We start from the raw sequence: 288,358 nt of genomic DNA, 5'->3' as shown, positions 1-288,358 counted from the left end.
TGTGGAGGCCATTTGAGTCCAGCGAACTCATTATCATGTCAAAGAAACCGGTCTGAGATTATTCCAGCTTTATCAAATGGCACCTTCTCCTGCTGGAAGTAGCCATCAGAAGATGGTACACTGTGGTCACAAAGGGATGGACATGGTCAGTAACAATACTCAGGTAGGCTATGGCGTTGGAACCATGCTCAAATGGTACTAAGGGGTCCAAAGTATGTTAAAAAATATTTCCTGTGCCATGACATAACTACCACCAGCCTGAACCATTGATACAAGGCAGGATGGATCCATGCTTTCATGTTGTTGATGCCAAATTCTGACCCTACCATCCGAATGTGGCAGCAGAAATGGAGACTCATCAGCCCAGACAACGTTTTTCCAATCTTCTATTATCCAGTTTTGGTGAGTCTGTGTGAATTGTAGCCTCAGTTTCCTGTTTTCTTAGCTGACAGGACTGGCACCTGGTGTGGTCTTCTGTTGCTGTAACCTGTCTGCTTTAAGGTTGAACTCGTTGTGTGTTCAGAGATGCTCCCCATCATAGCACAGAAACTGCTCTTATCAAGGTAACCAACGACATCCGCCTGAACACTGATGATGGCAAAGTCACTGTCTTAATCCTGCTAGACCTGAGTGCTGCCTTTGATACTGTTGATCATGGGATCCTTCTGCACAGACTCCAAGACTGGGTTGGCATCTCTGGATCTGCCCTAAGTTGGATCAAGTCTTATCTAGAAGACAGGAAATATTTTGTTGAAATTGGGAGTTGTGTCTCAGACTACATGGCCTTCACTTGTGGTGTGCCCCAGGGATCGATCCTGGGACCCCTTCTGTTCAACCTCTACATCCTGCCACTAGGGCAGTTAATACGCAGTAATAACATATCTTATAACAACTATGCAGATAATACTCAGATCTATGTGTCACTGACAACAGGTGAATATAGGCCGGTGGATTCACTCAGCCACTGCCTCCAACAGATCAGTGCGTGGATGCAGAACAACTTTCTCCAGCTAAACTCAAACAAGACTGAAGTTATTATTTTTGGCCCACAGAAACAAAGTGAAAGTGTCAGCAGCTACCTTCATTCTCTGTCTCTTAAACCCTCAAATCAAGTCAGAAATCTAGGGGTAATCATGGACTCTGACCTAAAATTTAACAGCCATAACAAGTCAGTATCATCAGCGGCATTTTACCATCTGAAAAACATTGCCAAAATCCAAAAACATAGTGTCAAAGCCAGACCTGGAGATACTTATTCATGCATTTGTCTCCAGTAGGTTAGACTACTGTAACGGCCTGCTCACCGGCCTCTCCAAACGAGCTGTAAAACAGCTTCAGTACATCCAGAATGCTGCTGCTCGAGTCCTGACCAGAACCAGGAAGTATGATCACATTAGTCCTGTGCTCAGGTCTCTGCACTGGCTCCCTGTACCTCAAAGAAAAGACTTCAAAGCAGCTCTGCTTGTGTACAAGTCTCTCCATGGCCGCGCACCAAAGTACATCTCTGACATGTTAGTGCCATATGAACCATCTCGCATTCTGTGGACCTCAGGGGCCGGCCTCCTGTTGATTCCCAGAGTCAGAACTAATCAAGGGGAATCAGCGTTTCCATATTCTGCAGCTAAAATCTGGAACAGCCTCCCTGAAGTCGTAAGATAGGCCTCTTCTGTGTTCATGTTCAAATCTAGACTTAAAAAATTTCTCTTTAGCCGTGTATATGACTGAAAGGTCCTATCTTCACTTTTCTTTCCTTTCCTTCCTTTATTTCTAAATCATTTTTTTTCTTTTCTTTTAAAGAAAATTTTACGTTGATTATATCTATGATGTATTGTGATTTTAATGCATTTTTCCGTTTTGTGAAGCACCTTGAATTACTTTGTGTACGAATTGTGCTATACAAATAAACTTGCCTTGCCTTGCCTTGCCTAAATCTAAATTACACTGACCAAAAATATAAACACAACACTTTTGTTATTGCTCCCATTTTTTATGGTAAGAGCTCAAAGATGTGAAACATTTTCCACATACACAAAATAACCAGTTCTCTGAAATAATGTTCACAAATCTGTCTAAATCTGTGATAGTGAGCACTTCTCCTTTGCCAAGACAATCCATCCCACCTCACAGGTGTGACATATCAAGACCCTGATTAGACAGCATGATTATTGCACAGGTGTGCCTTAGACTGGCCACAACAAAAGGCCACTTTGAAATCTTCAGTTGTATCACACAGCACAATGCCACAGATGTCGCATGTTTAGAGGGAGCGTGCAATTGGCATGCTGATAGCAGGAATTTCCACCAGAGCTGTTACTAGGGAATTGAATGTCCATTTCTCCACCATAAGCCGTCTCCAAAGGCGTTTCCGAGAATTTGGCAGCATATCCAACCGGCCTCACAACCGCAGACCACGTGTAACCACACCAGCCCAAGACCTCCACATCCAGCATGTCCACCTCCAAGATCGTCTGAGACCAGCCACTCGGACAGCTGCTGAAACATTCGGTTTGCATAACCACAGAATTTCTGCACAAACTGTCAGAAACCGTATCAGGGAAGCTCATCTGCATGCTCGTCGTCCTCATCGAGGTCTCGTCCTCACTCCAGTTTGTCGTCGTAACCGACTTGAGTGGGCAAATGCTCACATGCGATGGCGTCTGGCACATTGGAGAGGTGTTTTCTTCACGGATGAATCCCGGTTTACACTGTTCAGGGCAGATGGCAGACAGGGTGTGTGGCGTCGTGTGGGTGAGCGGTTTTCTGATGTCAATGTTGTGGATCGAGTAGCCCATGGTGGTGGTGGGGTTATGGTATGGGCAGGCATACAGTATGTTATGGGCGAAGAAAACAGGTGCATTTCATTGATGGCATTTTGAATGCACAGAGCTACTGTGACGAGATCCTGGGGCCCATTGTTGTGCCGTACATCCAACAACCTCACCTCATGTTGCAGCATGATAATGCACGGCCCCATGTTGCAAGGATCTGTATACAATTCTTGGAAGGTGAAAACATCCCAGTTCTTGCATGGCCAGCCTACTCACCGGACATGTGACCCATTGAGCATGTTTGGGATGCTCTGGATCGGCGTATACGACAGCGTGTTCCAGTTCCTGCCAATATCCAGTAACTTTGCACAGCCATTGAAGAAGAGTGGACCAACATTCCACAGGCCACAATAGACAACCTAATCAACTCTATGCGAAGGAGATGTGTCGCACTTCATGAGGCAAATGGTGGTCACACCAGATACTGACTGGTTGTCTGAGTCCCCTGACCCCCTCAATAAAACAAAACTGAAGATTTCAGAGTGGCCTTTTCTTGTGGCCAGTCTAAGGCACACCTGTGCAATAATCATGCTGTCTAATCAGCATCTTGATATGTCACACCTGCGAGGTGGGATGGATTGTCTTGGCAAAGGAGAAGTGCTCACTATCACAGATTTGTGAACAATATTTCAGAGAACTGGTTATTTGGTTTATGTGGAAAATGTTTCACATCTTTGAGTTCATACCATGAAAAAAGGGAGCAATAACAAAAGTGTTGCATTTATATTTTTGGTCAGTGTAGATACATGCACAGGAAGCTTGCTCACAATATACTTCCGAGCTGCCCAACCCTTCTCCCTCCAGATCTAACACCCTGCTTGTTTTGTATCTTTCCTTGCACTACCTGTTGCTGATAATCTGACCCCGATGCTTTCACAATTTGACTGAACACACCTGATCCAGGTAACCAGAAGCAAGAAGTGGAGAGAGCTGGAAAATGGGCAGGGTGGTAGAACTCAAATGCCAGGGTTGAGCAGCCCTATGTGAAGAATGCTGAATAACTTAACTGCCGTGTACCCTGAAAAAAGGGTCCTTTAACAGAGAATCAAGTGGCTTTAAAGCTTTCATCCCTGAACATTCCTAACATAAGGAAAAGGTCTTTAGGAATAAACTTGAAATCTTTGTCTTTTTTACTTTCAAGGAAAAAAACGAGGTCCAGCAAAGTACAGGAGAAGAAAAGGGCAAAAGTAGCTGTAATGTGGCATTTCAAAAGTCAAATTATCAAAGGACAACTAGCCAGCGAAATGGAGAACAGTCACTGCAAGAAGGTGGAAGGATGTTTTACCACAACGCACTGCGCAAAATATAAAAGATTTTGAGAGAAACAGCTGCAAAGGAGTACAATTATTTTTCTATTTTGGCTTGACCTCTGTGTTTTCTGCCACGTATTTATTTATTTTTTGTCATTTTAAGTTGCCAGCCTTTAAATCCAGCAGTAATTTAAATTCATTGTTATCATTGTGTTGATATTAGATTTAGGACTATTTTTATACTTAAAAAAAAAACACGTTTTTGTTATAACTGTTTTGTAGTTATTTAGCCCTTCTGGGGTAAATGTCTGAGCTACATCTTTGTTGTATGTATAGTAAATGGGCTGTTCTTCTATTCCATAGTCCTATTTGTGTTTGGAATTTAATAACATGTGATGTCATTGTCTTTTCAAAGACCCGACATTGTATTTTTGTGTCCCAAAATGTCATATTGTTTCATTTGTGTGCGTGCAGGTGTGTGTGTGCATGCCTGCGTTTCACGGGACCTGATGGAAGGCAGATATCGAGGCATGCAGTTTATAAATGAAGTAGATTAGGGGTTAGAGAGACTGATGTCACCCAGAGTGTAATTTACTTTTTAATTAACCTCTTAAATTGTAAACACAAGAGTTGATTTTCTAGTATTGATTTTTTTGTCTTCATCCTTACCTTTTCATTTGGAGTTTCTGTGCTTCCTCTCTTGGACCCAAGCATGACCAGTGTCTCCATGTCGTGAAAGATTTGTGTTAATCTGGTTTTGCGTAAAATAAATAAATCAACTAACAAACTAAATTCCTCCCTGTGTTTATGTGTGTGTGCGTGGATTGGAGTGTTTGTTGGTAGAGGCTGTCATCCAGATGCAGGTTGTTTTACAGATAAAGTTGAAATTGTGCAGACCGAAGGAGTTCCTGTGGCAGATTTTCCTTCCTCACCTTAGGGGTCCTTTGCCTTTGTTATGTTTCATGTCCCATTAAACCGCTGCCATAAATCCTTTTTATGCTCTTTCCTTCTGTCTCTTACTTGGCAGCTTCATGCTCAGCATTCTTATGCAAATGCATTATAAAAACTGAACCTTGTTTCTCTGAGGCGTGCTGTTGCCATTTTGTTTCCTCACACGAGAAATACTGCAGGACGTTGAAATATAGCAGTTAGTCAACACAAAGTCACTTGATTAAGTTTTTACTAAATCAAGGATGGGGCATACATGATGAGGTCTCTGCTTTTGACCCAATGAACCTACAGGATCTAGATGGCATTCAGTTTCTGAACCCATGGGTTTCTGTATATCAGTATGTGCTCTCCTGTTGTGCCTGTGTTTTCATGGTCGAGCCTGTTTGTCAGTTTTGATTTTAGATTCAGTGTTGTGATCTAGGGATTGAGTGCTAGGTAAAATACTCTCAGTATCACCTGCCAACAGGCCAGGAAGGCAAATACTTGCGGCCCTGAGGGCTAATCCATAAAACGGTAATCATGTTAGGAGTTTGCAGCTGTGGGTCAGTGGCTACGTTCACACTGCAGAGCTTAATGCTCAATTCCGATTTTTTTGAAAAAATAAAGCACAATATTTTTTTTTGCAAGGCCGTTCACATTTTCAATTAAATACGGATTTTTGTGATCTCCTGTGTGAACGTGAAATGACCCAGAATTGACCCGCATGCGCAGAAGAGTACTCAAGGGTGAATGACGTCACTCGTTGTTTGCAGAAGTAGCTAACGTTAACAATGGATGTCAACAGCTGAGCTCTTTTTGCATTTATAAATTTATTTTCACGAAGGAGCCAGCACAATAACAATCTACTCATTTTAAGAAGGCAATGGAGCCAGGATCGTCTGTACCCACTGTTGTGGAATGGGGATGTGTATGCGCTTCAGCCGCCCGTGTGCGTGTGTGTGTGTGCGTGTGTGTGTGTGAAAGAGAGAGGAGAAGAGCGCGTGCAGCGATATAGAGAATGGGGGGGGGCAGTGTGGGCAGGCATTCATGTTGTGTGTTACAGAGGAAGGTTAACGGTAATAAAAGAAGGTTTACCCCAGAATAAATGCTATTGACTCTTTATTAACCCGTTCTGGAAAATCCTGGATAATCTAGGGGTCCGAATGGGGAAGTGAACTCCTGAGGAGGATCCACCTTGGGTCCCCGGTGCTTCTGACCACGGTCGGAAAGGGAGAAATAAAAAAAAAGTCATCGCGGGAAAGGTTCAACACCACACTCGGCCATTTTGCTGGAAATATTTTCAAAAATCGCCCGCTTGCGATAAGAGTCCTTGAGTTTGGCCTGAATAGAGCTGTCATCCCAAATATTAATCCAATCGGTGACATCGCTTCCCTTCCACTGCCTGGTCTCAGCAGCATCGTCCGCCATGGTTGATGTTTATGTTATCATTCCCATACTTCAATGCAGAATTATGACTTTTGTAGCCTCTCAATGACGTACGGGTCGGATTCATGTGGCCTGGCTGGTCAGACGGAGGTCACATTTGAAAAGATCGGATACGTATCAGATTCAGGACCACATACCCAAGTGGCCTGGGTCACATTTGAAAAGATCGGATCTGTGTCGTTCAGACTGTCATGAAAAGATCAGATACAGGTCGCATAGGGGCAAAAAAAAAAAAAAATCGGAATAGGGTCGTTTCAGTCTGCGGTGTGAACGTAGCCAGTGAAAGGTTTCTGTGATCTCTGAGGTTTTTGGTTGGGCCACTGAAATTTCTATGCAGCCTAAGCAAGAAGCATCATCAACCAAGCACTGCCATGAAGACCAAAAAACTCTCCAAGCAAGTAATGGACAATATTGTTAAGAATTTAAGTAAGATTAGGTTAGAAAACATATACAAATCTTCAATGATACCCAGCAGCACTAAATCCATCACAAACAAATGTAAAGAACACAGCCCTACAGCAGAACTAGTAAGAAACAGCTGCCCACCAAAACTCACAGACAGGAAAAAAAGTCAATAATCAGAATTGCTCTGTTCTGATGAGACTAGTATTGAATTTCTTGGCCATCAAAGAACACACCATGTCTGGCGGAAACCCAACCTATCATTCAACACATTTGATGGCTGCATCATGCAGTGAAGATGCTTTTCAGCAGCCTGGACTTGAAAACTGGTCAGACTTTAGGAAAATATGGATGGTACAGTACAATGATGGTCTTGAACAAACCCTATACCACTCTGTGCTTGAGGACGGCGGTTCACCTTCCTGCAGTACAGTAACCTCCAAAGACATATTTCACTGGACAAACTGGTGTGACACCACCTGTAGAAAACGCCTTACCTTTGGCTTCCAGTAAATTCAGTTGGCATTTTTCCGTGATACTGAGCCAGACGACAGTGATTGGCCCAAATTGATCTGAGTCTCTTTTCTAGGGCAACTACTGTCACCAATCATGAGTAAGTTTGTTCCAAGTCCTCACCACTTCCACTGAAAACGGCTCAGGAGAATCTGTCAAACATTCAAGGTGGGGGACAGCGGGCACCACATGCTTTTACTGAGGCATCTGATTGGTCAGTTTATGAATTGAATAACTTGCCATAAAGAACAAATATCATTAAAAAATGGTTATTCTGACAGCTGTTTAATTCTAGAATAGGATAGAATAGAATAGAATGGCTTTATTGTCATTGTGCATAGTACAATGAGATTTAAGCATCACCATCAGTGCAAGAACAGTAAGGAAGGGAAAAGTAGTAAAGATAACATTGTAATATAATAAAATCAAACAAGCAAACAAACAGTATATACAAGTGTGCAATATAAGCTGTAAACTGTATTGGAGAGTGCCGAGATAATTGTGCAAAAATTGCGTATGAAAAAACTGTGCATAGACATGTCAAAGTGCAGAGGTGGCAATGAGGTAGATAGTTGACACTGTGGACAGATTGTGGACAGAGTTAACAGGAATGTTTTTTTTTTTTTTTTTGTTTCTTATCTGTGCATTCGGGAATTGAGGATTGTTATTGCCTTTGGAAAGAAGCTGTTTTTTAGTCTGTTCGTTTTGCTTCTGATGCCTCTGTAGCGCCTCCCGGAGGGCATCAGGTTGAACAGGTCTGAGCCGGGGTGTGAACTGTCCTTGAGGATGTTCTGAGCCCTAGTGAGACAGCGCGCGGAGTATATGTCCGTCAGGGTGGGGAGAGGGCACCCAATGATTTTCTCAGCTGTCTCTACGACTCTCTGCAGTCTCTTTTTATCCGCGGCCGTGCAGCTGCCGAACCAAACAGTTATGCAGTAAGTGAGCAGGCTCTGGATGTATGACTGGTAGAAGGTCAGCAGCAGGTTGGTTTTAATTTTGTTCTTCCTGAGGACCCTCAGGAAGTGCAGACGCTGCTGAGCCTTCTTGATGATGGCAGTGGTGTTGGCTGTCCAGGAAAGGTCTGCAGAAATGATGATGCCGAGGAACTTGAAGGTGTGGACCCTCTCCACATGCTCCCCATTAATAAGGAGGGGGGCTGGGTCCGCGCCATGTTTCCTGAAGTTGACTATGATCTCCCTCGTTTTGTTGGTGTTCAGGGTGAGGTTGTTCTCTGAGGACCAGGTTGTCAACTTCAGGACCTCCTCTCTGTAGGCAGACTCCTCCCCCCTGGGAATGAGTCCGACCACCGTGGTGTCGTCGGCAAACTTTATGATGCAGTTGTTGTTGTGGGCTGGACTGCAGTCGTAAGTGTATAGGCAGTACAGCAGGGGGCTTAGCACACAGCCCTGTGGGGCCCCAATGTTCAGTGTGCGGGTGGAGGAGTGGTGGGGGCCAAGTCTCACAGTTTGTGTTCGGTTTGTGAGGAAGTTGTTAATCCAATTGCATGTGAGGGGTGGGAGGCCGAGAGTGAGCAGTTTATTGCAGAGTCTGTCCGGGATTATTGTGTTAAAAGCAGAACTGTAATCCACAAAGAGCATCCGGACGTAGCTCTGCTGCTGCTCCAGGTGGTTCAGTGCGGAGTGGAGAGCCACGGCTACGGCGTCCTCTGTGGATCTGTTCTTGCGGTATGCGAACTGGTGGGTGTCCAAGTCAGTGGGGAGGTGGTCTCTGATGTGCTGGAGTATCAGCCTTTCAAAGCACTTCATTATGACTGGTGTGAGGGCCACTGGGCGATAGTCATTGAGGCTGGTGGTAGGAGATGTTTTTGGCACAGGGATTATGGTTGCTGATTTCAGGCAGGATGGTATTGCTGCCTGGGCCAGGGAGAAGTTGAAGATATTTGTGAAGGTGGGGGCGAGCTGATGGGCGCACGCCCTGAGCACTTTGCCTGGAACTCCGTCGGGGCCAGCAGCCTTCTTGGGGTTCACTGCTAGGAGCACCCGTCTGACGTCGTGCTCCTGTACAGTGAGTGGGGGTGTGTTGGGGCCGGTGGGGGTTGGGGGTGGGTCCGGCGTGGTGGGGTGGTGTTGGACTGTTTCATGGCGAGCAAAGAAGCAGTTAAGCTCCTCTGCCCGTGTAGCATCTGGAGCTGCTGTGGACACATCACAGCCCCTGAAGTTGGTGATGTCCTGGATGCCTCGCCAAACTTCTCGCGGGTTGTTGCTGGAAATATGGGCCTCCATGCGCATCCTGTGGTCTGCCTTGGCTGCTTTTACTCCTCTTTTCAGGTCAGCACGGGCAGCACTGTATACTGCTCTGTCCCCTGACCTGAAGGCAGCGTCACGAGCTCTGAGGAGGGAGCGGACTTGGCTGGTCATCCAGGGTTTCTGGTTTGGAAAAACCCTGATGGTTTTGTCCACAGTCACATTTCCAATGCAGAACTGTATGTAGTCCAGCACTGTTCCTGTGTGTGTGTCCAGCTCCTGATGGTGGAATAAGTCCCAGTTTGTCTGTTGTAAGCAGTCCTGCAGCATGGGAAGGGCATCATTAGGCCAGGTTGTGATGGTCTTTGTGGTGGGCCTGGATCGGCGTATGAGGGGGATGTAGGCCGGGAAGAGCAGGAGGGAAAGGTGGTCTGACTGCCCGAGGTGGGGGAGGGGGGAGGCTCTGTATGCATGCTTGATGTTAGTGTAAACATGATCCAGAGTGTTCTCCCCCCTTGTAGAACACTTCACATGCTGGTGGAACTTCGGGAGAACAGTCTTTAAGTTGGCCTTATTAAAGTCTCCTGCCACGATGTGAACGCCGTCGGGGTGAACCCGCTGCTGTTTGTTTATGGCGCTCAGCAGGAGAGAGAGCGCTGTGTTTTTTTCTCTATATAAGTTCTCTATATATAATTCTTTATATAAGTTTATAGGATTTTGGATTTATGGAACCAGTGGCTACTTCCTCTTAGGAACATGAGGGGAAGGGTAACACTGTCGAGTGATATACAGTCTATGGTAACTTCAAAAACGCACACACTTCTAAAGCAACACTGCACTCGTTCGTTCATTCATTTATTCGTTAACCCTTGTGCTATCTTAGATGACCCCACCCTTACATTGTCGTGTTAGTCCTACCGTGACAAAGGTGGATAAAGGTGGAAAGATTTCATGTAATCCATGGACCCCAGTGAAGATCACAAACCATTGAAGAAAAAAGGTTCAGAGCACTGTCTAGTGGGTCTAGATGACCCAACTCCCAATGCTAAAGTGCCTAGGATAGCACAAGGGTTATGGGGAAACATGTAAATGTGTTAGAATGGTCGAGTCAAAGTCCAAACCTTAATCTAATAAAACATCTGTGGTCAGATGAAAAGCCAACAATTCAACTTGAAGGAGCTGGAGCAGTTTGGCCAGAAGGAATGGGCAAAAAACGCAGTGGTAGGATGTGTCAAGTTCATAGAGATATATCCAAAGTGACGTGGAGCTGTGATTGCTGCAAAAGTTGGCTCTACAAGCTTTTGACTTTAGGGAGTGAAGAGTTATGCATATTGAATTTTTCTGTTATTTTGTACAATTTTTGTTTCACATTAAAAAACTAAACATCTTCAACTGCATGTTTTGTAAATTATCCGATGCAAATTTCTCTTCTTTGTCATATCTGTTCAGCATCAGAAGCTTCCACCTTTAGTGGGCAGTCAGGACCCACATATTTCTATTTATCACATGAGCGCTTCAAATGCTGGGTGTGATTATTTTTTCACCAAATTTTCTAACATTCAGGCTGTGCTCCTCAACATGCTGCATTGTCTTTTCTTCATGATTTCAAACATCAGCAGAAAGCAAATAAAGAAAGTTACCAACAGCCCTCTTAGATGTAGAATAATTTATGAGAATGTTTGTTTTTCTTCATTGCTTTCTGAAGAAAAGCCTTTCCATTGTGCCTGCATCTGCCCCAACAAGATAGTCCTGTCCTCTCCTATAAGATGGCAGCATCTTTCATTTCTATTGTTTGTAAGAAGCTGGCCAAAAAAAAGTCAACAGAAGGCATTGTGGGTAGAAGAGGAGTGTCGAGCCTGGTTTCCCATGAGACATCTAATTAGAGTGAGTGTTATCTTCTCCTGTAAAGAGTCTTTAGGCCTGCTGACCATCCTCTAGCAGCAGCCTTAGACGGCCTGCAGGACTTGGAAGCAAAGACAGATAGAACCGTGCACCAACGCCAGACCAGGAAATGAACGTAAAGCCAATATTTCTCCTTTATCGGGAACAAAAGATCATTCTGGAAACAACCAAAAAAAATTTTTTGGGAAGACAGAAACCTTTCATGGACTCATTGCCTCAGTATTTTTCAATTTTAATAAACCACTGGCTAACACTTTACAGCTCATCAGAACTTCTTCTCTATCTTCATTGATTTTGCTCATGAATGGTCCCAAATAAACATTTGTGCAGTGTGGATGTTTCTATTTACACACTATTCCTTTTTTGTTTTCAGGACAGAACTCAGGGCTGGACTCAGATTCAGAGTTTAGAGCTTTTAATCTCAGATGAAGGCTTTTGTTGTAGCACTGGATAAGACCAAACACACTTGCACAGGACAAAGGGAGACTCAGACTATTTAAGACATGAGGGAGGGAATCACAGGTGGAAACAATAAGGGAGGATTAGACAGTCACACCTGAAGGGAAACACAGCAGGGGAGGAAGTAACAAGGCCTGAAACAAGACAAGAGTTAGTGTTTCAAAATAAAACAGGAAGTGCAGCCCGAGTCAACACAGGTGACAGGTAAAAGAGAAAGTACATAAGAGAGAGACATGACATTTTGGCTTATTTTTTTCTTTCATTGCTATTCATTATCTTTTCATTTTTTAGTGTTACTTGGACCTTTCTTGGATCTGCAGCAAGACCCAAAAGCATTTGGAGTGTGCCATGGCACTGGCAACAACCACAACAGAATTAAAGTGCAGACTTTAACCTTGTAGAGTCCACAGCATGAAGGAATGGAAAGGACATTCAAAATCTTTGGAATTAAGTTATTTTTAAACCCTTTGATAAAGTATACAAAAAAGACGTTTTTAATGTGATAAAGGGGTCAATCATGATACATTGGGTAATTTGATACGTTTTTCCTCACAATGTTAGTTTAATATGCAAAAATATTGACATGAGTACGGTATTCAGGAAAAAAGGCATCTTGTTTAGCCACTGTCTCAATAGTGAACATGTCTAATTAAGCATTAATGGATATAGAATTAACTGACTTTAATGATAATTTATGTCAATTTTGTATTCTTTTCATACAGTAAAGAATAATTTTAAGAGGTGCAGAGGTTACAGCAGTCAACCTCTGATTGGAATATTGCGGGTTTGGTTCTCGCCTTGCCCACCCATGTGTTGATTTTTTCTTGGAAGACACTAACCCCCAAGTTGCTCCTGGTGGATATAGGTTGGTGTCACTGTTTGGCGGTGGTGCCACCATCAGTGTGTGAATGTGTGTGTGTATGGGTGAATGGGACTGTAACGCACTTTGGGCCTTTAAAGAAGGTAGTAAAGCTCTATATAAGTATAATTTAAAAAATAAAAATAAAACAATAGATGAGTTGTTGTCAGGGGTCAAAGCAAATTTTTGTTTATGCCGGTACTATAAGAAGTTTCAGCAAAATACATTTTTTAATTGCATAAAATGCAGAATAGGGCCTTAATGATTAAAGGATATGATTAAAAAAGCTAAACAAAATAATACAACTGTCATAAAATTGGTATTTTCTAAATATAACTTTAAACGTGAATCCATCGGGTTTGCAACCTTATTATCAGTATACGTGTAACATTAGAGAGTCAGTCGCCGCAAATTATGCAAAGAGGGCTTGGTACGTGGGAACAACTATCTCAATAAATCCTGGTTTTGTTTGTGTTCAGAGCAGCCGCTTTGAGAAGGTAGACAATGTATTTAGAACACGTGACCACCACGAATGACTTGACGTCCAGTCAACAGCTGAAACAACATACAAAGAGGACAGAAATCCCAGGTGGGATTCAAACCAGGGACTTCTTGCCACTAACCACCGCATTCCCATGCAAACCCTTAAACTTTAATCAGTGACGCCAAAGTGTTGTAAGATGAGGAGCATCAACATCTTATAATTACTGTAAAAAGAGCTATAGAATCTTTTTAAGTTCCCTCATGTAAAGTCAGTCATGACAGGTGGATGCAGATGAAATGGTTGCTATTACACAGAGCTGAAACAAACTGTCGAGACTGTGTCAAAACTTGAAGACATGGTCAGGGAGGAAAAATAAACTAGGAAAGGAAAGACAAAGTTTCACTTTAGCGTTGTCGACTGCGTAAGTACTGGTCTGGTAGGATTGTCAGCTAATTTCACACTCGAGAGCAAACTCTGAATGACTAAATTAAAGAAACCATAAGAAATAACAGACAGGTACATAGAGACAGCTTCCATGTCTCGCATGTATGAGCTGAGCTGTGGGAAACAGTGCTGACAGGCTGCATCTGCAAGATTATTATTAAGCAGAGGTCTTTGAAACATCACTGACAAACACAATGATCAGAAATTGCATGCCTCTTTTGAATTTTAATACTTTTAGCAGCACCATAGATTGTCATGTTGCCATGTCATCTTAAACAAAACTTAAAATGCTTCACTAAGATGTATAAGTAATGTAATTTCCTCTTTTTAAATCTCATTCAGTTGTTGAATCCACATAAGCAGTAATGCTGTTGTTGTGTTGTTGTAATGAAAAACAGCTGCTTGTAAAACATTGGGCAAAACACCTAGTTTGTGTCTCAAATGAAGTAGCACGGAAAAAAACCTACACAGCCATGATTGTGTTTAAACAATTGAACCACATCTACTGCTGCCTGCTGTGAATACTCTTTCAGAGCCAGTTACAACTCTGCTGTCAATCACAGTCAAAACAGTGCTTTGGCCTTAGTGTGAATCAGTCAAGTCTTGTTTTTTTTAACTTTCTTCAGCAGACAAACCTGAAAATCACCTGGTTAATTACCAGACACCCAGCACAGCTGCTGGGTTTCCTCTTTTGTGGTTGAGGATTTCCTGACAAATTCCCTGACTTTTATTCTTCAGGTATGCAGTGTATTCTCAGGGAAAAATTCCCTTAGTTTTTCCTTTCTGCTTTGTTTAGCAGCAAAGTCAGTGTAGCGAACCTGTTTTCAGCAAAGACTGTTTTTAAACTGGTTCTTCCTACTGCACAACATATTTAAACGTTTAATTACAGCCAAGCAAAGGGTTCACAGTTTAAAGGAGACACTTGTCATTACCGGTAAAGACCTCATCCTCGTGTCCGCTACAGATCTAGCAAATGGATGGAAATCTGCAAAGTAGTAAACTTCATTATTTACAATAATGTAATAAATGTGAAGATTTTTACACGTTTCTGTCTTGTTTAAACCCACAAAATTCAAATCTTTGAAGAAAAATAAGTCCAGTATTACAGAATAAATTAAAAGATTTGATTACGATCAAAGATTTATGTAAACTTGGGAAGCTAAATGCATTATTATACATTCTTTACTGTACAGGAGACACGGTGCAGAGGTTATTGATTAACAATGGTCCACAGCCAATCAGAAAACAGAACACAGTTGGCTGTAAAAATAAAATCTAAGAGACTGAAAGGTAAGTATTTCTCCCTCTAGTGGTATGTCTCCCTCATGCCTCTCTGATTCATTTCTCCAAATTTTTACAAGCACCAAATGGGAATAACTATGCTAGGATTTTCAGAATTCCGAGTGCTTTCAGAGCAACCTTTGGTCCTCCACGCTTCCTATATCCTCTTATGCCACAATTATGCCTGTGCCTTATGCCTGTATGCAGTTCTGTTTGATGCTGTCTGCCCCACAGTCATACTCAGTGGTAGTTCTCTGCACATTTTAATCTATTTCTTCAGTCACCAAACATGTTTCTGTCTTACAATGTGTTGCGGTATGTTTAATAAAGAAAAACCACAACATTTGTTTCTTTCTCCAGTCGTGCCTCAGCCTCTGGGAATTATTTGTTTTGCAGATCTGTTATTTGAAGAATAAGAGCATGTCTCTGTTAAATCTGTCAATTCAGTGATAACACTCAATGTACTATCTATTGAGAAATGACATTATTTAAAACTGTGTGCTTTTGAAAAAAATCTTTTTCTGTTAGGTTAAGGTTCATCATGTTAGCAAGTGAAAGGTGCAATGACACGATGTCAACTCGCCTAGGCTTTCTTCCACTATCTTGTCATTTTTTATTTCAGTCAGTGACATTTTCATATTCTTTTTGCATTTGAATATGTTTAAGCTTGGGGAACAAACTCTCCTCCCTCAATAAAATGTTAGTAACAAATGTTAGAAACATATTGATTGCTCTAAAACAACTAAACAATATAATTTGAGGATAAACTGATATAAAACATGGTGCAGAATTTAGAGTGTGTCAAATGTTCTGTACACCACAGTGACATTTTATATATATAGTCATTTGTTTTTAGTAATTGAGTTCTGCCAACCATGTCAAACATGGATCCTTTAATCAGTCCACACGTCAGAATTCATCATTTGAGGACTACATTTCTGCAAACATCTCGTACATCGGCCCTCTAGCCTTCATTGTGTCTGTCTTCTTGTTTATAGTTTCCTGACTGGTGAGTCAAACATTCATGCACAGGCCTTTTTTCCTTAAATTTCAGTCTAACGCTCTTTCCACATTCACACAGGTCAGCTCAAAAGCCTTACAGCAAAGCTCCTCTTATCTCACATCACATACACACATGCCTTCCCGCCTCCCTCTATCATTTCAGTTTTGCTTTGCCTCTTTTCGTTTGTATTCCCTCCGACCCATCAAGTCTTTCTGTGTGTTCAGGGCAACATGGCCTACATCTGTAAATTCTGCTTCCAAGTGGTGATTGCATGTGTTGTGCTTGTTTGGGGTGGGGGGAGTGTACTGGACTCAGATAGCACTGAGATGGGTTCCTGGACTTCATTATCTCTACCAAACAGGCACAGGCAGACTCTAGCATCACCTTGTAATCCAAAATGGACCAAAAAAAGAGTAAAAACATGACAATTAAGTTGACTTTATGATTTAAAATACATTTTAATTATAGAAAATATAAACATTATCAATTTTTCTGATGGTAGATGACAAAAAAAAAACACGAAGATTTAAACTGCATTTCTGAGTTATTTTTTTAAATCGGGATGAATCAATAGGCAGATGAAAAAATGCAGTTTGAGAAAGCTATTTTTGGTAAAACTGAAATGGACGGGCCAAAGTCTCCCCCATTCTAATGCATCCACCTGCAGACAAATAGATCTGTGAACGTTTTTGTTTTCTTCGTCTGAGCTGGAATCTGGATATAAATTGTACGGCTGGCAGGTGAGGCAAGTGAGGCACCGCCTCACCTGTCATAATCGGGATAAAATAGAAAAAAGGTAAATTAAGTAAATATTATTTTCGAGTGATCTGTGTTAAATATACACTATAAGTCAACTCAACAAGTTTTCCACAGTTGCTGAGGTTAAAATCGCCGAATTTGAATTTTGCGCGATCGCAGACGGAGCGGAAACTCCGGGTGAGGCTCTGAAGTGATGCACCTCATGTCTGACGGCAGGGTCCAATGTTAACAGAGACATGCGACGAAAACACTGCTGTAGGCCCGCAGAAAAGGCTTTAGGTGAGGCTGGCCTCACCAGCAGGGGGCAGGCGTGAGCTTACAGCTGCTTTGTAGCTACACTGATGCTGTAGAAACAGAACAGAAAGAGCAGACGTCAATATTGAGAGGGAGAAAGACATGTAAACTAAAGGAAAATAAGGAAGACTTTTCCAACAGATCATAGAGCTTTTTGTGGAGAAGGATCGGAGCATGGACTCACAAAGTAAGCCCAGACATGTTTTTCAATTTTTGTTTTTTAAAAATAACATGGGAGTGTGTGGATAAAAATGTAAGTGAAATCCTTTTATTTTTATGATCATTTTCCCAGACAACATTTGATAACTGATTAAAGCATCAGAATTTGAAGTTGGAAAAATACCAGAAATGGTTACTGAGGGTCAAATTTGAGCTGAACACATCTGTATACTTTATTTTGTTTACAGTACATATGAATAATTTTAAAATAAATATTCTCTGTAGGAAAAATTTGTTCTTTTGTGTATTTTATAAGCTGTTAGCTGCCGTTGGATGAAAGGTGAAATATTGTAGTTCTTTCATTGTAAATCTAACTCCAGAGGATACAGTGCCTCACCAGCCATCAACCTCACCGCAGGTCACTCACGGCTGGATAGCTCTGACATTGCTCGCCATTTTTGTTGCACCGCTAATGTTAGGTTAGGGTTTCTTTTCTCAATTACATTTTGCAAGATGACAACTATAATACTGTGCTCCAATGTTATTTTTTTGGCTTGATATCTGTTTTTTCTTTTTTCTTTTTAACTTTAGTACTCTCCTTATTGATCACCAAAACACACCTAACTGAAGAGAAGCCCAAGTCTCAATAAGGCACTTGTTGAAACAGGCAAAGCCAAGGAAGTACTCAGTTGCCTCAGGAGCCAAAGTCTTCTAGAACTCCTATGACTTTGGCCATCTAAAAATCCACCTGCGTGGTGTGAAACTCACAACTCTCTGCTTAACCAAGCCTCCATCTTCTGTTCTGGAATTTGATGCAAAAATGAAGAACCTTATGTTGACAGAGAAGGAGCCATGATCTGCTGACTCCCGTATTTAAAAAACCTGTCACATAAAACTACAAATAAATAAAATGCAGGTTTCTAAAGTTTTTTAAAAGTTCTATGACAAAACCATGACAAGAAAGGGGGTTAAACAAGCTGTTTGATTAGCACATGGCTGGCCAGTTCTGGTCCTCAAGACCCTCAACCCTGCCTGTTTTCCAGCTCTCCTTGGACTGCTTGATGCTGACAACTTAGGTGCCAGCATCAGCCAATCACAATGTGGCATTGCTTGAGTCATCTAATCAGCAGGAATCTGGTCAGGGAGGGCTGGAAAACAGGCGGGATTGTTGCTCTAGAGCAGTGTTTTTCAACCAGTGTGCCGCGGCACACTAGTGTGCCGTGGGAAATTGCCCTCATTAACTGATTTAACAACATTTCCCATCTCCAGGATTTCAGCTCTCTGTTCATCAAAACAGGCCCTGATAAAACACTGAGGAGTTAGGAATATAAAAGATCGTAAAATACTTTTTCTTTGCGTTTATTTTATTTTATTAAAGACATTTTGATAAGAATGACGTTATCACGCTTCAGCTGCAGCTCCGGCTGTATTTTGGAAAAGTCCCGTCGCTTTAACTGTCTCCACCAATCATTTTTGGAGAGCTTAATCACATGTCATCAGTCTGACCAATCAGAAGTGGTTAAAGTCTTCACTTCCTTGTCCCGATTTAGCTCGTAAAGTCGCTCAGTTCTAACAAAAATACCAACTAAAGCTCGTCTTTAGCGGTGTAGCCTTCCACAGAATCCGGTATCAGACCGTAGAACAAGTGAACAAAACAATAAAGCTCCGAAAAGCGATCTCCGCCGGCCGTTTTACTCACTCCATCTCCCATGATGCATTGGGTTGTGAGAGTGACAGCGCACAAGGAGATCTGTTGTTAAACGTCTTGAAACCAACGAACACACTTCAAACTGTTTTTAAATCTTCTAACTTAACTTTTATTGCATCTTTTAGAAAAAAAAGCTGCAGTTTCCAGCTTTTTCTGCCACAATTATCACAAAAATGTATGTGAGACTGTGGAGGGGCTGTAGATCAATACAGACTGAGTTTCTCCTTTTTTTTAATTTTTGGATGCTGGTGTGCCGCGGGATTTTTTTTAAGGTTAAAGTGTGCCGTGGCTCAGAAAAGGTTGAAAAACACTGCTCTAGAGGACCAGGGTTGGCTAGATTACCTGGATTATCATATTACTTGAAGTGCAGTAGGGAGAAAATCCAAAAATCTCCAACAAAAAAAGACTGGGAAAGGTTATGTTAAGTGAAGGCTGCTGGTCCACATGGACCCATGGGTGAGTGGGCAGGACACCTGGGAGGAGCAACAGCCAACCTGCACAGAAGAGCATTAAGAAAACCAATCATTTACAAGAATCAACTTAACAAAGCATTTCATTAAACTTTACTTTGTCCTGCTCAAGCTGTTAAAATGGGGTACCACACAGAAATGTAATGGTTCACACTCTCACCTCACAGAAAGAAGGTCCTGGTTCAAATGCCGGCAGGGTTATTTCTGTGAGGTGTTTGCATTTGTTTTCCTCTTCTATGTGTGGGTTTCCTCCAGGATCTTTGGATTCCTTCCACAGTCCAAAAACATGTGTTACTGGTTTATTGGTATCTCTAAGATCCAGGAACAACAGCGGGGTTTCTGTCCTAGTCGTGGACCAGCCTTAAGGCCCGTTCACACCGGGACGAATTTCGCCGACGTTTAACGCCTCGTGACTAAACAAAGGGCACCAATGAGTGTGCACACCGACGCGAAAAAACGCCACGCGTCAAAGCGGTTTTTTTTCGACGCGTCGCGTCGAAATCTATTCGAGCAATGAGAATGGCGCTATTGCACACGTGTCTGGAGCTTCTGAAGTTACAGTAAAACACAACTTGGGGGCGCTCAAACACAAAACTGCCTTGCTGAGCACACATACTAGCGAAGAACATAGACGCCGAGTAGCGTCTACACAGCCGCGAAGAAATAATGACGGACATTCTAAAATATCCCCGAACCAAGCACCAGTTGGAGCTACTGGTGCTTGAAATATTCATGTTTTCTTTGTATTATTCTGACAAGCACGTAAATACTTGTTCTCTTCTTCTGAGCGAAAAGCGACTTTAAGATGCGTAAAGTTGCGCAGCGCCACCTTGTGTACAGGAGTATTTCTGTTTACATTAAGCGGCATCTAATGTCAGGGAATGAAATTGCATGTTCACTCGGCTCATCGTCAGCGAAAATCGCCTGGGTGTGAACACAAAAAACGCGGCGAAAAACGCTGGCGAATAACGCCTGGCGAATATTCGTTCCGGTGTGTACGGGCCTTTACACTCTCTTTAGGCTTCCTGGGAGTTCGCTCATCCATTTGATATGGGTTTTGTGGATTTGGAGAAGGCATTTGGAGGGCGCTCTGGGAGTATGGGATCCAGGAAGCCTTACTGAGGGCTGTCTCTGTATGACAGGAGCAGGAGCTTGGTTCACATAGCTGGCAGTAAGTCGGACCCGTTATCAGTGCATGTTGGACTCCGGCAGGGCTGCCCTTTTCCCCCCGGTTTTGTTCATTGTCTTTGTGGACGGATTTTCTAGGTGCAGCCAGAGACCAGAGGTTTGGGGACGACGGGATCTCTTCTCTGGTCTGTGCAGATGATGTTGTCCTGTTGGTTTCATCAAGCCCGGACCTCCAGCATGCACTGGAGCGATTTGCAGCCGTGTGAAGCAGCTGGGATGAGGATTTTTCACCGGAAAAAGGTAGTCTGCCCTCTCTGGGTGGGTGGAGTGCTCCTGCTCCAGGTGGAGGAGTTCAAATATCTGGGGGTTTGGTTCACGAATGAGGGAAGATCTGAGCATGACATCGACAATAATAATGGATTGGATTTATCTGCGCTTTTCAAGTCACTCAAAGGGCTTACATTGTGTCCATTATTCATTCACTCCTTATTCATACTTGGTGATGGTAGCTACTGTTGTAGCCACAGCTGCCCTGGGGCGAACTGACATAGGCGTGGCTGCCAGTTCGCACCTACCCCCCCTCTGACCATCACCGGGACATTCATGCACATCCACACACCAGTGGAGCCACACTGCAGGCAAGGAGGGTGAAGTGTCTTGCCCAAGGACACAACGACAGTTGGCTGGGGGGAGCGGGGATCGAACCGCGGACCCTTCGATCATTGGACGACCCGCTCAACCCCCTCAGCCACTGACGCCCATAATTGGATTGGTGCAGCCTACGCCGTTATGCAGTCACTGTACCAAAATGAGTTTCTTCCGTAGGGTTGCTGGGCGTTCCCTTAGAGATAGGGTGAACTCTGAGTACAGCTATTGTTCTTTCACATCTAGAAGAGCTAGCTGGGGTGGCTCGGGCAACTGGTCCTGATGGGGAGGTGCTTTGGGCATGTTCCACTGGGCTGGGGTCCCAGGCAAGACTCATGCTGGAGAGACCATGTCTCTCGGCTGGTCTGAGAACACTTTGGGTCCCCCCCAGAGGAGCGATTAGAAGTCTGAGCATCTTTGCATAGAAGAAGAAGATGGATGGATGGTACTTCTAAATTGTTCCCTAGGTGTGACTGTGGGTGGTCCTGTAAAAGAATGGCGAACTGTTTAGGATATTTCCCGCCTTCTCCCAACAGAAACTGGGTTGGCTCCAGCAACTACAGATTCCGCTTGCACAGAAAATGGATAGATGGGTGAACACAATCACGTTGGGAAGAAGCTCGGTAAAATCTAGACCATAAGACATAATCTGTTTGATCAAGCCAAACCAAAACCTTTTTGTTCCACCGTGTGAAGGGAAAGTTCGAAAAGTCCAGGGCAAGAGTGGGAGGTACCAGATGTTAGTTATGTGATTCAGTTATCTCTAAGATATTCTCCTGGTACTGTATGTTTAATTGGAGGAAACAAAATAGATTAGACGTAAGTAACAGAGACCTGTTAAATTTAATAAAATATTAATTTGAAACCACTTACCTGTAAATTTGTATGCAGCATGAATGGTCCATTGCATTACTTTTACAAGTGTTGCTTTTCATACACATCTATCAGCTCTAGTTTGCTATTATTATGACACTTTCTAGTGGGACATAGCAGCTAGAAAAAAATAATTACTATAACCAAGACAAGAAAGAGAGACAACAACAGAGGGAATAGCAAATGAACTGATTCCATGAACACAAACTGACAGCATGACTTAAATGCTGAGCAGTTGTTTATACTAGAAAATGCAAAACACAATTATGCTGATGTCTCAGAGGATTCAAAAAATGCTTTTCTTCTTTTGACAGTGATATACTGTTTATTTGGTTTGTTTTTCTAGGAAATTCTAATGAACAGGCAAAAGTTCACAAATTTCTTTGACTTAATAGCAGCAGAGGAAGCAGCCATAAGCTTCTTTTGCACAGAGTTTGTAGTTAAATGAAACATTCAGCTAATTCCATGCTGATCTCTTAATCACAAGAAGTTCTTCATGAAAAAAATATATTGAAATAATTGAAAACAGAGATAATACACACCTAACCCCCCACAGGCACCCTTACCAGGTAATTTTTATTCATTCATCTCTCCCATGTTGTGGCCTTTATAGCAGGTGCTGCTCTGCTGATCAGTGCCAGAAAATTGTCTGTGCCTCTCTGGGTCGCTGTTCGCTTTTCATTGGTGATGGGCAGATTGAGCTTCATGAAGCATTGAACCCTTTCATCTAATTGGTTCACTTTGGTGCAATACTTTTTAAGGCTACATATGTTCTAGTACGGGGTGGGCAAACTACTACCAAGAAGCCATATACGACCTGTTAAACTATATCATCTGGTCCACTAAACTTAATATATTTTATTGATATTCCTTTTCAAGTTTTTTTTCGCTGTAATGCTGGTGTCTACCCTTACATGGTGCACTTCAAAGACACTTTTTCAAAGACCTTTGTTTAGGCGCAGAAAGTTTTTCTGCATACATGTGGAAGATGTTGTTGTTTGTGATGTTCATGTGTATTATGTGAGTCGGGACAATTATTTTTCCGTTCGTTCGAACGCAGCATTTTATGAGATGTGCGTTCAAGAACTTCAAGAGTCTCCGTCTTCACCCAAACTGAAGTAAACACGTATTTTACCACTCACTTTTGAGTGCTTTACCTTCTGCATTTGGACTGCAGCTCTGCCCCTCTTCATAGCCCCACCCATTATGAGCCAGCCTACAAGCACTGGAAGGTTTAAATGATTGGCGGGAATTGTAAAATGTTTCGGTACCCGTTCCCGTGTTAGGGTGGTTATGGTTTGGACAGGGATCCTGCTTTATAGAGTTAAGCTCAGTCCAGTTTTTCCTTACCGTGATGGAGGGTATAAGGGCAGGGATGCCCAGTTTAGCTTAGTCTTATTAGTTTAGTTTAGCCATTAGCTGTATTTTATGATGGATTTCATGTTCTTATACAATTACATGAAGCCCATGGAGACAACTATGTTGTAATATTGGGCTATTCAAATAAAATTGAATTAAATGTGTTTGAATCCTTAAAAATTGCTTTGTGTAAAAGTGAAGCCATGGTGAATTTTAAAAGAGAAGATTAGCTGCTCCTCCCTTCAGAACTGCCTTGGGCTGCCATCACTTTCACTTACCGTGCCATCATGTCATTCTTTGTTTTCAGCTGTGATTCTTCCATTGTCTGGCCAATTAATGTCTGTTTCCTTACTTCTAAATTTCATCCCTGTTATTCTTTGTCACATAAAGCCTCCTACATTCTGACCACCGGAGAGTAACATCTGTTTCATGACCACTAACAGCATCTACATTGTAGAGTATCTGGTTCTGCACCTGATCCTCACCTTGCCAGGCTCTGTCATATTGTGGAAAAAAAGACATAAGAAAACAATGTAACTGGCAGCGAGTAGTCTAGATATTGCTATTAAATTATGGTTATGTCTTCACATTATTGGGTCATAATGCAGATTACACTTTTTCTTCACTTTATAATGCTTTGAAAGGTTCATTTTTATCTGTTTAGAATTGTAATGCAAAATGCTCTTACAAAAATGTAAATTTTCTTTTAACTGTCCTCCCAGCTCCACTCTGACTTCTTTGTGTCCTGCATGTCTGGACGACAAAACATGCAACCCACAAAGAAGCACGCACTCTCCATTAACACACTCACCGTCCTTCATTATTCAAGAGAAGAGTAGTGGGAGCGTGGGGGTGGAATAATGCAGAAATGGAAGTGACATCCACATTTTCTGCAGTGCATTCAAATGTAATGTCGCTCATTAAAAAATAAACCCTGTTGTGTTGCAACAATGCTGGTTTTCCATTGGGCTACTTATTGAAGAAGATGCAACATTACACAGACACATACTGAGGTGCTGCTCATTTGAATCGCCAGCCTCTTAGAGTGGTAGCCTCTCTTTACACACACACACACACCCACACACTCAAACAAACATTCACTACATGTTTTTCTTAAATATAAAATTGGAATTAGGCACTGGTTATTTTTTCGACTTTAAAACAAGCCTGACTCTTCAAAAATAGCCGTCCTGCAATATTAATAAAACTGCATTACTGCTGTTATGCACTTGCCAGTGGAACTAAGATGATAACAGTAAAAGTAGCTTTAAAATTAAGGCAATTTAAACATAACAAACTCATATTTATGCAGACGGAAGTAATGCGTTTCTTTCAGGTCCAACTCTTTGCCCATCCCTTAAATTATTTTCTTTCAAGTGCATCTGAAATCACAAACTTCCAGCTCTTACAAAGTGTGGCCTTAATTCTGAGCTTTTTGCCACAATTGATAACACTAAAGTTGATCTTCAAACAATATTTAAAACTGAAAGAAAGCAAGGGTGCATGGCTTTTTTTGGAGGATTTTTTCATCACAAATCCCAATTTGTTATAATTTTAACAGTAAGACTAATTCTAATAAATGGAAACACAATATTTTGTTAGGACTTGGAAGATCAAACAGACATTCAGAAAGTCACATACTTATTGTGATTTGCCTGCACAAATACTATCATTTATAAACACCGGTACACTGACCGGTCACTTTATCAGGTATAGCTTTATAGTACCGGATTGGACCCCCTTTTGCCTTCAGAACTGCCTTAATCCTTGGTGGCAGAGATTCAACAAAGTTCTGGGAACATTCCTCAAAGATTTTGGTCCATGTTGACATGATAGCATCACATAGTTGCTGCAGATTTGTCGGCTGCACATCCATGATGTCAATCTCCCGTTCATGACCAGATGAGGTTATAGCCCAGCCTGTGTGTTGTTCTTTGCTTTTGCATTTCTTAAAAATATTAGAGAGAAAATCACGGAAAAGATTTGAATGAAGATCGCCAGTTTTTTTATTTTTTAATTGAATGCAATACGCTTCCAAAGTAGCGTAATCATTACATGTTTTAAAAAAGTGCTCTGACCAACTGGCTTCTGCAGCATTTGGCAGCTGCTGCTGTTTCTCACCATCCCTGCTTCTCTCATCCTGTTTGTGTCGAAGGACTTGGAGTAAAGTCTGCATTTTGTACGTTTCTGGTCAGGGTCTCACAGTAGCCACGGTTGATACTTCTCCTAGAAAAGCCACTTGTTTTTAAAGCTACATTTCCCATTATTTCATGATAACTGACGACAACTCAAACTGCTTTAGGTCAACGTAAACTCCCATCATCGATTACGTGAGGTTGAACTTTTGCCACTATTTAGATTCAAATCTCATGTTAAACTATTTTATTCTTATTTTTAAATAGTTTTTTTGCACCCAAATTATGAAAATTTCAAAACTTTTCCAGAACCTAGAAATTGCATTTCCAATTTCTAAAACTTTTCCAGGTTTTTTATGACCGTACAAACCCTGTAGCTGACAGGAGTGGCACCTGGTGTGGTCGTCTGTTGCTGTAGCCCATCTGCCTCAAGGTTGGATATGATGGGCGTTCAGAGATGCTCTTCTGCAGACCTTGGTTGGTTCCAGTGGTTCTTTGAGTTCCTGTTGTCTTTCTGCCAGCTGGAACCATTCTGGCCATTCTCCTCTGACCTTTGGCATCAACAAGGTATTTCTGCCAATAGAACAGCTGCTCACTGGATATTTTCTCTTTTTCTGACCATTTCTGTATGGTTTGGGTGAAAATTCCAGTAGATCAGAAGTTTCTAAAATCCTTAAACAAGCTCGTCTGGCACAAACAACCATGCCACGTTCAAAGTCATTTCAATCACCTTTCTTCAACATTCTGATCCTCAGTTTGAACTGCAGCTGATTGTCTTGCCCATGTCTACATGAATGCACTGAGTTGCTGCCATGTGATTGGCTGATTAGAAATTTTGCGTTAAAGAGCAGTTGGACATGTGTTACTAAGTTGTCGATGAGTTCAGATATTGATAAGAGCTGGACCAAGGACAGAGCTTTCTTGAACACCAACGAGACAGTGTGGGAATGTAACCCTTGTGCTATCTTTGATGACCCCACCCTTACATTGACATGTTATTCCTACCATGACAAAGGTGGATAAAGGTGGAAAGATTTCATGTAATCCATGGACACCAGTGAAGATCACAAATCATTGAAGAAAAAAGGTTCAGCACCCTGTATAGTGGGTCTAGATGACCCAACTCCCAATGTTAAAGTGCCTAGGATAGCACAAGGGTCAAATCACCAAAAAGAAGAAAAAAGATAAATTTAAGAAAAGTGACAACTGATAAGGTTTATCAAGACAAGGCAAACATGTGTAATTATTATCATTAGTATTATTTACCTTCATTGCCTACGAATTTTTTTTTTTTAAATAAAACGTTCCTAATGGTGTTTTAGTTAGGATTATGGAGTTTTTGACCATAATTCCTTAATTTAAGTGTCTTACAAAGCTATATTTTTTGTTTGAAGCCTCTGTTTCCAAAATCTCCTCTATATGGGCGTGGCCGTTGGTGCTGAGCTCAGTAGCTCCACCCTCGATCCCCCCCTTTCTAATTATGTCTCATAAGTTTCTCTTTAGCGATAAAAAAACTGTGAAAAGTTACATATTTTTGGTTCCAAAATAAACATGTGTACCAGAACCTGTCAATTATTAAAATTACACACCCAGAAAAATGTATTTTAAAGGATTTTTTATTACGTTTGTTGTCTTTTATTAGAGAAATGCCACAAGTGCATGTCAAAAACTCGATTTTCATCGAGCAGTTAACATAACAGGAACAAACTGGTAAACAAATTGTTGAGATCGGGCTCTTCATGTACAGACAAAAATGGATACAGATGCAGAACATTCAGAGATACAACGGTTGAAAAGGAAGACATGAAAAAAAATGTCCATTTTCAGCTGCAGGTGGGCAGACACTTAATCAAAATAACCTGTCTTCATTTTAGTATCCACTGAGCTGCAGTGAGTGGGCAGGGCTGTTTTCATTTTTTTTCAACACATTAAAAAAAAACAACAAATAAAAATATGAGTTTAATCTTAAACACACTGTGCTTTTAGCTTTATTAAATTACAACAAAAGAAATGTTTGAATGCAATAAATATTGAATGCAAACAGGGTCTAAATAGATGGAAAGAAGTGAGAAACTTTTAGTCAAAGCGGCACCATTTCAAATTTGAAATAATCAATCCATCTTGCTTTTGCACATTTAATTTTGTAGTGTGTTGCAATATTTATTTTATTTATTTAACAAACAGTCATAAAGTAATCAAGCAAATAATGAATCAATAAATTGATCGATAAATTTGTTATTGAAGCCGGAAGTCTGAATCTGTGAATATCTTTAAAACGTTACCAAACTGATATTTTTCTTATTTTCATAGCGACTAAAATTTTAATAAAACAAAACACATCATTTAATAGAACAGCACGAGAGATTTAAAAAAAGACATTTTGAACACTTAAAGGTTTAAGGTGTTCGGCAGATATTGGAAGCTCGACCAACGAGAAGCAGAAGTTTATTTGGTTTGACGTTGTTGATAAAACACTGGGTAACAAGCAGTGACTCGGTCTTTGTCATTTTAGCACAAAACACCAGAGACACAAGCAGTAAACACTGCTGAGAACAGCAGCATGACAAACATTCTAAAAGGTAAGTTATTGATTTAACTGCCACTTCATTTTTTCTTTTTTTTTACTCTGATTACACTTTAGATATTTTATGTTTGAAGGTCACAACCATTGTGAGCACCCATACCAGAGCTTTTCAGGATCTACCACCCTGCCTGTTTCTCAACTCTCTGCTCTGCCTGCTGGTAATTACCTGGGTCAGGTGTGTTTGTTCATTGTGAATGTGGAAACACCTGCAAATCAGACAGACTGGTGGATCTTGAAGAATCAAATTGGGCAGCTCTGACTTTGACTATGTCCTACACCCACCCTCCTTTGTGCTATCTGGGAATAAAACTTTGATTATGTATTTATGTTTAAGATATATACATAATTGATTTGACTTTTATTATGTATTAACTTACTGTTAACAGTGAGATCCTCCACCACTTCTGGATCCCTCTGTGGTGATCAGCACAGTCAGTAGTCATCAAATCATTGGACTGACCCAAGGTCAACCATGAGCATCCATCCATCTTCAGAACCCGCTGAATCCCTTTCTGGGTCACTGCTGGAGCCAAACCAGCTACTGTGATGTTGACCTGTTGAACAGGTCGCCATTCTGCTACAGGGCCACATACTCACACACCTAAGGACAATTTAGAGAGACCATTTCATCTAGGAACCATGTTTTTGGACTTTGGGAGGAAGCCAGTGAGAGCCTGGAGAAAACCCACACATGCACGGGGGGAAACTCTGCATAGAGAAAACACAACCGGGATTTGAATCAGGGCCTCTGAATGGTCTGATTTTGCAACACTATAGTGCAGGGGTGCACATTACGTCGATCGCGATCGACCGGTCGATCTTCAAGGACAGCAAAGATGAATAAACAAAAAAACAAAAATATATTTCTAAAAAATCTGTCAGCGAATCCAAATCCTCACCGAGAAGTATGTGACTTGATTGACATGGAAGACGGCCAATCAAACATCCTCTGATACATACGTCACCGCACAAGCGTGTTTGAATACAGTAAACCCTTGTTTTTCGCGGGGGTTACGTTCCAAAAAGAACCCGTGATAGGCAAAATCCGTGAAGTAGAAACCTTTATTTTTTTAACAATTATTATACAATTAAATACTCTATTGCAGGGGTCGGGAACCTTTTTGGCCAAGAGAGCCATAAATGCCACATATTTTGAAATGTAATTTCGAAAGAGCCATGCAATAATGCAGTGTCCCTTCCCCACACTGAGGCACGGAGACTTAACCTCTTTTAAAGTTCTTTATTCCGATTACTGCAGACCGCAACAAACGCCGTTCAATTAATTCAGCAACTCCTGAATCTCTCCCGCCGAGATGAGAGCGCTTCTCCCAACTATATATTCACCTGCTCTCGCTCCAGCCCTCCCATTTCCCTGATTCGGCCCATAGCTGAACCCCATTGGTCCAAACTACCTAACAACAGGCTGAGCGACAGAACTGAGGGCCAATCAGATCTCTGCTTGACGCGTTCAATGAACTCCAGAACTTTTAACGCGGCCCAACAGCCATCCAACTCAGTCCGCGACAATTTGTTTAAAAGTAAATATACAAATGAATGTGTGCATTTGATTTAATTTCAACATTTTTAAAGTACAATAAGTCTGTGGATTCTTTTTAATAACATTGTTATTCTGTTGCTAATAAATGATGAGTATTTCTCGTGGTAGTTTTGCTGATGGTCTAGTCTGGTTGATAGGTGGTGAGTTTCTGCTTCGTGCAGGCGTTGAGACTTTAAACGTGATCTTAGGTCTGAATGTTCTGTAGATGTGACAAAGACTGATCACAAGCAGACGGGGAGCCAAACATACACTCACACGCTGCAGTGAGTGACGGGCAGCGAGCTTTACGTTTTTACGATCCTTGCGCGATTCACCTGCTGCCGGTCCCCACAACACCTCAGCCCCACCCTCTGCTTTCTTCCTCACACATCCCGTCCCCGCATCTGCGCGCTCTTTCTCAGAGACGAGAGCGCGCAGTTTTAGGCACGTCAATTCACAGGTTTCCAGCTGGTACAAACTCTGTGAAATAATAGATAATAGTAACTGATAGCGCTGGCGCAGATTTCTCTCTCTAAGCACCGCTACTACTGCGCGCCTCTGGCATCGCATCGCGCCCGAGAAGGACTGGTCTAATGAAAAAAAAAAACTATAATTAAAGATTTGTCTGCGAGCCACATGTGACCATCAAAAGAGCCATATATGGCTCGCGAGCCATAGGTTCCCGACCCCTGCTCTATTGTAAATTGAAAAGAAAAAACAAACCATTTTACAGGCTCAAGCATTTGTTTCACAAATAAAAGTACTTTAGAAAAGTTTTTTCAACAAATAACTTCTCTACTGTACAGTCAAATAATAATTTTAATCATCGATGTGGAAAGAAGGCTTCAAATCGCGGAGATTAGCCCTGCCCACTGCGACCCGAAGAATTGGATTAAACGGGAGAAAATTTTAAATGATTATGAAAAAAATACAAAGTACAGTCGGACAGATAGTGACTCAGGTGTATTTCACTGCTGTTCAGACTGAGCCGCTGCATCCTGACTCCGCTCTGCAGTGTTTTCTTCTATTGAAGCCCGCGGTGCAGGTGTGTTTGTTCAGGAGAAGAACATAGTGATAGGCAGTTGTTGTCGCTCTTTTTTCTATGGGTTTTAGAGAAACTCCAAATTGCAAGAGAATTTGCACGTATATAATGTAAATTTGGCAAGCTGATTTACGTTCGTGTACATATTAAATTGCAACGTCATTGACGCACAGTTAGAGAAGAAGCGGAGTGACTTTTTAGCCAATCAGAATGCAGAACACAATGCACGATGCAAATCCGTGAAGTAGCGAAACCGTGAAAAGTAAACCGCGTTATAGCAAGGGATCACTGTACACTGAGCTCAAATTCTGTCTGTTATCAGAAAGTCGCTTTCTGCCCCACGGCACGTCAAGTCCCCGGCAGAATCCACTCCGGCCCACTGGAGTGCCTACGCAGTTGACCCCACCAGAAGTGTTTTCCTGTAGCACACGCTTCTTGATCGGTGGCCACAGAGCGATTTAGGAATGACATGCTGCCCCCATTGCACGGTTTACAGCAGAGCATAAAAAAACATAGTCACTGTTTTTTTTTGCTTCTGTTTTTGTAACAAATCGCCTCATCTGTTAATACTAGAGTATTTTGTGTACTGTTACTGTGTAGTTTTTAAATTATTGGTACATAAACAATATCATGAACTAATAGTTCATAATTCAATGTTTATTAAACAGTATTTTAGTCTCAAAATACTATATATACACTGTATATATACTGTATATATGTATATATATTTTTGGGTATATATATATATATAGAGAGAGAGAGAGAGAGAGAGAGAGAAATATTCAATTGTGTTTTACACTATCTGGTTAAAACCAAAATGTATTATGATTAGATAACAATCCAAATTTTCATTTAAAGCATCAAACAAGAAAAAACTTGAACAAGGTCACAAAAAGACAAGTTGTGCTTTTGTATAGCATGTAACAATTAGTCTTTTGGAAAAAAGGAAAGAGGGTGATTTTACAAATTTGGAAAATGCAAAGACACGGCATCTCTTGCTGTGTTTGCCACTGTGCCTGCCCCCAGCGACCACACATTTCCAGCCCTTTCATCGCATTCCTCATTGTTCTCCAGCTGTGATAATTGAGTTGATGTTGGTGATGTATCAGTCATATATTCATCCAACAAGGCCATTTTCCCTTCAGTAAACCAATAGCTCTCCCTACAGCCATGCTGAGAAAACATTTGAATTCAAACTGTGCGGCAGTAGTTTGTGTTGTTCCAGGGTATGGATTCATCAACCACAGCAGAGGAGGATATGCTGCATCGCCCAGCAGTACCACTGGCACATCTACACTGTCACTGCTTCAATTATATTATTATATATTACTGATAGATAAGTGCCTGTAGGATGCCAACCCAAACTTTGCTCTGATTGTCTAAATTCTTTATTTTTAAAAACCAGACCTAACCCCCAGTCATTGCATAAACAGCAAGTCTCTGTCCTGTGTTTTATTATACACTTAATGGACACAATTTTTTTTCTGTAATCAAACATTTTAAGAAAAAAGTATCGGTATGGAAATCTGTCCAGTACTAGTCCTATATTTTCTTGGTATCGGATCGATACCCACCCCGTACTTGCTATAGACTGGTATGGCTGCTATGGACTCCCATAGACTAACACCAAAAATTAAAAAAAACACACACCAAACAAATGTCCAAATGTTGTTGCTAGTCTCCAAGCACAGATAACAATAAACTCCACAGTCATTCATTTTCTCTGCTTGGAGTTACCTGTGCTTTTGCCACAAGAATGTGAGCTTTCTTATTTCAAACATTAGAGGATGTACATATTGAGTTAAATTTCACTCTTGTGTCTTTTTCCTCAAGCAAAATGTCTCAAAGGCGTATTATCACAGCCAACACTGGTGGATGTTTTTTTTTATCTATGTTTGACCCTCACTTATTTGAGGAATGTCTGGATGTTAACAGTAAATTTTTAAAGCATTTAAAGCAAAAATTTAAGTTTCTCCAGATAAGAAGTTTATTTTGAAAGAGCCATTAGTTTACATCACTTCCTATTAAAATCTTCCGGGCTCTTCTTGGCTCTTCCTGCAAGCATGACAGACCCTGTGAGAGTGCTGAGGTTAACCCATGATCATACAATGTCATCATCATAGAGGGAATGCTGCAAGTTTATCCACTTGAATTTAAGAATGTTAAGGAATTAAATAATGCGTTTTGTTATTAGTTTAAGATAGTTTGGAGAAGTTTTTATATTTAAAGTTATATTTTAGTCTTTACAGAGATACTAAAATATGAAGCTTTATTGATGACTGCACATATAACATGTTGTGAAGTTACATACTGAATGTTATCTTGTAATATTTGTTGCAGTTTTCACCGAAAGTTGTTGAAGAATTGTGGGAGTAAATGGTGACTCTTACGACGACTCTTTCTTCATTCAACACGGTTTAACTTGATGTTTAGTTTGACGAGCTGAATGAGAACATTATATTAACAATCTGATTGATCATTTTAGTGATCGCTGTCACAATTTTGGATCAACTTGCTGCTGTCAAATCCAACTTCACTACAGAAAAAAGGGTGTCCCTGGATTAATGAAACCATTCAAAATTGAACCCTTGTGCCATCCTATGTGGTCAAGATGACCATTGACGTGAAGATCACAAATCATTGAAGAAAAAAGTTAAGCTCATTGTCTAGTGGGGTCTAGATGACCCCACTCCCAATGTCAAAGGGCCTAGGATAGCACAAGGTTTAAGGAGACAATGTCTCCTGTGTCAAAGGGATCTCTTGTCTTCATACAATGATGTGGTGAAATGATACTAGATCTTACTACTTCCACCAGATAATATCCTCGAAAGAGAAGAGCCCTAAAATCGGTTTAACACTATAAATTCTTTTTTTGTCCTGTAGCCGAAATAACCCTCGTGTCCTGCAAAGCTGACGACAATATATTCCACAAGTTCTTTGCAAACAAGTTTAAGAGGATTGAAGACCAACTCCTACCTCTTTGTTGTAATGATTGTGTTGCGGTTGCTTTTTAATATAAAATATTATTACTGATCTTTAGGGTCCTGCATGGTCAAGCTCTGTAACGTGTCTGTATTTGATCCCCCCCCTACAGACCATCTTGTGGACTAAAGTCTTTGATGGTTGTTTATAGTTCTTTGCACATGCTTGGACAAGAAACCTCAGGTCAGTGGCCAAGTGTTTGCTCTACCAATAATTTGACATTACCATTCTGGTCAAGAACTTTAATTCATGAAACCTAATCCCTTCCGCCCTGAAACTCAGCATCAAGCGTTAGGCTAGTTTGCCTCCTGTTCAGCTTTGAATGAAGCTCATTGGTCCTTTAGGGAATGACCTAGGTAGAAAAGAATCAAATGTCCCTCAATCAAGATTGGAACCAGCAACAAAACCAAATAAAAAGGTTCATCCACAGTTTAGTTGTTATCATTTAACTGCAAACAGGAGTACACAACAGCAAGGAAACAAGGAAGCTCCACTCGAGGGATGGGACACCTAAAATTATAAAAATTACTGAATATAATTTATATACTAGCATGCATATAGACAAAATATGTACTACAATGAGCACAGCTGCTCTTTGAAATGATTCATGAAGTCTTCCAACAGAAGCGTCCCCTCATTAAAATATTCGGTTGTGTTTTTGCCTGCTGTGCAGCTGCCCTTTGTTCCCAGGTGTCAGGAGTGGGAGCGGCTGGCCTCTGTTTGTCAGAAAATGCAATTTCAGGTCAAAGTACAGATGCTAAACTTAACATGAATTCATCCGTTTTCCAGACATCTTTCACAAGGTCACAGAACAAGGTGGGTACATTTTTGAACCCAGCACTGAGACTTTTAGTTGAAACATTTTTTTACAATAAAATACATTAATAAGGGTAACTGATAATGCTTTTTCATGTACAAAGAGCGTCAACAAATGAGTTTGATGTTCAGTACAGGTCAAATGATCAGGTTTGTGGAGTAAGCCGAGCTGAGTCATTGTGGTAAACCAGTGATGTAACACTGACTTTACAGTACTGTTACCTTTCTACGGCATATCAGAATAAAACCAAACCCTTTTGTACTGGAGGATGAAGCAGGACCAAGTGTCAGCAGCAGGCTGTTAGCAATGTCACAGATAGTCTCCCATAAAACCAAAGCTGCCAGCTGCTGCGGCAAAAGACTGACTGGAAGCTCTGAGCAGCATGCTCGCTGAATAATAATAGATCTGAGAAGATCAGAGAGGAAAGAGACTCTGGTGCATTTGAGTCTTTGCTCACAAATGTATGCACAGACCATCTGAGCTCCATTAAAGTATAATTAAGACAAACTGCTGCTCATTAATTTTCACAGAACAACAGTGGAAACAAAGCACAGTCACGTGACGAAATCCATGTTCTCAACAGATCCCTCCCACTAATTACCGTTAGCTTTACTCCAAGCTGAGTCCTTTGTGGATTCTCTTTAAATTGCTTTGTCTTCATACCTCCATGTTCTGTTTTATGTTTTTCATCTTCTCCTGAGATTTGGACGTTTTGCTGCCTGTTTTTCCCCCCCTTTGAGACAGTGTTAGTCAGTGCTGGTGGTCAATGTGAGGTGAGACTACCTTAGGCAGCCTGTGGATGTTTGTCGGAGCAACACCTTTAATGTCAGGCAGCCATCGTCTCTTCTTCCCATCTCTTTTCTGTTTCTGCACAGACTGAGACTGGCAACATTATCCCACAAACCTTTGAATTTGAAATCAAATCTAATTGCAGCCAAAGTTTCTTGAAAACGGAACTGTTGCTTTACAAAAACACGATCGATAAAACATGCTGTTGCCTGAAAACTGCAAAAGTGCCTTAAAATAATTACAGGGGCGGAGAAGAGGGAGTGAAGAGGGGCAGCCCCTCACAGAGGACTTTACCAATTAATTGACTCCAGAAGAATAATGGGGTGTTTTCTTCTCCCACTCTTCATAATGGCTGCCACCTGACTGCTGCACAGTCAATTAAAATATAATATAAATTGACTTAAGCAGTCAGCACTTGGTGATTGGGTTTTCTCAGGACAATTAAATTAGAGGAAAAGCAAAGAATGGCATTATGTGCTCATTTTTTTTCTTCATTTCCTGCTGTCACATTAATTTTTGTTATAGTCAGTAGCATGCCGCCTGTTATGGAAAATAGCTTATGGATGTTCATAATCATTTAGGTGTCTTGATTGTTCTGTGTATGCACCAGGGAGGCTATTTTGCCTGTAGACCGAATCTGAAATGACTCTGTCTGTGTAGCAGCACAACTGATGGGTGTAATAACTCCATGCTCATCTGCACATTTCCACACAAACCCCTCTGCTGGAAATTTTGTCTGTATTATCTGTTTGGCAGTGATTGAGTGTGGCAGTAAAAAGGTAGTGAGAAAGACACGAGGATGTGGGATGATTGTCGGGTGGCTTTGCAGAGAGCCGGGTAATTTCCCCCTCCGCCAACTCAACTCTGTCGTTTGTCAGCCACCACTTTCACCGCTGGCAGCTATTGTGGCAACCACAGTCAATCATGCAGCTTACGAATCAGGACTGCAGTCAATGCCTATGCTTATGAATTTGAGCAGTCAATTGCTCAACACAGGAATCCACCGATACATCTGGTGGCCCCAACCAGCTGCTTGAACACCAAGCAGTGGGTCATCCCATTATTATTAGTTCTAATGCCTTAAATGAAAAAAAGTTGGCCAAGTTTGACAAATTAGTCTTTTATCAGCTGAAGAAGATGCTGAGTAAATCCTGTGAGCTGGAAGTAGACCAGATTAAGCTGAATTAATGACACTTGAGAATGTTAAAACCCCACTGTTAGCAGATAAGAGCTGACCATAAAGAAGAGAGTTTGTGTTTTTTATTTGTTAATCTGGCATTGAGTCCTATAGTTTAGTTTTTGCAGAATTTGACAAAAGAAAATATGTTTTAAACATGTTAAGAATTCTAGAAGAAAACTGCAGTCCTGAAACTACATCAGAGTATAAAAAAGACTGCTTTCCAGATACAACATGATCCACATCCTGACCCGCATCTCTCTTATGGTACGTTTACACCGGCCCAAGAAACACGAGCTACCACATTCAAAACCCTTGTGCTCATGAGTCGCTAAACACGTTTTTAAGTCAAGTTTTGGGGTCTACATACAAAACGTGCATCCATTGAACGCACATTAAAAGTTAAATCAGCTCAACTTTAACTAATCAGGGATTTGGATTTGGGAGTGATGTTTGTGTAGAATTTGTAGTTTGTGTCCGGCTGGAATTATGACAGCAAGTCTTTCATATATTGAAACAGGGCTGTGAAAGAAAAAGCCTGGAACAACATTCACCATATTTGCACCTCCTCGACATTTCACACCCGTCTCTTTCAACTGTGAGTGCATGTTCTGGTCTTAGGTAGCGACAGACCTGTATGAACACCATATACTGAAAGCATGTTCAAAAACCCACGTTCAGCGTGATCTTGAACGCGTCACACATGCCCGGGGTGTACGCAGAGGTTGCTAGTTCATAAAAGAACATATTACTACATAGAGAACCTATGCAATCAGCTGAGTCCGTGAACATGAAGCAGTTACTCTAGGCAGCATGTCTCACGAGACAATATCACAGCAGAAGTTGTTATCAACACCAGCAGTCACTAAAGCTATTGGGAATTTAAAACTTTACTTAGATAAACCTGTAACTAATAAGATTGGAGAAATTATTCCCATCAACTTTGTACCTATCAAACAGTGATAATCATTATATTATATGTTGTAATGAACCATGTCTGGTGTTTAAAAAGAAGACAACAAGCCAAAAGGGGTTTACAATGATGATGCAGTGATGTGATGGTGATGCAGTTGTATGGGGCCCTAAGGTCTGTTCCCTGGCTTCTTTTGACTACACACAAATGCTGTACGCACGTCATGCTATGTGTGAGGAGTACACGTTTATCACTTCAGCAGCATTAAAGGGTTCATTGCACGGTGTGCAGGCTTCAGAGGGGTTCAAAAAAGGAAAAATCTGAATGACACGCCAATGTCTCACCTGTTTCACCCCCTTTCGTGTTACATAAGTGTTTACCATGATCTATCATCCAGAGCGTTCCCATTGAAACAAATGTGCATGAAGATTTTTACCGTATGGGCTCACTGAGCGGTCTACGACCTTAAAATCCTGTGTGCCCCAGGATTGGCCCCTTTTTTTTTTTTCTGCAGACAGCTTGTATCCACCCAAATTGACAGTTGAGACTAAGGCTCCAACTTTAGGTGTTGAGAGAGAGGGACTCCTAGTCTTATCTGTTAAATCCAGCATTCTTTTTTCTTTAAAGTCTCTTGTGTTTCCTTATAGGCTTGTTTCAAAGTAGCAGTGATATTACTGGCCATATAGCCGCTTTGAGGAGGTAATGTGAGTGAGTAAGTAAGACACATGACTGACGCGAGCATCGACTTCCGCCGAGAGTACCGTAATTTCCGGACTACAAGCCGCTACTTTTTTCCTGCATCGACTTCCGCCGAGAGTACCGTAATTTCCGGACTACAAGCCGCTACTTTTTTCCTGCGCTCACAGCCCTGCGGCTTATTCTGTGACGCGGCTAATTTATTGATTTGATTGGCGGCCACCATGTACGAACATTCGGGCTCGGTGAATCGTTTTGTATGCGCCATCCACCACCAAGCACAAGTCATTTTTTTTAACACACCTCTGAGCAGCCAAACAGCATGGATGTCACTTCAGGTCTTAGACACTTCAGTCATGGTTCAACAAAAAGAAACACGCATGCCCGGCCGCATCCCAGAATCCTTTGGGGCCATTAGACCCAACGTGCACTTGATCGCCGCTACAATATGATAAAGCTTTCAAGTTAAAAGCAATCGTTAAAAGCAGCGTGAAAAAATCCCCCATCAGTAAATGGAAATGCCGGTCAGCTGCGTGACGGAGAGAACAGCGCATGCTCAGAAGTGTATTTACCTCTGAGTCATAGTGACTCGGCTGGCTGCACGTAAATATGTGTGAATAACATCAGCCTTTATTTTGTCGGGACACGACTGGAAACACAAATCCATTTGGTCGTTTTTACGGTTTCTGACTGAGCGGAATTTTGCATTGAAAAGCTCACAGCCACCATGTGAGCTTTTCGGATAGGAAGGGGAGACAAGGAGCCCGCTTGGCGAGCGCGGAGCGCAGAGGCGTCCGGGGAGCAACAAGTGTTTGTTGTGAAAGGAAGCTTCTGACGAACGCGCCGCGCTGTTTTTTAACCAGCCCCGTTAGTACCATAATGCTGCCGCGACACAAGCGGAAGGAGAGCTGTTCCTTTTCACCCCTCCATGCACTGCTGCTCCTTGCTCATTCTTAAACACGAACAACAGTGTGGCGAGCCGGGCGTTGGCCCCGCCTTTAGCCCCTAAGACTCATGGGAAATGGGGGATCGCGGATGTAAATTTCCTCATCATAACTGAGGGATGGAATGTTGATTATATGGTTACTGTTAGTAATTTTATGTATGATACCTAGTTTGTCAATAAGTTAAAAAAAATAAAAAATAAATCAAATAAAAAAACCCATAACTGAGGAACTTGTGAACAGAATAGAGGTGCATGCTGTTTCAGATGTGGGTGTAATTAGATACATGAGCTTGAGACAAGGCCAGTACCTGCCCACAGTGTGGTAATGAGCCATGCACACTCTGGTAGTCAGGACGCGCTTTGTCGAGGCAGCGGCTTGTATGCTGATGCGGCTTGTGAATGTACAAAAACATTTGAGTACGTTAAAATAGGTGGGTGCGGCTTGTAATCGGGTGCGCTTTATAACCCGGAATTTACGGTAATTCATAGATGGATGTTGCAGAGAGAATTTGGGTGTTTTCCACAATAAAACATAGATCAAGTAATAATTGATAATATTGTAAGTTCGGTATTCATTTCCTCTGTGGAGTGGCCTGATAGTTGGGCGCCACTGCTTTAAAGATGAGGTTGGCCTCTGGAATCTCCATCAAGTTTCTAACATTAAAGCTTTTTTCTGCCCTGTACACCTGTGCAGCAACCTAATTAGCTCATCCTGCCCCCCATCAATTTAAATCAGCTGATTCACTACTGTAAAGTGTTGCATATCAACGTAAATCTGATTTTCTCAGTTTCAGAATCAGTTGGAAGTATGTCAATTGGGTGAACAGTTAAAGATTTATGATAATTTAAAGAATGTCAACATGGAGCTACAGCTCCGGAGTTGAAAGAGTTATGATATTGATTTTTTTCTTTTTTTATATTTCATTAATCCCAGGGGCCATCACTGGAATACTTAAGAACAAATGTCCAGATGAAACCTGTTGGGATGTTCCTTTGTAACTATTTATATGGTTAAAGTTGGAATATTTCAGTGTTTGAGCTTTAATAACACCAATGCAGAAGCACAACACAAGACTGTGTGTTGTTATTTAGTTGTTGTTTAATTGCCATAAACACCTACAGAATAAATGTCGGATTTTATTTCAAGCATGTTTTTTTTTTTTTTTACAGGAGTGCACAGAATCCACCAGATGCTGCAGTTATTTTTGGACAACACAGAATAAATCTGTGATAACAGTTTGGACATTTTTCATGTGTTAGGCAGTTCAGCCTTATCCAGTTTTTTTTTTTTTTTTTTTTAATCACCATCTGTTTCTTCTGGCTGCAGAGACAACTGACCAGCCAACCATGAAACACTGCAAGTATAAAACTGATGCCACGTCAAGGCAGCAAACCCAAATGAGATGTAATCTTAGCTGCATGGATGTGAACTTGTAATCAGAAGACAGAGACAAGTTGATGTGCTGCTTTCTAGAATGGCTCTGGAACAAACTGCCACTGTGTGCATGTACTCTTAAAATACAATCAAATGTTGACTCATTTTAAAGACGTGAATTAAATGTTCAATCTTAGTGCACCTTCCTCTTGTGCTTTCAGATTTACGGCGTTTGAGGTGTAGGGTTAATGATGTAGATACTGAGGTGTTGAGTTTGGAGAATGATGCATTCCCTGGTGTGAGGAAACCAGCTCTAACCACCTGTTTGATCCACCTCTGCTGTGGAGGAGACTAACTTTCCACAATAGCCTTCTGAGGATAAATTGATTCCTTTCTATCAGAACTGCCTCCCAATCTGTCTCCACAGATCACAAATACAATTTCAAAACTCCGAAGTTGGCTGACCAGTGCATCTGCAACACTTTCCACAGTTCTGACCTCATTTTCTCAAAGCTGCTGCTGATTCGGTTTGGGAAGACCTGCAAATGAGCTTTCTGCTAGTTTACTGCTGTTGTTGCATGCACCTAAAATATTCCAAAAGAGTATAAAACAGAAATAAACTAATATCAAAGCTGAAATGAAAGACGCACAATTCTTCTTTCCTCAACAGCTGGCCGGCCTCCCACAAGACCTAACACAGCTAATCCCATTAACAAGCCCATTTTTCAAGACATTTTCTCTTAATTTCTTCTTTTTTAAATCTTCAAATTTGATGTTATGGCTTGTAGACAAGAAGGAACCCAGAAGCAGGAAGGACTTGAATCCAAGATGTTTGGAGAAAGGAATAATATTTGAGGCCAAAATAATTCAATAATCGTGACAAGACTTCAAGACAAAACACAGGAAACTGAAAAACCAAAAAAACACTCCTTCAATGGTTAAAAACTAATGGTTACTGGTAAGCAGCTGTGGTAATAGATGAGTGTACAGGTGGAGAAGGGGCAACACTACTAATCTACACTGAACATATCATTTGCGTCTTTACATCATCTAAATAAAACGCTAAAACAAAGTTGAGAATGATGCAGTAACTTAAAAATGTGGTGTAGCTGTTTGTGGACATGACTAAAAAATGTTTAAACCATACAACGTATCTGAGCATGTTTATATGCGTGGTTTTGTATATACACTCATTTCCAGAGGATCCAAGAGTTTCCACCAGAAACTGTTAAGCTGTTTAAGAAAAATGATAAAAGCATGTTTCTAAGTTATTCCTCTTACATGTTCAGAGCGTTCTGGGAAATAATGTGACACAAAATGTACTTCATGGAAAAATCTGAAGGAATGTGAAAACACAAACAATCATGGAATCCTTCTGAGATATGTGACAAGTTTGGATAATATTGAGTTTAGATTAAACAAAGTTTAAATATCAGCAATCAAATTAAGAACCATCACATTCCAGAGAAATTTGCAGTGATTCTTTCTGGGATGGGTAACGCTATGTTCACAAATACATCTGCCACCGCACGATAGGGAGGCATCAGCACAATCTTCAAGATTTCATGCCAAGGCCTGATTTGAAAAAAAAAAAATAGTTGATGTAGTCATGAATGTAGACAGCAGCCCTCAGTCTCATTCAGGCGGGCGAAATTGGGCGACAGGGTTGTGGCAGCTGGATCACCGGCCAGCAGCAGCTCTTATTGGGCAATGTGTAAAGGTCCCTGGACGGCGTCCGTCCATATCAACTGCCCCCGGTCGCTGCAACCACGGCCTCACCCAACAATGTCTTCTTCGCCCTTCTTGTTCACGTTGCTGTTCCTCTATGAATTGTGCAGAGAGCTTAATGTTTTATCTTCTTTGTGTTCTTCTCAGCATCAACCACAATTTGTGAATCCACAGGTCTATGTGGTTCTGTCAACATCATGATGAGTTTTGTGAAGCATCACTGCCATCTCCTCTTTTACATGCAGGACACACAATGGTTGAGATAGCCAGATTGATGTCCGGTTATCGCCCTGCCCCCAACCCATGTCAAAAACCCTTGGGAGGTGGCTGGAGAGTGGCAGTCTGAAATCAGAGATGATTTTGGGGACCTTGACCTCCTATCAGTCAATTATCAGGCTGCTGCCTTCCTGCCACCCCCCTGTCACTGGATTGCCACCACACAACCTCAAAATGTGTTCTGCTGATGTAAAAAAATCATCTGGTCGCTATTAGATTTAATGTTTTTCTTAAAATCGTGCGGCGGGTTAAAATGCGACTGCCACCCCTTGATTACAATTGTGGGAACTTAGCAATTTTGTTGAAAAACTTCATAAAGTTTAGATATTTAATCTCTGGACAAACCACAACACCCAAAACTGTTGCAATGCCTGAAACATGCCCTGCCTGACATTCAAAGTGACATTCTAACCTCCGATCGTGTCTGTACATTGAATTAACGTCTAAACTGGACGCCTCACATGTGCAAATCGTGTCCGGTGTGAAAGCAGCTTGAGAGTCATGAGAATTCATTATTTCTCAGATTTTGACATATCAACTCTTGAAAAATGTTTTAAATAGAAGCCCTGAGTGTAGAAAAGAAGAGATTTTCCGCCTGATGAGCAGAATGTTAAAATTAATCATCAATAGCTCTGCGAATGTGGAAAGATGTATTTGAACCCTTCGTTAGATACATTACCACGGAGAGTCAAACGAACCTAACTCCAAGGAAAGCCTCATGGTGCCTCTGTCAAAAAGCAGAGCAATTTGAAAATATTGGAGGTAACTTTGCACTTTGCACTTTTTACAAAAATAAACAAGTCCAGAATACTCTGGCTTTTTTTTCTATAATTCAAACTTAAGCTGCTTTTTGTCAACTTTTCAAATGTGCCGGAGGCACAGAACAGATCCTGTTTGGAAAACATTGTCACAGCTTTGGAGAATGAATGACATCAATTTGCACATCAATTACATGGTTGTAAAGACTTGATCATTTATTTTAGTCACAGATCTGTCATATGATACAGTTAAAGTTCAAAAGTGAAAATAATCATAATATATAATTCTACATAAAGTCCTCACCTAAGGTCACAAAGAGACTGGGAGAAGTATTCAGCACTCTTAATGAGTCTGGTCTTAATGGTCAGAACAAAGTGTGGTCCAGGTATCTCTTCTGCAGCTCCTTTCTGTAAAATACAGAAAAACCTGCAGAGTGGAGAGGGCAAGGAAAAGAGCATTCCCTCTCCTGTGAAGATTTACTGATCTGTCACCAATTTATGTGGTTGAAATGGAAAAGAGAATTGGGCTATGTTTACAGCATCATAAACCTTTCTTTTAAACTCAAGGACTTTGCCACCCTGAAATTGTAGCATAGTACCCATAAAATGGAGAGTAAGACTGTCTTTAAATCTGATGAAACATTTATCGATTCCTTTTAGATCTTGTTTTATTTGCTCTTCTTCTAGCTCCTGGGTTAATAGAGGCGAATCAGGGGACAAAAGAGAGAGTTTACCAGAGGCCAGAAATGACAGGGGAATACAGCTCTTTCAATTGAAAGAGTATTGCACCACAACATCTGCCTGCAACCTTAAGCAACAACTTCTGAACTTGTGGACTCTATTATTTATCGACAAAAAACTAAGTCAACATGCAAAAGCCCTGTGAGCCAAATGTATTCATGATTTAAGGCAGAACAACTGCCTCAGTTATCTAAAGTAATTTTTTTTTCATTTTATTTGCTTTTCTGTTTCTGTCATTTTCTGAGAAATGTTCCTCAATCATTTACAAATTCCTGTGTTCTTTTAGATGTTTGTGTTTGCTTTAGGTCTCATTCTTGGTATTCACCACTGAGTTGTGGGTGGGACCGTTGGTGCCCAGTCCTTAGTAAGCCCCCTATTTCCCATCATCCCTGTGTTTACAGTAACTCCCACTACCACACCCTCACAACCCCAAGCTTACATTGTTGATGCAACAAAAATGGCGAGCAATATTGGAGCAATCCAGCCGTACAATTTAGATCCAGATTCCAGCTCAGCTCAAAGATGTTCTTGGATCTCTTTGTCTGCAAGGGGATGCATCAGAAAGGAGCGGAGCAGGGAGCTTCTGTCCCGTTGATTGTAGATTATATGTCACATCGAGGGGTGAGCTGATCGATCAATTACTTAGTATTGGATCGATACCCATATTCCCAGTATCGCTCCCCCCTACTCACATCTACAAGCTTTTCCAACAGCACTTTTCATCTGCTCATGATTCACAATTCGAATATATAAATACTCAGAGATGCAATTTCAATCTTCATTCTCTTCATACAGATGTCCTCCGTCGTCAGAAAAATGCTACAATTTAGTTCAAATCAGTTTTATTTTAATAGCCCAATATAACAAGACTATTGTCTCAACGGGCTTCACTCTTTGTACAAAATATAAAAGAAGTTATAAAATACAACAGGTAATTCCAAAACTAAACTAAACAGACTAAACTAAACAGGGCATACCTGCCATTAGACCCTCCTTACCTGTAAGGAAAACCCCCCCCAAAAAAACAGATTCCGGATTAAAAAAAGAAAAAACCTCAAGGATGTTCACATGAAGGAGGGGGGTCATCAACCAGGATGGACATACATTGTACAAGAACTCTTAGAGAAGAATTAGTTTGTCTAACGCTACAACTACATGTTATAGTGTAGTAGATGGGCTTTCTCTAGATGGCGTTGGGGGATGGCTGGGGGTGTGAGACGAGCCAGAGGCAGGGTCCACGGACAAGTATGAGCCTAGACGAGCTAACTGGAATCTGGAATCACTCCCGCTCCCCCGGAGGGGAGTAGGTATAGAGGGACAACACATGAATCGCACTGCACCAAACAGAGGCATAGAGACCTGAATGATAAATAAATGATCAAGAATAGAGGAGAGGAGGCATAAATGAGAATGGACGACAGAACCCCGGTGAACCATGCATTCCTCAGCTTCCCCAGAACATGTTAAAAACACCAAAAACACAATTTTCATCTGAGTGAGTCTTAACAGGTTCACAATAATTTGGTCTTATCCATGACCGTATTAAAACCAAATCTATACTTTTTTAAATGTTATTGAACAACCCCTAAGTTTTACAATATTTGTCTGTACCCCAATTGATAAGACACATTCAGCTAGAAAGCAATTAGGATTTAGTGGCTCAGGTGTGCATAGAAAAATCAAGATTAGTGAGGAGCACAGCATGAGGGTCTACCAGACAGCAGTGGGCAGTCTCAGCAAGTAAATGTAGAGAAGAGGGACATCAGTTCCAAGAGGCAGAGACACAATAAAGTCCAGGCAGATAAGATCAGAGCCTGGCTGCTTTAGCCGCTAAGAAAGTAAGTGACAAACCATCCACAGGAAGTCTAATCCAGAAAACAAGTCCAGCTCTGAGCACAGAGAACCAGGTCCAAGCAATGCGCAAAACTCTTTCACGCGAGCACCAAAAAACAAAACAAAACCAAAAGAAAATCCATGACAGACTACAATCATGACATGTTTAGCTTTTTGTGTTTGAGGTTTCTCTTCATAACATCAAAGTTAGCAAAAATGTGCCTGTTCTTTTACCTCTTCACCTCTTCACCAATGTGAGTAACTGCCCTTTAGGTGTGAATGACAGTGTGTGGTTCTTTGTGTGTCTCTGCAGTGGATTGGCACCCTGAGGTAGCTGGGATTGGATCCAGCAACCCCATTGACCTGCTCAGAATTAAGAGATTGTGGCTGAAATCATTTCTAAATGTATTTAATATAACCAAAATATCCTGAAACACAGAGGTTGTGGGTTAAAATCCACATGCTTACCGAGGATGATTTATAGTTTTTCCCTTTCCAGTGTCGCCTTTGGTTTTCTCAGTAAAGTTGTTACACAGAAAACTCGTCCATGTAATCTGCTTATTGTCCTGCCGGAAAGGGTTGTGTGACAAAATTCAACATTTGCCGCGAACACACACAGTAAGGGGAAGCACGACACGGTGCAACGCATGAAAACGTCTCGATCTGCTGACAATGTTGCTGTGGTACCCATAACCTACAAATACACCACATCTCCTCCCTCCTGTTACATTTCTACTTCTAACTTATCCTTATCAGAGCTGAAGGCCTCTTGTGTTGGACAGATTTTACTGTTACAATAGAGGTAACGAGATCTTCAGACAGACATATTGTATATTTGTATAAACCCCTTTCGTATTTGAGGCTAAGCTTGATTTATAATAATTGTATTTGTATGCATTCCTTTTTGAATCAGACAGAAAAAAGAAAAGAGAGGGAGCGAGTGGGATGTTAGAGAAAGGGGATAAGGGGAGGGGTAGAGGGAGTGGGAGGATAGCAGTCGATAATACTGAATCAAAACAGAGTCATAACATAAGAGGGTTTTAAGTAAAATGCATGACTCAGTTTACACATACACACACCACCAAATAGTCTGCACACAACTATTTACAGGTTTTTAAGTATATTCATACATTAATAATGGAAGATTTATCCCACAAGATTTTTCTTACATTTACTTATGCACACAGACGGGTACACATGACCAATATTCTTGAAGAAACGGTACCCATGCCCTTATTTGTAAAAGAGGGTGAATAAGCAGGTGGGTTGAACGAATGTGTGCTTCTTAGTGTGTACCTTGTACATTGAATGCTCCAGCAAAGGCAGAAGGTCCGGCACCCCACACCCCAGGGCCAGCAGGAGACAGCGCAGCAGCCCGGCCGATTCAGGCACCCAAGATCCCCACCCTTACATGCACCGGACCCCCACCACAGAGACGGAGCTTGAGGACCACACCTACTAGCCCCTCGGCCGAGGAATAGGAGGAACAGAGAGCATGCAGATCCGGGTTCCCCACCAGAGGGGGATCCAGGCCCAGACCCAATGCTGCGACTGCATGAGACCTACACCGGCGCCCAGATGAGAGGCACACCACACCACCATTCAGGAGTCCTAAGACCCCACCCGCTCCAACCGTCAAAGGCAAGCTGGGACCACACATGGCCAATCTACAAACGTGGGCAACCTCCTCACTTGCCCCACCAAGGACAAACTGGGGAAAGCAGCAGCAACTGACCACCTGACTTAGAAGGTGGACTTGGGCGACCAGCAGAGGCCCAAGACAGGGCCAGGGGATGGTGAGCCTGGACCTAACCGACAAGGTTTATTCTGGCCCAGGTTATTTGAGTTAGTTTCCAACTATAAATTGAAGCGGGCAGGGGGCTAACGCTTACCATATTGACGGTCAACTTGAACATCAGAGTCACTATGTCCCATCTGTGAATCCAAAACAAGAGTTGTCACAGAAGTCTTTGTCTCTGTGTCCTCAGAAAGAAGAGCTGCAACCTCAGGTTCAGCTGTAGACGAACACTGGGTTGGTGCAGGTTGATAATCAGACTAATCGACAGACGGTACATCTGTACAGTGCTCGTGAGCCAGTGTCAGCTGAAGTTTGAACTGTAGAAGATAGCGCTCCAGTCTGTGCAATAACAGTGGCAGAAATCAACTTTTATCCACTGCAGTAATTCCTCGCCTGCACTGAGTCACCTGGTGTAAAGACTCCAACCTTTAGATGACCTCTTTGGTTGATTTTTTTCTTCTGCTGTTGTGCAACCATGTCCTTCACATCGTTGGCTTAAGGTGGGTAAGTAAGAACTTGTGCAGCCATTTATCGAGTGTTCCTTATCCCTTTTTTGATGGCCTTAATGTCTTGTTTCATGGTCTGTACAAACCTTACAATTAGACCATTAGTTACAGGATGATACTGCACTGACTGACTGTGCTGCACTCCGTTTGCTCGCAAGAGGTTTGTCAGGCGGCAGTGGCTCAGGCGGTTGAGCGGGTTGTCCAATGATCGAAGGGTCGGCGGTTCGATCCCTGCTCCCCCCAGCCAGCTGTCGTTGTGTCCTTGGGCAAGACACTTCACCCTCCTTGCCTGCAGTGTGGCTCCACTGGTGTGTGGATGTGCATGAATGTCCCGGTGATGGTCAGAGGGGCCGTAGCCGCGAACTGGCAGCCATGCCTCTGTCAATCTGCCCCAGGGCAGCTGTGGCTACATCAGTAGCTTACCATCACACACTGTAAGTGCTTTGAGTAACTTGTAAAGCGCAGAAAAAATCCAATCAATTATAATTATTATTATCATTATTATATATCCTGTGACACAAAGTGTGGGCCATTGTCTGAGACCCAAAAGGGGGTCAGAAACGGACCACTTAAAGGCCATTTGTTCTTCAAATTTAAATCAATTTAACTGATAGAGCACCTTTCATGTAAAAAACATCTCAATGCTGTCCATAAAAACAAAACAAGAATGCAGAAAACACCAATCCCAATGCATGCAATAAAATAATTAAATAAGCTCTGCAGAATAAAATACACAAAAACAAACATAAGTAAAAGAGAAATGACTAGGAAATGAAAAACACTAAAGAAGAGAGAACCCAGAAGGTGCCGTCTGCCCCGTCCTACTATTGGCTGGGGTGTCAGTATAGACAGAAGCACCCCAGGCAAGGGTAAGAAAAACACTTGTAAACAGTCTAATTTGGCTAAAAGACATGAAACAAATAAATATGTGTTAAAATTTCATACACAATGTAAGAGAAAAATATTCTAGATTAAACATATATGTATGTGTTAAAATATTGTAAAATATAAGAGTAAAAATTCTTGATTAAACAAATATGTATGTAATAAAATATCATAACATGTAAGAGCAAAACTTCTCGATTAAACAAATAAAATGAAGAATAAAAAAATATATATGACATGAAATCTAATTAAAAGCTGATTTAAAAAGGTGTGTCTTTAATTTCTTTTTTAAAAACCTCGACAGTAGATGAGGCCCTCACATCCCCCAAATTCATTTCTATGGACTTATTGCTGTGACTGGATTGGTGGTGACTGGACGAGTTCTAGATGTGCACTGTTTTAAGATTATTATAGTTATTGTTGCGTTTCCTATCGTAAGTAGATCATGTGGATATAACGGATGGTGTGGTGGAGATGACAATTTGTGATGATGGTTTGTGGGATATCTGGCTGGGGGCTCTGAATGAGGGGACAGAGTTTTGTTGTGATACTGCAGATATTGGTTCTGAGGGAGAATTGAGAGTTAACAGTCAGTCAGTCCTCTTTAAAACAATGCACAGTGTTGGATATTACCAGTTAAAATATTGGTTCCGAGAGGGCTGGGGTGAAGACCGTCAGGTTGATAAAAAGAGGGGCGGTTCCAAAAAAGATTAAAATTATCAATACAACCAAACCTGAACTTGCAAGAGGCGGACTGCAGCCAGGTGTTTAGGGAGAGGATTCTGCTGAATCTAGTGGATCCTCGAGAGAGAGTGTGGGGATGGGTCCAGAAATTAAGACAAGTTTTCCCAGTGTTTTTTAAAAAGAGAAAGAGGTCCAGAAAATCCAGTTTTGTTACCTTTGACTGCTGCAGTGTGGTGTTGTTAGTCCCAACGGGTGATGTGGTTGGAAGGGAAGGCAGAAGGTCTGGGAGTTTTTGGAGAATGTTCTTCACTTTGGCTCCTGGAAAGCATCTGGTAACTGCGATAAAGTATCTTATATTCCTGGTGATGGAGTCTCCGATGATCAAGGCTGTTGAGGTGAGAGTGGTAGAGGTGGGAGGGAGTGGGACTCCACAAGTGTGGCAGCAGAACCATCCCGCTCCTCTGCTTTTCTTGGGGTTGTTCCTGTGGGGGGGGGGGGGGGGGGGGGGGGGGGGGGATTTCGGGGCCGCACGGTTTGAGGTGGATCGGGGCCGATGCACCGTTCAGTCACCGCGTCCCGGAGGACAGCTGGTAATCCTCCTGTTAGAAGTAGCTTCTGCGGGCGCCGGGTCTGAGCCGCTTCCAGGGTTCGCTTCCTCGCTTGGGCCCCAGGGAAGGAAACGGCGGCAGCGCTGTCTGCACCAGATGGCCCAATGTGGTTGCCATTTGCAGTTGTGGGGGAGCATTTTGCTCTGCCGGGCGGGAGGTGGTCCTTGTCCGCTACCCCCCCCCCCCCCCCCCCCCTTCCACGACCGCGTCTTTGTTTCCCAAAACGGTGAACCGATTGGAGAGGGTGAGCTGGGGAGGCGTTGATGGCGGTGTCGGTCTCGTCTGGGATCTTCTTGCATCCCGAACAACTACCTCAGCCCAGGATAGATGGTCTCTCGGAGTGGAGCAGGAGGAAGGCCGCACACATTCTGGGTCCCACAGAAGTGTGTCCTGGGCGATGGTTAATCTGGTGATTGCCTGCAACTGCTTTGCAGCAAGGTTGGTAGGCGCAGGAGAGGGGGGTCTCTTTCTCGGTGAGTGCATCAGCGAGTTTTACTAGTTCATACCTAAGCTTAGTGACAGTTTCATTCATTTGGTCACAGCAGCAGTTTTGACAAGCTGTAGAAACCGCCATGAGAGATGTAACAGTCTGTTGAGAGCCTGGCGCTGTGTCACTGCTGACGCTGTGCCAATGTGAGGTACGAGGTGTGTCCCTTTCAGGGTCACGGGGTTGCCAGAGCCTGTCCCAGCTCTGTTGGACGAAGGTGGGGTACAGCCTGAGCAGGTCGCCAGTCTGTTGCAGGGCCACACAATCATACACACATGTGTTATGTGCGTCCCCAACAATCAGAAGCATTCTATCCACATAAGGTCCTGCACAATCAATAAGTATGCGATGTCATGACCCTTCTTGAAAGATCCAAGGATGTAGAGGAGATTTTGAGGGTCGTTCCTGACTTCCTGACATGAGGAACATGCTTTTGGAAGATCCTCGATCTGTTCGTCTATGCCAGGGCACCAAAAGAACTTCTCTGGGATTACTAGAGGTTTTGGTAAAAAATGGCTTGTCAGTGTGTCCACAATTTTTTTTTTTTCTTTCCCTCACTTGGCTTCACAGACTGCAGCAGGTTGCGCAGGAGGTTAAAAGTCTTTGGGCCCATTACACTAAGAAATGTTGGGACTACATTATCATTGTTAATCTTGTTTGCCTTTATTAAGTATTCAAATCGCTCTGTATGACAAGCCCACTGCTCCACACTGTCATCAAAGGGCCCAATATTTCCAATAACTCCAGCCTTTCTTCACAGCTCCAGGTTATCACTTGGCTCCCCTCCGTGAATTATCATACACTCACGTCAGTCACGCTGTGCAGTAAACCACCCTCCCTACTATCAGACATATTTTAACTCCCCCAGCAGTAACTTTTAGTTCTGCAGCGTGCAGGCACCCAGCGCCAGTCGGGGCTAACATGCTAACTCAGCAAGCAGCAATGGAGCTGCGGTGAGCGAGACGGTGAGAAAAAAAGCTTCATCTTTGTAAAAAGCCTTGCCATTATGCCGTGTAGGTCCAGACGTCCTCGTCAACAATTTATGGTATGTTGGAAAGGGTTGTCTGACAAATATTAAATCACCAGTGGCCCGAATTTCTTACTGGTTACCCTTTATTCAACATTTGCCTGCTTACACACACAGGAAGAGGAAACACGATATGCTGCAATACATTAAAACACCCCATTTCGCTGACACTATTGCTATCGTAACCATAACCTACGAACACATGTGGACTGTTTTATGTCAACAATCATGGATTATTATGGGTTAAAAGGGTTAAAAAATGATTGATAGTAGTAAATCTAGCTTGGCTGAAGGATTTAGTTTAATTTTTAGTGCTTTGAGACATCTGCTAGAAACTGGTGGTTTACAAATAAATGAAATTGAATTGAATGGGATTTCCTTTTGTCAGCTGATGAGCAACTGCTTGTTTCTGTTCACCAGAATGAGCCATTCTTTAAGTATATAAATATAAATATAAATAAATATAAAAAAAGAACATTTGGATCGTTCAATTTGAAAAAACAAAAGAAACAAATGGAAAATGATTTCCACTAAAATGTCTGATTATTTACTCTCTCTGTTCGGCACTGACTGTGAATAAAACATCCCCCGCCTTCCGATCCTTCACCCTTTGTTAAGCTTTTCACTCTTCACTTGGATCCAACAATGAATTTTTAGCCGCTTCAACAGCCTAATGGCCTCTTTCATTAAGTCTTCATCTTGTAATTTAGATTAGTAGTCAAGCACATCAGAAATGGTGGCACTTTTTGCCTTTTTTTTTTAGCCCCATAAAAAGAAATTCAGGGATTTGCTTTGGTCCACCTGTCCATTCATGTAATATCTAACCAGAACCGTCAAATTAAAGAGTTTATGAAACCCTATTTTGTGCTGTATAATATAGTTTTGTTCCATAACAACAGTGATTAAAGTCTCCAATAATTTGTGTAACTGAGTCACACACAGCTTTTTCAAGGAGTTATATGAGTTTCTATTTAAGAGCCGGCAGAAGGTCCGCCTCCTTGTCAATAAAAACCTGAATCCTCCAAAGGCGATAGAGGCAACAGATAATTTTTTTTTTTTTCATATTACCATTGTCCTTAACCCTTGTGCTATCCTATGGGGTCAAGATGACCATTGACGTGTTCTTCCTACCATGACAAAGGTGGATAAAGGTGGAAAGATTTCATTTAATCCATGGACACCAGTGAAGATCACAAATCCTTGAAGAAAAGAGTTCAGCGCACTGTCTAGTGCAGGGGTCGGGAACCTATGGCTCGCGAGCCATATATGGCTCTTTTGATGGTCACATGTGGCTCGCAGACAAATCTTTAATTATAGTTTTTTTTTTTCATTAGACCAGTCCTTCTCGGGCGCGATGCGATGCCAGAGGCGCGCAGTAGTAGCGGTGCTTGGAGAAAAAACTATCAGTTTACTATTATCTATTATTTCACAGAGTTTGTACCAGCCTGAAACCTGTGAATTGCCGTGCCTAAAACGGCGCGCTCCCGTCTCTGAGAAAGAGCGCGCAGATGCGGGGACGGGATGTGTGAGGAAGAAAGCAGAGGGTGGGGGTGAGGGGTTGTGGGGACAGGCAGCAGGTGAATCGCGCAGGGATTGTAAAAACGTAAAACCCGCTTCCCGTCACTCACTGCAGCGTGTGAGTGTGTGTTTGGCTCCCCGTCTGCATGTGAGCAGTCTTTGTCACATCTACAGAACATTCAGACCTAAGATCACGTTTAAAGTCTCAACGCCTGAACGAAGCAGAAACTCACCACGTATCAACCAGACTAGACCATCAGCAAAACTACCACGAGAAATACTCATCATTTATTAGCAACAGAATAACAATGTTATTAAAAAGAATCCACAGACTTATTGTACTTTAAAAATGTTGAAATTAAATCAAATGCACACATTCATTTGTATATTTAGTTTTAAACAAATTGTCGCGGACTGAGTTGGATGGCTGTTGGGCCGCGTTAAAAGTTCTGGAGTTCATTGAACGCGTCAAGCAGAGATCTGATTGGCCCTCAGTTCTGTCGCTCAGCCTGTTGTTAGGTAGTTTGGACCAATGGGGTTCAGCTATGGGCCGAATAAGAGAAATGGGAGGGCTGCAGCGGGAGCAGGGGAATATAAAGTTGGGAGAAGCGCTCTCGTGTCGGCGGGAGAGATTCAGGAGTTGCTGAATTAATTGAACGGCGTTTGTTGCGGTCTCCAGTAATCGGAATAAAGAACTTTAAAAGAGGTTAAGTCTCCGTGCCTCAGTGTGGGGAAGGGACACTACATTATTGTATGGCTCTTTCGAAATTACATTTCAAAATATGTGGCATTTATGGCTCTCTTGGCCAAAAAGGTTCCCGACCCCTGGTCTAGTGGGTCTAGATAATAATAATAATAATAATAATAATAATAAATTTTATTTCAAGCGCCTTTCAAGTCACCCAAGGTCGCTGTACAAGGTTAAAATAAGAAAAAAAGAATAAAACGTCAATAAGAAATTAACAGAGTAAAACATGAGTAAACATAAAGACATAAAAAAAAACATTTAAGATAAATACATAAAAAATTGTAAGATAGAAAAACAGACAGAGAAACAGACAAATGAGGTTGCGTTAACTGAATGGATTAACTGGATGATTGTTTGAAGAGATGAGTCTTGAGTTTGGATTTGAATAGTGGCAGTGTGTCGGTATTCCGTAAATCTGGAGGAGGAGAATTCCATAGCTGAGGGGCGGAGCGACTGAAAGCTCTGCCCCCCATGGTAGCAAGACGGGCAGGTGGGACATGGAGTTGGAGAGAGGAAGTGGAACGGAGAGATCGGGAGGGAATGGAAATGTGAAGAAGATCAGAAATGTAGGATGGAGCCAGGTTATGGAGTGCTTTGAAGGTGATGAGGAGAATCTTGAAACTAACCCTTTGTTTTATGGGAAGCCAGTGTAAGTTTTGGAGAATTGGTGTGATGTGGTGTGATAACGGGGTCCTGGTGATGATGCGGGCTGCAGAATTTTGGAGAAGCTGCAATTTTTTGAGTGTTTTATTGGGCAAACCAAACAGGAGGGAATTACAATAATCGATCCGAGACGTAACAAGACTATGAACAAGTACAGCAGTTGTATGAGGTGAGAGAAGGCCGGAGACGAGATATATTGCGGAGATGAAAGTAAGCAGAACGGGTGATGTTATTAATATGAGATTGGAACGAAAGTGAGCTGTCGAGGATGACACCCAGACTCTTTACCTGGGGGGAGGGAAGAACAGAGAAGTCATTGACAGAGATGGAGAAGCTATTGGATTTGTAAATAGTGGATGGAGTGCCTACAAGGAGGACTTCAGTTTTGGAACTGTTGAGTTGCAGAAAATTGCAAGAGAACCAGGAATGGATTTCTTGCAGACAGAGGGTAAGGGAGGAAGGAGGAAGTGATGAGGAGGGTTTCGTAGAAATGTAGAGCTGGGTGTCGTCCGCATAGCAATGGAAATTAATGTTGTGTTTATGGAAGAGACAACCAAGAGGGAGGATGTAAATGATGAAGAGAAGGGGACCTAGGACAGAGCCCTGGGGAATACCAGCAGAGAGTGTGAAGGTGTTTGACATATGAGGTTTAATGTGGATAAATTGACTACGGTCTGATAAGTATGAAGAAAACCAGGACAGAGGGGTGTGAGAAATACCAATAGTTTGAAGTCTGTGAATAAGAATATTGTGGGAGATGGTGTCAAAAGCAGAGGTCGTTTGTGATTTTTAAAAGAGCTGTTTCTGTACTATGGAGTGGGCGGAAACCAGATTGAAAGTGTTCGTAGATGTTGTTACTGGAAAGATGAGCACGGAGCTGAAGAGCAACAGTTTTTTCAAGGATTTTGGAAGTAAAAGGTAAATTGGAGATTGGGCGAAGATTATTAAAGTTATTTGGGTCAAGACCAGGTTTTTTCAAAACTGGAGTTATAGAGGCGACTTTTAGAGAATGTGGAACAATACCAGACATGAGAGAGGAGTGAATAATGTTGGTAATTGATGGCAGAAGAGAAAGGAGACAGGATTTAACGAGAGATGTAGGAATGGGATCCAGTTGGCAGGTGGAAGGTTTAGAGTTTGTAATAAGGTCAGAAATGGTTTGTACAGAAGGAAGTGAAAATCTTGAAAAGGTTGTCAGAACCAAGGGAGGAGTGAAGGTGTCCACTCCAGAGACTGCAGCTTGGCTTGTGAGCTGTTGATGAATAGTAGAGATCTTAGAAACAAAGAAGGACATTAAAGCGTTACAAAAGTCAGGTGAGGAGAGATGATTAGGGAGAGAATCAGGGGGTTTGGTTATATTAGATATAAGTGAGTAGAGGGTCTTAGAGCTATGTCGGTTTGAGTGAATCAGGCCAGAGTAATAGGAAGTTTTAGCGGAAGCTATAGAATCTTTATAGAGGATAATGTGGTTTTTGTACATGTCCTTATGAATTGTGAGTCCAGTTTTATTTTGAAGTCTTTCCAGTTGTCTGCCTTTAGCTTTGAGCTGACGTAGTGCAGGTGTGAACCATGGTGCAGAGCGGGTGAAGGAAACTGATCTTGTTTTGAGGGGTGCATGAGTATTTAGAAGTGACTGCAAGTCATTGTTATACTGCAAAACCAGCTCGTCAGGTGTGGCATCAGGATTTACTCTGGGAAGGTTGATGATATTGGCTGAAAAACTAGCAGTGTTGATGGTTTGTATCTTACGGAATGATATGATGCGTGGACGTTTGAGTTTGGATACTGTGAGCAGGAGATTAAAGGTGATGAGCTTATGGTCAGTGAACGGGAGTGTGTGAGGTTTACAATCAAAGGGAGTAAGTCCAGAGCAGCACACTAAGTCCAGCGTGTGTCCTTTGCAGTGAGTGGGAAAATGAATAAATTGCTGCAATCCAAGGCTATCTAAACAGGATAAGAAGTCTTTGGCAAGAGGATTATTACAGTTATCCATGTGGAAATTAAAATCACCAAGAGTAACAATGTTGTGAAATGGGTCAGGAGATGCGAAAAGTCATTTAGAAAATCCTTGCTGAATTTGGGTGGACGGTAGACTGTAGCAACTATGGTGGGGGAAGGACCAGAAAGAAGTAATGCAGTATATTCAAATGAGCAGTAAGTAGGAGCAGAGACAGGAAGGACTTTCCAGGACTCGCGATAGATCATCAGGACACCACCACCTCGTGCATGTGTGCGCAGCTCACTGGTGTACACAAATCCAGGTGGAGTTGCCTCATTGAGTGCAGTGAAGTCCCCAGGTTGCTGCCAAGTCTCTGTGAGGCATAAAAAGTCCAGCTTTCGGTCTGCAAAAATGTCCTGGATCAGCTGGCCTTTATTGGTGAGCGAGCGGATGTTGAGGAGACCAAGGATGACTGTAGTAGAGTTAGTGGAACAGAGAGGATCTGGAGTAGAGCGGGGCAGAGTGGAGAACACGCTGTGGTCAGCGCCTCTGGCCGGCGCCTCTGGGAGGCAGTGAGTGTTTGTTTTCTCCCCACATGTCCCTTCACAGAAGACCTGACTGTAATAATAGTCCTAATAGGATAGACTGGGGGGGCAGCAGGTCTCAGAACGGAAGCAGTGGTGATGGTTTGTTGGGGGATGTGGGAGGAAACCAAATCTAGTCAGTCACTTCCACAGACCGATGTCTGTACGGATGAAGAGGAGGTTTGGACTGGTGTGGGCATGATGGGGGCAGGTGAAGTCTGGACAGAGTGTCTGATGTTGTCCGCTAAAACATTGCTGCCCAGTGGACTGGGGTGAAAACCATCAGATTTATAGAATGAAGTTCTGTTCAAAAACAGGTTGAAATTGTCAATAAAAACGAACTTGTTCAGGCTGGCAACAGACTGGAGCCAGGTGCTCAGACTCAGCAGCCTGCTGAAGCGGCCCTGGCCGTGGGAGAGGAAGGGGAGGGGTCCTGAGATAAAAACAGTCAATGGGCAGGAGTTTAAAAAATTAAAAAGTCTGATGAATGCCTTTTTAGTAGTTTCAGACTCTCTATAGGAGGTGTCATTAAAACCCACATGTAGAATCAGCCTCCTGACTGTGGAAGGGAGAGACTGCAGCAGGTCTGGGAGTTTCTCCAGAATATCCAGAACTGTGGCTCCCGGAAAGCAGTGAGTGACCGCGTTGAAGAAGCGGACCTTCCTTATTATAGAATCCCCGATTATCGCTGTTGACGGGGCAAACAGGGGAGGAGGAGACGCGGGCGGAGGTGCAGCGCCGACAGGCATGACGACAGCGGCAGCGGCGGGCGGCCTCACCTTGCAGCCGGTGGTCCGTCAGCAGCGGCGAGGCCCGAGACTTGCTGGAATGGAAGCGGACGGCTTCCTTCAGGATCCGACGGCGGGAGGAAGATGCTGGAGCCCGCAAGGACGCGAGGGGTTCCAGCCGCGGACGCTCGTCTGATCCTGATGGTGGAGCTTTCGCGGTGATCCTCGAGGCCCAATCCGGGTTGCTGCATGCCGCGATGCGTCCGTCCTCCTCCGGGATCACCGTGGCGTCTCTCCGGAGAGCGGGGAAATCGAGAGTGGAGCCCAAATCTGGTGGAGTCTGTGCCGCTGTAGTCGCTGAGGAAGGAGCGGGAGAATCCGCGGCCAGACTAGCGAAGCGGTTGGAGAGACTCAGGACAGGAGGCCTCCGGCGGGTCTCATCAGAACTCCTTCTGGGCCTTCGGACAACCACTTCTTCATCCAGGGATCGTTGCTTAGGAGTTGAAGATGAAGAAGGGCGTGCGCAGGTGGACGGATCCCATGGAGCTGTGTCCTGGAGTGCAGCGCTAAGGCAGCTTAGCCGCTTAGACTGGGCGAAGGAGACGTCCATGAACTTGGACAGGAGAGCGTCCTTCATTTCTAGTTCAACCCTCAGACGACGGATGTCTTCTTTGAGGTCAGTAATGATCCCCGAAGCTGTACTTAGAGACTGTGAGTCCAGATCGTAGATTGGATTTGGGTTTTTTGCTGTTTTTTTTTGCTGAGGTCTGGTCTGGACTCACCACTGCTATCTCACCGTCCGCCATTTTGTCGCCATTTATTAGATGACCCCACTCCCAATGTCAAAGTGCCTAGGATAGCACAAGGGTTAATGCTGCTTGGCATTTTTGTTTGGAGGTAATGACTTCTTCAGAAGTCTTCTTAATTTATGGAAGATGTTTATTTTTGTCAATAAAGAATCTTAGGTTTACAAAACGCGACAGGATTTAATCAACAATCATTTTACCCTAATTTGTATCTTTTGGTCCAGGATTCCCCTAGGACTCTTTACTACTCACAATAAGTTGAGGATATTGTGAACAACTTCGTGTACAGATTTTTTGTTTTACTTCACAGATTTTTAGGATAGGGAAGTAATTGTTTTGGGATGATAGACACACCTCATTTAGCGTTTGCCACACAAGGGTCTCACAGTGTACAGTGTGCTTTACTTATTGGGGATCTAAAAGGAAAATATTTTCAATGTTGCATCAATGTTAACATTCTCTGGGGGAAAAAAAGCTGATCTAGTCAGTAAGTCATTCCATATTCATCATTCTAACAGCCATAAACACTCAATGCCACCTAACGCATGTGCAACACCACCTCACAATAACGCCTCCGGGTTGGCAGTGGGCAGGGAGGTGTTGCAGATAAATCTGGTTAGTCTCAAAGTAAGCTGGAGAGGGCGAGGTTAGCGATATGCCGAGGACAACGTGGTCCTCAGGGATTACTTTGGTGGAGGAGGTGCATAGTCTTGGCAAGCGTCAGTCAGCGCATAACCGTTTTGGTTATTGTAGATGGTCCAGTCACTGCAGGTTCTTACTTCAGAGACATCATGGAACTGTCCACATCACCCACTTCCTCCAGAACACCCCCAACTTTCTGTTCATGGCTGATAATGCTCCACCACATGGTGTCAGAATTGTCACAGCTGGACCTCAGGAAGTGGGAGTGGCTCATGTGGTATGGCCAGCAATGGCCTGAACCCCACAGAGCACATCACCCCCAAGTGCCCTGGCAGAACTGCATGTAGCACTAGTGGAAGGGTGGAACGCCTCAGAACAACATCATGAGGCTGGTGAGGAGCAGGAGACATTGCTGTCAAGCTGTCACTGCAGCAAATGGTGGAAATACTCGCTGTTGGCATGGTCAATGTCCATGTTTGGGGTAATAAATATCAAACTAAGGAAAATGGTGTTTCTTATCATTCTTTATTAGTAATATCAAACAAAAACCTTTACTGTTACATATTTCATAAAATTCCAACCAAATAGGATAAGCATTTATTCAGAAAACTAAATCACTAACTTATTGTGAGTAATGTACTTTCATTTAAAACTGCCAATGTAAGCAAAGATAAAAGTCTCAGCAGTAGCTGCTCCTGGGGGGTATTCCAGAAAGCATGTTATGCTAGCTCCCACTATAAGTTTGAGGCTAAGGAAGTTGATAACCTCAGCTTTTGGTTCCAGAAATGGAGGTATGTTTCAGGGTAGGTCAAGTTACCATGGCAACTCATGCTCTGAACATAACCTGGTCCGGAGCAGGTTTAGTTGAAGCTTAGTTTGTTTACAGAGAGGTGAAGCAGCATGGCGTGTCCATTTGAAGATGATTTAGTGGATGAAGAAGTTCAGATAATACTTTTTCTCCGGTGAGAGGGTGATAATACCACATATGGATGTTGGAAAGATAAACTTTTTTACTTTGATATAACTAAATTATTTGCTTCAGTTAAGATAAATCATTTTTTGTTAGGTCAGCTTAAAAATAACACGTAGTTTTCAGACAGTTATTTTACTTTCATTCAAATTAATTCAATTAAGTCGGTGTAACTTTGATGCTGCTGTTAGATCGGCACCGCAAGGGATTCTGGGATATCATTCCCTCTGCCTGTCTGGACGGATTTGGGTTTAAGTGTGGGTTTTTGACAAAATGTGTTTAGTTGTATAGCTGTTTTACTGTGTTTCACCGTGTTTTGCCGAGTTATTTTGTGCTACTGTGCTTACGGCTCTGCACCATGAGTAAGAGTGAAGGAGAGGATGATGAGTTTATATAGACCCGTACAATTTATAATAGTAATGACACTGATGGGAAATTCTTTAATAAGTGTTTGCACTCTGTGCATTTTTTTCCGTTAGTTAGACATATGAGAGTTCAAGAAATATAAGTAATTAAGATGGAAAAAAGATTAATGGAGTAATGTGACATTTAGTTAGATAAATACATAAATTTGAGTTGTATAAACAATTATTGAGTTTTATAGACGTAAGAAATTAAACTAAATTATTTATTACTAATAGAAGAAATTTATTTAAGTTTGAAGTTATATATATATATATATATATATATATATATATATATATATATAAGTAAATAATAAATACATTATTTTTCTCCAAGTAGAAACTCTTTTTTTTGATGATGCAGCCGTGTTACTTTTTTGATGGACTTATAATCTTTATACGCCATCATTAAAATCTCAGACTCCGTCTCACTTCCGTCTCAAGTGTCGCGCTTTCTTTTTTTTTCTACACGCGTTTCCATGGTGACTCCAGAAATCGGCGATCTATTGAGAATGTCTTTATGTACAGTGCGTTAACCCAGGGTTACCAAGTCAAGCGTAATTATGCCAACTCATATCCGGTCTTTTGGAACTGACATACCGAGTAAGCAAGTTCAGGCGGATTTCAGCCAGAGTTCAGGCTTAAAGTCTGGCTAGTTTAAACATGCTTCCTGGAATACCCCCCTGGTGTCTTGCATTTCTGCTCCTTTCTTTGTTGTTCTGCTGTGCTGTTTATTTCAGCAGATGACAACAAAAAGATGAGGATGACTTGTGTAAAACCAACATTGCAGAGCTATTCACAGAGCCTAAAGTTTTGTGTTCCTCAAATAAAACGGGACCAAAAATGAGCACATCAGTAGTAGAAGTACCTACATCCTGGTCTCAAATGATCTTTTTGCTGCCATACATGTCACCAAACTGTAACCACGAGAAACAATGTGGGGTTCAGTGTTTTGCCCAAGGACTCTTTGACACTAGACAGATAAAGCCTTTTAATCTGCCAAGAAAAAAAAATCTTTGTCCTTGTTCAAGTTTTGAAATTTGCACACAGTTTTATGCACAATCAAGCTTGATTAGGCTTTCCCAACACAAAACATCCGCTGCTGTTGGGTTTGGTTCTCTTTAGTGAGTCTGAAAAAGGAGAAGTCATATTATTTGAGCAGTTTCTAATTGACCCCCCCCCCATCGTAGGTCGACTGGACGTCTTGGGAGTGGATGTGTGCCTGTGTGCAGGCCTGCAATGGATTGTCAACCTGTCCAGCAAAGTAGCTGGAATTAACACCAGTACACACGCTCATTGACCCTCTGTTACTGAATTACGTTGAACCCTACTGTAAGTGTTGCAAATCAACAGAAAAGTGCTTTTCCCAGCTTCAGAATCCGTTGGATTTACGTCGATGGTGTAAACGGTTGAGGAGTTACAGCAAAGGGTTAAGCTTCAACATCTGCTGCATGACCCTAAACAGAAAATGGGAGTTGAAGGTGGACTAAAGTCTGACTTTTTTGTGAGTTTTTTGTGTTTTTTGCATCAAGCAACGTCACCAAAGTAACATCTTGAGCAAATGAGCTGCAGTAAAACTCCAGAGAATCATTTAGGTGGAAGCCTGCAATTTAGGAGGAATTGTTTCTGCTGGATCTACGTATTGTACCAAAATTATATTATGTTTTAACTGAAGGTAATATCACAGGGAAACCGACATGTTTTGTTCATGCAAAATAATACATACAGAATAGCACTGAATTAAAGGAAAACATATTAATAAATGTCAAATTGTAAATAACCATGAAACTATAGTCCTGAGTGATAATAAAGTGCTTTTGTTTTTAATCACCTTCATTAGTAATTCTGCCAGTGAGTTGTTTTTTTTTAATATAATTAGTATGCAAATGTGACAGCAGTTTAAAATTAAAATACTTTGTTCTTGAAGAACTGATTGAAACATTAATTACTGTATGTATAAATAAAGTATTCTTAATTGAGAGGTAATAATGAGCAGTCGTATCATAAATACAGTTAATAACAGTCATTATAGTTCAGCAAAAGGTTTTGAATGTACAACATAATTATGCCAAGGAAGCAGAAGTTGTTTTTTTAATCGCTCCAAGGTTAAGACATCTGTGTTTGCTCGTTGTTGCTGTGAATGGAGTTCCTTGATCCAGTGTTTTTGCAGATCGCAGTTTTCCAGACTCAGCCTCCCAGAGTCGCTGGTCCTGCAATGTTAAAGCACATCAGTGTTGTGTTCACAGATATGAGTCACAGTAGATTTTGTTCATTCTGAAAAATCCGATTCAGTGACCTACAATCGATCCAAGACATCTTTAGCCAAAACTTCAACCAGTGTGATTCAAAAGTTTTCTAGATTCCTTGGTATTCCTTCAAGATAATCACTTGTAAATTAAATGTGTACAAACAAACAAGTAAACAATCATTAAATCAGTTTACATTTTAGCTTCCTAAAGTTCAGCTCACTGTTGTTTTTCCACATCCAAAGAATCCAAAGGGAACATTATATTAGAACACTGTATGGTCACATGTCTGCTGAATTCAAAGTGTTTTCAAACATTGGACTAAAATGTTGGACAGATCTGTTTTTGCTGATGTCATCACATGTGTGTTGTCCGCTGTGATGGTACTTAGTCGTTTTTAAATTATAGTCACATAACCATTGTGTCTCAATCCAAATGGTATTTTCCAAGATCGATTACCATCAACTTATTTCATTTTGAAATGATTTTATGACGGTATAGTTCAATTTGATTCAATTAACAACTAGACGCAGAAAAATCAATCCATCGATTTATCATAACATCCCTAATCTGCATTTATTGCTAATAAAAGAATGATGTTGATGAAACTTGTTATAGCACTGGCATAAACAAAAATCTACACTCAAAAGAAAAATTAACTGTCTTTTACTGTAGTGAATTTTGTTATTTTTATTTAACCCTTTTATTTTTCACATGTTTTAAAATGCTTGTGAAAATATTACTAAATACATTTAATATTTTGCATTACTTAATGGTTTAGGCAAGATATTATGCAATACTCTTGAGTAGAATAAGAGAAATATTTATCCTCATGGGATTCAGTAGCTATAGTTGATATATACTATATAAGCATGCTTTACAACAATTACTCAGTGTGGTTGCATGAACCACTTGACACAAGGCTTGTAACCCTTGTGCTATCCTAGGCACTTCAACATTGGTAGTTGGGTCATCTAGACCCACTAGACAGTGCGCTGAACCTTTTTTCTTCAATGATTTGTGATTTTCATTTTCACATCCACCCTGCGAATAGTGTCGCATATATCAATTTGATTTAGCATTTCCAGCAGGGAGGCGGGGCGATGACGTCAGTGCTATCTTCGTGTCCGGCTGCTAAAACACACAGACACAAAGAGCAGTGGGGCCAGCCTTGTAGCTTTGTGTTAGCAGCAGGGGAGAGGGCTTTGTGACGGTTGTGCTCTCCTGATGATTGTACACAGCTTCTCAGGACTTCGTAGGAGCATTTACGCCTAATGTGGTCCTCCTTCGGACGGACCGCGCAACCAGATTGCCGAAAGCGGAAGTGCTGCTACACAGACCTGAGAATCTCTAAATCATCATATGAATTTGTGTTTCCAGTGGAATTCAGACAAAATAAAGGCTGATGTAATTCCCACATATTTACATCCAAGATAGTAATACAGTAATAAAAGGACATTTAGAAGATACGTGTTGTTGCAAACGTTTAGAATGGCCAAATCTGCTACAGCTGCTGATGGGACTCAAGCTGTCCTTGAACAGCAAAATCAGTGCCAAACTGCAGGAGACTATCTTCTAAATGTGCTTTATTACTGTCATGATTATTATTAAGGGTCTGCTCGCACATAATTGTTTAAATCCGTGTGGTCAGTGCTTTTTTCTTGGCTGCAAGGACCCGAAAAAAGCGTTAGCATTAGGCTACCACGTGCTAAGAACATTATCCTTGGAGGAACAGAACTCCAGGCGGTCAATCAGCAATGAGCAACTTGGATGTAAATATGTGGGAATAACATCAGCCTTTATTTTGTTCTGGACACCACTGGAAAGACAAATTCATGTGATGGTTGAGAGTTTCTCAGGTCTTTGAGCAGCATTTCCCATCCCTGCGCTTCAAAGCTTCCCCAGACTAGCTTTGTCTCCGGGCTAGCGGGCCGGGTTTAGCTCCGTCTGAAGACAAAGCTAGTCCGAGGGAGAAGCTTCGAACCGTGGCCCCAGGCTCCATCCGAGGCCTAGCTGGTGTATCCGGCTGCGGACAGCTGGGCTTCCGAAGGAGGCTGTGGTCCCAAACTCCAGACCGCGTAAGGCGGAAACGCTCCTACGTAGTCCTGAGAAGCTGTGTACAATCATCAGGAGAGCACAAAAGTCACAAAGCCCTCTTCTCTGCGGCTAACACAAAGCTACACTGCTCCTAGCATGTGTCTCTTAGCAGCCGGACACAAGGAGATAGCACTGACGTCATCGCCCTGCCTCCCCTCTGGAAATGCTAAATCGAATTGATATACGCAACACTATTCGCAGGGTGGATGTTAAAATGAAAATGCAATCCCCTCTTTGCATTTTCGTTTTATTTATGACACAGAATAAGCGGTTTTTAAGTAGAAATCAAAAAGCGTTTTAAAGGATGGATTTCTACTTTTAATTTAAGTCATTTGATGCAGTTACATTTTGAAAATTAAAAGCATTTCTGTTATTCCATTTTAATGTCAAATTATACATTTCTAAATGAATTTTGCTACACATTTACCAGAGAACTTTTTGATAATGAAATGTCAAATACCATTTTCCTTATCATTTTAATTTAATGACAGAATAAGCAGTGTTGAGGAAGAAAATGAAAAAGCATTTTGAAGGATTGCTCTTTCTTTTTAATTTTGAGTCATAAAATGCACCTTCATTTTGAAAATGAAACAGCATTTCTGGTTTTGACTTTTATTTTTAATTATGCTACAGAATCGCTTCCATAGAATCAAACCTACAAGTTTTTACCTAACGTTGCATCTCCCAGACCAGGAACTATGTGAGGCTTTTATCCCATTAAACTGTGGTGTTAGAGATAACATTAAACTGTAATGAAACAGATGAAACTCATCATCAGTGGAATAAAGTTACATTTTCTTCATGACAATTAAAGTACTAAGCATTAGATTATTTAGACTAGAAAATTACTTTTGAAAATGCAAACATTCTTCATCTTCACTGCAGAAATTTTAGCAAAACAAAGTGTGAGAAAATGAATCTTGCAAAGGCATTAAACTCAAGCATATCCAGTGTGGGTTTATGCCATAATGAAATATGACAAATGATTTATGTCAGGCATTTGTTATGCTATGCAAGGTAATTTGTTATACTGAAAATGCAGCAACACCCTCTTTGTAATTGAATCACACAAAATAATTAATATCCTTCTTTGTTTGGTCTGGCTGTTTGTCTTTGTTCTCCTTTATTTTCTCCAGGAAATTAATTATGCCATATATTATGCAAGTGCCTTTGATTAAAACAAAGCGATTGCGAGACAGTTTACTCCAGAACTTTTCAAGTTGTAATAGTGCTGCAAAACTTTTGTGCATAAAGCTAAAATGTTTCATTTGCTGCTAAGATTTACTGGTTTTATTCCAATACTGTCCTGTTTGTCCCGCACCTCTGTAAAAGCATGTTAAGGTATCCTTAAACTTAATGCTGCCAGAGCTTATTCAGGCTGTGTTCAAGGAAATGTTCAGTCATAGCCCTTTCATAATTAACTTTTCACATCACTTATTTATTTCTTAATCTTCTTGGTCAAATAAAAAAAAAAAAAAACCCACAGAACTGTGTATTGTGTTTTCCTTTTTGGATGAAATATGTGAAGCTAACAATTAGGTACAAACATATAAATCATGTTTCTGATGTGTTGTGTTCCCAAAGCAGATAATAGTGACAGATAAGAACATTTTTAAACAGCATCATTCTCAAGCTATAACTTGTATGTAAAGCTATTAATCTGTGTTTGTGGGCGATCAGCAATCTGTGTTTGTGGACTGGGGGGGGGGGGGGGGGGGGTAAGGGTAATGTAACAGTTTTGAATCATCTTTATCAGTGTCATTTGTTGAAACAGGTGTTGTAGTCAACTCAACAGGTGAAAACAGCAGATTGCTGCAGTTGCTTGACATGGTTAAGAAAAAGTCAGAAGTCAGAAAATGATAATCTAACCTTTAATTTTCCTGTGGCCACAGTATTTAGCGGATACCGGTAGGATTTCATGACAGCCTCCACACACCTACCACAAACAGAGTTGTATGTTTGTAAAGCACAAGACACAGTGATCCCAAGTATTAAAATGTGGTTTCTACTTTTTAGTTTATCATACAATATCCTTAAAATAACCATATAAATGTAGAGTTCACTCAATAAAAGTCCTGAGAGTAAAAGCACTTACACAAGCACCTGTTGGATTTTACACTAAACCTGGAAGTGCCACTTAGACCTTCTGATTGCACACCTGGGGTCTGCAAATGAAGGTTGAACGTGTTGGACGCCATTTCAGAATCAGATCAGAATCAGAATCACTTTATTTGCCAAGTACAGCGCATGTACAGGGAATTTGACTTCGGTTACTTGTGCTCTCGTGCAAACTAGCAAGGTAAAAAGGCTAAATAATAAAAAGATAAATAATAAAAAGAAGGTAGATGTAAGGTAACTGTATGAATAAATAAACATAACTAAATAAAGGAATGGATTAAAATAAAAAGTCAAAAAATGCAGCAGCAGTAGTTCCAGTTTGACAGTTTTTGGTTGTACAGTGTCCCTGAGTAGTCCGGAGTCAGGAGTTCATAAGAGTGACAGCTCGGGGGAAGAAGCTGTCTTTGTGGCGAGTGGTTTTGGTTCGCATTGTCCTAAAGCGCCGTCCTGATGGGACGAGGCTGAAAAGGCAGTGTCCAGGAGGAGAGGGGTCTTTTACGATCCTGCTAGCCCGCTTCCTGGCTCTGGATCGGTACAGGTCCTGAATGGGGGGAAGGCTGGAACCAATAATCCTCTCAGCAGATCTGATGATTCTCTGTAGTCTGTTCCTGTCGTGTCTGGTAGCTGAACCAAACCAGACCATGATGGATGTGGTCAGGACAGACTGGATTATTGCAGTGTAGAAAATGGTCAGCAGCTCCTGAGGGAGGTTGAACTTCTTGAGTTGTCGCAGGAAGAACAACCTCTGCTGAGCCTTTTTCCAGACCAAGTCAATGTGAGCGGTCCACTTAAGGTCCCGAGAGATGGTAGACCCCAGGAACCTGTGTGAGTCTGTTGAGGGCACAGTGCTATTGAGAATTGTGAGTGGGGGGGGTTCCTCCTGAAGTCCACTGTCATCTCCACTGTTTTAAGTGGGTTCAACTCCAGGTGGTTCTGGCTGCTCCAGAGGACTAGCTGCTCCACTTCTCCTCTATATGCAGTCTCATCACCGCCCCGGATGAGCCCAATGACTGTGGTGTCGTCTGCAAACTTCAAGAGTTTCACAGAAGGGGCTCCTGATCTGCAGTCATTGGTGTAGAGGGAGAAGAGCAGAGGGGAGAGAACACACCCCTGGGGGGCGCCAGTGTTCAGGATCCGGGTGCTGGATGTGAAGCGACCCAGTTTCACCTGCTGCCTCCTGTCGGTGAGGAAACTTGTGATCCACTGACAGGTGGGGAGAGGCACAGCGAGCTGGGACAGCTTGTGGTGGAAGAGCTCTGGGACGATCCTGTTAAATGCAGAGCTAAAGTCCACAAATAGAACCCGTGCGTAGGTGTCTGCAGAGTCGAGGTGGTGCAGGATGTAGTGGAGAGCCTTGTTGACTGCGTCATCCCCTGACCTGTTTGCTCTGTAGGCAAACTGCAGGGGGTCTAGCAGAGGCTCTGTGATGACCTTCAGGTGGTTCAGCACCAGTCGTTCGAAGGATTTCATGACTACCAAGGTTAGGGCGACTGGTCTGTAGTCATTTAGTCCTGTGACTGGGGACTTCTTGGGGACTGGAATGATGGTGGAGAGTTTGAGACAAGCAGGTACCACTCACATCTCCAGGGAGCTGTTGAAGATCCTGGTGAAGATGGGAGCTAGCTGGTCAGCAGACTTTCAGGCAGTAGGGAGAGACTCCATCGGGTCCTGGAGCCTTCCTGATCTTTTGCTTCTGGAACTGTTGACGCACATCTTAACTGCCCCCTCATCAGTGCGGATGAGGGGGCAGGTGTGGGGGAGGTTGAGATTGCAGGTAGATCCTGTGTGATGGAAATGGTGGCTGAGGGGGAAGGTGATGTTCTTTCAAACCTTGAGTAGAAGTCGTTAAGCTCCTCAGCCAGGTGGTATCTGTCTGAGGGGCGGGGGGATGGTCTCCGGTAGTTGGTCATGGTCTGCAGGCCTTTCCAAACTGCAGAAGAGTCGTTGGCAGAAAACTGGTCCATCAGCTTTGCAGTGAAGGACCTCTTTGCAGCCTTGATCTCCTTTGTTAGCTTGTTAGCTTTAGATGCGGCACCATATTTATGGCAGGGCGTTTTCTTTGTGGCGAATATTGGTGTTTCCACGACAAACCCAAATTGTCAAATATCTTTAAGAATATTCCATAGGTACTCTACTGCTTTGACGTAGTGACACAAGTAATCAATAAGCATGTACATGTTTTTGTCTTTGAACAACTTTCCTCGGATTGGACAATTTTTGCAAGAGTATCAGCCAAAAAAGGCGATCCAATCGTTAGTCAATCTTTGAAAAAAAAAAGAACAGGACAGGGCTCTGTCTCTGACATTTCCTATGAGAAACTGTTGCTTCAAAAAGTTTCCTAGGTTTGTATTCAGAGTAAATTGACTTGTAGTGGAGGAATATGGACAGCATTTTGGATGCATTTTGAGGGGGAACCGGTTTGACACAAGAACGCCTCTTTCGTGGAGCTACCAGGAAAGAGGCCAAAGGACGATGAAAGAGTAGGTTAATGGATTGAGGATAGAAGAACACGAATGTGGTTGGTGTGAGCGAGGAGGATGCAAAGGAGATGGTTAGATGAAGGCCAATGATTTGCTGTGGTGAGCCCTAAATGGAGCAACCAAAAGACAAAGAAGGAAAAATTTATTTTTATTTAATCATAAGCAGTAATGAAATTACTATGTGGCCTTGATGTAGAATCAAATGTTTCAAGCATATTTTTTTCTGCAGTCAAAATGTATTACTCCCCGTTCATGAGGGAGTTTGATCATGCTGCTGTTCCAATTTAGATGTAGATACATTTGAGGCCAGTGACCCATTAAAATCTGAAGAAAAGTAACGCTTTATTAAAATCCTCACACTAATGTCTAAAAACTGGATCAAAACATACAAAACTGCATGCAGCCACCACTGTATTAGCAGTCCAGCAAAATTGGATTAGACAGAGACAATTTCACTGAGGTTCACAGAGATCCTATCAGCATTCAGCTGCAGTGCAAATCACTATGTGTGCCCTTCTGGGATTGCATTAATGCTATCAAAGTAGCACTCTTTCCGAACACAGCACAACCTTAATTAAGGACTGATTCATCCACCATCAGCTTGACTGTTCACTGCAGGGCTGTCCATTGTACTTTAAAAAAAAGAGAGATCAGCAGTGGGAGACCTCTGAGGAGGACAGGCTGCTTGAATCTTTGGAATGATTAAATCCAGTGGTACCGTAATTCTCCTAGTATGTGGCAGCCTCCTTCACGTTTTGGGCAGACGACTGACATGATTATTAGATTAGATTACATATACTTTGACGTATAATTCGATGGGAGTTTGGATTGATCATGTGTCAGTTGAAAATAATAATAAATCTCATCAACAGTGCCAAAGAAAGAAATGGCGTCTTTTCATGGTATATGACATTGTACTTATTATTTTTAGGTTAATGAGCAGCAGAGCAGAGAGCAGAATCGTATCTGTTAGCCTCAATCTCAGAGGAAAACCAAAGGGGAGGCTCATGGATGTTTGGTGAGGAAGCTGAGGAAAGGATTAGATAGAGGTGGAGGGCTTGCTATGGAGAGGGAGCAGCCAAAAGGCAAAAAGAAATCAGACTAGCAGAATTGCTACAAACCACATCATGACTCTGACACACTGACTGCAGCCAAAAGAATTCTGCTAATGTAACAGGATTTTTATCTGAGCGTTGCTGTGTTGTATCAATCACTGTATTTTTCTGCTGTATCCAGGTAGGTTTTTGAACAAAAATACCTTCTTTTTTAAACAAAAAAAGCTCAATAAAGTTTGGGAATTTAGTTGTAGAAAAGGTAACTAGGAGCATGAACAACCCCACAAGAGTGAGTGTGTGCAAATTAAGCAAATACTGAAGACAGTCGACAGAAGAACCAGCAGAATGAAAGCTCATAGACATAATGCATAACCCTGATTTCCACTGATAATGACTGACAGCTGGCGGAAGCAAAATCAAAGGCTAAGACCAATCATTGGTGCAAAATCACTGATACTGTCCAGCAATGACTTTGGATTAAACTGGTTAGATTTTAATAAGGCCAAGCCGTTCACAATTAGTCATCAAAGAACAGACCTGCTGAACAATATACTGTAGATACAATAGATACAATATTGTTAAAAAACACATGTCAGTCAAAAACACGGTATTTCACTGTTTCATTTTGAAAATGGCTCAACATTCTTCTTATTTTTTATTAAATTAATGTATCAGATCTTCTTCCCCATTTGAATCCTTTTGACCCATTTAAAAATTAATTTATTATCCTGAACAAGAAATACAGATAGTAGATTTTGTGAATTATCAATGGAGATAACATTTAGCCTAAGAGGTGTTAAGGCACCTGCGATGAAGTCACCAAGCATCTAGATTTCGTAGACCACCAAAGGCACGTACAATAAGGTGTCCAGTGACTCTGATAGTTCCGACTGCAGTGAATCGGGTATGAGGAATCAACAGATAAACTTTCTCAACCAAAGTTTCCCGTTTGGCTGCAAAACATATATTTTCTTCTTCCGACTCTTGCTGAAGTCAGATACATTTTCTTCTCTCTCCTCCTGTGTCTGTCCCAAGGCTTTTTCCCCTGTCCTCCGTCTGAGCCTGCATTTATTTTATACTTATGCACCCTTCTGCATTTCACCCTCTGAAAATGGATTGGATCAGCTGGTCTTTGAATTTGATGGACATTTTTCCCACACAGCGGACCCCCACTGCCCACACAGAACCCACGCAGCTTGATACACCAACAATCCACAGGGCTAGTGGAGGCTGCTGTGTCTGTCCCAGCTGTCTGTGAAAGATGTTGAAATTGGGTATCTATTCAAATTTCTGATAATCAGAATCCCCACAATCGGGATCGGAGGATTTCTAATTTACTGAACAGCCTGGGAGCTGCAAACAGCGAGTGGTAAACTGCTGAAGAAATGCGACGGGCTACAAAGACAGCAGTGAACTTTTACAAGCCAATCAAAAGCATTATGCCTCACTTGCCTGCATAGGTGGAGCGCTGGTAACCCTTGAACTTGTGCGGAAAATGGATGACAACTTGGAGAGACTGCCCAAGTTAATGAGAGACTCCAATCACCCACAACCCAGAGCAATAAAAATGACTTAAAGACTCTGCTAGACCAGCCAAAGACACAACCAGCAGGCAAACTCTTGATCTGGTGGCCTAAAGAATTTGATCTAACCTGTCTCTCCTGAGCTGAACACTCTGGCTTCTTCAGTGAACGATAATGTGGTTTGGATCTGAAGATTGACATCTGCTGCACCTCACCTGATCAGGCTAATCTTAACTTTGGCATACTGACTCATCCACCTCTTGTGCAGAGTCTGGTCAGGTCAGAGGTCAGAGGGATTTTTATTGCCATTGTTAGTGTAGTAAACAGAACAGTTTCACAGACTTGGAATTTGCTGCAGTTCCAATGAGCCACATACAACACTTAAGAATAATAGTATACTAAAAATAATAAAATAAACAGTAGGCCCAAAATCATAAACTAAAATGACAAAATTGCACAAGGCTTCTGAAAGATGAGAAAAGTACAGTTTTATTTATTTTTTACAAATAATCTATAAATCTTGACTAATATCTTAAAACTAAAAATAATAGTGTGGTCTATTTTAAGTTAATTTATAAAACAAATTTGTTTCTCAAGTACTGTATCTGCATTTGACTAATATACCCTTCACTACACCTATGGGGAATTAATGGACTTGTTTTTTTTTTTTCTTTTTTAAGAAAGAGAAAAGAAACAACATACTTCAAAGCAAAATAAAAATAAATAGACATGACTTATGAAGTAAGGGGAAACAACTTTGCAAAATGTGTTTCTTGTCGTGGTGAACTACACTTAAGGCAAAAGATGAGGGATTGGCAAGGTAAAGTAGCATTTAACTTATTAGTTAGTGGGGCAAAAAGTATTGAGTCAGCCACCAATTGTGCAAGTTCTCCCACTTAAAAAGAGGAGGCCTGCAATTTTCATCAAAGGTCTACCTCAACTATGAGAGACATAAGAGAAAAATCCACAAATCATATTTTCTGATTTTTTAAATGTGTATTTGCAAATTATGGTGGAAAATAAAGATTTAGTCAAAAGAAAAAGTTCAACTCAATACTTTGTTACATACCTTTTGTTGGCAATGACAGCAATCAAATATTTTCTCTAAGTCTTCACAAGGTTTTCAGTCTGTCTTCAGGTTACCATTCCCAATCTAACGGGCAAGCGGAACGGGCTAATCAGGTGTTGGAGGCGGCTCTCCGTTGCCTGGCTGCTCAAAACACCACGGATTGGTCCAATTACCTGGTGTGGATTGAGTATGCTCACAATTCTCACCCGTCCTCCGCCACTGGGGTGTCTCCTTTCGAGGCCTGCCTCGGGTACTCACCACCTCTGTTTCCGTCACCGGAACTCGATTTGGCAGTGCCCTCGGTCTGGTACCACCTCCAGCACTGCCAACGCGTTTGGCACCAGACCAGGGCCGCTCTCCTCCGCACCAAGGAGAGATACTGTCGCACTGCCAATCGACACAGGGTGGTGGGGCCCACCTACCAACCCGCTCCATATGATTAAAATCCACAGATACAGCGATAAGCCCATCAGCTTGATTCTCGCGATAGTTTCATGGATGACGTCGCATGTGAGTGAAGCCTCAGCTTGCGGTGGGATGTGAACAACAGTGGCGAGGATGTGTGAAAACTCCTGCGGCATATAATACGGTCGTAAACTGACCGCTAGAAGCTCCACATCTCAACAAGACTGTACGTCTTTTACGGTGATGTGACGGGATTGCGCCATTTATTGTTTATGAACAGCATGAGCAGTCCCCCACCTTTTGTTTTTTCACACTTTGTCATGTCTCTGTCCACTCGCACCATGGTAAAGTAAAAAGTTGATACAGGGGTCAATGATATTGTCCGTCAGTCGTGTCTCGGTAAAACAGTACAGGCTGCACTCACAATAAATCCTGTCAGTTTTCACAAGAGCCCCCAGCTCCTCACATTTTTTTGGGATAGAGTTTATGTCCCCATCATGTCCCTCCGGCATGGTAACGACGGAAGGGTTTCTTCAATTCAGACGAGATGGGATGTTTTATCCCGCTCGGTTTGGCACACAGACGAAGGACGTTTTCTCGTGAATACTTAAAGAGGCACATACTAACCTAAAACAGGCAGAAAACACACGTTATCCACCCAAACAAAAGGACTACCACATCTCATCTTCAATGCCTTTGGTGATGGTAGGAGGTTTTCACTCAACATCTGATGCTAAACGGCCCCATTTATTCTTTCGTTTACAGGGATCAGTCGTCCTGGTCCCTTTTTTGTGAAACAGCCCCATTGCATTATGTTCCTACCCCCATGCTTTACAGTAGGTATGGTGTTCTTTGGATGCAACTCAGCATTCTTTCTCCTTCAAACACGAGTAGAGTTCTTGCCAAAAAGTTCTATTTTGATTTCATCTGACCATAGGACATTCTCCCAATCCTCTTCTGCCTCATCCAAATGCTCTCTAGCAAACTTTAGATGGTCCTGCACATGTACTGGCTTTAGCAGGGGGACACGTCTGACACTGCAGGGTTTAAGTCCCAGGCGGCGTAGCAAGTCATTCACTAGGTCCGTCCGTGTGGTTCTGGAAATTTTTGCTCACTGTTCTTGTGATCATTCTGACCCCACAGGGTGAGATCTTGCGGGGAGCCCCAGATGGAGGGAGATCAGCAGTCTTGGTTACCTATTTTTACTGTGAAAAGACTTATTTTGAGGTATTTTCATTTAAAGTTGTGACAATCTGACGCAGTAAAAGATTAAAATGACAACTAAAAAAGTGGCTTCGTGAAGTTTTTTTTTTCTTATAACAGACTTCCAAATTTGACTTTTACACCACTAAGGTAGATTTTTTTTTAAATATCAAATAATTAGGAAAAACAAATCAAAACAAAAAAATATCAGTAGTCTAAATTAACACAACAAAACAGTAGAAACACTTTTCTGAGTTATCCAAAAATTACGATCACAAACTTGTTATCAATAGGTTACCATTATACATATGTTGACACAGTTTATGACAACAACAAAACAGTAGAAAGACATGAGTGATTTTTTTTAATTTAACCTGTTTGGTGAGTTTGAAAATTTGGAATAGTGGGAAGAAGCAGAAAAGAGATTATAAGAAGGAGGAGTGAAGACACAGGGAGGTGACACCAGAGGAATTGAACAATTTAGACTTTGGACTTTGCTTCATCATCTGGACAAAAAGCAAGCGGGAAGAGCTGAAATTTCCCTCTAACATGATGCTTTGATTCACCTTTAATTTTTATAAGAGACCAAAGTCTGCTAAGGCTCTGTAGCCGTTACTATAACAACACATCGCATCTTGTATCAAATAGTCTGCTTCTTGTGAGCAAAGTATTCAAAGTCCCACTCTGATCATCTTTTGATGTATTTTGGAAGCATTCCTAGTTGTCTTTTAATTATGATGATGCAGTTATTAGCCAAAATTTGAAAAAAAACGGTGTCGTTTTCTCGGACATAGTTTTTGCAGAGTGGCAGGTGTTCTTCTCTGAGCTTGTTAGTAATAATAATAATAAAAATAATGAATTTTATTTATATGGCGCAATTCTAGACACCCAAGGTCGCCTTACAGATACAAAACAATTAAATACAATTAAAAGAATGAAACTATAGGTTTAAAACAAAACAAAAAAACAGAATCATAAATTAATTAGAGTGGATATGCTGGTCTGAAGAGATGGGTTTTGAGATTCATAGCAAACTGAGGGAGTGAGTCCATGTTCCGTAAACCTGAGGGAAGTGAGTTCCAGAGCTGAGGTGCAGAGCGGCTGAATGCTCTGCACCCATGGTGACGAGCCAAGCAGTGGGTGTAACAAGCTGGAGCGAGGAAGCAGACCTAAGGGAGCGGGTGGGAATGGCAACATGGATAAGGTCAGACAAATATGGAGGGGCGAGGTTATGGAGGGCTTTGAAGGTCAGAATAAAGATTTTGTAATTAATCCGAAGAGGCACTGGTAGCCAGTGGAGCTCCTGTAGGACGGGTGTGATGTGCATAGCGGAGGGGGTTTGTGTTATGATCCGGGCAGCAGAGTTTTGGAGTAGTTGTAGTTTGTGAATAGTTTTGTGAGGGAGTCCAGATAAAAGCGAGTTGCAGTAGTCCAGACGGGAGGTGATGAGACTGTGGACTAGAATGGATGCGCAGTGAGGACTGAGAGAGGGGCGGAGACGGCGGATGTTTCGCAGGTGGAAATAGGCGGTCCAGGGGATGTTATTGATGTGGGCAGTAAAGGAGAGAGTGCTGTCAAGGATGACACTCAGACTTTTAACTTGTGGGGAGGGAAGGATGGAGCAGTTATCAAAGGAAACAGAGAAGTTAAGGAGTTTATTTAGGGTTGTCTTTGTTCGATGAGTAGCTCAGTTTTGCTATTTCATTTAAGGACGTTTCCAGTAAACCAGGATTTTAATTTCAAGATGGCATTTGGAGAGGGAGGCAGGTGGGAGAGTAGAGTCAGGCGTAGAGGAGAGGTAGAGCTGGGTATCATCTGCATAGCAGTGAAAGTGAATCTTGTGTTTATGGAAGATATATCCAAGGGGGAGAAGGTAAAAGATGAATAGCAGGAGCTCAAAAGTTAACGTACACTGATCCAGGTGACAAACTGCAGATAATTGTTAGAAGCTGATAAATGAGGAAAAATGCGCCTTGACAGCAAAAGACATAGTCCACAGGCGGAAGTAAAGCCTTACATGGCATATATAGGGTCCAGGGAGCAGTGGCAGCCAAAACGCGGCAGGGTTCACTCTAACCGGAAGTCCGGAAGGTTTTCTATCGGTTGGGACCGTTGGTGCAGAGCGACCCCAGCCCCAATTACCATCATCTCTTTGTTAACTCGATCTCTGGTTAGCTACAGCCCCTCATAATCCCAACCTTACAATAAAAATGGTGAGCAATATCAGAGCTATCTAGCCATACAGTTTTGATCCGTTCAGATGAGTAAAACAAAGACGTTCATGGATCTATTTGTCTCCACGTGGATGCATCAGAATGAAGGGGAGCAGGGAGACTCTGACCTGCCAATTGAAGCACCTATCTCACAGCTACAGGCTTTTTACAACAGCATTTCTTTCTACTCCTTATTTACAACAATTTGAATAAAGAAATGCAATTTTAAGCTTAATTCACTTTATCTATGTCCTCCATTGTCAAAAACATGCCACAAGAACATGTTAAAAAACCATAAACACTGATTGTATTGAAGTGGGTCTTTAAACATGAAAAGAGATTAAATGTATGGATTTATTTCTTTCACAAGTAACCAAGGCAAAATTATCCACTTTGAGTGGTACATTATCAGAAATGAATGGACTTTGCAGAAACTACCGTCTGACCCAATCAGGCCTCCGTCGTCCATTAATTTCTTACAACGGTCATTTCGCCACGTATTATCGCCTACATAATTCATGAATGAACATGTCTGTCTAGTGGATGTTGAAGGCCCTCCTCCTGTGGACGATGCCTCAGCCCACTACTAGCACATTTTTAGTATAATAATGAATGGGAGTTATTCCACTTGAAGACAACAATGGCTCAAACACGGGGTTGGCATTCCTTAGGAAATGCCTTCACACCTCTGCATTGGACGACAATGCAACTCAGACCATGACAGCCATCACCGGGCTCAGACATCAGCCTCAGGTGTCGGCTGATACAGGGAAGAAACCTGAAGGTTGTGGACGGTCGGAGAGGTTATCCATTAGGGCGAACCTCCGACAAAGCTGTTTCACCTTAGCTTTTACCCTCTTCTGACTGCAAACATACAAGCAGGCCTCACAAGTCTGCTCACAATGATACAATCTTTACAAAAATGTTTAATATTTCCCAAACAAGTAGCTAAAAAAAAAGAAAAACCGCACATCAAATACAACTGACCAGAAGGAGAAGGAGCTGGACGGTGAAATGTTTAGCACTTCTGTCAGTCAGGAGGAGCTAGTTCCTGATGTGTCTGCTTCGTTTTTTCATCTTCTCATTCTACCTTTTTTTTGCAATAATCTTTTTTATTTAGTAAAAGGCACAATGCCATTAAAGCAGTTTTGTTGGCTGACTTTGTTGTCATATGTCCTTACAAGACATATTGTGAACTGCTGTGTACTTGTGCATTTTTGCAGACTGCAGAGAGCCCTGGAGAGTAAAAGCTGGAGACTGAAGCAGAAGTGTCAGATTCAGGTGCTTCATCCAAGACAGGACAGCTGATAAATGAGGATACAAATCACACGGGGTCCCAGGAAGGGTTATTTTCATAAAAAAGTAAGGAACCAAATTGCTCATAGTTTTTATCTTAAAGCTTTCCCAGTATTGGTTGAATGATTTTTCACAGTCCACCAAGACAAAAAAGAATCAAGTTTAAAAAAACATTCCATGAGCTAGTTTTTTTTTCTGATCTAAAGGCTAAATTGATGATGTGAAATTGAGATAATTAGTTGGGCTAACTTAATTATCTGCCAGTCAAAAATGATCAAAATGAACAAAAAACGAACACGGTTACTATGATTGCATTAGGAGGAATCCTGCACATTAAAATTTTAATGAACTATTTTTACAGAGAACCAAAATCCATTAACAACTTGGCAACTCTGCCAAGTCTGCTTGTTTTGCACTTTCGATAAATTAGAAACACTCTCTTGGCAAGCAGAATGGGCTGCGTCCGCTATTATTTCTGAACTGCCTCACAATTGGGAGGTTTTTGTCTCCATCAGCGACACAATGGGACTACAGCTGCTCAAAGGTCTGTTGACTGAAGGTGCTGCAAACTAAGACCTCGTGCCAGGAATGAGCTGCTTTAAATCTGACAAATTTTGTGATGGAAAATCCCATTAAACATTCCAGTCTGACATTTTCTTCCTCACATGCTGCCCATCAGTCTGACACGGAAAACACAGCTCTAACAAAAACTTGTGTTTATCTTGTGGAGTGACAGCTGGATTAACTGTCAGCTAAAACTAGAAGAATAGCCCTGGAAAATGCATTGCTTTCATTTATTCTGGTTTGTTGTACAAGCGCACTAAGTTGAGCAGAAAAGCCTGTACTATTCTAACTTGACCTTAATATTTGAACCCTCTCCTCTTGTGATGTTGAATAAAACGCTCATCAGTTGTCTGACAGCCCGGTACTAATGTATAATTGGTTTACTGTGAGTGTGGGGCCTCAATAATTGACCCCACACCAAGCCTCTCTTACACTGCAGTGACTTCGGGCTTCATTAGCTCTCCCTTTGAAGCGGAAAAAGGACATCTTTGCTGACCCCGGGAGAATTGGCCGCTTGATTCATACAAATTGATGTTTGGCTTGCGGTCTGTTTCTCGGCCCCCACTTACACTGCACTTTGATCATATTTCAAAGCAATAGGCAGACAGAGACATGAGTCAAAGCTTTAAAACTACCTCTGAGATTCAATATATGGCAGAACACTCACCTGTACGCTCCAGGAGAGTCTCACTGATCAGAGAAAGGGAAGCTTTAAGTGCCGCACATGTCCTAGACTGGAATCAAATTGTGAATGTTTGTTGTTTCATAAACTGAATTGGCTGGATGGATCAAGCCATCGTACAAAATTCAAAGTCACCTTAACGGAGAAGAATGTTTATCTTATATTTGGTACTTTTTTCTAGAAGTTCACACTTTTTCTTTCTGCTGGCAGGCATAAGATGAAAAGGTGCTGACGGCTTTGGGGGAGGCATATGGCGGAACAGAGGACAAGAGGTGAAAGCTCCTCACTCCTGACAGTCAGCACTAAAGCACGGCTAAAACATTTTAGCCAAGAATTCACGAGTGTTTTAGGAAACACCTTTGATGGAGGTTGGAATCTGTCAAACCCCGGTCAGCACATTGATACCAAGGACCTATGATGTTATATGTGTTGAACTTGTACCACTGATCACTGGTGGAGCCAAGGTGGTGGTGGTGGAGGAAAGGTTTATATAAACAAGTAAAATATAGAAATGGAGAAAAAAAAGTTATTGCAAGTCATCAGTATTGCTGTTCTCACTGTCTACAGATTCTACAGGAAATCCTTCATATGTGAGTGTGCTGAACAATGTGGTTGCATTTGTAAAACATGCACACCTGCAAAAAGCTTATGAATACTATTAGTGTCCAATGAACACGCTAAAGTTATCAAAAGACATTTTTATTCACATGATGAATTGTTGCATGCAACAAGCTTCCACATATTCAAAAGAAAAAGCAAAAGAAAAGCCACAACTTCATTGTTAGTATCAGAATTTTCTTAAACAGCTCTAGTCACGCTGTCTGAACAAAATATTCTGGCCAGAAATAAACTTTTACTAAAGCAGGACTGCAGTTTTTGGAATTTTTCTCAGTGATGAACTGATGTGAGCAGCAGAGTTGTAGACTGAAAAAAAGAGGAAAGAAAACACACAATAATAATAATAATAATAATAATTTTAGACTGGTAGGCCTCACATCTTCTCATTGACACTCAGGCAGTAACTCAATCAGAGCAACTGTTGAACAGTTTAAGCTTTACAAAAGGGATATGCCACAAAGTTTTTTGTTTTTTTTGTTCACCTTCCCAATTGGATCATCCTTTGTTTCAGGAACCTTACAATACAAGCAGAACAAAGCTAAGAAAAACAGAAATTTAGAGATACTTTATACATGAAACAGACAACACATCTGTTTTAATAGAATAGAATAGAATGGCTTTATTGTCATTGTGCATAGTACAATGAGATTTAATGCCATTTAGTGTGGCTGCTTTGTTCTTTTGGGAAAGAAAACACATTTTCTTTGTGTTTATATTAAAAAAAAAAAAAAAAAAATCAGAATTTTGGGTTGAACCATTAAAAAAGCACATGTAATCAGATGTAAAGTGGTCCTGCTCAGAGGTTGTTGGTTTAAAAGCATCAGAGCTCAGACTGTATACATGGCAGGTCAGGAGGCTTCCATGACAAACAGCTTAACAAAGGGGTCATGAAAGAAGGGGGTTAGGGCGGGCTACATCCTGTGGGGTAATAAGAACCTGTTAGAACCATATAGTTAAAAAAAAACAACAACATCTAAAACAAGTTGAAGGGAAACTAAAAACTTGAGATGCTTGTCCTTAAAAAATGCCCGTAACTGACATGTGATTTAATGTGGCAAGGAATCATTTTTTTCTGTCAACCTTTCTGTAACTCTTGTATTTCAATGTAGCAGCAGCTTAGTCTTAGTCCTTTTTAGGTTTATAAAGTGCTCTAAAAGCTTCTGGAGCTTTTCTGATATTCAAAGGGTTTACTTCCTCCCTGCTGGCAGCTAACAGCAATGTCAGCTAATAACAGGTTGCAATACCTGCTGGAAATCACTTCAACTTCTCTTTTGCAATGGAAATCAGGCTGGAGCAGGACTTCTAGTCATCTGGTTCTCCCCATAAACGCATTCAGGGGGAAAATAGGTGCCATCATCAAATCAGCGTTTGCTTTATCCTCTCAGGGATTTTAAAAGAGTGTGAAAATGTTGATGACAAATCCTATTTCTTTGTGCAAAGATAAGAAAAACTTGCTTTAGTGCAACTGCACTTTTGTAGTTAGACTGGGCAATAAGCAGGAGAGGCTGCTGAAAAAGAGGAGCCAGGCAAAGGATTTACAGATCAGAAAAGACAGGCCCCTTCAAAAGCAAAGCAGTGCCTTTGTCAGAGAGTAATTTCATTTCTCCAAGAAGCGCTTGACTGCTTACAGTGACAGCCCAGACCTCATCTTTCCCCATTGCCAGCCAATGACAGAATCCAGTCCGTGCTTCCAAAAAGCAGAGACCAGTAGGATGAGGCTTATGTGGAGATGCAAAATCTGTTCCACCCCGCTGGATCCTCAAATTTAAATGGAGAATAAAAGAGTAGGTGGAGCTGACTTACACTCCATGAACATATTTGCCTTTTTTTTTAAGGAAATAACCTTTGTGATGTGAAGAATATGTTGGAATCTACTGGAGCTCATTTTACTTGGAGATGGATATAAATCAGTTCTCCCTTCAGACAGGAAGAATCTAAATAAAAACGGATGATCAGTCCCTGCTGATCATCCGTTTCAAATTCTTTTCGCGGTATTCACTTCTTTCCTTGGCTGTAGCCGATTTTTTTTTTATGAGCTTCTTCTGCTGTTATAGCGCTGCTGTTCCGACAGATGCCTGGCACTACAGACTGATAGAATATAAGCAGAATCTCTGCAGACACTGAAAAAAGAGATGGCATGCTCTGTCTTTGTTGTTAATAAACTGCCTTTGAAACCGATGCAGCTTATTCCACAGCATGGCAACGGTCCAAGTTGAGGACTAAATCTTGTCCATTTTTACATTCACGCTTAAGAAGGGGTGACCCATCTCCCATCATGCAACAGTAGTCCACCTCTTCTCTGCCCTCAGCTTTCGTTGAACTACTGTCACATTCATCAGTTTCGTTTTTGAGTCTTTTTAAATGGCACCCCGAACAACAGACACAATGTTCTTTGAATATTTCTACAATGAGGGAACTTCACAGGCAAACAGGGAAGTACTGTATTTTCCGGACTGTAAGTCGCTCCGGAGTATAAGTCGCACCAGCCCAAAAATGCATTATAAAGTAGAAAAAAAACACAGATAAGTCTGGACTATAAGTCGCATTTTGATGGGAAATTTATTTGACAAAATCCGAGACCAAGATAAAATAACTTGCACAAACTCATATGACACAATCATAGCAGACTGTTTATCTCATAATTTCACAGTAATTCTTTCTCATACTTATTTATTTATTCCTTTCATGAAGCATCATTAGCCAACTAATACTGTTTTCATCCTGTATTTGTAGAAACAGTTGTCATTTTTATTGCATTTCTGAATCTATGAAATCATTGGAAAATAGAATATTATGTTGTTAGCCTTCATGATCTTACTGTAAAAAAAGGTTTGCTGATTCTCTGAGTCACTTAACATCCTCTTAACACTTAACATACCTCATACATCAAATTGACCCAGGAACCTCATCTCTGTTACTCACAAATGAACATAACAGGAGGGTTAACAATGTATTTATTTCAATTTATTTCTAATATAAGTCGCTGCGGAGTATAAGTCGCACCCCTTGCCAAACTATGAAAAAAAGGGCGACTTATAGTCCGGAAAATACGGTAGCTACAAATGACCAATGTAGATTGGAGTTTATATCAAACCCACCTATGCTTTTTGAACAATTTGGCAGTTCTTCCCATTAGAGCCTGGTAGGATACTCAACAGGGCGAGAACAATGGATTCTTCTTACACCAGCAGGGACAGACAGCTCCAACACTCCAGGTCAACTCCCTCCCCTAGTTTTCCAGACATCCTCGCCCACCTACAACAGATTCTTTCAGATGCAAAGGCAGGGGTGTTCAGAAAAGAAACAAATCTTAGGTTGCCCACACCTGAATGTTTTAGGATTGAGCAATCTTACCTTAAAAAAAGACATTTAAAAGAGTCATTTTAAGTTCACAAGTTCTCTTTTGAAGAAGAAAGAAAGCCAAGATGGACAGCAACTGCCTTTTTGATATTGTCAGGAACTCGTGGTGGAGGACCCAAAATGCAGGAGACCAGGATTGGTGACAGGAAATAAAACATTTAATTAGCAAACTGAAACATGACAAAACTATGAGGGGAAACAAAACTGTGACAAAACATAGCAGATGACCTGACAAGGAAGAACAGAAACCAAGACACTTAAATAGGCTGAGGGTAATTAACTGAACTGAAGACAGTTGTGGATCATGAACCAGAAACTGGTGTGACTGACAAAGAAAACCAAAAACATGACCAAGAACAAAACCACAGAATCCTTAGATATTAATTACAAGATTTGCATCAAGGTGTAAACAACAATGAAACAGTTAAGTCAATCTAGTGTGTTTGTGTATGAAGGTGTGTGAAAATTTGTGGATGAGCAAAGTAATGTCTCTGTCAGGTCCTGACTCCTTCCCTCCCCCTCTGCCTCCCTCTCTGCCTGTAATCAAGCTTATTCCTCTCACCTTTCCCCTCTCTGTTCATATTCAGCTGTTCCACTTCCTGACTCTGCCAGTTGGTTGTTGTATTTTCCAACTTCTGGTCTTTTTGTTTGGCTTGTCCTGATGGTTTTATGGAATTATTTTTGTCTCTGACCCTATTGTGGTTGGGAAGGTAGAAACAAGTCCTCATGAAACACTGAATCAATTTGACACAACTGTATTGCCAGGTTGTGTCAAGGCTTCGGACACAGTAAGACAGTAAAACACGTGAAACAGCGCCATCGGCCTCAATGACCATGGCGTTCGTGTAAGAGTAACAGAAATTGCATTCATTTTATTGTTCAGTCCAAGTCCAACTCTTATTAAAATGTATGGTGAGAATTTGTTTTTTTTTTCTTCCCTTTTTTTGGTTATTTGGTTCAGTTTTTCTTAGAAAACATTTTTTTCAATATTTTAAGCTTTAGTCTGCACATGTCACAAGGTCTCATTTGTGCTGACAGGTGACTTATGAGACATTGCAGGCAGAAGGTCAAAACATACCAGGACTTCTGATTTATAAACTCAAATTGAATCGAGCAGAACATGCCGATGTTTTGGATCTCCTCCTCTGTTTGGCCTTTTCCTGTAATTGGATCTTTCCACTGGACTATACTCTCTCTCACTTCAAGCCCCATACTAGTTCTCCCCCTGGACCCCTAATGTCTGTGTTACCTCCTCTACACCCCCTCTTCAGTTTCTGAAGTCACTGTTCATCAGATAATCTGCAAAGTGAGTATCATCTTTCAATTATGATACTCATCCTCCAGTGCTCTAACTGTTGTTCTCCTTCAAGATCTGCTGCACCAATCACTGTCCCTCTGCCATGAACTTCTTGCTCAGCTCCAGTGCAGTCACCATCTCAACATCTAAAAATAAATGCTTATTCTTATTGAGTCTTCGCTTCCTGAGGTCCGTTTCTATTGCACCATAGTTCCTGACAGCCTGTTGAAAACAGTAGTTTGGATAAATCAAATTGTCTGTTATCCTGACCACATCAAACCACAACAGTTATAGAAGCACATGACTGACAGGGTCTCCTCACCAGAGTGGCTCAAAGCTTGACTTGATCGGAACATTCGGACAAAGATCACCAGACAAATGTGGTTCTCATGCGGCTGACGAGGTGGAAGAAAGCAGCAGCAGCAAGTTGCAGGAGAAGAGGTCGAAGCCTCTCATGGAACTTATGACTGAATGCGGCTGAAGTTGTGGTGGTCAGCTGGGTTTGTACAGCCAAAAGGAGCAGATTGTTGTTCAAGTTGAGTAAGTATGCTGGATGTAAAGTTCTCTTGAGGATAGTTTCAAAATAAATCATTTGATCAGTTGCAAAATAAGAAGCAAAAGTTAAACAAAACATAAAAGGTACAAGTTGGGATGAGCTTCAAAACAGTCAAAAAAAAATTTTTTTACAACAATTACTTAAAAGATTAAGTAAATGAAAAAACTTGGTCTTGGCACAAAACTTATTAGGAGAGAGATAAATCAATTAAAGCTCCTTCAACTCAGAGTGAACATCACCTTTTGAGCTCAGAGGAGGCCTAATCTGCTGGCCAATTAATGGTGAGCCCACATTTCCAGAGGTTTTAACAGCTCCAGTCAGACACTGTTAATGTTTTAAAAAAAAAAAATTGTTTCTAAGTTGTTTCTCTTAAATAGGGGGTGTTACCGCTGATTTCCGCTGCTCCGTCTGCAGTGCTTCTCCATTGCCCTGCGTGGGGAGTCTGCCTCACAAGTCTTGCCACCCCATCTCATCAGCATCCAAAACTTAAGCAGCCCCACACCCTCTCCTTCCTCCCTTGTAAAATGCGTGTTTTGTGTCTAGATAATGTTTTGTTTTTGAATTGCGCCTAGAAAATCTGTCCATAAATACTATGTACAGAACCGGGGATAAAGGCCAGCCCTACCGGAGTCCAACATGCACCGGGAACAGGTCCAACCTACTGACGGCTATCGAAAGCAGGCTCTTGCTCCAGTCATACAAAGACAGGACAGCCCTCAGTAAGGCTCCCTGAACCTCATACTCCCAGAGCACCCTCAACATGACCACACTGGGGATGCTGTCAAACGCCTTCTCCAAATCCACAAACTCTCTAGATGACAAACTCTCCTCTCCAGTACTCTGGCATAGACTGTCCCAGGAAGGCTGAGGAGTGTAATTCCCTGGTAGCTGGAACACATCCTCTGGTCCCCCTACTTGTAAAGGGGAACCACCACCCCTGTCTGCCAGCCCAGTGGTACAGTTCCCGACTGCCACGCAATGCTGCAGAGACGTGTCAGCCAAGACACTTCCCTAGCATTCAGAGAATTGAGGTACTCAGGGGGAACTTCATCCACTCCTGGAGCCTTGCCACCGAGGAGCTCATCTACTACTTCAGTGACTTTATTTTGGGTGATGGACAGCCTCAACCAAAAGTCCTCAGCTTCTGCTTTCTCAAGAGAAGTCGTGTCAGCAGGATTGAAAAGATCCTCAAAGTATTCATTCCACCACCCGACATTGTCCTCAGTCTAAGTCAACAGCTCCCCACCTGCACTGAAAACGGTGCCTGTAGAGAACTGCTTTCCCCTTCTGAGGTGGTTTGCCAGAATGTCTTTGAGGCCAACCGATAGTACTTCTCCGTGGCCTCACCAAACTCCTCCCAGGACTGAGTTTTTGCATCCACAACATCCCAGGCTGAAGCTTGCTTAGACTGTTGGTACCAGTCAGCTGCCGCTGGAGTCCCATGAGCCTAGCTGGAAAATAAAGCTAAGCTGGGAAGTAAAGCTTGACTTTACTTCCGGTGACAGACCGGGTTCGGGGATTGCCACAGCAACAGGCACCACAGACCTTGTGAGCACAGCTCATGGCACGCAATTTTGTACATTAATGCTTAATTATTCAGCCAGTAGGAACACAACAAAGACCTGAGAGATGGTTCAATGAGTTTGTTAACAACTGAAACTGAAACGCTTTAACAGTGGGCGTGCAGCTAGAAGGAGGGTCTGAGGGCAGAAATGCCCAGTTTAGTTGAGTCTGTTTCGTTTAGTTTAGCTAATACCTATTGAGTTTTATGACTTTATGTTCATTATGATTTCATGTTCTTATACAATTACTGGTATGAAGCCTATTGAGACGACTATTGTTGTAATACTGGGATTTTTAAATATGATGAAATTGAATTGAATAGATTGTAGCATATGGGTCATTATACATTATGTTGATTATTTTCATAAATGTAATGAAAATTTCAGTACATTCATAGAGGAAGACATGCTGGTTTGGATCTCCTGTCTTTGGGCATTTACAGCTTTTGAGTCCATAAATCATTGTTTGTTCATTTGGATTGGTGGCATTTGAATGCTCTTTAGAAGGCAATGAGCAGCTGAGATTTCAGCCTGAGAGGAGTCAAGGAGCTCTGAGAGGCATTTATCCAGATGTCAAGGGTATGAGGCATCTTGTCAGCACCACTCACATGTTCTGTGCTGGCTTTCATTTAAACATCCCTCCCAGCAATGTGAAAACAAACAAATGATTGATGCTACCATTGTTTAGACAATCCTTAATGATGGACATCTCTCAGTTTTCAACTGAATCTTGAAGTATCAGAGGATTGATTAGCTGCAGAGAAATGACTTCCTTGTTAAAATGGCTCTTCAGTATCAGAATTCCAACAGGTACCTGAACAGAAAATCATGCAGGCAACTTTTTTTGGTCTCAATTTATTTTTAAGGTAGACGCAAGATGAAAATGACATGGCGTCTCGTTTTAAGAGGGAAAATCTGGTTGAATTGGTGGCTGACCAAATACTTTTTGCCCCACTGTGTATATACACGTCTTTCATAGTCAGATTTACGTACAGACACTCAACCCATTTCTCAAATATCAATTTTGTTTCATATCTCATGGTAGCATCTTTCCACATGCGCAGTAAGTACAGTGGTGCAAAAAGGTATCAATCAGGCAACCAATAGTACAAGTTCTCCCACACAAAAGAATGAGTTATTTGGATGCAACTTTGCATTCTTTCTTCTCCAGACAAAAGTTTTTTCTTTTTCATAAAGTTCTATTTTGGTTTCATCTGATCATAGGACATTCTCCCAATCCTCTTCTGGATCATCCAGATGATCTCTAGAAAACTTCAGATGGGTCTGGACATGTACCGGTTTAAGTAGGGGAACACATTTGGCACTCCAGGATGTGAGTCCCTGACAATGTAGTGGGTTCTTGACGATAGTCTTTGTAACTCACCGTTCTTGTGATCGTTTTGACCCCATGGGGCGAAATCTTTCATGGAGCCCTAGAAGGGGGAGATCATCAGTGGTCTTGTATGTCTTCCATTTTCTAACAATTGCTCCAACAGATAATATATTCATTCCAAGCGGCATGTCTGTTATTTATGTAGTGTATTTATTCACTGAGTTAATTAGTTAGGCATTAGATTAAGTAATTCTTGGAGCGGGGACATTGCTGCTCAAATTAAGAAAACAGGGAACAAACTGTAAAAGAACGAGATTGAAAATGCCCAGTGGCTTTTAATGACAATCTTTCACGTCATCAAATAATTCATTTATAGAGATCCACATGTTTAAAGATTAACAGACAGACCTTCAGAAAAAATCCTGCAATCCAGTGGACTGATTAGAAATCTGTCCAACCCACAGGGGATGAATAGAAGTCAAAATGAGGAACAAACACACAGGGCAATTTCTGCCTCTTAGAGAGAGTGGAGCTTATAAGTACGGCATGAAACTGTGTTCAGTCTTTGATGTTGTGAGTAACAATATCTTTGTTTGGAACCAATTCCATTTCCTTTAAAAGTCTGACCCTAGTGCTCAGTAGCTAGGAGCTCCATCGTAATGATGTGGCTTTGTGAAAAAACCTAATGGAAGAAAAGACCCGGAGAGCCCATTACTGCTGACCGCTGAACCACAGAGACCTTTAATGTGCTGTCGCTGGCTATCTGCACAGCTTTGTCCTTCCCGCAGTTTCTGAGGAAAGACGGTACTTGGACAGATTTGTAAAACGGATCAATATGCAATGACATGGTTGAATTAAGTGGCAATCCATCATACATTTCTATGTGTAGACAGGTCTCTTACAGCTTTACTTCCACTGTGTTTCCCCTAAAAGCCAGCATAGTACAACTGATGTGTCAGCTTTTTTTTCAATAGGTGACACTAAAATCTGTAACCCGTATTATTTTCTGAAGCTCTCTGCATTCTTTTGGACTTTTAAGGATTCACAGTCGCTTTTTGAACTCTGAACATGTTTGAAATGAATTCAAAGTACCTATTAGTATTTTGGGGACTCTTGATGATTGCTCAAAACCTACTTTAACAGGTATATCAAAGATTTAGAAAATGTCAAGGAGTGCTTTGTTCATAAGCATTATGGCATGACCCACTGCATTAAGGGCTATTCAACCTTCTTATGGTGAAGGACGTAAAGGAGGTTTGGAGAAACTAAAGGAATGAGAATACTGAAAGTGTCATTAAAGAAATACTATTTATTGGCTTTGGCTCTTAGAGGTGTTTGGGTTGTCCGGTCCTGTGGAGGATCATAGAGAGGTGTGGCTGCATCTTAAGAGGAGCTCTGGTGTGTCTCGCCATTCCATTGAGACTCATGAAATAATGAAACGTACAGTTGTTGTGTGTGTGGTAGTATAGTATAGTAGGAGTATCTTGAAGAATTTGTAAGGATAATTTAGGTTGACATGTTTATTTACAGGTTTTCTGCAAAATGCCACACTTCAAATTCAACTGATATTTTTTGCTTCCAGTAGATCGAGTCCTCCTAGAGCAAATGAAGCTTCACGAAGCATTGCACTGGGATGAACCAATTGGATGAAAGGCTTCAAAGCTTCATGGAGCCAAATCTGCCCATCACTACTGAGAGAGAAAATTCAGAGACAACAAAAGACCTGTACCCCAAGGAAACAGAATAAATTTAATGAGGGACAGAAAAGGGTCCAAAATAGTGGCGCAAAAGCGATGAAACTGCTGGACCTGGAGTTAAGGCACAATGAACAGGAAGAAAGAGTGAGGAACTGTCAGGATTAAATACTTTGGCTCACAGGTGGAACAAGTCACAATAATTAGGCAACCCAGGTGGAGAGTGCTGGAATCAGGGTAAGAGGAAAGAGGAAATGGAGCGCATACAAAGCAAAGCTCACCACAGATCATGACACTGCATTAGTGACACTTTGACCAATCTGAGGTAAACTCTCCATCCTTCTTCTACATAACTGCCATCAAATGAGTGTTTAGTGGAGCAGAATACGAAACTTCACTTTTTGATACAAGAGCCAGACTAAGCTTGAACATAGCTGAATATGTCCTTTTTTCGAACAAGAATGAGAGCAATCTGAAAATTCCAAATGGTAGCCATTTAGTGTACAAAATCTTTAAATCAGCATCTAATGTGTGATTATATTAAAATATGAATTTGGTATACATTTTCAGAAATGGGAGATGTTGCTAAAGAAAGAACTCAAGACTAACGCAAGGCATAGTTAAAACATATTGTAAATAAAAATTGTTCATGTTATGCAGTATAAACCACATTTTCTGTAGTGTAAGTCGTGGTTTTTGGCATAGCTTGGCCAGAGATGTGACTCATTCTCAGGAGTGACTCATTTTGAACTGAAAAATAACCTTAGCTTAGCTTTCTTAGAGTAAGCCATGATTTCCATGCAGGTTATGTTCTGCTAGGTTTTGTGTTTGCCAGGATTTAGTTGCAGCTGTCCCAATCTGTCTTTGTCTCAGTTAATTAGCCCTTTCTTCATTCACATCCATCCTTCTCTATTATTAGCTTTTCTGTTTTTTGCTTTTCTTGTTTGTTTAACTTTTATTTTCTAGTTTTTCCGTAGTTATGTTTAGAAAGACTTTATTCACTACAACCTGTTTTGATAATACATAAAACCATCAGGGAATATGTAGGCCAAAGCTCAAAATGTATAAAACTTTGGTGCAGGACCCAAAATGCAGAGGGTTGGGGTAGGAAACATGAACAAAAAGCCTAAGCGGTTCCAAAAAACCCTTGAACTTAGTGAACAACAACAGGAGGAAAAACAAATGACCCAACAATGATGAACTAAAAACCACTGCAATCAACATAAATGAAAACAGCTGTGGAAAGTTAGCTTGAACCTCCTGTGATCCAGAACCTTGTGTCTCTGTAGAACATGAACACAACAAAGACATCTAACTGAAAAAGTAAACTCATTCATTCATCTTCTTGACCGTTTTTCCCTTTCGGGGTCACGGGGTTGCCGGAGCCTATCCCGGCCACTTGGGCGTAGGCAAGGGATGCCCTGGACTGGTCGCCAGTCTGTCGCAGGGTAGAACATCCTCAATCACACGTCCATTCACTCTCACACTCACACCTATGGTCAATTTAGAGTTGCCAATCAACCTATGAAGCATGTTTTTGGACAGTGGGAGGAAGCCGGAGATCCCGGAGAAAACCCACGCATGCACGGGGAGAACATGCAAACTCCACACAGAAAGGTCCCCCATTGATGTTCTGGTTCAGGTCCCCCAGCCGGGACTTGAACCGGGGGCCTTCTTGCTGTGAGGCAAGAGCACTAACCACTGCGCCACCGTGCAGCCCTTGAAAAAAGTAAACTGAAGGGCAAAATCCTCACAAAAATATACATAAAAAAGTGTTGAATGAATTACTTCTTTCCCTATTTACCTTAATTTATTGCACTTGTTCAGTTATTTGGAATAACAGGCATTTCCTGTTCCCATGTACATGCACTGCAAGTGTTTAGAAAATGTGACCAGCCTTTGTGGGGTCATTTCTTCTCATTAACCCTTGTCCTATCTTAGATGACCCCACCCTTACACTGACGTGTTCTCCCTACCATGACAAAGGTGGATAAAGGTGGAAAGATTTTTTGTAATCCATGGAAACCAGTGAAGATCAAGAATCATTGAAGAAAAAAGGTTCAGCGCACTGTCTAGTGGGTCTAGATGACCCAATTCCCAATGTTAAAGTGCCTAGGATAGTACAAGGGTTATGGAACCTCCTGAAGCAAATGGGTCGTTTGGACCCCCCCCCCCCATTACAGGATATTTTACTTCCAGTATTTAAAAAGCAGCATTTCTAAGTACTTGTACACAGGTGCAAATCAGATACTCATTATACTGCAGTGGTTGTCTGTTAGTGCACTCAGATAAAATAGAAGTGACATGGAACTACATACTGTAAGGGCGCAATTTAGGTGAAAAAGAATGGATTTCTTGCAGTACAAAGAGGAGGCAGAAAAGTACAGTGGAACTGCCTTGAACAGCCTGAGCAAATATGGCCAGTGATTGAGGCAGATGGGCTGAGCGAGCTGCTGAGATGAGCCCTTTTCTTTTCTTTTTACAATATTTTCCGCTCACAAAAACACTATTAAAGAGTTTTATTGTTGTTTTTGCCTTAAAACTGTGCTTGTTGAACTATGAAAGAAAATGGAAACTAAAAAAACAAGTTTCATTAAAGAACATTGTTTTCTATTAAACTACTATGCACAAAAAAAGCTAACCACATACCACACTGCAGCAAATATCCAATGACTTTTATTGATTTGACGCTCTAACAGTCAAAGCATCGAAAACTCAAAAACAAAAAAGTTCAAACAAAAATTTTAAAAGTAAAAGAGAAAATAAGTGATGTAGTAAAAATAATTCATTCATCCTTTTTTTTCATTCACTTTCTACCATTTTATCCCTTTTGGGTCACGGGGCTGCCGGAGCCTATCCCGGAAACATGTGGGCAAAGGCAGGGGACATCCTGGACTGTTCGCCAGTCTGTCACAGGGCCACAATCACACACACTCTCACACTCACACCTAGGGACAATTTAGAGTAACCAATTAACATATGAAGCATGTTTTTGGACAGTGGGAGGAAGCCGGAGACCCTGGAGAAAACCCACTCATGCACGGGGAGAACATGCAAACTCCACACAGAAAGGTCCCCCATTGATGTTCTGTTTCAGGTCCCCCAGCCGGGACTTAAAAAAATAATAACACTGCTAAAAGTAAAAACAAAATAAAGCACAGCAGCAGAGCAGGGTGTAATGCAGTGTCAAAAAACTTCGGTGCACAGATTCAAAACATTCGTCCCCTTTCTGAGCTTCCTCTTGAACCTCAGTACCTCCACAAGAAGCTGATCAGCTGACCTGAAGCACCAGGCGGGGCTGTTTATTTAGTTGAGTTAGTTGATTATTTTTTTGATTTGCGCATTTAAGACACAGCAAGAAAACCATTAGAAAACAATTAAATTCAGTGCAGGGAGAGAGAAAAACCTAAAATGCTTATTTAAGGCCACCAAATGTAATTTCAAAATATAGAATACGCATAAGAGAAAAAACAAAATAAAACCAAGGATAAGTCATGAGTGTTAAAATAAGTTTGACAAAAACAAATAAAAAAAATGTAACAACAAAATGCAGTTAAAATGTGACCAATAATGTGATGTGAGTGTACTAGATGTGTGTGTAAAAAGCATAAGAGTAAGACCCTTATACAACTGTGTAGTAGGAGGAGTTTTGGCAATGCAAAGTCATTTAAAGATATAAAAACAAATAAAATAATATAAAGGGAGAAGGGTAGTGAGATTTGAGGTGATGTGGACTCACTTTCACACTCCAATCAGAACCTGAGCAGCAGCATTCTGGACCAACTGGAGACGTGCATGTTGACTAAAAGTCTATAAACAACTAAAAAACTTGCATTTATGAGCATCAAATATTTGTCAGAAGTCAGAGTTCTGTCACCCCTCTCTGCTCATCGGCAGGAACCGTCTCCAGAGTTCTGACCAAACTACATCTCCCAGCAACCCCATTACACAGTTCCTGGATGCCACACACCTGACTCTCATGTAAAATCACTCACGGCATACTTAATCACTGCACTGAGCCTCACTCAGTGTAAAGTATTGTTTATGCCACTCTGCCTACATTACCCAGTGTTATATCTTGACATGATCTTCTGATTTCCTGACTCTCTTTGGTCTTTGACTCTGTTTGCCTGCCGCCTGTCCCCGATCCTGCCTGGATCCTGACTACTCTAGTATCTTCTCTGATGCTCCCATGCTTGTTATTGATCCCTGCCTGACCCTGATTTAGTGTTGTGGACTTTAAAACAAACCTGCTGCAATTGGAACCAGCCCTCTGCCTGTTTTGTGACAATATTAGCCTTAGCAGTTAAGTAAAGTTTAATTTATTGCACTGTCAACATGTTTTCCTATCTCTATGTCCTCCTCTCTACATCCCAGATCCTCCTCTTTGGTCTTCCTCTCTTTCCTGGTAGCTTCAACCTCAGTATCCTTTTACCAACATCATCACTGCTCCTCTTCTCAATGTGTCAGAACATCTCCTTCTGGCCTCTCTGACTGTATCTCCAAAACCTCTAACATGTGCTCTGATGTCCTCATTCCTGATCCATCCAGGTCACTCCCAACCTCAACATGGTACCTTCAGCTCTGCCTCTCTGCATCAGAGTCTCTAAACCAACAGCATGGCTGCTCTTTCCACATTCTTCTACAGCTTTCCTTTCATACTTGATGAAAGGAAAGGTGTAGTCACACACCACACCTAAAACCTTCCTCCACTCTTTCCAACCTGCTTGCCTCTTCACCTTTTCACCTCTTTCCCACACTGTTATTGACTATTGAATTCACTGTAAGTATAAGAAAAAACAATAGGTAACCAATGGAAAAAAAAAAAGATTGTGAGACACTCAGTCCTTTGGCAACAGTTTATTCGTTTTTAATGTACTAAGTAGAAAAGAAAAAAAAGTGTTGAGAAGTTATAAAGTATGCATTCCTGTCATGCATCTAAAAAAGAAACAATACATTGAATACATTTTAATTGTTCGGCTTTCATTTAGGGCATCACTTTGTTCTCAGAAGAACAATTATAGTCAGGAAAACATCAGCCCCAAATTAAATTACATGTATATAGTTGAGCTTTTAAAGAGGCTATTCTGCCTGAAGAAAGACTGCAGGCTGTAACTAATTAAAAATGGCAACCATACATTTCTGACTTGACATACAAAAGCCCAACATATAATAAAAACATCTAAAAATGATTTAAAGAGAAGTGTCAAATTTACTGTGTAGACGGCGTTCCTAATGGTAAAGTCAGTCAGAATGAAAAATAGATTTGAAGTTGACAAGAAAAAATGTAAATCATACAGATTAAGTTTGTTAAATTTATATTCTACTCCATTTTTAAGCAATTCAATTGTAATTGTAGAGACATTGTTATCAACTAATTTTTAAATTCATTTAGACGGTTGTAGAATTTTGGATCAGCAGTAGGCTTTCAGAAAAGTCCTGGGAAAACCGGGTGATCAGAAAAACAAACAAATGCATTAACTAATTTATGTGTATAATCATGGGTCAGGATGTTCCTGCTTTTAGTCCTAATGTGGAAATTTAGAGTCAAGTCCTCATCAAAAAGGCTGCATTAACCATAATGGCAAATGGGCAGCTAAACAGGGGCACAAGTGGTTTTGAAGGCCCTTGAAACAACTCTTAAAGTGTTTCTTATTACTGTGACTGAGTGTTGAAGCTTCTCCTTGTAGCACAAGTGCCCAGACACATTGGACACAGCAAGGCACCAGAGATTGATAGAAAGTAATGGGATGGTTAGCACTAAAGGGTGACAGCTTTCTGACTGTTTATTCTTCGGCCTGCTGCTGTTGCAACGATGGAATCCATAATGCAGATGAAGCTTCAGATTAACAGAAATATTTCATTTTGAAAGAGTAGTGTAAATTCATCTTGACAGGTGGAGCTTGTTTTTTTTTTTTTTAATTTTTTATGGTTTGCCAGATAGATGCATTTAAAATAAAATAGAACTCTGAATTGATGTGAGCATCACTTAGTAGAACCCTGACCCATTTTTTCTTAAAAGTGAGCGACCTTGGGAGCATTTCAGGCAGACTACTCTAACAGTGTTTTACTCGGTTCTCCCCTAGAGCGCTTCAGTTAATCAACTCACCTGTTCAGCGTCCTATTTAAGTCCAGGTGTGTAAGTTGTTCATTCTCTTCCTTTACCGCAAGCCTTCCTTTGCCGTTCGTCGCCCCACCCTCCTCCCCGGCTTCCACCTGTGAGCTCCGTTATGGGTAGTTATTACCCAAACGTTTTATGGAAATCTTGTTTCATGGAATTGCACAAAGCCTTATGCCAAAACTAAAAGAATGTGAAAATAAATATTTTTACTGCATGAGTTGTTTGACTGAAAAAAAATGTGTATTTTACCTCAAAGCAAGTGGACCACAGAATCCATTTCTGATATTTTTTTGTCACACTGATGTCACCGTGGGTTCTTCTGTGTTATTTTCTTACATCGTGAGAAGTTAAGGAGGAATGCATTTCAAGGCCACAAAACCCTTTCTGGAGATCTTATAAGCACAACTAGAAATTGGCCGGCTGCTCCACGTGAGCGAAGCATGTCTCTGAGCACAGCAGCTGGACTATAGCTTCGCGTTTGCGGGCAGGGGAAAGATGCTTTGTTGTGAGCTTTGAAAGAGGCTTCAAACCAAGCCTCAGCCAAGATGCACATTGCGGCATTGCCCGCACAGATTTTTAATGCCTCCAAGGGCTAAATGTTGGTGTTGGTTTGTATTAGACTAGTTCCAACTCGTCTTATTGGTCCGTTGGGCCAAGAATAAAGCATTGGCTGCATAAATTTAGAAAATTATGAGCACACAGGACTTCATAATAATCATAACAATAATAAAAGCATGTTTAGAAGATTATCTCACTTTATGATGCTGCTTTGCTTGTTTACAACGAAACTCTAATTCTTCTTCTACGGCCGTTTCCAGAATTTTAGATAGTTCTGCGCATGTCAAAACGATTAATTCCGATCGAAAGTGTGGCATAGAGAAAAGTTTGTTATAATCGGACAAAGTTTTTCTGGGCGCATGTACAATTCTAATTCGGACTTTGATCCGATCAAAGACATTTTGCACATGTAAAGGCAGCTAGTTTTTTACCCTCCGTTGTGTGTGGTTTTCAGTTCTTCACTGTTTTCATTCATTTATTCGGTGTACTTTGCATTTGCCCTTAAGTACCTGGGTTAAGCTCTACCCCTTAAATTGGCAAAGGACCAAGAAGAAATAGAAGATTAATGGATGGTTTAACCTTGAATAACAGACTCTTTGAACAATATCTATGTGTCAAAAACAGAAAAACCGTTGCAGTTAGGATTTGCTACTCAAGCATGAATTACACTTGTTTCATCTCACTTTATATCTCTGAAGTGAGGAAAGGTTGTGTTTCAGTATAAGCATCAGTGAATGGAAGATCAAAACCCAGATTAGGATTCCGGGGGCCTGAAAGATCCCGTGAACCAAGCACAAAGGATTTGCAGGAATTTTAGTCTTTCTCTTTCGGCTTTTCCCATCAGGGGTCGCCACAGCGAATCATCCTTTTCCACCTCACTCTATCATGAACATCTTCTACCCTAACATTAGCCAACTTCATGTCCTCTGTTAAGACATCCATGTATCTCCTCTTTGGCCGTCCTCTTGCCCTCCTGCCAGGCAGCTCCATCTCCAACATCCTTCTACCAATATATCCACTATCCCTCCTCTGAACATGTCCAAACCATCTCAGTCTGGCTTCTCTGACTTTGTCGCTAACACAGGCAACGTGAGCCGTCCCTCTGATGTACTCGTTCCTTATCCTGTCTAACCTGGTCACTCCTAAGGAGAACCTCAACATCTTCATCTCCGCTACCTCCATCTCAGCCTCTTGTCTCTGTCTCACTGCTACCGTCTCTAACCCATAGAGCAGAGCTGGTCTCACCACTGTCTTGTACACCTTTCCTTTGAGTCTTGCTGGCACTCTTCTGTCACACAACACTCCTGACACTTTCCTCCAACCGCTCCAACCTGCCTGCACTCGCCTCTTCACCTCTTTTCCACAATCCCCATCACACTGAACTGTTGACCCCAAGTACTTAAACTCCTGCACCTTCTTCACCTCAGTCCCCTGTAACCTAACGCTTCTACCTTGATCCCTCTAGTTCAGACACATGTATTCTGTCTTACTACGACTGACCTTCATACCTCTTCTTTCCAGAGCAAACCTCCACCTCTCTAGCTGTTCCTCCACCTGCTCTCTACTCTCACTGCAAATTACAATGTCATCCGCAAACATCATTGTCCAGGGAGATTCCTGTCTTACCTCGTCTGTCAGCCTGTCCATCAGCATAGCAAACAAAAAAGGACTCAAAGCTGATCCTTGGTGTAGTCCCACCTCCACCTTGAACTCCTCTGTCTGACCTACAGCACATCTCACCACCGTCATACTTCTCTCATACATGTCCTGAACTACTCTGACATACTTCTCTGCCACTCCAGACGACCTCATACAGTACCACAGCTCCTCCCTCGGCACCCTGTCATACGCCTTCTCTAAATCTACGAACACACAATGCAGCTCCTTCTGACCTTCTCTGTACTTTTCCATCAACATTCTCAAAGCAAAAATGGCATCAGTGGTGCTCTTACGGGGCATGAAACCATACTGCTGCTCACAAATCTCCACCTTCTTCCTAAGCCTGGCTTCCACTACTCTTTCCCACAGCTTCATTGTGTGGCTCATCAACTTTATTCCTCTATAGTTGCTGCAGTTCTGCGTGTCACCCTTGTTCTTAAAGATCGGGACCAGAACGCTTCTCCTCCATTCCTCAGGCATCTTCTCACTCTCTAAAATCCTATTGAACAACCTTGTTAGAAATTCCACTGCTGTCTCTCCTAGGCACTTCCATACCTCCACAGGTACGTCATCAGGACCAACGGCCTTTCCGCTCTTCATCCTTTTCAGAGCCTTCCTAACCTCATCCTTTCCAATCTCTGCTACTTCCTGCTCCACAACAACCACATCTTCCTCCCTTCTTTCCCTGTCATTTTCCTCGTTCATCAGCTCCTCAAAATACTCCTTCCATCTTTTCTGTACACTCTCTTGGGTTGTTAGCACCTTTCCATCTCTGTCCTTAATCACCCTTATCTGTTGCACGTCCTTCCCATCTCTGTCTCTCTGTCTGGCTAGCCTGTACAAGTCCTTCTCTCCTTCCTTTGTGTCTAACCTGTCATATAGCTCATCGTAAGCTTTCTGTTTGGCCTTTGCCACCTCTCTCTTCACTCTACGCTGCGCTTCCTTGTACTCCTGTCTACCTTCCTCAGTCCTTTCTACATCCCACTTCCTTTTAGCCAACCTCTTCCTCTGGACGCATTCCTGTACTTCCTCATTCCACCACCAAGTCTCTTTACCGTCTTTCCTCTTTCCAGATGACACACCTAGCACCTTCCTACCTGTTTCCCTGATAATCTCTGCTGTAGTTTCCCAGTCCTCTGGAAGCTCATCCTGACCACCCAGGACCTGCCTCAACTTCTGCCTAAATTCCTCACAAGTTTCTTCATTCTGTAGCTTCCACCACTTGGTCTTCTTTTCTGTTTTCCCTCTCTTCTTCTTCCTGACCTCCAGAGTCATCTTACACACCACCATGCGGTGCTGTCTGGCTACACTCTCTCCTACCACCACTTTGCAGTCATTAACCTCTCTCAAATGACCTCGTCTACATAGGATGTAGTCCACCTGAGTACTCCTACCTCCACTTCTGTATGTCACTCTATGTTCCTCTCTCTTCTGGAAGTAAGTGTTGACTACAGCCATTTCCATCCTCTTTGCAAAGTCCACCACCATCTGTCCCTCCAGATTCCTTTCCTTCACACCAAACCTGCCCATCACCTCCTCATCACCTCTATTGCCCTCACCAACATGCCCATTAAAGTCTGCTCCAATAACAACTCTCTCTCCTCTGGGAAAACTCTCTATGACCTCATCCAACTCACTCCAGAATCTCTCCTTCACTTCTAACTCACAGCCAACCTGTGGCGCATACCCACTGACTACATTCACCATCACCCCTTCAATTTCTAACTTTAGGCTCATCATCCTGTCTGAGAATCTTTTCACCTCTAGAACACTGTTTACAAACTCCCCCTTCAGAATCACTCCTACCCCGTTTCTCTTCCTATCAACACCATGATAGAACAGTTTGTATCCTCCTCCAATACTACGTGCCTTGCTGCCCTTCCACCTTGTCTCCTGCACACACAGTACATCTACCTTCCTTCTCTCCATCATGTCTGCCAGCTCTCTGCCTTTCCCTGTCATTGTGCCAACGTTAAGAGTCCCTATTCTCAAACCTATGTTCCTGCCTTTTCCCTTCTCTCTCTGGTCACGGACCCTTCTGCCTCCCCTCTTTCTTCCACCAACAGTAGTCAAATTTCCACCGACACCCTGTAGGTTAACAGCATCGGTGGCGGTCGTTGTTAACCCGGGCCTCGACCGATCCGGTATGTCTAAAGTGTTGTGGATGATTCGCATGGTTATTTTGGCAATTTTTACGCCGGATGCCCTTCCTGACGCAACCCTCTCTATTTATCTGGGCTTGGGACCGGCACAGAAGTTACTGGCTTGCAACCCCTGTGGCTATATTTGCAGGAATTTTAGTAGCATACAAAAAAATGCAATCCGGTTGGTAAATCACACTTTAACACAATCCAGTATGGACATTTTTAACCCTTGTTCTATCTTAGATGACCCCAGCCTTACATTGACGTGTTCTCCCTACCATGACAAAGGTGGATAAAGGTGGAAAGATTTCATGTAATCCATGGACACCAGTGAAGATCACAAACTATTGAAGAAAAAAGGTTCAGCGCACTGTCTAGTGGGTCTAGATGACCCAACTCCCAATGTTAAAGGGCCTAGGATAGCACAAGTGTTAAACACCCAAACCTTTAGGAAATGTAGCAGATAAGGATGACAATGTTAGTGGCAAATTTTACTCCCAAATTTTGTTTTAATCCCACTTTGGAGTACAGCTTGAAGTGTCGTTTAGGTGGCAAAACTGATGTATGTGACGGCCCTTAAAAAAACTGCCAAATAAGCCATCTTACTGTACAACACGGTAATATCTTTCAGTTGTGCAGCCCATTAGAAAGCCTTCAGTTTGCTGCTGAAGAGCTCTGTCTGATCCACAAAGCCCTTGAGGTCAGTAAAAAGTTGATTTAATACCTCGCCTCACGGCTCTTTACCCTAAGCCTGGAGAGTCGCTAAAGATATACTGCAAGTGCTATTGAAAACTTTTCTGAGAACTGGTTTAGTGTAGAAAAAGGATTAAAATATTATTAGTAGTTTCATTATTATATATATTTCTTTTGTGATATAAAATAACACATTTTTCGTCAGTTAGTCCTCTTTTTGCTCATATGATTCCCTATAATTTTGTAGTTGCACACTAATGAATACTATAGATTACCTTTGAAAGCACAAAGATAAGGTAGAATGTGCTACTGCTTACAAAAACAGAACACCTCAGCTCAAATCTGACAGATTTACAACTTAAAACACTCGTAAATATTGTGTCTTGCATCTGAATGATTCTTACACACTATGCACTTTAACATTTAAGGTGATGATCACCTCTTTCATTGAGTTTTCAAAGGTGACCCCCATGGAAAATGAAATCCAGACTGTATTCATCCAGCACACAGAAACATCCCATAAACTCCACCCCAACTCATTCACACACTAATTTTAAACTTAACAATGTCTTTAGTGGGTACAAATCTCTTTTCTTCGCCATTTTGCCTATTCCTCTCATGAACCAACTTCCAGATAAAACGATGTTTCATGTTTTCACACAGACTCTGTCATGGGGATCTATCTTTTTTCCCGCATGAACCACACCTTCCAAACCATTCAGTGTTTCATCTTCACAAAGACCCTGTAAATAAGTAGCGCACCTAAAAACTGTTTTGAATTCAAACTGCAAAAGTTTTTTTTTTTTGCATTAAATGTGAATTTTTAACTATGGAGCTAATGAGACATAGGTCTCTTTTGCTACCAGCCCCTAGTAGTAATTTGAAGAACTGCAACATTAGGTCATTGGATGGCGTTGACACAGTGAACACAAGGTTGGTCCTTGATACTTCTGTGGGTTTTCTTCAGTCTTTCATTTGTTAAGTTACATTGACAAAAGTAATGTATACTATGATTTAGAATACATTTTTCTGTTGGTTGTCTCTCCTGATGCTGAACATATAAATGATTGATGTCAAAATTTGTGACCAGCAGGTTACAAACCAGTGTGGTGTTCACAGTCCAGCTACTGACCAATGTATTGAAAAAATACTGGGAGTGAAATAAGTTTTTTCTGCTGCCAGATTGCAGCAAAAAATATTAAAGATGACAGCAATAATGTGAACATCTTTCAGAAAAGCTCTGACTTTTTGGACAGTAGTGATAGAGAGTAGATGATGGTGGGGTATGTGGGAGTTGAACCTGCGGCACAGCTTGATATTACACGTATCTCTGCTGAGGAGACAACACCAAGCCTGGAGAAACTAACAGCATAATTACTCCTCTTATGGATCAAATTAAGCCTATTACCTATCTCCATATAAGGCATGCTGCTAGGAATTTGAGGCAGCAAAGACAAAAGGAAAATTGTCTGTTTGATGTTGATTAACTTGTGCTTTAAGCCATCAGAATCTTCCAGCATGGAGTCTTTAAGGGGGGTGCTATCAGTATGTGTGAACATGAACTGCTTTTTGAAAGTACAAAAAAATAAAATAAAACAGCAGAAAATAATAAAACACAAAGCTTTATCCCGCTCTCTGCTTTGGGAGACTGACCGGGTTCATGAGAACTGGTTTCGAATTATGAGGCCGAATGTATGAAGGTAAAAATGTGTCTAAATGGATGAGCTTGAATATAAAAAAAATATAAAAAAAATGCTAAAAATCAGCATCTGTGTGTAAAAATCTGCTGTAAAGTCTCACAAACAAAGTCAGAACTGAAAAATTCCCATTTGCATGTGTTCATTTAGAGTTACAAAGTGCAACCTCCGTGAAAACATCATTCTGTAAAAATGAATCTCAAAAATGAATAAATGTATACATTAATATTAGCTGGTAATGACGACTTGTCAGCATATTCATGCTACAATCAATGTTTTGTGAGAATTTCTATCTTTAATATATTTTATATAGTTTTTCACATTTTAAGGATATAATTCATAATAAAGGTGCTCAATAGTTCTAAAGATACTGAAGCTATTGTCACCAAACTTTCTGTACAGACTAATCATGACCCTATTGGCTTACTACAGCATAGATTATGTCAGCAAATTACTTTGTCAGCTTCAGTATCTTTATTGACCATTTTCTGAGCAAATTTGATTCTTATTTAAATTTTGAAATTTTAAAAAAGTCTTGAAAATAAACAAAGGGAATTTATGTAGATTTTATGTAGTTTATAGGCAATAATTGTGTAAACCCAACACAGGAGCCCGAGAGCCCCCCATCAGACAAAGACCCAGGAACAATCCCCCTCCAAACACCCACCACCATTGGCCCAGATGGAATGCCCTGACCACCCTAAACTGGTGCCCAGATGAGAGGCACGCCACTGGCCGCATTCATTATGATCCGCACATCGACGGAATGACAAATGCAAGAAATACTTATGAATTCCATGTATCACGCATGTATCGCCAAAGACCGAAATTCCATACGTGGAAAATCCGCAAAATGTACTTAGTGGCTCTGTGACATGGCCTTTACTGGTTTAGGTGTCATTTCGATACCTGGTTTAGATATCGAAATTCTAGCAATGTCAAAAAAACCATGATTTCGCAAGTACACTGCTACCATTTAATCATTTATGCGAATACAGTAAACCCTCGTTTTTGGCGGGGGTTAATTTCCAAAAAGAAGACGTGATAGGCAAAATCCGTGAAGTAGAAACCTTTATTTTTTTTAAACTATAATTATACAATTATGTTTCACAAATCAAAGTACTTTAGAAACCTTTTTTCAACTTCTGTACTGTACTGTCAAATAATAATTTGAATTATCAATGTAAACATAAGGATTCAAATCGCGGAGATTAGCCCCGCCCACCGCGACCCGAGTAATTGGATTAAACTGGAGAAAATTTAAAATGATTATGAGAAAAATACAAAGTACAGTCGGACAAATAGTGACTCAGGTGTATTTCACTGCTCTTCAGACTGAACTGCTGCATCCTGACTCCGCTCTGCAGTGTTTTCTTCTTTTGAAACCCGCAGTGCAGCTGTGTTTGTGCGGGAGAAGAACATAGTGATAGGCAGTTGTTGTCGCTCTTTTTTCTATCGGTTTTAGAGAAACTCGAAATTGCAAGAGAATTTGTTCTTACGTAATGTAAATTTGTTAAGCTGATTTACGTACGTGTACATATTAAACTGCAACGTTGTTGACGCACAGTTAGAGAAGAAGCCGAGTGACTTTTTAGCCAATCAGAATGCAGAACACAATGCATGATGTAAACCCGTGAAGTAGCAAAACCGTGAAAAGTAAACCGCGTTATAGCGAGGGATCACTGTAAAGACAAACCAAGTTACACGATAAGTCACTCACAAACATGGCGACAGATGTGAACAATACTTTGATTTACAGCAGATACATTCAAATTTCTGCCACAGAACTAGCACTCATCACCATCTAATAAAAGAGACGGTGGAGTCTTCTTCAGGCCATAGACCAGCAAGTTCCTCGCACATGGCAGCAGCTACAGATGAAGCTGTTTCTGGAAATCGTAGTTTGGTGATTTTACAGAGGAGCTGTGGATCCAACAATTCCACATGACTCGCTCATTTATTGATGACCTGTGTGATGCTGTGGAACCTCTGGTGGTGCCTGTTGTGCAGTGCCCAAGGCAGCCAGTTCCTATCAAGAAGCGCATTCCCATTGCATTTAATTGGAACAAAGTATTTTTTTTTTTGCAGTTTTGTGAAATTTGTATATTTCGATATGCCTTTAAAACAACTTTCTCCAAGTGCAAAAATGTTTATTCAATAAATATGAGTTTTATTTTTTCTTTCTCAAAATGTTTGTGTTTTCATCAGGCAAATTTATTATCACAAATCCAATTTGCATAATGCCATCGTCAATAGAAACGCAGCTTAGGACATCCACCATAAAGCGGTGTGCAACAAAACAAAGAGTCAGATTACTGAGACTCATCAACAAGTCTCAGTAGGGCCGCTGAAAAAAGCAGGTGGGCTAGAAGAATGAAAAAGGTTAATCATGCAGAGCAAGGTTACTTACACAGAAAAATTTGGTAAACAATTGAAGGAAGTTTCGAGATGGAGTATTTGCCAGAAGTTTTATCCTTGACAGAGGATCCAACAGGCCAAGCTTCAGCTAGGTTTTAGTCTAAAGAAACTGAGTTGATGCTTCACCTGTGCGATGCATCCTGAGATGCAGCATGTTGCTTTAATCTCCAACTAAGAAAGACAAATAATTTAAAGTAGATTAATGATGAAATAACAGCGTTGGTCTTTCCCTTAATATTTTATGATGATGGGTAAAAGAACAGTTTGACAGCTGTTAAAATTTATTTCTTCATACATATTTAGGCAAGCAATATGTAATTTCAGCAAAGGCTACAATGTCGTCACACAGAATAAATGTCACAGATGTACAGCATACACATATATTTGTGTGTGTGTGTGTGTGTGTGTGTATATATGTATATACACACAGTACAGACCAAATGTTTGGACACACCTTCTTACTCAAATGAACGGGAAGGTGTGTCCAAACTTTGTCAATCAAATATTGTCACCGCTCAACAAGATGCAGAGAATGAACAAAAGTCCAACAGAAATTAAATCAATATTTGGTGGGACCACACCTTGTTGTCAAAACAGCATCAATTCTTCTTGGTACACTTAAACATTTTTAAGGAATGTGGGTGATTGTTCCAAATGTTATGGAGAACAAACCACAGAGACCTTCTGTGGACAAAGGCTTGCCCTCATCCTTGCTTCTTCATATAATCCAAGACATTGTGATCATGGCTTTGTGGGGAGCCATATCATTACCTCTAGTACTTCATTAAGCTGAAGATAGTTCCTAATGATTTTGGTTGTTTGTTGTTGTTCTGCTCTAAAATAAATTTGGGGCCAATCATGTTCTTCTTCTTTCCTTTTGGCTTTTCCTTTGAAGGGTAGTTAATCAGCTTCCTCTATCTAACCCTGTCTTCTGCATCCTCTCCTCCAACACCAGGACCTGCTTCCTGTCTTTTCCTCAGTGCCACTGGCTCTAGGCCCAACAACATGGCTGCTCTAACCACGGTTTTCTACACCGTTCCTTTCATTTCAGCTGGAAGTGTTCTGTCACACATCACTCCTGACACTTTTCTCCACCCATTCCAACCTCCATGCACTCGCTTCTTCACTTTTTCTCTACACTGTCCTTTCCATTCTCCATTCTTCATCTCTCCTTCCTGTAACCTCTCTCTTCCACTTGGGTTCCTCTCATTCACACACTTTTTGTCTTACTGAGGCTAGCCTTCTTTCCTCTCCTTTCCAGGGAAAACCTCTACGTCTCTAGCTTATCCACCTGTTCCCTGCTCTCGCTAGAAAGCACAATACCATTTGCAAACATCATAGTCCTGGCTGATTCCTGTTTTACCTCATATGTCAGCCTGTCTATCACCACTGCAAACAGTAAGGGGTTTAGATCTAATCCCTGATGTAATCCCGCCTCCACCTTGAACTCCTCTGTCACCCCTATGGCACACCTCACCACTGTCTTACAGCCCTCATACATGTCCTGCACTGCTCTAACAAACTTCTCCATCAGACCTCCTCATACAATACCACAGTTCCTCTCTGAAAATATGTCATGGTGTGCACCCTGTCATAGGCTAAATTTGGGGCCAATCATACATCTACCCAAAAGTATTGCATGATGGGTAGATATCCACCTGTATTTTTCAGCATTAGGAATAATATTCATGCTGACCAAATCTTCATTTGGAGAAATGCAGCCTCAAACATGCAAGAAACCTCCAGGTTGACTGCAGACACTCACTATTGCACCACTCTCCAGCCTTTAAATGGCCAAACTGCCTTCTGCTGTAAATATTTCCAGTTTTGATTTATCAGCCCAGAGCACCTGCTGCCATCCTGTGGAGGATGATCTGAAAGAATGGGGTCTGGGAAGCCGCACTGAGGACTGTCTGATCTCTGTATGACCAGAGCAGGAGCTTGGGCTGCATAGAGTAAGAAAGGGCCAGTAAGTCGTCGCTGTTCCCGGTGCATGTTGGACTCTGGCAGGGCTGCCCTTTATCATCGAATCTGTTCATAGTCTTTATGGACAGAGTTTCAGGGCACAGCCAGGGATTGGAGGGTGTCCTGTTTGGAAACCACAGGATATCCTCCCTGGTCTTTGTAGATGATGTTGTCCTGTTGGTTACATTGAGCCAGGACTTCCAGCATAAATTGGGGCAGTTTGCAGCAAAGTGTGAAGTGGCTGGGATGATGGTTCTTGACTGGAGAAATATAGTTTGCCCTCTCTGGGTGGGTGGAGTGCTCCTGCCCCAAATGGAGGAGCTAAAGGATCTTCGGCTCTTGTTCATGAGTAAGGGAAGATCGGAATGTGAGATTGACAGCTGAATTGGTGCAGCGTTCGCTGTTATCCTGTTGCTGTACCTGTCCATTGTGGTGAAGAGAGAGCTGAGCCAGAAAGCAAAGCTCTCAATTTACCAGTCGAGCTTAGTTCCAATACTCACCTATCGTCATGAACTCTGGGTCACGACTGAAAGAACAAGGTCCAGAATACAAGCGGCTGAAATGAACTTTCTTCAGAGGATGTCTGGGCCCTCCCTTAGAGATTAGCTTGGTCACCCGGAGAGATCTTGGAATAGAGCTGCTGCTCTTCCACATCCAGAGGAACCAGTTGTGGTGGCTCGGACATTTAGTCCGGATGCCTCCTGGACACTTCCCTGGGGTCTCACTGGGTGGAGGCCCCTATGTGTGTCATTGACGAGCATTAGCATCTGTATGGTAGTATAAAACACCTTATTTTCACAATCCCAAAAAAATCCTGACTTTGGGCAAGTGTACCTTGAAGAACTGAACTGAGCTTCATTCATCTAACATTCACCAGTCACAATAACTCCAAGGAAAAACAAGTCACTAAACCAAACGAGCAACAATACAAATCCCTGATCACCAAATAAGCCCAACGAAGAAATAAAAATATAAAGAAATGAATACTTTTAATGATGTAGTCAGGCAGAGGAGTTGCTCTGATGATGACCTGAGGTCACACTTGTTTCTACACTACTTCTCAGTCCCTTCACAGTCGGCTGCTGTGGGCATTCAACACTGATGCTCATTTGAGGCCAAAAGGTAGAAACACAAAGTATTGGTTTGCTCATTTTGCATTTTGTCAAATGATTAAAACTAGTATTTTTTATATTTCTAAAAGCATTCTTTCTTTACATCATGATTCCACACCTGTTTAAAAAAATTATAGATAGATAGATAGATAGATAGATAGATAGATAGATAGATAGATAGATAGATAGATAGATAGATAGATAGATAGATAGATAGATAGATAGATAGATAGATAGATAGATAGATAGATAGATAGATAGATAGATAGATAGATAGATAGATAGATCGTGCCCTCATCAGTGCAAATCGATTGTCCTTGTTTTGAAGGTAAGGAGTACATGTATTTGACTGTCCTGTTGTAACAACACAATTGAATAATAATTATAAAATAATAAGAAGAATAATAGAACGAGGGTGACTGCAGTTCAGGCTTAGACATTGTGTTTGATGGGGAAAGCATTCACCCTCAGACGCCAGTGCATGGAAAGAGAGTCAGAGACAGAAGTGCAGCCGGATGACACCGTGAAGACAGCAGCTGCCTGGAAAAGACAAACAGACAGGACAGCAGATGTCAGTTAACCTCCAAGAACAGCCTGTTCCCATTGGCTGCTCATGGTCTGTGATGGATGCTGCCATGTCTTCAAGGGGCACAAGAAAAATGAGCCATTAGCCTCCTCTCTGGTATATAAACCAGCTTTGTCCTTTCAGCTGTGGGACATTCTGAATGTGAGGTTTTAATTTTTCTTTTTTTTTCTTTCTTTCTAATATTTTTTTTTGTAGATTAAGAAAAAACCCAGTGAAATCTTGGAAGTACATTAAGATAGAAGGCTCACACCTTTCACATTCATGTCAACGAAGAGAACAAGCTCAGAAATAGAAGACAACCATGAAAACGGTCTCCTCCGCAACACAAAATAAGTGGAAAAGGAACAAAATGCTGCTTGACAAACCTAAGGAGCAGGGCATTACTAAACTCTCTGGTTTCACTGCAGGTGAGCCAAGTAATGTAGAGGTAAAAGAATGGAAAGACCTGATGGAGAGGAGGACAAAAGAGGCTCCTCAAAGGTGTCAATTCAAAGGGAAGATTGTGTCCCTGCAATGATGTGTAGATCTGAAAGGCGTTCAGCTCAGGAGGCTTTTGGCCTGATTTCACCTGGATCTGGATTTTTTTATGACTTGTGTCAAACTGAGAGAGAAATGTATTCCTTTTTAAATTTCACTAGTCATGGGTTCCTGGGTTTCAGATCTGTAGGTGCCAGAGACCAAAAGACAGCTGTTAGTAAAGAGTAAAGAGTTAGTAAAGAGAGGCTCCTTTACCCCTTCTGTTATCCCAACTCTTTTCAATCTGCACAGATCCCAACATTAATACAAAAGATTCTAATCCATCCTATTTTCTGTGTTTTCACTGTTTCAACATTGAACAACTGTCAAGATTCTGATTCTAACAAAAGCTAATTTAGACTGTCACCCGTGTGGAGTTTGATAGATTATTCTGTTGTTTCGCTTCATTAGAAACATGATTCCTTACAAACTAATAAGATACAGCAGATCGTTCTAAATGGAAAGACATTTTGAAAAAAGTTTAAACCTTAATGTGAATGTAATCAATCTGTAACCAGTAGATCTTTGCATTTCCAGCAGAGGACAGCGTGTTTTTGTGAAGGGAACTACGATGCAGGCATCACAAAAATCAGAAAGTTACATTTAGTAGCATTTTGTATTTTGAATCCTTTTATTTACATCTTTTATGGTAGTTTGGATGTATTTATGAAATATAGAGTGGAACTGTAAGCAAACAAGATGATAAAAGGAACAAAAAAAGAGTAAACTTTTAAAATGCTTCTCCATAAATACAAATGTTCCTTCCTGCACTTCCTCTTTCTGGAAAATGCAGAAGCTCTGCGTGTCTCTGATCTGCAGCACTGATGCTCTTCCGTACTGCCATGCTGCTAACAATTTTTCTTGTAAAAAGCACAAGAATTTAATGAATTCTAAATAGGACACCATTAAGCCCATTGACCACTTTTGTATGTTATTTTAAAGAAGTGAATAGGCTTTAAATATGTTTTTGATTTCTCAAACATATCAAAATATAGAAAAACGAGAAATCTGTTGTGGTTCGACATGCTTTAGTTCAATTAAACAAAAACATTTTTAAAATTTACCAATTTTGCACACCGCTGCCAAAGTCCTTTTCCTTTCTTAAATGTGAAAAGTTGGCCTCATGACTCACAGCCTCACATCTCTGCCCACTTCTTTTCCACGTGGAGAAAAATAGATAAATTAATTAACAGTTTAGTTCAACTGTGTACTACTACTAAATATTTTATTATTAATAATATAAATATTGATGTTATATTGATATTAATATTTTACCAAAGAGGGAAAATGGTCTATTTGCTCATTGTCTTAATACATAAGGAGTTCAGCAGACGTTAGGTTGAAAACTCCAAAGTGCTCCAAAGGCCTGAGCTTCCTCAGCCGAGGAGCTTTTAGTAACATCAGCCGGCTGCTGAATGCAAAATGAATTCACTTTAACACTTTACTGCTGGTAACATGCTTTAATGAAGCTGCAGTGCCCTAAATTATATTTATTGTACTGTAATATACTGAACACACACACACACTCACTGAATATGACACTGACTCTCCAAACTCTACGAAACAGGGAATGCCATTTTTTATGAGGAAACTTGTTCTTTTTTTGGATGTTATTTTTTTGTTGGTTCTGGTAAAACCGACATGGCGCTTGTTTTACTGATAACATGTTCTGAGGTTTATGCAAGTACCACTGTTTTTGACATTCAGTCAGAATTCAAACAAAACTGCACTTCTGATCATATACATGTCCATTTTCATGAAGAGTCTGTACTGCTGTAGATATACTGTGTATTTTTTTTTCTTTAAATCACACGTATTGGGACGTAAAGCTTTTTAGCTACAGGTTTTACAAGAAGAGAGGATGGAGTAACATTGAAATGACTCCAGTGTATCTGAAACAACCCGGTTGAATTTGTTGTGTAATACTAATCAGTTGTGTTAATGAGTGTGTTCAAACATAAGAAAAACCTTTTTTTTTTGTAGCGAATCTATATTCCCGCCCCTATCTATGACCATGATCTGTGAACAAACACTGAAGATTGACCAGAATGAGACTTCTTAGGGAGAGAACTCAGTTACTACTCTCAAAGCCATGTCACACAGCTACTACCTTACATTTTACACACATTTATTTCGGTCTTCAGCGATACACACAAAATATACGTATACAGTAAGTCATATAGGTGTTTCTTGCGTTTGTTGATTACAGATTACATCTCTGGAAAAAATGTAATCTGAATGGCTTCTGGATGGCTTAACCCTTGTGCTATCTTACATGACCCCACCCTTACATTGACGTCTTCTCCCTATCATGACAAAGGTGGATAAAGGTGGAAAGATTTCATGTAATCCATGGACACCAGTGAAGATCACAAATCATTGAAGAAAAAGGTTCAGAGCACTGTCTAGTGGGTCTAGATAACCCAACTCCCAATGTTAAAGTGCCTAGGACAGCACAAGGGTTGCAGAGGTGGCCAGAAGTCTTGACTTCCTTTCAAAGTGTGCTGCCTGCAACGCCAAGACAAGTGAAAAATAAAAAGAAAGACAGACGATGGATCACCTACATTGTTAGTTCTCATGCTTGAGTTTTTTTTAAAGCTTTGATCCTTTAAACTTTAAACGTTTTCCATTAGTCTGTCAACACTTGCCTTGTTTGTGAAATAGATTTCAGAAAGTTGGCACCACCGTTTACTATGACTATTTTAAAGAACACAAAAAAATGAAGTGATAGGCATACGTATGCTCCAAAAGAAAATATCGCTTCTGTTCTCGTTGCTCATTAAAACGCACTCCACTCTGGCATGCTCACAAAAAAATGTTCCATGGAATGTAAACACCTAATCACTGCAGCGATTTACTATGTTGTTTCTAGTCGGACACAGAATCTGTCGATTGAGAAGAAACTGAATTTGAAACGGTGGCAAAAATTGTTCTTATATGATCTTGCATTAATTTGTCATCAGCTGATGACTGACACTCATTTTCACCTGCGGAGAAAATTGCTCATTTGAGCTAATCCCAGATCACTTGAAAAGCTGCTAGCAGTGCATGCTGGGAGTTGAACCAACAAACAAGCAGCTGAATATTTGCTTATGTGTTGCAGCAGAGGAATGATGACATTTTGATTGGATTAGGGATTAGAGGTCATGAGAAAGTATTTAAAGACTCCTGCTCAACTTTTGGCTAATCATTCCTCCGCAGGCGGGAGCTGTAGAAGTCGGCAGCGTCCTCAAATCAGCGCTGTCAGAGTGTTGTCTCCCATTTTTTCTGAAGGGGATTACTGGCTGGGTGGGTAAGGCTCTGTCACAGCAAAGTTTGTAGTAAGCTGACGACATGGAAAAAGTTAAATAAGGATTTTCATTTCCTGTTTCTTTATACACTGTAATGAAAACTGAGAGTGACAGTAGGACAGTGGTTACAACCTCAGCTGTGTTTTCTCAGTGTGGAATTCTGAAGTTTTCCCCACCAGCCACTAACAGGTGCAAAAATAACTGTCAGTGGTGTAGCCAGAAATGCTGCATGCATGATGCAAGCCAGGAACAGGGTGAAGTCAAGAAAAATACAAAATACAATTTTGTCCTTGCTGAAAATGTCTTTAGAATTTAAACGTTTCTTAGTTTGAATGTTTAAAATATTGTTATTTAAGTTGCAGCTTCCAGAGCCTTTCTCCAGTGCTAGAATAAGTAAGTTAACACATCTGCAGGCCAAACAAACTTGTTCTTTGACTAAAGAGATGGAGGACATCGGTGACAAATGTCTTGCATTAACTTTGTTGTTTCTGTTTCCCACTGAAGATGTGAAATAACCCAATAAATCAAGGACTCATTTGGTCATTAATCTCAATCCAGTTGACTAGTTCTTCAGAGCTAATGGGGTTTGGAATTTGCATGAGGCAAAGAGGATTGCTGTTCAGACAGAGAGCTTATTGTCAGTCTTGGTCATGGACATGGATTAATGGAAGTCAGCCCACAGAACTTCCACAATGCTTCAGCATTTTCAAATTTCCGCCTCTGATTCAAATGTGTGCAAAACAAAGATTTGCACAGTCCTTTTTTTTTGGCCTTCACAAAAAGCCAAACTTTGTTCGAAGAAAGGTTTACACTAGAAAGAAAGTTAGCAGATTCCCCCAAATGTAAATACCTGTTCGGCAAATGAAATTAATTTCAAACTTCTCCTTAAAGGGAAACATGTTTTCCAGCAATCCCTCCACCAGGATGTCAGTTTTGAGCTTTTTTTCTCTTTTTTTACAACATATCACTGCTCTCCTGATTTCCAGCTTTATGTTGTCAACTTAGCTTTCACATAATTTGAATAAGCTTCTTTCCATGTGAGCCCGTCTGCTGTGTCTCATGGAGACTAAAAGCAGCTTTAGGGGCTAAATATAACACTTTTCCACTGCAATAATTCTTTCAATTTTTATCAGCAAAAAAAGGTGCTCAAAACGCGGCATTTGTGTTTATTATTTAACATAAAAACTTACAGGACAAGTTACTTTATGTTTTTTGAGAGTGCAAACATGTGCAAGCACAGATATGCACACACATTTCAGTAACCTTTGACCCTTTCTGCAACAACTGCAGTCCTTAACTTATTCCCATTCAGGTGGGTTTCTGTTTATGACAGCCGATGAGGATGAGTGATGGAGAGGCTGTAATTTATAAAGCACAGCATCAGCTTCTCAATACACAGATTTGTCAACCATTGTGCCTTTGGGCAAAACACACTTTTGACATTTGTAAATCACTTTAGAAAAAAGCATCTGCTAAAAGCTGTGTAGTCTAAAGGTCAGCTGACCTTTTCCTCAGAGACAATTTGAAATTCTGTTTGGATTTAAAATTGGGATTCCTTTTATCAGAAGCTTTTGAACCAATCATGTTTCAAACAATCTCAGGAGTGAGAGGCACCAGAATGCTCAAAAACACCAAACGTGGACAAATGAAAGGTCAATACCAAGGTTGCAGCATCATGGAGAGGGCTTTTAGAATGAAGACCAGACCAGTTCATAACAACAGCGGTCAGGTTCACAATTACAGCATGGGTCATAGCAGGGGTGGGCTAACTTTTCCACTTGTGGGCCACAAAGGGTTCAAAAATTCTATGTATGGGCGGGACCAGGAGCGTTTTTGTAAATTCACTTTATAAGGAAAAAAAATGGACGAAAACATTTGGATTGAAAATGAATATTTATCTTAAAACCACACATTTTTTGACATTTCAAAACTGTGATTTTGTTCTCATTTGAGAGCCATTTGCACCATTTGATGTACCTCATGTAAAACGCAAACTTGCTGTGTTCATGTCGTGTATACATTACAATCCAACACCACATGGATGCACTAACATTTTCTGCACCTTAACAAACTTAACTCTATTTGTGGTACACCATCAATGGGGAGGCTTCAGAATTACAGGGAAAATCAGGATTATCTTTAAAATGTATTTCAGTTTGGCGGGCCAGATTAAGTAGTTTAACATAGAGGTGGTGTAGCACATGGCCCCCGGCTATAGTTTGCCCACCCTTGCACATAACTTTCTTCTTTGATGTGTCTAATTTTAAACTTCTTTGGTCTGTCTTTTATTGTGAGGCCCTTTGGTACTCTGAGGAGTTGTAAAGTGCTAAATGAATAAAGTTTCATTCATTCATCCATGATCCATTCAATAAAATAAACACTCTTAATGAAATAAAAAATAACCAAAAAAACTCATTGTGATCTTCAAAGAAAAAAGCCAGGGAATTTGATACTAACAGGCTACATTTCAAAAATATAACCAATAAATAGTCATCATAGTTCCTTGGAGACAGGGATGTACACAGGAATTTAGATGGGCAGGGGCTCCTGAATCTCAGCAAAATATTATAAACACTACCAAACAAAACGTGATTCTTGCTGACGTTATGGCGACACGTGTCTTGAATAAACTCCAAAGCCTCTCAACTTTCAAATTCATGCATGAAATACTGTTTACATCCAAAGTGATCGAGCTTTTTTGGGAAGTATTTGGGACACATTTCCCTCAGCTGCTCATGGTGCAGACAAGGCTGTTAAAATGCCAAAACTTGTAAATATAGTTTTTACCCGCTGTAATCATCCTAACACAAGATTGAATCTTTTGCAAAACTTAACAGTTTTAAAACATGTAAACATGACCTGAATTTGTTTCTGCATTTTTCTACATGAGCCAAACTACACCTCTAACAGTACTGACACAGGTTATTCTCCTTTGCTTTCTGCGCTGTTTTGAACTGGCTAATGTCTAAGTTTTCCTGTCTACAAGGTTCACAGACTAATATCCACAGTCTTCTGGATCATTTTCTATTCAGGGGTCTGAAACAGCTTTTCTCACTTTAGCGTGTTTCCTTTTGTTCATTACCAGCTGCCTTAGTTCAGGGTTTGTCCCAGCTGTATTTAGCTGAGATGTGTTCGTGTTTCTATGTAAAAAATCCAATCTTATTCCAGGCAACATCTCTTTTTGGAAACCCTGTTTTCGATCAATTACAATCCAGGTTCAGGATCTGTTCTGCTGAAGATTCAGAATCACATCCACCTGTACTTTGATTCTGGAGCTCTTTTGCTGCTCAGCGTCTCCTGAGATCTATTTTGGCCTTTGCCTGGTCTTCAATAATTGGACACTGCTTTGTTTTTGTAGGTTCTCCATCAACCTTAATACTTGGCAAAGATATCAAACATCTGATTTAAAATATCAACCGTGGATTTAGACTTTTTTCATATTTGTTTTCTTTCCGGCGGATTGATTTAGAATTTAAACCTTTAAAGGGCCTTTTTCATCCAAAATCAACTTTTGGAGCTTTTAAGTGTATTAAAATGTTGCTCACCAAAAAAAACCCCATTCATGCATTTCTGAGCATTCTTCTAATACCTGCTCTGTGAGCACCAGCCCCTCCCAACACATGGAAACAAGTGGGTCCTCACATTGTGATGTCACAAAGTGGGAACAGCCCTTTCCAGTGGGAGTCTTAACCGCCAGCTATGCCCCCAGGCTAACACACACACACACACACACACACACACACACTTTCTCCGTGGAGCTAGTGGTTATCGGCTAAATGCTTTCCTTTACTATGCACAATATAAGTGCATCCATCTTTGCAAAAGTTTGGATGTTGTTTGTTTTCGTGGGAATAATGCAGACACGCTGCCGAGGCCGGCTCTAGGTTGAGATGTCTCACTTCCTGATTGGAAAACAAGCTATGAAAATAACTCATCTTTCATAAAGAAAATTGTTCTTTTTGTGCCATCATCATATATATGGATACAATTAGCCAGTCACCCTGACATTCCCCTAAGAAGGCCAAATGTATTTTTTTTTTATCTTTTTCTGTCTCTGTTTACTTGGTTTATTTATTCATTCATTCATCTTTTGTCCCCTTTGGGGTCACAGGGCTGCTGGAGCCAATCCCGGCCACTCGTGAGTGAAGGCAGGGGACATCCTGGACAGGTCGCAGTCTGTCGCAGTACTTGGTTTACTGTACAATATAAATTAAGGTAGACATATTATTTGGCTAGAAATGTCATTTTAAATGCAAAAAGTATCTATTATCTATTTCAATTTAGGTATTGTAACTTCAAAACCAAACTTGACTTAGTTGGAAAACTTGAAGGCCTGCAGGCATCAGCTTCTCTGTATCCTGTCTTGCGTCACAGGTGAATATCAATAAAGCAATGAAGACAAATAAACAATAAAAGAAGACAGCAGTGGCCCTTCAAAGCGGCCTTTTTTTTTTCTTAGCTCTTAGACTGCGTTCTGTTATTGCAGCACCGAGCCACTGGGGAGCTGACCGTCAACTGCTGAGCCTCAGCATGGGCCACCCACCACGAAGCATTGACCCAACCTGCTCTTCTATGAATAGCACACTTTGTTCCAGTGGATTTCCATTTTCTTCAACTCCAAACCCACAACAATCAATACTTTATGCGAGTTTAGACATCTTCAAGAGAGAATCCCATTCTACGCAGCTTTGAAATGCTTTACCAGTTCTGCCTAAGATGAGGATTTTCGGAGTGAAAATAGCAGCATTTAATTTGAGCATTTACAAAACATGTGGAGACATTTTTACACTTCATCTTTTTATTGAAGCCTTAAAGAATCCTTAAAGACCCACTCTGTTGAGAATTGGGTTTTTGTTGTTTAACATCTTCTTGTGGCATTTTTCTGATGACAAAGACCATATCTAAAGAATTTAAGATTAAAATTAAATTTCCGAGTATTTCTTTATTTGTGAATCAGGATCAGACGAAAAAGTGCCAAAAGGAAAATATAGTAAAAATATGGTGGGCCACAATTTCCTGCTCTGCTCCATCCTGATGCATTCACCTACAGAAGTGAAACGGTGATCGCAATTTTACGTCTGTGTATTTAGATAAAGTCAAAAGTGACTCCTTGACTAATATAGAACATTTTTCTGCATTAGGAACCATATTTAAGCGTTCAATAAGTGGACAGGGATTAGTTAGAGCAGAAGTCTCAGGTTCAAGTTGCTTCACTCTTACGTCATCTCTTCAGTTTTCTGTGGGGCAGCAGTTTCTTGTGCTCTCTCTACTCTCTACTCTCTACTCAACTCTCTCTAAGCCGCAAAGAGAAAAGCGGCAGCTCAGAACCCCCTGTATTACAAGAAAAGGGGTTTGATAGAATATGGGGGGTTGTAGCCACAGTTTTTTTTCTTGGATCTCTAACAAAAAAAAAAAAAACAGAGGGCACTAGGGTACTTTTTATTATGAGGTAAAAAAGGCAGGTGCTCTAGGGCCCTATAAGTGCATGTGTCTGGTTCTCACCCATTCCCAAGCACACGTAGCTTTAACTTCTTGTCAATTCTAGACTGTGAGGTCTTGGATGAGTTCAAAAGGTTGACAACGGAAGACAACACACACGTCTTCTTGAAGTTACTTCACTGACTTCTTTTCTATTGCCTCAGTCTCTCCTTATGCTTGTGACCCTAATCACTGTCTCACATGCACCTCCTCCTCATCCTCTTCACCGTCTCCCTGTTGCTGTGCAAACTTTGGCACAGATGCAGAGCAAAGCCAGCTGCCTCCATACGTCTGAGAGATACCGGTATGTCTGAGTTTTTTCAATGCAATTGACGACTTCACCTCTCACTCTTTTTCTTCTGTTGAAGCCTTTCTGCTCCACCGCGGCACTTAACCCTGTCCACCTTGACTGGACAAATAGAGTGGGGCCAGGTATTCTTGTCTCTACTGTGGAATTTCAGATCATAGTTCTTATGCTTCCGGAGAAATATTTGTCTTTTAATTTTTCATCAATAATTTAAATTGGTTGTTTGCTCGCTTTCAGTTCTCAAACTACTTATCCTAAAAAAAAAAAAGACACTTAGGATATTTGTGAATATTGTTTTTTTAAAATGATGAGTTTTACCACATTTCTGCACCATAATACACATTTTAAAGTCTTGGTTTTTCAAAAAAATGACAGTATACTTTATGATCTAGAGTGCTTTATACATGGACAAATTCTGGTTGTTCTTACTGATGTCAAGGCGATTTGAGAGGTACACGGCTCTCTGTCAAAATGTCTGTCTTTTATTTATTTATTTTTTTTACAAGTTGCAAAGAAAGTTGAGTGGAAATATGCTAACGTGGCTAATGGGGGTAACGTGTAGTGGTGTCGGACTATGGTTTATGTAATATGATATACAAGGTTGGGAGTTATAGTGTAGTCAGTGTTGAGTAAATTATTTCTAAACAGTAATTAATTACTTTAGTTTAGTCACTGGATCAAAATTTTAATTCAAATACTTCAATAATTACCTATTTGAAAAAATAATTCACTACTCGTCACTTTACTTTACTGTAATTTTTGTTCATCTGATATATAAATTCTCAAGGGAAAAACAGAACAAACAGGATCCTCTTGTCTTTTGTTTAACTTTATTTTTAAAGCAATGACCTCGTGTAAAGTATCAATCTGGTTCACGACATAATCTGGTTTTATTACAATTTAGACAACAGTGTGAAAAATGACACCAAAATAAGTTACAACACACGTGGTCTATACCACTGCTCAAAGTATGATGTGGAAAAAAACCTGTTACACTTTTATAAATATCTATCAAATCTGAAAATAAGCCACTCTTTTGAAAACACAAAGAACTATTTAATGACTCAGTGTTCATTTTCGCTGACTTCCGGTATTCAATTACAATTCCATTATGCAGAGAGAGAGGTGCAACTCTCCCTACGTCTGCCTTTTGTGCAAAGTTCTGTGGTGCTGCGAGTCTACCGAACTAGACCCCCCTCTGTGGACTGCATTGAGCGCCAACTCATACTGACCAGAAATGCAGTCAAGTGCAGCTTAGGAAATTAAAGTAAACAAGAGTTTAATATTATAGAAAAACACGACTCTCTGAACAGAATCGGCTCTTGTCTTACACATCAGAGGGCGGTTCTAGAGTTGTTTCATTCTTAAGTAGTCAGGGCGGGTCTCTGGTCTGCTGCTAACCTGCTGCTCCTCTAGGATAAGAAGACTTCCTGTGCATCTCTTTTTGTTTGAGCCAGTTTGGAAAGCAATGAGACTGCAGCAATGACGGCATGTCTGGACTTTGACCAAACTCTGCGCATGCATGCTAGCGTGTATGCGCCATCTAACTTCTTTTATTTTCTATTTTATTTCATTTAAACTAGGGAAAATGTCAAAACCTAACCAATGACGTTACAAGGGTTTTCTTTAGTCCAGTAGTTGTAATTAATTACAGAAATTTGAATTGTAATTCGTTAATGACATAAGTCATTAAATTACTCTAATTTGTTACTTTGTAATCTGTTACATAACACTGAGTGTAGTTTTATCGTATTAGCTTTTTACTTTTTGTCAGGCATAGTTGGGAAATAAAGGTATTTTGAATATGCTAACCTGCTAATGCTTCTAATGTGGCTAATGGGCAACAGGTTACAAACAACACTTATGTCAACGCACCTAATTAAGTCGAACGGACTTACAGTACAGACCAAAGGTTTGGACACACCTTCCCATTCATTTGAATAAGAAGGTGTGTCCAAACTTTTGGTCTGTACTGTATCTCTGACTCTTGAATTGCTTGATGTGTCCTATGCTTTGGTGTCCCTTAAATACAACGTAAGTTCAAAACTCGACTATATGTCGATGCTGCGTCTTAAAGTGTCTTTACTTCATTGCCTATAATACTGTAAAAAAGGGGGTGTAAACAAATCCCACTCTAATTTTAACCTCCAAGTTATCAGCTGCCATTGAAAACATTTTTTAAATGTTGTTGTTCTTGGTTTTATCTTCTTTATTTTATATGAAAGCGCAAGAGCAGCACTTCTATCATATTTTTTTTTTTTATAAAATGTGTGGCTGTCTCAGAGAAATGGGATTTGAACCAGAGCCTTCTCACCGTGAGGCACGAGTGCTAACCACTAGACTACCATGAATCCTATTGACCAAATGGAAATACATGCAGGCTTGAGGTCTGGTCTTTTGATTTCTGAATCTGGCATCCAAAAACGTTGTGCAGCAACTTTACATTTACATTTGACAGTGACTGACATAAGACCAGCAACGAGAAAAAGAGGAAATGAGCTCAGGTTATCAACCAACATTGGAAAGTGACATTGTCAGCAGTTGCAGTGTCATTGTGTGCGTTGTGGTTCTTACCACAGACGCCAGATTCATTTTCTTGCTGAAATAGCAATGATGAGGATGAGGATGGAAAGGACAATGGCTGCTGCTACGACAAGGTAACACTTCCTTTTCCTCAGCTGCCTCTGTGGGGGAAAAAAAAAGCACATTTTAAGACAGGAGTTAAAGACTGATCCAAATAACAAGCAATACTGTATAACAAGTACCTGCTGAAGATCATAGAAACCTGAGCAGAGAAAGGCGTGCTGATCCCTATCCTTTCAGAGTTGCAGCTATTTGGACATTTTTTCAGTATTACACTAAATGACCCTTTCAGGTTGGGAGTGTAGCATCCCAACCTGAAAACTTTGCATTTTATTGTAAATCATCACAGAAAGCCAAAGAAACCGGGGGAAAAACGCTTTGGGGCTTGTAAAGACAGAAGAGCCATCATGTTTCTCAAAAGAATGAGCTCAGATAAGGAAAATTAAATTTGAATGTGAGGTGGTCATTTAAAGTTCATCATCAGTGAGAGATTGTCTACAAAAGCAGAGGTTTAGGTATTTTCTTGTCCCAGATTTTTAATTTTTCATGACACTGTCAAAGACTAAATGCATGAACTGTAATACTGAGAAATCTGTTCCGTGTCTTTCCAGTTTGAAGGCCTAAATCTTTTTATTTACAATTCTGAGCTCATTATTCACCCTTCTCTTTGCATCATAACCCCTTCATCATGTTCAAGGTCAAAAGGGGCTGGAGCCTATCTTTGATGTCAAACGGTTAGAGGAAGCATTCATCTATGACAGATCAGCAACCCCTAGGACGGCCACCCAGAGACAGACAACAGTGCAGTTACTCATACCAATGCTGAAACATTTCATCTTCAGGACAAATCTCTTGCCTGAAGTTGTGCTGCTGAAAGCTGTCAATCATTCCCCCCAGCTCCAAATGCTGATTTGTTCTGCACCCAAACTTGGGCTACAACGTCCAGCATAAATGACTTCCTTCCTGCAAAAGTTTCATGTTGTTGACACACCATTCTGTTTAGCCGTGCTGTCAGATTTTTGTTTAGGGTGGTGGCCTACGCTGATTTCGCTGTTTTGATACCAGTTTAGTTTATCTTTTTTTCCCGTTTACAGATTGCTGTCCTCAAAGCTGGAGGCTGAGCTGTTTTTGTCTAGTAGGATTATTGATTAGGATGGACACAAGTAAAGAAGCAGTAATAAAGTTTTCTGTTCCATTGAAAGTAAAGCTACAGCTGAAGCCTAGCTGATCTAAGCTTTTTTAGGTGCCGGTGGTGCAGCACCCAAACTGCAGCATTCTGGGCTTCATTGTGGGACCTTAAAATACCAATACACTCAATGTGTGATGAAAATGATAAAAAAAAAAGAGAAATAAAGAAGATCCAAAGCAGAAGATCTAACAACAAACTTACACTTTAAATTTAAATGATCTTAAAATTTCAGACTCTTCATTCTGGGAAAAGGGTGTATACTTATATAGCGCTTTTCTACCTAAAAGGCCCAAAGTGCTTTACAGTCCCCCAGTCACACACACATTCACACAGTGGTGGTGGCTCTGCTGCTGAACACTGGTGCAGACCTACCACCAGAGGCAAGGTGGGGTTCAGTGTCTTGCCCAAGGACACATCCACTAATGGACGTGCAAGGCGGGAATTGAACCTATAATCTTACGATCATGGGTCGACCGCCCCGCCGCTGCACCACGGCCGCCCTTTAAATAAAGACACACATTTCATTGAGTCAAAAGATCCATTTATTCAGTGTTTCAGGTTTTTTTGGTAGCACATACACACACTGATCACATGTCTTTGAGTTGGCAGCGCTGAGGGTGATGCTGGTTGTGACGGGCGTGGCTGAGGTTCTGCTTCTGGAGCTGTGCTGTGAGGCCAAAAGAGGAAGTTAAGCCATCACAGCCTTTACATGCTCCAATCAGGCAAGTGGATAGGCGCCATCCATAGAAGCCTCGAGTGGAGAAACTGTGAACTCATTAAATATTTGTTTGCTTTGTTTCTGTTTTTACTATTCATTTTGTTATTCCAATTTTGTACTTATTTTTTGTTGTTTCTTTTTCCACTTAGAGACCAAGTTTTGTGTTTGGTCTTGTCTGTAGTCTTTGTTAAATGTTGTTAGTTTCCCCCGTTTGTCAGGTAATCTGATCAGTCACTATATATCTTCCCCTGTTGTGTTTCTGGACAGGTCACAGCTTGTTTCTGTGACTTGATCTGTTCAGTTGCTACATTTAAGTTAAGTTTGTTGCTTGAGTTAATTTGGTTTCTGTTGACCTCTTTTGAGGGCCCAGTTTGTAAATTATGTACTTTTTTTTTCAAAAAAATTCAACTTTCATTTTTTGATGAATGATGTCGTTTTTGCCCGCTCTGTCCCTCACATCATCCTTCCATCCATCCATTTTGTAAAACTCATTTGATCCCTTTTATGCTCAGGGGGCTGCTGGAGCCTATCCCATAATGTCAGCTGAAGGTGGGGCACCTGGACAGGTTGTCAGTCTGTTGAGGGTCACTCAAACACACACACACATTCTCACCTAGGGGCAGTTTAAAGATATCAATCAACTTATGAAGCCTGATTTTGGACTGTGGGAGGAAGCCGCAGTGCCTGGAGAAAATCCGCACATGCAGGAGAAGAAGATGCAAACTCCACACAAAAAGGGATTTGAACCAGGGCCTTCTTGCTGAGAGGCCACAGTGCCACCATGCAGCTCAGGCTCACTCATAACTAGGTTAATATTTACACTGAGTTGTACCTATTTGAGACACAATTTCCAAAAAAAGAAATCAAAACATTTAATAAAAATCTCTCATTGAAAGCTAATTTATATTTCTGTTAAAACCCTTCACACCATCTACTCTGATGCTGATTGTAATAAGTCCAGCCATTTTTTACAAAAGCTTTTTTTCATCCGTGTCAGTTACTTGCAGCATGCAGCCCGAAAACTGGAGTGTTTGGCTGTGCAAAACAAAAATGTTGTAGGAAATAGAGTGACAAGCTGTGGTTAGGGGATATTTATCCTTTTTTTTAGCTCCTTGTCTCCTCAGGCATTGACGATTTGTTGAAGCAAAGAATCTATGTTGTTTCGAAATGCTTTTTTCCATTTTTTCCCCAGCCTGTTTCCTGCTACAAAGGCAGCGGGAGCAGCGGCGTTAGACCAGAGCCTAGGCTGGAGTCTTTAAATCCTGACGCGCTTCAAAGCAAGAGAGAGCAATTCATCTTCTTATCTGAGACTCAAAACAGGCTTTCTGTGTGGAAGAGAGAGGGAGAGCGGGAGAGCGGTGAGGGAAAGAAAAAATGCTGTCGAGTAATTTTCCGTTTAAACGTTCCACTCCACAACAATTTGCATAAGCAGCCCTGCGTTTGTGATAAGAAGATTGGTAATTTTCAAAGGCTCTGTGGGGATTGAGAATTAAAAGCCTTTCCCCACTATCTCCCCTCATGCAGCTGGCCACTGCAGATTCCCCAGCTTCTCTCACCCATTCCCTGCTAAACTACGCCTTATAAACTTTCTCTGCCAATTCTCTACTTCTCTCTGCTCCAGCCCCTCCCTCTCTCACTATTCCTTCTTTTCCTGTCTTTTTCCGCCGCCGTTATGCAGAGAGAAAAAATAAATAAGGTAGTGAAGTAACAAGAAAGAGCCTGGTATACCAAAGGAGATGTTGCAGTATTTTTAAACCAGAATTTTCTCAGATTCTGCAGCAGAATATAAGACAAAACTGAGAGAGAAGGGGAAAGATCTTTGTATGAAATGTGAATTCATTTTTTTAATGTGTCATTTGGCAGAGCCAGCGCTTAGGAGGAGAACTAGAGCCATTTTTCCTTTTTAGCATTTTCTTTGATCTAAGATTTGCCATTTTTCATCAATGAATAGTCCATCTGTGACACTACATGAGCAAACAAAGACTGACCAACCCTGATGTCTAACTAATTCGGTTCAGCTCAGCCTCTTTTTTGTCAAAAGAGCTACGCACTTTACAAAAATCTGAATCAGCGTCAGTGGACAAGACCTTTGTAATTTGGGAAGAAATGCAAAACTGCAAACAGATAATTACAGTGATTAAAGGCCCTAAGGATAATAATAAAAAATAAACACAGACAGCCAGATAACCAAATAAGATAGTCACCATTCAACGCAATTCAGTCAAAGTCTTTCAAATAGGATTTGTTTATTGGTTATTTATTTAGCCTTTAATCGATCATTGTGTAACTGATGATCTGAACATGCAAGAAACTAAAGGTCAGACTGGAGTCACCGAATACTGAAGAAAATATTTAACATCTAAAACGCACTCTTCACAATTGTTTAGGGACATCATTTTTTACAAAGGTGATTTCCCTATTTGGTCTGAAGTTTAATTAAACACAAAAGTTTCCTTTGACATAATGAATGAGAAGAAACACCATTTTCATTAGTTTGCTATTTAGTGCCCCAAAATTAAGACAATAATAAAGATCAAGATTTCCACCATTTGCTGCAGTGACAGCTTGAGAGAAACGTCTCCTGCTCCTCACCAGCCTCATGATGTTGTTCTGAGGCGTTCCACTCTTCCTTGAGTTCTACATGCAGTTCTGCCAGGTCACTTGGAGGTTTGTTCAAGCAGTCTCTTCTTTAGCTGGTCCCAGACATGCTCTGTGGGGTCCAGGTCAGAGGTCAGAGGTAATTGCTGGCCTAACCATATGAGCCATTCCCCCCTCCATGAAGTCCAGCTGTGACAATTCTGGCACCATGTGGTGGAGCATTATCAGCCATGAACAAAAGGTTGAGGGCTGATGATGGTTCTAAGATGTCTCTGAGCATAGTCTCTGCAGTGACTGGACCATCTACAATGGCTTTTGACTGACTGGTGATGCCCGCCTAGACTGTTCCACTTCCCCCATCGTGAACATTGGAAACCATGTTGACCTCGGTGTACTACTCACCTCATCTTCTCCAGCTACGCTGACGATCTGAATATCGATAATATCAATAAGTTGAAGTGTTGATTATAGGGTGATGAGATTGATACTTTCTTCACATTTTTTCTTCAATACGTACAGTATCAAATGTCAATTTACTAAGACTTCATGTTAGCGTGTCTGCAATGTTACCACATTGGATAAAAAACGACCAATCTGGCAACCCTGTCTGTCTGTGTAAACAATCCACCCCCACCCTCTTGCTGCTGGTCAGACCTTCCCCCTCCCCATTTATTTGTTTTCTATTGTTTATATTTTTATATTTATTTTAACCACCAAATGGTTTCCAAGCAGCTCCTGCAGTGGTCAAATGCGGAGAACATATTTCACACACCTAAGTGTAACCAATTGGACTTTAACTTCACTTTATTACAGTGCTTCCTATGTTTATGTTCTATTTGTACTATTGACTTTGTTATCTTTATTACTGCCTTTTCTTCTTATATATATATATATTTTTTTTTTTTTTTTGGTGCTGTTTTTGTTGTTACATTGCAGTCGTTTTTTAAAAATTAGCAGTAATTACTGTTTCCTTATTTTTATTGTAGTATGCTATTATTCATATCATATACGTGTTCTATATCTGATGCATGTTCAGTTCAGATTGTTTTAATTAGCATTTTTATTTACTGAACGTTTCTTTTCAGGCATATATGTATATATAGATATATATGTATATATATATATCTATATATATATAGATATATATATACAAAAAAAACGCCCCTCTCACCCTCCGCGGGTGGTTTCTCCTCCAAGCTCCGGTCCTCTACCAGAGGCCTGGGAGCTTGAGGGTCCTGCGCAGTATCTTAGCTGTTCCTAGCACTGCACTTTTCTGGACTGAGAGGTCTGAGGTCTTTCCAGGTATCTGTTGTAGCCACTCCTCCAGCTTGGGGGTTACTGCCCCGAGTGCTCCAATTACCACAGGCACCACTGTCACCTTCACTTTCCAGGCTTTCTCCAGTTCTTCTGAGTCCCTGGTATTTCTCCAGTTTCTCATGTTCCTTCTTCCTGATGTTCCCATCGCTTGGTACTGCCACATCCACCACAACGGCTTTCCTCTGTTCTTTATCCACCACTACAATGTCTGGTTGGTTCGCCATTACCATCCTATCAGTCTGGATCTGGAAGTCCCACAGGATCTTTGCCCTCTCATTCTCTACCACCTTCAGAGGTGTTTCCCATTTTGACCTTGGGGTTTCCAGTTCATATTCTGCACACATGTTCCTGTATATTATTCCAGCCACTTGATTGTGGCGCTCCATGTATGCTTTCCCTGCCAGCATCTTACACCCTGCAGTTATGTGCTGGATTGTTTCAGGTGCCTCTTTGCACAGCCTACACCTTGGGTCTTGTCTGGTGTGGTAGATCTGAGCCTCTATTGCTCTGGTGCTCAGGGCTTGTTCCTGGGCTGCCAGGATGAGCGCTTCGGTGCTGTCCTGTAGGCCAGCCCTTTCTAGCCATTGGTAGGACTTCTTGATATCAGCCACTTCAGTTATGGTCCGGTGGTACATCCCATGCAGGGGTTTGTCCTCCCATGACGATCTGTCCTCCAGCACTGTATCCTCTGCTCTCCATTGCCTGAGACATTCACTGAGCACACTGTCAGTTGGGGCCTTGAGCTTGATGTACTCATGCATCTTGGATGTTTCATCCTGGATGGTGGCTTCTACGCTCACTAGTCCTCGGCCTCCTTCCTTGCGGCTAGCATACAGTCTCAAGGTGCTGGATTTGGGATGGAACCCTCCATGCATGGTGAGGAGCTTTCGTGTTTTAACATCTGTGGTCTGTATCTCTTCCTTTGGCCATCCTATTATTCCTTGAGGGTATCTGATAACTGGCAGTGCGTAGATGTTTATTGCCCGGGTCTTATTTTTGCCATTGAGCTGGCTTCTCAGGACTTGCCTTACTCGTTGGAGGTATTTAGCTGTTGCAGCTTTCCTTGTTGCCTGCTCCAGGTTGCCATTTGTCTGTGGAATTCCAAGGTACTTGTAACTGTCCTCGATGTCTGCTATTGTTCCTTCTGGGAGTGAGACCCCTCCTGTGTGGACTACCTTGCCTCTCTTTGTCACCATCCGGCTGCATTTCTCGAGCCCGAATGACATCCCAATGTCAGTACTGTAGATCCTGGTGGTGTGGATCAGGGAGTCAATGTCACGCTCGCTCTTAGCATATAGCTTGATGTCATCCATGTAGAGGAGTTGACTGATATGACCACACATACTTATACTTAAGTATAAGTATATATATATATATATATATATATATATATATATATATATATATATATATATATATATATATATATATATATTTTAATACACATTCTATTATCAGACATTTCGAGAAAGAAGTATCAGTATCGATATCGGTGATACTACCCCTGTAGTTACTTGGTTTTGGCTTGATACCCAGATTCCCAGTATCATCCACTCCTAATCACACACTAAACCTATAGTGTGTAGTGTACATAACTACTTCCATACCAAAAACAAGACATGGCAGCCCAACAGAAACCAAAACGTACTTTCTATAGGTTAAAAAGAATACACAATAGACACTCGCCAATAAAACGTCAACCTGTTAAAGTCAAATAGCATTTAAGGAAGCTCACAACAGTAGTGTGGGACTGCCCTAAGATCTGCATGTGTTAGAGTGAAGGTTTGTGTCAGAAAGAACACAAAAATAAAAGTGAATGTTTAATTGATCTTTATGTATTACACCTTAAAAAAGCACTAATCAGACTTTTTAGGTAAAGATACAAATTTATTAGTAAAAAAAGATCCAATGATGCAGATCTTCATAGGATTGCTTTTAGTCATAGGCAAATAATTAATCCTTGATCATGTATCACTTCAGCCAAACTCTGATGAGACCACAAGCTCACAAAGAGCCAGCTCAGGGTTTCCCTGTGGTCATTCAGATCCTCCTATGAACATTATTCTTCCATCCATCATTCATACGTTCCTCATCCTGACTGAGGTCGCACAGGGGTTCTGGAGCCTATCCAGGCAGTCAGAGGCAGACTACCACAAAAACCCACACTTACTCCATATGAAGCTCCCGGTTAACCTCTGAAACATGTGTGGGGCGGAGGCCCATAGAACCGTAAAGACCCAGGGACTGTGGGAAAACCTATCATCCCATGCATAGCACAAACCAGAAAGTACTAAATGCAGCACTTCCAACCAAATCCACTTGAGATGTCCTGCAGAATTCAAATTTCTCTGAACTCAAATGTATGCACTTTAAGTGTGTCTTTTATAATTGACAGGTGAGTGGGCCAAACAAAACTTTTATATGCTTTTACACTTGCCTTATTACCTTTTTTTCCAAACAGCATAGTCTCTATTTTCACCGTAAGGAGTCCTGTGATGTCAGAGATTTAACATCCAGAGTCTATACGTCTGTCGCATGTATGCTGTGTCCGGAGCGGAGCCTGAAAAACAATGACGCCACTGAACTGACCACATAAAAAGCTCCTTCTTAGCTTCCACATCCTCCCTTTGAACTGGTAGCTTACTTTAACACTAATCGAACTCAGTTTCAACAGTTTGATCAAACCAGCCAGAATAATGAAACAACAAAGCAGCTGTTCCTGCTTTGAATTTCTCTGCATTCACTGGTGCAGGGAGGTTCTTGTCTCATGTGGACCAGTAATTTCTCTTTTTCTAAGACCACTCGCCCCAGATATCAAAGTGTGAACTCTCATTCTGACCATTTCACGCTTGGCCGCTAACTCAAGTAACTGCACAGTGGAAGTCTAATGCTGACAAAGCCGACTGAGGCACATCATGGGCGAAAAACACAGATGTGAGCCTGAAGTTAGCAGCATTTTCTGCTGTTTATGTGGCATTTTTCCAACGTGTGGCATTTGACCCATACCCCAGGGCAGGAGAACACATTTCATGCACCTAGGTGTGTGACAGCTAATGGGACTCTAACTTTGTGCTTTGTTCTTAAATTTCCCTATACCATTTTTTCCCTCAAAAATGTCCCCAATGGTGTTTTAATTCTGATTATGAAGTCTTTAACCAAAATCCCACAACCTTCATGTCTTAAAAATCGATATTTCATGTTTTTTGAAGCCTCTGTTTTCTAAAATCTCCTCTACATGGGCGTGGCCGTTGGTGCTGAGCTGAGTAGCTCCACCCTCAACCCCCCTTTCTGATGATGTCAGCTGCATCTTCCATGAATGAAGAGCTTGAAACAAGAGGAACAAACAAAACCGACTGACAGTCTCTATTCTCAAAAGTCTCACTTAAGTGATAGAGAAATTGTGATAAGTGACATATCTTTGGTTCCAAATCGACACCTTTTTGAATAATGTGTGGAATGACTAAACAAATGTGTGTTCCAGACCCTGCTGTTTGATAAAATCATCTTCTTCCATTTGTTTCCTTTCGTGGTCACAGGGCTGCCGGAGCCCATCCCGGCCACTGGTGGGCGAAGGCAGGGGACAGGTCGCCAGTCTGTCCTAGGGCCACATTTCACACACCCATTCACTCTCACGGAGCACGTTTTTGGACAGTGGGAGACACACAAAACACACAGAACACATATTGAGAACACACAGAAAGGTCCCCCATTGATGTTCTGTTTCAGGTCCCCCAGCCAGGACTTGAACCGGGGGCCTTCCTGCTGTGAGGCAACAGCGCTAACTACTGTGCCACCGTGCAGCCTGTTTAATAAAATTTAATACAATTGTTTGTGTTTAATAAAATTACAAATAAAAAAGAACATTGATAATTTAGGTTACATTGTAGCAACAAGCACTGGCTGCGGCTCAGAACTGATTTGATGCTAGCACATCCAGACTGTTGAATTTACTTGCACAGCAAACAACAGGAAATGCCAGAAAGAAAATGACTAATTGCGTGTAATTTTCCAAATACATGCAGCCAGTGCTGAACGTTTTTCTTGTTGGCACAGACCCAGAGGACAGGTTAAGTTTAGAATTACGGGTTTCGGGTTAAAGCACCAAATGGTTCCCAAGCGCAGCTGGTTCTGCGTGACAGGGACTTTAAGTTTATTTTGAAATACATGCAGCCAAGAACAAAATTCAGCAATGATCAACTTAAAATACGTGTTTGCAAATGATTTTTTATTACATTTGTTCTCTTTCAAAGGAAAAATGTCAGAATGTCAAAAACTCAAAAAACATGATTTTATCAGAGGGGGACTATTGCCTCACAATAATGTGCAACAAATAACAAATTAAAATGAGAGAAAAGTCTGCAGTAAAATTGTGGTTAGGCCATCCTGCAGTCCCTTCTCGCGCTGTTCTTGTTTATAAAACATTGCCTGTCCTGATGAAATTTTGCAGCACTGATCAAGACAAAGGAGACAGAAGTAGAACATGAACGGATCGTTCATCTTTTGAGTGTTTCTGTTGCTGCCTGTGACCTTTTAAAACTATAAAAATTTTAAGAACAACCGTTGAAGCTGATAGAGCGGCCATTCAAATCGTTTCACTGCCTTTAACTCATCTCTGCCCTTCTGACATGGGAAAAATGGAAAAACAGGAAATATTGCCCTATTTTGAGAAGAAGTATTTACCTTGTGTGACAAGATAAATATCCTCATAATACAATAATGCTTTGCAGTGATAATGACCATATTATTATTCTGCCTTTATCACATCTGGCTGGGAAAATTGGACGTCCATAAAATAAATATTTCCTGCAGAACTGTCTCACTTGTAATCGGCTTATGTGCTATTTACATAAACCTCAGAGTTCCCATGCAGTCATACTGATTATGATATTTCAGAGGAGAAGCGAGTAAACACAGACTTCATGGCCAACAGTGGCATCGTAGAAGGATGACATGCAGAAATATTATCACAGGGAAACAAGAATCCTGAACAGCTTCAGCATATTTGGCAGTGCATTGACTGGATTTTTTTTAAAATCAATGTAAGAAAGAAGAAAGCCTGTCACACAGGTGCGGTGTGTCTTAGTTCCTGTTAAACCGTATCAGGCAGACAGAAAAAAAACACTTTTCCTGGGTTGATCAACTCAATTGCAAATGTCCAGCTTCATTGAGGCTTTAAGGCCGTGTCAAACAGCCACTACGTAGATTTTGTGCGTATTGCACAGATAAAAATTGGTCATACATGAATATTCGTGGAAAAAGTGAGGAAAGTTTATGTGAAGTTTCCACAAATGTATCACAAATGAACCACGTTAACACCACAGAAGAAGTACGAATAAACCACGCATAGAACACGTAAGTCATCATAGAACGTGAACTGCACGTGATTATTGCGTCGTTTAAATGCAGTTCATTAGTGATTCATGAGTGAGTTATGTAATTTGAACATGATATGTGTGCTGCATTTGTGTCCATTTGCGTATGCATCTTGCAAAAATCACGCATAATTGCTCAAGATCGACATAATATTTGCATATACACTGTGTAAAATACGTAAACTGCTTAATTCTCAAGCGACCAAACATTTTGAACAGCTCAAAATCAAATTCACGTAAAGACGGACATCGACGAACGCAAGAAACACTTATGAATTATGAATATCACACAAGGATCACGAAAGACCGACATTACATTCGTAGAAAAAGTATATACTGGCTGAATGACACGGCCACAAGGAAATAACTTTATGGGAACCTTTCAGTTTTGAAAAATGCATCCTATTTTTATTCACTTGTCTTTGGTGAATGTATAAATGCTGAGGTTTTATCTGAACATAGAAGTCTTTGGCTGCCCCCCTTTAAGGGTCACCACAGCGACTCATCCATCCCTTCCTCCTCTGCATCCTGCTCACTCCTTTTCTGCATCCACAGACCTCCTCTGGTCTGATTCTAGGCCTTCTTTCTGTCAGAACATACAAGGGATATTTTTAGCAAAAGCTAACCAGAAAATGTCCATGCAGTTTTTAAAAAGCTGCCCTGGTTCTGCTTAGAACAGTGAGTGAACAGAAGATCCGCTGTACAGCAGCTGAGTCTTGCTGATTAAAAGCACTTGATGAAGTGTGCAGGCAGTTGCATGCAGCATTTGGGGATGGCCTGGAAAAGGGTGCAAATGTAGAGGGATTTGTGGTCAAAAACTCCCTAATAAATATGTTCCAATTCATGACTGTTGGAAAGAAAAGAAAAGAATATTGCAAAAACTAGTTTATACAAGGACTTGAAAACCGGGTTAAGAAAATGGATGGATGGATAGATTGACAACTATAGTGTAGATGTGTGGACATATGGACCCTTACGTTTCATGTGCACGACCCATGAATCCAGCATTTACAGTAAGGGGCCAGTACTTACATCTCATTATTAACTACAGTGTGGCATAAGGACACCGTACGACCGCAGCACCCTTATGTGATTACAGAATCCTCAAGAATACTTCACAATACACTTTCCACACACCTGTACTGCTGAACCCCTGTATGGGTGCATGTGACTGAGGCTTAAGCTTAGATTATTTAGCGTTTTTATTAAAGTTGTTGTCATTAAGACTTGAACCACTCAATGCAGTGCTGTATCGAGCACCAGCCATAAAGGAGCTTCTTTATTTTTTTTAAAGCGCTGATTAAAAGACTCTGGAGTGTGTGGTGAAAATGTCTCTCAGTAATCCTGCAGGAAAGGATCTGAGTATGAAAAGATGTTGAAGAAATAACGTTAATAAAAAAGAAGTTGTGCTATAACACGCATTTTGTTTGGACTGCACAAGTGGAGCTTTCTGCCAGCAGGTTTTCTGTTCTTGATCTTGTTAGAGGTTAAAAATAAAGTTTCAGACAAACAACACAGACACGTTGGTGAATCTTCAAGCTCTCCTTCTCCCACAGGCAATGATCGGCAGCTTTCCTGTCCACTTTGCGGTCACCAGGAATAAAAGTCAAAGGTTTTTTCTTTGTCGATAGTTTTTCTAGAAGACAATGGTTCAATGTTTTGCTCCCAGATCTTCAAAATGCATTAAACAGCATGAAGTACAATTTCCATTCCGCCAGCAGACTCCCTCGTTTGCTGCTTTAATAACTGCAAGATCACTTGTGCCAGTTCTGATGCAACCTGTTGTCCCGTCGATGCAGTGCAGATCCAATGCTTTTCACTTCTTTGCAAATATAATTTGCATTATTTTAAACTACTATCCAGTCTAACCATCCTGGTTCTATCCGGTATGTTTTTTCAAAATGCTGTGATAAAAAAGTGCTTGTACAAGGAGTGCTATAAATGAAAAAAATATAAATAGAATAAGTCTGGTCAGATTAAGTTAGGTTCAAAGGCATTCAGGTGATGGCTCAGCACTAACCACTCTTCAGAAACTTCCTTTGGATGCGTTCTCAGACCCTCTGTATGTCTGACAGCCCCTGACCTTCATATGACCCTGCCAGCTGGTGCTCCAGAAAAATGGTGTTTTATCCAAATCACCTCCTCAGCAGTCAGCACAGTCTGGAGATTGTCAGGGTTTGTCTTATCAAAGCATACATAGGAATTTGTGGTTTGAATTTAAGGCATAACGGAAGTCGATCTGAACCCAGTTGTTTAGTTTTTCAGAGGAGCTTAAGTGAAAACCGCTGTGAGAATTTGAGAAGTATGATGGTATGGGGGGGCAAAGCCTCTGAACTCTAAAATTTGACACTAAATTGTCTGAAAGAAACTCGATAAAGTAAAAACTGAGATGGAGATTGAGTAGAATAAAAGACTTCCGCTGTTGCCGTTTTTTTCAAGTTAAAATGTTTCAGAGCTTCAGAATTCCTCTCTGATGCCTCTTCTTTTTTCTTTGCTTTCCTCTGTTCAGATGTTCTGCCTCTGCAAAGACAGCGGCTGTCTGGATTGGTGGAGAGCTAAATTGCTTCATGCGGGCTCCGTCATGGCTCAGCTCTTTCTCAGATAATGAAATGACAATTAACAGGAAAGCTGCTCCCAGTCGCTCATTTGTTCACTTGCAAGTGGAGCAGCAGTGCTGGAAGGGGGTGGGGGCTGCAGGCAGGCCAGATTCTGGAGGGAGCCCAACAGTCATAACATCACATAGAACCGTGGAGCGGGATGTTGCAAATGCATGTAAAATAATACCTGTCTGAAGAAGTGCTGATGTAGTCCTTAAGCTGATCAGTGCTCTTAGGGCTGGTGAGGAGGGGACATCTGGTTCCCATGTGTGAAGCTCCTGCTGCTTCTGCAGTGCAGCAAAGGTCAGGATCTCCATATCACTTATGTTTTCTAGTTTATTCTTTTCATTATAGTTTAAAATGCACGCTCAAGACGCTGCTGGCCTGTGCAAAGTCACAGGAACTGAAAACACTCCAGCTGTGTTTATGACAGAAACACACCAAATAATTACAGTGAAAAAGATCCATCCAACCTGCAATGTTTTGTCACTTTTAGGGGAAAAATGTTGAACAGGAGACTTTGCCATTCCACATAAGATTCCATTGTTTGTTCTTTACATTTTAAAGTCTTCACTGAAAATTTTTACAGAAATTTCCTCAATGATCCATTCATGTTTAGGATGAAGGGTGGTGATGGACCATAAGTGAGAATTAAAACTAGACCCGCATTTTTTTCTCTTTAAACATCTTTTTATAAAGAAATTAAGACACATTTTGGAACAACAGCCATGGAGTAAATGCCTGCAAACTTTAATAAAACCAATAACCCCAATAACAGGAATCAATTCAAATATCATTTGGCCCTTGCGTCACTAAACAAAGTATTAAGAACATGTAGAAGTTTATGAGCATATATCAGCCTGTCCCTGCTGTGAGAAGCCTTACCTGGTCTCTTTAATTTTCCCATATTGCGCGGATGAAACTTGGTCATATAAATATAAGTGGAAAAAGCAATTAAAGTTGTGGTCTCAGATGAACCACATTAAAACCACGGAAGAAATAAATAAACCACGCAAAAAACGCATAAACCAATATAGAACATGAACAGTGCGTGATTAACGCACTGTGTATGTGCAATTCACTAGTGATTACTGTATCAATTACATAATTTGAACATGATTTGTGCGCCTCTCCCATGGGCCCACCACCTGTAGGAGACCTCAAAAGGTGCCGGTGCAATGTGGTTTGGGTGGCAGTCAAAGGCATGTGCCTCGGAGGCTTAAACGGAGGACTCCATTGTCCTCCTGGGAGACTCCAATGCCCACATGTGCAATCACATTAGCACCTGGAGGGACGTGATTGGTAGGAAAAGTCTGTCTGATCTAAACCAGAACTGTGTTTTGTTGTTGGACTTCTGTGCTCGTCATAGTTTGTCCATAACAAACACCATGTTTGAGTCCAGGGGTCTCATCAATACACGTGGCATCAGGACACCCTAAGCAGGAGGTCAGTGATTGACTTTGTAGTTGTTTCAGTTGACCTTCGACCATGTGCCTTGGACAATGTTGTAAAGAGAATCCGGTGGTGGACCCCGCTAGTAGGGGATGCCATCAAACTGAAGAAAGAGTCCTACCGAGCCTGGCTGTGGAACTCCAGAGGCAGCTGACAGGTACCAGCACTCTAAGCGAGCCGGACTCTTGCGCTGGTAAAAACTCGGTCCTGGGAGGAGTTTGGTGAGGCCATGGAAAAAGACTATTGGTTGGCTGCGAAGAGATTCTGGCAAACCGTTCGGCGCCTCAGTTCTTTCCAGGCACCGTTTTCAGTGCATGTTGACTTTGCTGTTGACTTTGAGTGGGGACATTGTCGGGCGGTGAAAAGAATACTTCGAGGATCTCGTCAATCCCACTGACATGCCTTCTTTTGAGGAAGCAGAGGAAGAGGACTTTAAGGTGAGGCTGTCCATCCCCCGGGCCACGGTCATTGAGGTAGTCAATGAGCTACTCGATGACAAGGCTCTGGGAGTGGATGAGGTCCGCCCTGAGTGCCTCAAGTCTGTGGATGCTGTGGGAGTGTCTTGGCTGACATGTCTCTTTAGCATCACATGGCAGGCGGGACCAATGGACTGGCAGACAGGGGTAGTGGTTCCCCTTTTCAAGAAGGGGGACCGGAGGGTGTTTTCCAACTACCTCAGCCTCCCTGGAAAAGTCTATGCCAGGGCACTGGAGAGGTGAGTCAAACCTCAGATCCAGGAACAACAGTGCGGTTTCAGCCCTGGTCGTGGAACAGTGGACCAGCTCTACACCCTCTTTAGGGTGCTGTCTGTTCATCTTTGCTTAGACGGCTGTCCCCGTGACCTGGTCCCAGATTAGCGGAAGAAGATGGATGTGCACCATATAAGAGATATGAAAGTTATACATCGGTAGTAATTGCGTGAACATTCCTTTAGACATACATGAGACAGTCGTAGAAAGCCACAAATTTGCCTATGCATCTTGCAACAATCATACACAATTGTGAATGGCTTGAATAATAATTGCATATAGTTTACATGAAATACACATAAACTGTGTAATTCTCAACCGAACGAAAAGTTTTGAACTGCTCAAAACCAAATTCACGTAAAGATCCATTGGCCGAAACCCCATGACAGACATTTGCGCACATCAACGAATGACAAACGCAACAAACAGACAGACAGGAGAACAAACAAAATCCTCATCTGAAAACAATGTGATTCTTGAATTGTTCCATCTGTTATAGCGCATTGCCTTTTAATGTATATCCAGTTATATTTATATCCCCTTCTTAAAAAGGGCCCCAAGTGCTCTACATTCACAGTCCCATTCACCCTTGCACACACACACCTACACACATTCAAACACTGATGCAGCTCAGTGTGGATGTAAAAATCACTGCACGACCCAACTTCTACTTAAACTGACCCTGATAACTAATATTCAGGACAAAAGGAAAACTGTCCAGCAGTCTGTTCAAAGTGTGGGGGTCATCAGGCCCAACATTTACTCAAAAAGGCGTTAGTAACAAGCGGATACCTGTGCTAGTTCCTAATATATTATTTTGTATAATTAAATGATACGTTTTTCTATACAAAACCTAAAATCCAGTTCAATCCAGTTCAGGTTTATTCTGTTGTTACAGTAGAAAAGAACAAAATAATAAGCAGGCCTGCAGGTTTAGCCAAAAAGAAGCTGGAGACAAATCAAAAGTACATTTGTGTCCTTCAGCTCTGCCATGAGCACTTTAGTGCGTCATTTTTCAATGTTGGTCATACCACAGGGCTGTCTGATGGAAAAAGCACATTTTATGCAGTAATAACAGAAAATATTCAGGACATTTTGCCAAGCAGAAAAAGCATTTTCAGCATTTTGCAGCATTTTCAGCATTTTGCAGCTGTTCAAGATAAAGCTCACGAAAAAAAAAAATTCTGACCTGCAGTTGTGTCAGTGGCTGCTGTACTGGTTTGGGACAGTGGTTTTGGGATGATCGTTTTTTCTTCTTGGTTTTAGCTTAAATTGTCATTTTTCTTTAGTTTTTAAGGTTTTGTTGCAGATTCAGTTATTGAACTAATATCCACTCTTTTTTAGGTACTTTTATGTCGTTTTTAATATTTTATTTTCCGTATTATTAATTTTTTGTTTAAGTGCTCTTTGGGAATTTTTTGTGATTTGTTCTGCTCATTCGGCAAGAATTGGGTTCTTAGCCACTATGTTTTTTTTTTTAAATCAACCCCAACCCACTTAAAAATATTCAGGTTGGCTCGTGTGACGCTAAAAAAAGCCAAAACAAAAACAATGCAATTTTTTTGAAAATGCTAAAGCCAACAACAACAAAGCCAGTCTGACATTTGCAACTCAGCATCGTTTTCTCCAGTAGTTCCTGCAGGAGTCCAGGCTTTATGCATCAACTATTCTATGTTTCAAGAGAGAAACAGGAAGCCAACCAAGAGGATTCCAGCATAATCAAACAACAACAGAAATGAACCAAAACAACTGCATTGATGCATGAAGAGACACATGAAATGGTATTGCTGTCGCTTTAAGGATGTGTAGAAGAAATTCCTTCCTCCTGAGACTGCTGACGTTTTGTGGCCTCAGTGCAGTATTGTAGAGTAGACATCTGTTCTCCTGAGGAACCATCAGTTCTTCAGTGGCCCTTTCTTCACTTGTACTACTGTGTTACACAGCATTACCAGCTTCTAATGCAGGAATTTTTTAGTTGTTTTTTTTATGCCATGGAAAGAGAGCTCAAAAGAAGAACTCTACAGCTGGATTGGCTTTGATTCATCAGAGAACTCGTAACATGACGTGGATGCTGTACATCCACAGCACAGCTGTGCAGCTGCAGCTTTCCATCTTTCACATTGCAGTCAAAGGAAAGCTGCTGAACTACTAACTTCATTCACTCTGAAGCTTCCAACTCTGTAATAATGAAACATTGCTTCTTTAGAACTTTCAAACTTCTCTGAATCAGGTAAATTGAGTATTTTTCAATCATCTCCACAGCATGTTTTTACTCTTTGCTCTGCGGGCCTCATCTGCTGCCCTGGAGGTAAACCCATGTCCTGCGTCATCAGTGAGATGATCAGGAGCAGCAATGCCTGAAGACGTTTTTCATCTGATACTACTTATGGCTTTTTACTGAAAATGACTTGTTGCATTTCACTTTTGTATTTTACCCCTTTTTTTAAAGAGGAAATTACAGCTGAAATTAAAAACATCTTTTCAACGGCAGCCTGGCCTAGATTAGTTTTATACAAACTTTGCTGTAAGATCTCTGTAACAATAAGAACTAGTTACACCACAGTATATGTAGCCAAATAAATAGAAGTGCAGTTTAAGATATGGGCCTTATTTTTTCTCAATTGGGATTTAAAGCATCTAGTGTGGCAAACTCAGTCAGTTGCCAGCGTGTTTGTATCATATTTCACGAATAGGGTGTAAAATGGACAAAGGGAACAAAGAAAAACAAACATTCTAGTTAACCAAGCACATAATGGAGTTCCTCACGTTATAGAAGTCTGAATATTGCTTCATATCTAAAATGCTTTGGATGACCCAAGCTGGCCACTTCAACCAGAAGTATAATACAGTGGTGTGTCAACACTTTACTTAGATACATAATAAACAGTGTCAAGCATTAGATGGCAATGTGTTTGTGCAAAGATACCTGTAATCCAGCAGACAAATACAAGTTAAAACTACAAAAGAAAAGCTATCAAACCCCTACTTACTTGCATTTAGTTCAAGCCTAAAACAAAAAAAAGAGACAAAAATAAAAGAAAGACTGACTAAAACTAGTCCATGGCAGATACTAACCGGCATCATCAACATAGAAATGGATTAGCATGAGAGCGGTTTAGACCTAAATCCAGGTGTTAGTAATAACAGGAAGGGACCTAGTACTGATCCGTTTTGTGGACACTGTATCCCAGTCTTTCTAATGTCAGAATAGCAGTATTTTTCTTTTAATAACGGCCACTCGACAAGAAACAGCCCAAACTGCAGAAGATTTCACTATAGAGGAAACTGTCAACAATTTTAACAAATATTGATCCATGTGTTTTTTCATATATATATTCTAACTTTCTCACTGACATAGACTCTGAAAGACCAATTTGATTTAATTTCTTTCTTAATTAAAACAACATAAAATTAAATTCGGTTAGTGACGAAAAATTAATTTATTTTTAGTGCACCATCTATGGGGAGACACCAAAGTTACAGAGATAATAAAACATCAGTTAGGCTTATCAATATAATTTATTCCAGTTAGGGGGCCAGATTAAACAGTTTAGCGGACCGCATAGTTTGCCGAACGCTGTCCTAGACAGTCTGCCAGTCCATTGTGCAGCTTCTCAGAGACCAGAGACAGACAACAACACGCCCGCATTCACACTCAAGGGAGGATTTAAAATCCACAGTTAACCTACTACACATGTTTTTCTTAATGTGGAAGCCAGCCTAGCACCCAGCAGGGATTCTTGCCATGCGGCAAGAGTACTGGCCACAACACCACCGTGCAGCCTTTCTGAGGCAGTTAATGACCATTGTGTTTCCTGGAACAGGTGTCTGACAAGTCAGACCAGAGGTCATCACTTTTATTTACCCACTCATTATTTACTCACTTTTATTTTATTTTATTTTTGCTTCAGTTTTTATCATTTTTTTCTGATGGTTTCTGTTTTAATTCCAGGGCCCTGAGGTCTGCTAACATTTAGTGGTTCCTAACCATTGCCGCAGTCATCGCTCCAGCTCCGGCACAAACAACAAGCACACTCAAAAGCTTTTAAAAATAGAAAATAAAGCTAAAATGTAAAAACAGTCCTTGAAACAAAGTCTGCCTTAAAAAGAAACATTGAGCAGGAATAGTATTTTTCATTAAAGGATCACTTTTACATCAAACAGAAATCCTTTTCCTAAATGTACTTAAAGGCAAAATACAGCTGAACAGAAATGGAAGCAATGTTTAAAATAAAAGTATATATTTGATGAAGACAGAGACTAGAGATAATTTATTATTTAGCAGAGCCGGGGGCCTCCACAGCACCAAGCCACATGGAGCTCTGATAGTCCATGACAGAATGGAGAATACGCACATATTTTCTTGAGAAGGAAGAACCAAAGCAGGCCCTTGGGCACCTCATAACATGTCTCTCCAATATGTGCTGTGGAGTGGAAATTTTAGCCACCCGAAACACCAGAGAGAGAGAAAAAAGAAGAAGAAAAAAAAACGTTCCGTTTGATTCCTGGCAAGAATTGCTGTCCAATAATGTATTTTACACTCTAAGTCAATGCACATCTCCAATGGAATTGCTAATTTATAACTATTATCTCAGTGGGAGAGACAGACTCATGTAATATGAATCATACACATAGTTTTCTGTTTTTATAAGACTCCCGGCAAGCATTTCATGTTTACTCTCTCTAAATGCAATTCATTTAACTGAAGGCAAAGGCTGGTAAACTATGACATGATATTACATCATCTCTACTGTTGGTATGTGCGTGTGTGTGTGTGTGTGTGTGTGTGTGCGTGTGCGTGCGTGTGTGTTCACTGCGTAATATAGTTAGGAAAGTTCCTGCATGGCTGATCAAGCTAATCTTCCTCTCAGTCTATTACAACACGGAGGCTCATTTCAAAAGGGGGAGATTAAACCAACAGCACAAGCAGAGTGAGTAGAAAACTGTGGAGCTGTTGACTCTGGTTACCTGATACTGGTTGGCCTTGGAAAGCTCCTGGTTGGCCAGTTCCACATTGGATGAAGCCGTCTGGATATAATCTTCAATACTGTCTGAAGAAAAACACACAGAGTCCCTTTTTCAAAAATGTGGGTCCATATTCTTCCTGCTCATTTGCTCTTGGTACTTAAATGCAGTAAAGTAAAAAGTTAGAGGGCAGTTAAGGCACGGCAGGTAAACAAAAAGAGAGGCTTTATCCAATGTAGCTGAGTTGGTAAAGTAGCGGTCCCTCCATTTTCTGAGACATGTCTTTTTTCTGTTTCCCTTGTTCTGAATGAACATCGTGGGCCGTTGAAGGCAGCCAGGAGAAACCCTTAATGGCAGACATGTATTCTTGTTGTGCCCCCAAAAACCAGCTTTTGTTTCTGTTTTGTTTTTTTCAGCACATCTCCCACGCACTGCTGACATACAACAGGCGGGCACCTGACTGGCCCCTGCGACCACTACCCCCAAGAAGGCCCCCAAAAACCATGTTAATGCAAGAGGACCCAGCTGCAGAAAGAAATAGCAGATGGAGCACCACTCCACGCCAGAAGCAGAAGTCTGTTTTCTCTAAAAACTGAAGTTGTAAGTCCAGTCCAAGTTTACAGACTGTTATGTCATTTGCTTCAGACAGATCGATCTGGTTGGAAAAATCAATTCATCTAATAATCGTTACACCTCTACTTCTCGTGAGAAGAGGGTGCTGACACCACGGTGAAGCTCCGAGCCAATAGGTAGGAATAAATGGTTACGTTTTTCAATGACCATTATTTTCTTTTTAATTTTTGTGTGTGTGTTTTTTTATTATTGTTTTTAACCCAGCACATTAAGACAACACAGCTGGTGGGAAATGTTGTCACACGCCTCGAGTTTTAATGTTAAGACGATGTACAGATGTGAACTGAGGTCCTGCAGCAGTCCAGCAGCAGTGAGATAAGGGCGTCAGATGTGACGCGTCAAGAGATAAAAAATCTGAACTCTGGTGAGGTTGACGCAACACGTCAATCAATCAGGGACTCAGCTTTAGGCACATAATGTTTTCAGAGTCATGATCAGTGGGTTGAAAACAAATCCAAAATGGCTGATGGATGCAAGGGTTCTCATCCTGAACTTCCCCCCTATTTTCTTAACCTGGTGGGGCCGCAGGGTTGCTGGAGACTGTCCGTGCTACTGTTGGGTGAAGGCGGGATACACCCCGAACAGGTCCCTACACTGGGCGGGCAGCAGAAATGACTGTGGGAAGGCAGCCAGCTCGGGCAAAGAAAAAGATCTGCAAAAAAAACATTATGCCCAGCTCCAATTGTGATGCCAAAAAGAGTGATGAAAGGCCAGTAAACAGTAACTTCTGATAAAACATAAGTCAAACCTCAAGGTTTACTGTAGATCATCTTCAACAGAGTCCAAAGAAACCCTTTGAACGTAAACACATTGTGATTGGAATTGTGTTATAAATGTCTTTCTGGATGCATCTCCCTGGTAAAACAATCTTCATGACTGTGTCTTCCGACTGCTTGGTTTAATATAGTCTGCTTTTATTAATGTGCTAGTGTCAATTAGACATAAAAGCACAGATCCATCCTTGCACTGCCATTTATTTCTATGAATTAGCTTCTTTTTTTTTTCTTTTCTTTTTTTTTACAGACAATGCAATATTATTCAAATCTACCACAATGCAAAAAGGACTAGCTCAAAAAAGCCCATAAGCAATTTCGGGGCACCTATAGGAAAAGGTCCATTACCACCTGACTCTGTAATGATAAGATCAGACATCTACAATGGGATAATGAACTCTGCTCTGGATCTTCTATTATGTCTTTGCTACCTTATTTGACAGAAAGCACACTGCGTTCCTCTGCCTTCACTTTGAGAAACATCATATCAACAGATGTGTGCATGTAAATGAAGACCAACTATAAATGTCTGAGTACTCTAATATGAGTTATGCAACAAATATGCTGGAATGTGAGGCATTTTGTTGCAGGCCATAAGATGTCTGGAATGTGTTTACAAGGACGTGTTGTGCTCCGCTCACCAGGGAGCACTTTATAAAATTTTACAATACTAATTTAAGATGTTTATTAATTGCTTCAAGAACATAAATTATCTCTGGGTTTAAATAAAAGTTTGTAATTCAGCTTGAATAGAATTCTTTAATAAGTGTTTTGGCCAAAAAACTGAAAGGAACAAGAGCAGATTTTCAAGTGTAGCTGTAACCTTCACCTCTCTAAATGTTAACCATTCCAATTAGGACAAAGAGATCTGAGGGTAAAAATATTTGAAAATAAAAGGGGTATTTCATTTCTGCAGGACTTGACTACAGCAGGCAGCCCTAAAGGGTATTTAAAGGGCAACTGCATTAGCCTGATTGAAAGGAAGAGACAAAAAGACGGCAGGTAAGAGAAAAGAAGCAATTAGCACAAGTTGTGCATCCTGGTTCTTTGTTGGAGCAAAACGAATCAGAAATATTAACTGAACACACAACACCTTTACTACATAATGAGTGAAAACAGGTGTGGGAACTCTACTGTTCCTACAAACTACAGCTGACGCTATGACTATTATTCAAATTCCATAAAGGTAATCAGCATGAATCTATTCCATTCACGTTTGCTTCAACTTTTTACTGCAATCTTACATGAAGGTGCTACAAAAAAAAAAGATTATCGAGCGAATATATGCAGCAGATTGCAAAATGAATGGCTGAAATGTATTAAAACTTCACCTAAAAGACAAAATCTAAATGTGGCACAAAAGTACAGAAAATGAATGCAGTCCAGTCATAAGGGTAATTAAACAGCTAGATGATTGGCAAATGGTGTGTTAATGTGGCATCGGGGAAAGCAGGACCAAAGGACCCGCACAAGCAGACACATATACAAACACACACACACACATATGTGCATTCTTACCCACTGAGGCTCCTTGTTCATGCACCAAGCTGGCGAGGTCCTTCATGATCTGACTCACATCCAACATGTCTCTCTGTAGACCAAAAAAAAAATCAATCAAACAAAAATCTTCATTCTCAGCGTCATGTTATGTATAACAAATGCATGACGCAAATAATTATAAAAATAATGCATTTCTGTAAATGGCAACAAATTAAATTTAGTTGTGGTCAGTTATGTTATAAAGTTTTAATTCACAATCAAAGGCGCCACACATAAAGTAAAAAAACAATCACATCAGAGCCCTTTATTTGGATTCACAATCAGTGTTCCCTCATCACTCTGACCCAACAGTTGATCTTAGAGAGATGAAGACAACCAACCATGCTGTCACTCAGGTTATTAGAGAAACAATGCCTTTTTACCTCCAAACTAAATGCTATTACAGTTCCTTCCATAAACTCCGATTTTCTCCACAAACAGCTTGACTTAAGCCCACGGTACTCTAAACAGAGCTAGTACATGGAGTGTAGTGAGAGACGGATTGTGGGTAATACAGGCCAATGGGGCGGGAGCGTGGGAGAAGGGCTGTTCTCAGCACAAGGAAACTGACCTCCTCCTGACATCCTAAACCATCTTTTCTTTTTATTGATCCTTTTAATTTAGATCTTTATGAAGTATCTTTGAAATCATTAAACTACAAAACCAGGTTATCTGGAAACAGAAACTATTTCCAAATATGCTCAGTGGACCTTTAATTGAAACTTTGATGGGTTTAGATCCGTCTCAGAATTTTATTACATCAAAGGGAAAATAAATCTGTATAAGTTCAATTGTTTTTTTTTTTTTAATCTGGACACCGAGGACACTTATGCACTTTTGGCTGATTGGAGGAAACTCCACAATGTTTCCGCTCACAGTTATATTAACGGCATAGCTTGAAGTTCTTTGTGTCTATCTCCTGTTCACAGGTGCCCTACTCCTCCATTATGTCGCTGTAAAAATCCCAGCTGCTTTGTGTTGCCTGAACCCCTGGGCCATCCATCACATGAAGCTGAGACTGCTGTAGAAGCTGGCAGGCGTTCTGTTAGCTGGCAGAAAACATTTGAGCACAGCCAAAATGGCTTCTAGCTAACGATAAGGCTAAAATATTTTTTGACATGTCGATCAGGTCATAATGGAATAACACGTTTATTTTACCCACAAGGCCCCTGGCTATCAGGGCTCCTTCACACACACACAAACACACGCACACACACACACAAATAAACAAACATAAACACTCATGCTTACAAACAGTCACACAGACAATCATAAATTCAAGCACACACACAAATACACACACACAGTCTCGTACAGACACACAAGACAAATAAAAACACACATACAAATAATCCAAAAACAAACAAATGAAAACAAAAAAACACAGCAAAGGGGAACAAACATACATAAACACACTTGCACTGACACATACACAGATCCTCATCCAGGAGGATACAATGTTGCTATGGTTTCAGCACCAGGCCCAAAGATTCTTGTCCAGTTTTTACAACAGATGTCTAAAAGATGTTCTGACTGAGGAAAGCACATCAGAGATGGTTCTGCATGGGTTCCCCACCCAGAACCTTAGGTATAAAGGTGTAGATGCCCCTGCATGATGTTTTAATGAATGTGATAACATGGTATCTTAACACATTGTAACAAACGATTTTCCACCCATTCAACCCTTAAATGAAATGCACTGAAAAAAGGGATGAACTTTTGCCTCAAAACATTAAATGAATGCAAAGTTCATTCCAAAAAACCCACCTGAGAATTTAAAGTTAGAGCCCCAGCAAGATCGGGTAATCGTTCCAGCCAATTCTCAATGATTCATTTTTACATGCTGATGTTTAAGATATCCTTTTATCTACAGCAACTCGTACAATAGTTCATGAGAAATTCTCTTTTTTTCTATAAACTTTTACTGAAACTCAAGTAAAACAGGTAGAATGTTTTTATTTTAAATTGGCACAGCAACTTTTAAGGTCTCTTTTAGTTTATTTTCATTATTTCTATTTTGATCTGAAATGAAGATTCCCGTGGCTAACATAACCATACAGTTAATCTCAATTTGTCATTATAGATTGTTGGTTGGTGCCTTGAAATCTCTCGGACCAGTTCTGCTTTCAATATTGTGTTGCTTAACTGTATATTAGGCTTAAGCTCTTTTTATGTATCTTACTTGGTGAAGAAGAGTCTAAATATGTTAAAAAAATTTAAATAAATATAAATATTTTAAAAAAAATAAACATTTTTGAAAAATGTGGGATAAATGTTTGCAAACATCTTCACATCTTTCTGGCTTTATTAGTAGAGACTTAAACATTCTACTTTTATACAGTTATTAAGTGATTAAAATAAATGTTGTATATAATATTTTCAATAAAAATATAATTTAACTAATTTAATAAAATTTTGGGTTATTTAAGGTTAAGACCTATGAGGCTGTGTAGTGGACTTCAGATTTTGAGATTTTGTGTTTTTCACATTGATTGTATCCGATTGATTTTATTGTACTTTTTATTATTGTTGGTTCTTTATTTTTGTAATGTTCATCTCATTTGGACCTTGAGTTCATAATAAACTATTCATTTATTGCATAAGAGAACTAGACACAGTGAGTGTGACGTCCGGCTCCAGCAAATGAAGCCAATTCAGTTGCCATTTTTCCACCACCATTTGGAGCCAGACAAAGTTAGCCAGCAGTGATTGGTCCGAGTCGGTCCAAATCAACAGCTGTATGGCAACTACTGTCACTAAACAGGAATGAGCTTGTTGGAAGTCCACACCCCTTCTATTGAAAGCGGACGTGGGGGAATCTCAAGCATTTTTAATGTTCAATGCTGGGGTTAGTGGGAACCACATGCTTTTACTGAGGCTTCTAATTGGTCAGTTAATAACTTAATAGCTTGTGATAAAGAAAAAACTATCATGGAAAAAAAACAGGATTATCAAGGACATGTTAAAAAATGCATCAGCAACAGCTGTTTATTGTTACAGCCCGTGGATAATTCCTATTTAGAAGACCGTGGTAGTTGTGTGTGTGTGTGTGTGTGTGGGGGGGGGGGGGGGGGGGGTCGCTGAGTCCAGTACCCTTATACAGTTAATCTTCTTTGAGAAACTCTGCAGCAGCAGTGAGGCCCGGCAGAAAAGCAGAGTACTGAGTACTTTTAATCAATAAAACAAACACGTTTTTGAGCTTCAATTCCTGGAGTAATCAAAGTTTGCGTTTGAAACCAAAAACCTGTATGGGTAAAGGGGACTGTAGCACTTTGGGCGTTCTAAGAAGGTAGTAAAGCACCATATAAGTATACACCATTTATCATTTTAAAGCAAACACTTTACTATTCCACTGCTCATGTGTCTTGCTCAGCAAATCCATCAATTTTACAAACATGTTAGATACTTTTCAGTGTCACAGGGTTGCTGGAGCCTATCCCAGCTACTGTCAGGCGAAGGCGGACTAAAGCCTGGGAAGGTCAGCAATGTCTTACAGGGCGTCATGCAGATTGGATTTTCTAGTTATATTCATGAAACATAGAGTTGGGTCATCTCTACTCATTCTAGTAGTTTTATGTTCTTACTGATGAAGGAGATGTTTTTCATTTCCGAACATCAGAAAGTTGCAACAATCATACTTGTTCTCCTGAATTTGTTCCTGACATGTTAGCATCCGGTTTTCTTAAGGGGTCTTACATGGCTCTTTTCAACTGAACACATATATTCACTTTTATTCAATACAGCTGAGAAGCAGCTTGGTTAGTTCAGTTAAGTTTTGTATTCTTTTGAAGTTAGCCTGGTTAGCCTGCTCACACAAATGGTGCCAAATGATCTGATGAATCATGTTCAAACCCGGGTGGCACAACAGAATTTAGCATGTTCACCTTACTTATCAGGTGTAACGGCTGGACTGATGAGAACCCAGGTCCAGGTGAGACTGAAGAATCCACTAAGTAGTAATTTATGAAATATCAAAAAAACACCTCACAAGAGGGAAAAACTGCAGAGACAAAAAGACTAACAAAGGCAAAGCAAAGTCCAAAAACTAACCAAAAGTCAAGCAGACGTCAGTGTCAGCTGAGGATGAAAGGCTACAGAACTAACAGAGATGCACCAACACTGAGGACTGAAAGACTGCCATTCAAATAGCCTTGGTTACAAACTCCTCCACACAGCCACATGTAGGGGAGGGAGGAAACATCCAGGAGGTGTGACAGCTGACCTGCAAAGCACGCAGAGGCAGTTAAAATCAAGAAGAAAACACCAATCAGGTTCAGTAGCACTGACAGGAATATGACCTCAAATCCTCCTCTCCATTTTCCTGGCAGTCCCGTTGTAAAGACTAATTAAACAACAATCAAAGAAGGGATTTGGTCTCACTGTAAATAACCTTCATCATAGCAGTCTGTCACTGAGAGAGCTCCAAGTAGCATGAATCATCAATATTCAAAAACTATTGACACAAAGGAAGGGTGATTACTATTTCAGGGGATATGCTTTATTCAAACAACCAGCAATCAGAACAACTCAAAAATACTATGTGGTGTTAAATTGTGGAACAACCTTGAGATGAATGTAAAGTAATGCCGAGACATTTATACATTTTAAAAGAAAAAGTTACTGTCAACACATGAGATATAAGGAAAGAGACCATGAAACAAGTAAAGGAATAATTTTGATATTCAGGTAATGTGTAATTATATATAAGCAATTTGAACTGATTATGAGATCATCTTATTATGCATTTGTATGGAATTGTATGATTAATAATAACAACGTTGGACTCTTATGTTCTAAGCCATAAATATTCAATTTAAGTAAGGTAATAGGGGTGGGGGAAGAATAATAATATATTTTTCTTTCTCCCACTCTTTTTTGAGCTATGTCAATCCATATGTATCATCTATGCATTATATATGTTTGGAGCAGGTCTTGAAAGAGGCCATGGATTTTCATCACGAAAAACGACTAAAATCGGATGGGTCATTTCGACTGAAAATCTACGCTCACTTTTGTTTAATACAGTTAACAAACAACTTGGTCATTGGAACCAGTTTTTTTATTTCAAGTCCCTACACTCAAACTCAATGCTGTTTTTATTTTACTTCACGGTGGGATAAAATTCAAAGAAGTTGAAAGACCAAAACACAAAACTAACATACAAAATTAACATTCTTTACTGGCATTGAAAAAACAACAGCTTCCTCTGTTTTTTCCAATTCCAATACAGTCTTACCCTGCTATAGCGCTTCACCTACCACGGTCCTGTTGTTTCACAGATTTTTTGCATGTTTTTTTTTTTTTTACAGCTTAATGTGTTCTGTATCCTGATTGGCTGTTGACCTGTCAAATGATCTCCTCTGTGCGGTATGTCCTGTACAAAAAGCGTTCAGTTTTCCAATTCTACAAAAATCTTTGAACAGGATCAAATCTTGTCTGTTTCCCTAAACTCGCAAGCAAATCTTTGTATTCATTCTACAATATCCCACTTATTTTTGAACTTTAAAGTTTAAGAAAGAGAAAATTGTGTAAATGTTAATTCTGACTGAGAAAAGAGTTTATAGTGCGTAGTGAGGGGTTTTACAGAAATGTGTACCTATTACAGCAAATTTGAATCTATTGCAAGTTATTTTTAGACGTAACTCCTGTGAAAAACAAGGGAAACCTGTGGACCTACTTCCGCAACTACAGTGTTTCCAGGACCCTCGTTTACATTGTTTTCAGATTATGTTGCACTTATTTCTGACACGTTAACAATCTTCCAGTTATGGAAAGTTAAAAGCATAGATTTGCTTTGCAGGTTCTCAACAACATCGGTCATCAAACTTTCATACGGAACACCACTAAAAAATCAAACACGTTAATGACATCCACACCACATAAACTGGCCAAACTGAGCAACAGAAGACAGAAAAGAGCTGGAAAATAATTATGAGGTACACAACAAAGAGACATAAAATTCTAAACAAAAACTACAAAGGGAACGTAGTTGCAGGTTTTATTCAGGGATGTTACTGCCTTCAGCGAGAGGTGAAGTCGAAAAACATCTGTCTACAAGCTGTTAGTTGATGAGACAGAAGGGATGATTTGCTGTGTGGAAAAGAATGTTTTTTATTGGAGCAGTGATCAAGATTCACACATGCAAACTGTATTACAGCATCAAAGAACTTCTTCCTCTTTGTCTTTTCACAGCTCTAGGAGTCACCACAGTGAATCAACAGCATCCATCTAACCCTCTGCGCTGCATCCTCTTGACTCCTCCTCCTCTACGTCCATGAACCTCTTCTTTGGTCTTCCTCTATTTCCTGGTAGGTCCAACCACAGCTTCCTTTCACCAACATCTTCAGTATTCCTCCTCTTATTGTGTCCAAACATCTCCATCTCCTTCTCTGCATTGATCTCCAGAACATTTACTATGATCTGTTCCTCTGATGGATTTATTCCTGATGCAGCCTGGTCTCTCCCAAAGAGAACCTCAACATCTTCATCTCTGCTGCCTCTCTATCTCCTGGCTCTGTATCACAGTCTAAACCAACACACCCATGCTACCCACACCCACATGTCTGTGAATGTGATACAATCTGTTGTTTTTTCCTCCCTCTTTTGATTTCTGTGCAGGTTGGTTGTGGCTCAACCCGAAGAGTCTCCATCCGTTAACCTATAGTCCTCCGTGCAGTGCGCACAGCTGGCTGCACATTAAGTAGATTTTTTTCAGCACTGTTTAAATGTCTTAGTTTAGTTTCAGTCCTTATTTATAAAGTCCTTGACCGTGTTTTTTTCCCCCAGCTGGAGTGGGGTCCTTTGTCATTACATTATAAAATCCTTTGTGACTTTGCGCGATCTATCCACCGTCAAGGTCATCCTGACGTGGTGAGGCTTGATTCCACCACTATGGTCCTCCCCTCTAGAACAGCCTGTAAAACAACCTTGGGCCTCTGTGAAGATTTGTTTGAAGGAAGAGCCTCAAGAACCATCTTTTTTAACACAGTTTTTAGATGATCTTACCTGGTTACTGTTTTTTTATGTATTTGATCCAATCATTTATTTATTTACTACATATTTTATACACTAAAGTCACTTTATGTATTACATTTTAACTTTCTTATTGTGATTTTTAGCTCCATGGTTTCCTCATGGGGATCCTTTGTGCCAGGGCTTGCCGGCAGTGAGAACTGTTACATGGCTTAACACAAACATAATTTTTGCACTTGAATGACACAAAACTGCTGCTTTGGTGTAAATTGGGGGTTCATCTAAATCCAAACCATCAGTGACTGATGTTAGAGGCCCACTCCCCTTGCGGGCCACAATAATATTATACTTTTATGTCAATGTGGGGGCCACAAAACAAGGTTCTACGAGCTGTACATAATTTATTTATGACCACTGAATTTGGGTCTGAACAGTTCTATATAGATCGGGCCAAGAAAAAATGTTTATGTGTATAAACATTTGGTCAATCTTGAGGCAGAATAGTAACAATAGTAACAATGGTGTCACGGTGCATGTGTCAGCCACCTCCCCCTTCCAGCACTCCTGCTCCTGCTCTGTTGATTGGAACCAGCTGTCCTGCATCTCCTCATCTCCTGCCTGCCTTCATAAGGGTTCTCCTCTCCAGTATCCAGCGCCAGTTTGTTATATTCACTCCGGTGCTTAAGCCTGGCCTTTTAGTTTATGCTAACCAAGTCAAGTTTCCATGCTCACCTCGTTCTCTGTTCATCTCCAGGTTCCTCATCCATTGGTCACGCTGGTTCCTCGTCCAGAGCTATTCTCCATTCCTCACCTCAAGCTGGTCACGCTGTCCTCGGCGTCACGCCTCTCTCCTAGGTGGTCCCGCCGTCCTCGGTGTCCACGCCTCGCCTCACCTTGCCTTGCTTCACGGTCCCCGAGGTTGCGCTCCACCGCAAGGAGGCCCGGCCGTCCTCGGCTCCCACGTCATGCACCTCCGGAGCCTGGTGCCACAACGCTCCTAGAAACTCTTTTTCCCTTGGAGCAATAAACTCTGTTACTAACTATCCGGAGTCTGAAGTTATTTCTGGGTTCCAGCATCTGGGTCTGCCATGTCTACGACATCCCTGACAGAACAAACTGGCCAGAACCCAGACCCAGCTGACCCAGAAGGACTTCGCCTCGCCGTCACGCAGCAGGGACTAGCGCTCGGACGGCAGGCTGAATCCCTCAATCAGCTGGCTTCGGTCCAGCAGGATTTATTCCGCCGTTTGGACGGCATTTCACAGGCTTTGTTGGACCTGACTGGACAGCAATCGGCTCCGATTACGTCCTGCCCCATGCCTCCCTCTGCTGGGGGTTCTGGTCATTACGCCGACACCAGGGCTCAGGAGAACTTCCGGCTGCAGCCCGAACCATTCTTGGGTGACATTGAATCCTGCAGAGGTTTTCTTTTACAATGTCAATTGATCTATCAGCAGGCCCCGCGGTACTACCACGCTGACCACTGCAAGATTTCCCTCGTTGTTAACTCCCTCCGAGGTAAAGCCCTTCAATGGGCTCAAGCTTATTTATCCTCTAACCCTGTTTCCCAAGTGTCATTTGAACGTTTTATCGGGGAGTTTTGTTTGGTCTTCGATCAACCCCGCAAGTCTGAGGAAGCCACCCGCCGCCTGCTGGGACTGAGACAACGCGGACGGGCTGTCAGTGATCATCTAATTGACTTCCGCATCCGTGGAATCCGGCTGGCCAGACGTCGCTCTTAAGGGGGTATTCTATCAGTCTCTAAATGAAGATATCATGGACCACTTATGTTCACAGCCCGAAGCAGAGACATTTGAGGAGCTCGTCACAGCTGCTCTTCGGTCTGACGTGCGGCTACGGGAACGCCGGCTGGAGCGTTCGCGTCAGGGGGAAGAAAACACCATTAACCATGTTCCTAAAACCACCAGGTCAGAACCACCTCCTCCGATCCTCAGAGCGACTGTCCATCATGGCTCTGAAGAACCTTTGCGGGTTGGCCACTCAAAGCTTACTCCGGAGGAGCGTCGCCGACAAAGGGAGGAAGGTACCTGTTTTTACTGTGGTCAATCTGGTCATCACATTCATCAGTGTCCCGTCCGTTTAAACTCCAAAAAAACCCCCGCTAGGAGACAGGCCGCGGGAGGGTTTTTCGTCCAAGACTCAGAGAAATAACTTCCTCTACGTTCCTGTCAGGCTATGTCACCAGTCTCAGGCTCATGAATGTCAGGCTCTCATCGATTCTGGAGCCGAACAAAGTTTTATTGACTCTTTTCTAGTTTCCAAGCTCTGTCTTCCCGTTGAACCTCTGGAACACACGGTCAAAGCTGCTGGGTTAGGTGGACAATTACTCACACGCATCACTCATCGTACCCAGCCAGTCCAACTCGTCACCTCCGGTAATCACCATGAACTCTTGCAATTTTACATCACCCAATCCCTCCAGTCTCCTGTTATTTTAGGTTTCCCCTGGTTACGATGTCATAATCCTCAATTTGACTGGGCCAACCACCACATCACTAACTGGAGCGCCCACTGTATGGCTAACTGTCTCCGTTCCGCCATTCCCTCTGTTCCCCCCAGTCCAGAGGAGATAGATCTCACCAAAGTACCCTCCTGTTATCATGACCTTAAGCCAGTGTTTAGTAAAGTAAAAGCAGGTGCTTTACCCCCTCACAGGCCCTACGACTGCTCCATCGAGCTTTTAAACGGGGCCACGCTCCCTAAGGGGCGCCTTTTCAATCTGTCCGGTCCTGAGAAACTCGCGATGGAGAAATATATTCATGAATCCCTTGCTTCGGGTCACATCCGTCCCTCCTCATCTCCTGTGGGCGCGTGTTTTTTCTTCGTTCAGAAGAAAGACAAGTCCCTGCGGCCCTGTATTGATTACCGGGAACTTAACCAGATCACTGTGAAAAATAAATATTCCCTGCCACTTATCAGTTCCGCTCTCGATTCTGTTCAGGATGCGTGTGTGTTTTCCAAATTGGACCTTCGTAACGCCTACCACCTCGTTCGCATGCGTGAAGGGGATGAATGGAAAACTGCCTTCAACACCCCTCTAGGGCACTTCGAATATCTAGTGATGCCCTTTGGGCTCACTAACGCCCCCGCTGTATTTCAACACCTCGTCAATGACGTGCTCCGAGACTTTCTAAACAGGTTCGTGTTCGTTTATTTAGACGACATACTCATCTATTCACCCAATCTCGAGCAACACACTTTCCATGTGCGTCAGGTTCTGGAACGCCTCCTTGAGAATCAGCTGTTTATAAAAGCTGAGAAATGCGAGTTCCACGTTTCCACGGTATCATTTCTGGGATTCATTATTGAAGCGGGAAATATCCGTCCAGACCCTGCTAAGGTTTCGGCAGTTTCTGACTGGGAACCTCCCGTAACACGGAAACAATTACAACGTTTTCTTGGGTTTGCTAACTTCAACCGCCGGTTCATCCGTAACTACAGTTCTCTCGCTGCACCCCTCACCCGACTCACTTCCGTCAATAAACCTTTCATTTGGAGTACCGAGGCCCAAGATGCCTTCGATAAACTCAAGAAGATGTTTGTTTCCGCGCCTATTTTGATTCAACCTAATCCGCAACGACAATTCATTGTTGAGGTTGACGCCTCAGATACCGGGGTTGGGGCTGTCCTGTCCCAACGTGAAGACTCCACCGGTAAACCTAAGCCTTGCGCGTTCTTTTCGCGTAAGCTTTCCCCGGTGGAACGAAATTATGATGTAGGTAATCGCGAACTTCTAGCGATTAAACTCGCACTGGAGGAATGGCGGCATTGGCTAGAGGGTTCTGAACAACCCTTAATCAAATGGACCGACCATAAAAATCTTGCTTATTTGCGCACAGCCAAACGTCTCAACTCTCGCCAGGCCCGCTGGTGCCTCTTTTTTGACCGGTTCACCTTCACGATCACCTATAGACCAGGTAGCCGGAATGTCAAACCCGACGCCCTTTCTCGGGTTTTTAGCACCCACGACCACCAAGAGGCAGTTCCGATCATTCCCCCCACCTGCGTCGTGGGAAACCTTACGTGGGACATTGAGACGCGGGTCCTGCAGGCGCAGGACGAGGAACCAGGTCATCCCGCTCCTCCCGCTAACCTATTATACGTTCCCGTCTCACTTCGATCTGATGTTCTGGTTTGGGGTCACTCATCCCGCGTTGCCTGCCACGGGGGTGTTCATAGAACGCTGAGTCTCCTCAAGCGTAAGTTTTTCTGGCCTACTATGGATCATGATGTTAGGGAGTTCGTTGCAGCTTGTACCACCTGTGCCAGGTCCAAATCCTCCAACGCACCCCCGGCCGGTCTGTTACATCCCTTGCCTATCGCCGACCGCCCTTGGTCACACCTAGCCTTGGATTTCGTCACTGGTCTGCCCCCGTCATTGGGCAACACGGTCATCCTCACTATTATTGATCGCTTCTCCAAAGCCGCACAGTTCATTCTCCTACCCAAACTCCCCTCAGCCACTGAAATGGCTGAGGTTTAGTTACACCAGGTTTTTAGACATCACGGCATTCCCAAGGACATCGTGTCCGACCGGGGACCACAGTTTGTGTCCCAGGTCTGGCGGTCGTTTTGTTCTGCCCTAGGTGCCACGGTCAGCCTGACTTCGGGGTATCACCCACAGTCTAATGGACAAGCAGAACGGGCAAATCAGGAACTTGAGGCCGCTCTCCGTTGTCTGGCCGCCCAAAATCCTGCTAGTTGGGCTAAGTTTCTGGTCTGGGTCGAGTATGCACACAATAATCATCCTTCCTCCGCCACGGGACTGTCCCCTTTCGAAGCTTCCCTTGGCTATTCACCTCCTCTGTTCCCTTCCCATGAGCTCGATATAGCAGTACCCTCTGTTCAGCACCATCTGCAGCGCGTCCAACGCATCTGGCGCCAGGCCAAGGCGGCTCTCCTGCGCACCTGGGAGAACAATTGCCGCTTGGCCAACCGTCGCAGGAGGTCGGGGCCTGATTACCAACCGGGGCAAAAGGTCTGGTTGTCTTCTCGGAACGTTCCCCTTCAGGCGACCTCCCGCAAACTGGCACCCCGGTATATCGGACCCTATATCATCGAGAGGATTATTAACCCCTCCTTTGTCAAGCTACGGCTCCCGGCGGCTCTTAAGGTTCACCCGTCCTTCCACGTTTCTCAGATTAAGGCGTTCCTGGAGAGCCCTCTTTGCCCGCCGTCCGCTTCCCCGCCACCCGCCCGGGTCATCGACGGCGCCCCTGCCTTCTCCGTCAGTCGTGTTTTGGACATTCGCCGCCGGGGCCGTGGTTTCCAGTATTTGGTGGACTGGGAGGGTTATGGTCCGGAGGAGCGTTCGTGGGTCTCCTGCTCCCTTATTCTGGACCATTCCCTCCTGGATGACTTTTTCCGGGCCCACCCGGATCGCCGTCCCGGACCGCCTGGAGGCGGTCGTTGAGGGGGGGGTACTGTCACGGTGCATGTGTCAGCCACCTCCCCCTTCCAGCACTCCTGCTCCTGCTCTGTTAATTGGAACCAGCTGTCCTGCATCTCCTCATCTCCTGCCTGCCTTCATAAGGGTTCTCCTCTCCAGTATCCAGCGCCAGTTTGTTATATTCACTCCGGTGCTTAAGCCTGGCCTTTTAGTCTATGCTAACCAAGTCAAGTTTCCATGCTCACCTCGTTCTCTGTTCATCTCCAGGTTCCTCATCCATTGGTCACGCTGGTTCCTCGTCCAGAGCTATTCTCCATTCCTCACCTCAAGCTGGTCACGCCGTCCTCGGCGTCACGCCTCTCTCCTAGGTGGTCCCGCTGTCCTCGGTGTCCACGCCTCGCCTCACCTTGCCTCGCTTCACGGTCCCCGAGGTTGCGCTCCACCGCAAGGAGGCCCGGCCGTCCTCGGCTCCCACGTCACGCACCTCCAGAGCCTGGTGCCACAGCGCTCCTAGAAACTCTTTTTCCCTTGGAGCAATAAACTCTGTTACTAACTATCCGGAGTCTGAAGTTATTTCTGGGTTCCAGCATCTGGGTCTGCCATGTCTACGACATCCCTGACAAATGGTGGTATACAATCCACAGGCAGTAGGTTCCAAAGAGTGATCCAAGCATTGGACAACAAGAATTTCCCAGCTGTAGTATCAGGCAAACACTGCAGTTTAAAGAGACCAGTAGCATATAAGGAAAAGGTATCTTTCAGTGTGACAACATGAGACAAACAGTGCTCCTCTTGAGCTTATAGAAGAAACGTGGCAGAGCAGAAAACACATGTCCATAGGGGGTCAGACTATCCTGCAGATTTAATGCATTTTTGTATTTTTTTCTAATGGCTTGAAAATTGAAGTTGGGTTGGAAAGATTTTGATTTGTTTCTTCCTGGCTGAGTTATGTTGGTGTTTTGTTAAATTGTGTTCTGCCTTCAAGTGTTCCTTGTTGTATTTTGTTTAAAATCGCAAGACTAGAAATTAAAGATGATCTAAGATTATTATTTCACTTATAAAAAGGTGATGGTCACAACAGACCCAATTATCACATTTCTTGGTGTTCATAATGAGTGTTGCAGCTGGAAAGGTCTAATGATTTAAACACTAAACTGTCCTCATATGTAGCAACTTTTACACTTGCTTTTGCCTCTTAGGAGTTCATTACAGCAGCATTCCTGCACACAGACTTCCACAGTGCCTCTTTTTTTTAATACAAATGTAATTTCTGTGTAAAACATTTACAGCACGTTGTCTCTTATATCTGCACAGCAGGGTTAATGTGTGGTACAGTGCCCTCCCCAAGGGCAGTTAGAGGTGGAGGAGCCGCTGATCAAAACATCAATTTTTCCTGGAAAATGACCACTTGAGCCTGAAAGGTGACCTTTACAAAGCTATGTTAAATCAACAGAATGACCAGCATGACACTGTGATTCACTACAAGGATGCAGGATTGTACCTTCATCTTCAACAAAGAACTGATGTAATGAATACTGATCAATTGAGGAATAAACAATAATAATTAATAATGAGATTTAATAATGAGATGATATGAGTAACATAACAGTAATTATAATAGGACAATCAGGGACTAGAAGTGTATCAGCATCACAAGCATCTAAGTCAGCAGTCTGAAACCAAAGTCACTTTAATCAGAAATGGACCAAAAACAATCCCCTCTAGATATTTAGGTACCAGTTTTTGAAGGATTTTTGAATAAATGTTTACGCATCAACTCATCCTGGACCTTAGAAGTGAGAGAAGAAACACATATAACAGCATTTTCAACCATTTTTAACAGGACAGAACTGTTCAGTAGTTCCGGTGAACTTCTACAGTTGTGCAGTGCATTTTGATCAGCTCTGTCAAAGTCTGGCACCCAAATTCCAACCAAATCCTAAGAAAACACTATCTGCTTCCATTTACAGTTGTATCCTCCCATCCTTCACATGGTTGCTCTTTGATTGAACACTCAGGAGCCTCCTGACCATGACCAGCATGCTGAGGAGCAGCTTTGCACTTCTTCTAGTTCCTTAACAAAACAAAATTATTTCTCTCATGCCTTAGAACCCAAAATTTTTAATTTGGAAAGAAATGTTAAATTTTCAAAATTGAAAAGAAAGAAAACAAAACTAGAGATTATTGTGTCAGGAGGGATATTGGAACCAGTGTAGAACATAACATAAATGGTGCACAGTCTCCGAACAAAGCACTGCTAATACCACATCCCAAAATGTGTGGTAGCTACGTTTGTCCACAGGGACAGGCGTAGCAGTTTTACAAGATCTCGACTTTCACTGTCAGAAGCTTCTCCAACAATGAATGCTAAGGATCTTTTTGCTTACTGCAATTATAATCCATAAACCCTCTTTACCTTATCAACTAACTGAGTCAGATGACTAAACCCACAAACCAAGGAAGGGAAACACTGCTTAATTGGTTGATTTTAGTGACTTCTCACTGATTCTACCTGGTACGACTTTATGTCTTACACCATTATTTATAATTTTTACTTTAAAAGGGTTATACTATGCTGATCATTGTGAGAATTATAATTCTAACAGAAAGCATACTTTCTTCTTCCAAATTACTGCATGTATAAAATGAAGCAGAGATGTTTCTATTCAATTAAATCTGCATTGTGCACACATCACTGACATGTGATGCAAATGTAGGCGTGTTTCCTGATGTCAGGTAGGGTCTGGATCATTGTCGTGGCAACTGTGATTTGACAGCCTACAGTGATGAACCTCGGTTTCCACAGGCATATTACTCACCAGTGTCAGTCATCACTTGTCATTTCGAGTTCCTTCTTTTCATGACGCATTTTGGCAAACCTGTGGTTGACAAAGACAGGATCCCCTTTTCCTTCTCTTCTACAAAAAGCTCTGTGTTACTCTGTGACCCCAGATAAATAAAAAAGGTTTCAAGCTTTTCAAAAGCTGAAGTTAAACCAAAAGACAAAACATCTCATGTGGGGATCTAGATTTCAATTTATGCACACAGCAAGAGAGAACAGTAGGCCTGTCATGGTACTTAACAACATCTGAGCACTTTGCAGTACTAACCAGATTCCTTCAGCAAATGGAAAAGAAAAGCTGAAACAAAGGAACACTGTTTTTTTTTTTTTTTTGTATATCATCTCCATTCCTTCCTTGAATTGTCATATGGGCAAAGGAGATTTCCACATTTCATCATTTCTTGCCCTATCGTGGTGTCCTGGCAATTAAAAACTTTCCAGCTCCTGGAGTAAAGGATTATCTTCACCAACCTCCACCCTGTAAGAAGTCTCTGTGTTTTAGTGAGAGGACTGGAACTGAATAGCCATGGTCAAAACTCCACTGGTCAATGTGCTAAGAGAGGGACCCCAAAGAACTCATGATGAAAATAACAGGGGTGCATGTAGGCCTTTTTTGAAACCACTAACTCCACAAATCCACTCACAGTTGTGCTCATAAGTTTACCTACCCTGGAAGAAATTATGATTTCTTGGTCATTTTTCAGAGAAAGTTAAGTCAGATGTTATGACCAAGTCTGGCCTCAGAACCTTCTTCGTGATGCACCCTGGAAACTTCAACTGACTCTCAACTGTCAGTTGTGAGTAATGGTTGTCCAGTTGGAGGCTTACATCCTGCCGGAGGTTCTCTCTTATGTTTTTACAAAACCAGTGTTATGCCTGACTGGGGGCTGATGCTTACACTGCTAGATTGCAGCACAGATGGTCTGCTACTGCCCTCAGAATCTGGTTGTAGTGCCACATGTTCCTCCCCTCTCCCATGGTTACAATAATGTCTCCTAGAAAACACACCTCACTGAAATGTTTATCTGTAAGGCACCCCATGATTACAATTAACTAACCAGGAAAGAAGCTCCGTGGCCTGGTGGAGGAGTGTTTGTCCTGATGCGAGAAGATCCATGATCAGGTCATACCAAATCCATACCAATACATACCCAGGACATTTACACTCAGCATTGTAGATTTAAGTAACTGGGGGATTTAAAGCCGCTAAATGTAATAAAAGTCAAATTTTTCCATGGAGGGATCAACAAAGTTTATCTTATCTCGTGTTTCCTGAACCATCTGTTACTGTAGTTCACCATTCCCAGAGGATTAAATGCAAATTTCATTCGTGGGGCTAAAACTATTTAATCAGCTACCAATTGTGCAAGTTCCCCCATTTCAAAGTATGAAAGAGGCTTGTAATATTCAACGTGAGTTATACCTGAACTATGAGACAAAATTAGAGAAAAAATCTAGAAAATCGCTAAAACGGTTGTTAAAGAATGTATTTACAAATTATGGTGGAAAATCATTTTTTTTTCAACAGATGTTCACCTCAATGTTTTAATCTATAAACGTTGTTGGCAATGACAGAGGTCAACGGTTCCTGAAAGTCTTCAAAAGGTTTGCACACAATGTTCCATGCAGATCTCCTCTAGAGCAGTGTTATTTGGGGTCTGTCTCTGGGAAACTTTTTTGGGAAAGAAGATTAGGATCCCGAGACTGGCTAGGCCACTCCAGAATCTTGAAATACTTCTTACAAAGCCACTCTTTCTTTCCCTGTGGGGGTGTTTGGGATCATTGTCACAATGACGGTCACATGTAATCGTCAACGCCCTCACCAGTAGAAGGAGGTTTTCCCTAAAAAACTTCCTATATATGGCTTCATTCAATAGTCCTGGTCCCTTTGAGCAAAAAAAAAAAAAGAAAAGCCTCAAACTATGATGTTTCCACCCCCATGCTTTACAGTGGGAATAGAGTTCTTTGAATGCAACTTAGTAGTCTTTCTCCTCCAAACACCACAAGTTCAGTTTGGGTTATAAGTTCTATTTTGGTTTCGTCTGACTATATGCCATTTTCCTTATCCTTTTCTGGATCATCCAGTTTGTTTCAAAGAAGCCAGCGCAGCTATATAGAACATTTGCACTATTTGACCAAAACTTCATTTTTAGCTGTACATTAGTGCTTTTTATTCCACACCAGGCAGCCAATTAGAGACAAGAATTAACCGAGACCATGGTTTAAAACCATTTGTTTTCAAACGTAATTCCTAAAAAGCATAGGTTTGCTCACTTTCTGGATTGAAGCAGCACATTGTAATTTTAATATGAATATTACACATAAAAGTATAATTTTGCCAGGTTTAAGATTAAATATCGTGTTTTACTATTCGTTCATGATTTAGCGTCATAAGTTTAATAATTTATTTATTTATTTTTTTATTAAAAAATAAAAAAATAAAAAAAAGTTTAATAATTTATAATATTACAGTTTTTCTCAGTCGCTGTAGTACAATTCTCAGATCAGAATGAAATTCCCAAAACTATTTGTTCAATCTTCACACCATGATGTCACTTGTGCACATCATATAAGCAGTTTCTCACTTCTTTGAACAAGTTGCAATTGCTTTGGTACATCTATGCAAATGATTATGTACAATTCTCTGCTCTTTGCTACATTATCAATAGTTTGTCATGTTGATCCAAATGTATTATATAGTTCACTGTGCAATAGTCTTACTCCTCAAAACACCTAGTCATTAGTTCATCGTATAAGTCATTAACTGCAAAATGGTTGACCAAGTTGTCATAATGTCACAAACATATTTCGCTGCATTGCAAGAGAGGATATTCGCTGTGATGTGGATGAGAATTTGTGGCCTAACATACAGTAATGACAAGAGGTGTAGGAGGACCACACCAATTCCTACTGCACTGCATGTACTGTTATACAGAATATTGTCCTATCTTTTTTCCCCTTTGTGTTACTGTTTCCGGTGGGTTTTTCTATGTTGGTATGACATGGTCTGTCAACAAATTACAATAGGAACAATAAAAGTGTAAATGTGAATCTTGTCCAGTCTCTTGCAATCAAACAAAAAAGGTGTAACTTACATTTTACAATAATTGTCATCAAAACTTTAGCCATAGTTTACATCAGAACCTCCCTCTAAAGTACACAGTTATATTGACAACATGACTAAGTCATTTGACTGTCTTGTTCGTAGACAATGACACAAGGACTTGACATTCTGATGGCACTGACTGTTCAATGACATAAAGACTTAGTTTTGAGAGATGAACCAAAGATTTTGAGCAAGTTACAGGCTTTTGCAAGAAATCCATAGTTTTTTGCTGTTTGTACAAATTGTTTTGAGAAATGCACACACGTATTTGCAAACTTCAATTCTGATCTGAGAATTGTACAAAAGCGACTGAGAAAAACTGTAGTAAGTTCATTAGAGTTATCTCTGGATCAAAACATTTTGTTTCATCAGCTATTGTTTGTAGTTGTTTTGATACGTTGAATATGTATTACATATCCAGCCAGCCAGCCACTCACTTTTTCTCTTTTAAAACAATCTAATATTGAATTAAAAGTTCATCTTTCATTGACTTTTATATTAAGACATAGATTTGAAAAGTGTTCAGGGAGACACATCTGTCTGTGTATCATTCACCTCCCTTATCCTTTTACCTTACTTCCTCTTTTTGATAAGAATATTTAATGCTGATAGGACGTTCTTACATCTAGCAGTTCAAACCCAAAGACATCTGGCATCAGCAACAGGACACAGTGTCACTGCTGCTGTGGAAAATGCATTAAGTAGATTTACTCACACGCTTAGGAAAGGTGGAGGGGGGGATGCAGCTCAAGCTGAGAACGTATGAAAGACATCTCTTCTGCCCTTACCGAATAAATGGTTTATAAATGTAAATTCATGTTTCTGCTTTGGCGAATGCCCAAGGTATAAACATGACGGAACAAGGTGATGCCAGCAGCAGGCCCTGAAGGGCAGAGAGAAGGCTGAACTGAAAATCTTACACACATAGGGTGTAGTCTCCTGAGGCGCCACCTGCTTCATCCTCAGTGATTTAAAAACAAGTTCTGCAGCAACAAAAGACATAAGCCATAGTTGGACAAGAAATATATTCAATATGCACTATAAGCTTTGGAAAATGTTTAGGTTTTTTGTAGCACTAAATCGCATTCAAATGTGCAATATTTCTTTCTTACATTCAGACTTCATGAGCAAATAAACCTGTTTAGCAAATTTATGAAAAGGTACAAACAATAAACTCATTGTACGGTGCAGTTTTTATGACTTTGTTCTCCTTTCATGGCTCATTTTGAACAATAAAGCCTTCAAAGACAAAGTTGTAGCTGCATGACACTTCCAAGAGGTTTGTAGATCACATGTCAAAGCGAAGCGATAAGAAAGAACGGACATAAGAAATCAGAGAAATACCAGGGACTCAGAGAAGAACTGGAGAAAGCATGGAAAGTGAAGGTGACAGTGGTTCCTGTGGTAATTGGACCAAGCTGGAGGAGTGGCTACAGCAGATCCCTGGAAAGACCTCAGAGACCTCAGTCCAGAAAAGCTCAGTGCTAGAAACAGCTAAGAGACTGCGCAGGACCCTCAAGCTCTCAGGCCTCTGGTAGAGGACCAGAACATGAGGGGGAAAAAACCACCCGTGGAGGCTGAGAGAATTTAATAAATACATATACAGTACATGTGTATATATTTGTGTGTGTAACAGTTCTAGCTAACGAGCTAATGCATAGTATCAAAATTATCCTGTAAGAACCCATGGTGACATCCGTGTAACAAAAAAATATCAGAAATGTGTTTAGTGGTCCACTTGGTTTGTGGTGTATTCCACATTATTTACTTTGTAGGGAAAACATAGATCTGGGTTCTTATGGGTTATGAACTGCCCGGGTTAAAAAAAAAAGGAATGTTACATTTCATTTCACAAAACAGCCTTTTTCAGGTAAAAGAAGGGAGATCAATCACTTAAAGCTGTTTATTTGCATGGTATACAAATGGCATGATTTTAAGTAAACAGTGTAACTTCTGAATTAAAAATGTTGTTGTTTAAGTTCTTCCCATCTAACCCTCTGTAGACCCGGAGTTCTTCACTTAAAGCTTTAGTCACATGCATCCACTGCAGGTTTTTGGGTTGTCTGGGCCTTTAGAGGCCTTAAGACAGGTGTAGCCACAACTTAAGGGGTATGCAGGTGTGTCTTGCAGTTCCCTAATGGCTTGTATGACCCCCTTAACCCTTATGCTATCTTAGATGACCCCACCCTTACTTTGACATGTTCTTCCTACCATGACAAAGGTGGATAAAGGCGGAAAGATTTCATGTAATCCATGGACACCATTGAAGATCACAAATCATCACTGCGTGTGAAGTATTTGCTCACAGACTCTCATCCACAGATAGCCCATATCCACCCGTAAGGGCATTTGTGACTAAAGGTGGCCTCATTCCCACAGAACATGATTCTCGTGGCAGAGGCGTCCAGTTTAAATGTTACATCAATGTACACTAGTGATCAAAGGTTCTGTGGTGTCATTTGAGCATCAGACCAAGCGGTCCAGAAGCAGCACAATTTGAGCGTTTTGCTGCAATTTGGGTGTCACGGTGCGTCCAGAGTTAAAAATGTTTTAACTTTGGCAAGGACAACGTGTCGCATCAGCCAATCTGGGACTCAGCTTTGAACACATGACGTGTTCATGACCAGCAGGAGGAGTCCAAATCCAACATGAGAGTTCTCATGATCGTTCTCATTCTAAACTTTTTCTTATTTGCATCGGGATAATAATAAAAACATCCTCTAATTTTATTCTAATAGTTGCCCCTTTCTCTGACTAATGTGGGACAGCAAGTCATCAAACTGGGTCACAGAGAGATGGAAATACAGCAGAAAGCAGTTGTCATCCAGATGTAGCTCCTGCTGCAGGAATAAAGTTCATGGTAGGTATACTGGGACATGTTTTCTGATGCTATTGTAGAGCTCTACAAAATAAATAAATTGGATATCTCAACATCCTCCATGCATTGTAAATAAGATACACACTTCAATGTATTGATCAGGCTAAAAACATTTATGGGTAGCTCCTCCCACACGCATCTGGGGTGCCTACTTTATGAGCACACTTATGGACAAGCGTCGAGCAGCGAATTTGCTGCGTGTCCAACTAGAGGTCGCAAACGCAAATTTGATGCACGGATTGCGTTTGGTGTGAACAGCTCCAATTTTTGGAGCAAAGATTTGAAAGTTTGAGTTGGGCAGGTGAGAAAGTTTTTTCTTTCTGTGGCAGTTACCCAAAAAGAAAATGTAGCCGATGTTTTTTATTTTTTGTCCAAGAAGCACTTTGATAATATGATCCACATCTTTGTAATCACCCTGATGGATTAGTGGGATGGGGGTCAGTGGGTCTTTTCATACTTGTCTGTAGATCAACACAAGGTAAGTGATTTTAATGGAGCATCCACCTGTACATTCCATTTCATGTAACAGTAGCTTCAACTGGTAAAACAAGGAGGCGGTATTATGTGTAACCCTTGTGCTATCCTAGGCACTTTAACACTGGGAGTTGGGTCATCTAGACCCACTAGACAGTGTGCTGAACCTTTTTTCTTCAATGATTTGTGTTCTTCACTGATGTTCATAGTTTACATGAAATCTTTCCACCTTTATCCATCTTTGTCATGGTAGGGAGAACATGTCAATGTAAGGGTGGGGTCATCTAAGATAGCACAAGGGTTAAATATGAGGACGTTTTCTTGGTAAAGTACATTCTGCAGTCCCCAGGTTTAGATGCATAAAATCCTGTTTTTGCATTAATTGCTCTGTAGCTTCTCTCCCAACTGCTTTGGCAGTTGAAGCACGTTCTGCTGTTCTCCTTTTTTCCACTGGAGCAGGTGTGGTATTCATTACCCTTGAAAGTTGTCCTGTGCCATGCCCTTTTTTATATATTCATGTTTTTATGAAATGACACCCTGTGCCAAAGCACATAATGTGAAGCTGGGAGGTGACAGTCAAAGAGGAGTTTGACATGTTGCACAAGTTGGTTACTGCAGCTTCCCCCTTATCAGAACTTATGGAACCGCATGATGACATGCAAACGCAAGAAGTCTGAGTCTTCACAGCTTCGTATATGGAAGCCAGTATTCATGTATCAATTCGGTTCAGTTCTACTAACTTGTTTGCTGCTAATTTCCAAAAAGTCATTTCAGGGTTCTCACCAGAAAAAGAAAACAAACTATAAAAAGAGAAAAAGCTGTTAAAATCTAATTTGTTCCACTTCAGTGCCATTCAGATCAAACTGGTAAAATGGCATTGAACAATAACCTAATTAGACAGAACGCCTTGCACTAAGCAACAAGGGTTCAGCAGCGCATAGATCATCTGCAAATCATCTGTCGGGTCAAGGTCAAATATCATAAAACACAGGACTGTATCAAAAAGAGAGGCCGAACCCAGTGTGAGGTCTCATCTATCAGGACATTTTGAAACCATGAGAACTATTAATAGCTTTGCATTGGACGCAAGCCCATTTCTTGCTAGAGATGAACTAGGCGAATGACTAGGGCCCCCAAGCCAGCAAGGGTCCCCAACGCTGCATGTTCAGCCTCTTATGATGAGAATCAATGTGTCAGTTTTTACCTGTAGCTGTCTCTTATGTTGATTACACCCAGGGTTCTAAATTAACACCCGCCCACCCACCAAAGGAATGAATGATGACTTTATTAATCCCACGATGGGAAAATCTAAGTTCCGGTACCGGAATCGGAAGTAAAATGGGTAAAACATCGATTTGGAAGGTAGAAAAACAGTTTCAGTATCCAACCCAGCAGGTGAGGAATTGTTCATCATCTCTGACAAGGGGCTCAAACTCACAACCAGGACCTTTAAGTATCTGCCTCCCTCCAAACATTGCGCAGATCTAATAGTCGCACACTCTGCAGCAGAAGGTGCATTCAGGGGCTGCATGGAATTTCTGCTTTCATTAAAAGCTCGCTTTTGCTGTATCCAGGTCCGCTGGTAATTTCCAGCATTTCTCACACTGACCTCAACCAACACACATTCACTTGTTGCTCCATGTTTTTGAATCTGACTGAAATGACTAGGACTCACAATTAATTTCACACATTTCGACATATGCAAGTTTTTTTCCATGAATGACATGTTAAAAACAAAACAAAAATAAAAACAATAAAGGAATGATTTCATTGTTAATAAGATCGAAACTCTTCTGTTGTATATTTTAAATAACATTCATGTACGGTGGCCGAGAGGTGCAAGACACGCTTACATTTAAGATACAGCAACAGCAAATCCCAGTACAAATGAACAAATCACGAAACACAACAGCAAATACTGAAACAAACAGCAAATCATGAAACACAACAGCAAATACGGAAACACAACAGCAAATCACGAAACACAACAGCAAATCATGAAACATAACAGCAAATCATGAAACACAACAGCAAATACTGAAACACAATAGCAAATCACGAAACACAACAGCAAATACCGCAACACAACAGCAAAATCTGAAACACAACAGCAAATACCGCAACACAACAGCAAAATCTGAAACACAACTGCAAATCACAAAAAACAACGAAAAAATACTGAAACACAACAGCAAATACTGAAACACAGTAGCAAATACTGAAACACAACAGCAAACCACGGAACACATGACAGAGATGAAAACTAACAAATACTGAATTACAAAAACAATCTCGATACAAATGAAAAAATACAGAAACACAAAAAGGAAAGCGGAGAAACGGCGTCTAACAGAAACGGAACGTCCTGAGTCCCGGAAGTGACGTAACATAGAACTAATTGTGTATTATTTTTTACATTTCCCTATTACTGTCTTTTTTATGTGGACATTTTCAATACTTGAGACAGTCCAAAAGCATTTCTTCAATTGTATTACTACAATAAAAATTACAACAACGTTTAAGAAGGTAAAGTTTTTGCTTTTCCGGTATTAAGGGTATTCCCTCTTCGCTAGACCACTCTAGCAAGAATGCTTCAGGACTGTTTCATGTATTTCAAATGTCCACATTAAGAAAACAGTAATTAATAACATTTAAAAAATCATACACAATTAGTTTGCTGTTGTGTTTCATGATTTGCTGTTGTGTTTCCGTATTTGCTGTTGTGTTTCATGATTTGCTGTTGTGTTTCCGTATTTGCTGTTGTGTTTCATGATTTGCTGTTGTGTTTCCGTATTTGCTGTTGTGTTTCATGATTTGCTGTTGTGTTTCGTGATTTGCTGTTGTGTTTCATGATTTGATGTTGTGTTTCGTGATTTGCTGTTGTGTTTCGTGATTTGCTGTTGTGTTTCGTGATTTGCTGTTGTGTTTCATGATTTGCTGTTGTGTCTCGTGATTTGCTGTTGTGTTTCATGATTTGCTGTTGTGTTTCAGTATTTGTTGTTGTGTTTCATGATTTGTTCATGTGTACTGGGATTTGCTGTTGCTGTATCTTAAATGTAAGCGTGTTTTGCACCTCCCGGCCACCGTATTCATGATTTAAACAAAGTACATTTCTTAAAAATGTTCATGTTGTAAATAAATAAATGACCACGTTTGAAAACAAACATTAGGGCTTTGATAAAAAGTTGGTGCTTTAAAGAACAGTCTGTTCATAAACAGATTCAGAGATCAGAAGTGTCTTTTGTTTAAGTAACACTATATTTCTGTATGTTATAAAACCTGACAAGGAGGACACATTAAATTGGTTTATTATTAGTTTTAGTTAATTCAGAGCCCCTGATTACACCACCTATGATTAAAACTGAAAGTTGGTTATAAACAAAATAAATTGCAATAATCAGATGTGGCTGATGGTTTTTGGCATTAATTAGATCTTTGAACCACACAGTCGCACAGTAAGTGATTGTAGCCGGCAACAACATCAGGTGTGGTTGTTGCCATTCAGTCCGAGTGGATTTCATAAACAAACGATGTAATGACATGAAGTTGTCCCAGCGGTGTAGAAAAAGACAAGAAAAAGATAACCGGTAATGAAAGGGTAAACTAGTACAGTGTTTAAACTAATGCAAAAAAAATGTTTTCAAGTGACTTTTTGTAATTGGGTTTTAAACAGACACTGCAGTCACAATATTTAATTAAAAATAATTTCTTTTTTTTCCAGTATTACTGCAACATCGCTGGGATAATAAAATAACAACATGCACTCATGATTTATTTTACTAGATGACTTTAAATCAAATCAATGGTACTTCATTAGTGGTGGACTGCAGAGCAGAGACAAACAATCATCAGTCAAATCAATACAACACCCATACACTCAGTAAAACAGTTGACAATATAAACTTAGACCTCCTGAAGTAACCAAATTCAAAGTTTATTAAAGATATTATATATTGGCAAGCAGGGGGCATAAAACAACTAGAGCACATAATTATTGATAGAAGATTCATAACTCCCCAGGAACTTCAAGACAAATATGGAATAAATAACTTCTTGGAATATCAGCAACTTAAATCAAGTATTACTAAAAAGTATAAATTTAAAGACGACGATTTAAAGCTACCAGATGTAGTTACCACTCTGATTAATTTTTCAATGAATAGAACTCTCTCCAAAATATACAAACTTTTATGTAATTTAGATAACAATATTGCCCTTCCAACAAAAAAATGGGATGCAGATTTGAGCATCAGCACAGATGAAAGCTTCTGGTCAGAACTCTGTCTAAACACCTTTAAACTGACAAAAAGTCCAAATCTGCAGCTAATCCATTTCAAAACTCTTCACAGAATTTACTACACTGGACAGAGGATGTTCAAGATGGGTCTCAGTAACTCAGACATTTGCGAGCACTGTGATAATAATCTACCCGACAGCTACATGCACGCACTGTGGTTCTGCACTCCTGTCCAGGCTCTCTGGCAGCAGGTATGTGCCGATTTATCAGTCTGGCTTAAGGTTTCAATCACTGCCTCACCGTCACTTTGTGTGCTTGGTGACATGAGTGCCATCGATATAGAAGAAGGACTAGCATCTATCATTTTCATAACTCTTTGTATTGCCAAAAAAACTATTTTAATAAATTGGAAAAACAAGAAAAATATAAACATAAGTCAACATAGAAATCTGCTGTTTGATCATATCAGCTTGGAAAAAATGTCAGCCCAAAGCTCAAGTAACTTTGAAAGAATTCAGTCTCTCTGGTCTCCTGTGGTTGACTCCATGACTTAGGGGGTGGGGGGCTTGGTCGTCGCTGCTCCTTGCCCTTCTGCCGTGGTTTGGGGTGGGGGTCGGGGCTTCCGGTGCCTGGCGAGGGCGGTGGGGGGCTCCGTTGGTCGGGGGGTCGGGTCCGGTGCCTGGGTGGGGCGGGCTGGGGCGCTGCGTGGTCCTCTGGGCTTGGGTGTGGGGGTGCGTGGTGGGGTGGTGGTCTGGCTTGGCTTGGGGGGGTGGTCCCTTTGCCTGTGCTGGGGGGGGTTGGCGGGGGGCCCTGCTCGGGGGGGGGGCAGCGGCGCCGGATGGGCTGCCCATCTGCACCTGGGGCTGGGATCGGCCCTTCCCTGGCTCTGGGACGGGACGGGACAACCGTCTCGGGGCCCCCGGTCGCTCTGGGTGTCACCCGCTTCGGCTGTGGGGTCTGGGGTGGGGTGGGGTGGGGGGCTTGTCGGCCCTGTCCTGTGGGGGGGCGTTCTGGGGGGAAGGGGGGGGCCCATTATTGGTATGGGTCGGGGGGGCTAGCGGGTCGGGGTCTCCGCTGAGGCAATCAGTGGTTGCCTCGGCCGGTTGGCTGCTTCGGTCCCGTCGAGGCCTGACCAGAGCTCCTCTAGGGCCGGCGTCTAGGGGTGGGGGCCTGGGCTTGCTCCGGGGGGGGGGGGGGGGGACGCTTTCTGGCTCCTCTCTCTCTGTGTGGGGTGGGTGGTGCCGGGCCTGGGGTGTCGGCGCCTCCGGGGGTGGGGCCCCTGGGCTGGGTGGCCCTGGCCCCTTTGCTGGGGGGGGGGGGGCTGGGGGACGGCTGTTTGACCACCGGGGGACAGTCTACCAGCTGTCCCCAACTTACCCCCTTCCTCATATAACATCATATTAGGGTGAGGGGGTGGGGGGTCTAGCCTGCGATGCACCTTGGGGGGGGGCTACTTGGCAGTGGCCCCCCTCCTATGGTTGCCGTATGGAGTGGGCCCCCCCTCTTTCGGTTTTATTTGCACCTTAGACATATAGGGTCCTTGGTAGGGGGGGGTGCTTGGACATCACTGCAAGCAAGCAGCGGATGTCCTCCTAGCACCCTACCCGCCAATTTTAACCGCACCTTAGACATTTAGGGCCCCTTGGTGGGGAGGGTGAGGGGACATCACTGTGAGTAATCAGGAGATGTCCCCTTAGTGCCCTACTCGCCAATTTTAACTGCACCCCCCTTAGTACACACACCCCTCCCCTTTCAATATATACATTCAAACATAAACACACACACATGCACACAAACACCCTCTCAAACACCCATACACGCACACACATTTTACAAGGAAGGTGGGACCTGGGTCCATCTGTCCCCTACCCTTTCCCTGGTGGGAAGGGGTAGGGGACAGGGGTACTACATTTGAACCGTACCGTAATGATAAACAACCAGTAAACCTGTCTGCTCTATGCTGCTTCATGGTCTTACCCCCCTTCCCCTCCTATTATCACCCTCCTACCCCCCCCCCCCCCCCCTCTCTCTAACGTCCCTCTCTCTTCTTCCCCTCTTTCCTTTTCCGTCCGGTCCAACACCAAAGATTTTCAAACATGATTGAAATTAATAAAGTTTGGCCTCAATTACAAAAGGGGTTTATTCAGACATACCTTTGGTTTGTATGAAGATGAATAACCCCTCTTGTTAAAATAAAATATGTCCAACACAAGAGGCCCTCAGCTCTCATCTGTTTGCCTAGCTGTTGGACAGGACAAGTTTAAAAAATATATATATATATATTATAAATTATTAAATATAATATATTATATATATTACAATATACAAGATATTCTTAATTATGGTATAAATTATAAAAATGCTCAGGATGCCACTAACTTAGATGTTTAGTAGTTGAATTGAGGTTGATACTAAACTCTCTTTTTCCTGAATGGTAATGATCTGAATCTACATTCTGAGGGTAACAAACTGTAGTGGCTGTGCAGAGTGTGTGTGGCGATAATCTTTGCGTTTAGATCTTTTATTGGAAATTGTCATAAGTGACTCCTGTTCTTGACCCACAATTTTTCTACAGATTTTACTGTCTCTAATAATGGTGTTACGATTGCTGACACTGAGTGAACCAAACCAAGTGACTATATTGAATGAAAGGATGGATTCAATGAAGCATTTATAAAATGCAACAAGAATGGATTGATGGATCTAATGAGCTTTGTCTCTGCAGGAACAATCAAGCAATAGTTTGGCACTTTGACATTGAGCCAGAGGGATCTCCTGAACATCTGGGTCAGGAAGTTCTAGGAAGATCATGAAGCTCAGGACCAACGTCTGAAGTGAAAGCATCATCTGCACATTTACATGGACATCAGCCTGTAGTTCCAGCTCATCTGTTCTCTCTGATCTCTTCAGGAGGCTGAGGGTCACTTTAGACTTTCCCCTAAATAGAAGATGCTAGAAGCTTTTCATCATCATCATTTTCATAGAAGTAAATGGAGTAAAGATGAAACTGACGTAGCCTGATGACTTAGCAAAAGAAATGGCCAGAAATCAGACATTTTAAGGGAAATTCACTGTAACTGTTACTGTGATTATAGTTTTTTTATAAGCTGTTATGCTGATACGTGTGGGACTAATAGTTAAAGATTATTATATGTGTTATTTGATTAATTTTTATTGCACTTGTTGGTTTATTGGATTTTCTCAAGCAAAATAAACATTTTTATGTTAAATGTCTTCTATTTATCAACATATACAGGATTCTTTTCCTCGTGATGGCAGCACGTCTATAGTTGTCTTTCATTGCAAACATTCACTGAAGGATAAAATCCACTCATGTCCACAAACAACAAGATCAATTAGCCTTTAATCTGTTTAATCCAGTTACATGTTACAGTCTTTGACATTCTGCATCAGGATGTATCCACTGCAGCACTGAGATTTGGCTGCACCAGCACAGACAGCAGTTCTCTCTGTGAGGCGGTTAGGAAAGCCCTGGTAATCACATGAGCTGTGTCATTGTGTCATACATGTCATTTCTTTTCAGACATGTTAGTTATGAACATCAGTTTTAAATGTTTTTTTAAGATAACTGAGATTAAAAATCTCACTTTTTTATGGCACAGTTGCTATAAATTTGTGTTTTAGTGTCATAAAAGTGTTTTTGCACATTATTGTAAAAGTGCTTCATTTATGTTCAATGATTGGAAAAAAAGGAAAGATAAAGCACTAAGACGAGGTTTAGATACAACAATTGTGGTGGTTGGATGAAAATGATGCTGGACGGAGGTTCCTCTGCAGAGGAGCAATGACCTTCCACAGCTCACTCTATTGTGGTTTCAGTGTCATCCCAACAGCTGCAGCCGTAACGGTGAGCTGTGTGTGTGTGTGTGTGGGGGGGGGGGGGGGGGGGGGGGGGGGGGGGGGGCTAACGGCATCAAGAGCAGGAAGCATTGTGGGAGGAGTCCTCCAGTAGCAAACAGACAGAGAGAGGAGATGTTAAGAGCTGCAGGATGGAAGGCCGTGCTGGGACAGGCGCCCACAGGCTGTGACTTTGTCTCTGTCGTTGCCCTCTGGTTCAAGTCTAGCCGACTTTGCGACAGTTTTGGGCCAGTACCTGTGACCTGCAGTCAGCTGCACCTTCTTTACATAATGGTAATAATTACAGCAAACACAGTGCTTTTTAGATCCAAAGGTATGCCCACACCCAACCCGTTGAGGAAGGCTAACGTGAGGGACTTTTACCAAATATAAATCATTATAAAATGTAAACAAAGCAAAGTAAAAGGTTTAAGACTTTATGCTGTAGTCACTGTTAAGTTTAAAAGATAGATGAGTGGTAATGCTTAGAGAATCACCAGAATTCTTATCGTAAACAGCGTTTTAACTGTAAGTCATCACGTTGTGTTCAGTGAGGCGATGAGGCATTTCAGGTGAGCACTTGAAATTGTTTTGACTTTTATGTACAGTCGCTGTAAAAGATCAACACTTTTTCTGTTTCATAAAAACCAGACGCACAGAGAAAAGGCATGTGCATATGAAAAAGAAAAAATCTTCAATTTTACAACGAGGTTGCTGCATATGTGCTGCAGCAGCTCTTTAGAAATGGTTGTTTAAGCTTCACTAATGCTGCTTGACACACAAACATGAAGTAAATGCAATTGTGTGTAAATGGTTTCCTGCTCTGTTACAGTGATAAAGATTTAAATAAATCAATTAAAAACTACATGAGGTATCTGGCTATCTTTCAGTGCAGGAGGATAAACTATGGATCTCTGGATTTCTACACAAGCTACGTACACACCAGCCATGTGACATGCGCTCAAGAACATGCCTTCTTGAACGCGTGTTTACCCCATGTTCACACTGGGCAGTTGCTGGCCAATACTGACACATATACTCACTGTTGGAAGAGACTTACTGTGAAATTTCGAAGCGGTGTAAATCTAACGACTTTTTCTCTCAAAGGTTCATTACGATAATCAAATCAAATCAAACTTTATTTATAAAGCACTTTTCATATAAAAATATAACACAAAGTACAAAATATAAAAACAAGTATTGACGAATTAAAAATAAATAAAATATAAATAAATAAATAAATAAATAAATAAATAGGGCCCCCCTCCCCGATATGTGAAAGGCTTGGTGTCATAGAATTCCAACCGCGCACAAACAACAACTATTAATTTCTCCTCCATGATCACTTTACGAATAGTTGGCACTTATGTGAAATGAAGTGGACACCATCCATGCATCACCATTTTCCCAGGGTCCACAACACCGAGCTTCATCCAGTGTGGGTCTTTGGTCAAGTCTCTTCACGTTACCACCTAACGTTTTTAGCCACAAGGGGGCCCAGGTCTGGGTCCCCCTGTGCTGATGCCCAGCCTGGATGAAATACAGGATCAAGAAGGGCATACGGCATAAACATCTCTGCCAAACCAACCGTGCAAATCAGGGAAAGGTGCTCCGCTGTGGCGACTCCTAAAGGGGGATATGCTGAAAGGTGAACAATAGCATTCAGACATCCCCACCAAATCACAGTCCCTGATTGGTCAAAGTTCAGCCTGGTTTAACTTTCAATTCGATGGCCGTGCGTTTCATTTATAGAGCTCAGAAATGTCTTAAAAATGTCTGTAGCTACACGTGAGTGTGAGAGTTTTGCAATTGCAAAGGTCAAATGTGGAAGCCCAAATCATACATAGACTTTTTTATTGGAAGTGTCTGCTTGAGTGTGCCTTGCAGAAGGCGGTGTAAACCTAGCTAAAGACATAAACTAACATGAACTGTTTCAGCTTTTATTTCCAAGTATGTCTTTTGATTTCACCTGCCTGTCAAGTAAGTCTTCATACTCAGTTTTCTATCTCCTCCTGTGTTACACAATTAGGACTCTTGGTTCACTGACTCCATGTTTGACAACTGATCCAGACTTCTGTTGCACTACATTTTGGGAACTGTTCATTATCAAGAGGAGGAGAGACTTCCTTTAGCCTTCTCAGCCTCTTGTGTGTCTTTTCCAACCACAATTGAAAAGCCCTCTGCTTCTTAATAAGCCTTTTCATGTAAAATGCAGCTCCTCCAACAACAGCAGAGCTTCCTCTCTTATCAAATTGCATAGCTCGGCTTCTGCACGTCCTCCACGCTGAAAGACTAGCTTTTTACAAACAGAACTTGTCGGTCTCTTCCCAAAACTTTATTTTGCTGCATTATGTAACACATCTCTGAACTTCAGGCGAGCAGTTACTTCCAAAGTCAGCCTTTCCAGGTTATTGCTATGTTTTTTTTTTATGTTAGATGTCTCTTTTAAGAAGGTTCAAAAATTGAAGCAACTCCGCCAAAGCAAGGGTAACTGTCGTTTAGAGCTTAGTTTCTGTCTGTCAGTTTTGCATTTATACGAAGAAAGGTGCAGAATTGTCTGTATTTAATTGTCTGTGGTAGGATTTCATGTAACCCTTGTGCTATCCTAGGCACTTTAACATTGGGAGTGGGGTCATCTAGACCCACTAGACAGTGCTCTGAACCTTTTTTCTTCAATGATTTGTGATCTTCACTGGTGTCCATGGATTACATGAAATCTATCCACCTTTGTCATGGTACGGAAAACACGTCAATGTAAGGGTGGGGTCATCTAAGATAGCACAAGGGTTAAACATGATAAAACAGATGAACTCTATAATATTTTACTGTTTAAATATATCCAAAAACCAAAGCTTGGAACCATGAAAAACTTAAACCCTTAGAGCAAAGCAGCTCTCAGGCTCGGCTGGCAACCTAGAACAATACACTGATGTTGAACAAGTGGTGGCGTTGAAGCTTTTATGTATACAGTTTCTTAAGTATTTAACACAAACATGCCATTTCATGGCACAGTTGAATCCATTTTACGCTGGTTCTTGGACAAAAGCTTTCAGTCGTCAACCTTTTCAACACCTAGGGTGCTACAGATGCTGTTGCTTCCAGTTAGTTTACTACCACCTGCAATCTCATCTGCAGACTCCAAGCCTCTGCCACACTTCCACCCAGTCTCTGAGGAAGACGCAATTAACCTCAGATCCAAACTTTTTTAGTGATAACGATGACAGAAACCTGCTCCTCGGGTTCACCTGGGAGGGGGACCTCATAGAAAAGTGTTGAGATGGAATTCAACTTTTTTAGTGAGCACGTGGGTGTGTGTGTGTGTGTGTGTGTGTGTGTGGGGGGGGGGGGGGGGGCTTGTTTGGATTAAAAAACATCAGGTGAAGATTGTATGAAAGTAAAAGAGAACATTGACAGATAATATTCCTCCCAGAGGAACAGCAGTAAGTCCCCTGACTCCTCCAGTGCAGTGGGTGACACTTATCCAAACTGCTGTGAGTGGAGAAGAAGCCCCCGTCTGAAAACCAATCATCATCCTGGCCTATCTTCTTCAGTGTTAAAATGAGGCTGTCATTTGTACTGTGAGGCTCTCACCACATGAATCTCTGCACAGGCACTGATGCCCGCCCTTTCGTCGCTCATACTTGGAACTGGGCTCTTGCAACAGGATTAGCCGAATTTAAGCATTGACAAAGTTCTGACAGCTCCAACTGGCCGCAGAGATACATCTTCATTATGTGGCAAAGTGCTCCTAAAACATTATAATCAGTCTTCAAACTGGTGGATGGCAAGCTGTCATCAGAAGCAGGGCCGCTGTGTAAAGACTTATCACCATAAAAGCAGGTTGTAGCAGCATGTGTCAGGCTTTTACTTTCTTTCAGTCATATGCTAATAGAAAAGCTTTAAATCACTCTACAGTGAGTCCTAAAAAGACTGTGACTTGCACAAATGGAGCAGCATGTTCAGTGCACCTCTGTTGTCAGGGAGCTTTTCAGACAGTCTAAAATCTTTCCCAAGAGTCTGAAAAATTAATATTAATATCGTGGTATAAGACAAAAAAATGAGTTTTTTTTCAAAAAGTACCACCTTTTAGTTATGTTGCACATGCTTACATTCTTGCACAAATATTATTATATTGAAATCCAGTGAACATCCTCAATTACAACAAGAAGAAAGTGATACATTTTTGCTCGATGACTGTGGTTTTTGTCTGAATGAACATGACATAACCATCCATCCATCTTCTGAACTCATTGAATCCCTTTTGGGGTCACAAGGCTGGTGGAGCCAACCCAGTTACAGTTGGGTGAAGGAGGGTGCACCCTGAACAGGTCACCAGTTTGTCGCAGGGTCTCACACCTTGAGGCAATTTAGAGATACCAGTGAACCTGTGCAGCATGTTTTTGTATTGTGGGAGGAAGCTAAAGTTCCTGTAGAAAACCCACTGATGCCCAAGGGAAGCATGCAAACTCCACACAGAAAGCACCCATATGCGATTTGAACCAGGGCTTTCTCAACTGAGAGGTCAGAGTGCTAACCACCTCATAAGAACATTAACAGTGCGCTGTTCTGTCACAAAAATATCTGATATGCATAGAGTGTAAACCCCATGTGTCAAACTCAAGGCCTGGGGGCCAAATGTGGCCCTCCATGTCATTTCATGTGGCCCGCGAGAGCATAAAAGTTTTTAATTTCTTAAAAGAAAAAAGAAAACTTGGTGTGTATTTATTCATATCTAGGGGGAATCGGACTTGAAATATTGGATTGAGCAAATATAGATTAGGACTTAAACACTGTCCATATAACCTAACATGACAGAATCAATTTAAAAAGGATTCATGCTAGAGTAACAAGCAAACATGTTTTTTAATGCAACTGCAATTGTCACTTTAAAAAGTTATAATAAATAAATAATGACTTATTTAACATTAAGGAGTAGTTACATTCATTTTTCATTACATTTAGTTACATGTATAAGTTATATCTGGCCCTTTGAGGACAACCACTATGCTGATGTGGCCCTTGGTGAAAATGAGTTTGACACCCCTGGTGTAAACGATCAGTGTATGAGAAGACAACGCAAATAACAGGAATGAACCACATACTCCACAGCATGCACCTGTGCCAAAGACAGAACTCAAATACTCACTTCAATTTGAAGCAGGGCATTCTCCCTCTCACGAAGCACCTCCATGTCTTCCTCACTTATCTCGGACAGGAACACTTGAGCTCTGTCTGGAGCTGGTCCGTCTCCAAAAAGCAGGCCTTCCTCATTTATCTCACTGGTTAAAACCTGGGGACTCTGTTGGAGCCAACACACCAGCACATGCAAAAGCAAACATGTTATTTTGGGATTTGAAGAGAAATTCAGCTTCCCACAGCTACTTGACAAAGTTGGTGATTTATTTGGTTTTTTCTCGCTATAATTTTCTCCCTGTAAAATCATAAGTTACCTTTAATCCATACACTGCCCCCCAACCCCCAAACCACCCGTATCTGTTTAGCATTGTGCATCTTTGTTCAAGTGGGGCCTTTTTTATTTTTTTACACTATGAGAGCAGAGGCCAGATGTATGCACTTGTTTGGTTGGACACCATTATTTCCAGCCAAAAAAAACAAATCCATGACGTAAAAAAATAAGGTGCTGGTATGAGAAGCCACATAAGGTAAATTAAGATCAGTCTCTGGTCCATCCAATGCAGTGGTCAGATGGTCCATCTTCTAAGCTAGTCATCAGGCCTGTGGGGGCCGGCATGTCTCCGCTCAAAACCCACTGGATCCCTTTGCTGAGTGTTGGCAGGGAGATGCTAAGTGTCTCCAAGATTAGTCACTGGATTAGATACTTACTTGGCTGAGCATTGGTGTAATCGGGCAAGAAACCAACAAATCTTTGCTGACAAGACTGTGCTGAATAGAAGCTACAACATACACCAAGGCTGCTTTTGAAAAAAAATGAGGTAAATTATCAGGACCAGTCATGTTTTCATTCCTGCATGTCTGATACTGCAGCCCAGTGATGGAGGCTCTATCAGCATCAGTTTTCAGTTTAAAAGAAAGTTTTGCTTTACATAGACTTTCTGTTGCTGTAATGAAAGAAAATATAGATCCAAGTCCTTTTAACCTGTAAGATTGTAAATATTTGTTTATTCTATTTTAAGACATGAGAACTCATGGTGACATCAATGTAAAAGAAAAACATCAAGTGTGGTCCACTTGTGTGGCATAAATACATCATTTTAATTTTAAGGAAACGTGTCCGGGAGATTATGGGTTCATTAAAAAAGGTAGAAAAATACTAACACTGTCTATTTTCTCTTTAGCTGGACTTAGATTAGCTTCTCTAGATTAATTAGGATAGACCTAAAGTATGATTCTTTGACATTTAAAAAGTGTTTGTTTGTGTTACTGTGTGTCAGAGGCACACAGAGAAATAGCTAAGTCCAAATTACAACAAAAATTAAAAAGGGAAAAAGAGGGATTTCAACCAATTTTGATAGGGAAGAAGAAGAAGGGAAACACCTTCATCAACGCTGTCCAGCTTGTATAAATAGACATTCATACAAAACCAGCACTTAATGCACAAATGATGGACCTTGTACAGAAGTACTGAATACAATAAGAATTCACTTTAGAATATTTTCACGTATAAGAATTTCTTCATTCCCTTTCCTTGTACCCTATATTTGGATAAAACCATGTTTCTAGGCTGTTATAACTATACACTCCAAATGTATTAATTATTATTATACCATGGTCCAGGTGAATACTCGATTCTGATTGGCTGCTGGGTGTGCATTAAAACCTGATAACCGCACTATGAAAAAAGAGGTTCCGGTCGCCTAGCTTAATAGTTTTTTATCGCTGCGCCGGCTTCTTTAAAACAACCTTTTGCTTCATCAAAAACAAGGGGTAAGAGGAGAACTTTCTCTCTGAACTGATGCTTTATTCAACCCATTGGAAAGATCAGCATAAATATATCGCCGAATCTTGACTGCAGCGGTGGTGCGGCGTGACGCGGACTATTTGTTATGTGATGCGACGTCAGCTTTTTGTGATGAAAGCGATCCAAATCAGAAAAAAAAACAAGAATAAAAGACTAAAAACTAGTTAATATGTATTGCTTTTGTAAGTGACCATGGTATAAGCGGGTTAATGACCTTCGAAGTGTGCGTTATTACTTTTTAACGCACGGTTCAGGCTTCCACGGCGTGCGTTAAAAAGTAATAACGCACACTACGTCGGCCATTGACCCTTACTTAATTTTGCACAGAGGACATTCTATTCTGCACTGTTCAATACACAGCATACTCATGTAATGGGATGCAAACGGAAGGAAATGCTGTTTAAAGCCGAACAAGCAGCATTCAGTGCAGCACAGGACTATTGGGAGGCTGGAAAAGAGGCGCACACACACACACACACACACATGCTTTGTAGGGGTGGGCAAAAAAAAGCACACCAAAGGAAAGACGGCGCTGTGCTCGACTATTTTGCATTGCTAATATGTTCCACCTCTGTATGGCTGATTGCGCTACTAATTCTGTTTGGAGAGGCCAGCATCTGTCAAAGCGTGGGGGCCAACCTGAGCTGAGTCACAGAGTTCTGTCTGCTGGCCACTCTGTGACTCACTCTTCCTCACCGAACTCTGCAACAACACGCTCACCCACCCACAGAGACACATACCACGCTGGAATACATTAGTTCATCACACTGATGGAAAGGACTGCATGCAGACTGAGTTGATCCACCTGACATCTCACCGTACAAGTTTGCATGTTGCTGACAGTTTGACATTATTTCACGTTCCTTCTTATTGATTCTGGACCATGATGCTAATTTTCACGCGTGTGGGAGGTATTCAGTAATGTTGGCACAGGTTTAAAAAAGTAGTTCAAAATGTAAATGGATGTGATTTCACAATTCAGCTGGTGACTCACTTCTGTCTCCACTTCCTCCACAAAACAATAAAATCTTTGCATTGTTCAGATCCGACTCAGAAAACTGCTAATGCATTCAATGTTGATTTGTCGGTGATTTATTAAGACCAAACCACGCTATTTAAATGAGGATTTCACCTGGGCTATGGATTGAGCATGTTAAGCCTACGCAGCAGATAATAAAGAAGGAGCAGAAGGAACAGGGTGCTGCTGGAACAAATGCAGCTGACAACACCCCTTGAAGACTGCATAACATCTACACATCAGGGTTTCTGTGGAACAGGCTTTAAGGTAAGATCCTTGGATCATTGCTGTGCAAACTCTGTAGCTGATCAGCCTGTATTTGCACTAACAATGGACAGCAACTCCCTAACCGTAGATATAACAGATGCAAGAACAATATATCATGCTCGTACTGCCCCCCGCCCCAGTAAAAATTGGCTTTTTTTTCCCAGTGGCTCACACGAGTCACTGCAAAATCAAAATGCTACAAGTTGTTTGTTTTCTTCAGCCCCAGCCTGCTCCTCAAAAATGTTTATTCTCCAGTGACCTCACAAATGGTTGAATCAAATCAAAATATGAAACAAGAAATGTCCGAGTGTATCAGAAATGGACAGGATGGATTAAGTATCAAATGACCAGAAGGGACTTCAGAGGACTTCTGTGGGGGAAGCTAAGTGCAGAAAAACTTTACTTCACATTGTCCTCCAAGGAAGGGAAGAGAAGCAAAAGAAGCACATTCAATCTCTGTTAAGATCACCTTCTTGTCAGTCTGTGCCGGTGGCAGCAAGGCCCTTGAGCGTTCTGCAATTTTCTGAAAGGGGAACAGAGGAAAAGAAAGGGTCAAACTGATTTCCGAGAGCATCGGCTTCATGCACACTTCTGTCAGTGAAGCAGATCTGTTGATTCATTCTTCTAAAGTTTGTTTTTGTTGATGGAAACAGCGAACGATTGTACCTTCTGTAGATCTCCGTATCGCTGCACAGACTCTGAGAGTTCCGTCTTTAGCCTGGTGAGGCGCAGGCGGTCTTGCTGTAAAACAAAGCAGGATTGGATTTGAACAAATGACACATAATTGGTTGTTTCTTTGTGGCACTGAGTAAATGTTGGGATCAGCAGCAGGACATACCCGTGAGGACCCACTGATGATGTCAGACAGCTGTTTGATGAGATGGCTTGTGCTAGTGATGACTTTATTGGTTTGCTGTTGAGTGGAGTGTCTACGTGGAAAAGGGAGGAGGGGGCACAGACAAAGAAACAGTCGTCAAGACAAGGCATTTCATCAACAAAGCAACATGTAGATACGTATAATGTACCAACTGTGAAAAGGTCAGTGTAGCTTATCCTTCATCCAGACAGATTCTGATTCAAAGAAGTGGGTAAACATTTCCTGAGATTTAACAGCAAACGTGAATTACATCAACCAAAATCAAACTTTTTGTCAGCCATCTGATTGTTGAATTCACAAAAGCCTTCATCTGCATCATCAACACTAAAAAGAATCAGCAGAGGATTTCATGCGTGCACAGCAAACTCAGAAAACAACAATTTTTTTTTTGAAGATTCCTTTTCCCAAAATATTAAGCAGCAAACATCCATGTCCAGTGTCAAGTGATAAAAAGCTCTGATTGTGACAGCTGGAGTAACCTCTAAATGTGAGAGGGAAGGAAAAAGTCTGCCCAAGGCACACAGCCTTTGTCCTGCCATGTCTCAGCAGAAGTCTCTCAGATTGTCATCGTCTCTGTTTCAATCCACCAAGCGCTGATGATCCTGCGGTGAGTGACACGTATCCAGCTGATGTGACACCAGGGAACCTTGTACTGCCACAGTCACAGTGTCTTTGGTCACATCTCCCTCACATGAAATCTACTTAAATAGAAAATAAAATTTCTATTTATTTGAACAAAAACATTTTTTTAACTCAAGGTTTTGTTTAAAATGGTCTTTAGTTCTCAACAAGTGAAATGAGTTCATCGGTTTTTCTTTTTGCTTTAAACTGACTTTACTGTTAACTGGCAGATGGTAATTTCATCCACAAAGCACCTTCATAAAACAACATCTGATAGCCCAAAATGCTTTACAGTAAAACAAAGACCACAACTTTTCTCACTTTTTCCTGGCATACTCATGTATGACCAATTTTTATCCGTGCAGTAATTGCAAAATGTAAAATTGTGAAGGAAATTGTTTTATTTTATCATTGCTTAAATGTAATTGTTTAAATGTATTTTAAATGTTAACTCAGATTGACCTTTTGACCTTTTTAGAAACAGCTTTGTGTGTTTGTTCATCTGCTTCTCATCCCCAGTTATGAGGGGGTTTTACGACACACTGTCCTTAACTGATAAGAAATACTGTTTGAACTTAGAACCCTCTCAAATGGTTCATTATATGACACCCCCTAATGCAGTGTTTTTCAACCAGTGTGCCGCGGCACACTAGTGTGCCGTGGGAGATGGTCAAGTGTGCCGTGGAGAAATTACCTTCATTAATCATTCACTGATCTAAAAACATTTCCCATCTCCAGGATATCAGCTCTTTGTTCATCCAAACAGGCCCTGATAAAACACTGAGTAGTTAGGAATATGAAAGATCTTAAAATTACTTTTTCTTTGTGTTTATTTAATTCTATTAAAGAAATTTTGATAAGAATGACGCTACCGCGATTTCCCTGCAGCTATGACAGTTTGCGGAAAAGTCCCGTCCCTTTAACTGTCTCCACCAATCATTCTTGAAGGCTTAATCACATGTCATCAGTCTGACCAATCAGAAGTGCTTAAAGTCTTCACTTCCTTGTTCTTAATTCTGCTGATAAAGTCGCTCAGTTCTAACAAAAATACCGGCTAAAGCTCTTCTTTAGTGGTGTAGCTTTGCACAGAGTCCGGTGTCAGACCGTGAAACAAGTGGACAATACAATAAATCTCAGAGACGCCAGTCTTTCTGCAAGTTTTCGGCACTTTTCACACTACATCTCCCATGATGCATTGGCTTAAAGAGCCAGTGTCCCAGCGCACAATGAGTTGTCCTTGCGAAACGCCTTGAAACCCCAACAAACAAACAGTTTCTAAATTTTTCTAATTTAACTTTCATTTCATCTCTTAGAAAAAACAGCCGCAACTTCCTGCTTTTCCGGCCACAATTATCACAAAAATGCACGTGAGATTGCGGGCGGGCGGGGGGGGGGCTGTCGATCAATACAGACCATGAATTTCTGTTTTTTTTTTTTTTTTTGGATGCTGGTGTGCCGCGGGATTTTTGTCAAGGTTAAAGTGTGCCGTGGCGCAAAAAAGGTTGAAAAACACTGCCCTAATGAACTTTTCTCTTTGTTTGGAAATTCTAACCTCCAACTTGAATTCTTAATAAAAGGAGAACTGGGAGAAGCAGACACTTTGAGAGGAGAAGGGTGGTGGACTTTCTTCCGTCATACTTGCTTTTCTCCCTTGTGCATAAGAAACTTGATTCTTGTTGTGGTTTGATGTTTCTAATTGTGTTTTTCTTTAATGTCTTGATGCATTTATCTGACAAAAATGTAAGTTGGTTAAAACACATTATAACGGCATAAATTGTCTTTGTGGAAGGATAGCGCCCACCTGAGCCTCACAGCTGGGGGCTTTTAGGTGCAGAGCAGCGACTGTCTGTGCTCCAGCTGATGGTAGAGCTGCCTGATAAACCTCAGAGAGTGAAAACGGAGTTTGTGTTTCCCTAAAGTGTCTAACAGAAGTTTTCATTGATGCTCCTGAAACAGGAGCAGCTCTGTGCAGTGTGTACTGGTGCATTCTGGGAACTCTGCTCTTCCCTGTTAAAATGACGTCTTGCTGAAATAAAAAAGGTTAATATTGGGAGTTCCACAGTTCTGAGATACTATCAGACGCGTTTGTTTCTGCTGCTGACAGAAAAGCTAGACTATTTTTGCTGATTCAGAGTTTAATGACAGAAACTCTTAGCTACATCAGAACTCTCTGGCTGGTTCCGAATTCCGAATGGATTTTAAAAGCAATCCAGACACCAAACTTACAATTTTTTTTATTTTTTTTGCAGGGATTATGATTTTAACAAATTTAAAATCAAATCGATATGAGTGTTTTACAAAGACTAATGGTGAATCCACTGTGTTCTGGTGATGATAACATTGATGGTTTATTTAAAAAATATATTTAAATGCATTTGTTTCACAAAAATTGTTCAAAACCAATGCATTGTGGTCTATTTTCACCAATCTAGTGAGCATTTATGCATCGTGGTTTTTCCGCAGAGACTTTCTGGGGTACGTGACTTTGAAACTGTAGATTTGGACAGAACTACAAAATGGTAGTGAAAGAATTCAGACATAGCTTCAATTTCCAAGTGCGCTCACCTGGATGTTGATGTGCGATGATAACACGCTTTTATTGATACGTAGAAACAGAAAGTTGAAAAAAAAGTCTTACAATGTGATCCCTCCTGTATAAAAATAGTGTTACTTTTTTCTAAATACATCTGTTTAAACTGTAAAGGTACAGATACTCTTAATTTGTTTTTGTTTTTTTAATTCATTAGTTGATGTGTTCTGTTCATCAACAACTATAGGTTTCCTTAGTTTTATGAGACCAAATTACTTTTATTTAAAACTGACATTTTGACTGTAGGCAACTGCTTATGTGTAATAATTATCTTTATTGGTACTTTTTCTTTCTCTGCATTAAAAATATTCTTATGCAAATATTTGTTTACAGCTTGTTACACCTTCACTCCCTGAGGCACAAATCCCTTCAAGATGCGTACATTCTAACTGACTCCCAGCTTGGAGGAAAGAAGCATGTTGGGTCAAGGAGATTTCATTAAAATGCATTAAATACAGAACCAACAAAGCTTATTATCAGTGTTGAAAAGAATGAAAACACTGATAATAATCTTTTTTCTACAACACGCCAAATGTGAAGAGTTCTGCTGTTTAATCAGAGCTTATGTGTGCAGTTCAACTAATTGTGCAAACATCAGAAAACATTGAAGTAAATCTAACAAAGCTAAAGCCGTTGGCTCTTTGGTTTCCATGCTGCTGGTGAGGCAGAGTTTCAGTCGTACAGAGGTGAGCAATGAAATAGTCAAATCCTCCGAGTTCTGCCATGCTTTTTTCTAGAAACCTTGCTCGGGTGAGAGGTTGGAGCCACAGCCGTACTCAGTACTCTGAAGCACGTCCACTGCCGGCCCAGGTTAAGACTGTTATTAAATATCGAGACGGTCAGGTCATCCTGGGGTTACAGGCAACTCCCTACACAACACCTCCCACAGCATCTTCCAATCTGGGCAATCCATCGTTTCTGCAGCTCCACAAGCACACTTCTGCAGCTGCTCGAAATTCAGTCTCTGTGAGTGATGGGAGAGGACAGAGAAGGACTAAAGTGGGCTGATCAAAGGAGAAACACATTAGTGCTAAACATTAGGTTCACTTTGTGGCAAGAATAGGGTTTACAGCTGGAATAAACAAGTATGTTCGCTTGTTTATGTGGTTGATGTGGAATGTCTGTATCAGTGATGCAAAGATGTGTAGTATGTACTTAAGTTAGGTGAACAGTGGAGACTATAGAGACACAGACTGTACACCCTGGAAAGCAGCCCTGACATACTGCATGTCTTCCATGCTGCATGTGCACAGTCGATAAAAAACAGATTCTGCTCTCATCTCAGGCAGAAAGATTAAGTTCCTGACCTGAGCCTGATGAGTCATGATTCAGCAGCAAAGCAGCAAGAGAAACATTAAGGATTATTTTTAAATCACACAGTTACTCTGTAAAACTATGCAGCACTGGGTTTCTTAGCCCCAATTCTGCAGCAGAACAGGAACAATAATTATGCAGATGAATGTGGAAAAAAGCTGATAAACCAGGATTTGCTCTCTCAAAAAAACGACATATCAAAGACCCTTTGACAGGCGTGATGCCTCTGAAGGCAATGACACACAATGACGTGTCTCCAGTTGCATTTAACTTCCATCAAAGCTAAAAGAATGACCTTCATTTGTTGATTTGGCAAATATTTGACAGGTTGCAGCCCACCTGCACCTAACAGACTAAAAACAGAATATTTGTCATGGTGTGAATGCTTCACACCACTGAAATTCTCTTCAATATCCATACCTTTTTGCTGCACCTAATTTCTCCTTCATACTTTCAGCTGTTTCAGATATCTTCTTGTCAAAACTTTCAACTCGATCAGGTAAAGGGTGCTTGTGTTTTTGTTGTTTTTTATAATTTATTTTGTCAAAAATTTTAGGCAAAATAAGAAAAAATGTAGCCCCATGATAAGTGTTCAACTCCTTCACAAACGTTGGGTCCTTTTAGAACTTCAGAACATGGTTTCAACTTTTAAACTGTTCAGAAAACACAGATATCTTTCAGTTTAATGCAACTTTTACAAATATGACACATTTTGTTTGCATTTCTTTCAGCATTTTACACTGGATTAGGTGTAAAGCCATATAAATGTTGGTCATTTCCACTTGTCACCTTTCTTGTACATGCATTTTGGTATATTTGTTGAAATTTAGAAATACTTCAGTTTGTTGGGTTTTTTATGTTGATTTTTTATTTATCTTCTTTTGTGTTTGCAATTTCTTTTTTGCCAATTTATGGAATTCTTTTCCTTGAAGAAACCTTAAATCTTTCAGCTCCTCTAACAGCAAGCATCTCTAAGAACTTTAGTAATGGATTCAACATTTGTGCTCAAAATACTTGACCCCAATCCCAACGTTAACGTGCCTAGATACCACAAGGGTTAAGAAATCACTTAAAAACAATGCCATAACACGACAACGATGAAACACAGCAACTCAATGTGAAATGAACAGCTTCTAATGTGAACCACATATTTTTTCACTGTTCTTCCGACAATCTCGATGTCATTTATCATTTATTTGTCATTTATTAGTGTTCCTTCATAGATGTCTTCTAGTAACTGCCCTGCAGTAGGCCTCCACCAAATCAAAAAAAGCAAGTACAAAGCGTTGAGCCCGATATTGATTTAGACCAGGGGTCGGGAACCTATGGCTCGCGAGCCATATATGGCTCTTTTGATGGTCACATGTGGCTCGCAGACAAATCTTTAATTATACTTTTTTTTTTCTTTTTTTCATTAGACCAGTCCTTCTCGGGCGCGATGCGATGCCAGAGGCGCGCAGTAGTAGCGGTGCTTGGAGAGAAAACTATCAGTTTACTATTATCTATTATTTCACAGAGTTTGTACCAGCCGGAAACCTGTGAATTGCCGTGCCTAAAACTGCACGCTCCCGTCTCTGAGAAAGAGCGCGCAGTTTCGGGGACGGGATGTGTGAGGAAGAAACCAGAGGGTAGGGGTGGGGGGTGGAGTTGTGGGCACAGGTAGCAGGTGAATCGCGCAGGGATTCTAGTAACGTAAAACCCGCTACCCATCACTCACTGCAGCGGGGGTGGGTGTGTTTGGCTCCGCGTCTGCGAGTGAGCAGTCTTTCTCACATCTACAGAACATTCAGACCTACGATCAGGTTTAAAGACTCAACGCCTCATTTATCAGCAACAGCATAACAATATTATTAAAAAGAATCCACAGACTTATTGTACTTTAAAAATGTTGAAATTACATCAAATGCACACATTCACTTGTATATTTAGTTTTAAACATATCGTTGCTTACTGACTTGGACTGGGTGGCTGTTGGGCAGCGTTAAAAGTTCTGGAGTTCAATGAACGCATCAAGCAGAGATCTGATTGGCCCTCAGTTCTGTCGCTCAGACTGTTGTTAGGTAGTTTGGACCAATGGGGTTCAGCTATGGGCCGAATAAGGGAAATGGGAGGGCTGGAGCGGGAGCAGGTGAATATAAAGGTGGGAGAAGCGCTCTCGTCTCGTCGGGAGAAATTAAGAGTTAATTGTACGGCGTTTGTTGCGGTCTGCAATAACAAGAACAAAGAACCTTAAATGAGGTTAAGTCTCCGTGCCTCAGTGTAGGAAAGGGACACCACATTATTGTATGGCTCTTTTGAAATTACATTTCAAAATATGTGGCGTTTATGGCTCTCTTGGCCAAAAAGGTTCCCGACCCCTGCTTTAGACATTCAAATCTTGTGGACGAAATATAAAGTTTGAATAACTAAAAGTGTAGGACTTCCATAATTTCTGCCTCTTGTTGCTGTGCCCCGCCCTCGTAATTCCTCACCAATGAGTGAAGATATCTTTTGTTACATTGTTTTGTTTATAAGCTTTAAATGGGAAAAGGAAAGTCCCCTTGACGGCAGTCTGAACACAGACCAAATTCAAGGTTCAGGACTTGATCCAGACCATTAAGCTGACTGGGTCCAGAAAACGGTCTCCCCAGTCTGAATACACCCTAAGTAAACTGCAGGTGCTGCATTTGTAACTCATTCAGTCAGCTAGGACACGTACTGCATATGGATGTATACTTTTACCATAAGTGGCGCTAAATACGGCATGAGCTTTAGGAGCAGGGTTACACATTTCTGAGAAAAGCTGCTAATGTGACTGAAACACTAGGGGGAATGAAGGGAAAATGTCTGACTTTCAGTAATAATGTTTTGTGTTTAGGGGCAGGTGGAACATCCATGATTCAGTGCAACCCACGACAACAGCATCTCTCCCGTTACCTAGCAAACAGAAGTCGCCCACTTCTGAGGAATGCAGTTCAGCCCACAGATGTGTCAGGCAGCTCAAACCTGCTCACACTGAACTTCATGAAATCACCTGTCTCTGATTTCTGTTCATGCTGGGGTTCGCTCTTTTCCTTTCGGGTCTGGTTGGCTCTGGAGAAGGTAAAAGTTCAGGAGTGTTCCTGCGAGCCGAAGGAATGAGGAGGTGAGCTGGGGTGACCACATCCAAACAGTACTTAAAGCTTCAAACTGGAGATGCAGCTGCGTACTGGCTAAGATAATAATGTAGAGCTTTGATGTCTCAGATAACGGCTTTAATCTGTCGTCAGACGTGACAACGCTCCAATCAAAATCTTTTGCCAAGACACAATCTATAACCCTTTTCACAGAAACCCCTTTTAGTCTTCAAATCTGAATGAAAGCTCAGAAGCTTTTTCCTGTGAAGGCGAGATGGATATTGGACTCAGTCAGATGGAGTAACAGCCTTAAAGCAGATTGAGGACTAAAGCAAGAGCAGCTGCTGCTGTGTGTTCGCCACATGCAGCTCACAGAAGCAAAAAAGGACTGCACAAAAGTTTTCACATACACTTGGTTCAAATAGGCTAAAACTGGATTGTACATTTTGAGTTATTGTCAGCAAGTGTGAGTTACTCTTGAACTCTTTAACTAATTGCACCCTGACTGTATATAGAGAACTGGACTGAGTAACCACTCCTCCCTCACATTCCAAACAGGAAGTACCCGCTGGTTTAAAGAAGCCAGAATCCCATAGACTTCTGTAGAGAAACAAACAGTCATTCTACTGGTCAGATTGGACGTTCTTGCTCTGATACCTTTTATTAACATTTTCTTGCTAGTGCAAATTTTTTTCATATCTATTTTTATCAAAAGTTATTTAAGTGATTAACCTATCAATCAGATATCTCAGTAAAAGCATGTCGGGCCCGCTGGCACCACATTGTACATTTGATTAACAGATTCTCCTGAGCCAATTTCAGTGGAAGGGGTGTGGACTTGGAACAAGCTTACACCTGATTGCTGAAAGTAGTTGCCATAGAAATGTTAGCTCAGACCAACTTGGACCAATCACTGCCGTCTGGCTCAGTCACGGCGACGTCTGTGTCATGGAATAATGGCATAGGAGGTAAGGCAATTTCTACTGGTGACATCACACACGATCCGTCCAGTTTTATATACAGTCAATGATTGTGCACCAGGCTCTCTAAAAATTTCAATCCATTTTTAGGACACTCCAGTAAGCTCCAACAACTTCCTCTTCACAGCTGGAAAGAGTAATAACTGTCATGGGTGATCTCTTTACTCTGGCAAAAGCTTAGGATTCCTAGGATTCTGTCATCATCCTGTCCGTACTTGGTACTGCACTCCTCTGCACTGATATTATTATTAGACGCTCAGTGTCACCAAAGAGTCCAAAGTGCCTCAGTTACCATGGTGGCCACATTTCTGTCTTCCTACACATTTCTTCTTTTTCAAAATCTTCATGTTCCATTTTTCATGCTGCATCTCTGTGACTTTCCTCTGTTGTTTGTCTTCACAACAGTATTTGGAAAGTTTGCTCTCAGTGACCTGTGCAGATGTTTCCCACAATCACATTGCAAACCCTTACAATGCACCAGCCACATCTGTCTGAACAACCAGTCAGTCACCTGGGGCCTCATTTATAAAACTTTGCGTAGGATTTGCGTCAGAAGTGGCGTACGGATGAAACATAGGACGTGCGTACGCACAGAAATATTCGGATTTATAAAACCGTGCGCACGCACATCCTACGCATCTTTCCCTTAATAAATCACAACCAATTCTAAATGCAGCGCAGCTTTTGCGGCTACATGACACGCCCATAGTTGCCCATAAATAGTCCGTGAAACGCCCACAAATTAATATTCATGGCTTGCTAAATCATGGCAAACACAGAGGGGAAATCAAAAAAACGTAACTTCACTCAATGTGAAGTAGAAGTTATCGTTGGCGAGGTGGAAAAGAGGAGAAAAGTGTTGTTTGGGGCACAGTGTGGGCATTACTAATGCCAAAAAGGCACGTGAGCGGCAAACGGTGGCAGACGCCGTAAATGCTGTAGCGTCACAACCTCGGACGTGGCCGAAATAAAAAAGAAATGAAAGAAATGATCGGACATCAAAGTCGAGGCAAAAAAACGTCTAGCGCTGCATCGGCAGAGTGTGTCCGCCACGTGGGGGGGGGGGGGGGGGGGGACCGGAGCTGACCCCTCTTGATGAGAAACTGGCCGCTATTATTGGGGAATCCCTATTAAGTCCCCCTTATCGGCGTCCTCCTCCGCCTCAGTCACCTGACTGAGACGGAGGGGACGCCGACGCGCCAGGGTCAGGGTGACACAGGTAAGAGAAATAATTAAAATGAATGCAGTCAAGTCACATGTATGCAGGCTACACAATTACAGATTATTAATATAGAACAATTTTATTTAAGTTGCTGGGTGTTCCAGCGGGGACAGTGGTTACGATGCTGCAGCTGAGCAGCCGTCTGGCCCCAGCGTCTCCACGGCACGCGGCTCTCAACCCTCCAGCAGTGGACGCGTCCTCACCGATGCAGTCCTTGAAATGCAGAGGGAAGTCAGTAGTTCAATCAGAGAGGTGGCCAAGGAGTTGGGCGAAATCAAGATCGCCCTGACTGAAATAAACTGCACGATGAGGGAATTCTTAAATAAATAATATTTTCCACACCTCTTTTTCTTTACAAGCGACGCATCACTTCCAAACGCTGGCGCACAGCAGCAGCAAATGGCTCAAATGCGTGGGGATGGGGTTCAGGGTCGGGGCCAACACAACAATCAGCGCCAGGGGGTAGAGGCACGTTTTTAAGCTGTGCCACATTGTGTAGCACAGCATATGCCAGCACGATTTGGCACACACTGTCACTTTCACGTGTTTCTTCCATCTGCCGACGGTGTCGCCATTTCTCATTTCACCCGTTTTTGTGCGTACGCCTTGGTCAGAGCTTGCGTGGAGGACGGCACATTTTCCCGTCAAGTTTGCTTTTTATAAATCTCAACTATTGCGTAGAGAGTGGCGTACGCCTTCTTTTGTGCGTACGCAACGTTTATAAATGAGGCCCCTGGTCATGTCCTTTTGCAAAGACCATGTCTGCTGAGATTTCATGGTCCACAGGTTTATAAAGCTACACCTGAGTCCTGCCTGGTGTAGTTGACAGCCTCTGTCACTCTTGTTGGTCAGAGCATCTGTGTTGTGACTGAATCCATTCAGCTGGACAGCCATTTAACAGTTATTGCACAAACTGCTGCTTCAAGAGGCCATCAGAACAAGAATCTGACCTCAACACAAAGATCAGAAAAAGACAACCTTGTTTCTTAAACTTGTTCCTGAAACAATCTACAAAACGTCTGAAAATAAAAACAGCAGTGCCGCAACATGCAGACTGTATGGATCTTTACAAACAGGAAGAAATTTTTGCGTATCACCAAACATATCCAATCACGCTACTATTGGCATGAATGCACACAGAATAGAGGTGTTTCAGTCCATTCTAAACTGAACATCCACCTACTGCTGCTCATATGTGGCTAGAGCAGGACGCTGAGCACCGACGTGGGTTTGGGACGAAGAGTGAAATCTGTGTGAGGGTGGGGGAGGACAGGGTGAGGGTCACAGCCACACAGTCATCATCTAAGTGTGGAGAGCTTGCTTCGCCGCTTCTGCCTTTTCCTTACAACCACTGGCTGGAAGCTAACATGAGGGAGTGTTGGTGTTGATGGGGTGGAGGTGGTGATGACTTGCTTGGAATAAATCTGTCAACTCTATATAGGTTTTGCTTCTTAAGCTAAAATAAGGACAAATAAATACTTTTTTGCTCGGTAAAACATATTCATGGCCACATTTTGACTGACTTCCAGTTAGTATAGTTTCCAGTTTTGTTTGGGGGTTTTCTTACATTTTCAGCAATTTAACCCTTGTGCTACCTTAGATGACCCCACCCTTTCATTGACGTGTTCTCCCTACCATGACAAAGGTGGATAAAGGTGGAAAGATTTCATGTAATCCATGGACACCAGTGAAGATCACAAATCATTGAAGAAAAAAGGTTCAGAGCACTGTCTAGTGGGTCTAGATGACCCAACTCCCAATGTTAAAGTGCCTAAGATAGCACAAGGGTTAAGATGACCTTGGTTGTAAACTGGTGGCAGATCTAGAATGTAGGGTCAACCCCCTGAGGGCGGGGGTGTTTAGGGGATATGTGACCGTAGTCTGACGAAGTTGCTGGGGATAGCCGGTCTTGCGGGTTAGCTTATAGCCTTGCCTGCGCTTTTTACCCCTCTGTTGTTTTTGGTTTTGAGATACAACCAGTTACTAAACTTGAAGTTTAGTTTACGAATAATAAAGGGATCATCTCGGAGGGAATGGGGAGTATTTTTGTGACACCTTTTACTAAAGCTTAAGAAAGTCTAACGTGAAGTCAGACTATTGTGGTTATAGGGGGTGACGCTGCTGTGACGTCATTTCCGGGTGAGCTATTCCCAGTGCTAGTCGTGTGTGACTGCTGTCCTCTTGTTTGGCATTAGCCTTACTACTATTGCTTACTCTAAGGGTTATCTGGGTTAATATTCACATCTAGTACCTTTTATTAGCGAATTCACCACTGTTAAACCGCTTGCTGTTCACTTTCTCATTTTGCTAAATAAACCACTTCTCTTTACCTAAACACCGCTAGCCTTAGCTAACCTAGCATGGCCACCACTCCTTCCGCCTCTCCTCCTCTCTCCTGCCCCATGTGCCATATGTTTAGTGATGACCCTGCCTCCTTTAGTGAAAATAGCGGTAGGTGTGTTAAGTGTAGTCTTGTGTTAGACTTGGAGGCCAGGCTGGAGCAGTTAGAAGCGTGGCTCCGCACAGTTGAAGCTAAGCCGGCTAGCCAGGTCGTTACTCGTAGCGCGGGCCGCGCTACCAGGGCTAACTTAGCTAGCACCCCAGCACCCTCCCAACAGCCGGGAGACAGTCAGGGGTTTGTACCGGTTGGGAGGAAACATAGTGCTAAACGCAAAAACTTAGAGCACCCGAGACTCCACGTTAGTAATAGGTTCTCCCCCCTCAGCGACACACCCGCTGAACACTCAACTCTGGTTATAGGCTCTTCTGAAGTTAGAAACGTGGAGCTCCCAGCGGCTACAGTCAGGTGTTATCCGGGGGCCAGAGTTGGTGACATCGAGGGGAACCTTAGGATGTTAGCTCAGAATAAGTCCAGGTTCCGTCGAGTCGTGATTCACGCAGGCGGTAATGATGCCCGACGGAGACAGTCAGAGGTGGTAAAGTTAAACGTAGCTTCGGTGTGTAAACTGGCTAAGACGATGTCCGACACTGTAATTTTCTCTGGTCCCCTGCCGAACTTAGTCAGTGATGAAATGTACAGCCGCTTTTCATCATTTAACCACTGGCTTTCTAGATGGTGCCCAGAAAACGGCGTTGGTTTTGTGGATAATTGGAGCGCGTTTTGGGGGAAGCCCGGTCTCATGCGGAGAGACGGCGTCCATCCCACCCGGGACGGTGCCGCTCTTCTTTCTAGAAACATTTCTGCTAGCCTTAGTCTGTTAACCTGACAATCCAGAGACGAGACCCGGGCGCAGAGCAGCAGTGTAAAACGCTCCTCTGAGCCTCCCTTAGGGTTAGTGCCGGTGCAAAACCCATGCAGGGAAAGTCAAGCAGGTCCTAGCTTTAGCTTATGTGCTGAAAGACAAATGAAAGGAGCACGTCATAGAAACCCTACAGTGACAGACAGCAGTTCTCACATGCAGAATTATGATGTAATTAAATGCGGTTTATTAAACATTCGATCCATTTCCTCCAAGTCCCTCTTAGTCAACGAGTTAATTACTGATAACAACCTTAGTCTTTTAGCCTTAACAGAAACTTGGCTCCATCAGGATGACTATGTTAGATTGAAAGAAGCAACCCCCCCCACTTATGCTAACTATCAGAAATCCAGGATTTCAGGGAAAGGAGGTGGTTTGGCAGTAATATCACAGTCTAGCTTACTTCTCAGCCCTAAAGTTAAAAATGCTTATAATTCATTTGAAAACATCATATTGTCTTTAAGTCACCCAAACAGGAAAACTCGAAAACCTGTTTTACTCATAATTATTTATCGCCCCCCCGGCCCATATTCAGAATTTTTAACTGAGTTTTCCGACTTCCTATCGACTATTGTCTTACATTCTGATCAAATTATATTAGGGGATTTTAATATTCATGTTGATGACCCCAGTGACTGTCTAGGAAAGGCCTTTGCAGCTTTATTAGATGATGTTGGTTTCACCCAAAGTGTGAATGAACCCACTCACTGTCATAGACACAACCTGGACCTTGTTCTAACCCATGGGATAGAGATCAGCCAGCTGAGTGTCCTTCCTCTTAACCCCATCATTTCCGATCACTTTATGATTACCTTCCAGCTTACACTGGAACATCCTTCTGCCCCAGTGAATAAGAAACAGCTTAGAAGAACCTTAACTGACCGTTCTGTGTCTGAGTTTAAACACACAGTTCAGCCAGTACTTAGTGATATTCTGAGAAAATACTCTGAGACCAGCTCCCATAGTATCAGTCCTAGTATAAATGACCACTTTGTTAATGATGCCTTACAAGCCCTCAGGAGTACACTCGATGTTGTTGCCCCCTTGAAACCTAAGTTCGTCAGACAAAACCGAGTAGCACCGTGGTTTAACGCTGAAACTCGTTCTCTTAAACAAGAAACCCGTAAGTTGGAAAGAGAATGGCGCCGCTCCGGTTCAGAGCAGTCTCTGAATACCTGGAAACATAGCCTTTTAAATTATAAAAAAGCCCTGCGTAGAGCTAGAAGCCAGTACTATTCAACTTTAATATCAGAGAATGGAAATAATCCAAGATTTCTTTTTAGCACTATTGCTAAATTAACTCGCAGTCAGAGCTCAGTAGAACCACATGTTCCTGTTTGTCTCAGCTCCGATGATTTTCTTACATTTTTCGATAGTAAAATCTCAAATATTAGACATAAATCAAGTTATTCCTACTATCAGCCCAGAACAGGCTGAAGCGGTAGAAATGGAGGCATCCATAGAAACCTCTGTAACATTGGACTGCTTCACTGCTGTGGATCAAGCGGAAATAACATCAATTATTACGTCTTCCAAATCCTCAACGTGTCTGTTAGACCCAATTCCCACCAGACTTTTTAAAGAAACTTTTCCCCTAATTAATGATCCCATATTAACAATGATAAATGCCTCTCTGGAAACGGGTTACGTGCCACAGTCTTTTAAATATGCAGTTGTTAAACCTCTTCTGAAAAAGCCCAGTTTGGATCCTAGCATCTTGGCCAACTATAGACCGATATCAAACCTGCCCTTTATTTCTAAAATCCTAGAAAGAGTTGTAGTTAAGCAGCTTTACTGCCACCTACAGGACAACAGCCACTTTGAAGACTTTCAGTCGGGGTTTAGACCTCACCACAGTACGGAAACTGCACTAGTTAGAGTCTCTAATGACTTGTTATTGGCCTCAGAAAAGGGACTACTTTCTATTCTGGTCCTGTTGGACCTCAGTGCAGCCTTTGACACTATCGACCACGGTATTTTACTCCATAGATTAGAGCAGGACATAGGGATCAGAGGATCTGCTCTCCAGTGGTTTAAATCCTATCTGTCCGATAGGTATCAGTTCGTTAATGTAAATGGACAGTCCTCTCAGTGCACTCGAGTTAACTATGGAGTCCCACAGGGCTCAGTCTTGGGACCGATCCTGTTTACGCTTTATATGCTACCCCTAGGAAACATAATCAGGAAACACAGCATTAATTTTCATTGTTATGCCGACGATACGCAGTTGTATTTATCCATGAAGCCTGACCAGAATGACCAGATAGAGAAACTGAACGCCTGCATCAGTGACATCAAGACCTGGATGACAATTAATTACCTCCTCTTGAACCCAGAAAAAACTGAGGTCATTATACTTGGTCCTAAAAACCTCAGAGATGCTCTGTCTGCTCAGATAGTCTCCCTGGATGGCATAAGTATAGCCCCTATTCCACAGTTAGAAACCTTGGGGTTTTACTTGACCAGGACTTATCATTTAAGGCTCACATATCTCAGGCGTGCAGAACTGCCTTTTTTCACCTGCGGAATATTGCTAAGATCAGAAATATACTTTCTAAGAGTGATGCTGAAAAACTCATCCATGCATTTGTTACGTTGAGGCTGTATTACTGTAACTCCTTGTTAGCAGCGTGTCCTAAGAGTTCCTTAAGAAGTCTCCAGCTTGTTCAGAACGCAGCAGCTAGATTGTTAGCTGGAACCAGCAGAAGAGATCACATCACTCCTGTGTTAGTTTCGCTCCATTGGCTCCCAGTTGATTCCAGAATCAAGTTCAAGATCCTCCTGTTAACCTATAAGGCCTTACATGGAATGGCCCCGTCCTATATTAAGGACCTCATAGTCCCTTACCATCCAATGAGAACACTTCGCTCGCAAAATGCAGGACTGCTTGTGGTTCCTAGAATTAGTAAAAGTACAGTTGGAGGTAGAGCGTTTAGTCACCAAGCCCCTGTCTTATGGAATAAACTCCCAGCTCATGTAAGAGAGGCCGACTCAGTTTCTACAGTCAAAGTTAGACTTAAAACATTCCTCTTTGGACAGGCTTATTGTCAGACTAGTCAGTATTCAGAGATTATTTAACTTAATGTTAATTTGTTTAAATTAAATTTAATAATAACTATTTCTTTTAAAAGGCTGCTAGAAGTTGAAGCTGGGGTAACTATGGTGCACTGGGGTTCTGTCCTCTTTCCTGTTTTTACTTCTACCCTTCCTCTCCTCTATTCTTGATCATAATTTATCATTTAGTTCTCCATGCCTCTGTTTGGTACAGTGCGATTCATGTATTGTCCCTCTTTTCCTCTCCCCTCCTGGGGAGTGGGATTGCTTCCAGATTCCAGTTGGTTCATCCGTGCTCCAGCTCCTGACCGTCTACCTCGCCTTTGCTCCTGCTCCTACACCTGGCTGTGGTTCCTGTCTCCGGCTCGACTCGCGCCTTTGACTGTCCCCCCCAACCACGGCTGGATGAAGCTCGTCTGCTGGACTTTTATATATGTAGTTGTAGATTTAGCTAAGTTAATTCTTTTCTAAGAGTTCTGGTAAATCGCCTGTCCGTCCTGGGGGAGGATCCCTCCTTCATGTGGACACCCCTGAGGTTTCTTCGTTTTTTCCGGAATCCGTTTTTTTTGGGAGTTTTTCCTTACCGCGAAGGGGGGGTCTAAGGGCAGAGATGTCCAGTATAGCTTAGTCAGTTTGTTAGTTCATTTTAGTATTTTCCTATTGAACTCTTTGTATTCGTGATCCTTTTGAGTTCATGTTTTACTTCGAAGCCCATCGAGACGACTGTTGTTGTGATTTTGGGCTATACAAATAAAATTGAATTGAATTGAATTGAATTATAAATGTCTCCACATGTCTCCACAGCCTCTCAACCAGCTTGACCTTCAGTGGATGCTGTGTAGCTTATCAGTCATTTAAAGATACTCTCTAATAATATGGTCCAAATTTTCTGTTGTGTAATTCTTCAAGAACAACGGCAGAAGCTTGTGGTGTGGTAACAGACCCAATGACACCCAGAGGGTACCAGCCATTAATCCACTTAAACTTGTTGCCTTGTGCATTTCCGCGATTACAGCACAGGGTCGAATTCTATTAACCCTAACGGCAGAAAAGGATGCAGACAATGAAGGACCCTTTTAAATAAAGGTACAAAAAGTGCTTTCATTTTGCCCTTTTACACAAAAGCGGTTTTAGCATGTTAAAACAAGAAAACCATTTTCAACAGTAGTGTGATGTTTCCCAATCAAAAATGAAAGAAACCATTTTTGTTTTCATTTGCAAGCATAAAATCAAAAAAAAAAAAAAAGATGCACAACATTATTATCATTTACATATAAAAACAACTAGTGGGGGAAAAAAACTATAGCTGCCCATTTTAATGAGCTTCTTCCTGAGAAATTTGTTCCAAAAAAAAAAGAATGGCTGAGAAAGACGTACCTGTAGATTTGAGCTGCTTGTCAACGATTTCTGCTGCAGAGTCACTGAACAGTTTGAGATGATATACAGTGTCCCCCCACTAATTCGCGTTTCAAACTTTGTGGTTTCACATATTCACAAATTTTTTTCAGTCACATGACTCCTCCAGTTCACCACAAACGCTGAGCCCAGGATGCTTGCATGAGACTTTTGTGTCCGAAGGAGGCGCTCGGGGGAGGACGGGAGCGGAGATGAAGAGCACACCGGTGTTGTGCCAAGACATGTTTCCCCTGTCATAATTTGTTTCCCCTGTCGCAGCGCAACTTGTGGTACAGTTGATTTGTTTCACAGCACTCATGCTTTGCCCCAAGAAGCAGGAAAAGAAGGTGGATGTTTACAGTGTACTTTGGGCTTGCGGGATTTTATTGTCACATTTGAATTTTTCCCCACATATTTTATGTAAAAGAACGACAGGGGCACAGATTCTGTCAGGCCGCTGATCCAGCCTGCCAGAATGTGTGCCCCCCAATAATTTGCAGTAGCACTATTTGCCTGTGGTTAAATACTTCCATAACAAAGTCTCTTTCATAAATCACATTTCTTACCCAAATATACTATAAGTCATTTTTGTTTCAATTGAATACACAAAAAGCTGTTGTCGTTTTACGTAGAATTCGTGGAAAATCAATGCAAATATGACAATAGCTGCAAAATAAAGTAGCAAATATATAGAATAAACTAATAAACATCCACCTTCATTTTACGCTTTTTGGGGCAAAATAGGAGTGCTATGAAAAAAAATCAACGATGGCAGAGTCAGGAGAAACACATCCTGCCACAACACCGGCCCGCCGGCGTCCTTGCTGGCTGCCATGGAATATTTCACAGCTATTTCCTCCGGTTCCTGAATTGTTAAAACCAAAGTTTGTGTCCCTGCAGGGAGAAATAGCATCAGCTGACTCAGAAGCGGCCAGAAAGAATGACACTTCTAAAGTACCAATATGGTACAGTCTATCGCTCTGAATAAAAAAAAAAAACATTCTATATTGAGCAATATTCCAACGTTCTTTAATAAATGATTTACACAGCATCAGAAATGTTTCAGAATTTTTTTTGATGAGTAAGGATCGGTGGCGGACATTGTTCAGACATTCTATGGGGGGGTGGATCTGCATAAGTACGTATCCGCCGCTGACTCTGGTCTTTAGCCAATTGAGTTTTTGACATTTTAAATATTTTATCACTTTAGAGTTACTAATTTTCCTCCTCGTGGAATCATACTTTAGTCAATAAAGACATGTACTATAAAACACTAAGCAAAAACTGAACAAAAACATAAAGAAATGTATAGTGCTATAAATCAATTCCAGATTTAATGACTCCTATTTACAGCTGGCATACAGTTTCCTGGAATTTGAAGACTTGCAGGCAGTTTTCAGGACATGTCCAATCTTTTACACATTTGCAGAACATCAAGTTTGGGAGAACAGAGACACATCCATCCAGCATTTCTCACGGAGTCAGGCTGAAGCGGATGATCCATTGTTGGCCTCCTTTTCTGCTGCGTCAAACTCAGCTTGTTTGACAGTTCTAGAATTGCCTTAAGATCGTCACTGTCACCACAGTTTGTTTGTTTAGGACGTTACTTATCTATGTATAATTTTACCATTGGTGAACATCCATGTCCTATTCCTTTACTCCGTTTCCCAGTTAATGTGTCTCCCCTCTTCCTTTTAGGTGTTTACATAATGACAAGCATGCTTTATTTCTGACAAAAGTGACCTTCGGGTGCTAGGCACCATTTCCATTGTGGTGCTGTCTATGGTCATTTTCAAGAAATATGTATTTTGAAATTAGATGTATGCAATTGTCAAATTTGCTCTACTCAACAGCATTTAAAACCAGATTTAAGGTACATTACAAAAAAAAACAGAAAATCATTTTGACAAATAAGCCAGAGTCTATTTGGAAAGTCACTACATTTTCCTCTTTTCAAAAAGCTTAGTGAGGCCGTCTGAACGTACCGAACTCCATCCTGAGGCATGATATCTAATTGTTAGGCGGGCAATGGTGATACTTTGGTCTTAACACATCTTTTTAGTGAAGTTTAGTCTTTGAACAGACTACAGTTAAAAATAAAGTTGTAGCAACACTGTGGACTTTCTGGGGGTAAACGAAGTTTTGAAAAGCAGGTTGGCATGGGTTTACTGCACAGATCTCAAGTGAGAAACCTGACACACTTGTTGGTGGTTAATTAGGCCTTCACTGTGGCGAATCACCAATGTCTGCAGTAAAGTAGATTCTTAATCCTTTTTTTCTTCCATGACAAAAATGAATGTTGTTAGCCATAACCGATGCTTCAGAAACACAAATGCGTTTTGGCTGCAGCTCACACACATTCACTCTGGTCTGTAGTTCTCCAGTTGAAAAGTTCCACATTAACGCAAGCTCATTTTAAATAATCAATGCTTGGAAATTGACAAAACAATATTTGTTTTTACTGTAAAAGAATTATAAATAAAGTACATTTTAAAATCTACCATTTATGTGGCCAAAATAAATGTTTTGTTTATTTTTAATATTGGCCTTATCACAGATATGTATTTTGAGGAATTGTTCCAATCTTGATACTTTAACATATAAATAGCGACTAATTACAAGAAAATAAACTTTAGGGTTTATTCAGACTGGGAAAACTGTTTGGTTTGCACCCAGTCCGCTGAATTTGGTCTGGTTCAGCCTGCTGTCATGGGGCTTCCCTTTTAGTTCATTCAAACTTTATATCTTGTCACAGGTTTGGAAGGTGTGTATGAATGTCAGGCTCAACACTTTGTACTTGCTTTTTTGATCCGGTGGCACGCTGCAGGGCGGCTCCTGGCAAGAAGATGTATTTGAGGGCAGAACCCACTGCCCCTCAGTTAAGTTAATTTGTTATATTTCTTTGTTGTAAAAGAAATCATTTATTTTATTTTACACATTACAAAATTGACTTAATGACTTGTGCACACATTTAGTTAAAAATTTTTTTGAGTAATTCTATTCTTTTGAGTTCTTTCTGAGGCAGAAGCTGAAGAAATTCCTTATGAGGTGGAAAAATGAAGAGCATGGACAACTTCCTGATCACTTCCATCAGGATATGATGGAGGGGGGGAGATAAAGTTTATTCTTAAGTTGGACTATTGTTTGTGTTTTTTCAAACATGTTAAACTTGTTTTAAAGTATAAGTTCAGTTTGTTTGTCAAAGTTTTAAATTACTAGTAATTTACTGCTTTAATTAATATTTAGGTTTTGAAAGTTTTGTATTTGTGATTCCCTCCCTATTGTGTCAATGGTATGATCAGCCAGTATAAAATCCCCCTGATGTTTCCTGTTGGTGGGTCAGTTAGGGTTCAGTTGGTTTTAGCTTTGTTATGGATTCTCTCTGTTACATTTTTGTTAAGTTTACCTAATTTTAATTTAGGCTGATGCCATTTTTGTGTTGGGTAAACTAAAACCCCTATTTGAAGATCTTTTTTGCCCTGTGGCTCAATCACTGCTGAGCGGATCCTGACAATGTCTAAGAAGGTACACTGAAAAGGGTTTATAATGACGGGAAACCAGTAAAAAGCTACATGTGTCACGTTAAAAGTTGTTTTAATGAGTCTGCATTCATCCGACCACATTTCAATGAGTTGCTGAGTCTTATCGTTTGGTGTTATGGTTATGTTTAAGAGAATCTGTAAGGACCCCAAAGGTAGCTTTTAGGCTGACGTCACAGCAGTGTCGGATGCACACCATGTAACGAGATACAGAAAAGCCAGTAAGAAGCGTTTTCAGCTGTGTTAAAATAAACATACTAACAAGTAAAAAGTTGGACCCTTTTTTCTGTTTGATAACACAACAATTGTTGTCTTATATTTGTCTGCAGCTCATCTGTTGCCACAGTCCTTCTCTGATACGTAGGCTACGGTGGCTGTTTTGGTCCATTTGTTCCACTCTGAAGACAGATTGTAATCAGATTGAGCTCATTCCCAAACGAACCAAGACCACCTCCAAAGATGTGCGAGAGAGCGGTTCCTGGTTGAGGACTAGGGTCTGTTTGGGTGTATTCAGACTGAAAAATGTGTCACGGAATATCTGTTGAAACAAACTCTAGTTGACTTTAAGCAAATGTGTCCAGTCTGAATACACCCTTAGCTTCTGTTTTTTTCAACATAACATTCAAAGGTGGGTTCTATTAGAAAGGATCCCATCTAATGGTGGTCGTACAACAACCACAGTACTAACAGAGCAGAACAAAGGCCCGATAAAAACACAAGACGAATGAGGAAACTTTACAATTTTGTTTTCCTAGACAGATGGATGCAGAAAGACAGAAAGAATTCTCAGAAATAACCATTAGGAAGCAGACATGATGTTTGAAAGGAACATCAATGTTGCAAAAGTATGCTTGGTAAAAAACAAAGCTGTTTGAAACAGAAATGTTCCAAAGCCATCGCAAGATTGTTCAATAGAATTGACGATGTGCCAAACAAAACAGTGGGATGTAACTGATTTGAAACGCATGTAATCATCTTAGATTGGACACTTTGTCATCACAGTTGGATCTGCTTATTTTTGGCTTCTCGACACAAAAACAACAATCAATATGTTCAAGGAAAGCTTCGCCATTCAATACCTAGTGTGAATGCGTCTGCTGGCAGGCGCTGTTTGTGTATGGGTGTGTGTGTGTCTGTGTGTTACTCACAGACTCTGTCGCAGCTCTGCTGTGTCTCTGGATGTTCCCATTGACTGCAGATTGTTCTCCAGGGTGACAACTGCGGAACAAAATGAGGAGAGCATGTGAGGAGAATCCAGCTGAACAGACTTTTGTGCATTTAAGTTAGACCTTTGAATGTATTTCCATTTTAAATTGTTTTTGTATTCATAGCTTTATACAATGTTACCGTTACTGTTGATCTGGAAGATGTTGGAAGAGGTCTCCTGAAAAACATCCTGCAGTTCTGAAGGGCTGACCTGTGTGGCTTTGAAAACACATCAGAAAAGACATTTTCTTAGGTTTTATTTTTTGTAATTCTTTCACTTTGTTGTCACTTAGTTACAGCTTATTTATTTTTATAGTTATGATTATGGATCAGACGTTAAAAGTGTGAGAGTTGCCAGGTGCTTTCAGCTTTTTGTTCTGACGGGTTGATCAAACTGCATAGAAAGACATTTAACACGACCAATAGAGGGCTGGAATCCTGCAAACTGCATCTTGTCTGCTCCACTTAAGAGAATGGCTGTTTGCAGCCAGCATTTCTGACAATCATTCGTCCCAAAGGGTGGGTTCACCCTGAACAGGTCGCCATTCCATCGCAGGGACACACTCACATTCACACCCAGAGCAGTTTAAACATTAATGAACCTATGAAGCCTGTTTTTTGGACTATAGGAGGAAACTGGAGTGCAGTGAGAAAACCCACACATGCAAAGGGAGAACATGCAAACTCCACACAGAAAGAACCAGGGCAAGAGTGCCAACCACTACACCACCATGCATCCTTAACCATTGTGCTATGGGGTCCAGATGACCCCACCCTTACATTGACGTGTTCTCCCTACCATGACAAAGGTGGAGAAAGGTGAAAATGATTTTATGTAATCCATGGACACCAGTGAAGATCACAAATCATTGAAGAAAAAAGGTTCAGGGCACTGTCTAGTGGGTCTAGATGACCCCACTCCCAATGTTAAAATGCCTAGGATAGCACAAGGGCTAAAGGACAATCAGGTAATAGAAAAATGGTTAACAGCTGTGTCTTCATGCGTGTGTATTGCATGTGTCTGTTCATTGGATAGCAGGTGTAGAGATAAAAAAAAGGAACAGAAAAATGAACACAAGTTTGCTTGTGATATAGCAGGTAATGTAAAAAGATAGAGGTATTTCAGCAACTGCTAAACCAATATGTTTCACTTATTCACTCAGTTATGAAATTACCCGGTTGGCTTTGGTAACGTTCCCTTTAGCATTGGCTCTCATTGGCTCGCTATAAACTGCCGAAGAGGTGAAAGATTGGCTGATTTGTACACTTGTCACACAGCACGACAATTGTGCTTGAACCGTGCGTGATTATTGCGCTGTTTATATGCAATTCCTTAGTGATTTGTGCGTCAATAACAATTTATTGAAAGTGATATGTATGTATATGCAAAATAAAAGTTATACACCAGTGGGACATGCGTAAAAAAATCGGTTAGACCCATGTAGAATGATTGTAAAAAGTCACAAATACAAACACAATAGTATAAGATGATAATTACTTAAAAACTACAATAAATACGCGTAAACTGCCTCAAGCAATCAAAAATTTTGAACGGCTCAAAACCAAATTCATGTAAAGACCCGTCAGCCGAAACCCTCGATGGACATCTGCGTACATCGACAAATACCGAACGCAAAAATAAAACCCCACTTATGAGTAACTTATATCACACGTATCACAAAATACAGAAATTTAGTATGTGAAAATGTGCAAACTGTATTTAGTGGCTGTGTGACACAGTCTTCAAATCCATTTTCACTTTCTCAAAGCTCTGATCACTACATTGAAACCCCTAAGCTAGCAAAGTTAAGAAAAACAAACGTCTTTGCAAGGTTTCTTTCTTAAAGAGAAAACAGAATAAGAAAAAAAAAATCAGCATTTACATACAAAACCAGGAGTCTTTAATATGGACGTATTGAGACAGTTGTTCCCACACATTAAACCTGCTCTGTATGATGTGCTACATCTGACTGTACTGTTAGGAGAGCGCTGCTAATATAGTTAGAAACACTTTTGTTAATATTAGAAAATGTCTGTTTTTGTGATGGTTGCATGTTTTGTTGTTGTAGGCCACCTATCTGCCACATCTTAAGTCAGACAAGACTGAAGTTAGCATTTGTTTGTATATTCTGTTGTAAAGTTAAGGGTAAAGTTAAGGGAAAATCATCAACACAAAATCTAGAGAAAAAAAGAAAGTTTAAACTCTCTGCAGATATTTTACAGATGATACAATTTCAATAAAACACAGTTTTTGATTTGTGAAAACTTGTGAAAGAAATATTTTGGAATTTCTTTTTACAGTAAAGAAAAATTAAGAAGCTTTAGTGGAGAAAATGCTGGTTTATGTTAAAGACAAAAAACTATGATTACTTTTTTTTTCCTGAAAGAAAATCTGATCTGAATAGAGCTGTCACAGTATTAACATTACATTTTATGAAAATAAAGAAATTTTGCTTTCAAAGAATTTTATACTTTGTTTTATTGAATCTTTATCTATACTGTAAAATATCTGCTATTTTGAAATTGTCTTTTTTAACCAGATTTTCTGTAGGAAAATGTTATCGTAAAAAATAGATTTTTCTTTTACTTCTTTCTCAAAACCAGAAGCTAAAAAAATGTTTGGCACTCGTGAAAATCTTTGTATCGCTCTGAGGCCTAAAATAGATTGAGACCGCTGATTTAGAGTAGGATGTTAGCCATTAATGGGATATAGAAGTGATTTGTCAGAATTCACCTACAGAAACTCAACATGGAGGACTGTCTGTTTGGAAACTGCAGCACAGAAAAATTTCAACTTCTGGGACAAAGATGGCGGAGCGTTGGGACAAATGAAAAGGAAGGTAAAGCGGTGAACAGACCGGCGCCTCGCCCTCAACCACAGACCAGAATTTGTTGAAAACAGCAAATTCCTCGTTTCACCAAATGAACAGACTTTCTAAAACAGCGGCATTTGAAGTATTTTAAATATTTCTTGAAGGATTTGTTTTGTTTTTTGACTACCTAACTCACACCCATGATATATGAGCATTACAATCAAAGGGTCGTCTTTAGAGGATTTACAAATCAGTATTAAACAAATGCTGTTAGAAGATGAGTTTGCAGTTCTCTGAGAGAGAAACCCTTCTGAGCTTCCTAGAAATAACAGCAGTTTATGGAGACTATTAGTTGAATTAATAAACTTTTTGGGATTTCCAAAGCAAGAAAATAAATTAAAAAAGAAAAACAAAGTGCCCCAATTTGTGTTCCTCTAATACGTGACAAAGTGAAGGAGATGAATTTACCATCAGGCCCTCATCAAGGGTCTTGTGAATTGCACAAAGGTGCTATCAAGAATGTTCAATTATGCTCTCAAATCAGAGAGGAGCTTAATCAAGATCTCCCATCTCATTATGCCTGAAGTCAGCTCCTGCACTCTCACTGACAAAGGCCACAATTTCTGCTCACTAAAAAAAAAATCTGCAATTTATCTTCTGAGTAGCTCTGGGACGGCCTGAACCTGATCAACTCCTAACAGCTGCTACTGCTGCTGGAGCTGACTGGTAAATGTGCAGCCATGTGAAACAGGCTCTGAACTCCTTTTGCTGTCGAAGGCTGGATTAGAATAAAGCAAACTTCCCAAAGTTAGAAAACGAGTACAAATGACATCAGAAAACACAAACTGAGCAAAACAACCGAATTCCTTCCTTCGTGGTAACTTATAGAGACAGTTTAATAAGTAAAAATGTAAGTAATTATTTCATCTCTGACAGGGTTTGATGAAATAGGAGTAAGGCTGGGTTGTGCGCAGCTGTTCTAACATAACAAAAAGTTTTGTAAAGTTTTGTTTTTTTAACAAAAGAGGGATCTCGATTTTTGATGCCAGTTTTTTTTTTTTCATTTATTTATTTTTTACTGCCAGATCTGACAACGCAGGTCAACCGTGTAAAATGCAGCAGGTGTCTACAGAGTTCTCTTGGGTCGTCATAAGAGCCGCTTTTTGGAGAACAGAACCCAAGGTCAATTGAACTGCATATTACAATGCAGAGCAGCAGAGGCCTGGATCAATGGCATTTCACTAAGTCTTTAATCTGCATGTGACACATGGCCCACTTTGGCCACTTACTGCCTGTCAGCAGTGCATGCAGTTGAAGTAGCAAGTCTTCATCACAGCCTTGTCACATCCTGTCACTCCTCCTTCATTCACACTTAACCGAGTGGCTTTCCAGAACGGTTTCAAAGGCAACCAACTGTGTGGACGTATCTGAGGGTCCGGCCCAGCACAACGCCACTCTGCTGTTACAGCTGCAGGAACCAGGTGCATTTCTAACAACTGCAGGGACACACTGGCCAATAGACTTTCAGAAGATGTCTTGGCATTGGCCAGCTTCAAGAGAAAATTAATTTGCAAAAGGACTTTAGCTTTGACTGTAGACTAGGATTTGCTATTTAAAGGCTTTCAGCTGAAACTCAATGAAGTTAGTTGTTTCTAAGGTGAGGACCAAAACATAGAGTGAGGTCTCATTCTGCGGCTCTGAGGTTCTCGCCTCTGGAACAGTCTGCTGAAGAAACCTCAGAGCTGGAGAGCCTGTAGAGGTTTTTAGGTAGAAGCCCATGACCCAACTTTTTAATTTTTGATCATTTATTAAGAAAAACGTTTTGTTTCAATTAATTTTTATGTATTTATTTTATATTTATTTACTATGGCTTTTATATATTCAAATACCTTTTCTGTATTGATTTTTAACTTTCTTTTTATTAGGATTTCAGCCCCAGTGTTTCCATGTGGGGATCTTTTGTACCAGGGTTTGCCGGTTTGGTCTGAGGTTGTTGCCGTGGTGCCCACCCTTGCTGGGATGGCTGGGGTCTCACAGCTATGGGGTTGACCCTGTCCCTATGTGATCTGGGGGGCTGTTGTGGCAATGTCCTGTGGCTGAGTGGCTCTTGCTAAAAGAGATTTCTGATAATTTGTCTCTTTTTCCGTGCCTTTACGCATTGTGCTTGGGGTCATGGGGTGAATCTGCAAATCGAGTGGGGCAAAGGGATGGTGTCATGGTGCCCCCCTCCCTTCTCTGCTCTGCTTCCCAGATTAGGCCCAGCTGTAGGCACTCATCTCATCATCTTGCCTGCGCTACTTAAGAGGAACCTTCTCCAGCATTTATCGCCAGTTTGTTGCCCCTCTATGGACAGTTTCCACGAGTGCCGACCTGTCTCCTGTCTCCACGCGAGTCTACTGAATATCACCAGAGATCCAAAGCCTCCGGCTACGCCTCAACTCCAAGCCATGGCACGACTCCACGCCACGACTCAAAGCCACGCCATGACTCCACGCCACGCCACTGGCCCCAGCCACTTCACCAGATTTACCACGCCGTTGGATAATCAACATCCATACTCACTAACTGGTCCCTGTCCAATCATCAACAACTTACTGGAACAATAAATCCTTAAATCCGTTTTGGTCTCCTGTGGTCCTTCCGGGTTCCAGCATCTGGGTCTGCTCGGTCTAGCTGATCATGACGGACGTTTTTTTTTTTTTCTTATCTGTAGTTATCTGTTATTATCTGTTTATAATTGTAAAACGCTCTGAGCTGCTAACAAAAAATGAAAAATTAATAAAATAATTGTGCCTAAAGCACTCTTAAATGGTAAATGAAATATTTAAAGATGACATTTTGGGTAAACTGCACAGGTGCTGCTGGGGTGTCAAAAAATCAAGTAATAGAAACAAGAAGAGATGTTTCCAGGAGGACAAGATGTCATACTGACAGCATGTGTGAATATCTGACACTTTCTAATCTGGGACGCCACAAATCTGAATCAAAAACCAAACCATGCAAAATTACACCAGTGAACCAAATAATGTCGGAAGTGATTTTATTGTATCCCTACTGCTTATCAGCATCTTTGTGCTGAAAGTGTGACACAATTTTTGAGCTAAATTTAAGGACTTGGGCTAAGGACAGAATGGACCAGCCAAATTTTTTGGACCCAGCAGAGCGGGACATGCGGCTTCTGGTGGTCTACTGCCAGGAAGCCGAGCATACGAGGTCTTTTTGGGTGTTTGACCAGGCCCAGTTTCCCTCATATGCCTGGAGTGGGAGCTCCCTGGACTTTACTGGGAGCCGGCTTGCCCTGAGGGGGGGGTCGTCGTCGCCGCCACCGTCCACGTCCAGTGGTGGTCCCGGACGCACCACAACCTCGTCCAGTGGTGGTCCCGGACGCAGCACAATCTCGTCCAGTGGTGTTCCCGGACGTCCCCCGACCCCTCCCGACTCCCAGGGGGGTGCCGCCTGCGCCCCGACCCGTTCCTGCTCCCAGGGGGGTGCCGCCTGCGCCCCGAACCGTTCCTGCTCCCACTGGCACGCCTGACCCGCCAGAGCTCGGCTCCACGCCTGTCCCGCCTGGGCTCGGCTCCACGCCCGACCCGCCTGAGCTCGGCTCAACGCCCGACCCGCCAGAGCCTGACTGCTGGCCCGACCCGCCCGACCCGCCAGAGCCTGACTGCTGGCCCGACCCGCCCGACCCGCCAGAGCCTGACTGCTGGCCCGACCCGCCAGAGCCTGACTGCTGGCCCGACCCGCCAGAGCCTGAATCCTCCAAGCCTGACTCCTCCAAGCCTGACTCCTCCAAGCCTGACTCCTCCAAGCCTGACTCCTCCAAGCCTGACTCCTCCAAGCCTGACTCCACGTCCGACCGTCCTCCGGACCTGCCTCGCCGGGCGGCACGGCCCCCCGGCCGTCCTCCGGACCTGCCTCGCCGGTGGGCACGGCCCCCCGGCCGTCCTCCGGACCTGCCTCGCCGGACGGCAAGGCCCCCCGGCCGTCCTCCGGACCTGCCTCGCCGGACCGCTCGGCCCCCCGGCCGTCCTCCGGACCTGCCTCGCCGGACCGCTCGGCCCCCCGGCCGTCCTCCGGACCTGCCTCGCCGGACCGCTCGGCCCCCCGGCCGTCCGCCGGACCTGCCTCGCCGGACCGCTCGGCCCCCCGGCCGTCCGCCGGACCTGCCTCGCCGGACCGCTCGGCCCCCCGGCCGTCCGCCGGACCTGCCTCGCCGGACGGCGCAGCCCCCGGCCGTCCTCCAGACTCCTTGGACTCTTATGCCCGTCGAGGTTTGACCTCCGGGGTCCCCCCTTCAGTTGACTTTGGGAACCTCGGAGCGGTTACTTGAGGGGGGGGTACTGTCATAGTTTGAGTTTCTTTTGTATTGGTTTTTGCTTTCTGTCTTGTTCTGTCATGGTTTGGTTCTGTTTCCTGTTTTATTTTGAAAGGTCTTGTCTTGTTTCTTGAGTTTTACTTCCTTTGGTCCCCATCAGCCCTGATCGTGTCCACCTGTGTCTTGTCTGCCCTGTCTGTATTTAAGTCTTGTCTTTGCCTTCCTCCTGTGCTGGTCCATTACCTTTTGTCATGGTGTTCATGTCTCCATGTTTTTGCCACACTCATGTTTCCATGTTTCATGCCTCGCCACGCCACAGTGAGTTTTTGTTTTGTTGTTGTCATCCTGCTCTGCAGCGCTTTTTGTTATAATTAAACCCCTTTCCCTTGAACCCGTTTGCCTCCCGTCTCTGCGCCTGGGTCCTACCGGCTCTCGAGCCTCCTGCACATGACACTTATTACATATTGTTTTATTACATTCGAGCAAGCGTAGTATAAGCCAACTGAAAGGTTTTTTTTCATTGTTACTTGGTCATGATTAAATAAAAAAAAAAAAACAATTTTTCATGTTTTATTAAACACAAATCATGTATTAAGTTTCTTAAAAAGGGAAGTCTATTTATCCTGTTTTTCATTGTGAGCCGATGAAATACGTGAAGTCGTTCTCAGTAGGTTTGTGTGGCAGCTTTGGAGCCAGAAGGCTAAACAGATGATGTGCTGGTTTAGGAAAAGAGCTGACTCAGAACACTGTTTTTGGATATGACATTACCTTCTTAAAGGTATATTTGAAACATTTAAATGGGATGACAAACATGTTTTTTAATGTATTGTTTTTTTATGTTTTTTATGTTTTTATTTTGAATGTTTTGGCTGCTGTTAGTTGCTGCTTCCCATAATGAACAAACACAAACTAAATTTGTTTAACAAACTTTAAAAGTCCTGAAGAAAATTGTGGTTGGGTTCTCCTGTGTTAAGCCTTTTGTTCTTGTTGATAATTATTTGATTGTCCTATAAATGAGTGTCTCAAAAAATTACAATTATTACATCAGACCAATAATAATAGACTCCTTACTGTCCATACAATTTCTTATTGTTTAAAATTACTTTATCTATCAATCAATTGTTTTAGCTTCTCAGTCAGGAAGAAAATTATCTCACAACTGATTATCCCGACTTTAGACTCAAGTGACATAATATATCTAAACACCTCTCTCACTAATCTCCGACCACTGAATGTTATTTAGAACAGTTTGTGTAGATTTATTCTCTGTTGTCCATTTAGAACTCAACACTGTCTAATGTATCAGCAACTGTCCTGGCTTCCCCCATCCTCCCGACGAACTTCACTTGACCTCTTTAAGTGTAGCAGCAGCCTCAGTTTCCCAGATTATCTCAAACAATATCTAATTCCTTTTTAGTCTTCTTATAATTTGCGCCATACAGATCAAATTTTTGCTGTTGTTCCAAGAGTCAAAAAAGAAATTGGAAAATAGTAATTTTATTACAAAGCACCCTCTGACTGAATCTTCCTCCATCCATTCGCTCTTTAACGTCATTCTTTGCATTTAAAAATGACTGTTGAGAACATCTTCAACACTCACATAACTGTTTTTGATTGAATCTGATATCACTCCCTGCCTTTTCATTCCCTTCCCCTTGAACTAACTGCTAAGAGATGAAATTAATGTCTGTGTGTTTGTGTATTTATGTGTGTGTGTGTGGGTCCGTTGTCTTGTATATTTTAAGTTCCTCTTTATGTTTTTTGATATGTGTAAAGTTTGCTCAACTGTACCTGTCGGTTTTTGTCTGTTTTGTTTTCTTCTGAGGACCCCCTTGAAAACGGGATGACATGTCTCAAAGGGCTTTTCCTCCAAACAAAGAGATGTGAAAGTGTGAAAAAGGAAAATTTTAAGCACAAATCTCTAAAATTGTGCATGCAACTTCATATAAACTACAGCCTGAATGCTTTGTGGCATGGAGAACGTAAGCCTGCTGATATGCAGAGGTATCCAAGAAGCCTGGGTTGCTTTGACAGCTTCCTTCAGGTCATCTGCATTGTTGGATTGGGTGTCTTTCATCTTTCTTTTTGACAATTTCCATCTTTATTCTAAACCCACCATATGATGTCATGTGTTGCTGGAGCCTATCCGGACACTGAAGTGGTAAAGTCAGGGTATCTTAGGGACAGAGACAAACAACCACACACACACTCACATCGACACCCAAGTAACCATTAAAGAGTCACTGATCAACATATGAAGAAGGTTTTTTTTTACTGTTGGCGTAAGCTGGAGAAAACCCACACGTGCGTAAGAACATGCAAACCCCACACTGTCTAGTTGTGTTACTTCATAGATCTTCTCTACACAAACTATAAACTCAAGTGGGTGCATTAACAGACTGTTTTCTATACAGACGTAGTATCTGTAGTGTCAGAGTCCATCCACTAATTCAGCTTCACTTTAAATAGGTGAGCTCACAGTGAACAGTTCTACAGATGTCTGAGTGCAAAGCCTTTTACTGAAAATGCTGTGTACTGAGACAGCCAGCAAAGTTTCTAACATGGTTCCGTCCTTCCCAAGGGTAGAAAGATAAGTTCAAAAAGTTTAAGATTAAATTCCTGAATTCTCTTTCTCCTCTTGAACCCTAATCTCATGTATAAAAATGTAATTAATTAAAAACACATTAAAGAAACCATTAGTGTTCAAAAGCAGTGGTGTAACTATTCATTTTGACAATGATTCAATTTGATATATGTAGTTGCCGATCTGATTTATAGTCATTGTTGGTTCATTTTAAACTATCACAATTCACTGACCTAAAATAGACCCAGGACACATTTTTAGCCAAAACATCAACCAGTGAGACTCAGAGAGAAATACCTGGCACTGAACAGTGCAGGTGAGGTTTTCCAGAATCCTTGGATTTCTTCAAGATAATCAAGTGTAAATTAAATATGTGTACAAACAAACAAATAAACAAGTATTAATGTCAAATCCATTCACATTTTAGTTTCCTAAAGTTCAGCTCACTGTTGTTTGTCCACATCCAAATAATGGGGGCCATTATTAGCACACTGTATGCTCAGATGTCTTTGCTGAATTCAAAGTGTTTCCACACATTGGACTAGAATAATGGTTGATCAGATTTTGCTGATGTCTTCACATGTGTTGTCTGATGCACTTGGTCATTTTTATGTAAGAGTGAAATATACATATTGTAACTCAATGCAAAAGACATTTTTTCCAAGATTGACTTGATTATGTATTTATCTCATTTTAAATAATTCTTAATGGTATAGATCGCATCGATTAGATCAAAAATGTTCCTCAGACAGATCAATATGATTAGATAAATTTATTCATAGATTGATTGAATGGTTTTTATAACCCTTTTAAAACCCTGTAATAAAATATAATGCCTCCAATAGCTTTACAGTATCACATGTTTAGAGTAGGTGTAAACCGATGTCTTATTAGACCTCATGAGGTCTTATTAGACGACATGATTTTTAAACTCTAAAAAACAAAACTGACTGGTTTGACCAACGAGCCAAAAAGGAATGCTGTTAGATTTAGATTTCAGATGCTAAGCAACAAGTTGTAACATTTAAATGTGGTTTCAAGTTTAAGAGGACATATTTTTTTAATTCATGGTTAAAAATAAAAATAACTAGCAACTTCAGGAGCATGCTCTTACTCTGGGCTCACACTCTGGTAGATGACTCACATCGGCTATGGATGGCTGTTGTCCTGCTGCTGCCACAGGCTCTGCTGCTGAACTCCAGAGACTGGGATCTCACGTAGGTTCATGCAATAACCCACCAATTATATAGGAAGTACCTCTATACAAACCCTCATTCCGCTGTGATTTTGGATTGTATTCACAACACTTCTTTTTCTGTGTGACTCATCTTCACACAATGGGTAAAAAATATTGACTTAATGTTTACACCACAGTAAAAACATCAACAGCAGAAAATGTGTTTTATTTTGAAAAAGTACCGTGCACTTTACACTCACTCGGTTTAGGTTGTTTCGGTGCCCCCAACTTTACAAAAAAGAACTCCAGCGTCCGCCCAAAAACTGAAGCCAACAAAACGGACTCGGAGCGTCGGAGAGGCCGGACCGGAGAGGCCGGACCGGACTGGCTGAACCGGACTGGCTGAACCGGACTGGCTGCCATGTGAGTGCCTCTCGCACTTTTCAAATTACGTAAAGATTGGACCTCCAGCTGCAGTGTCAACTCAGGGTAAGAAAATGAGGTCCAGAAATGCAGCTTAAGCCACATCATATGCAAAGAAAACTAATAAGTGTTCTGTTTACATGCTAAGGAGCAAAGGACTATAAATGTTAGCTTTCACTTCTATCACAGGACTATTCACAAAAGAGAACAAAAAACTGTGGCCTGTCAATATCTACTGATATCCAGCTGCTTGGGCCTCTATTCAGATGAAGGCAGTCAGCTGTGCTGGCAGTGACTTTGCCTGTGAGGGAGCCCCGCACAGAGCTGCAAGCTTTTGTTCAGACGGTACGGAGAGATTAGCAGAAACGACAGCTCTATTAGAGACTGAACCTGAGCTTTGATCATTTCCTGAGTCGTTTAGATCAGCCCAAGCTACAGACAGCAACTATGTCAGGATCTGCTCAACTCCCCGCTATGCTTGGCATCCTCCTCCCTGCAAACCAACACTACCGGGGCTGACATCACGGTGTACCCAGGCTCCTCTGTGATCAAAGAAGCCTGCTCTGATGGCTCAGGCTTCCATCTGCCAGAACGCACTTCAGATGACTTGGAGACAAGCAGACTGTCAGACTGAATCAAAGGTACAAAATGTGTGTCTACAACTCCGGAGTCCACAAGGAAAAAAATATGTGTGATCTCTTTTTTGCAGGCAGGCTCGGTTCATTTATTCTCTACTTCATGGCTGAACTGAAAGGTAATAAAATCCATTTGAGAACAGAGTAAGAAAGCAAAAGTAAACAGTCCTCAGAATGCACAGAACTATCAAATCCATATTAACTTTAACTGACAGGTCAGGAAACAGCTGATTTTCACGTCAGTCTTTGCTCGTACAGCCACTCTACTTTTACAAAAAAATATTTATTTAGCAATAAGGGCAATACAAAGAAAAATGACAATTACAATTATTAAAGGACTGTTGTATTCAATATTATGACATAGTACATATAAATGCTTTATAAGAAGATTATTCAACAGCTCTTTTTATGAGAAAATTCCATCACGAAATTCACCCCATTTTTTCAGTCACTGATGTTTGTCAAAGACTCAAAGTTCTTATATTAGCGGCTTGGAGACCATCAGTCTGTGGCTCTGCAGAGGTGCTTGGCTTAATGGCTGTCTTCAGGTCATCTGCATTGCTGGCTCTCATCTGCTTCATGACAGCATTTCATAAATTTTCCATCAGGGTCAGGTCAGATGACTTTGCTGGTCAATCAAGCACAGCAACACAGCAGTCAGTGAAGCAGCTTTGGGTCCTTTGCCAGTGTGTTGCTAGAAAATAAAATCAGCATCTCCGCACAGCTGGTCAGCAGAGGGCAGCATGAAGTGCTGTAGAATTTCCTGGATTAGATTTCTGCACACTGACTGTAGACTTCAGAAAAGCCAGTGGACCAACACCAGAAGATGACATGGCCCCACAAACCATCACTGGATTCTGCTGCTTTACATTCTTCCTTCAGAAACACTGGACACCAGCTTTCATGTGAACCATGTTTCATCTGAAAAGAAGACCTTAGTCCAGTCAACAACAGTCTAGTTCTTTTCTCTTTTTTTCTCTCCCAGTCAGCTGCTTGTGGTGCTATATTTGATTCAGAACAAACAAGGAATTTATTGTCTGTACCACGATGTATAACTTTAATATCACATATATATAAGTAATTGACACACAAATCACTAATGAATTGTATATGAAATCATGCATGGTTTATGTTCTGCGTTAATTTACGTGTTCTTTGCGTGGTTTATTTGTACTTCTTTCACGGATTTAATGTGGTTCATTCGTGATACATCTGTAGAAATGTCACATAAAAACCACGAATTTTCACAATATTTGCACAAATGACCAATTTTCATCCGTACAATACGCTCAAAATGTACGTAGTAGCTGGTTGACACTGCCTTTAGCTTTGCTAAGTAATGTGTCTTTAGACATAAAGAAGACCAGTCAGTCTGTTCTACAGCTTGTCAAAAACTGCACTACAACCTGTTTTCATGACAAAATATACCATGTTAGGATGAAATAACACAAAATGGTCTGAGTGTTTCTGGATTACACTGTCAGCTGTGATGTGTCTGTTTTTCAAAGAGGAAACTCTTTTTGATGTGTCAACACCCCTAAAATCCTGGCATGGGGGGGGGCATGAGTACTTCAGTACTAATTGATGCAAACCAAATTTAAGAACCTTATGCCAATAGAAAGTCTGTTCAATCCATGTTTTCACATTCATTCAAGATATTTTACCATCAATACCTGCTCTAATACCTCTGAAGGGAGGCATAGTTTCTAGCTCACAACCTGACTGTGTTCCTAAAAAAAATGAATAATTAAAGTGGCTAAATTCCTTTACTATAGAAAAATCTAAAGGTAGTGGTGGTTTCAAGGTTAATGTCAGATTTTAGGCCCAAAGTGAAGGACTGAAGGCAAATCGATGAAGCTCCTCAGCTTGAATGGCATTATGGAAGGCTTGTTTCCAAGTAGACACTTTTAAACATTTGGCTTCAGTCACTCTATGTTTAGTTTTAAGCCAGCCATCATAATCACAGCTTTTTTTTTTTAGTTACACAAAGACTTTACCTGTGACATCATTGTAAAAACATACCAAATGTTTGCACAAGCTGATCTTTCTCACTTAAGCGGCATACTCCTCCTCAAAGAAAATACATACTTTGACTTTGAACAAATCATGCCTCCCTGTACCTGGATCTGCTGAATCTAACTTTCTCTCTTACTCATCCATGGCTTGGAACATGTTTTGCCTCAGGGTTTGTGTTGTTCTTCTAGCCCATTACAAGGCTAATGAAAGTGCAGAGAGGATCAAATTAAATGGAGCTGCTTTTATCACCACTTTACCCTTTAAGAGAACACAAATGCACAAGACTGAGAGCATTACTTTACAATGCTCAAGATACATTTTTAAAATTTTAAGTTAGACAAAAATAAATAAACAATTCATGATATGTGAAGGATTAATTAGGATCGTTTCTGTCCCCTGTCATCTTCCATAGAACCAGATCACCTCTCCCAGTTCCTTAATTAGTAAATACAATTATCCCTGCTGCCCCTTGTTGATATCCTGCCCCTCAGGAAGTCACATTTCACTTCTCTTTACATTGACATGGACAATGGGGGCTACGTGCCTTGTACATGTGGGTTTTTAGGATTCTGTCATGGTAAAGACTAAAATGTTTTTGCTCCCCTTCATGTACTTAAATATGCAGCATTTATGATCTACAACAGGAGTGCTCACACTTTTTAGATGACAAGCTCCAAAAGATCTAGATATATATTTAATAAAAAACACCACTCTCACCCGACTGCGGGTGGCTTTCTGTCCGTCTGTCTGTCTATATATGTATGTATGTATGTCCTGAGAGCTTTAAGGAGGAAAAAATAGACCTGGATATTTTTGCTTAAAATAAATATTTGCTCACTTTCATTTGAGAAAATTGCTCTTTTTTCTTTATATCTGCTGCCTCTTGGTTTTTGTCATTCCAAAATATGATGTGTCTTTTTATTGTTATGCTAAAGATCTGCAGATATATCCACCCCTCAGTCTGAGAAAATAGAGACTGACTCAAAAACATTTTAAGAGAGTGCACTGACGACAGTGCACTTGCCTAACAGCAAGAAGGCCCCGGTTATAGTCCCAGGGGGGACCTGAAACAGAACACTAATGGGAAGCTTTCTGTGTGGAGTTTGCATGTTCTCCCCATGGATCTGTGGGTTTTCTTCGGGGACTCCGGCTTCCTCCCACTGTCCAAAAACATGCTTCATAGGTTAATTGGTTACTGTAAATTCCCCTTAGGTGGGTGTGGATGGGTGTGTGATTGTGGCCCTGCAACAGACAGACTGGCGATCTGTCCAGGATGTCCCCTGCCTTTGCCCACAAGGGGCCGGAATAGGCTCCAGCAGCCCCATGACCCCGTAAGGGACACAACGGCTTTCGAAGATGAATGAATGAATGAATGAATGAATGAATGAATGAATGAATGCATTGACGACATAAAGCAGTGGTTAAGCCATAATTTTCTGCATTTGAATGAATCCAGAACGGAGAGAATTATTTTTGGTGACAATTCTACTGCTGTTAGAAATCTGTGAGTTATCTCTGACAGCTGTATTAAATTTGATAAACAGATTGACAATATCGGCAAAATGAGTTTTTAACACTTGCGCCTTTTAGATAAAGCTAAACCTTCCCTGAGTCGCGGTGATCTTAAAGCAGCTGTCCACACCATGTTAACCTCCCGCATAGATTATTGTAACTCTCTGTACTTCAGTGTCACCCAACAATCACTGAACCGTCTCCAGTTGGTTCACATTGCAGCATTACGGCTGTTAACTGGAACATCCAGATGAGAACAGATCACTTCCGTACTCAGTTCACTTGATTGGCTCCCTATTCATTTAAGAATTCAGTTTAAACTTTTACTGTTGGTTTTTAAAGCTCTTTATGGTCTCATAGCAATTTACTTAACTTAACTTAACTTTCCGCAGCGATTCCAGAGTCTATCTATGACCATGATTTTTCCATTGCCGGCCCTCAGTTATGGAATAAAATTCCTGCAGAAATACGCTTAAAAAATCTGACCTCACATGCTTTAAATGAAAACGTCTTTAGAAGGGCTTTTTTGTTTTTTATTGCATTCTTATGTATCTTTTATGTATTTTATTGCTGACTGCTTTTTGTGATTTTATGCTGTTTTCATTTTATTCCAGATTTGCCTTATTTTAAACTTTCTTCTGTCTTTCTTTTATTGTGAAGCACTTTGGTACCTTGAAGGTTGAGTAAAGTGCCATATGAATAAAGCTTCATTCATATATTCATTCAAAAAATGTAGGCAAACAGAGTTTAGGTTACATTTCCTCCACCTGGAAGATCAAAATTTGAATCAAATTTATGTTTATAATTAAAATGAAGTTGTGCTTCTGATTAACAAAAATACAAGGGGGCAGTTCTGGTCAGCAGCTAACGGAGGTTTTTTAGTTCTTTGTGCATATTTTTATGTTAGCAATCATAATAATTTGACCTTTTAACCTTTAAATTACAGGACCATTATTCTTTGGCTTTACCCTTCTTCAGAAAGTCAGATAACTACTAGATTAGAAATATTGTGTTTTTTTCTGGCAGTTAATTTGAGGATCTTTCGAAGAGAAAAATATTCCAACATTCCAACTGCATAAGAGTACAGATAAATAAAAAATGACAATATAATCAGCACTTTTGCAAAGCCTTCATTTTTTGTGTACTTATTCATGCATATGTGTCGCTGATTGCTTGAATAATGCATTTCGTTATGAATCACAAGAGCGTTGACTGCTAACATTTGAATTTGATTGCTTGCTTTGTATTTTGAAAAGTGAAACAACTACTGAGCTCCATTGAAGAAATCTGGAATTGAAAGTTGCTTAAGACTTTTGACTTTGTTTTGATGTTGATGGCATGCTCTTTTTAAAACCAACAAAATAGTTCACGCGTTCATTCGCTCTTACCGACTGGCTGGTAGCCTTGCCTTGAAGGGCCTCCAAACGGGTTACGAGTGGCAAAAGAACTTCCATCTAAAGACCCATACGACATTGTGCGTGATGGTAGGTCGGCTGTGGTTCCCTGAAAAGGAAACATAGCAGTACATACATCATATGTCACTGGAACAGATGGGAATACTGCTGCTTCAAATGTAAAAGTAACAGTATGTAATCTAACAATGTCCCACCAGTTTCTATTTCTATTTCTATTTTTTCAGCACCACAGCTGCATAATCTATGAAATGCACAATGAAACACTTTTCAAGAAAAGAAAGAAATCCAGTTGCCTTTGAGAGAAAAACACCCCCGCATCACAAGTTGAGTTGAAACGCATTTTCAAATTAGCATCAAGCTAAATGGAATAAAATCATATATGTTCTGTTTTCAGGCTATCCAATCTCAAACCTAGATTTTCATACACTCTGTTTTCTGTCCTTCCTGTCTATAATAAGCTGCTTCAGATGATCCCTCACCTATGGTGAGGGATCATCTGAAGCAGATTAGTTGCTTTTTTTAACGAGTTGGCTGTCTTTTATTTGCCTCTGTCTTCAGAGGTGGAAGTTGGTTGTCCTAGTGTATAAAACAGGCAATGGAGTGTTTAAGGGACATACGGTAAGGGGAGGCAGGTGGGGCAGTGCCTTACCTGCCATAATCCTCAGCTGCCATCAAAAGATGTATAGTAATATTCAAATCATGTTTCATCTAATCTGTGCTCGAAATGCAATTCTAGCACAGATTAGATGTGCTAAAATTTCATTTACAGCGCAGGTTGTGAGTTGAGGCAGCAAGGAGCTCTACCTTACAGCAGATGGTATGATAATAATGTAGTGCTTTATTTAAATGTTTCTATTGTAGACTTTTTTATTACATGTATTCACTTTCGGTTTATTAGGTAATGTATTTCACGTCTGTCTGTCATTTAATTAGAGTACAGATCTGACGTGAAGCCGCACTGAAAAGACACAACGTGAGACGGGCAGTAACTTTGCCCTAACAAAGATGGCGCTCATGAACTTGCGTTTGTTCTATGGTGGTTGCTAATAAAGTTCAACAGGAGTCGGTTATTTTCTATTTCACTCTGACTAATGGGGGATGTAATATCATCTTAAAGTTAGATTTTCAATCGAAACGTGAAGTAATAAATAATGGTTGACCAATGCTGGACCAACACATCTTCATAAACAATGAGCGACTTTTTAAACTTAAAGAAGATAAGGAAGACTTTTATGCTAAAGACTTCAGTGTGATTTGAACAACCAGCACAACACAATCCATAGGCAGCGCTAAGTTTCAGTTACCATAGCAGCAGGTCCATAATTTTGACACGCAAATATTCCAAAGTTTAATAATCCAAACTTGACAATATTTGCACCCCGTCAACCCATAAGGAAGTCGGCTGTAGGAGTGGCGTGTTGATGATGTGATCTACTGTTGCATGTCTTCCTTGATGATACTTTGGTTTAGATTTCTTTTGACAGGAATAAACACGTCCTCTCCATTATTTTTTGTTTCTTAACATGAATTTATATGGGACAGCAAATCATCAAAGAGAAAGAAGTAGCGCTGAAAGCAGCCGTCATCCAGATGCTCCTGCAGTAAAGGGGGAAGCTCACAGTCCAGGGAGAGTCTCTGGATGCTTTAGAGCTTTCCAAAATAAAGAACAAGCTACTCTTTCACCATCCTCCATATCTTCATTATGTCGCAATGAGACCCTAAAATAAATGTTATTGGTACTTCCCCCTCCACATAAACACCTCTGACACAAATTTATATTTGTGAACACATATTTGATGCGTCTCAAAACAGTCAGTGGAGGTTGACACACAAATTGTGTTTGTTGTGAATGCTGTGATTGACTTTTAAAAGGTAAGATGACAAAGGAGCCAGCTTAACTCCTTTTAAAAAGTCAGGAGGTGAGCACACCTGATGTATTTGTAACATCAGTAAAATGAACTGGTGACAGCCCACCCACTCAAATCCTAACCCTGTTATCACCCTCCTCCGAACCTAGAGTGATGTCGCACATGATGTGGCACCCATTCAGTCTAATTCAAAACTCAGGGTACTGTCAATGTGATAATCGCTCACAAGAATATGATTTATGGCTGTGTGGTTTAGCATAGAACAGGAGGAGAGAAATGGCTAAAATATATGTTATATATCTACAAAAGACCCTGGCAGGCCTGCAAAGTAGATAAAGTTAAAAGTGGCAGATCCACGCTGTAAGGTCGAGCAGTGGTCTAAAGGTCTGAGCTTTACACTACGTTCATACCGGACATGAGACATGTTTAGCTGATGGCCTGCTTATTCTTCTCGTTCTTCATTAAAGTCCCACTATATGTAACACCTAGGTGTACGAAATTTGTTCTCCGCATTTGACCCATCCCCTGGGGGAGCGGGGAGCTGCAGACAGAGCTGCGCTCGGTAACCATTTGGTGGATTAACCCCCTAATCCAACCCCTTAAGTGTCAAGCAGGGAGGCATTGGGTCCCATTTTTAAAGTCTTTAGTTTGAACCCACGACCTTCTAGTTACAGGGCGGACACCTTAACCACAAGGCCACTGAGCTGGTTATCTACTGTTAACTGGCGCATCACCACCATCCACTGTTGGAAGTAACTGATAATAAAAAAGTGACTGACACTAAGCAAATAATAAGATTTAATTTCTGGCATTTTTCCTCTGGATGGTCTTGTCTCATAAACGAAACGATTTTATAGGGAAAATTTGTCATATTCCACGAGTTACTGAATATGAATTAAGGATAAGACGAGTACTTAAAATAGAGGAGCTTTTGGTAAATAATTAAAATGTTGGTGAAATTCACTAAACCTTGATGAACAAATGCAAGAAACAAGGACAAAGCAAAAAGAGTGACAGATTGAAAATCAGACTCCTTAAAAACTCTGTGGATAATTAACTGGAATGAATACAGCTGTAGATTATTAAGACCTTAAACCTACTGGGACTGTGACAGGAACAGAAAAAAAAGAAAACAGTACAAAGCAAACAATAATGCAAGTAGTGTGCTTTGGTGAAAAGTGTTTGAGAGATTGTGGAGGGGCATTGGGACACCCTGCACTTTTAAAGTGAAAGCGCTCTAATCAGCGGGTGTTCTGGGGGAGAACGGATTTTGTTCAATTTTCAATTTTATTTTGTTTAATCACCAGGTCTAATTTTATCAATTATGTTCTTGTGCAGAGGGGAGACAACGCATTCAGGGTTGCCGGTCATTTGCCATAATTTTTCTGTGAGTTTGAGTTCCTCAATGTTGTGACAAAGTGTGTTAGTTTAAAAGAGCAACCATTTAAGTCTGTTGCGTTTTATTTTAGAATAAGATCATTACTATTGTATTGTTGGAAATATTTCTTGTTTGTTTCATCCTTCACTTTCATTTTGCTTCACAACCAAATAAAACCAAAAATAAATGCTGCTTCTTTTCTTTGGAATAGTCTGGGAATAAGACATCCATAATATTTTGGAGCTGCTTGTGTCTGACCCATTATTCTATACCTGGCTACACTATGATACTTTAATAATAATTTACGCCCAAAATGTCAAACATTAAAAGAAAATTGGGGAATTAATAAGAATGGAAAAGTCGAGCAGATTTCCAAATCAGAGGCTCTCAAAGTAAATGTAGAATCAGTGTGCAAACTTGCTAGGTCGATGTCAGACACAGTAATTTTCTCTGGTCCCCTGCCGAACTTAGTGATGAAATGTATAGCTGCTTTTCATCACTCAACCTCTGGTGAGCTAGATGGTGCCCAGAAAACAGCGTTGATTTTTTGAACAATTGGAGCGCGTTTTGGGGGAAGGCTGGTCTCATGCGGACAGAAGGCATCCATCCTACTTTGGACGGATGTTCTAGAAACATTTCTGCTAGCCTTAAGGCCCGTACACACCGGGACGAATATTCGCCAGGCGTTATTCGCCAGCGTTTTTCGCCACGTCTTTTGTGTTCACACCCAGGCGATTTTCGCTGACGATGAGCCGAGCGAACATGCAATTCCATTCCCTGACGTTAGATGGTGCTTAATGTAAACAGAAATACTCCTGTACACAAGGTGGCGCTGCGCAACTTTACGATTCTTAAAGTCGCTTTTCACTCAGAAGAAGAGAGCAAGTATTTACGCGCTTGTCAGAATCATACAAAGAAAACATGAATATTTCAAGCATCAGTAGCTCCAACTGGTACTTGGTAAGGGGATATTTAAGAATGTCCGTCATTATTTCTTCGCGGCAGTGTAGACGCTACTTGGCGTCCATCTTCATCTGCAAGGCAGTTTTGTGTTTGAGCGCCCCCAAGTTGTGTTTTACTGTAACTTCAGAAGCTCCAGACACGTGTGCAAAAGCGCCATTCTCATTGGTCGAATAGATTTCGACGCGTCGAAAAAAAAAAACGAACCTGAGGCGTTTTTTTTTTTTTTGACGCTTTGGCGCGTGGCGTTTTTTCGCGTCGGTGTGCACACCCACATTGGTGCCCTTTGTTTAGTCACGAGGCGTTAAACGTCGGCGAAAATCGCCGGCGAAATTCGTCCCGGTGTGAACAGGCCTTTAGTCATGCAGCCTGACAACCCAGAGACAAGACCTGGGCACAGAGCAGCAGTTTACAACTCTCCTCTGAGCTTCCTTCAGTGCTGGTGCAATACCCATTCAGGGAAAGTCAAGCAGGTCCTAGCTTTAGCTTATGTGCTGAAAGACAAATAAAAGGAGTGAGACACAGAAACCTTAAAGTGACAGACACCAGTACCCTCAATAACAATTGGCAGAATTATGATGTCATTAAATGTGGTTTATTGAACATTAGATCCATTTCCTCCAAGTCCCTCTTAGTCAATAAGTTAATCAATGAACCAATGAATCAACTAACTTACTAGCCTTAAGAGAAACTTGGCTCCAACAGGATGACTATGTTAGACTGAATTAGGCACCCCCCCACCCCCAGTTATAATAACTATTAGAAATCCAGGATTTGAGGGAAACGAGGTGGCTTGGAAGTCATATCACAGTCTAGCCTCCTTCTTCCATCAAAGTCTAACATGTTTTTAACTCCTTTGAAAACATAATATTGTTTATAAATCACCCACACAGGAAGACTCGAAAAGCTGTTTAATTCATAATTATTTATGACATAGGGATCCAAGGATCTGCCCTCCAATGGTTTGAATTCTATTTATCGAAAAGGTACCAGTTTGTTAATGTAAACGGACAATTCTCTCATTGCACTCAGTTAGCCCCGGAGTCCCACGGGGCTCAGTTTTAGGACCCATCCTGTTTATGATTTAAATGCTACCCTTAAGAAACATTATCAGGAAACATAGCATTAATTTTCACTGTTATGCGGATGATACGCAGTTGTATTTAACCATTAAACTTGACCAGAATGACCATATAGAGAAACTTAATACGTGCATCAGAGACATCAAGACAAGGATGACAATTAATAACCTCGTCCTAAACCCAGAGAAAACGGAGGTCATTATAGTAGGTCAGAAAAACCTCAGAGATACTCTGTCTGACCAGATAGTCTCCCTGGATGGTGTAAGTATAGCCTCCAATTCCGCAGTTAGAAACCTAGGGGTTTTATTTGACCAGGATTTATCATTTAAAACTCACATATCTCATTTCAACTGCGCAATATAGCTAAGATTAGAGATATACTATCTGAAAATGATGCAGAAAAGCTCATCCATGCATTTGTTACGTCTAGGCTGGATTACTGTAACTCTTTGTTAGCAGTGTGTCCTAAAAGTTCCTTAAGAAGTCTCCAGCTTGTTCAGAACGCAGCAGCAAAAATTGCTAGCAGGAACACATCACTCCTGTGTTAGATTCACTTCACTGGCTCCAGGATGATTCTGGAATGAAGTTCCAAATCCTCCTGCTAACCTATAAGGCCTTACATGATATGACCCCATCCATCCTATATCAAAGACCTCATAGTCCCTTACCATCCAAATAGAAAACTTCGCCCACAAAATGCAGGACTGTTTGTGGTTCCTAGAATTTGTAAAAGTACAGTTGGAGGTAGAGCCTTTAGCCACCAAGCCCCTGTCTTATGGAATAAGCTCCCTGCTCATGTAAGAGATGCCGACTCAGTTTCTACATTCCTAAGATAGACTGAAAACATTCCTCTTTGGACAGGCTTGTTGTCAGGCTAGCTAGTCATCAGATAATATTCAATTTACTGTTAACATCTTTGTATTAATCTTTACAATAACAATTACAGTGGTGGACAAAATTGTTGGTAGCCCTCAGTCAAAGAAAGAAAGTCCACAAGGCTAACTGAAATGACTTGAAATATTCAAAAGTAACAATAAATTAAAATTCATTGAAAATTAAACAATCAAAATCAGCCATTACTTTTGAGTTGTTGGTTAACAGAATTATATAAAAAAAGAATGAAATAGGGCTGGAAAAAATGATGGTACCCATAACTTAATATTTTGTTGCACAAACTTTTGAGGCAATCATTGCAATGAAACAGTTTCTGTATTTGTCAGTGAGCCTTCTGCACCTGTCCACAGGTATTTTGTTCCACTCCTCATGAGCAAACTGCTCCAGTTGTCTCAGGTTTGATGGGTGTCTTCTCCAAATGGCATGTTTCAGCTCCTTCCACAGATGTTTAATGGGATTCAGATCTGGGCTCATAGAAGGCCACTTCAGAATAATCCAACGCTTTTCTTTGAGCCATTCTTGGGGTTTTTGGCTGTGTGTTTTGGATGGTTGTCCTGTTGGAAGACCCATGACCTGCGACTGAGACCAAGCTTTCTGACACTAGGCAGCACATTTCTATCCAGAATGCCTTGATAATCTGGAGATTTCATTTTACCTTCCACGACTTCAAGACACCCTGTGCCAGATGCAGCAAAGCAGCCCCAAAACAGAACTGAGCCTCCTCCATGTTTCACAGTAGGGACAGTGTTCTTTTGGTTGGATGCTTCATTTCTGAGTCTACCAACATAGAGCTGATGTGCCTTACCAAAAAGCTCCAGTTTTGTCTCATCTGTCCAAAGGACATTTTCCCAGAAGCTTTGTGACTTGTCAAAATGCATTTTTGCAAATTCCAGTCTGGCTATTTTATGATTTCGTTTCAACAGTGGTGTCCTCCTTGGTCGTCTCCCATGAAGTCCACTCTGGCTCAAACAACGATGAATGGTGCGATCTGACACTGATGTACCTTGATCTAGGAGTTCACCTTTAATGTCTTTGGAGGTTGTCCTGGGCTCTTGGATACAGTTCCAACTATCCGTCTCCTCAATTTGTCATCCATTTCCTCTTCCGGCCACGTCCAGGGAGGTTGGCTACTGTCCCGTGGGTCTTAAACTTCTGAATAATATGTGAAACTGTCGTCACAGGAACTTCAAGCTGCTTAGAGATGTTATTATAGCCTTTATCTTTACGATGTTTGTCTATCATTTTGTTTCTAATGTCCTGGGACAGTTCTCTCCTTGGCTTTCTGTTGTCCATGTTCAGTGTGGTTCACACCTTTTCACCAAACAGCAATGTGACTATTTGTCTCCCTTTAAATAGGCAGACTGACTGATTATGGGTTTATAAACAGCTGTGATGTCAATTAAAGGACATACCTGAGTTCATCATGACCCCCTGGGCAATTAGTTCTCAGTCTTTTATGGAGGTACCATCATTTTTGTCCAGCCCTATTGCATTAGTTTGTTTTTTTAAATAATTCTGTTAATCGACAACTCAAAATTAATGGCTGCTTTTGATTATTTAATTTTCAATGAATTTTAATTTATTGTTACTTTTGAACGTTTCAAGTCATTTCAGTGAGCATTGTAGACTTTCTTTCTTTAACTGAGGGGTACCAACAATGTTGTCCACCACTGTAGTTGTTAGAAGGCTGCGAGAAGTCTGAAGCTGGAAAAAGTATGGTGCACTGAGGTTCTGTGTGACTGTTTCTTCCACAAAAGCAGAAGTTCTAAATTACTCCTGAGAAAAAGGCTATTTAGAATGAAATAGTTAAGAACCAGAACATTAACAAGTTATAAATACAAGCACCATTTGAAGAACTGACCTTAAATTTTTTTTATTATTGCTGTTTTAAAAAAATATATATATTTTTAGCTTCATCTCAATTTATTGTGTTCCAGGCAGAAGATGCAGCAGGACGTTCACCCTTTGCCCATTTACACAGAGGGAAGCGGGGAGGGCATAGAATACTAATAGGACTGCTGCAGCAAAGGTCAGAACCATCATGAGAACATGTGTTTGACCCAGGGCGAGACACACAGATGAAACTAATCAACAAATCTCTCTCAGTGCTCCTTTTAAGCATGTCCGCTAAAGGTCAAAGCGACATAGTGGTCAGGAAGACAAAGCTCCATCACCATCAGTGAAATACAAGTCATCAGACCTGCTTTTACATTTTTAGAGTAAACAGTGATCATTAGTTATCATATAATAAAAACGTAGCTTTATTTTTCCAATTTGTGGCGCCCCCTGGAGGGTACTTAGCCTTCTTAGCATTTGCCTATTTTGTCAAGCGGAGCAGCCAGATCGGCACAGACACAAAAATGCACTGGGAGTAGAGACATCGCTGTGGGGGGTAGGAGTTTAGGATTAGGATTCTCCTCATGCAGTTCTGTCAGATTCCACAGGATGTAAAACTCTGACCTCGTACATTGGGGGCAAGACTCTTTGGTTACATGAACATGGGATAAGACTAGAGATGCGTCATTCCGTATTGCGGCTTCGACACAGAACATCCAGTTTATTTTCTGCCAAAAGAAACAGAATACTGGCATCAACCTATATCTATCAGGAATAATGTGGGGTTGAGTGTCTTGCCGAAGAACTCTTTGACACATGAGCAGGCAGAGGAGGAAGGAGGATTTTCCTCGAAGCGCGTATCGAGTTTTGCTTCATTTGGGGGAGGAGCTGAAAATAATGACATCCACAGCTTCACTGCATGGTTGTACCATGTGACTGGTTCATGAAGTGGTTCAGATTGTGCTGTGAGCTTCCGATCAGGCTCCATTCAAAACGGGGGTGTTTGATGGAGAGTCATGGTCAGTGAGTTTAAAGATTTAGGATGAACTAATGTATTTGATGAAAAAAACAACGTTGTTGTTGTTTATCTTTTGGCACATCCTGTGAAGGGTCACCACAGCGAATCAGCTTTTACTGATCGCCACAGGTTGTTTGACAGAGTTTTTTTACGTTGAAAGCCCTCCTGACACAACCCGGTATTTTATCTGGGCTGAGGACCAATGATGCGTCCTAACCCAGTGGTCTCAATGGGGCAGAAGTTGGTATTATAATCTTTAAAGTTTTTTAGCTTTCGGTTTCTTTTCTCCTCAAAGAAACTTTCCAAAAATGTTTTCTTGTTTGTTTTTCATTAGTTTTTTAGCTTTGGGCTACTACGATGGGAACCGAAACTCTTAGTACGTTATACGTTAGTAGACGTGTATGTTGTGTATTTTGAGCAAAGGCACACTTAATCTTTGACAAAAATCCCGCAGCACACCAGCTACTAAAGATTCAAAAAAAGAGAAACAATAGTCTGTATTGATGTACAGTCCCTCCACAATCTCACATGCATTTTTGTGATAATTGTGGCAGAAAAAGCTGGAAGTTGCAGCTGTTTTTTCTAAAAGTTGTAATAAAAGGTAAGTTAGTTTTCAGTAATAATTCTTAACTAAATTATTTGAAATTGTACCCTGGTAGTTTTTTTTCCTCTCCAGTTTACTAACATGCAATTTTATGAACCCGTACAAAAAAAACAAATATATTCTTTCTAAACAGTGATTTATTTATTAAATTCTTTTTTAATGTTGGTGCAAAGGCAACTGTAATTTTTGAACAATTATATGATCACAATATGTTTGATACATTTTACACAAAAAACTAACAATATATCTATGCTTTCAGTAGCTACACAACAAGTAAGACAAGTTGAAGTTTTATTAGTTATTCTTTTGTCTTAATCAAAGATGAAGTCTTTGAAAACTTTACCAAATATATTTTATTTTTTTTAGTTGAATAAATTGTTCAAATTTAGTTTAATTGTGTCTTTTGGCCACTTCACCATAATCCGGTTTCTTGAATGTTATTACTCCTATTTAAGCTTAACTTTTCATTCTTTTAAAGTGATTGAAGCCTGAAAGGCAATTTGTGGTTTAATTCAGACGTTATTGGAAAAGTGTTTCAGTTAAAAAGATAACTTGGACCAAACTCTGGGATGTTTAGCTGTTAATAAACACAAACCTTGAAGGAGAACTTAACTGTTGACCCTTTCATTTCGTCAAGAAGATGTGTGTGTGTTTGATGTGTGTTGGTCTTGGTTTCAAGACGTTTCACTGGGAAGACTCATTGTAAGCTGTCACTTAGACCCAATGCATCATGGAAGATGTAGTGCGAAAACTGATGCAGATCCCAGACAGACTTGCTTCTCTGAGCTTCATTGTTTTGTTCACTTGTTCCACGGTCTGATACCAGATACCGCGGAAAGCTACAACACTAAAGACGAGCTTTAGCTGTTATTTCTGATGGAACTGAGAGACTTTTTTTCATGAACCAATTGGCTGAAACGCTTTAATGCTTCATGAAGCTTCATCTGCCCCTTAATAGATAAAACACTAGAACTTTAATGAACACAATCCACAATGAGAGCTTGAAGAATGGCAGGGAGAACTCACACAGCTTGGTCAGATACAGGGCTGCAGGTCAGGTGGCAAGAAAAACCACATGAGCAGGGCACTTTGCCATGCAAGGAGTCAAGTCAAGACTGGCAGAAGAAGGTCTGCATGCCCTTGATACAGGAGAGCCACAGGATATGTGCATTACCTGACTGCCCCACAGACCGTGCTGATGAGGAGGCTGAAGAACTAGCATGTTGGATATGGAAAGAACCTACTTGAAGACAAATTCGGGGTATAAACTGCTCAACCTTGGTAAGTTTTTTAAATCACGTATTTTGTAGTGGTTAGCGCTCTTGCCTCAGAACGAAAAAGGCCTGGTTTGAATCCCAAAAAACCTGCTTCATAGATTCATCTAGTATTCAAAATTTTTCTTATGTGTAAATGTGTGTCAGTGTGTGGTCCTCAAATGAACTGTGACCTGTTCAGGCTGTACCACGCCTTTACACAACAGTTGCTGGGATAGGCTCCAGCATGGGCATAACTCTAAAAGGGATTCAAAGGAGGAAACTGTAGGTATTCTTATATTTGCTGATAGTATGCAAAATGCTGCCCTGCCACAGTAGATGGTGGTATTTATAACCCTCTAATGCACTGCTGCAATCTAGTTTTCCTCATTTTAACCACCACTTGAAAAGGCACATTTTATAACAAATGTTGAGGCAATTTCCCAACTCACAAAGACCCAGCTGGTGAAATCTTTCTGCAGCACACCAAAAACCCACCAGCTTTGTATGGCGACACCCCCAGCTCTTGGAGAAAATAAGCCCCTCCACTGCTGAACAGAGTAAATGTGAGGTAGAACAGTGTGCACCCTGTGTGACACTGCAGGACACAGAAGGATTGTAAATAAAGGCATGGCAGGAAAGAGTGACTAAATCCACAGCCACTCACCACCCCCACTGGTTTTTCATTCAGTCCTGCACTCTTTGCACAGTTGTCATTATCAGCAACACAAGGCTTAGCTTAGCCTGAGCAGGCAACTGAGCAGAAATAAGCCTAAACCCTGGACACAAATGCAACGTTTATCACAAACAAGCAAGGGCCAACTTGAGGCACTACTCTGTGTGTGTGTGTGTGTATGTGTGTGTGTGCGTGCCTGTGTGTGAGAGAAAGAGGTTTAAAAAATGCCACTTGTATGGATTTTTCTGGACGCAGACATAATTACTTGTACACGGATGTGACAGGTAATATTTGGTTATTAATTACCTGCGTTCGTTTCTCCTATTTTCTTGCTAAACAGAGTGTTTATTCTCGATCACGAGTAAAAGCTTCCAACTGACACTGCAGTGTTATCAAGGTCATTGAGCGTGACACAATTATCCAGAGCTCTCCAAACAGCTAACGAGTAGGGCCTGCCAGTGGCTGCAACAGCTAAATGAATGCTGTCTTGTGGTTCTGCTCTTATCTGTCAAAATGGAAGTGTGTTGATCAGATCTCAAATTAAAAATTAGTCCAATCATGTTGATGTTTTAAAGTGTGACTGGTTTCTGGGCACTTATCGTGTGGCAGTCACCTACACAAAAACAAATCTCAGGATTAAATGGCCTCTTGGGATGCACTTACTCCATTAAAGTAAAAAATCAGATGAAGATTTACACATCAATGGTATTTCTCAAGGTTTTCTCTGTAAATGCACAAAGACCACTGAAGGGAGAGGTAAGGCGGAGCCCAAGGGTGCCATTATGTTCAACATCTCTAACAGAGGGTTGTTTATGTGAGGAAATAACACCACACCTTTTTTCCCCCCTCATAACATATTTGTGTTGGGAAGAAAAATCCAACCCCCTTTTCCCAAAAGACTTGCGCCACTTTCAAACATTACTGAACTTAAAGTCTTGACCAAATTTAAAAAAAAAATAAAAAATGTCAGAAAACAATCACATTTTAGATTTAAAAAAAACAGCAGAATTAACATATTTTAAATTGTTGACATTGGATTCTCGGTTTGAGTTCATGTGGCAAAAGTGTGGCGAGGCCAAACAAATCTCCGCTGTGACTAACCATCCCTGTTTTACTGATGGTGGCGTTGCTTTTTCAAAGCTCCACTACTTAGTTGATTTCAAACTGCAACTCCTTTTGTTAGGTTCAAGCTGTCCTTTTATTTTATCCACAAGGAAAACGTCTGTCTTTGTAAAGCTCAGACTTAAAACTAAAAATTGGCTTACTTCAAAATGAAATTGTATGAAAAAGTACTTTTAAGATTATTTGTCTGTTAAATTGTATTTTATGCTGAAGCAGTCGGATGTAATTGTGTGAGGTCCACTTTTGTACTTACATCCAAAATAGAAAAAGGAAAAGAACTCCAGCAAAGGCTTCCATGATTATTTCTGCTCCCTGGTTTCATAACAGAGTATGCTTCTTAATTCATCAGAGGAGGAAGCTTTGGTGACTGATGTGGGGAACTGTTTGATGCATTACTTGCTGACTAAAAATGGGGTACAAAATATTTGTGACATTTGTTTTACCGTAATCATATATCACCATAACAAACATGTCTAAACATCTAGTTGGAAACTAAAAGTTTTGTTTGAGCAGACAGGAATAAACAGATAGGAAACCCATTCCTTCGTAAGTTGGAGTGGACACTGACAGCAAGTATGTGACATTTCATTAAAAGTATCAATTGAGCCAAATAGAAGCTTTTCTCCACTTTTTGTGGGTCAGTCTTGAAGATGAAGGCTAGGGGCTTCCTCAGAATGTCTAGGACTTCACTGCTTAATCAAAAGGCACATTTCCTTTTAGCCACATTACTGTCAATGGTGTGGAATCAAACCATTGAGACGCCGTGACCAATAAAACTGTAGAACTGTCTCAGCGAGACAAGACTGGCCCAAATTAAACAGGTTCATTTCAGCCAATCTGTTCTTCTGACATCTGAAACATCCTGATTCCCAACTCAGATTTCAGCTATGGGTAAATGATCTACCACAGAGAGATTAAGTGACTCGGGTCAATAGATTTATGAATGTCCCCAACATGATACATTTACAACCCAGAAATGTCTGCTGGGATTATTCTACAGTCCAAAGTTCTCACTAATTGTTCAGCTGCTCATTTTGTGGCCTCAGGCAGATTGAACAGCTCTGCAGCAAAGATGTGGAGAGCAAGGCAGTGATCCTACAGCACTAAACAATACAGGCCCATTTTGAAATGTTTGAGCAAAAATTCTAGAAAAAAAATAAAAATAAACAGATTAAAAGTCACCTCAATGACATTTTATCTTTCCATCAATCTGGTTTAATAAAAACGCAATAGTGACTACCTTCCTAAAGGTCCAAAATGAGGTTTAAACCATTGATGCAAAGGACTACGGTGCTGCCCTTCATTGATCTCTCCAAAGCAGTTCTCTCCAGTTCGCTTAATTTGGTCCGGATCAAGTCCTGAACCTTGCATTTGGTTTGTATTCAAACTGCCATCAAGGAGACTTTTCTGTTCCGGACTAAAGCTTGTTAACAAAATCACAAGACTAAAGATCTCTTTACTCGTTGGTCAGGAATTACGAGGGTAGGGCATAACAACTTAAGGCAGAAATTATGGAGCCCCGCGCTTTGCAATATTTGTGGGGATAGTTCATTCAAACTTTATATTACGCCTACAAATTTGGAAGGTCTACATCAACGTCAGGCTCAACACTTTATGCTTATTTTTTGGTCCAGTGGAAGCTGCAGGATGGTTACTGGCAGGAAGACGGCTAAGAAGGTACGCTGATAAATGTTTTATACAAATGAAACAGTGAGGAGCAGTGTGTCACTTTAAAACACATGTTTCAAACTCAAGGCCCGGGGGCCAAATGTGGCTCTCCATGTCATTTTATGTGGCCCGCGACAGCATAAAGGTTTTTTAATTTCTTAAAATAAAAATTGGTGTGTATTTATTCATATCTAGGAAGGATTAGACTTGAAATATTGGATTGAGCAAGTATACATTAGGACTTAAACACTGTCCATATAACCTAACATGACAGAATCAATTTAAAAAGGATTTATGCTAGAGTAACAAGCAAACATGTTTTTTAATGCAACTGCAATTATTACTTTAAAACGTTATGATAAATAAATAATGAGTTATTTAACATTAAGGAGTAGTTACATTTATTTTTCATTGCATTTAGTTACATGTATAAATGATATCTGGCCCTTTGAGGACAACCACTCTGCTGATGTGGCCCTTGGTGAAAATGAGTTTGACACCCCTGCTTTAAAAGTTGTTTTAATGAGCCTGTATTTATCCAACCACATAATATGTAAACAGTTGAATCCTTTTTTTCATTTTTGATAATACGTCAATCATTGCTTTTCCTTTTTTCCGCAGCTCATCAGTTGCTTCATTCCTACTTAATTTTACATCACATGACCACTGGCTATGGTGACCGTTTCGCTCAGTGGTTCCGCTCTGGGAACGAATTGTTTTCAGACTGAGGAATCTCAGAGAGAACGAACCAAAGCTTAGTCTGATTGGAAACATACTGAGACAACCTCCAAAGATAGGTCCGAGAGCAGTTCCTGGTCCAGGACAAGGGTCCACTTGGGTGTACAGTGTTCCCCGATTATTTGTGTTTAACTATTTGCGGTTTCCAATATTTGCAGTTTTTTTTTTTGTCACCACCGGTTCATGACAAAAACTCAGCTCAAGACGCTTGTATGAGACTTTTGCGTCCTAAGGAAGTGCTGCGGGGGAGGAGGGGAGCAGAGATGAAGAGCACGCTGGCCCATCGGCCTGAATGCTGGCTGCTGAGAGATATTTCCACCTATTTCTGATTCCCTTCCAAATGGAAATGGCATCGGCTGACTTGGAAGTGGCCAAAAAATATCCTGAAACATTGAGGGAGATAATTGCAGAGATTAACTATCATCTGGATGAATGAATGATGGTTGAAACCGGCCTCCTCTGAAAGAAGATGCCCCCTCGCACTTAACTGGTAAAGGGGGATGCACTGGCCCTTCATGGTTTCAAGGCACAGAGAGACAGTGGGACTCCGAATGTGTTATAAAGTACACTATAGTACAGTCAATTGCTCTAAATTAAAAAAAAAAAAAAAACTCTTTATGGTGAGAATTTTTTCTTTGATTATTTTTTTTACAAAGCATCAGAAATGTTTCAAATGGTTTCTTAATGAAGAAGGATCAGGGACGGACATTCTTCAACCCGCCGGGGGGTGAGGGGGTCATGGGTATTCATGGATTGTGCGTATTCGCGGGTCTCTCTGGTCCCTAAGCCCAGTGAATATGGGCGGAAGACTGTATTCAGACTGAAAATTTGTCCCAGATTATTGGGGGAAACAAACTCTCGTTCACTTTACGTGGACCAAATGTGTCCAGTCTGAATACACACTTACAGACTAGGCTAGCGGTTGGTTCCTAAACTAACTGGTCACACTGTGTACAACTTGGTGGTCAAACATCAAGTTATCTACAAATTTTTAAGAGGGTCTTACAAGGCTTAATGTTAGGGTTTACTCAATTTACTATTTAAATCAACAACATGCCTCATGTTCTTAGAGATGCAGCTCTGCACTTTTATGTTGATGATTTAGTTGTCCAAAATTAGCTGCCCTTGTTCTTAAGCTCCTGCAATTGCCTTTGGATATCATTCAGCTTGAATTATTTGCGACTTAAAGTCTTGCCTTCTTTTTCTGACGTAGGTATTGTTTTTCATAACCAGGAAAAACTGGTTTCTACCACAGTCATGAGCCAGTTAGACCATTGGAATATTCTGTGTATGAAAATGATGTCTATCGTGGAACTCAGATTTATAACAGGCAGCAAAACCCTCACTCACCACTGCACCCAGTAGTCAGTCTTCTGTTTACTGTCCTCTGTACCCACTTGCAGACTCCTGAACTGGTACATTTTCATTTACAAATCCATTCTCCAGCCAGTACTGTTAGATTTTTTACTTCTCATGCAAAAAACAACGTCACAGCCTTTGCTCTCTTTATAACCTCTGTTATTCCATCAGTATTCACAGAACTTGGTAAAAAGCTTATCATTCTCTGGTCCCTCCACCTGGAAGGTGGTTCAGCAGGATATAAAACTGGTTGATCTGCTCACAATCAGGGAGTTTAAAGCTACCTTCATGTTGTCCTTCACCGCACGCACAAACCTCCTCTTTGACATTCCTCTAGACCTCTTCTTTGGCAGCTCTAGGCAGCATAATTCTACCAAAAGATTCACCATCTCTCTTCTAGACATGTCCCAACATCTCAGTCTGGCCTCTCTGACTTTATCTCCACAACCTCTAACGTGTTCTGTCCCTCTTATGTCCTCATTCCTGATCCTATCCATCCTGGTCACTCCCAAAGAGTACTTCAGTATCTTCATCTCTGCTACCTCCAGCTCTGCTTCCTGTCTTTTCTTCAGTTCCACTGTCTCTAGGCCCAACAACATGGCTCCTCTCACCACCGTTTTCTGCACCTTTCCTTTCATTTCAGCTGTAAGTGTTCTGTCACACAATATCCCAATGGTCTAACTGGCTCATGACTGTGGCAGAAAACAGTTTTCCTGGTTATGAAAAACAGGATCTATGTCACACCTGACATTTTTCTCCACCCATTCCAACTTGCCTGCACTCACTTCATCACTGGCTGACATTCATTCCTCTCCTTTCCAGGCCAAACCTCCACCTCTCTAGCTTCTCCACCTGTTCCCTGCTCTTACTAAAAATCACAATATCGTCTGCAAACATCATAATCTATGGTGATTCCTGTCTAACATCATCTGTCAGCCTGTTCATCATCATTAGAACCAGGAAGGGGCTCAAAGCTGATCCATGATGTAATGCCACCTCAACCTTGGACCACCTGTCACCCATAAAGATCATCTCACCACTGTCTTACAGCCCTCATACATGTCCTACACTGCTCTTACATATTTCTCTGTCACTCCAGGCTTTCTCATACAATACCCCAGTTCCTTTCTGGAAACCCCATAATAAGCTTTCACCAGATCTACAAAAACAGTGTAGCTCTCTCTGATCTTATCTGTACTTCTCTATCAACATCCTTAAAGAAAATTTTATCTGTAGTGCTCTTTCTTGGCATGAAACCATGCTAAGCTCTTCTACCTTTCTCAAAGGCCCAGACATTCCACCAGAGGCAAGGTGGGGTTTAGTGTTCAAGGTGGTAATCAAACCTGCAATCTTCTGATTGAAGGTTGATCACATTACCGCTGCCCCACGGCCGGCCAAATGTCATATATATTTTTAAAAAACTACTACTTAACCGCTGCTTCACCAAGTTACTTCACCAGGTCCGACTGGTGGTAAACCATGACAATAAGTTGAACATGTTTAGATAAAAGATAAACAGCTTCTCTTCACATCTTTTCTGTCTTTGTTTTGTTTTATCTACATCTTCTGTCTAACCTGATGTTTTCTCAGAAATCTAATTACTTATCACACCAACAACTGACATTTTATTGGCTGTAACTGGCTAATAATGCTAACAGAATTACCGGTATTCTGCCCTTGGCTTTTTGCTGTTGCGATGTCCTGTTCTGTGTGCAGACTAATCTGGTTTAGGGGTCACACGGAACAACTCTTCTCAAATCCCTCTTTCTCCTCTTATTATAAAATACAATTTTTTATGTTTAAAATTATCTAAAGACTGTATTAGTATTTTTGTTTGACTGTCAGAGGCTTTGGTCTTTGTATTTTGGTAGTTTTTGTCTAGTTTTTTGAGTTTGTCTGTAAATAAATTCCTAGCTTATTTTTAGCCTGGGTTTGATTTTGAGAGTTTTTGAGTTATTGTTGTATTTATTTTTTTCTTTTGATCTTTATGCTACATCCATTTACAAGCCCCTAGACAGGGGTTTTAGTACATCAGAGGCAGATCAGAAGCAGTTTGAGTCATACAGGATTTCATAAAGACAACCTAGGAGAAAACCACAGACAGAAGGGAGTCATAGGCTACGTTCACACTGCAGGGCTTAATGCTCAATTCCGATTTTTTGAAAAAATCCGAATTGTTTGCTAGACCGTTCACATTTCCAATTAAATCCGAACTTTTGTGATCTACAGTGTGACCGTGAAACAACCCAGAGTTGACCCGCATGCGCAGAAGAGTACTCAACGTCGAATGACGTCACTCGTTTGCGGAAGTAGCTTACGTTAACATGGATGTCAACAACAGTGTTGTCAACAGCGGAGCTCTTTTTTCATTAATACATTTATTTTCACAAAGGAGCCAGCACAATAACAATCTTCCCATTTTTAAGAATGCATTGGAGCCGGGATCGTCTGTAACCACTCTTGTGGAATGGGAATGTGTATGTATTGGGCCCACGAACCTGTGGGCCCACAGGTTCGTGGGCCCACAGGTTCGTGCGCGCGTTTGTGTAAGGGACAGGAAAAGAGCACGTGCAGCGAGAGAGAATGGGGGGGCGGCAGTGTGGGCGCGCATTCATGTTGTGTGTTACGGAGGAAGGACAACGGTAATAAAAGAAGGTTTCCCCCAGAATAAATGCTATGGACTTTTTATTAACCCGCTCTGGAGAATCCTGGAGAATCGAAGGGTCAGAACAGGGAGGAGGAGGATCCGCCTAGGGTCCCCCGCGCTTCTGACCACGGTCGGGAAGGGGAGAAAGAAAAATAAGTACTCACGAGAAAATGTTCAACACCACGCTCGGCCATTTAGCTGTTAATTTTTTCAAAAACCGCCCGGTTGCGATAAGAGCCCTGGAGTTTGGCCTGAATAGTGCTGTCACCCCAAATATTAATACAATTGGGGACATCGCTTCCCTTCCACTGACGGGTCTCTGCAGCATCGTCCGCCACGGTTGCTGTTTACGTTCTCGTTCCCGCCTATTTCAACGCAGAATGATGACGTTTGTTGCGTATCGATGACGAACGATTCGGATTTAGGTGGCCTGGCCGGTCAGACGGCAGTCGCAATTGAAAAGATCGGATACGTTTCGGATTCAGGACGGCAAACCTAAGTGGCCTGGGTCGCATTTGAAAAGATCGGATCTGTGTCATTCAGACTGTCATGAAAAGATCGGAATTGGGTCGCATAGGGGCAAAAAAATCGGAATTGGGTCGTTTCAGCCTGCAGTGTGAACGTAGCCATAAAAATAATTATAAAAATATATATTGGTTTTTGGTCCTTTAGACAGATGAGACCAAACTGGAGCTTTTTAGTCATTTCATCACCTCTTACATATTGAATAAATCGAGCTTACCAAAAAAAAACAATGTTGCATTCACACCAAACGCTTTTAAAATTTGAGATTTGTGTATTTAGCCTGTCTTTCAATATGCGTTGAATCCGCCGCTGTCCAAAAATGTGTTCATGAAATTAATGCTCCAGAGGTGTATGGGAGGAGCTAGTGTTAAACGTGTTTAGCTTCATCGCTACATAGGAACATTGACCGTATGTCTTCTTTACAATGCATGGAAGACAGGGATGATGTTTGGAGATCAGGTGTTTCTTTATTTTAGAGCTCTACAAAGACATTCGTCGTTAGACATTAGACGTTCGTCGTTAGTCTTTGTAGAGCTTTGTATCACTTTGCAGAGTCTCCATGTCTGAGTTCATGAGATCATTCAGAGACTCTCCCAGCACGGTGAGCTTTACCATCTACTGCAGGAGCTGCGTTTAAATGACTGCCGCTTTCAGCGGTACTTCCGTCTCTCTGTGACCCAATTTGACGACTTGCTGTCCCGCATTAGTCTGAGTGGGGAAAAAAGAAAAATAACAAAAATTAAGATATTATTTTTATTATTGTCTATGTACAAAAAAATCTATTAAAAAGTTTAGGAGAATGATTAGATTCTCCTCCATGTTGGTTTTGATTGTGTCAACACAGGCTGAGTCCCTGATTGATGCATCCCTTCTTCTTGGCCAAAGTTCAGATATTTGAACTGCTGTGATCCCCAAATCATACTGCATGAAAAGCACTGCTGCCAGACTTACAGGGATGGGCAACTCCGAGCCTCGACAGCAGGATGGTGTCTTCATGATTTTTAGATATCCAAGCCATACCCATGACTGATTACCTGGTACAGGTGTGTCCAGCCAATTACAACATATCAGAGCAGGGTATGTAGGAAAATATGTAGGAATGCAGAGCTTGAGGCCTGGAAAGAGTTTCCCATCTATGAAACTGGGTGTCAAAGGCGTCCAGTTTCAGGTATGGGCCTATAGAGTTCCAATCACATTTTTTTATTGGTTTAGCAAATAGGTGGTATATCTGACTGGTCGATATTTCCACATCTATCCCTTGATTTCCTCAACCTGCTTAAGCCTTTCTGGGTCACAGAGTTGTTGGAGCCTATCCCAGCTACTGTTGACATACCTGTGCTCCACATAAAGGCTGTGTCACACAGCCACTATTTACATTTTGTACATATTGCACTGATGAAAATTGGTCATACATGAATATATGTGGAAGAAGTTACAAAAGTTGTGGTCTTTATGTGAAATTTTCAAAGATGTATCATATATTAACCCCATTAAAACCACAGAAGTAAGAATAAACCACGCAATTTAAGTGAAGGTGGAGATGTGGTGCCACGTAAATAAACGTAGAACTTGAACAGTGTGTGATTATTGTGCTGTTTATATGCAATTTATTTGTGATTTGTGTGTCAATTATGTAATTTGAACGTGAAAAGTGTGCCATATACATGATATTGAAGTTATACATCGCTGGTACATGAGTGAAAAGTCCATTAGACCAGTGTTTTTCAACCTTTTCTGAGCCACGGCACACTTTAACCTTAAAAAAAATCCCGCGGCACACCAGCATGCAAAAATTAAAAAAAAAAAAAAGACAAACTCATAGTCTGTATTGATCTACAGCCCCTCCACAATCTCACATGCATGTTTGTGATCATTGTTGCAGAAAAAGCTGGAAGTTGCAGTTGTTATTTTCTAAAAGATGCAATAAAAGTTAAGTTAGAAGATTTAAAAACAGTTTGATGTGTGTTCGTTGGTTTCAAGACGTTTAACAACAGATCTCCTTGTGCGCTTTCACTCTCACAACCCAATGCATCATGGGAGATGTAGTGCATAAAACGGCCGGAGATCGGTTTTCGGAGCTTCATTGTTTTGTTCACTTGTTCCACGGTCTGACACCGGATTCTGTGGAAAGCTACACCGCTAAAGACGAGCTTTAGCTGGTATTTTCGTAGAACTGAGCGACTTTACGAGCAGAATCAGAACAAGGAAGTGAAGACTTTAAGCACTTCTGATTGGTCAGACCGATGACATGTGATTAACCCCCCCAAGAATGATTGGTGGAGACAGTTAAAGGGACGGGACTTTTCCAAAATACAGCCGAAGGTACAGCTGAATCGCGGTACGTCATTCTTATCAAAATGTCTTTAATAAAATAAAATAAACGCAAAGAAAAAGTATTTTACGATCTTTTATATTCCTAACTCCTCAGTGTTTTATCAGGGCCTGTTTGGATGAACAGAGAGCTGAAATCCTGGAGATGGTAAATGTTTTTAGATCAGTTAATGAGGGCAATTTCCCACGGCACACTTGACCATCTCCCGCGGCACACTACACACTGGTTGAAAAACACTGCATTAGACATACATGGAATGGTCATGGAAAAACACAATATTGCGAATGCATCTCAAAAAAATCACACACAATCATGTAAGATTTAATGTAATAGCTGTGTATAAACTATGTAAAATAAGCGTAAACTGCGTAATTCTTAACCGGTCAGCTACTCAAGAACTCAAAACAGAATTCCTGTAAAGACCCGTCGGACAAAACCCTTGACAGACATCTGCCCATATCGACGAATGACGAACGTAAGAAACACTTATGAATAAATCATGTATCACAAAAGACCGAAACTTCATACGTGGAAAATGCACAAAACATACGTAGTGGCTGTGAGACACAGCCTTTAGACTATGAAGAGGGTGCAAATCTCTATTGTGCGTCCAGCAAAGGTTTTTACAATTTAGCAATGTTAAAAATATCTTTAGTTTGAACATTAATACAAAAATGTAACAAAAGTTAAATTTTCCTTTGTGTTGGTGTAACCTAGTAATTTCCTTGGTTTTCGGAGAAATAACTAAACTGAACCTAGTTTCACTTCTTAATAGCAGCATTCACTATTTTTTGGCAGCTTTTAGAAATCTTATTATGTTCCTCTTGAGGACATCGGCTGCAGAACCACTGAATCTTAGGGGGAGGTGGTTTCAATATCCAACCTATTGCAAAGAACGGAGTTACTAATTGAATGAAGGAAAAAATGATTTATGAACCAGCAAGTAAAAATGACAGTACCCTTATCACTGAGTGTTTTGATTTCCATCCATAGATAAGGCCAGATTAGCTCTAAACTGTGTGATGGTTTCTCAGATTGTCTGTGTTCTGTATGCTGCTGATGCTGTTGGATCAGCCTAATGAACAATCAGGGACTAGATTGGAATCCTCACCCAGAAATACTGCGAGTCAACTTGAAGATACCAGTGAGAAATGAGTGATTAAGAAAAACCATCTTCTTTGTTTGGTCTATCAAAAACACAACAGTAATAGTGTTGTTCTGAGTGATGTCTAAGATAATGAGAACCCCCCCCCCCAACAGACTTGATATAAAATGCTTTCGATCCCATTATAGCCTCAAAATGAATCAGAACCCAGTAAAAACGGAAACGATACCACTGCAATTACAGAACGCTGCATCCGTGTAGGAGCGTCTTACCTGTGGAAAGGGACGCTCTGAGATTACTTATTTAGCTTTAGGGGAGCTTAACCCGCACACACACATACACACCAACACATGCAGAAACATACATATCTGTGGGTGGAGGGTGGGTATGCACTGCTAAATGATTGCAATGACGTTAGAAAAAAAAATTTAAAAGACATAGCTGTAGTGTTTTGTTGAAAAAACAGAAAATTTTTGGTTTAATCATCACTGTCAGCTATTTTTAAAGTCTCATCCTGTGTCTTTGTCTTTCATTTTCTCTCTGCTCTTCGGGTCATATTAGAACTAGAAAATACCCCTACGGTAAAACAGGGGCCTGATTGTGGGTGAAATGCACGAAAGAATTTCAAGAGATGTTAGATTCATTAGCACATCTGCACCATGAAAAGTTTTTCTTCATCTTTGCTTTTGATATTTGATTCATCTTTGGGGTTACGATAGATGCCGCTCCGGACACAAGCCTCTGGATCTTCCAAGAGAGCAGAAAGCACACAAAAGCTCTGAGCTGCACTTCCTTGTAGTTTAAAACATTACAACTTTAACACAACATACATCAAAAGCTAACAGATTCAACTGCAGAATAATAAAGAAAATGTGGTATTGATCAGATTTTTATCTATATTTCCGTGACCTTCAATTATCTTCTTAATTGTTTCTCTATCTTCTCTCTTCATTCTTTTACCTTCTATCTGTACTTAAAAAATAAATCACGTACATTTTTCACGTCATTTCTTTTTAATGTGATCTTACTTTCTTAACTAAACCTCTTTTTCTGTTTGTAATTATAAAAAATTAACAATATTATTAAATACATATGCAAAGAGAGAAATAGCATGTTTGCTCTAAAATAATTTTTGTTCTTTAGAGATAAACTGAGTTTTGTTAATCTGGCTTACATTGTTTGAAAAAAAGCCAGTCAGCACTGTCCTGTTGCTTCCTTAACAAGAGAATCGGGGGTCATGCCAAGCTACAACAATCAAGAAGGTCTGAACATCAACTGTGGCGCAAAACACTCTGAGCACAAAGATTAACCTTTAATCATCTCAGGGTCTCAAAGTAACATCACTGCAAGAAAGCTCCGCACTGCTTCTAGGATTACAGGTGAAGCCAGGAAACATCAGTAATCCATAGGATCTTTTGTAGTTTTATTGTTTCTTCAGAATTTGAAAGGTAAAACTGTTGTGATGCTTTTTTGTTATTCATTTATTACAGTTGTGTTCTAACTGTTGGTTTTCTATCCAAAGTCTTGGAAAGCCCAGCTCTTCATCTGATCTGTTTCAGTTCCTCTACCCATTCTTCTTCAGCAGGCACAAATTTGACGATGTGTTTGCCTTTGACTGGGTGGCACTTATCAACAGCACATGTATCAATTCTCCAAGCTCTACTTCCATTATGTCCTTTGAGAGCGAACTAATTTAGAAAACTCCCATTATCCACTCCACTCAACAGGACTGACCTGTGCGCTTCTTTCAACAGAAGCGTTCATGATTCAGCGAACAGTCAATTCTTTACTGGTACCTGAGCTGTTATTACTTTCTTCAAGTAGGCTTAATGCTAAACCTTTACTCAAATCTCCTTCCATCAGCCATCATCAAGGAGTTGTTAACCGTTTTTTGCATTCCTGTCTTCTTTTATTTTAGCTGCCACCCTGAGGGGTCACTATGAGCCCCTGTGTACCCATGGTTTATAATAATAATAAAAATAATAATTGATTGTTAATTTATCCCACACAATGGAGAAATTCTTCTCTGCATTTTGCCCCATCCCCTGGGGGGAGCAGTGAGCTGCAGACCAGCCGCGCTCAGGGGACGACAGCGGGGATCGATCCGCCAACCCTTCAGTTGTTGGACGACCCCCTCTACCACCTGGCTCACACAGATATTCCCTCCTAAACGTGTTCAGTGCATCTCAACCTACCTCCTTGCTGTTGTCACAAATCATTCGACATGACCTGTCCCGTTGATCATTCCTCTTTTTTTCCTGTCATTCCCACTTCCTGAGAGAAACCTCAACATCGTCACATCTGCTGCCTTTGTTTCTCCTGTTTTTTACACCATTCCCCTCTATCTTCTCTGTTTCCACACACTAATCATATTAATTCATTTAATGTGTACTAAAAAACCCACTTCCGGTGTTGTACACGCAGCTGTATTTCTGCAATATGAAGGTCTAAGGGCAGGGATGCCCAGTTTAGTTTAGTCTGTTTAGTTAACGTTTAGTATTCTCCTATTGAATTTTATGCATTTATGATCCTTTTGATTGGATGTTCACTTAACAATTACCGGTACAAAGCCCACTGAGACGACTGTTGTTGAGAATTTGGGCTATACAAATAAAATTGAATTGAATTGAAAATGATTTAATAGTCACCCAAGTGTTTATAATGTCATTCACTCACCTTGGGTTGTCTTTTTCAGAGTCTGTGGAAAAGAAAAAGAAAAAGAAACTGTTATTGAGTCACAGTTAAAAGCAACAAGCTGTATTCTAGTTATTGGTTACTCTTTGCAGCTCTCCTTTTCTTGATTTTAGATCATTGTTTCACACAAAAATAGAAAATAGTAGAATGTTATCACTGCATTTCTACTGGTTTTGCTTCAATTCAAAAAAAAGGAAATGAGGGAAAAACCTGTTGCAAAACAGATTTTATGCCATATTCTTATTTATGTATGCCATATATTTTAGAACAACAGCAGAGAGTTTAGAAAGGTGCCTAATAAATCCAATGTATTATTATTATTTGTGAAAGGAAAAACAATGAGTGCATGTTACATCTTTTTAGCTTTGCAAATGTGTGCTAGCAGCCACAAGAGGGCAAAAATAGTACTGAGTAAAGCTTTGTGTTTTTATTTAAACATTATCAGTCCAATAAAAATGCCCGTTCCATATCAGTGAGACATGTGAGACATCTGTTTTATTAGTGTTTATGATGTTCGCAGACTTTGTTTATGCGCAGAAGGAACCCTAGTTTATGCATTTTTTGTTGCATTGAGCTGCAATGGAGAGCACTCAGGCTTATTTGGTCACAGCAACATACACAGATCGCTGTAAAAGTGAGTCAGATCAGTTTGGCAAATTCTAAAATGTAAACTTTATCTCTTAAAGCCATGTCACATCTCTAATCCACACATTGAGAACAGTGACTAACAGAGACTATCATCCAGCACTGTGTGATATCTGGCCCTCAAAAAGCTCAGATGCGGCTCTCTGCACACCCGTCCAACTCCCCACAGCCGCTGAGTTTTGCCTGATTGTAATTTGTAATTAAACTAACATCACATTTTGCAGATTCCAGAAAGACGACCAAGTTATCACTGGTTTGAGTACAAGCTTTTGATGTATAGACTTGAAGATATGAAGCTACAAATCAGATTCATAATTGAATATCAAAGGAAGAAAGAAAAATCAAAAAACTGTGCATTGCACTCATCCTTAAGAGGAACCTCTTCAGAGAAGAAAAGAAAGAGGAACTCAGTATTAGTGATGAAGTGGCTTTTGGATCTTCATCTCTCTAGTTGATGTAACCAAACTAACTGTAGGGAGGTCCAGCTGGGGGCAGTGCGTGCTTGTATGCTCTTCATTAGCTCAGGTACGCTGGAGTGCATACAAGAAGCAGAACGCAAAATTAGTAAACCTGCATTAATTTAGAACCTTCTGTGCATGTTTTTAAGATTCAATGCAAGCATCTTGCACCTTCGTTGGAGTGACATTCAAGACAGCTCAGAGACTAAATGAGAAAAATTTTCAAGTTGTTTAAAAGGTTGTTAGACTCTTCCTTTGTGTCCTAGTCCATAATCCAAACCACTTTAAATTAATCCTAGCCGTATCTGTTCTATCTTGCTTCAATCAGCATTTTTCTTTCTATTTTGAAGGATTTCCAAAAAACATTTGGGTTTGTCTGCAGACCAAATGTAGATTTGCTCTCTAGTGAACGCCCCTGTAAAAGGAATCCTCTGATCCCTTAAGTTTCACATCTATCTATCCATTTGCATCTGCTTGTGTAGGACCGGGTTGCAGAGGGAGCAGGCCGTCTCAAAGAGCCACTGCGTACATTTTGTGCATATTGCATCAATGAAAACTAGTCATGGATTTACGGGGAAAAGGTGATTAAAGTTGTGGTCTTTACGTAACATTTTCACAGATGTGTCACGAATGAACCACATTAGAACCACGGAAGAAGTTCGAATAAACCACGCAAAGAACACAAAAACCCATGCTTCATTGAATTTGTTCATTCTGACATTCAGAACATTGGGCAGAATTCACATCCTGTCAGCACCATGGTCAGCTCCTGCTGCAGGCCCACACAATGCTTTGTTTTCATTTAACAGTTGGATTCCCATCATCCTCACCAGTTCACACTTAAGCAAAGATTCCCACACATTCCTCTCACCAGCCAATTCCTCCAGCTCTTCTGAGAGCATCCCGAGGATATTTGATGCTAGCATAATGACATGGTCTTTCCAGCATGTCATAATGACTGGAGCTGAGGAGACTAGACTTCAGTGTATTCTGTTCCTTAAGATAACTCCATACTGACAGGCATCCTCCATGGGGTACCATGGGGGACGCTTCTGAACGCCTTCACCAAATCCACAAATTACATATAAACTTGATGAACAAACTTCCACAACCCTTGTCCTATGTGTAGAACTGGTCTACTGTTCCACAACTAGGACAGAAACTGCACTGTTTTTGACCATTGGTCAAACTTTCCTCTCCAGAACTCTGGAATAGACTTTCCTGAAGAGGCAGAGGAGTGTGACTTCCCAGTTGGAACACACTCTTCAGTCCCCCTTCTTAAAAAGAAGGAACAACCAACCCCATTCTGCCAGTCCCATGGTACTGACCCCGTCTCCTGACTGCCACGCGATGCTGTAGAGACTTTTCAGCCCACAGCATCCAAAGACTTCAGGTACTCTGTGTGGGCTTCATCCACTGTGTCACAGTCACAGCTAATGAGCAATAAGCTGAAAGAAGAAGCTATAAAAATGTGATAAATGGAAGACCAGGGTTGGACAGCTTATAGGTTCAATCATGTGCATTAGTGAAGTATCACGAAAGACATTTGTTCCTGCCTGTTATAAAAATGATGTCACCTGCTTAAAATGCCTCCCTTCCAAACAAGCACAATGACAGTTTTCTTTATTCTTCTCAAAACCAATACAACAAAATTGTTTTAGGATCACTGCTATTACACAAAAACACGTGTTGATTTGTTAAATGATCAGAACAGCATCTGGTGTTGGTATCAGTGACATTTCAACAAATCCTCTAAACGACTTTGCATGAGGTGATCTCTCCTGATCTCACAAGACTAGATGATTTTCAGTCCTTCAGAAGTCCTCTGGTGTCTCTTTGCTCACGATCAAAATACTAAATACATGGTAATGTGATGATAACAACACACGCGGTCCCAAGCCGTAGCATTATCATGCCTAATAACAGTAGACTTTGTTCCTCATGAACTTGGACATCAACATTTCCTCAGACATGGCCATCAGCCAAAATAGTCATGAGCACATTGACTGCTCTGATCTTGGACCCTTATCACTTTTTATCATTTGGGGCCCCTGGCTGTGTGACATAAGGGCTATATTGTGTGTATGTTGTGCTGTTAAAATAAAATGAAAAAAACAAAAAACATTTCACCTTTTTTGTGTCTATTAATCAAGCTCATTTGATTAGCTCAAGTGCAGTAAGGAAATCAACTTGCTGATGAGTTTAATAAACAAAGTAGCATTTTTTGGCTTTCTTTGCATTGCTTAGATAAGCAACTTTTCTCTAAAATTTCCTTCACAGCTTTAAAAAAATCAGTGAACACCTCAGTTTACTGCAGACTCAGTTTGAGAAAGAAAGCAATATATTACCACAATGACTAAAACTATAGGAGCACAGTGACTTTCATTATACATGAGTATTATAAATGCTAATTGATGGAACATGTTGTTGTCCTTTTCCAAAAAGACATGTAAAATCATTTAAATCACATTGTTCATCCTTATTTTAGGAAAAAGCCCTATCAGCTAGGATTTCTTCTCATTCAAGGGTGCAGGTTTTACATTTATTGGAGCTTGAGTATCCTGAGGTGTAAACTCGGGGCTTGTGTAATTACCAAAGTCTCTTCACTTGTCTGATCTTGGGGTTTCCTTTAGCCCTGTCTCCCTCTGAAAACAACCTTCAGCCTGAAGAGGAGCGCAGGGAAACAAGCAGAGAAATTGCCTTGTCACACAAAAATGAGTCATTATTAAGATAAATCACCCCATTCTGTTCCATAACTAAACCCTCCCTGACTTTACTTTCCACAGACGCACTCTGGCCCCCTCCATCCCAATCACACACACAGTGATAGGTCTCATTCTATCTATCTATCTATCTATCTATCTATCTATCTATCTATCTATCTATCTATCTATCTATCTATCTATCTATCTATCTATCTATCTATCTATCTATCTATCTATCTATCTATCTATCTATCTATCTATCTATCTATCATTTTTGATCACTTACAAAGACACATACAGCCACCAAAAACATTGTAAATGTAAATTTCCTCACCAGAATGGCAGCTACTGTTTTATTTAACATGAACGAGATTTTCAGGCTTTCAAAAGTCTTTTTGCTTCATTTTGGTGAATTTTCTTTGTTATGGATTGTATATTTGAGATTATCTAAATTAAAGTTACAGAATAAAGATCAGAAGGTAAAACTATATATTGTTCAGATACACAACGTTCTTTCTTTTTTTCTTTCTTTCTTTCTGCCACTGCCTGTAGTTTTCAGACTAAAGGTGTGTCTAAGGAAAAGTAACATCCCTTCTGGGTTGTTTGGTTTGATTGAGAGACCCATAAAAATGACACTTACAAAAAGCATTGGAAATAATAAAAGGGTGCTGTATGTGATGTTACCTAAAAGCTTTCAGAGCTGAATAGGCAGATATTCAAATGCTTCCGCTCAGATTTACAAATATGTGCTTTCATAACTTCCACTTCCATGGTCTTAAAGGTGCTACAAATGGATACATTTCCCTTTCTTTTGACAGGAGAGACCATTAGTATTGAAAGACCCAGTGGCGGTTTTTCCTTTGGGCAATGTGGGCGGTCGCCCAGGGCGCAAATTCATACAAGCACCCAAAAAAACAAAAAGCCATTTTTTTTATTTTCCCCCGCACTTTTCCTAGACTAAAACCACCAATTTCTGGGTAAATTTAATGAAATTTGCAGTGTAGGGCACGCCTACTATCGTGTTTACTTGCTGCTGTAATGACATTATTTTGCGCTCTCCGTGTAGAAGACGCTGGAGGAGCGCTCGTGGGGGAAACCAGCTCGCAACAGTAAAAGAATGGGAACAGGTAGAGAGGAAAAGCAGATACAGAGGCAAGGGAGGGGCTTAGACTCACCGCTCATGATTCCAGACCCCACAACAAACTAACAGCTGCTTCCTAATAAGAAATAGTGGTCATTCATAAAATCAATACACTTTATTGGGTTTACTGGATTTTTTTTAAAGTAAAAGAAAAAAAATAGAAAGGAGTCTGCATCAACGTGCATTTGTTTCCATCATCTCACTAATCTTAAATCTGGGTGTTTGACAGATGAAAAAGTCTATTCAAGGTTGTGGAAAGTTTACAAAAGATCAAAGGAAACATCAGCCTCCGGTTTAGAAAGAAGAGGACGAAAAACACTCCAAGGATAAAGGAATGCAGGCAGTGACCAAAATTTTAACTTGCTAGGTGCCAAATAAGACCACATATACTGTTGGAGGAGTAATATTTTGAGCAACATTTGGTTAATGATGTTTTGCACTTAATTAGATCAGTCTTGTTAATTAGCTTATTGGTGGATTTCATCTAAACTCTTCTGCGGTTCTCAAATAAAGTCTGTGAGTTAAATCCAATGTACACAATCATTTGTCTTTTTTGTTCAGTTTTATTTGACACTTAAGCACAGAAAACAGAAGAATATGTCCTTTAGTTTCCATTGATGTTCATTCATGAAGCCAACGGGAATGACAAGAATGTATTCATTCATAAATCGTGTCAGGGATATATTCAGCGCAAGAAAAAAAAAAAGAATAGAAATTATTTTTTTTACCAGAAGCTAGCCAGCCTTCAAAAAGAAAACACAAACTGATGCGTGTTAAGTATTAACTAATTACACACTAAACCTTAGTTGTGAATTCAACTATACAAGTTTATTTTACTTGTGTTTAATAATTAAGTAAAATAAATGATATATTGTGTTCTTGTGTTTGTATGTATGCAGGGTGGGGAGTGGGGTGAGGGTTGGGTGAGGGTGCCGTCCAGTGTTTCGCCCAGGGCGTCAAACTAGCCAGGACCACCTCTGAAACAACTAAGTGAAGGAAATGCAAGTTAGGACACTTGCAGACCAATAAAGTGCAGCAGACTTAGTTTACATGATTAGGGTTTATGAAAAAGTCACATTTTTATTTCATTTGTTTTTTATCACATGTAAACACTGACCAAACCACGTGGAAAAAACAAGCAGCTACAATAGCTGTTCATGTTGAGGTGCTACTCCCCAAAATGAACAGACCAGGAAGAAAAAAGGCACAAAAAGGAAAACTAGCAGCAGTTTTTAACTTTATCTCCTCTTGTTTCTGTCTTTCTAGTCCTCGATCTTTGAAAAGGGTGATTACCTCCTCACCGTATTATGAACCATTTCCAAATGCTTCCATGGTTAAAGCGTGCTCAGCTTCATGAGCTGCTATTTTCTTGTTCCAAGAGCTCACATTCTCCTTCCTTTGCCCCTTACTTTTATTCTTTTGTCTGCATTCACACGGTGGTAAACTGCACCAGGGTTCACTTACATGTGACCAGAGTCTTCCTCTCAGTGGACTGGTTTTGTCGTCTGCTTGCAGCAAAGTCCAGCTAAGCTTTTAAATCTGCTATCAATCAAAGAGGTTACTTTTCTTTCATTTGAGTTAGTTTATCACGTTTAGTTACATCTTTACTTCATGTTGCTCTCTTTAATCCACTGTCACTGTAAATATATGAGTCCTATAAAAAAAATCGGCTACTATGCTGTCAAGGAGCAGATTATTTTGTGATTTATTTCATGAAGTATTTTTCATCTCAAAACTGTAATTTTGTTTGCTTTAAATTAAAGAGATGATACAATTTGGACAAATTATGTTCAACTACTCATTTTGGATCCTTTTGGAAACAATAATAAGATAAATTCTTTGCAACTGTCCACTTTCCAAGTCTATGCATTCATTTGTGTTTTGTTTGTTCCATCATTCACCTCTTTAGGAAATCCTACCTTTTCACTGTCCAATGGACGCATCAGCAGAAATGTAGCAATAGGTGCCTCGTCCAAGGACATGTCATTGTGAGGACCATTAGGTCCAGGAATTGAACCACCTTCTTTCTGATAAGTGGCAACACAGAGTAATGGTGTAGAGCAGTTAGCAGCCTACCACTGTCTTTATCTCCCTCACCCTGCGGAAAGCCGCATGTAATCACAGAAACAAGCTCGGCCCTTATCTACACCAGCACTTTCTCTTCCTCCTCACTACCATATGCGGGTTCACAGGGATAAAATAAACAGAGGATATTTAATAGAACACAAAAGATCTGTTATCTGTGTTTGTTCTTTGTCAAATCCCCGGCCTCTAGAAGGCAAACACCTGCAGCCCTACAGTTCAATACAGAGGAGTGTATGGAGAGAGGGAGAACGCACGCTTCTCCTCACCACACATGCTGATGTGAATCTCTGCCAGGGCAGATACTGACACCGTGCTCCAGCACTGAAGCATCAATAAATTCACTCCTATTCTTTACCAACAAACAATTACTGTTCTTCATAAAATCCCAATAAAAAGGTTGCTTATTTGGTGTCTGTTAAGTAAAAACAGTTTTGGGTTCTTTGGAGAAATCAGTTAATTGCAGGTTCGTTTTGCACACATTGGTTTCACCAAAATGGCTCACAGACTGTTTGGTCTTTGTGATCTCCATGCATCCCTGCATGTTTTCAGTGTGCATGCGTGAGTTTTATGAGCATGCTTGACTGTTACAAACAGCAGTTTCATCAGCAGTTTCATCATGACAACAGTAATGGCTCATGGTACTGAAGTGACATGCTCTGCGATTCACAGTAATGCCAGTCTTCAAATGTGTGGCTTAACCCTTGAAATACCTGCTCAACCAAATCATGGAGCACATTTTAAAAACATTGTTTTTAACCCTTAAGTTCCAGTGATAACATTCTTTCAACTACTGTAACTCTTCCACCGTTTATGCAGTTAATGTCATCCCAGCAGATTCTGAAGCACAGACAGGCAGCTTTCATACTGCAATGCAACGCTTTATGCAATCAACTTAAATCAGCCAATCCTGTTACAAAGAACAGCGCCGTTATGCAACACTATGTTAATAAATGTGTTTCGTATCGGTTAAAATGCCGACATGAAAGCAGCTCTTCTCTGCATCGGAATCATCTGATTTCTGTCGATAGTGTGAAAACTTAAAAATGTTACGGCATGTCAGAATGTGATAGTTATGAGTCACTGGCGACATCTTCGGTGTTGAAGGGTTATGATTGAAGGGGTTGCTACAGCAATAATAATACACTTCACAGGACTTTAGAAAAGAAAGTACCGCACTCCAAACATCCACTCTGCAGAACAGTTGGACACCTTACGTATTGCTAATGCACCTCCGGCTCCTCCATCATATTCCTTCAAATACATTTGAAAAATATTGTGAATAGATCTTGCAGACATCCCTTCTATTGTCTCTGCAACCCTAAAACTCATTAGACCTGACAGTTTTGCACATAGAAACATCCATATGGTGATTACGCTGATGTATAACTATAAATAGAAGAGCCTGTTTGTTGTGTTTTACATAACATATACTGTTTTACAGTTACAAATGCAGGCGTAATTATACAGCTGAGATTTTTTTTTTGCATCTTCCAGCTGCTCCCTTTCATAGTCACCACATCTACACTCTCCTCTGCATCCTCCTACCACCATCCACCCTCATGTCCTCTTCCTTGACATCCATGAACCTCCTCTTTGGTCTTCCTCTCTTTCCTGGTAGCTCCAACCTCAACATCCTTTTACCAGCATAATCATTGTTCCTCCTCTAGACGTGTTCAAACCTCTCCATCTGATTCCCTGCATTGATCTCCAGAACATCTACCATGATCTGTTCGTCTGATGGATTCATTCCTGATCCATCCTGGTCGCCCCCAAAGAGTACCGTTTCATCTTCATCTCTGCTACGTCCAGCTCTGCCTCCAACTCTTTTCGTGCAGATCTACAACTTCTTTAAAGGGCAGAACTCTGTAAAAGACAAGCTTGGTCTGTCTCCTCTGCTATTACGGCATGCACCAGACTGCACCAGATGTTTCTGAAATCCAACACACCGTGATAAAATCCTGTCTGCTGCATGAAAACCAGAAGAAGACAGTGGAGAGACAGGAGGCAACAGGAAGATGATGTTATGGGGATGTGAGTTAAACAAATGATTGTTAACATATTGTACATGTCTACATGATAGAAACTGTGATAGAAATTGTCTTAAAAAGACGAATGTAAAGAAAAACTTGTTAAAATGGTAAATGACATATACTTGAATAGCGCTTTTCCACCTTCTTAAAAAGGCCCAAAGTGTCCCTCCAAATCACATATGGCAGCTAAATTATGAATTTTTACATTTGTATTTTCATAATAGCAGATAGTACAAGCAAAAACTGATTATGTAGACTCACAGCATCAGTCCATCTATTTCCATCCATTTTCTAAACCCACTGATTTCTATTCAAAGGGACGGGTTGCTGGAGCCTACACAGGTGCTGGTTTACACCAAGAAGTGTAACCGAACACATTTACACTCACATTCACAGCTAGGGGATGATGTAGAGTCACCAATGAACCTCTCAAGCATGTTTTTTGACTGTAGGAGGAAGCTATAGTGCCTGGAGAAAACCCACACATGCACGAGGGCTGCCATCACTATTATTTTTACTTTTTTGAGCGTCTTCAGTTGGATTGATTTTATTGCAACAGGACCATTGTTTGTATAAACTATATCTGCAGGAATTGAAGGTTTTACTTTATTTTAAACATCGCATTGTTATTATACCAAAGGAGAGAGTGAGGGAGATTTGGGGTGGGGGAAGTAAATGGATCATGGGTTAGAGAATAGTAAGAATTAACCCTTGTGCTATCTTAGATGACCCCCACCCTTACATTGACATGTTCTCCATACCATGACAAAGGTGGATAAAGGTGGAAAGATTTCATGTAATCCATGGACACCAGTGAAGATCACAAATCATTGAAGACAAAAGGTTCAGAGCACTGTCTAGTGGGTCTAGATGACCCAACTCCCAATGTTAAAGTGCCTAGGATAGCACAAGGGGTTAAAGTGGGAAGGGAGAGGGGTCGATCAAAAAGGATCAGAAATCAGTAATTAAGAGAAAGACAGGGACGAAAAAAACATTCAAGTCATTAGCGACTTGTGATGTGGATTTTAGTGCACACACACACACATCCACTGTATCTATGTATATTAACATAAGCACACATGTCTGCTCTGCACAGACCTGCACACAGACATCCATGCAGACCCATTCATTCATCATCACCTATACAGGCTAACTTCCTTTTCCCACATGATGTGTACTCCAGCGTTCACACAGAGCTACAGTTTCATAAATCAGGCACACGAACATCTGTGTTGTTGTTTTGACAAATTAGGCATTTCTGTTGTACCTTCATCACCCAGCAACTAATGCAAAGTTAAACTTGGTGTTGTTCACAACATGTATGAAGAGCAAAATGATAAGCTGCACAATGTTTCTCATGCTGCTGCACTCAAAAATATAAGAATGCCTTTTTCTAAAGTCAGGATTCAATTTTCACTGTAATTATTGTTTAAACACAATGTTTTAACTCTCTTTAATTGATCCTTGTCACTTTATATGTCCACCTTGTCAACAATAACATTGCTTTTTACTACATATTGAGTGAGGATCAGCCCATTTTTCATTTTCTTTTTAAACTGTCCCCAACTATGCAAACAGACGAGTTATGATCTGCAGGATCTGTCAACTAGTGACTGAGTGCAGATGAACCGCACTGCCTGTCGAAGGAGTTCTGAGTCTGATGTCAACCGTCTTCATAGTGCAAACATTTGTGAAAGAGTAGCAACAGCCAAGGGGAGTGGATCAGCAGTACCGTCCACACTAAGGTCTCTACCTCACACCACTCCTTGTGTATCTTCAGCTAAATTGCTTCAGGTGTGCTTGAAAAAAAAGTTTTAACGCATTTATCATGCTCAACTCCTGGGAGAGATGAAATATTACTGATGTTTAAAAAAATTGCCATGTTCTCTCTGCCCTAACCTCACTCTGGATGGTAAAAGCTCTGGTCGTCCCCACAGACAGACTGGAATCTAAACAGCAGCTTCCACTTGGTTTTCCTATTCTAAAAGTAAGACTGCAAACTAGGCAGACTTTCACTCAGCTCATTGTCTAAAAGATTGTCTCATCTCAGAAGGCCAGACACCACCGCTTGTAATGCACTTCAGAGACAAAGGAATGAATGAATTGCTTTTTAAATACACACACACACACACACACACACACACACACACACATATACATATATATATATATATATATATATATATATATATATATATATATTTTTATCTATTACTCTATGAATCAATTTATTCAACCAGATCGATCTGTCTGAGGCAAGTTGTTAATCAAATTGACCAATACTATCATAACATTGTTTCAAAATGAAATGAGATAAATCGTTTATAATCGATCTTGGAAAATACCATTTGGACTGAGGCACGGTATAGGTTTATTTTTGATTTGGAGAAACAACAGTGGGCTGAAGCTCATGAACTGGCTACTCATGATGTGGAGGAGAAGCGGTTGTACTCCCAGCTCTCTCCGGGTGGCTGAACATCTCACCCCATCTCTCAGGGAACGCCCAGACACCCAATGGGGGAAGCTCATTTCAGCCGCTTGGATAAGGGACCTCGTTCTTGCGGTCATGACCCAGAGCTCATGGCCATAGGTGAGTATTGGAACAAAGTTTTCAGCTCTCTATTTACCACAACGAACCAGTACAATGACCACATAACAGCAGATGGATTGTATGTCAAAATGGCCGCCCATGGCATGTTTTTCTTTTCCCTCCTTTAAGGTGTTATTCAGTTTTTTTCTTGCCTTTGCTGGTTTTGTAGCACAAATGTCAAACTGAGGAATTAGTTTCTAAAATTGTTGCTCTTCTGCTATGCTGCTGAATCTGCGTGTCCATAGTATGGCAGCGCAGCTGGCACCCGCTCTGCAGTAAATTTAAATCCAAGTTGGTTAAGATTCATTAGTAGCTTTTAATATATGGATTTCAAAATATCACAAATATACATGTTTAGTATTCATCCCAAGTATCTGTTTGCTAAAAAACCTGCAGAGTCCCTTGTCTAACTCAAAGTCACAGACGTTTTGGGCTCAGAGCAAAGGTTCCTTTACAACATTTTTGTCAAACTGAAAGGATTTCATCCCAGCAGAATAAGCAGCTCCTAAAGCTGTACCAGCAGCAACCTGATGCAATTCTCCAGGAAGCTTACCGTTTAGGTAAGCTACAGCTACACATGGGATTCATATATAGTCTTTATAAAATATTTATATTCATTAAGTTGTTACATTTGTAAATCGGTTATGTCATATTTGCCATTAAAGAGAAAAAAAAGAAAGTGTGGTGTCTGCATTATTTTAAAATCCTAAAGTCCTCTAAAAAATAAACACCTAAACAACTCAATGTTACTCCAAGTCAATCCCACTTCTGTGTGATCTAACTGTCCAATCAGGAAGCAATCAATTTCACCTCATTTTGTTCAGGTGTAAAAGACAACAGGTGGAAATAATAGCGATCAGTAAAAAATCCCCAATAGAGAAGTGGTTCTGCAAGTGGTGACCACAGACAACTTCTATGTCCTGATGTTTTGTGGCTGATGTTTTGGTGACCTTTGAATGCTGACAATGTTGTGAAGACGTCATCTACAACCCACACAAGTGACCCATGGTACTTTGATAGTTTGCTGTCAGTGTAGTGTCCAGAGCATGGAGGCGCTTCCAGGGGACAGGACAGTATACCAGGAGATGTGGAGGAGGCTGGAAGAGGGCAACTCTCCTGCATCAGGACCACCACCCCCTCTTTTGGGCAAGGAGAAACAGGAGGAGCACTGCCAAAGTCCTGCACAATGTCCTTCAGCAGGCCACATATGTGCACGTGTCTGCTCCAACTGGTAGAAACTGACTCCATGAGGGTGGTATAAGGGCCCAACATCACAGGCTGGAGTTGTGCTTACAGCCCAAAACCGTGCAAGACATTTGGCATTTGCTAGAGAACACCAAAATTGGCAAATTCGCCACTGGGTCTTCACAGATGAAAGCAGGTTCACACTGAGCATTTGTGACAGATATAACAGAGTCTGAAGATGCCGTGGAGAAAGTTCTGCTGCCGCAACACCCTCCAACATGACAGGTTTGGCAATGGATCAGTAACGGTTTAGGGTGGCATTTCTTTGGAGGGCTGCACAGATCTCCATGTGCTCACCAGAGGTAGCCTGGCTGCCATTAGGTACCCACACGAGTTTATCTGACCCATTGTGAGACTGTATGCTGGTGCAATTGGCCCTGGGTTCCTCCTAATGCTACACCTCATGTGGCTGGAGTGTGTCAGCAGTTCCTAGACTAAGGTATTGATATAATGGACTATAATGGACTGGCCAGTCGTTCCCCAGACCTGAATCCAATTGAGCACATCTGTGATATCATGTCTCGGGCCAATCCAGATGGCACCACAGACTTTCCATGAGTTGGTGGAAGCTTTGGTCCAGGTGCGGAAGGAGATTCTTCAGGAGACCATCTGCTGCCTCATCAAAAGCATACCCAAGGATTTGCATGGAAGTCATACAGATATGTGGAGGCCACACCCACTACTGAGCCTCATTCTGACTTGTTTGAAAGATGCTACAACCAAGTTGGATGAGTGTACAGTGAGTTTTTCCACTTTAATTTTGAGTATGATTCCACATCCAGACCTCCATAGGAGAACACATTTAATTTCCATTAATACTTTTTAAGTGGTTGTGTTTTCAGTACAACTATGTAAATAATAAAGGGTTTAAAAGAATATTTCATTAATTCAGGCATAGGAGGTATTTTCATATTGTTCTCTTTATTTATTTTTAGCAGTGTAGCTGTTTAGCAGTTAGGAAGTCAGGAGGGAATTTAGCTTATAGCCAGTGACTGCAGCCTGTTGTACATGATCATGCCAGGCAGCACCTGTTCTTTAAAAACTGTAAATTAGATGGAAACAATGTGTGCAATCCTGCTTCAGGCTAAATTGATCTCTCAGACAGCACACACGCATCTGCCCAACGTCAGCCAGGTCATCAATAAAATGATCCTCACCACGTTTCAGGAAGATCATCCGCTTATTGGCAAACAGTCACCTGTAAATCTGTGAGTCAGATCAAGGGAACTTTGTTAGAGGATCAATCATTCACCTGCCTTTAAAAAAAAAAAGTAAAAAACAGAATGTACCTGGTACCTTTCTTTGGTTCTCTTTCAGGTTTTTTGTCTTGGTTTCCCCATCATTTAACTGCTGGTTAGCATACTGTAAAAGAGCTCATCCCCTTTTTAATTTTCCCAAAGTGGTGAGAAAAAGTCTTTGATGGGCTGTAGCTTGTTTGACAATAACATCATGCTGCAAAGAGAAAGAGTTTATGATAAACTGAGGTTTCTGTCCATTCGTTTTCTTGTTGCATAAATCTGTCCTCTGAATAGCTCAGCATGGAAGGATTTGATTGCTACACTAGAATAGCAGGTTCTTTACGTATTTTCTCATTTTCTTTTAAATTTGGGGTGATGGGTGATGGTTTAATGATTGGTGAGTCATCATATTTGGATCACAGGCAAGCATTCGGGAAACATCTTGCCTATGAGCAAATGCATCTCTTGCAACATTCTCATAATTTTTTTCTTATTAAAATTCAACAGAATCTCTTGTTTTGGACATCCCATCAGAAACACCCATATTGGAAATTCATCAATGGCGTGCCGTTTGTAGAAAATTATTGGGCATTTTGTCCGTTTAATAGATCCATATGGTGAATAAATCACATGCAACATTTCTTTTTCCACTTGCGCTGTGAAGTGTGCACACATTTTTATGCAGATTTTCGTAAATGGCCTTTCGAGCTTGACTTAGTTATTGGGGAAGCATGAGAATCTGTGAGGTAACTCTAGCAGCAATAAACATTACAAATACGTAGTGTCTGTTTAACATCAATGTGCAGTTCCTCTGTATTGTTGATGCATTGCTCATTTGGCTGGTCTTTGTGGTGTTGTGTTTTGGTTAAAAAAAGCCCCCCCCCTCTCTCTCTGTCTCTCTGCATGGGGTCTGAAATCCTTCTCTCAGTCCTTAGCGAGTATTTGCTGCATTTTCTTTGTATTTTTTGTTTTTTACATTCTCTGAGTTTTTAGTATGCATGTGGCTGTATTTAGTGCTTCACCTGTCATTGTGAGATGTGCATTTTTTTATAAAAGCTACTCGTCCACTAATCTGTTTTTTTTCCTTCTTCTTAAATCTTCCTGTCCAACAGCTGAGCAAACAGATCAGAGCTGAAAACCTCTTGTGTTTGACATATTTTACTGTTACAACATGGAGTTATGAATCTCCTGACACACAAGATGTATAATTAAATAGACAATTAAGTAATTGAGACTAAAATGTATCTATGTGAATTTTATTTATATTATATTTATTATATATCAGTTTTTTGTTGGATTGGTAAGAAAAGAAGAGGAGGGACGAAGAAAGAGGGGTGTTAGAGAGGGGGGTTAAGAGGGTGAATATAGAAGGGGGGGGTGAAATTGTAAAGCATCATTAAGCAATAAGTTGCTGGCAGTTTTTATAATCATTACTGTCAGGTAAATAATAAAGTTAAAAATGTTACAAACATACCTGTTGGCTCCAAAAATTATCACTTAAATACATGTCAACTTGTTCCCAATACAACTACAGTTCACACATGCATACTTATGCATTCAGACTAACACATGTGAAACATTTCATTCAGTCATGCAAACCATTTGTTCAAAGGTGAGATAGCACCTGTGCTCGAGTGAGTGTTTATGTTCTTCCAGGGTGGGTGACGGAATGTAAAAAAAGAGGAAGTACATCCCCACACCAAGACCCCCACCACAGCAGCTGTGGTATCCAGGAACCCACAACATCTGACTGGTATAGCAGATAAAACTAATCTGTTTTATAAATGCAATTTACAGGTATGGTTGTAATCATTTTAATTGTTTATATACTCACAACTTCTGTATTCTGCGTGTTTCCTGTTCAATTACTCCGTAATTACTTAGTGTGCGACCTAGCAAAAAAAAATATAAACACAATATTTTGTTTTACATTTAACATTTATGTTTTAAATCCTACCTTTCTTCAAAATGAATACAGAATATCTCTTGTTAACTTACTGTCAATAGTGACCCGGGGACATATTTTGACAAAGTAACCAGAGAAAATTTAGTATTTAATCCTGTGTTGTCCTATGACCCCACCCTTACATTTATCCATGACAAAGGCTGATAAAGGTGAAGAGGATTTCATGTAATCCATGGACACCAGTAAAGATCACAAATCATTGAAGAAAAAAGGTTCAGAGCACTGTCTAGTGGGTCTAGATGACCCCACTCCCAATGTTAAAGTGCCTAGGATAGCACAAAGATTACGACAAAGAAAAGTTGTAATTGCAACAAAAATATTAAACATTAAACAAAATGTTGTTCATTTTTTTATTTTTTATTTTCACAATTCAATTCAGTTTAATTGTACTTATTTAGCCCAATATCACAAAACAGTTGTCTCAACAGGCTTCACACCAATGACTGTACAAGAACATAAAATCAGTCATAAAATATGAACAACTGCTAAACTAAACTAGACAACAATCAGCCTGTAGTGTGTTGGGCTGCTATTCATTTCACATTCTCCCTTATTCCAATATGTATCTGCTATGTTTCTAAAAGATGCTAATATGAGATATGAAACACAATCAGTCGTTGGTAAATCTGACTCTGAAAAAGTCAGCGCCTCATCACCCACACATTTAACTACACATCATTGGTCTGTAATGATGGAATGTAATATCCAGAATTCACCCCGGTTCACTTCTGAGTTATCACAATTCCAAATGCGGTAAACTGGGTTTTAGTTATAGAGAAATCATTTGGGATATTTGAAGTGGGGAAGCATGAGCTCAGAGGTAATTTACCTTTACCAAATACAAACAGTTCTTAAATACATAAACGGTCTGTGTAAATGAAACTACTCTGTTGTTCAAAGGACTTGAAACATTCATCGGCAGGACTTGGAATCGACTTGAGACTAGTTTGTCCTGACTTGGAACTTAACTCGGACTTGAAGTTAAAGACCTTAGATTTAGAGGTGACTTGGAAAACAGTGACTTGGTCCCACCTCTGCTCAATACTATTGTAAATGCTACAGCAGGACTTTGTTGTTAACTCAGTCCAGAGCAATTCTTACCTGTATTAGGTTTCTCACATGTCTGCTAAGCATACTATCGCACAAACGTCACTGTACAAACCTTGATATGGACATTTAATATATATTTCTATTTTCTAAAAAAAACTTTGCTAACAAATTCCACACATAAACCACATTTTTAACTAACCAATTACTTATTTAACACTGTTCATTTTTTTTTTGTGAACCAGGGTTTTTCAGAGTGAATGGTACTCGACATTTTTGTATGAATTTCTAAACAGCTAAACCTGCATCTGCTCGTCTGTTGTAAAGGTTTTTCATTCACTGTAATGCAATAACATTCAAGTTTCCACCAGGGCAGCAAATACCTTCAGATGTTTTCTGAAAGATGTCTAAAAGTCAATCTCAAATTTCCTCATAGCTTCACCGTTTGGCCTTTGTTTGAGGGACTGTCCCAATTATCTTGTAAAAGAAAAGGGGGGGGGGGGGCTAAAGGCCTTTAAAAGTAGAGCAAAAGAGGACCAAAGGGGAATAGAAATGTAGCATTTGCCTTTTTTTTAGCAATGATATAAAAATCACAACAGCCTTTAATGTTATTCAGTCCAATGATTGATGTTTTATGACTTTTCCTCAGAAATTTAATAGAGTATTTAGCGTTATTTTATCATTATTTTCCTGCAAATGTGAACCCTAAACACAAGTTCATTCACAGATATTGGGCCTTTACTGAATATATAACATTAAAAACACCTTTATGCACAGAAATATCAATCCCTGTCTTTTGACCCTAAGGGGACATGGAAAGGACCAAGTTATTAACCCAGCATGATTTTTTTAAATTGCATTAACTTAAATTATTAGTGTTAGATTAACTTGGAAAAAGAGTCGTTTGTTTAGAAGCTCAAAAAGACTACTCTCGTGCGCGATTCTGCTTTTTGGCATTTCCAGCAAATGTTTAAAGATTTTGATGTTCCCTTGTGACAGCAGAACTTCACTTTAATCTAGACATGGTTTATATTTAGTTGTTTTTTCGTGCAGGTGCTGTTTAAATCTCAGCTTATTGGATTTGTTGATAAACCTTCAGAGCCAGAGCGGCAGCTCTATCATTTAACGTTCACGGACATAAAAAACAAAAAAAATAAAAAATTAACCAAACCAAACTGAAGTAAAGTTGAGACTAATTTAGTAAATGTCACAGGAAGCTGTGCGTTCCAAAATGGTTTGCCTGCACAACAGTGAGGCATGTGCCTCACCTGTCATTTATGGGAAGAAAAGAGAAAAAAATAATTCAATTATTATATTTAAGCAGTAATTTGTGCTTTGCAGTCATTTTCCATTTAAATGTACCATTTCTGGGTGTTTTTTCTTTTCAAATTCGCTGAATTTCCGCATTTGCCGTTCAGAGACTAAAAAGTGACGTGTGATGAGGCACCAGCCCGCTGAGCCTCACCTTGGATTGCGCAATACCTATGCAGTCAGACGGTACTGCTGTCCCTCTGTATGTCCGTTCAATCACTTGTACTATATGAGCTGAGTTTACATAATTTAGCAGATGTATATGATGTACAGTGTTTGTTTTTATCAATAACTGTATGTGAGGAAGGTGTTTCTTGTGCTGAGTGCTAAACGCCGGCAAAAAAGCCGCTGGGTGAGGCCAGCAGTTCTCGTGCCTCATGTTAGGGGGCGCCAGTGAGCCCTGATATTATGACGCTAAAAAATACTAGAAGAAGTGATAGCAAGCATCAAGTCATTTTCTTCAGAAGGAGCGGCGTATGGACTTTATTTACAAGTAAAGGTAAGATGATAATAAGGTTTGTGCTTTTTTCTATGCTGCAGTTTTTATATGAAAAAAAAAACATGTTGAAATATCTGCATTGATATGTACTCTTAGTCTTGGTTACAGCCCCCCGGCCTGTCTGCAGATGTGACAATGAATAAATATATATATATTACACTGGGCAGGTGATGGTCCTCTAGAGTGCTTCTTTATTATTGTGCCAATTTCAATTTCATTATTTGATTTGAGAAATGTTCTGCTCTCTTTTCTTTCTTTCTTTCTTCTGCCTTGCTGTGCAGCTGACCTTTGAAAAAAAGATTAGGTTATTATGTTAAGAATTTTTTTGACGCACCCCTCATTCCTGGCTGCACTCTAAAAAAAAAAAGCACCCTGAAGAAAAAAATGATATACACATTATTAAGTGCACTTTGCTAGTAGAGGGTTGGACCCCCTTCAGCCTTGAGAACTCCCTTAATCCTTGGTGGCAGAGATTCAACAAGGTACTGGAAACATTCCTCAGAGAGTTTGGTCCATATTGACGTGATAGCATCACACAGTTTTGTCTGCTGCACATCAATGATGCCAATCTCCCGTTCCACCACATCCAAAAGGTTTTCTATTGGGTTGAGTTTTGGTGACTGGAGGTCATTTGAGTCCAGTGAACTCATTGTCATGTTGAAGAAACCAATCTGAGATGATTCCAGCTTAATGCCATAGCACCTTATCCTGGATGGACATGGTCAGTAACAATACTCAAGTAGGCTGTGGCATTGGAACCATGCTCGAATGGTACCAAGGGGTCTTAAAGTGTGTCAAGAAAATACCCCCCCACACCATGACACAACCACCACCTGCCTGAACCGTTGATACAAGGCAAGATGCAGTTGGACAGTGGTGCCTAATAAAGTGGCCAGAGAGAGTATCTGACCAAAAAATAAAAAGGTTTACAAAAAAAGTAAGTCTGCAGAAAGAATGTCTTCTTTATTCTTGTTAAAGAAAATACATTTCCCATTTCCCCTGTGATACCCATAAAAACCACTCAAGGCAAAAAGCTGTTTTCAAAATGTTTCATATAAATCAATGCTCTACTTTGATTTTAAAAAAAAACCTAAAACTTTATAGTTTTACCATGTAAATGTAAACATTACTACTCTTGAATTCATCACTTAAGAACAATTTACATTTTACACTGAAAATGTTGTTGATGATAAACAGAACTGTTTAGTGATGAGTGGAGCAGTTTTTCTCTGGACATACCTGGTTGTGGTTCAGACACAGCTTCAAACAGAACATAGTTTGTCAAAACAATCTGTCACACATAGACAAATTGTTTTGCTATAATCTGCATTTCAAAGATAATATCCAATAAAAAAGAAGATTTTTTCTATACAGCTTATTTGTGACGTTGCTTTTACATACTGGCTGCTACGACAGTTTTCACCACCTCACCATATGAACCAAAAGTCCCACCTTTTTTTGTGCTGAATTTATATCAATATCAGGAACTAGAACAGAAAAATGTAGGATCCGATTTGAAATGTCATTATAGGGTTTGAGTTACCAGTTCATGGTTGGCTGGTTGGGACAACAGTGGGACAGCCTGAGGACCTGGCAGCAGACAAGGACGAGTAATGATCTTTGGCCAACAAGTGAGCCATGCTGTGGCCACTTCCACTCCACCGGTCCCATTCTGTGCAGCTACAAATGCATAACACAGAGACATTGTACAGCTCAAAGATGTTTTCTTGACGCCCAACTGAGACCATCTGAAGCCTAGTGTCGGGAATGTGCTGTGAATCATCTTGGGGAAAATGAGCTCTCTCCTGGGGCCTGGCATTTTCAAATGACATTCTTTGTTTAGTGGAAGAGAGGGGTGGAGCTTCCTGGCCCTGTCTGCAGCACCACAACAGATGGTCAGCTGGACAGCCGCGAAGCTGCCTTCTGGTGCCATCCTCATGCTACATATGCCTCACCCTGCGGCTATGACTTCCTGGAGATCGGAGATTCTCACAAACCCCCACAGCCGTCACCGTGACTACACAGTCCCGACTGAAGAGATTAAAACCCCAGTATGTGCAAACACACAGCAGCATCAAAACCCTCCCTAAGCCCAAAATCACTGTTCCAAAGCCCCTGCAGGGGAACGCTTAACATATTCAGCTCATGCTGGATTGAAGGTACGTGCCACCACTTCTTCCTAATTTTCTTTGGCTCCTAGATTTTTGTTTTTGTTTAGGGAAGCTGAAGGATCTTGTGGTTTATAACACAAGTATGAGACTCATGTTGGTCAGCTATAATGAAGCACAGTTGTGAGCTCAGTAAAATGTAATATTAGCAATACTATGTACTCAGTAATACTCTTATGTAGTAGGCATGAGACAATGACAAACATTTCCAAACTGTTTCCAGCAGTTCTCTTTTTGTGCTTTAAAACAGAACTCAGCTGCTCTGACTGAGGAACCATTATGATCTGCAGATTAAATGTTAACAGCCATATATAGCTGAATAGACGGAGCATTTAAAGTAGCTTACCAGCGTGTGATAAATTAGGTGGGTAAATAGAGAGATGGAATGCATATGAAAACAGAAATGAAGCTATCGAACCTATTTATTAGAGAGGGCAGTTGCATTATCTCAATCCCTGTCAGCAGATATAAGGCGTTGATTATGTCCTAGTCAGAGAATATAACTCATAAAAGAGCGAGAGTTTGGGGCCTTCACTATTGTGTCTCAAAATATCTTGTGAAATTTGGAATGAATGGAACCAAATTTCTCTGTGCAAGAAACCAAGCTACTAGAGCCCAAACCTCAGAATGTGTGGCTAAGGACAGCTGTAAAAATGTTTGATGAAGTTCAGGTATGAGAACCAACCTTCAGCTGCACAAAGAAAACTGACACAAAGACCTCACAATGGTCACTTGAACAAAAGAGTCAGTGTCTCTTACAGAAGAAAAGGTTTTGGGTAAGAACACACAGACTAGCACAATTGGAGATTTTTACTCTTGCTTGTGCTGCATTGTAATGAGGGCCAAGATGACAGATGCTCTGCACAGACAAGAACTGAATCTTGTTTGTTCTTCTTGTGGGGACACAGAGAAGAACTCAGGCTGGGTGGAGAACACTGTGATCAGCAGAATAGCAAAGCATCAGGTTGTACTAATAACAATTCATTTTATTTAGAGTGCCTTTTAGGACACTCAAGGTCAAAGAACAAAATATAAATGTACAAACACAACATAACGTTAGGTGAAGGCGGGGCCGGACAGATCCCCTGTTTTAGGGCAACACAATCACACACACACACACATTCACATCAAGGGTAATTTAGAGTCATCAATTAACCTATGAAGCATGTTTTTGGACTGTAGCAGGAAACCGGAGTACCCAGAGAAAACCCACGCATGCACAGGGAGAACATGCAAACTTCATGCAGAAAGGACTCCGCCAAGAAACCAGGACATTTTCGCTGTGAGGTGAGAATGCTAACCACTACGCCACTGTACACCCCAAAAACATCAAAAAATACAATCTGAGGGGATGAAAAAAATGGGCCGAAGCAGCTTGAAGGTGTTTTTTGTTCAAAAGCAAATAACTCAAACGCAGAGTCAAGATGTAAGCTGGTAAGTTAGAGACTTGAGATGATCAAGGAAAAACCCTGGAGCAAATAATCACTATTGAACAAAGGTAATGCAGTGACAGAGACACTGATTACAGCAGAACTACAGAATGCCATAAACATCAAAAGTCAGTCAGGCTGACCTGGGTGTGGCAGACAAAATGATATTGTGCAATAATGGACATTTGTGGTTAACTGTCTTTGTACTCACAAATTGGTGTCCATGCACAGAAAAAAAAAAAAAAACATTTTTATGTTCTCTCAGACAACATGAAATGCTTTGTATCTACGAAGAACCAAAAGCCAAGCAGGAAAAGAATAGCTGCTGGATGACCTTCATTGTTGTTGTCAGCCTAACGACGCATGCACCAAGACAGTCCAACTTTGAGTGGAAATGCTTACTTCAATTGCCTGGACCATTCTAAACCAGACTGGGCTGGACTGTACCGCTCAGTGGAAACAAGGCTTAACTGTTCATCTGTCCGTCTGGCTGGATCAGATATAAGATTTCATCCACATCACAAGCTATGTCTCTATTGGCAAAGCAATCCAATGTAAAACGATAATGTAAGAATTTCACACACATGCAGACTACTGCCAAATGTCATAGTAAACAATATTGATGATAGGTAGGCCTACAAAAAGCTTTATTTTCATTCTGTTTTATCTTATCTGTTTTCTCAATGAAATGTCAATGTTGGTTGAAATCTTTGTCCAGCTTCCATCAGTCTATTGTTGACAACATAAGTGCCGCACAGATATATTCATTCGAAGTTTAATCGATTTTTCTTTTTCTTTCTTTAAATGTTTTATGTAACTACTTTGAATTGTCTTTGTACACAAATTGTGCTATACAAATAAACCTGCCTTACCTTCACTTTGCAAAAAACAGTCTATTTAAGTGTACTACAAATATAATTACTCAATACTAAAAGTGAGGGGTCAGTTTCTCTGTCTCTGCGAGACATAAACACCAATATGGATATGTAACAGTAATTCAAAAAGTACATTGTAAGAGTGCACACATTTGTGTGATGAGATAGCTTTGTCCTGTGTCACTGTCCCATTTTTGTGGACAGATTTCTTTGGGGAAGTTGGGGAACAGCAACATTTTGTCTCTGCTTTTTGCAGATGATGTTCTCTTGGCTTGATCAAATCTGGACCTTCAGTGTGCATTGGAGCGGTTTGGAGGTGAGTGTGATGTGAATCATAATGAATTTAAAAAAAAATAGCATACATCAAAACTTTTATAACAAATTATTTTTCACATATTCATCTTTGTATTTTGGTCAGACACACGGGTAATTACAAAGAGACAACAGAGACGCAGCAGCTCATTATCTACATTCTGGTGTTCGATCACTCCGCTCTCTCTAGGGAGACCAAACCGTGGCATCTCCATGCCCTTGCAAATACTTTGTGGGGCAAACAAAGTTGTGAAGCAGAAACAGGAACTAATTTCATTATCGGCTGCCATTTGTGACTGATTACAAGCTGTTGTCAGTGGTGGAAAAGCCAGTTCAAAGTTCTGGGAGGTTAATAACCAGCAACAATCAATTACTTATCCATTCTGAAGTGATCAAAAGGGTTCCCAATACGGGAGACACTGAGATGAGAACTTCATCACAACTCCAAACATTAAAATGTCTTCAGGTAGATTTAAAGTTGTTTTAGCAAATCTGCAAAAAAAAAGTTTCACAACAAAAACCGAAATAAAAAAAAGTGAAGATGAAGGCTTACATGAGAAACGGCCAAACTGCCTCTTATGACAGAATGTTTGTTCTGTCGAAACATGAGGAAAACGTGAATAAGACAGGGCTCGGGCTTTTTTCTTCTGCTGTGTATCTCCATCTAGATCAGGACTGATTGCTCTAATGATGCCTCAGCTTCTGTCCGGCCATTATGCACACACCACTAAGCCAGGCTTTCTTGCCTTGGATGACACATCCTCTTGTCTCCTTAAATCTACAGAAGAAATTCAAATACTTTTTGTTGTCCCTCCATTTTCCATCCATCCTCATAAAGGAGATATTCACTTCAGCTATGATTTTTTTTTGCACTTATCTCTGAAAGCAGATGGCAAATCATATCTTCAGTGTCAGCCACATCACAAGGTAGCATTTGTGAGGCTTTACCTAATGCTGCTGTGAACAGGATAGGGTTTTACCAGTTTTGTGTTTGAATTCTGTGAATTCTGACAACCGCAGGAGAATTTGATGTGCAAGTGCATTATTTTGAAGCTCACAACAGTTAGATTTGGCCATTGTTCTTTGGCTGCAATCAGCCAAAAGTGAAGTTTTTATGATTGTTGTTCATGGTAATTGCCTTCCATGAGAAATATTTACAAATGTTTCTCTTTAAATGTATTTACATTTTTTCTCTGGATGACTTGAAGCCTTTATCTATCCAAGACCTGCAGCTGGAAATAGTTTTCTTTTTCTGATTTTGCCTCGGCTAAAGAAATGTTTTAATGTACAATGTCCCTACAATAGAAAATATAAGTGTTGAGAACTGATGAGGTCTAAACTGGAGTCATCAGACTCAATCAAAACTAACAAAGACTTTTTTTCTTTGAATGCCAACAGATGTGCTGTTCTAGTTGCTCACTCGCTCCATGGGGAGTTTCACGTAAAGACAAATGTATTTATACCCATTCATTTTTTGAATCCTATTCAGAGTCCAGGATTGGCTGCTACTGCTAGAGGAATGTGGGGTCAGTTTTGTATGGAGTTAATTCAGTCTCAATAATCAGAAATGCACACAACCGGTTTTACAAATGCACACGCTCCGATTCACAAATGTCATTTTATGCAAACGTGAAAAATAAATTCGGAAATACACACCCTGTGTTTCACAAACACACAGATTGTGTTTCACACATGCACACTAAATGTTTTACAAATGCACAATAAGTGTTTCTCACAAATGTGCACACTGTGTTTCACAAAAAACATTTTAGAAATTCACAATAAATGTATCAGAAATGCACAGTAAGTGCTTCACAAACGTGATTTTTAGGTACACATGTGATGTGAACTCACAGATCATTCGAACTGCAAACTGTGCATTCAAAATCCCGTTCTCGTTTGTGAATCTCCCCGTGTGTGTGAGAGATTTTTCTACGGTGAATATTGAGACTCATCTGACGGAGCGGGTCAACTAATCTCACCATTGGCTAGTGAATCTGTCAATCAAACTCATCGGGAAAGCAGGCGGGTTCGCTTTTGGCCAATTGAATGGCCCCTTACACTTTCTCTACGCTTTCTGCGGGTGGCAAAAGCCCCGCCCATATTTGATTCTGTACCAGTCGGTCGTTAGCGTGTTAGCCCTAGCATGGCTTGTCGGTTTATTTGCCTTCGGTTGTCAAAAATTACTGGCTTGTGCAACTTTTCAGTGGACCTGGAAGCAAGGCAACAGTGGTTGAATGCAGTTGACATAGAATCCATCGAACTCTGTACTGGTCATGAGATTTAAAATGAATGTTTCACTCGGGATTGTTTGTACGTTATTCTCTTAGCTTTCATGCTAGCGTCATTTCAACACTCAGACACGGTTTTGATCATATGAAGGTGGAGGAGAAAAATCTTCAACTTCCACAGGTTTTGTGGAGAAACTGGCATCACTTTGCTCCGTACCACGCAGTGGGACTACATTACCTCAAGTTCATCTCACTGTCAATCACAGATACCCAATACACCCCCCCTGCTCAGCCCGAAGTCACTTTGCTTGACCTTAATTTTATTTTTTTAATAACTCAAATGTAATTGATTTTATATTGTAACCATATACATATACACCTCTTGGCCAGGTCACCCTTGCAAAAAAGATCCTCATCTCTCTGGGTTTTATAGCTGGTTAAATACTACACAACAAAAGATGGTCATAGAACAACAAAGTGCAAACATTCACCCTTTATTGCAGAGTAAAATTCAGTGAAAACATGGACAGATTAAAACATCAAAATTTAAGCAAATGTGGGATCTCTACTGATTTGAATTTTATTTAAAGTGGAACTAATTTTCATAACTTCCTTACATACAATGAAGTCCCTTGAACAATACAGCAGTATTGATTTGAACTCTGTCTTACTCCCCTCAGTCTCTCTTCTTCTGTATGTAATTATGTCACCTAAATTAAGTTCTAAACACACTGGACAGTAAAGATGTAGGTCAACTCCCAAACGGTCTGAATTCCACAATGGGTTGTCATCTTGCAGTTCCAACATTTGTGGACCCAAAAGAGGACTGTCCCATACCGGGACATTGATCCCAGGATGAGGTTCAGCCATGGATCCACTCTCCTCCCATTCAATCTCTGGAACCAGCATACCCTGACAAAAAAAAAAAAAGAGATACTGTTTATGAACAGCACTGTTTTTTTTGTGTTTTAGATTATGTAGGAACAGTGACCGACTAATAATAACTTATATTGTTGCTTGCAGGCAGACCTCATATCTCCATAACTGTTTATAATTTGCAAATAAGTGAACCTTAACAAAGTAGTGACATTAGTACATCTGATGGCTCATAATGCCATGCATTGTGATGCATTTTGAACTTGCAGATGTGCTATTCTTCCTACAAACAAACAATTTAGGGAAATTGTTTGCACCACACAACAATAATCCTTTTCATTCATTTTCGATGAAAATTCACTGTAGTCATTATGATTTCATGATACTCTTCTTGATACTTTCCACTTTAGTCAAACTGCACACAAATCAGTTGTCCAGTACAGTGAGATTAAATAAAGCATTTACCCGGGGATCAGAAACAGGGTTCTGGGTCAAGCCCAACTGCCACAGCTGATTTGGTGTCATGCTTTGCTCCGTCCTGATTGGATGGCTGTCCCACGCATCACTAAAGACATCCAAACTGGCCTGAATGTGTGGTAGAAAAATGTAATGGCAGCAGAATACGTGATGTGACTGATATTGAGAAAGTCTTGGTCCTCAGGAGAGTGCAGGATGTTGTAATATAAACCAGTAACACTCACGAAGACATCACACCAGAGGAGCTCAATCCTGTATTTGGAAAAAAGCAAAAAGAAATATTATATTGTCAGATTTATTTTTAATACATCATTCACTTTTATGTATCAGGGCACGAGACTAACTTTTTTCACTAGGAGCATAGTGGCCCCTAACTGAAAATTTTAGGGGCACAACCAGAAAATTTAGGGGCGCATACCGTAAATCAACATTCTAACCAAATCTACTAATTTCCACTGTATTACAAATAAATACTTTAATAATAGATGCAGAAATTACAATGTGCTGTTTGTAATTCAGTGTCATATTTTAATCTGCACTTTTGAAGATGCAACATGAAGGTAAACTGACATCACCATCGCTGTCACGACAGTACAACTAAGTAAAAATAGTAAAAAAAATACCATACATTTAGAATAAAAAAAAGTTTTTAGTAACAAGTGATTACCGTAGTAACCTTTCGTAATTTCACAGTTTCAAACAATACTTAAATGTATGTAAATATTAGAGGATGGAAATTCATGTTGGTGACACCAAATAGGTTCAGTCAAGATGCACAATAAGCGTGTTTGAGATCACCCAGATGGACGCAACACTGCACAGATCACCTGGTGTGTGACGTATATTTTTGTTTTTGCTCCAACATCACCTGTCAATCAAAACAAAAATATCACGAGAAAGGGGTGAGAGCAAGACACCAATCAGAGCGAACGCAGCTGGAAATTTAGTATTGAACTGACTAAAAGCTGCCCTACAGACTAAAAAACAATGCATTATGGGACATGCGTCCTGATGGGTTTTTTGTAGTTCACTGATCAATTAAAATAATTTAAAATACCAACTGATTAAAAAAAGGCTACATCCATCCCAAGACAACTCCTAATTCCTGGTCTCTTTCAGTCTCGCTGCAGATTCGATTTCATACGAGTTTGAGACCCCTGCTGTACACTCTGTCACTGGTACACTAGCTGCAGGTCGGAAGAACGAATCAATAGTTCGCTTGCTCATAGCTCAGACGCACATATCAGGTTGTGATGATATTTGTCTCCGTTTCCTTCCCACGGATGTTAGGCCCCGCCCCTCCACATATTTTAGCCACTTGCAGTGACTTTCCCTATTCTTCCCACACGCATTGGCCGCCTCAGGCATCACTCAATGAAACGCGAGTGTGCGCTCGCGTGTGCTCCAGTCTCATGAGTATTCGCGCGAGTGTGTGTGTCTGCCTGCGTGCGTGTGCGCTCGCGTCTCATTGATGATTTCATCTCTCATTTCATCAATCATTGACGTGCTCCTTTCATGTTTAATGTATAAAAAATACGGAGGGTGGGGGAGGCAAATTTACTGGTAGCACATGTGCGACTGGGTGTAAAATTCAGTCGCACACTCTCAAATTTTGGTCGCAAAATGCGACCAAATGGACGCAGTCTGGAGCCCTGTGTATATATTAAAGCTTCTAAAACTAGGTTCAACTAACCGTTGATTGTGTGTACACTTTTCCTGCAATGAAGCCGTTTGTGTCAGTTCTACGTACTGTGAGCATTTACTCGGCTATGCCCACATTTTCTCCTCCGTGATCTCCTCTCACCCTGACAATAACATGAAAATCATGTCTCAAACACATAATTACAAATGCATCGCCAATACGGTACACATCAGTTTAAAATGTAATGTTCTTATGTATGATGCCAATAAGTAGAATTTTTAGGTTAAAAAAATTGCAGGAGTGGGTTACATGTATCACTGGGGGAAAAAATGAGGTGAGAGAGACTGTTAAGGGGGGGTAAAATGTTATTCATGAGGGGAAAGTTTTAGAGTTGCCTTTGTTTATGGAGAGGAGTCTAAAAAAAGTAATTTTATTTTTGTACAAATAACCAAGTACTTATACTGCCTGATATGTGAATAAAATATTTCTTTATGAATAACATGAATACCTCAGAGGAAAGCCATAAACGTTCACAGCGTCACTGAAGAAGGCCAAGTGGGTGTCTGCACAGTTGTTCTTTGCTATCTTCAGGTACAGGATACATGGAATACAAGTACAAATACTTTCAACTGACAGATATTTACAGGGGCAAAAATGCTAAATTCCCAATTGATAGGTAAAACAGTAATACAATAGGATGATAAAATATGAAATAGAATAGAATAGAAGGGTATTTAATAATCCCTGAGGAAATTTTTTTAAAATGGCCATCTTAAAAAAACACATAAACACAAATGCATTACAAATAGAAATATCACAAAATAAAAAGATTGATAAAAAAAAGGTAAATAATTGGAAAATCAGTGGGTAAAATTAAAAGAAATTACTTGTAAGATGCCCTGCCAGAGAGTTGTATTGCCTGATGGCACGAGGAACAAAAGATTGTCACGCTGTCACATTCAGTAATTCCTAGAGAATAAATAAAAACACAACAAACATGGATTAGATCATTTAGCTGTCTTATCTTAAATTACATAATTTTCAAATATATGAAAGGGGAATTTTTTAAAACACTCTTGCTATGATTACTTGAGCTTGTAGTAAAGAACACCTTTAAAAAAATCAGAGACAAGACACTGATCACAGGAAGCCTTGTGTAATACTTACAGTAACTTCTACTCTAATCACTGTTGACAGCTGATTTCTCCCATCCACCCTTTCTGTGACTACTTATTGACTACAAAACAGCCTAAAAACATAATGTTTGGGATTCTTGTCATTACGTCATTGGAAGTAAAGATACGGGGAATTTAGTGGCTGTCACTCTGACACAATCTCACAGGGCTGGTCATCACAATGAATACGGGTTCTAACGTTAGAAACTTAATGAGGCTTCTTTCATTCAACAGTGGATTCATGTATGTTATATTTAAAAAATGCCGTTTTCATGAATGTCATGAATTAACTTTGTTGCACAGTCCACCCCGTCTTAAAGTCTGGGTTGTGAAAATGCTGTGTCTAACTTTAACCCGGATCGCGTTTACATAAAGGCAGCACACGGAACAACTAGCTAGTTAGCATAGCATAGCATCAGTGTTTAAACAAATCGCCGTCTCCAAATCAATACTTTTTATTAAACTTTCTTTGCTGCTGTAAATCCGGCATGCTTTTCCCCTTAGTTCCTTATGAATCATGTTAAGAACCTACAGATCATTGGCTATAGACGCTAGCTTGAACCGACACCGGCTTGAACTTCACTCACACTCACACAGCCACAACTTGCACAGGCTAAGCAAAACAAAGCTAAGCTAATTTGCGGTGGGGGTACTCTGCAAACGACTCGGCTGCAGTGTTCATAAAGCATTCACACATGTCACTTGGCAAAGGAGAACGCTTCAACTTAGTATTCAATAACATTACAGGACGTACAACGAGGGAATGATCAAATAAATGCATTACTTACGGGCTGAGACTGATCCCGTTCAGAAGACCTCTCCGCCATGTTTGCCGCCCGCGTCCTCCCAACTGCTGTGCTGAACAGCTCCCTCCCTCGTCACTTTGAAAGTGAAGAGTGTAAGGGGCCATTGGATTGGCTAAAAGCGAACCCGCCTGCTTTGCCGATGAGTTTGATTGACAGATCCACTAGCCAATGGTGAGATTAGTTGACCCGCTCCGTCAGATGAGTCTCAATATTCACCGTAGAAAAATCTCTCACACACACGGGGAGATTCACAAACGAGAACGGGATTTTGAATGCACACTCTGCAATTCGAATGATCTGTGAGTTCACATCACATGTGTACCTAAAAATCATGTTTGTGAAGCACTTACTGTGCATTTCTGATACATTTATTGTGAATTTCTAAAATGTTTTTTGTGAAACACAGTGTGCACATTTGTGAGAAACACTTATTGTGCATTTGTAAAACATTTAGTGTGCATGTGTGAAACACAATCTGTGTGTTTGTGAAACACAGGGTGTGTATTTCCGAATTTATTTTTCACGTTTGCATAAAATGACATTTGTGAATCGGAGCGTGTGCATTTGTAAAACCGGTTGTGTGCATTTCTGATTATTGAGACTGAATTAACTCCATAGTTTTGGGGGTAAGGGATTACATAGTAACAAATTACAGTAATTTAATTACTTTTGCTAATAACGGAGAAGCGTAGAAATTACAGTTCAACGTTTTTTTCTATATTATACCCTTGTTTACTTTAATTTTCCCTCCAAGCTGCATGTGACTGCGTCTCTGGTCAGTATGAGTTGGCACTCAGTGTACTCAAGAGGGGATGGGGTGTAGTTTGGTAGACTCGCAGCAGCGCAGAACTTTGCACCAAAGGCAGACAGAGAGAGGTGCAACTCATTGTAATGGAATAACTAAGGAACGAGAAAATGAACATGGAGGCATTAAATAGTTCTTTGTGTTTTCAAAAGAGTAAAGTAATCACATACTTTTTAGAAGTAATTTACCCAGCACTGGGCGGAGTACACCATGTTTACCCGTCTGACACCACAATCACACCACACAATCACATACATTTATTTACATGGACATCAAAAATAAAAAAAATTCTAATAAAGTTCATTAGCACTTTCTCTGAAAACCTTTTTATTGATTGGTTCAAAAGAGGTCCTCTTCTTTCACTGCAGCTTCTTTCTCTTCCTGTTCTTCACAAAAAACATTTAAAAATGAAGTCTGTGATTATAAAACTCAGACATTAATTTGTATTTTATCAAAGACGCTATGCAGCACTGAGTTTCTGGGATGAGTCAGACTTCTCCGATTACTTTCTCCTTATTCAAAAAACTCTGTTCTGACTTCTAACAGTTAATGCAAATGCAACTATGTGTGCAAATTATATATATATATATATATATATATATATATATATATATATATATATATATATATATATATATATATATACACGCACACACACGCGCACGTACACACACACACACATACATTACTGAAAAATGCCAGCAAAAATACAAAAAATATTTACATGGGCATTTCCGTGACCCAATTTAACAAATGGAACACATGGAAAAACTGAACTTGATAAATATTCAATCATTCATGCAAAACTCAATGTGAGAAACTGCTACTAGCAGAAAGAGTGATTGAGCAATCAGCATGATGATCAGTGATGATGATCAATGCAAATGCCCAGCAATAAACAAGGCCATACCTGCTGTGCAGAACAGCACATGGCAAAGTTTTCAGATTCGTTGAGATAGTTTTAATGATATTTGCTAACCTAATTAACAACCATTCCAACACACACTTATGATGAGGATATGTCCAGAATTTATAACTTGTTCAATTCACAGTCAGGCATGTTGCTTCCTGTTATGAAAAGCCAAAAAAGTATTAAAGCCACATGGTCAGCCTCTTTCAGGATCTGATACATTCACTCTTTAGGACAGAGAGATCATTACAGTAAGTGATTGAAATGAGTAATTAAGAGTTTTTGTTGGTAGATAACTATGAAATATAGCATTATTATCAAAGGGTTGGTGGAGAAGTGTGATGGTGCCCATTTTTAGGAATAAGGTAGAGTTGTGGCAACTACAGAGGAATAAAGCCAATGACCATACAATTAAGTTATGGAAAAGCGTAGTTGAAGCTAGACTAAGTGCAGAAGTGAACATTTGTGAGCAACAGTATGGTTTCATGTCAAGAAAAAGCACCACAGTTTGGACCCCATTGGTCCAAACTCCCCAACGACCGGCTGAGCGACAGAACTGAGGGCCAACCAGCATCTCTGCTTCATGCGTTCAATGAAGTCGGGAACTTAGAATGGGACCCAACAGCCACCCAGTCCAACTCAGTCCCTACAATAACAATGTAATTAAAAATAATCCACAGACTTATTGTACTTTAAATGTGTTGAAATTACATAAAATGCACATTCACTTGCATTTTTGGTTTTAATATTGTATGGCTCTTGTCTGATATTTTAAAGGTGTTCATGGCCGAGAGAGCCATTGACATCAGCATTTCATTCGGGCTTGGAAAATTCAGTTGGATGGTGACAAAAAAAGACAAGGTAGTCCACACAGAAGGGGTCCCACTCCTAGAAGGAAACATAGCAGACTTTGAGGACACTAACAAGTACCTTGGAATACCACATGTGGAAACCTGTAACACGGAACAGAGAAGGCTGTAACAGCCAAATAACTTCAATGAGTAGGACTAAAAATAGTAGGCATCAGATATATCCTGCAGAAATAATAAGATGCCAAATCAGGAAATACAGATGCTCCTCACCATACATGGAGGGTTCCATCCCAAGTTTAAGGAGGTTAAGAACTACTGAGCGTGGGAACCACTATCCAGGATGAAACAGATAAATATATTTCATGACACTTGCGTTGTGCAACCCCCTCGTGGATCTTAAGAGTTCATTCATCTTTTAAACCTGTTTTGTCCCTTCTAGGGCTGCTGGAGCCTATCCCGTCCACTCATGGGCGAAGGCCGGGGACATCCTGGACAGGTCGCCAGTCTGTTGCAGGGCCACAAATCACACACTCACATTCACACCTAACGACTATTTCGAGAATCCAATTAACCTATGAAGCATGTGTTTGGGCGGAGGAAGCCGGAGTCCCTAAAGAAACCCTACGCATGCATGGGGAGGTCATGCAAACTTCACACAGAAAGGTCCCCCATTGGAAGTCTGTTTCAGGTCCCCCTGCAGTCAGGACTTGAAGCAAAGGCCTTCTTGCTGTGAGGCAAGAGTGCTAACCACTGCACCACACTGTTTCTTTAGAGTAATACCTTTTTTGTTTTTTAGTATTAGGTAGAGAAATGTTTTTTTTTTTTTTATTATTGTTTATTTTTTTACCATATATAAATGCTGTACTTGACATATTTTTTGTTCTTATTTTTTGGGCTCCTATATGCTATAATTTTTACATTCTGTAATAATTATATTGTTATCAGATTAGATCATGAGAAATAAGGCCACTGTGGAGAAAGCTAAAATCAGTAAAATAATACCACAAAGGCGGCTGGTCAGTGAAAAGAACAAAAAGACTGCATGAAGAGAGAAAAATGATTTACTTTTTTCTTATTACTGTTTCTTCACAGTATCCATACTCATGTTTTCAGATTTTTATATTGAATATGTCTGCAGACGCATGAGTTATCAAACAGAGAACTTTATTTTATTTTTTTTACTTTAATCAAAAAAGGTTTCTTTCAAGCACAAACATGTCTTTCAAAGAAACAAAGAGTTGGAGGCTTCCTGCCAACGACTCAGTGGAACTCTGATATTAAAAGATGAAGTGATTGTACAATGCCTGGCAAAAAGAACGGAGCACTATTCTTGGAGGGGGTGACTGCAGCAGTTTTATTAAAAACAGAAGTCAGGCAGTGAGGAGGTACAGACGTTGTCTGATGTCTCCTGTCTACACAGCTCTCATGTCAAAGTGTCTTTTGAGAAGAAATTCTGCTTTAAATGCAAATGTGTGGAAAAGAGAGATGAAATAACTCATCCAGATAAAAAGACAGGAGGAAAAACACGTCATAGATTACAAAACAGCTCTGTTTGGTCCACGTGTAGTACATATTTACTTAAATAGTACACAATACACACCTTCAAAAGCGGAAAGTCCTGGCAAACCTTTGTGAATGAAACGTGACCACCCAGTCATGTAGAACAAGAAAAAAATCAATTCTAATGAACATTTCTGAAAATTTGTCTAAAAATCAAAAGGGGATTACAGGTACATGAAATAAAACTGTTAGAATGATAGTGAATGGCACTGAATGTACTATAGAAAATTTGCTTTATTGAATTCTAAAGCAATTGAAGAGAATTCAGGCTTCACACTCAGAAATCCAGAGTGAAAACGTCATCACTAAAATGAATCCTGGTGCTGAAGACCTTAATGATGTGGTCGCAAAAGAGGGACGGCCCCACAAAAGGTCCAAAGAAATGTTTGAACCCTTCCAACCGACATCCATCGTGGTTTGGGTCCGCCATTAAGGGCAGACAAAAATCCCAACCTCTGCAACAGACTGCACGTGCAAATGAAACACCAGACTCTTCCCTCTTTTCTATAGTGGAAGGATGCATGTCGTTTAGACATGGAATCAATCAGGTTGATGAAAATGTTGATGAAATGTCTATGCTGTGTGCTGTGTTTGCCAATGTTTTTGTCATCATCATCATCATTTTGTTTTAGTGACTATGTAGGTGAAGGATCACACTGTGCCATGCAGGTAAATGGTTAGTGCAGCTTTTACATTTGTTCAAACATGAGATTAACCTCATTTCAATTTTTTTGGTCATTTTTTATTTAAATTTAGATTTTTTTGAAGTTGAAATTCATACAGGAAAGAATTGAAATGTTGTCAAAACTGTTTTAATAAGCTTTAAAAGTGATTCCTTACAAGGACATGATGGGGCTTATTTTCCTGTTCACTCGTCTTATACCTTAAGAATCCAATCTTGGCAATGTGTTTGATCCAAACAAACTCTCTGCATGCAACTGTTTTCACAGTGAAGCAGGTGCACATAAACCCACTCATGACCAATGACAAACAAGTTTGCTCATTAAAAAAAAGCCTCTCAATTCTTAGCCAAATTGAAAAAGTGGGTTATTTCCACCAGTGGCAGCAGGCCTCTGTGTGTGCTCTGTGCCCCTAAGATATACTCTCCATGTACTTCATTGTGGCTTCTGGTTGTAGCCTTTCTGTTGTGGTGAAAGTCTGTGGTTGAATGTTTGACATTTAAATGTATAAATCCCGAATCAAACGCTATATAACAAATCAAAAAGCATTTCCAATAAAATCAGTATTACATTTTTATGATGTGTTGAAGGTTTTAAAGACATAAAGCCTTTAAACCCAGATGTGCACGCTGCAGACCTTCATGACAGGAGAAGCTGATTCAAAAGTGCAAATGGACTCATTTCATTTTGCTTATAGTTCATTCAGGTCTCTGTCCATAGCCAACGATAGTAGCACAACAGATCAGAGGTGGATAATTTCAGGTCACGACTACAACTGCCCCGCCAGTTGTCCAGATTTGCTTCTACTTCCTAAACTGCCAATATTCTGCATTTACAGTAGAGGAGTTCTTCCAGCAGGAAGCTGTAAGCCCCAGGTGTTTGATTTTATAGGTAAAACGCTGATGCTTCATTTGTCAAACCTGTCCTCATGCTGGTAATCCACCAAACACTAATGTCTTAGTCACATCTGCCCTTACGGGTGGAGATGCACTGTCTCTGGGTGGAAAATCTGCAAACCTGAACGGGGTACGCAGGTGGCTCGCACAAACTATGAAGGTCATTGAGCATGCAACGAGCCCATATTTTTTTACAGGCATACTGCAGGCAACAAGTCAAAGCAAACACTTAAACAACATGTAAGGGTCAGTAAGGGAGAAGTAGCTGAGACTCAGATGTGTCCTTTAGATTTTTCCTTTTCTCAACCTCCCTGAAACCTGGCCACTGCACAACCAGCCTGTTGGTGCTGTTCATGCGATGCATGTGCGCTCATGTCCATAGAAAGACTGTTAGAAATTAGGAGATCAAACAAATTATGTTATGAAGGTCATGGAGCGGCTGGTGCTGTCACATCTCAGACCCCTGGTGAGCCCTTTCCAAGACCCACTGCAGTTTGCATACCAACCCAAGGCGGGAGTGGAGGATGCACTGCTATACCTGCTGCAGAGAGCATACTCCTCCCTGGAAAAGCCTAACACCACAGTGAGGATCATGTTCTTTGACTTTTCTTCAGCCTTCAATACCATCCAGCCGAGACTGATGAGGGAGAAGTTAGAGAAGATGCAGGTGGATGCCCCCCTGGTCTCATGGATTGAGGACTACCTGACAGGCCGACCTCAGTTTGTGAGACTGCAGAGCTGTGTGTCTGACACCCTGACAAGCAACACTGGAGCCCCTCAGGGAACCGTGCTGTCCCCCTTCCTATTCACCACATACACAGCTGACTTCCAGTACCACTCTGAGCTCTGCCACCTCCAGAAGTACTCTGATGACACAGCTGTAGTCGGGTGTGTGAAAGATGGATGGGAGGAGGAGTACAGGAGCCTCGTGGAGCGCTTCGTCAGGTGGTCTGGGGAAAATTACCTGCAGCTAAATGTAGCCAAGACTAAAGAGATGGTGATAGATTTTAGCAGGAGAAAGTCTTCGCCCCCCCCCCAGTCTGTATCGGTGGGACGGATGTGGAAGTTGTCTCGTCCTACAAGTTCCTGGGAGTACATCTAGACGATAAACTGGACTGGTCCACAAACACAGAGGCCGTCTACAAGAAGGGCACGAGCAGACTTTACTTCCTGAGGAGACTCAGGTCCTTCAATGTTTGCAGCAGGATGCTCTACATGTTCTACCAGTCTGTCATGGCAAGCACCATCTTCTTTGCTGCAGTGTGCTGGGGTGCTGGCATCAAAGCAAAGGACGCCAACAGACTGAACAAACTCATTAGGAAAGCAGGGTCTGTCATTGGCCTCAAGCCTGCCAAGCTGGAAGAGGTGGTTGGGGACAGACTACTGGCTAAACTGGGGACCATCATGGACAATCCCTCCCATCCCCTCTTCAGGGAGGTGGACAACCTGAGAAGCAGTTTCAGTGGCAGGATCATACACCCTCGCTGTGCCAGAGAACGATACAGGAAGTCATTCCTGCCATCAGCCATTAGACTCCACAACTCATCTGGCAGACTCGGATGTACATGAAAATTCTAGTCACAGACTACACTTTTCAAATTGTATTTTACTCAATTTTTGTCCTGTTCTACTCTCTGTATTTTTTGTGTCTGTGTTTGTCTTTACCCCCCCCCCCCCCCTTTTCCTTAGTGCTGCTACTGCAACTAAATTTCCCTTCGGGGATTAATAAAGTTCTTCTTGAATCTTGAATCTTGAAATTAGACAAGAAATGTGTTGTTTCTGTGTGATCCAATAGGTGCACACCTTGCTAATAACTGGAGTGCTACGTAAGGGCACTGTATCATCAGGTTCTGCACTGTACTGTATGTGTAGAACTTAGATCACCACACGCATGACAATGGTCCTATATGTTCCTTTTTTATGACATCCCATAAGCATGTACCACAAGGACACAAGACACACCCGGGCTCTCCTTATGAGGCGACCTCACCTATCACGATATCTGCGGCAATAGCATAAAAAGATTGTGTATCTTGTCTGTTTTATGTTCCTCATTGGAAATAAAGCAGGTAATTAGAAAAACTTTAGGTGGGAGCTTTCCCAGATTTTCTGCCAAGGTTTACATCTTCTCTCCACACTCATTCAACCTTTCAGATTTCAGCTCCTCTCCAGAAATGTACACCCACAGACACTCAGGCTGGGGGGGGACTGCAATCTCACGCAGTTCAGACGCTTGTGATCCAACGCTGAAAACAATAGCATGGCATCTCTGATGTCTGGCCTGCCCCATCCCCCCTAAGCCATTTCTACTCCCCTCATCCTCTCTCCTCCAGTTGTTCCAAAGCCTTCTGGGTAATGCTGCAGCCTCACTCTTACAGGCATAAAAACGAGGTGAAATGGAGGGATTCCTCCAGCTTTACCTTTGAGTGTTGGCAGAGATGCAGGCTGTGATTCTACTGAGATGTTGCTGCTCTTCAGCCGGAGCTAATCCCGTCATATGACCAGCCCACATGCTCCTGTGTGTGGTCATGTGACCAGCTTCAGCCTCAGAAAAGAATTGTGGGATTTGTAGTAGAGGAGGCACATGCATGTGTTTATGAATAAAATGTTTTTTGTTGAGTACATTTATTATTTAAATATGAGAGTGATGAAGAACAAACAACATGTGAGTTTTGTGATGAAGTCTAACAGTTCTTAAGATGCACTTTTGCACACATTTTGTCCTGGTTTCTCAGCTGGTCTAGTTGCTCCGCATGCAGTTTTCTGGCACATGGTCTTTATACAGCCGGATGTTTTTCAGGTGACCTCCT

General features: G+C 41.0%; 1 protein-coding gene and 2 long non-coding RNA genes across 3 annotated transcripts; 1 reads left to right on the top strand and 2 right to left on the bottom strand.

Annotated features, from left to right (window-relative positions):
- Nucleotides 1-59,861: 59,861 nt before the first annotated feature.
- LOC144984562 (uncharacterized) lies at nt 59,862-71,089 on the bottom strand. The gene is made up of 2 exons (XR_013648354.1): nt 66,939-71,089; nt 59,862-62,936 (listed from the first exon to the last, which is right to left on the bottom strand). It is a non-coding gene; the product is annotated as an uncharacterized LOC144984562 (long non-coding RNA).
- A 34,561-nt stretch (nt 71,090-105,650) lies between these two features.
- Nucleotides 105,651-288,089, bottom strand: tsnare1 (T-SNARE Domain Containing 1). Its single transcript, XM_011484938.3, has 13 exons — nt 287,969-288,089; nt 248,916-248,937; nt 223,148-223,262; nt 206,423-206,500; nt 206,224-206,293; nt 183,967-184,057; nt 183,795-183,869; nt 183,598-183,651; nt 180,050-180,202; nt 145,106-145,178; nt 142,185-142,267; nt 121,216-121,325; nt 105,651-109,004 (listed from the first exon to the last, which is right to left on the bottom strand). Exons 3-12 carry the CDS (start codon nt 223,230-223,232, stop codon nt 121,230-121,232), a joined length of 858 nt encoding a protein of 285 aa, XP_011483240.1. The 5' UTR covers nt 223,233-223,262; nt 248,916-248,937; nt 287,969-288,089; the 3' UTR covers nt 105,651-109,004; nt 121,216-121,229.
- LOC144984561 (uncharacterized) lies at nt 271,222-282,989 on the top strand. The gene is made up of 3 exons (XR_013648353.1): nt 271,222-271,348; nt 272,623-272,682; nt 282,852-282,989. It is a non-coding gene; the product is annotated as an uncharacterized LOC144984561 (long non-coding RNA).
- Nucleotides 288,090-288,358: the final 269 nt, after the last annotated feature.

The sequence above is a fragment of the Oryzias latipes genome, chromosome 16 (genome assembly GCF_053564925.1).
Source record: "Oryzias latipes strain Hd-rR chromosome 16, Olatipes_Hd-rR_3.1".
In the NCBI taxonomy this organism is placed as follows: Eukaryota; Metazoa; Chordata; class Actinopteri; order Beloniformes; family Adrianichthyidae; genus Oryzias; species Oryzias latipes.
Note: the sequence above shows the minus strand (reverse complement) of the source record. Positions and strands in the feature narration are given on the sequence as shown.

Excerpts from the sequence above, each read along its gene's own strand:
- tsnare1 (XM_011484938.3), bottom strand. The coding sequence starts at position 223,232 with ATGTCGTATGGGTCTTTAGATGGAAGTTCTTTTGCCACTCGTAACCCG. Across the intron at positions 206,501-223,147 it reads GCAAGGCTACCAGCCAGTCG|CCACACAGGTCAGCCCTTCA; the intron begins GTAAGAGCGAAT and ends GTGTTTTCAAAG. Across the intron at positions 183,870-183,966 it reads TCATCAGTGGGTCCTCACGG|CAAGACCGCCTGCGCCTCAC; the intron begins GTATGTCCTGCT and ends TTTGTTTTACAG.